This window comes from Homalodisca vitripennis, chromosome 6 (genome assembly GCF_021130785.1).
Source record: "Homalodisca vitripennis isolate AUS2020 chromosome 6, UT_GWSS_2.1, whole genome shotgun sequence".
NCBI classification, from domain to species: domain Eukaryota; kingdom Metazoa; phylum Arthropoda; class Insecta; order Hemiptera; family Cicadellidae; genus Homalodisca; species Homalodisca vitripennis.
In genome coordinates, this window is record NC_060212.1 from 101,545,806 (window position 1) to 101,834,163 (window position 288,358).

Below are 288,358 nucleotides of genomic sequence, written 5' to 3' on the forward strand. Positions count from 1 at the left end.
TTCTTCTTGTATGGATTCCTGTGTATGTGTGTACTTATGTGGTATAAACTCCTAAGTTATCTATTAATCTTGTATAAACAAACATAAAATAATATGAACTATTAACGTTTCAAAACAAAACTGTAACAATTGCCCCTTAATTATATTTAATTTATCTTATATAAATTAAATATAATTAACACAACTTGCTTTAGCAGAAAACATAACGATAAATGAAACCTGTTAACTTGTCAACAAACTCTCAATATATTAAAAAAATTCCATAATTGTTCATAGTGGTTCTTTTGTCATTTTTTTACAACATAATAAATAAGTCAATCAAAAGTTTATATATAACAAAAATCACTCTATTTTCCATCAGAGAAATTATTGTACACATCAAATAAGTCGTTTACAGTTTTAATTAAAATAAGTCACTCAAAAGTTTATATAAAAAACAATCACTCTATTGTCCATCAGGGTAAGATTATTTGTTAAGTCGTATTAGCACACTGTTCATTATTACATCAAAAACTTGGGTTAATTTAGGTTACATCTTCTTCAAATTTAATTACCTATTGTGTTCATTTTACATTAATATTCTTCTTTATCTTGGTTCACATTATAATTCAAGTATGAATAAATTTTCTCCATTACCTCATTGTACTTCAGACTTCACTTCAAAAATATTATTGCCATTATACATTATATCTCGCTTCAAAGTTTGTATAAATTGCCATCTAATAACTATTCATCAGTCAACGCATTTAAAATTTAAATTTTTTTATCAACATTACAATTATTATTTATATTTATTTGTGTATTATTCATTAATATTAAAAATGCATTAGCCAGCTTGATGAATCGTAAGCTATTTCATTCCATCCATACATTATTCTATACTAAACATAACATTTCATAAACTTTATACTTCTCAAATAAAATATCATATTACTTTGAGGTAATAAACAAAATCTTCCAAACATGTTTCTTTAAAGATTAATGCTTTGTTGAACTTCAATACTTCTCTCTTTGTATTTTCTAAGTGATGTAATTTTTTATGTTATAGTCCTTAACGTGAGTTAGTTTTTGGAAAATTTGTATCTATGTTCGACGATGTCTCTTGTCGAACTCTATTACTGTCTTCTAAACTACGTGACCTCCACTGTTCTTTATCATGTTCGCCTTTAAATTGAATAACGCGACAATGTTGTTCCTGTTCTTTGGTAGGATATTCTGTATCTTGTGCTCTTTTTAAATATCCGAGATTCTTGTTTTGCGAATGATTATCACGCCAGTCTTTCTGATTTTGATAACCACCGTTTGGATATCGATTAGACATCCTATAATTGTTTTCCGTTGTCTGACTTTTAAAATTGTGATTTTCAAACCGGTTGTTATTGTATGGCCGATAGTGTTGACTTAGGTGAAAATTTCTTTTATTATAGCGATTGCCATTGTTGTGTTCAAATTCACGATCTAGTTTAAATTTTGATTGTCTCTCATCGATATCTTCGCGATCAAGTAGCTTCTCGAAATCTTTGATAGTGTTTACATTTTGTACCCGTCTCGCATCTTGAATATTTTTATCAAAGTGCTCACAAAGTATAATGACAATATCTTCTTCATCTAATTTTGGGGTTATACTCTGCATCAAAAGAACTCGATGAATAAAATATTCTGATCTACTCAAGTTTCCACCGGGTCTATATTTTTCATTGTTCATACGCCTCCGAATGCCATTCTGTATGTCACGGTTCCAAAATTTCTCCAACAACTCATATTCTAACTCCTCAATATTATTAACATCACATTTTATTACTTGCCACCAACGACTTGCATTCCCCTCCATTGCATAATCTATTTCTTTAAAACTTATACAGGGTGAATTTCCTTTTCTATCTTGTAATCTTTTAACATAGTTTCCCAATTTCGTAATAAATTCTTTAGGATTTTTGTGTCGACCATTGAATTTAGGTATCGTATTTTCCATATTTTCTCCGCTATACATGTTACTACTAACTCGCCTCTTTTACAACATGACGGTTTTTCCTTTATTTCCTCTACTTCTTGACTTAATTTTTTGACCTCTTCTTTTTGTCTATCTAGTTCGTCATAAACTCCTGCAATGTCTTTGGTATGTTTATCGGCAACTACCTTAATTGTGTCTATCACTCGTTCATCCCGTTTATCGCTTTCTTCCTCTATTTATTTTATGTTTCTTTCAAAAACTTCATGCATTTTTAAAAAATTTTTCGTCCGTCTGTTTTTGTTTGTATCCTAATTGTTGGTGAACCGAATTTTGAAAAATTTTTTGTTTCTCTTCCGACTCGCGTTTCCAGTTTTCCATACGATTTTCAAATTCCTCAACGACTTTTGTTTGTTCTTGGACGAATTTAATTTTTTCTTCACAAATTACCCTAATCATTTCTTCCTGCCGTTTGCACGCCTCCTCCTGTCTTTGTCCAATCTTTGCTACCTCTTCACGAACCTCATCTTGTTTTCTTCCGACCTCATCTTGTTTCGTCCGACCTCATCTTGTTTTCGTCCGATCTCATCTTGTTTTCGACTCATTGCGATTAACATACGCATAACTGGATCATTAGTTTCGGGTAACTTATAACTAAACTTTCTGCTATTTCGTTTGGTGACGGTTCCCTACTTACATTATCTAAAATTCCTAAATTTTCAGAGTCTACATTCATTTCATCTACTGTCTCTATTATTTCTCTCCCGGTATCTGGTTTAGAACGTGATCGCCTACCATGTTTCTTATTATACTCCCTACTTTTATCTGTTTGTTCAGGATTCTTTCTTAGCATATATGACATTTTTCTTTTTCTTATTATTCTTTCTTAGCATATATGACATTTTTCTTTTTCTTATTATTCTTAGTCTAGTACAAATAATAATATCTTATATTACGTAATTGAATCATCAGGAAAAATTTATTTATCTAGTTGGATATAATTTTGTTTTATGTATAAGCCCCACCAGTTGGTCGCCAATTTTATTGTTAAATCGTTTTTTTTTTTTTTTTTTTACTTTATTTATTTATTTAACCAGTACTTTGCCCTTGCTTTACTAGCTATTGATATAAATAAATAAACGTTTGATTTACAATAATTGCTATTTAGTTTATTTGTCACATACAGGGTTTTGTGGATTATACTGCCATGGGCACATAAAACAAATTATATCCAACTGAGGAAAAATTGTGGTACATGTTAAATTTGAATTTATACAAAAATAGGTTTAAATTGTGAAAGATTTGGAATTATAAATTGGGTAGATCTTACTTGAGTTCAAATCCAGTTTTACTTTATATGTTCCATTGACAATTATTCATCTTCCAATCATCCTTGTCTGTTTAGTGTAGATTTAATATTGGTATTGTAGGATTACCCTTGCAGATCTGGGAGTTCTGGTTGTCATCCAATATTCAAGTGTTCATCATCTAGTACATGTCTTTTCTGTTCTTGGATACAAAAATCGAGATTCACCAATTTAATACAAATAATAAAAGTATTACTGTATTTAATAACTCAAATGTTTATTAACTTTGATGAGAAAAGCCTCTTCTCAATCTTCTCTTAAGCCAACTTTCAAAAGAATAATATTCCATTATTGTAAAGTCACCAGCTGATCTAAATTCACTGTATAACTCCAGGTGTTGTAAACTTACTTTGCACAACAATCTCCTAGATATTAAGATTTTATTAAGAAATTATTATATATATTTTTTTTATCTGATGATTCAATTTTAATATAGTTTATTGTATTTCTATGTTATGTATATGATAGTTTGTTTTATGTTAATTTTAACTCTAAAATACGAGTAGGTTGCTAGTTTTTCTTAAATTTAAAATCTATTAATTACATATGTTTATTGTAAGTTATCAAAATTTCATGGGTGTATGTTCTTCTTCTTGTATGGATTCCTGTGTATGTGTGTACTTATGTGGTATAAACTCCTAAGTTATCTATTAATCTTTTATAAACAAACATAAAATAATATGAACTATTAACGTTTCCAAACAAAACTGTAACAGTATTGGCTATCTAAAAGAAAAGTTAGTAAATAATAACAATAAAAACGTGAAATTTTTACAAAAAAATTAAGAAACTATATTTATTACTTTTAATAAGATACTTTTACACGATTATTTTCAAAATAATTAATTTTGAGGGGGTAGACCGCTCTAATAAGTTAGATTTAGTATTTACCACAATGTTTATGGTATATTTAAAGTATAATAAAATACATATAGACTTTAAATTATTTATTGGACAAACTAATTTAATGAAGTAATCGATTAATGCATTGCATTATTAGAATGTTTCTGTAGAAACTAATTTGATATGAACATTTGTATTTGATTGTATTATCATTGCACTTGATTAATTTTTTAATAGGTCGGTACAACGTTTAGCAGTGGTCTTAAAGTTTTATTTTGGTGATCGTGAAATCCATAACCAAACCACGTCAAACCTATCTTTAATATATTTAATATTGATATCTCTCAAACTCGTTGTGCTTTTAAGAGATTTTGAAGGAGATACATCAATGCGGGTTAACTTGGAAAACATATGGCGAAACGTCTATACCTATAGTATTTAAATTTCAACCGAGAATCAAGTACGTTTTATTTCTTTCCCATCGGATTCGTTTTACTAAAGTATTGTTTTCCTGTCTACACCTGCTCAGACTATTTTAATGGTAAAAAATATATGATCTCAACATAAAAGACGGTGTTTTAAAGTATTTATACTATAAAGTTCAGTTAATCATAATGGGAATTTATGGATTTACAATACTCTCTTGTCGTATAGATGCATATTGTCTGAGGTAGATAGCAGCACACGTCATGTAAACCGAGATATCCCAATTAACCAACCTAATAAGGGAGGGGAGTATTACATGGTAGAAGGGCGACGACCTGCCCAAGGACTGGCCCTAGTACTTTGTAATGCTCTAACCTGGGTGCGTATAGCAGTGTCACAGCAGTCATTGCTGTTGGTTCTAGTCACAGTGGTGAATGCACGACGTCTGTTTTAAGCACAGGCAGTCCCAATCCCTGCCAAGGTTGGTCATTTAAGATTTTTAAATTAAAATCTTAATATATCGTTTTGACATTTCCTTCACGATATACACTTCAGAAGGTTTTTTTTTAATGTTCACTAATCATATTGTTGCAAAGTAACATGCCAGCCACTAATGGGGATGGTCAACATAATCTTTACAAAATTGTAATTATTATTTGCTGAGTTAGAAATATATTCTTATACTACATGCAAATTAGTTAATAATTAGGACTAAAGGGTAATACAGAGTTTTAGTAATGAAATCCCGACAGCTAGATAGTCCCTTGGCTTAGCCTCTACTTTTTTCTTAACAACTATTTACTGTGTCGGTTACAACTCTAATTCTCTAAAAATTAATGAAATTCAATTGTAATTCTTAGTTTGATTTTTTATTTTGAAATTCCTGCATACCTAATTTTGCAACTGTTGCAACAGGCAATAATTTCATTTATTATCACAACTTTCTGTATTTCTGGTATATATTAATACACACTTTTACAAAATGAGTGTAAAATGTATCCTATATATTTATTTAAATAAGATTCTCACACGCCACGTCCGGTCAGATGAAATTTCTTTCTTCATTTGTCACAGAAAGGACATTTTAATTAAAAACTCATATATTTGTTAGATTCCATTAAAACCTGAATGCTTCAATTACCAAAATAAATAAGTATGAGAAATTAGATTGCTGATTGTGAGCTAATTTGCGTTTCTGTTCTTTACTACAGAAATATTTAAATTCAGCCTGCCCCTTAAAACTCTACGATCTAAGGAATACAAGTTACTTTTAAGTAAATTATAGTTACTTGTATCAGGTAAATGTCCAAAATGTGGTGCGACTATTTGTATTATCTACTGTGAAGGACGCTGGCGTTATTTACAACGCGAGTCCTTTCTTATTGTCTAAAAAGTTTATCTTAGTGTTTTTTTGGTATTCAAAAAGAGTGTGGATTCCAATCCTCTAAACTTGATGTTCTATCTTTGTAACATGCCATATTGTGGTTACAAATGTTCGAAAACCTGATATATTTTGAAGAGAACTTATAGAGACAGCAGTGTGTGATAATAACTTTCGCAAGCAACAGTGATGTTTAGCTGCAAGTTTGGTGTTGACTCTCTAACTTTCTATAATTTAATTTTTGGTATCAATCCACATCAATTCTTGTGTATTATTTTATAGCTTTTTAAAGTTGTAATGGACGTTTTAAGGCATTCAGAATTTACTAACCAATCATATTTATTTTTTATAGAATGGATACTATTTTAACAAAATGTAAGGCTAACTTCAAGACATAAATAGCATATTTAGGAACAAAATGTAAACCTGCTAACATGTAAACTATAGGAGTAACAAATAAACTGAGCATAAATTCCTACAATAACGACACACCTAAAGTCTATATGGACACCCAGGGGCTATTTTATATCAAAAGTCTGAGGGCGCTTCTTGTAAAACTAACAACTATTGGTGTGAATTTTGCCATTCTCTGACTTTAAAATACTTTCTCTCGTTTTCTTTTGACATAAAGTTCCGAAAATACCAAAACAAGATAAAATATGTTTGTTAACAATTCACTGGTAATTATGTGAATTGATTTTAAACCGTTGGGAGGCAATTGAATTGAGTGACGCTCTTTCTCACCATCGCTCTTCCTCCCACTACCTAATCTATGCCATTGTGACCTTTTATGGTTTCATTACAGATTTTACCAATACGCCGACGCGATGGCCCATTTATTACGATACGATTGCCAAATTATTATAAAATACTTTTAAAAGAGTTAGGCTAATATTAGAAACATTTACCATAACGTAGGGTTAGCTTTAGGTTTTTGTAAATGAAATTTCAAGTTTTTACTAATTTCTAAATAGTTATAGTACTTTGACATTCTTGATCTTTTAACGATTACTTGCAGGTTATGGCTAAAATAGTAAACATTTTAAAAGACACACAGGAGCAACAATAAATTATATGGAATAATTTACTATGAATACGAAGTGACAATAACACAAATCCCTTTCATAACAATGCAGTAATTTATTGTAAATATTTGAATGGACCGAGAACAAAGTAGGATTTACAAAGCTAAGACTAAAAACAAAGTTTATGTACAGACACCTAATGTAAACAAGGCAAGTATAGCGAGGTCCAATAATATGGTCGTCTTGCGTCCATCTGCTTCTCCTTTGAACTTCTGCTATAAACTCGACGTTCTTCGTAGAATGTTATGGGGCCTTTGACAGATGTTTCATGTAAGTGGCCTGAAACAGGTAAGTATGTCATATTATAATTTAGATTCTTCTGTATAAAAAATTAATTTTGTGATCGCTTATTCTGTCCGAGTCCCTTGCAAATAGTGGGATTTTATTATTCTTTTTTACAAACAAATATTTTTTAAACTATATTCTCATTCTTTCTTTTTCTAATAAATTATGTACTTAACACGGATGGCTTTCATTTCTCTACTATTTGACATTATTTTTTATCTTAGATATGTTTTCTGTTTGTGATTATTTAGCTGTAAGGGATTTGTGAGTGTATTCTATGAGAATATAGAACTATTATTTATTGAATATTGTTGCAGATACTATTTTATAGCGGGTAACAATAATAAAGTAGGTACTAGGTAGATTACAAGACCCTGTTTCCTACAGTTTTGACCGAAGTAGGTATTGAAAACCAATATGAATACCTTTCCTTGATCGGGGCAACTAGGCAAGCCGAACTGGCTCCGTAAATACATTAGACCGGAAGTGAATTTTAACAGTCAAAATGGACACTTTAACCAGTTCGTTGATAGAAAGCCTTAGACTTAAGGCTTGTCAGTCTTATTTATGTGTACATTTTATTTATTTAGACAAGAAGGCAAACTAAACTTATGGATATACTATTTGGAAAACTAGGTATATCTTATACCAAAAGTAAATTTCTAGGGTCAAAAGCATACAATATTTGTTCGAGGTTAATATATTTTTATTTACTCGGAATAAATTCAAATATGGTATTGGAAATAATTTAGACAGAGTTAATATAACGGTCAGAAGTTAACACTTTTTACAGAAATAAGTTTCCAACACCTTTATACTTAAATGTTTATATTTTCGTAAACGGAACCTCAGAACAAACTAAACTATTGTGTGTTGGGACGATTGAAAAATGGTGTAACATCTGAATATATTTAGAATGGCTTACTTTGCTTTCTTCCAATCTATAATTTAGTATTGGTTACTTGTGTGGGGCAACTCTTCAAGAATTATAGAAATTTTAAAATTGAAAAAAAAATCGTTAGAATAATTGACGGTTCATCTTCATCTGATCACTGTAAACCTATTTCTTAAAAGATTAGAAATAAAGAAAGTAATTAACCATTTACATATTTGAACTGGCTGTCTAATAAAGATAAAATTAGTTTTCAGCACTGTCGTTTAAGCAATTTAAAAAAAGTCATGTTGTAATGTGTAAGAAAGTGTATAATAAATTAGTTTCCAATATAAATAAATACCTGCAACAGATATTCCTAAAAAAGTAAATTATTGGCTTTTAAAAAATCCCTTCTATAGTTTTAATGAATTCCTAGTTCTTTCTGACACAACTTTTTAATGTACTGTGTTGTCCTGTTATTGTTACCCTTCGATTTTAACCATATGTTTATATTTTTGTTATTATATATGTTACTAGCTGTTCCCCGCGGCTTCGCACGCTTTTTGTAAGCTTTGCTCGTGTATGAGCACTTCTGGTTCAAGTAAATTATATTGTCAACGCCGATGTAGAGTTTACCTTGTTGACACTATCAAGAAAATCTGCTAAAAGTGTATGTTTATAGCCATTGTACACGTACATGTATTTAATAATAAAGTGGTCTATCATTCAAGCTATAAGGCCAAACATAAATTCATTTGAAAGACAAATATCCATAAAAACTTAGCGGCTTCACTTAGTGTGTGTTTATTATACACAACTATCTCGTAATTGTAGTTTACAATGTGCAGGCGCTTTGATAACTTATATATTTTGCAGCGCCTCCTGGTGGTGAGTTACAATGGGCATACCATATAAACCTTCTACGTGGAAAAATACATACAAATTTTCATAATCATCGGTCAAATAGTTTCTGAGTCTATGAAGGACAAACACACAAACATTCATTTATATATATATATATATATATATATATATATATATATATATATATATATATATATATAGATTGTAAATAGTTTGTTGATTATTTAATAGTTTATTAACATTTTATCCAACTGGAATGCATCATTTGTAATTTGTAACTGGTTCAGTATATACTGAACCAGTTACAAATTCAGTTGCTGGTGGTTTGTACTGGTTGTAGTTAGCTCAAACTATAATTTGTTTATAAATATTGTGACAAAGAGTATTATTTCGGCTTGTTGACAATATCTATGCATGTACAATGTCTACGACAATAAAAGAATTTGATTTGATTTGAAAAGTGTAACTGAATTGAACCAATAACGCATAGTTATATATTTGAATACATAGCCTACGTAAAGCCTGAAATAAGAACCAGTTAAAAATTATATTTTTATTCTCTGATTTCTTAGATCATAATTTAGAGCCAAGTTTTTAAGAACATATTCAGGCATTAAAATAAAATCGGTAGACTAGTGTGAAATAAAATTTTGCTGAACATTGAATTACATCAATTCATTCTTACATAGGACTTGAATATAACTTTAAAAAATAAACTCTAAAGGAATGTTAAAATGTTATGAATAAAATCGTAAAAATCAAATTAATATAATGAAAGTTAACACAACGTAAATCCATTTTTATATTCAAATTAAAAGAAGATTCTACATAAAGTGTGTGAGTATATTATATTATTAACTAATTTTTTTTTGTTATTTATTTGAGGTAATCTTAATATTATTACTATCTAAAATTATAACTTCCAAAGACTAATTTGTTGTATTAAAAATATTGATAGTAAGCCTATTGAGTTGACATACATCAACTTTCTAAATATGTTATTGAATAACAATATGTCAAACGGCCAACCCTTTTAGTAATTTACAATTTCTTGCTAGTCTTATTATTAGATTTTTTGCCTCAATATGTTCTAAACATCTTGGTTTGAAATTATTACCATAAAATATAGATCATAGGTTTAACATTTTCCACATTAATAACTTCCATTAAAAGGAAACCACAAAATCCCAACCTGTCTTGAAGAAAACCACAATAAATTATAATTTTGTTACTTTGCTCAGGCTTATCATAATACGTTGAAGACAAAAATGCTTTAGGACTATAATATTTAATGCAATTTTGAATATAATTTTTAAGTTTTGTTTGATTATACAGTCTAATAACTACCAATAGTTAAGTGCAAATGTCCTAAAAATAATTCTGTGAAGAATTTTTGGCGCAATGTACTTTGTTATAAGCGGTATGATGTGTTTTAATTTAACATTTCCTCAAGTATTATCCCCAAATATGTTAACTGATTTCTTATTTCGAGCTAAAAAATTAACTGTAAATTTTAAATTTTATGAAGTAAGTATAGCTTTGGAGATATAAATCAGTTTTAGTAATCTGGTGTGAAGACCCGTTTTATCTAACAATGGATCGTCTTTATGAAAACAGAGTTTCAATTTAAAAATTGTTGACATGACATAGTAATTTGGGAAAATTACACACATGTAATAGTGCTTACTTGTGTGTAAATATCTGACTAAATGCGAGAAGTTACAAAAGTTCGTGCAAGTTAACTTAATCATGTAGAGTGAGTGTCATCAGGAGTTTACACCAATTATTTGCTAAGGGACTCAGCAAAAGAAACCTAGTGGTTGAGAATGGTACGTCTCCCAACATGTAATCAAATTACCGTTTGTAGCCTTGATCGTAACACTTTTTATCTAAATTAGTAGGTGTTATATATGATCCAGTTATTTCACCACAATAAACAGAATCAAAATGCAAAGTTAGTTACTCAATGAAGCTCAACGTGAATTGATGTATGGACTTACAGATAACCGGTTTCACATCACCAATCGTTTTACAGTGAGAACAATTTTAATAAGTAGAATAGGTAAATAAAATAAATGTTTTCCAAAATCATCTATATTGAAATTAAAAAAAGCTACAATAATTATAGACATCAATCCCTTCACAACTATTCCTACGTTTGTACCTTAAATATCCCTATTGTTATCTCCTTAATATTTATTTCCATAGTCTTTAAATATAAATTCATGCTACCTGTTGGGCCAATCATCCATTTTAGATATTTTAATGTATAGTTGAAATCAAATTAATGGAAATTACTCAGCAGCTCTTCGCTAGCTACCATTTTACACGGTAATTAGTTTATTTTTGTATTTGAAATTTGTATTTTAATTACTATTTATTGTTTACTTATTGGGAGCAGGGAGTTATAAAAATCGCATGAAACCGATGCAATAAATAACTCTCAACCGCCGTGTCATCAAATCTTTCACTTTCAGTTATCGTTCTTAATAATATAATTCCCTAGGTCTGACTCCCACTCCCAAGGAGGAAGTAGCCCGCGTCATACAGAGAATTTAATCAAAGAAAACTTGTGACGTCAATAGAATATCAGTGTAATTCAATTGCTCATATTATTAATGAGACAGATTGACATGAGATCAGTGTTATAGTCCTTCAAAAGCATATTTGAACTCGCCGTTAGGTTGAAACGGCAATATATGTAAAGTACCTCGTGTCAAACTATCCTATATAGCTGGATTAAATTGTCCTAAAAACATTCACTTACAATTAAAAAAATGTCTTACACAAACTTAAATACGGAAAACAGCATACTTCTTCAGATGCAGTGTAAAACTTATTTGCTAAACAAAGTTTTATTGTATGTTTAATAAAAATATGTAAAAGATGTTCATATGTTTAAACTCCATAAAATTAATTAAATCTACCTAGAAAAGGTATATATTGCTGTATAAAATATAGAATATTCTTCCTAAAAAATGTGTACAGTATAACTAGGACTTAATTAGTTTTTCTTGTAACATTATTAATTGGAAAAAAATATAAAGGGTTAGTCTATTTATTAACTGACAATCAAATATCTCGTTAATATGAAACCAAACTTTAGAAATAATAATTTTGAAAAATGTTTTAATACAGTGGCTTCCATATTTATTCTACTTAAAGTTGATAAGGACAAGGTTAGCAGTGATCACGTTCCCTCTTCTTTGGACCTGTGACCCTGACACCATGGCAGAGCCTGTCTCGTTTTAACTACAAAGTTCTTCAACTTGATAAGTGAAAACATCACACTGTTCATTGAATATACTTCACGTTAAACAATTAATCCTTTAAGTTAGATTGTACCAAGTAGTTTTAAAATCGATTGGTTTGTATTATTCAGAATTCAAAATTAACATGTATTTCCTAACAAATAATTAGTTTTGTCTTTCCCCCAATTCGTATATAGTAACGTAAACGCACGCAAGGGGTTTATATTCATATGGTTTTCAAAAATTTTATCTAACTAAAACAATGGAGCATCGAAGGATCCGGCAGGACGTAACAAAAGTCTTTACCGAACTGTATGTAACTAACTGGCTGTAACTAACTTACTGTAAGGGCAACTTACTGTAAGGGCAACTTACTGTAAGGGAAAAACCTAAGGTTGTAAGGTTCTTACAAACCTAATAAAAATTTAGTTAATTTCCAAAATGTTGCCTTCATTACTTGTTACCGTAAACTCCCATAGAACTTCTCCCGCGTGATAATTGCATTTCTTCACTTGTTTATTGTCTTAAGTAGTGTACGCCTATGGGATCAGAACCAATTTGTAATGTTAAAGTTTTGACAGGAAATTTAATTTTAGGTTATAAGTTGATCTTCAATTATTCTAGTTTTGCTGAAAATCAAAATGAGAAGGTTTTAAAAGGGTTAATAATATTAAATAATATTTTCTCAATAATATTTATTTAGCTTTACAGACAACATACCAACAGTATATAAGAGAATATATTTCAAATCGTATTCACATCTCATAATATAGTGACAAAATTCTCTTTTATCATTATGACATTAATATAACTATTATCTAATTTTTTGAAAGTTGAGTTTAAGTATAACGATCCATGAAAACAGCTAAGGAATGATAATCGTTTGATATTTGTTATCCATTTTGAGGCAAAAGCCCTTTTTGATTTCACCAGACGTAGCGTGGTTGACGATCGATTCCTTCAAGTGCAACTGGGAAACTCAGATTAAAAAATATAAGCTTTATATGAACAGGCATAGCTTATCCTGCATTGTAAGTGTACTATATTATGCAACTGTACAGTGTTTTTAGTGATGTTTATATTTACAAGCATTATTGCTAGTCCGTTTCTATCTGGATTAAATTTACAATTATAAAACATTACAAGCGTTAAAGGTATCCCACGTGGAATAAGGCAAAACCCAATCTATAACAGTTTATTTTGTCAATAAATAAACTACTATAGTTTCATTCGGGTTCTAATCAAGAAAACAAGATCCTATATGACGTAGTTTTAATTATCACGTATAGTTGTTTTTCATTATTGCAACGTGATATTTTTATTAGCAAATACTTTACTTATTATTATGTCCTAATTATTGACTTGGAATTATGTTGCAGACTGCAATACTACTTATCCTAAATATGAATTGACCCAGTACCGTAAGTATTTGTGACGTATTAAGTGTAAGTGTTAGTGCCATTCTGAAACTGCTGTTTTAGTCAAACTTTATAGCTTATTGCAATATTCTATTTCACCTTATTTATAATTGTACAGCAAACTGCTAGGTGTCATATTTGTGATTCGAGAGATTTGTTCTCATTATTTTCAGGTGGCCTCGGTCCTGCGTTGACCCGACGTCCTCTCTGTGACACTCATCATATAACACTTCTCCACGTGTATTGCAAAACACGCAAAGTATGAATGTTGGTTGAATGGAAAAAAGTGTGAAAGTGTGCGTGCGTGTAGAACTACATTTTACTGCAACAAATGTATTGCATACACAACATATTAAGGTATACCACATTTAACTTCTTATATTATTCTTAATATATATATATATATATATATATATATATATATATATACATATATATATATATATATACATATACATATATATATATATATATATATATATATATTAAGAATTAAGAATATATATATATATATATATGATTGTTGAATAATTTTATATCTATTGAAGCTGCCTACTAATTGAAATATCTACTAATAAATTTTTTGTAAAAATATTGGTTTGAAAAACCTTACGATTGACTTAATAAAAAATTTAAGTTTCATATTTTGTATTGTATGATTGTTACAGGGTGATGCGGTCTGTTCGGTAGGAGGTCGCCCCACTCACACTAATACACACACGACACATACACAAGGTAATGTATTGTTTTATTTAAAAATTTTATAATAACTTTGGCTATAACAGTTATTTCAGAATGGCATACTAATATTGAATAAATGAATAAATTATTTATATCCTATATACGTACAAAATTGAATTCACTTAACAATGATAGGAAAAATACAATGACCTCTTTTACAAGTAGTGAGGTCAGCGAGAGAAAAAAAAATAAAAATCTAAAATATATACAACAATTAATATCCTATTTATAGGTTTAAAACAAAATATATTTATATATCTAGCTTCTTAAAACATATTTAAAAATATGAGCTTCTGCAGCGTCCACAATCATTCTTCGAACTTAAATAAATTATTATATTTTACTAATAGTTAATTATTTACACTAATTTTACTTGATTCCTAATTAAAATATATTAAATTATACAGTTATTAACATGTCAAAAATTTACTTATATAGTTATGATAGTATTCTAAATAAACTACTTAATTCTGATTTTCTAAAAAGCCACTTTTTTACTTGTGCACAGAATGCCTTAAAGGTTTCTATCTGCTTAATGTGCATAGGCAACTGATTCAATATTTTTGGACCAGCGTAGGAAAAAGATTGTCTGAATTTCGATTTATTCACTTTTGGTAACCTAAACAGTTTAAGATTTATACTTCTGGTAGAATAAATTAAATTGTTACCTCGATTACCACTTCTCAAGTAAAACTCCCTCAAAACTTAAAAAACATAAAGATGTTGTATTGGCAAAATTGTTAGTTGCGAATAAAGAGGAAAAGAACTCTCTCTGAAGCTTTTACTTGCTATGACGCGTATAATAAGTTTATTTTGTGATATTCTTAGTTTATCTATATGCACTTTAAAAGTTCCACCCCAATAACTTATACCGTATTGTAAACGGGAATGTGCTATCGCAAAGTATAAATTTCTCAATAAGGATGGATCACAAAATAATAATTGGTTGAATACATGTTTATTTGAAAATAGTTTATAATAGTGTTGTACTTACAACTACTCATTACAATTATTAGTTATTTAGTTGAAATAACTGTATTTTTTCATGTTAATAGTTTATCGCCTTAGATGGACCTTTAATAATGTTTAAATATTTCAATTCTTAAAAAAAGAATCCGCAGGCTTTCCCCTGGGTAGAATATGACTATGATGACATTTATATAAGTAATCAAAATTTTAGAATTTTTTAAATAGTTTTATGATGTTTACTAAGTGTATATCTCTAGAACAACCATCTAATCTTTGTCCTTGTGTGGACTATCCGTCATATCTAAGTACTGTCGAAAAATCTCATAAAAAAGTGTAAAGCATATATATTTTATAATTATGACGCTTTTCGCTCCTGATGTGCACAGTAAAATATTGTCTTTATCAAGTTTGTTTTCACCACATTTATAATTTATTATGAAGTTAATGTGTATGGAGATATCAACCAAAGGTCTATACAAATATTAAATGTTATAGCAAAGAATACTAACTATACTGAGATGTATACCGAAGCTCTGGTCAAATATCTAATGTACCAGACAAAAGTATTTTGTTTCATTATTAGTAACTAATAATGAAACTAGAACTGTTCTTAAAATTAAACTGTTTAAAGCATTGTCCAGTGTACTGGCGGAAACTATCTCGCGATAAAAATCAAATAGTATATTTTAGAATGGTGGTACATGTTACTTATAAAACAGTGGTACTTAGTGGAATTTGGCTGAGCGTTATTGAAACTAATAAGTAGGCTTTATTGATAAATTAAAACGTGCCCTAATGATAAAAAAATAATAATAAATAAATTGTAAATAAACATCCCTTAGTTTGGCCATTTAATTGAAATAATTATAAACACAGAGGTACGCCCACTCACATGAGTTATAGCAATGAAGTCATTGTTCTCATATTATTACATGAGAACTCATACAGTAATTGTTACAACTTATCATTTTTTATTTCTAGATTAAGCCTCCATGGATGTTTAAGTGCTTTTAAAATGAGTTTTGGAAATAATTGTCATTTTGTATTAATTGAAACGTTTATTGGAACTCATTTTAAATTTTATTAAAGTCAGGTTTAATCAGATAGGCTTTTATACCATAAATGTAATATACATCTATTATGTAATTCACACTTCCTGGTTTACCATTAAAAGAGATAACATTCAAATTGTCAGTTATGTATAAGTAAGTAATTAATCTGACAACATTATTCGGTAGAAGTCCAAATATACACTACCAGGAATCAATCCGAATGTAATTAATTTATCCAGGTTTAAGTAACGGCGCGGCTCGGTCAGTCTCGTTCATCTTGGTCACTGTAACAGGTTCTGACAAGTTAACTGACCTGCCCCTACTGACGCTTATCTCCTGCAGTAAAATTTAAGGTTCAATTAATAATGAATCAAATTATCTCCTTTAAAAATCAAATCCCACAAATTATATGAATCATTTTACTATTAATCCTTATTATTATTTGTAATGCAAGATATATAGTGGTGAACTATAACTAGGGAATCATTTTTCCGTAAAATTTAGTTTAACCATCTTTTATATACTAATATTCCTATAAATTATGTTAACTAAAGAAATGCAAGATTGCAAGAGTATTTTCTTTCTAAATAATATTTTCCGTCCTCATTAGCTATTGGCCTGTTCGAGGATCTCATCAAATAAATTAAGATGGAGGGTAGTGCACTGCAAATTTGATGGTTTTGATAGAGAGTGCTGCGGTCACAGACCGGATTTGAGCCTGTGCTAAATTTGACTCAGATTCAAATTTGGCCCTTGCATCCGCTTTCCCTATGGACAAATAGACTAACTGCTCGTAAGACCAGACACAAAGTGATCATTTATATGGAGAGTAGTCAGAAATGTATGTGGCTTTAAATCTATTATAAGCATAGTATTATCTTTGCGGCTCGGTGACTACTTTTTCATACGGCAAGAAATGCGAAGGGACCTTTCTACGTGTGAATATCGTAATTGCTACCTTTGTTTTTCTGATCTAGTTTATGATCATTTTATAGTGCACCTCCCTTTATAACTGCCTACTAACTTGATATTTAATTTATTGATGTTTACTTTGTAATGTTAAATATGAAACTTTATTTTGAACAGAAATTGCTTATTTCAAGAATTGTAAAATATAATAAATTTATGTTTCATGTTTCCTAATTCAAGTCATCCAATCTATAAAATGTAATATTTTTTGAATGGAAATCCATTCTATTTACCACAAATTTTAAATTATTGCTCCCACGTTTTTAATATTGCGTTTTATGAGATTTAAAAAGTATATTGTACTTTAAAATTAAAATAAACATAATTTGCTCTACTACTCTCTAATGGAAATTTTGGTTTAGCATCTGTTGACTAAAGATTGCTTTTCATAGCAAGCCCGAAATATTTTAAGACGTTAATTATGTAAGCAATATCTCTTCACAGTAGTAGTATAGTTCCCTTGTATAAATCAACGAGTCAATTAGCATGCTATGGTTTCTAGACCTCCAAATCAAACCAGATAGGCTAAGCTAATGAACTAGGCTCCGCTCAACTATTCAAAAGGCGACTGCTGATTATCGGTAGTTTCTGTTTACCACGTGTTGATAATTCTCAGCGCGGTGGGAACCGGTAGACTTTGACGTTAGTTATAACACCATCCGTGTATGCCTAAGAACTGAGATAGTTTGTAAATTTAAAATGGAGTTTGTCCCTGGAGCAAGAATGCAAAATAGCATTTAATGAAAGAAAGCAGTATTTAATAGCTTTATTTGATGGTAAAGAATAACAAATTCAATCTCCATTATAATTTAATGCCTTCCAGTTGATTTAATAAAAGAAAATATATATTTTAAATGCAAATAACTTAATCTTATCCTAAGGTTTTAATTGTGATATAAATTAACAAAACAATAATTACCGTATATTTAAACTATTAATAAAAATATAATAATATTTAATTTTCTGTTTCTAAATAACCCAGATTCATGTGTTTTTTCAATGGCAAATATGTTGAATACTATTTGATACACGTTTGGTCATTACGACCTTTCATTAAACATTAAACCATGATGGCATAAACCCAATGATCCTTTCTTTTACCATTCACAAAATTGTTTATAAAAATATACTATTAGGAAACTTTACTAAAACATCTCGTTGTATTGAGATCGTTATAAGAGAATATCCAAATTCTCACTGGTTTTTAAAGAATGTGTTTTTAAAGCGTTTTTAATTTAATTTTAGGCTATGACACCCGATTTTTCAGATAAAGAGTAAACATTTTATAGGCCACAGATGAACAACAATCAAATAAGTTGCACAAGTTTCCATGAATACAAAGTAGGATTTACAAAGAACACTTTTATATTAGTTTAGTTACTTATATTATGTTTTCATATAAGAGAGAGGGATCCAGTTAGCCCTCGAAAACTGAGAAAATTCAAAGTTCAGCCTCCTGTAAGGACGATAAAAAGGTCTATAATGTTGTCTGGTCTTAAGTCCGTCTGCTTCCCCTTGCAGCACTAAATTGCTGGCGACTTGAAATTCTTCGTCCGATTATTGGAATCTTTGAAGTAAATTTCTTGGAATTGGCCTGAGATTGGTAATATTAATTCATCCTAAGCTATATACCTCTAGGAAAACTCAACTTAATTCGTCAATGATCTTTTGTATCTTTTTGTAAGTACGTGTTGCACTTATAAATATTTTTATTAATATAAAATTGAAATGTATTCATTGTTCTATCTGTATCACCCACAACAGCAGTGTTAGCACATTTTACCCTAGACGGGCCAGTACCTTGAACCTTTGACTATTCCGTTGAGCAAGTTCCACTATAGATCCACTTTAATCCAGAGGTGAGGTTTCAGACTCAGAGAAATGTTGCTTCATTTCTTTCATAGCGTATATTTTTTACCTTTGTGAATAGTAACTGTGGATTTATTTACTAAACACTAAGTACTATTACAATTTTAAGTAACTTTTACCCACAGCAAAATATATAGAGACTTATCATGTGATGTAAACAGGAAGGTGTGTGTACGCCACACCACCTGTCACGAAACAGGATTTTCTAAAGTATTTTTACAAATGTATTTGTTCAGAAAATTCCTCTTTCTCTTCATAGTTGCTTATAAAACCAATGCAAGAATATTTGCTAATGCTTACCCTAGCTCTCTGTTGGTGTTATCGAAATTAAACTAAATGTAAACTTTTAGATATAAATGTAGTTTTGTTTTTCAAATTATTACGTGGACAGGCAGAAACTAAATTCTTTCTACTCCTCGAGTAATAAAAAATACAATTGGTTGTTAACAGGAAATATGATTATTATTTTAGCAGCCTAACGCCAATATCTCCATATTATAATCGATAATGCCAATGACGAATATATAGTTTATAGTTACCGTTATTTTAATATTATAACGGAGTTTAATTTATGAATACTTTCTTTTATATAACTATGTTATATATTAACTATAACACTATATATTAACTATGTTATGTAACGGGTCTGCATTACCACTATGATAACACTTTCCACATAAGTATTTAGGAGTTAAGGAGTAGTTTGTAACCAAGAAAGTGTTACAGCAGACTCACACCACATGGACATAGAGCCAATGGTTAATCCGTACCCAATTTTTAAGCGCAGTAACTAACAAACTATGAGATGCTAAGGGATGAGTAGCACGCAGTTATAATCTTGGCATCGTGACACGAGTATATAATATGATGGCTTGCGCGCACTTAAATTTTACTGTTTGTGCACCGCAAGTACACTACACCAACGTAACCAATTTCAGACACGCCAGAAAACCCATGTAGTTCATATACACCCAAGAAAATGATATTTTGTGTAATAAGAATTGATTCTTAAATTTATTTTTTATATGTCTCGGTATATGTTTTTTATATTATTCATATCTATAATTTGAACGACATTTTAACATGTATATAAAGGGATAGAAACGAGGTTTTTTTCTCATATTTGCCGAAAACTCAAACGGCATCTGATTTAAAGTAAAAAATTAATATTGCTCATTATTTTAAGTTTGAGTGAAATTTATGTTGAACGTTTAATAAATACTGACGTAAAACAGCAAACCAGAACGTTGCTGTCGCTTTGAGCTTAAACTAACCAAAAATTGAACAACTAATAATAAATCAACAAATAGCACACTGTATTTGTCACAATTTAAGATTTATTTTGTTACTATTTGCATTATGAGAGTTAATCATAACAATTCTTTTAGGTTTGACGTGAGGAGTTGCAATGGTTATTATCCAAAGTGCACGCATATTTGTGCTTCTATGCAATCTTTACTTATAAAGCTTAATAAAACGTATCTTAATATCAGTATACTTCATATAAATAAAAGCTTTCACAGTTGTCCAATTACATTACATATTGATTTATTCACAATGAGGTGTTCTTTAATATTTTAAAACCTGAGGAAATATTTTCTTTTACTCTTCAAGACAAAATAAGATAACAGTACAGCTAAATGAAAATGAAAATATAACAACACGATATTTAATACAAAAAAAAAAACGTTAATCAAATACTAATTGGTATTGGTAAAGGTCTACAGTTTCTTACTGTAAAAATAATCCTCTTGTCTAAGTCTACTAGGACTACAATGATAATTAATAAATATATAATCTGAAAACCCAAACCCTCTTATATAGTATTTCAACTTGAAAGTTCAATATGTCACAGTACGAATTTACGTATCTATATTATCCACTTGCCGTGTAGATGCATATAGTCTGCGATAGATTGCAGCACACGTGACGTAAACTGTGATGTAATTCTCCAACTTAATAAGGAAAGGGAGTATTACGTGGTAGAAGGGCTAAGACCTGCCCAAGGACTGGCCCTAGTACCATGTAATGCTCTAACCTGGGTGCGCATAACAGTTTCACTGCACCCATTGCTGTTGGTTCTAGTAATTGTAGTAAATGCATGGTAACTGTTTTAAAAAGAGACAGTCCCAATTGGTCATTTAATGTGTAACATTATAATAGACCTGATAAAAATGTAATTTATTTTCCAGGAGATTTTTTCTTCATTTTTGCCAATCAGAAATTGTTACAATAGTTACTTGCCAACCAGTAAAAGAGAACGTTTCTTATTAAAACATCAAAATGGTCGAGCAAGCATGTTGCTTAACGATGATTCGTTATGTTTTACTGTGTTTGTGACATACTACTTTACTATATGGAAATCATTATATGAAAATTATAGTCGAGGGATAGATTTTGTAAATAACACCAACTTTGACAGGCTGGAATGTCGCTTAGCTTGGCCACTACCATTTTACCATTAACTATTTCCCGTGTCGGATTTAATTCCAATTCTTCTAAAACTAGAACAAACGTGTTTTCATTGATATAATTATTTATGTTATGAAATTCCGGAATACTGCTAGCTCTGTATTATCTATTTTTAAATAAAACTTACTATAATGGGCTTATATTCTAATTATGCTATAAAAAGATATGCAAAATGAGTGAAAGATTTTCTAAATTTTACTTGAAAATATCCCTAACTACCCAAGTCAGTGATAGCTACATAATAAATTATCACAATAAGCCTTTGGTGACAGAAATGATATTTTAATATAAAACACAATTTTATTGTAAGGTTTCATTCTTAATCAAGAAAATCTATAAATAGTTAACAATGAGAATTACACGTTATATTTTACTCTTTGTCAACGCTTTTCCTCTAGAAGTACTTAAATTATGAATTTGTCGCATTCCTTAAAAAAGCGAATTTTAAAAATTACTTTAAATAAATGATTAATTTTCAGCACTGTGTTGGTTCTCTAACTTAAGCAAACTTTATAGCGAATTCACCCACAACCACGGCACATACTGTAGGTCTGACAAAAAAAGTATAATAAGCCTTCGAAACATGTCACCATAAATCATACAAATGTTAACTGAATTGTTTGACAGTAGGCATTTAAACGTGATTATTACTCTTAAGAAATCCGGCACTATCTATAAGAAATCATAAAATATGTTACTTCATATCTAATTTATTTTCAATATACTGTATTTAATTCCTTATTGCATATCAGAGAGGTCGTACTAATTTATCAAGTCACTAAGTTAAATGAGACCCTCGATGTAACCTCTTCTGTCACCATTCATATATATTAAAGGCATGTGAGCATATCAAAGGGGATGAATAATAACAATTTACAGATACAAATGTACAGTACTGATAAAAAGCGACATCATCCCCATGATCCTACATCCGTACCGACACTCCCAAACTTATTTGATTTATATCATAGTCTTTTGATTGGAATTAATGTTATTTTTTCTGTTTTAACCAGTTTTTAGAGATGAATATCAGCAATCTATTTCAAATTTACCGGTACATCTGTATATCGCACTTATTACTGTAAAATCAATTATTTCAACTTGGTAAACCTTAAAAATATAGATCATTAATGTTGTATGCTTTCATGATTATAGTATTTATTTAGAGTTCGTTATATCTATGTCAACCACATAAAATTCAAGCTAGTATATAACAATAAGACGCCTTCTGTATCTCAAGAATAGAATTAGTTATTTGTGACGTCTACCGTGGTCTATAAGTTCCGTTCCATCTCAACCTGTAACACACGAATGTAACTTTTATAAATTGTAATTTTGTAAACAAGTTTTTCGTAACATCATAGAATAATTAAATAGTACCAGCGATTACAAAGTAAAAAATATATAAACATTTAAACTCAATTGTTAATAGATAGAGATGACTTTATAAAAAAATAAAGATAAAATTCAAAATACAGTACAACAAAGTTAATAGAAGATTAGTTTGTTAGATTACTTTCAAATTCAATAAAATTGCAGTCTGTGTCTACTGATAAATTTAAAATGAAACTTAAAGATATTTAAAGTAATAATAGTTGGTATATTTTTATTGTCAAGGTCTACAACAAAAACATTATAGTTAACAAAGGACACGTTACATATAATTCATATACCTGAATTCCAATACTTATGAAAGAACACTACTGAACTACAAATATAACAAAGTACGAGTATTATTCTTGGAGCCGGAAGCCAATTTCCTCACATAATCACAAACCTTCCTCAAGGATTTTTTTAAAGAAATAAATTAAAATGATATTTATTAAATATTAAATGATATTTTTTCTCAAGTCGGATTAAACTATATTTGTATTGTGTTATTTACGTTATGCAAAATAAAAATACATCTTTTGTATCATGTTTAAATTCTATTCAAGGTAACTTATTTCTAATTACCCTATATATTGGGTTAAACTGTCTAAGAAATATATATTCAGAATGTGTTTTGATGTAAACCTGCTTATTTCCACAACACATTTTTAAGGAAAACAGCTTATTTACACAGATTATGTGAAAAACACTTCCAAAACCAATAGAGGTTTTTGTTGTAATTTCTTGATAGCCCAAGCATAAGTAAGTGATGTTTGTGTTATTTACATAACTGTAACTTAAGCCATACGATTATTATTTTTCTTAACAATCAAAAATTATTCTTCGTTACCATGAAAGCACAATTTTAAAACCTGTTAGCAGAGTTAACATTGTCTTCTTCCGATCTATGGCCCCAAAACCACGTCTGAGCCTTTGTATTTGACTGCAATATTCTTGAAATGGATATGTTAAAACATCACATTTTTTATTAAATAGAACTTACGTAGATTTCTTCTTGTATGTGTGTCTGTAGATATCTGAATATTGATGTTTAACAATTAAGCCCTGAGTTTAGATTGTAATAACTATTGAATTTGACTTATTACCTGTAGGACATCAGAAGTACTCTTACCTACTTATTTTACAGTATATTTAGCTGAATTCAGTTACCGTATGGACTCCGGCCTTTACTCCATATACTTGTCTATTCATTATTATTACTACCGATGAGGCAATACAGTCGATTAAATAGTTTCAACGTAGTTTCAATAGTCACATTTCCATAAAGTTAATTGAGCGAGTTGTTTACATAGTTTACAATTCAAAATGTATATGTATTTCGTCAGAAGTAATTACCTTTAACATTTTTTACTTAAGCAAAGTGTGTATAGTAACGTAAACACAAACAAAGGAAAAGAAAAACTTTAAAATTTATTAATAATACGCGTATTTAAGTAATAAATTGGCGCCACAATTCATTTTGTTGGCAGAAACCTGTACGACATTAAAAAATTATAATTACTTTGAAAACTTTTTATTCACCTGTTTATTGTTATAAGTTGTATACGTCCAGTAGCCCAGAACCATTTTTTATAATTCAAATACAGAGCCTGGTTATTGAAGATTATTGGGAAGATTATTATAGAAGACTCTATGGATAGTTCTTAGACTTTGGTTGGGGGTTAACATTGGAGAGTATCAAAAGAGTCTAAATTAAGAAATAACAGTTTTTTTGCTCAAATCATATTTCTTTAGCTTTACACTTAGCTAACTGACAGTCAGATAAATAAATATATTTTTAAATATATACAGACCTATACTGTGACAAATTTGTCTCACCGAATTGTCTGAAAGTGATGTGACTATCATATATTTGGTTTAAGTCAGTATTTAATATAACAAGCTAGGTTAAGTCTAAGGACAGGTTACTGTATGATATTGTTAATCCTTTTGATACTGTCTCATTTTAATGCTACTAAATAGCGTGATTGACGATCAATTTATTTCTGGTCATCCAGGAAACTCATATTGGTTAAATTTCATTGATAGGCATTATATGAGCAGGCATATACATATTGCTTCAGGTTGCGATTAGTATTCTAACAGAGCATTTGTCAGGATATTTATCTGACATGCAAAGTAAATAAAAAGACAAGCGCAAGGTAATTATCACGTCTAAGGTTAGTGAAAACATTGTAATATTAGATCCTATTGTAATATTGGATCCTACATAATCTTTGATGATTCAAAAGAGTTTCGAAATTTTGAGTAGAATTAAATGTACTAATTTTATTATTTAGAGACGCTAAATATTTCTAAATATCGCAGAAAATTATTAAGGATTTTTAATAAAAAAAATTATTTAATGATGCTAATAAATCTATTGTTAAAAAGTTTCTAAAGAAACTAAATTCATAATGTTTTCAATATTTATTCGTGATTACTGTTGTAAAAATCTGTATTAAAGGGTTAGTACAATGTTTAGCATTGGTCTTAAAGTTTTATGTATAGTGAATGTAAAATTCTTATCCTATCTACATCCTAATTTTTCATCAAACTTATCTACAGTTATAATACTGATACATCTCTCAAGTCAGCACATAGTGCACTTGAAAGAATGGGGATAATTAGAGATTTGTGGAATTTCAAATAGAAAAACATGACGTAACCTCTTTATTTACGTTATTTAGATCGCAACCGAGAATAGAATAAATTTACTTTTTTATTAACCGACCTGTCAAATAAAAATAATATTTTCCTGTCTAATTGTACTCGGACTTCAATAATCATTTTTAAAATATATTTTGAAACCCTTAAACGCTGTTATCAAGTAAATTATACTGAAAAGTTCAATAGGTCTTATTAAGAATTTACGCATCTACATTAGTCTCTTGTTGAGTGCATATTGTCTGCGGTAGAATGCAGCACGTGACGTAACCTAAATATCTCAAAATAATCAACCTAATAAGGGAGGGGAGTGTTACATGGTAGAAGGGTGACGACCTGCCCAAGGACTGGCCCTAGTATCATGTAATGCTCTAACCTGGGTGCGCATAACAGTGCCATAGCTGCCATTGCTGTTGGTTCTAGTAACAGTGGTGAATGCACGACAACTGCTTTAAGCACAGGCAGTCCCAATCCATGCCAAGGTTGGTTATTAAATATTTTAAAACATACATTTTATTAAATCTCATATACAACTCCCTCGTGTGATTTTTAGTCTATGTATAATTATATATACCAACCGTCAGACAAAGAGCCTGTTTTCTTTGTCTGACGGTAGGTTACTTTTAATGTAAAGGGTTTTATGATGTTGTAGACTTTTCTCTGAATATCTGTCAGGTTTTATCCACCTATTTTTACTTGTTCTTTGTTTTCACAGTAATTTTTTAAAATGTGATGAGCAGAAACAGTTCAAACTTACAGAAGAATAAGGATGCTACCGTCCAAAGCAAAATAAAAACCAAAAAGCAGTTGCTGTACAAAATACTTATTTAACTATCAAATTAACAGCTATCTGTTCTAAATAAGAATGTGTCCACCTCATTGACTGGAATTTAAAAAATTGTCTATGGATTATATATTTTAGTATTTATGTTAAATATAATAGATGATTTCAGTATTTTGGAATTTTTCCAATTGATTGTTTTGTTGCAAAAGGGTTAATTTTTTGTGGTTATAAAATAGTGTTCACATAAATTAGATGCTTATGTTTCTTATATATATATATATTTGTAGTCACGAATTCCAGTGGATTCTACAAACGTTATTGGACGCATTTCTTCAGAGACCATACAAACTATGAATCGTTTGCAACGGAATAAGATTATAAAAGGAAATATTGGTTGATCAGAGGAATTGGAATGACACTGTATTAAAATCAGTGGTAATTATAATTTCTCACATTTTGAATGTAATTTATTCAAAACGTACGGACTCATGAAAATATAATCTTACTTATTAAATTGTTTGATAATTAAGCATCTTACACACTTAAAAATAGGAAACAAAACAAATAGTGGTTTTTTTTTAAACTTGTAGGGATCAAAATATTCTAGGAGGAGACTGTCTTTATCTGTGGTGAAATTAATGTTAATTGTATGGTTGTATCGAAAGGTTTCTAGGCTTAAACAATAACACTGAATTAAACATGAACTCCTGCTGAACTGAAAATGTATTTAACTAAATAATAGCTTTGCCTACCAATCAGGGAGATATTTTTTAGAACATATTAGGCTACTGACGAAGTTGGTGTAGTGGTGTAGCTAATGGTCCTGCAGGGATCTTAGATATTAGCTCATCTTTTTCGCCTCTTCTCTCTCAGTCTTCTTCTATACGCTAATCCTAAAGAAAACCCTCTTTAATACCGCATGTCTTATTATACAAGACTGAAAAAGTATTATTATTAGTTACTTCTGTTGCAATAAATGGTGAATAATATACCGGTTAGTGTTAAAAGTTAAGCTAAAATACTTCTCAGATTGAAACATTGGTAAAAATCTGAAAATATTTTTATATTTTCACCCTTCCCTATATTACGCCCCATTACAATTTCCACTTTTATTTCACTTGTTAATACGTTGCTATTTAAAAAAAACGCATTAATTGTGTTTGTATTTGAAATAATTTAGGTCTTCTTGTATGTTAATAATCATGCCAGTCGCTTTCATAAAAGCAGTTTCTAAAATATCAAGCCAGGATAACTACTTAGCTGCAGTAAACATTGCCCTCCAAGACACTATCTATATCTAAGTCAAAGTTGTATCCAGGATAAATCTCAAAATCATATACTGTACTACATTTAGTTTTAAGTGGGCAACCATTTATACATTTTTTTCCATTAACTCGTGCTTATCTTTACTTATTGACGATAGTGAGCTTTCTGTGTAAAGTAATACCGACTGCTGAGTATTATTTATTATGGCAGCAAGGACTGGCAATCTTACATGCTTAGTTATAGCCATGTTTACATTTTTCACGCCAGGCACAGATGTCGATCCCTCTTCATTGGCAGATCTATCATTGCTTCCCCCTTTGGGAGAACCATCCAAGAATAGTTCTTCCCTTTTACACAATACTTCGGTGCATGTCGTGTTTTATTACAAAATATCACCTTATCTGCAATTTCTTTTTAATTTGTTGAATTTATGTTGACAACTGGTTTTGGGGTAATGGTTACCTGAGACCGATGCAAGTTTTCATTACTTGTATACTAGAAACTAGAACTCTGCGGCTGGCGTTTAGCTTGGAATGTATTCTCCCCATAACTTAAATTCTATTCATAAATATTCTCCAGGTCAAATAAGATCCTTGGTTTTGCACAGAATGCAAGTCTAATTGTCACCTTCGGGCATAATACCAATTTCATACATTGGCTTCTCCTTGGAATTCGGCACAACAACAAGAATTCTTATCCTGTCAACATCCTAATTTTTCATCAAACTTATCTATAGTTATAATACTGATACATCTGCCAAGTCAGCACATAGTGCACTTGAAAGATTGGACATAATTGGAGAATTGTGGAATATAAAATCGAAAAACATGACGTAACCTCTTTATTTATATTATTTAGATCGCAACCGATAATATATTGAATTTACTTTTTTAATAACCGACCTGTCAAATAAAAATAATATTTTCATGTCTAATTCTACTCGGACTTCAATAATCATTTTTAAAATATATTTTGAAACCCTTAAACGTTGTTATCAAGTAATTATCTGAAAAGTTCAATAGGTCTTAGTAAGAATTTACTCATCTAGTTGAGTAGCTTAGTGTAACGTAAATTTTTAATTGGAATGCTATCAAAGAGAGGATACAACTAGTGCAAATTTAATCAGTCGTTAACTACAATCTGGATTTCTCAACGCTTCTTTAAACCTAGGACTCTAAACAAAGGTACTACACGTTCAAGCTAAACTAGTTAATCAAATTCATATACTTATTGCCTCAGTCTTAGCAATAGTTATGTATGGTAGAAATTCTGTATAACGTTGAGCTCTAAAGTAGGAAGCGTGTTGATCTGTGTATTTCAAATGACTTTTTCAATCCTCATAAAACAAGTACTGTGTGTGGATAGTCCACAAGCAAGTACAAATATTAACTGTTAGCAGGTGAATTGTGCTGTGATCATCTTAGCATTACTTCTTACTTATTTAAATTAATGACTTTCGAATAAACAAATAAAAATTTTAATGATTAACATATAAACATTTATCTTTCTGGAGTGCGTTAAAAAACATAGCAAGATAAGAGTATCAATTTTAGAAACAGTAAATTTCTGTTTATGTTATAATATTATACAGTTAAGAACTCTAAAAGTCTTGACACATGAAATTGATTAATACGACTATTATATAATATTCCTATTAATGGAAATTACAAATTAAACTATTTTTATCAGAAAACTGTAAATGACAATGAAAAATTGTCAGTGATACATTTCATTCTGGATTAAACGAGAACGAGGCTCTTATGCAGCTGTGGGAGGACCTGAACGTATTCTCACTTCAACTCACCCCTCATGATTAGCAACTTATAGCAGTAACACTCTTAAGGTAATACAAAATCCATAAATATTTCACGAAGATTTACGGATGGTATCTACTTAAATACGAAATGTACTTAAAGTACGCATAAGAGATTTACTGGAGTTTATTTAATTAAGGATAAATATACACTAAAACGTAGATTGAGGAGATGTCCGTGAGGTAGAAAAATTTACACTAATTGTAAATCTGTACTTTGTTAAAATATTTCTGTAAATATAATAGTTTTGCAAATATTATAATTAACATCATAAGAAATTTTAAATTTTTATGTTGTATTTTCTTATTGTTACAGGGTGATTAAATTGCAGGTCGCCCCACTCACACTAATACACACATGACACATACACTACTGAAGGTAACTCATTGCTTTATGTAAAAGTCAATTTGGCTACAATAGCTCTTTCAGAATAGCACGCTAATATTATTTGGTTGACTATATATTTATATGAGAATAGCTTATAATCTTAATGTAATTACAATTAATCATGGCAATTATTAGTTCATGAGTTGTATTAATAGTATCTTTTCATCTTAATAGTTCATTTCCTTAGATAGCTACGACGTTTAGTATTGTACTTCTTTAAAAAAATGTGGTGACTCCCACAATATATTATGACGACATGAAAAGTAATAGTAAAATTACAGTCTTCCCAGTTGCAATGAATTGTTATGAAATATACTAAGAGGAGTAGATCTCTAAAACACGCATTTAATCCATAACCTTGTTTGGATCATCGTCATATCTAAGTATTATAAAGGGTCGATAAATCTCATAACTGCGTGAAAGGATACATCTTTTATAATTTTGACGCTTTCTTGTTGCTTTTGATCAGCACCGTCAAATATTCTATCAAGGTTAGTATTATTTACGGAGATACCTACTTAAGGTCTGACAAAATATATTTTGTACCTAATGATACTAATTATTCGGAGATACTAACTTACTAAAGCTCTGATCAAATATCTAGTTTGAGTAACTATATTTTCACAATTATTTCTTAAAATTGCATTCTTTTAAGCACTGTCCATTGTACTGAGGAATCTTTCTCGTGATATATATCAAATTGATGCATTTAGAATTGAGGTGCATATCAACCAGTAGAATTTTGCCGAGCGTTATCGAAACTTAAGTTACCCAAATGGCAACGAGAAATTAAAGAATAAATCTTTGTAAATAAACATTCCGTAGTTTGGCCACCCAATTTAAACGGCTACAAACGCTGCGTTACGCCTATTGTCCTGAATCGTAGTAACCGATAAAATAATGTTTTAAATGAAACATGGGTTTTAATTGATATTTAGAGATGCCTAAAAGAAATTTTAGAAATAATTATTAGAAAGAAATAGTAACTATGTCATAATTTAATAGTTGATTATCACTAAATAATCATAAACTAATAAAATGAGGTTCAATCAGATAAGCTATTGTACTGCAAATGTAATACAGCTATTACATGTAATATATAAATCATAATCACGGGTTTACCATTAGAAGAAACAAAAGTCAATGTGACTGTTATGTAATAATAGTTAAGTGACAACATGATTTGGTAGCAGTTGAAATATGCATTTCAATGAGAATGTAATTAATTAACCCACGTTTAAGTAGGGGCGTGGCACGGTTAGTATTTAGCAGAACTACATGCAAAATTTATCTAAAAAGTTCCAAAATAATAAATGTTTTGCCCAATTCTAACCTAAAACCTTGCAACGTCCTCTCTTAATAGGTAAATAAATACCGTCTATTATACACAAAACGTTATCAATATAAATGAATTACCAAATACTTACAATTTATGAACGCCTGTTATGAGTTTACTAATGTATGTAAATGTAAAAACTTGTAATATAGGATTTGTAAAATAAAAAAATAAAAAAACTAAAGGTTAATTGGTTTTGTCAACTCATAATACTTTTTAACTCATTCTAGTATAATTGCAATAAACAAAATTAAATACAGTAACAAGGACTACGATCGAGGAAGAAAATAATAGCCTATATTTTGATTTACCATTCGGAGTGGTGCCAAGCTGGACCTTTAGGTTCTTTCTTCGGAGACTCAGATTTTAAGGTTTAGTGAGAATTCCAGATTTCTGTTGACGAGTAGACACTAACATTTGTAACATCTCACCGGGAGAGAGCAATGCACACATAAGTCCACATTATATCAAGCCACTAAGACCACAGGCCAAAAAAATAAAAAAATGGATTTCTTGAAGACGACTGTACGACGAAGTATGCTTTGTTCAATAAAACAGTGTTTCACCCTAGATCAATCAGACCGATTTATGTCTCCGAAATAGTTTACTGGAAATTATTTATACACTGTGACTTGTTTTAATGGAAATAATACATTAACCCTCTAAGTGGCGGTAATATGTTGCTGGAATGGCGGGCTATTTTTCAGAGTCAAACAGGACTATCTTATAATTTAAAAATAAAATGCAAACTAATATGAGCAATGCCTGTTATATATGAATCTTTTCGTAATAAACTACAGAATAACATAGTATAGTTATTTTTTACATACCTTAACCTTTTTTTATGATATCCACACAAATGTTCAAAAAAACGTTTTTTTCTCCACCAAACTTTTCATTTTTACGTTCTGTAACTTTAAAAATGTCATTCCTAGGAGATTATGTTAAATGCAACCTTTATTCACAATTTAATTCTAAACAAAAAACCATCAATAATATTTTTTCTATTTACAACACTGTAAAAGTTATATGGGAAAAACTGAATCTAGAAAAAAACACTTTTTCTAGTCAGAATCGCTCGCTAGAAGTTGCTTGCCTTTTCCTCCCTTTCCCTCAGTAAAAAAAAAACAGACCGCGGGAGAAAACTTAGGATTATTGGTACTTTGGGATTATACCGACCACACCAGTATGAAGAACACAAAAATATAAATTTATAGAAACAAACATGATAGAACGAAAAAAAAACTCTTTAATTACAAAATTAAAAACTTACAACCATTTCCAGGTATTGTAATCGGTATTGTTGTCTCTGTTATCTTATCTTTCTCGAGAATCCCGATTACGGCAGCCCGCGCGGCATCACATGATTTGCACGGTACATAATTGCCTTTCCATTACAATTCAATTTATATTTCTGATCAGCCCCTCTAGAATTTGATATTTTACTGATAGGTACTATCTCGAGGAATGTTTTTCTTTCGTTGACATCAGCGCGGGGCATCACCATTTTGGGTGGCGGAATGTGATTAAGAATAAACACAAGTTTTGAGTGTTTTTTTCAATAAAGAGTTTAGTTTTAGTTTGGTAATGTTTGTTTTTGTCGAATTTTTGTGTTTGGAGAAATGTAGAGGTAAAAGACGGAAGTACAACAAAGCGACGCGACTCTGCAATCACGTTATCTACTAGACCGCTCGACTTTGACCTCTGTCTGAGGATGGGGAGGGGTTTGCGATAAGACAATTCCTGTTTTATATTGACGAAATATTGTTTTACGCTAATCTAGTAAGCAGTAGAAGCAAAATATCATATAACGATTCATGTCTGGGAGTGGTCGGTATAATCCCAAAGTACCGGATTATTTCAGTTAGTACCATTGATTATTTCATCGTGATGTTGATGATACTATATGAAATGTATTTTAAATTTAGTGGTGAACGCAACTGTGCAAACTAGGCGTAAAAATAATTATCGGTTGCCTAGCAATAAGCGGCAATGTGAAGCGACTTCTAAGACGTCGTTTGTCACGTCACGGCGGCGTAAATAGAAAGTCTCAGACGTCGCTTGCCACTTAGAAGGGTTAATACGTTAGAAACCCGTTATAATTAGGAACAAAATAAATGTAAACATAAAAAAATCACGTTTAATAAATCCAGCTGGTGTAAAGTGTTTCAATTAAATCTCAGTGGCACAGCTGACAAAATATGTAAATCGTGTTGGTGAAACTTTTTATATCCAGAAACGCTTTGTAATTTTACAAACATTTCCTTGAATACATTATAATCCAAAAGGATATGTCAATAAAATAATATGATAAGCTAGCTTCTAGTTTTCTTAAAATTATAATCTTCTGCAGTTTCATCAGTGTAGGGCTTGCTGGTATTTTATCCATCCATTTTAACGTAAAATTAGTTCACTTTTTTCTTCACCATTTTCAGAATACCTTGGCATTAGTTGTCTTTCTTTTGTTACAAAATTTCAAAAATATGCCCTGTCCTTTCTAATTTAAAATACTTAGATATTTAGTACATATATTATTTGAAATAAAATGTAAGCTTAATTTTTATATATTATATCAGTGATTTACAATCGATATAGACAATTACGATTACTTGTGATTAGCACTTTATTGTTGCTTGTGAATTTTCCTAAAATTCCGCAGTTACATGTTCCACTTTTGTGTTTTTACTTGGACCACATCAATTTCTTTTATTGTTGGTTTATGTATGCAAGGTACAAGTACGCTGCACCACGTGTTGTGTAATAGGCTTCGATAAAGTTGCATTCAAAATTTTAATCATATAGCTCATTTCAATATCGTCATGCTGGGTTACAGATAAATCATACAGAATAGAAAGCTTAACATCCTCTCAGTAGGTATAAACGGAATTTTTAGCCCACTAAGTGCCTCAATAACGCTCAACCAAATTCTACAGTTCAACATGAATCATAGAACTTGGTGTTGTCTATGTAGAAATGAAGTATCCTGAACATTTTAAAGGCTGAAGATGATATTTATTGAGATATCATGCTAAATGATGCATTCACATTGTTTTTTCTTGAGTTAGGTTAAAAACCTGTGTTTTAATAATTACTTATAGCGAGGTAGGCAGTGTACTACAAAGCAAGGGTGCGCTGAAATGATGCGTTGTTGATTTTTACGATCCGAGAATTTCTTTACTGCGTGAATAATCTACATATTCTGAAATGATAGTTCTCAACTTTCTTACTACTTTAGATTTGTTTCGTACAATCAATACTCTCAGTCATTCCAATCTATTTAATAACAATTTTACTTACGAATGTATGGGAGATTGTAATAAAGAATGGTTTTTAAATGCGGAGCAATAACTAAGCAGTCAATAAATAACGTAATATACATTTAGTTATGTGCTGAAGAAAATTGATGTAGCAAAATGTTAAAATTATAAAACAAGGTACTTATGTTATGAAAACATTTAGATAAAACTAAGGCCCTTATAAATGACATATTTAGAGAGGCTTCATGAGATATAATGTGACAGAGAATATTATATTATAAACAGTTGATGATTAATACACAGTACAAATATTTACCTTATGTTCTATAAGAATAATTACAAAAATTGAAACGTCATGTTTTAAATAAAAGAAAAATTGATTAAAGTTTTGGTTACACTACATCAAAATAACTTTAAACAATTGTACATCTTAGAAATTGAATATTACAAATTTATTTTTATTATTAGAGAGACAACAAGGGTATCTTATTAAGGGATAGTGCAGCTCCTGTCTGTCACTTTTCGTAGTACTCTCTATTTTTCCAGTACAAACCATTCTATTTGATCCGTTTAGTAAAGATCAAGCAACTTTATGGGTTTGGACTAGTGTAACTATAAAAAATAGGAGGGGTAGAATAGAAATGGAAAAGAAAATTTGTCTGTCTCTACAAAAATGTAATACACCAATGCACATTCACTGACATAGTAAATTACTTGTACTTGCAAGTGCTGCTACTAAAATTGTGTCATGTAATGTTGACAGATACTTGATCATGAGATGGATGATAAGACATGCTAGCTGTGATTGATATCACTAGGTTTTGTTGATCTTATTTTCATCAGGAGTATTTACAGTGGGTTGGCGTACGATAGTGTCATGATGTTGTAGCTGTGTAGGATTGTGTGTTGAGAAGAGAGTGTCTTTTGATGGTGGTAAATGTAGGAACAGGAAAAGGGGGAAATAGAGCAAAAGAGAGAGAGAGAGAGAGAGAGAGAGAGAGAGAGAGAGAGAGAGAGAGAGAGAGAGAGAGAGAGAGAGATTTTAGTTACGTGTGGCATGAGTGTATAAGTGCGAGAGTTTCCAAGCCTCCAAATAAACTGTTTTAGATCAAATCTTTTTTTCATAAATTAAGTTACAATTTTTATTATTTATTAATCATTCATCATCACATTATCATTTTTGTCGTTGTTATCTGATAGCCATCTTATTCTCAAACACTTTGTTGTAGCTATGATGTATTTGTTTTTTTTTCTTTTTTATTATATTATGAGTGTATATACGTTACATTAATACATATTTATATTGTAAATTTCATGTTCTCAATACGTTAAATGTTTGTACAAAGATTTTACACTACTTATATTTTTAATTAGGCTTTATGTAGATCATATCCTGTTTTTGTATATTTGTGTGATCTGTATTACCATGAGAAAATAAATATTGAATTTTTTTCATAATTATCTTAGTGTACAGATCCAGATGTATTCTCTTCCAGAGAATTTATATAACGGTAAGTTAAAACTTAAGATTGGTCTATTTCTTAACAAACAATAATTAGTCCTCGTTACCATGAAAACACAATTTTAAAACTTTATACCCTCGAAAATTTGTTTAGTACAGTGGCATCGTAAGAAATTTTGCTTCAAGTTGATGTGGACAAAGTTAGCAGAGTTCATATTCAGTCTTCTTCCGGTCTACGACCACGGCTGAACCTCTGTCGTTAGGACTGGAATATTCTTCAAATGGATAAGTCAAAACAACACAATTTTCACTGAATACAATTCACGTAGATTTTATCTTGCATGTATGGCTGTACATGTAGTCTGAATATTGGTGTTAAACAATTAATCCTTTAGTTTAGATTGTAGCAGCTCATGACTGACTTATTTACCAGTAGAACAGCAGAAGTACTATAACCTACTTATTTTACTGTATATTTTGCAATATGTAGCCTAAGTATTGTATGGGCACAGTCACTACGTCACATACATGTTCATTATTATCACTACCGCTGAGGCAGTACAGTTGATTAAAAATTAGCAAAAATTAAAAAACCTTATCACTCTACAATGAAGTTGTACACGCGAGTGATTTGCATAGTTTTTTAATCAACATTTACGTCTATTTCCTCAGACGTACTTAAATATGGCTTTTTAGACTAAACGAAAGTGCTTATAGTATCATAGACACACACAAAGGAAAGGAAAAACGTTGCGAGTTTACAAAGGTAATAATAAAGGTATTTAACCGTTAAATTGGCCCCACCATTGCTTGTTGCCAAAGTATGTTATAAAATTTCTCCCTTATGCTATTTACTTTGAAAAGTATTTCTTCACTTGTTTTTGTTTGAAGTAGTGTACTTTCAGTATTCCTAATAGTTACTGTTCTAATACTCAAACAAGGTTCTTGAATATTTTGGAAAGTGTATATCCTAGAAGAAAATAATAAATTTTAGGAGTTGTAGTGGTGGTCGACATTAAAAAATACCAATAGGGTTTAAAAATATGTAATAATGATTTTTTTCTGAAATTAGATTTCTTATGCTTTACACACATAAGATGACCCCCAGACAAGTAAATATATTTTTAATTATATGTAGACATTTTAACTAACGATTTCCTCTCCATTTTAATATCCTGACAGTAATTAAAATATTACCTAAACGTCAGTATTAAGTATGAAAAGCCCGGAAAACTTTTAAGGAAATATTATAGTTTTATATTTTGTATCCCATTCGATGCTGTCGTTTTGATTCCACTACAAGTAGCGTGGTTCAAAATCGATATCTTCCAGGTCAACTAGTAAACTCAAATTGATTGTGTCATTTATAAGCTTTATATGAACACGTGTAGGTCACCCTGCGTTCTAACTATATTATCTCATTCAACTAGACAATGTTTTAAGAGCTGTACCAGATGTTCCAAAGCATTATTTTTAGTCCTTTCTTATTTGGATTAAATCAAAATATACAAAAGTTACAAGCGTTAACAGTATCTCATGCAACTTTACAAAAGCGTGGTTGTTTTGTCAACCAAAGAGTGTCATCCACTAGTAGATCATAGTGGAACAGAAGTTTGCTAATCAGCAATGGGTTTTGGCTACTTCAGCTATCATCAAACTCCACATTAAGGGTCACCAAGCCATAGGAGGAATGCTTGTGTTATTTACTGCAAAGCGCTCACAGCTTTTCCTCAACCTTCTCCTCAATAACAGAGAATTGATATGGATAAAAATTTGCTGCAGTGTCCCTAAGAAAAGGCTGTGCTTCAATCTGTCCGTGATAAAGAAAAGGCGAAATTACATTAGTGTGATATCACTTGCCGCTAATACTGATCCCTGGTCTTCAATGTATGGCTGTAGATGTCAGAGTATTGATGTTAAAATATTAAGCCTTGAGTTTAGATTGTAGCAACTGATGAATTTGACTTATTGCCTGTGGGTCTTAGAAGTACTCTTACCTACTTATTTTACAGTATAATATTTAGCTGAATGCAGTTACTGTATGGACTCCGGACTACTCCATATACTTGTCTGTTATTATAACTACCGATGTGGTAATACAGTTGATTAAGTACTGTTATTCATTAAAATCATAACTAATCATTCCTAACACATTTCAATAAAGTTAAACACGCGATTTTTTTACATAGCTCACAATTTAAAAGGTATATGTATTTTTTCTCAGAATTAATTAACTTTGACATGTTTTACTTAACCAAAGTGTGTATAGTAACGTAAACACACACAAAGGAAAAGAAAAACGTTGAGAGTTTACAAATGTATTAATACAAATATTTAATTATTATACGTGCCACAATTCTTTAATAGATCCTACATAATCTTTGATAATTCAAATTAGTTTCAAAAGTTTGAGAAGAATTTAATATGATCAATTTTTTATTCATAGATGCTACTTTTTTCTAACTATCAGAGGACAATATTTAGGATATTTAAGCCAATGAATCATTCCATGATGGTAATAAATCTATGAATCCCATTGTTAAGAAAGCATGGATAGAAATTAAGTTTATAATGGTTTCAATATTTATTCTTGATAACCGTTGTAAACCTTATCTTTATTAAAAGGTTAATACAATGTTTAGCAGTGGTCTTAAAGTTTCGTAAATTCTATATTAAGAACGTAGAATTCTTATCCTATCAATAATTTAAAATAAAACCTATCAACACTTATAATATTGAAACATCTTTCAAGTCAGCACATAGTGCACTTGAAAGACTGGCGATAGGTGTGGCGGAAAATGATATAAAATCGAAAAACTTATGACGTAACCTCTTTATTTCTATTACTTAAATCACATCCAAGAATATAATAAATTTACTTCTTATGTCGACCGAGTTTTCAAATAAAATAATTCTTTCTTGTTTAATTCTACTAGCACTTCAATAATAATATGTTTAAACAAATTCTGAAACACTTAGTCGCCGTTATCAAGTATTTATACTGTAAAGTTCAACATGTCTCAGTGAAATTTTTACAGATTTATATTATTCTCTTGTTGAGGTAGTGCATATTTTCTGCGGAAGATTGCAGCGCACGTGACGTAACCTACATTTCATATATACGTACACCTATGACGGAAATTACTAACGTAGGGTATTATTAAAAATATTTAATAAAAGGAAAGATTATATGAGTTTAATAAATCTATTAAATCCATTTGTTATAAAGTTCATAAGGAAAGTAAATTCATAATGGATTCAAAATGTAGTCGTTTTCAACCGTTGTGAATTGAATCTTTATGAAAAGGTTAGTCAAATTTTTAGCACTGGTCTTATCGTTTTATATTTAGTAACGAGGAATTCCTTTTACATCAGATCCTAATATTAATTTAAACGTATCTGTAATAAAACGGATCTATTGATACATCTCTCTCAAGTCAGCACATTGTGCACTTGAAAGATTGGGTGGAATTGGACTTGAAATTCTCAGTAAAATTTAATAATATATGGAGTAATCTCTATATTTATAATACTTAAATTGCAACCGAGGATAGAATAAAATTTCGTTTAATATCAACCGGTTTTTCACATAAAAATACTCGTTTCTTGTTTAAATCTACTCGGACTTCAATAATAATTAAAAATTATATAATCTTAAAACATTAAACACTGTTATAAAGTAAATATACTGTACAGTTCAATACGTGTCAGTGAGAATTTACGAATCTACATTATTCCCTTGTCGAGGAAGCGCATATTGTATCCGGTAGATTGAAGCACACGTAGCGTAACCTAAATATCTCAAATAACCAACCTAATAAGGGAGGGGAGTATTACATAGTAGAAGAGCGACGACCTGTCCAAGGACTGGCCCTAGTACCATGGAATGCTCTAACCTGGGTGCGCATAACAGTTTCACTGCAGCCATTGCTGTTTGTTCAGTACCAGTGGTGAATGGACGGAAACTGTTTTAAGCACTGGTAGTCCCAATCCCTGACATCGTTGGTCATTAGAAATTTTTAAATAAAATTTTTATAGATCTCATATTCATTCTTTCGTGAAATTTTTCCGTCTGTATATTATTACATGACTGCAACATTTCTTTGTGAGTCTGACTGACGGTTGGTTGCTTTTAATGTAATGTGTTTTATGACGTTTGTAGACTTTATTCCGCTTATCTTTCAGGCTTGGACTATTTTTTCTTTGTTTTAACAGTAATTTACTTAAAACGTGATGTGCAGAAAGAATGACAACTTACAAAAGATAAAGGATGCTACCGACCAAAGAAAAATCACAAACAGAGAGCAGTTGTTTAAAAAAAATATTTTTTATCTACCAAAGGAAAAGCTAAATGTCCTGAAAAAACTACTTAAGTGACTGGGCTTAAATAAAAGTTACGTGTTAGAGAATATGTGTTTGAGTATTTATTTAAAATGTAACAGATGATTTCACAGTTTTGGAATTTTCCCAAATGATTGTTTGGTTGTGATGTAGTAATGTATTTTGATTTAATGAAATAGTTTTGACATGGATTATATGCTTCATTTTTTTATAAATATATGACAAGGTTCATTTGATTTCTTACACGTTATTGGATGCATTACTTCAGACACGATAAAAACTATAAACTTTTGCATAATATTATAAATAGAAACTTTTATTAAATGGAGGAATTGAAAGGAGGCTGTATTAAAAATATGTGGTAATTATAACTTTTCTCACATTTTAAATGTATTTTATTACAAACGTGCAAAATCATTAAAACACAACCTCGTTTATTAAATCATTTGATAATCAAGCCTTTTACTGAGTTAAAAATATACAACAACTCAAAAAGTTAATTTTCTAGAATCTTAAAGATGAATGTATTCTGAGGTGGTTCTCTCTTTATCTGTAGTATAATACAGTTACCTGGTCGGATTAAATGGTTTCTTGACTTGAACACTAACACTGAATTAAACATGATCTCATATGGAACTGGAATTTTAATTAACTGAATAATAGCTTTGCCTATCAATCAGGGAGATATATCAATAAAAAGTTAACCTTCTGATTTGAAGTGCGTGTCCTTAACTGGCTTTGAAGCTTTACGTTAAATAAAACATTTAAATATTAGGATTTTTTTTACTTACTTGTTTATTGTACACTTTTAATCTCAGTTTAAAAAGAAACGCCAAGTGCTCAATTATTCATAACCGTTCTAATATCGCTGTAATTTGATGAACATCTGCTGTCATTTAAGATTTCCTTGGGGGCCGTCCCCCTAATACCCCTGATATGACATAACACTGAAAGTTACCTCAAAAATTAAATGTATAGGTAAAAATGTACCAATTTTCAATGCGTTAATTGTAATTATTAATACATATTAAGCCGATCAGATACTTGAGTTTGAGAACACCTATCAGGCTACAATTTATGCCTTTCATTACACTACAGTACATTATAGTTTTAAGACAATAATATGTTTCTATTTAATATCCTTATTTCACGCAGTTTTATCATTCTCTTAAATCACATATTTTTATAAAACTATAATTCCCTGGATTCCACGAAAAGCTAATGTTTTGCTTTCAATTCCAGTGTATATTTTAATATATGTTTATTTCAAGTGTAGTTTGTGTTTTTGGTATTACATTTTAACAAGCGCGAAAACATAACCTTCTATTAAATTTCCAACTATTATATGTCAATACATGCAAAGCAAAAACAATAACAGTATTACTGTTACTTGGTATATTTGCATGTGTCTTTGAAAAATTCCTAACGACCTAAGTACGGCCAGTGCCAAATTAAACGTACTTATCGTTGGCTGAAATCCAGAACGCTCACCTTTATAATAAATTGAGTATAAGGTATAGTATAAAGATAAAACATTTCTGATGTGAACCTCTACAAAATAAATTTTTACGGCCTCCTCTGAATTACAATCAAACTAATATAGCCTTTAGTTTAGGACTATTATAACGCTGACCTAAAACCATGAATATGATCTTGAACTTTAGTTGATTTATTTTTATACATATCTCTTTGGGTTTTTTTGTAAATATGTAGTAATTACATTCCTGCACAACAAGGCTGACGTTTTCCTCATTTTCAACTTCGTGTTTAAGGAAATACATTGGGCCGTTTACTTATTATTTTGTAAATTACCTGAACAATTTTATGCTGCCAGTACAAGAGCAGTATGAGTAAATGTTTATAAATTTCACGAAATTAGCCCCACAATTCTTCTATCTCATTTCCCAACTTAATAATACTAGCTATAGCTGAACATTAATCGCTATACTCGTTTATGAAACTATCAGTAGCAATACTCACAATATCAAATTTACTCTTGTACTGGTCAGCTTACTTAATTTTTTTCTTTACGCTTTCTTGTATATTGACTGATTCCTGCACGTCATTATTTGACAACAAAATGCGAGTCTACTCGGCTTTCTGATTTGTAATAAAAATAAATACAATTATACGAATACAACCATTAAAACCTAAAGTTGTTTACATTTGTTTACAAAAATCATATGTTTTATTATAGATCACAATTTAATTTCAAATAGTAACAAACTGTAACCAAGGGAACTAAATAACGAAAAGTAGTCTGCACTACCCAGAACTCGCTCCATAGAATAATGTTTGCCTTATAAAAGGAATCATTAAATCTTAATCGTGTACTATTTCCTGAACCTAAAAAAGTATTATATTATGCAACAAAATCTACAACTTCTTGTTTCGATGTAGGTTATTTACATTTTGTATCTATCTATTTTTTTTTTTTTTTTTTTTTTTGAAGATGAATAGAACCACTTCAAACGATGGCTGAGATTTACTTAATTAACGGAGTTGATTAATTATGTTTATGTATTATATTTATTGCCCTGAATGAATATAATACAGAGTGAGTTATGTTTTTGAAATCTTTAAAATCTGTGAAAATATAACAATTTGTTGTATTTTAATTAATTGGATTATCAGTATTCTAGAAACTCTTTTCTTATTGAAATTCTTATTAAATTTGAAAACAACACTGCAATAATATAATTTTAATATTTGTGAGGCCTTTCGTGCTCAAGGAACACAACATCACACCCACATAACTGAATAAAAGCATGTATTCCTTGAATACCAAAGGGATTACAAAATAAAATTTATACCATTGGAGTGTTTGTTTTTAAATTTATTGCTGAATTAAAGATGTTGATTTTTCTGCTGGACGTCTCATGGAACTCTGGAACGTTTAATCCGAATATATGAGATCACGAATTTCCTTAATTAATCATTTATTTGGCATTATTTCACATATAACAGGTTTTTATTTTAACACAAAACAGTTAAGTATAAAACATTAATGTGTTCAATGTAATCGCAAATAATAGCTAACCAGATTTTGCACGACTTTTACTTACTTCAAAGCAATCTTTAAATTGTAGTATAACCAAGACATTTCAATAAAATAATCTACACAGCGTGACACTGAGGTCTGTGTCAGGTGTCCGCCATGACAGTTTCATGTGACACCTAGGCCGGGTTATCTGTTGCAAACCACAATCTGCACTCCTCAAAGAAATCATATAGTTTATTCTTCAAGTTCAATAGATTTTGTATCTTAATTTTACAGCTATGAATAGGTTACATTTTGATGGTGTAGTCTATCTCATATTCATTTTAAAAACACATGTTTACATTATCTTATTGAAATAGCATATAACAGTTAAGTCCCATTTACGAGTAATTTGTAAAACTTCGTACATTTATTGAACAATAACTATCATTCGGTGACGCAGTCAACATGTACATGTCGTAAATATTATAAATAATGAAATAACTTCTTCCTAGGTTCAAATAAAGTTGTACATTATCCTATAAAGTATTACTCTTTGTGTAGAGTTTCAAATGAGTATAATTCATTAAATATATATTATCGTGGTATTTTGTATAAATTTAGCTTCAAAAGAATTTATTTATTGTCTGAGCGTAAGCAAAGCGGGCCACACAAAAATTATTCCTGTTTGACATCGGCATTATGTCTCATAAATGAAGCGAGCTTAGAATTTTGCATGACCTCATAGAAGCCTGTTACACGGCACATGGTGTGGCGTATTCCTTCCTTGTAAATATATATGTATAAAGTAAAGGTTTTGGAATAATTTTATAATTTCTAAACGGATAATTTGTTTGGCAATTTTTGACTATGGTGACCTAAATCCTACAAAACAGAATAAAGGAGAAGTAGCACTCGCAGTAGCTCTTGTGCTGAAGAAGCGCTAGGCTAAGGACTAAAGTTAAACCTACGCTATCTCTAACTCAATACCAAGAGACGTGGACTCATAATGGAGTATTACCAGGCAAAGATTCAAGGATAACATGATTTCGGGACAATTCCATTATCATATACATTAAAACAATTGTATTCCAAAATTCATTATTTCGTACTATTATCTTCCAGTATCAAAATTGTTCTAGACGGAAATGTAAAGTGCAATAGGCAGAGATTAAAAATTTTAAGCAAAGAATATGCCAATTTATTATTACAACTTATCGTATGTTTTATTACTGAAAGAAAGTAAGTTAAGAGACAAAGTCACCACTTCCAAGTTCTTTATAAGGTTACCTGATGATGAGTTTACGTTTCCTCCGGTTGGTTTTTAATTCAACCGGAAAATTATGTTCTGGAAAAACAAGGCCTACCACTAAAATATAGAAAAAAATAATAGAACCCTAAACGCAGGACTCATTTGAGGCACAATTACGTAATGCGGCGTTTGCTATTGGCTAGATTTTATGTATTTTTACATCCGTAATATATCAGCAAACATCTAGTTACTGGAAAAAAAAATTCAAGAAAAATATATTTAAAAAATAATAAAGATCCCAATAAAAACACAGAAACAATAGGAATTAGAAAAAGAGGTTTTCCTTGTTTATAAAAGTAATTAATGAAGCAACAACAAGTAACACAATGGTAATATAAACAGTTTACAATATAACATTATTTTAACATACATTCCCTTTTTCAATTTTAATTTTTATATATATTTAAATTTGTAATCTCTTTATTATTATCAGGCAGGTGCTTAAGCAATTTCGAAACAAATCGTAATTTATTTTTGTAATACGTCATTACAAGACTAGGAATTTCAAAATGTTATTACTTCTTAGTCTCTATTTGTATGATCCTTCAACACCAGGAAAACTTCCATCTCATAAAATGAATTTAACTTATAAACACTGAGGTCATGATTGATAGGCTAAGTGAGTTTTTTTATCAATAATCTTTAAAAAATAATTTTGATGTTTAATTAACGATATGATTTTAATAAGATAAGGGCTTCCCGAACACTAATCCATAGTTCAATATACTTTGAATAACTGAAAAATATCCTAATATTAATATCTCCTCAGTATAATAATCCTTAAGAAATATGTTAACCTTGATATATTTATTATTCCTAAAATATTATTATTGGGAATATTTTTAATTACATCAACTGTTTCTAAGTATACCAATTATTTACTATCATTACTACTCAAAATGTTAAACATTCATAACTGTATTCAATGGTACAGAGGATTAATATACGTAATAGAAATATAATAATACAACGTTTAATATGTTTTTAGTAACCGACAGACGTTTAAAGTCAACTATACATTTATTGATTATTAAATTTTATTTTCAAATTTAAAGGATAATTACCACTCATAACTTGTATTTATTATATTTATTATCCATATACATAGAAACAATTTTGTTAATGATACTGATTTATTGTGTAATGTTAACAGCGTCATTTATATATAGTACTAAACGATTGTAGGTTAAAAATATGTTATATTACTAACTCCACATTACAAGGGTTTTATATTCAACTAAAACTATTTTTTATTATTTTATTTGCCACACACGTGTTTCAGTATTCAACCATCATTATTATGTATTAACCTCTAAGTAAATAATAAAACATTATTTTAAATTTATTCCACTTCTTTAAAAATTGGTATTCTAAGAATATCTATCTTATTATATAAAAATGAAACTGTTCGTGTGTAACAGCATCACTCACAAACGGCTGGACGGATTCGCCTAATTTTTTTTTAAATTTGTTCGTCTTGGTCTGTAGAAGGTTATAGGATACTTTTTATCCCTTTTCCCGATTCAGGATTCCGCCCCACTGGTTACAGAAATACCCGTAAGAAATGCATTGCAGCAAACATATGTTATTAAGTGAAAGAGTCTTTTCAAATTTTTAATCAGCTGTTCTTTGTAAACATATATAATGCGACAAAAAATATATTTATATATAATTTAATTACTACACTTATAGTTTTAAAGCATAGAGTAAGCTTAAGAGAAAAACGACAAATTTTGCTTAAACTGTTTCTGCAATCACTGTTAAACATAGACTTTACTATCCAGATAATACAATTCAAATTTGACGTAAAAATTCACCTTTAACTGCAATTTTTATTTAATATAAACCATGCTCATGCTTGATCAGAAGAGCAATGCAGATATCATAATTACTATCTTACGTTACGGCTACAAATATAAAGAATGTTATAAAATCAACCTTAGTTGTTTTTTTTTGACAGAAGTATCAGGAATGTGGTACATACCTTCATAATGCGCCCAAGAAGCTCACGAAGGAACGACTATCAATTATCTCAGCAATGTTTAAATGTGATAGAAAAATGAATAAGTGAATATAGTGTACTGTTTTCAACGGGAAGTTGCGTGCGAAGCCGCGGGAAACTTATTGAAATGCGCAGCGAAGCGCGCCGGGTCCGCTAGTAATTAATAAATTTAAGTAAACGATGGTGACTATTATGTTGTACCGTATAACGATAACACATGGGGGTGGTGACTTCTGAGGTCGAAGTAATAAATACTCGAATTGCAAAGTTTAATTATAAGTACATTTTAGTTTGTGAAACTTACAATCACCACTTTTGGATCGTAAATTAAATAAATGCCTTGGCACGTTGCTGCCATTTAGAATACAAGAACTAAAAAAGTATATTTTCTAGGTGGGCCTAAAATATTCAATGTTCTATGGAATTATGCTTACGATGCTTTACATTATAAAACAAGAAGACTTCACTTCCCTTCGCAATATGTAGACTCACAACCCGGGTGTCGGCGTCTTGGCACGAGACATTGAAGCTGTAGTCTAAGAACGGTTATTTCTAGAAGAGGAGTAGAAGTTGGGAACGTGGTAGCCATCTACTCAAACAACACGTGAGATACATCAGCTACGTGAGCTACGTGAACTCGCGGACAAAGCGCGCGAGGTCTGATCGGTCACGTAGTTGGGCTGCTACAAAGGGTTAGAAGAAAATATTCATCCGCGTGCCAATTAGGTAGATACTCCGCCCAGTAATTTAGTTCCGGAACATTGGATAAAAATAATATTAAATTATACTGGCTGACTAGGTTGTGACATTTACATTATATGAAAGTTAAATAACCAATTAACAGTACAATGTGTAGGTATAGGCAATATCGAAAATGTGGTTTAAACCGTTTGTAATAATCACTGCAATGGTGACCGGAAGTGTTACAGTAGAAAACCTTTCATATTTTCATAAATTAATACCTTAGTATATTAAGGCCTGAAGTAAAGAATACATACCAAACATTGAATCTGAATATTAAATTTTCGTATCGTTATGTTTGGAAAATGTATGAAAACCTGATAAAGTTTCATGAATTCCATTTGATAAAGTAATTTATGACAGTTCTTTTACAAGAAAAGGCGATAAGAACACATTTCTTGTCAGCTCTCTTACTTACATATATACCACGTTAGATTTAAACAGTTGGTAGACATTCGAAAAAAATGTCGCTCTTTTGTATATTTGCCCCACTAAATAAACAGTGATCTAATATTATACACATCTCTTGATTGGCATTTGGAAAAATGACCGTGCTTTATGCTATTAGTTGTCTTGTAACAATTCAATTAAGGCATATTATTTCGAACAAAAATAAAACAGTATTATTCCAGGAGCCGGGAGCCAATTTTCTTTGCGTAATTACATAACCTGCCTGAAGGACTTTCCTAAGAAAAAAAGTTATCGACAGCCGTACTATTTTGGTACAGGATGAAATGGAAAGTGTCAAAAGTATAAAATGATAATTTTTCCTCTGCCCAGATTTAACCATATTTGTATTTTATTTACCCTATAAAAATAAAAGTTTTACTTAGAATAAGCTTTAAAGCATATTTAAACTCGCTTTTACGTTCAAACGGCTTCTTATTCAAAGAACCTTATTTCTAATCAAATTGTACAGCTGGATTAAACAGCCCAAAAATTATATTCAGAACGTGTTTTATTGCAATTCTGATTTTTCCCAAACATATTTGTTGTATTTTGATGTTTTTATATTTACACTCCATAGATTTATTTAAATGCGCCTTAAACATTTAATATCCAGGTGTAAAGATTTGGATTATCTCTCCTCCTGAGAATATATGAAACTAACTTAAGCCGTACAATTAGTCTATTTCTCTACTAACAATAAATATTCCACGTCACTATGAAAACACAATATTTTAAACTTAATACTTTAAAACAAATGTTCAGTGCAGTGGCATGCTGAGTGATTTTACTTAATGTTTTACTTCAAAGTTAGCAGAGTTAACAGTAAGTCTTCTTCCGAACTATGATACCAACACAACGGCTGAGCCTGTGTATTTGACTGCAGTATTCTTGAAATGGATAAGTCAAAACATTAAATTTTCCATTAAATATAACTCATGTAGATATTGTATTGTATGTATGGCTGTAGATGTCAGAATATTGATGTTAAACAATTAAACCTTGAGTTTAGATTGTAGCAACTGATGAATGTGACTTATTACCTGTAGGACATCAGAAGTACTCTTACCTACTTATTTTACAGTACATTTAGCTGAATACAGTTACTGTATGGACTCCAGCCACTATCCACATACTGTGCATTATTATCACTACCGATGAGGCAATACAATCGATTAAATAGTTTCATAAGTTTAAATCATAAGTATTCACTATTAACAAATTTAAATAAAGTTAAAATCGCGATTTTTTTACATAGTTCGCAATTCGAAATGTATATTTATTTCCTCAGAAGTAATTAACTTTGAAATTTTTGACTAAACAACAAATTGTGTATAGTAACGTAAACACACACAAAGCAAATGAAAAAACGGCGTGAGTTTAAAAATATATGAATACACGTATTCAATTATTAAAATTTTGGCCACAATTCTTTTTGTTGGCAGAAAATTGTCCAACATAAAAAATGCAATTACTTTGAACTGTATTTATTCAATTGTTTATTATTTTAAGTGATATACGTCCAGTATCCCAGAACCGTTATTTTTCTAGTACACACTGGAGATTAACATGGGTGAGTATCAAAAGAGTCAAATTTATGAAATAAAAGTTTTTTTAGTAATATTTCTTTAGTTTTACTCTTAAACCGACCGTCAGATAAGTAAATATATTTTTAATACATACAGACCTATAAAGTGAGAAGTTTGTCTCATATCTAGTTGTCAGACAGTGATATAAGTATCATCTATTTTTTTTATTCAGGATTTTTTAATCAAGTCTAAGATTAGTCAAAACATTGTAGTATTAAATGTATCCTATAATTTCTTTGATGATTCAAAATAGTTTCAAAATGTTGATAAGAAATTAATATAGATCAATTTTTTTTTTCATAGATGCTACATATTTCTAACTATTGGAGAAAATTATTTAGGATATTAAATACAACCTATTATTCCATGATGTTAATAAATATATGAATTCCATTGTATGAATGCAGGTATAGAAACTAAATTCATAATGGTTTCAATATTTATTCTTGATAAATGTTGTGAACTTGATCTTTATTATAAGGTTAGTACACTGTTTAGCAGTGGTCTTAAAGTTTTATATATGGTGAACGTGGAATTCTTATTCTATCAAGATCCTAATTTTAAAATCATACTTATCTACAAATATAATATTATTACATCTCTCAAGTCAGCACATAGTGCACTTGAAAGACTGGCGATAGGGGGTGGCGGAAAAGGATATCAAACCGAAAAACATTGACGTAACCTACTTATTTATATTATTTAAATCGTAACCGAGAATACAATAAATTTACTTTTTATATCAACTGAGTCGTCAATTAAAAATATTCTTTTCCTGTTTAATTCTACTAAGATTTCTATAATAATTTAAAAAACATATTCTGGAATACTTAGTCGCCATTAACAAGTATTAATACTGTAAAATTTATTACGTCTTAGTTTTTACGGATTTACATTATTCTCTTGTCGAGTTAGTGCATATTGTATGCGGTAGATTGCAGCACACGTGACGTAACCTAAATATCTCAAATATTCAACCTCATAAGGGAGGGGAGTATTACATGGTAGAAGGGTGACGACCTGCCCAAGGACTGGCCCTAGTACCATGTAATGCTCTAACCTGGGTGCGCATAACAGTGTCATAGCAGCCATTGCTGTTGATTCTAGTAACAGTGGTGAATGCACGGCAACTGTTTTTTAAAAACACGGCACCCAAAACCCTCCAAGGGGTTTGGGTTTTTAAATTTTTTTAAAAACCCCACATTTTAGTAATCCATAACAACTCCTTCTTTTATTTTTAGTCAAAAGTAAAATTTTTTATATACCAACCGTCTACAAAGAACCTAATTTCTTTGTCTGAGGGGGGTTTTTAATTTTTTTAAAGAAAGGGTTTTTGATGTTGTAGATTTTTTTCCCAAAAAATTTTCAGGTTTTTTTCCACCTATTCTTACTGTTTTTGTTTTCATAGTAATTTTTTTTAAAAATTTATGAGCAGAAACAGTTAAAAATTACAGAAGAAAAGGGGTTTTCCCTCCGAAGCAAAAAAAAACCAAACGCATTCTTAAAAAAACTAATTTAGCTATAAATTTTAAAAGCTACTGTTCTAAATAAGAATTTTGCCCCCCCCTTAAAATAAATTTTTAAAAAAAATTTTTCCCCAGGGGTTATATATTTTAGTATTTTTTTTGAATATAATAATGATTTTTGTTTTTGGAATTTTTCCAATTGTTGTTTTGTTGAAAAGGGGTTTAAATTTTTTATGTGGGTTTAAAAAAAAGTTTTAAAAATTAATTTTGATGCTTATGTTTTTTATATATTAAGAAACATAAATTTTTTAAATAATTTTAAAAATAAAGTTAAAATTTTAATAAAGTAGCCCTATAATGGGATTTTTATAAATTTTATATATATCCCCAGCTTTTTCCCCCCGGGTTCGCACGTTTTTTTGAAAATTTTCCCGCGTATGACCCCTTTCTGGGTTAAGAAAAAAATTTTTTTTCCAACCCCCCCATGTAGATTTTACCTTGAGGGGGACGATCAAAAAAATGTCAAAAATGTATTGTACATGCAAATGTTTTTTATTTCAAAGTGGGCCCACCCCCCTTTAATTAAAACCCAAAAATTAGTTTTGAAATTATACATCATAATTTTCCCCCCTTCAAATAGTGTTTCCCCGTTTAATATACGTTCTATCTCGAATTTTAGGGTTTAATTTTCGGCGCTTTTAAAATTTTTTTTCATTTTTTTCGTTTTTATTCACGACATAAGCGAATTTTTCAGATAATAACTTTTTCCAAACTTCAAATTAGACTAAATTACGGATACATGTGAAATTTGATTAAAGGTTTTTCATTTTTTTGGAGTTTTTGGGGCAACATACATCGTGACTAAAAAATTTTTATTTTATAAAAATTTGTAGTCACAAATTCCATGGATTCTACACATTTTTTTGGACAATTTCTTCAGAGACCATCAAACTAAAAATTTTTTCAACGGAATAAATTATAAAAAAAAATGGGGGGTTTAAATTAAAAGGGAATTGGAATGAAACTGAAAAAAATTATAGAATTTAAAATAATTCTCACATTTTGAATGTAATTTATTCAAAACGCGGACCATCAAAACAAAATCTCACTTTTAAAAAATTTTTTGGAATAAACCCCCAAAAAAAATTTAAAGGGGGAGGGGTCGTTCCTATCCCCGCATTTAAATTTACAAATTTTTGGGTACATGAATTTTTAAAACTAAGAAATTTTAAAAACCTTAAATTTTTTAGGGCAAAGAGTACTCCATAAAAAAATTTGCAATTTAGAAAAAAATTTTTTAAAAAAATTTTTTTAGAAATTTTTAAAATTTTTTGTGTTAAAAAAATTTTTTTTTTCCCCAAAAATTTTTTTTTCTCATTTTTTTTTTTTTGATAAAAAGATAAAAGATCAAAAACCATTTGGAATTGCACTGTTCTATATTTTTTCCAAAATTTTCAATTTCTAGCTTTTATTTTTTTTTTTAGATATTTTTACCTTTATATAAAAAAAAAACCAATTTTTTCCGGGAAATGTCCTAAAGGCAAAAAGACTGCTAAACAACCTTTTCTGCAAAAACATCCGCCCGTACTCAGGGCCCCCCCGGGCTTTTTTCCTCTTCAAAGCAATTTTCCCCTTTTTCCCCTCAATCTAGCCCCCCTTGGCATTTCCTAAACAGATTTTTTTGCCTTTTTTTTAAACGTTTGTATCAAAATTTCGCAATGCGGGGAACAAATTCCCCCCTCTTGTTTTCCAGCTTTTTTTACACATCCAATTTTCTGGTGAATCCTTATTAAAAGTTAAAACTGCATCTATATCCAAGTTTGATGTTTAGCCTTTTTAAAAAATTTTTAGGCACCTTTAAACCGACGGCCTTGGGTTTTTAAACTTTCGTTCGGTTTTTTTGTCTTTTGGGCAAGGCCCTTTTTTTTTTTTTGAAATCCCCAAAATTGGGTAAATCTCTATAAATTTGTTATCGTACCACACTTCATTGGCAAAATTTTTTTGACTTATGGGGGGAAAGTCTTGTAGGGGTTTTTGGGTTTTTTATAACCGCACCACGGGTCCGGCCCCTTTTGCAAGGCCATGTTTTCGGGTGTACATTTGATATTTTGTGGAAAAAAAATTCCCAACATTTTTTTTAAAACCTTTGTTGAAGATCGATCCACCCCTTTTTATAGCTAGGGGGCCTAAAATTTTTGCAGCTTTCTATTCAATTTTTTTTACCATTCTTGCCCCCTTTGCCTTTTTCTTTTAGTTTTTTTTTTTCCCAAAACCTTTCTTTCAATTCCCTTAGTCGTCCCCTTCTCTTTTTGACATGATTGACGCATTCCGTTTTTCCCCTTCTTCAAAATTTAACTCCTATGGTTACCGCAAACCCCTTTTTAAAAACCATTGCTGTCCCCCCTCTCCTAAGTACGTACTACCGTACATTTGTCTCTGGACTTTTTGGAAAAAACTAGGGCAAAACCCCAACCCCCCTGCCCCCACTTTTTCCCTTCGTATTTTTTTGGAAATATATGATCCGGACTATTTTTTTTTTTTTTTCATGTCAGTGCAGATTTACAGTATTTGGACTTTTGGAAACATCCAAACCTTTCCCCTACTAAGATGGGTTTCCTGACAACCCCATTAGTGACTTGTGTCCCCCCTTTGCCAAGACCCTCTAAACAAAAACCTCAAACTCTTTTGGGGGTTTCTTCCCCAAAACATTTACAGACACAGGGTTTTCCCAATTGCCTGCTTCATACTTTCACTACACAATTTTCAACAGCCTGTATTTATGTTACTACAAGGTCCTTTTTTTAGGTGGGAAGGAAAAACATTTTTGAAAAACGAAAATTACCTGCACTTTTCCTTTTCCATCGTTTTCCCCGCCGTAAATAAATTTCAATTTTACCTCATAAAATTTTCCCCCCTTTTATTTTTTTAGAGGTTTTTTAAAAAATTTTTTTATTCCAAAAAACACAACATTTCAGTTAAATTCCACCAATCCAAAACTTTTTTTTATCCGTAGTACAAAGTTCTTGCAGTCTTCGCTATCGCGAATTTACATTTTACAAATTTTTTTAATTGCTCACTAAATAAAATAAGATCCAAAAAAACACTACCCATTCCATTCCTTCATAATTGTCATATTTATCAAAGGACAGTTTTTTAGAACCCAGAGCTAATGTTTGCATTAGTAGTAGGCCTAGGGCTAGGGCTAGCAAAAACTGTTTGGGGTAGGCCTAATTTAGAGTCCAACTTACGGTACTTTTTTTCCTCTAAACTCACGTTTAGATTAGTTTTGTAACAACCTTTGCTCTTGGCAGGGTATAAGAAGTTGTAAAACACTTCAAGAAACAATACACACTCCTAATCTACCACTAACTATGAATAAAGTGCAACACTTTTAGTAAAACACAATTATCCGAACAAACACATATAACAAACCTCCTAAGCATATCAAAACAAATAAAGAAAATATTCTTTCTGTCCATCTGTATTCCCAGTTGTCAGTACCAGGTTGACCAACAGAGCAAAGCCATAACATACTTATAACTAACACACATGATATATATGATTGTGTCAGCCAACACCCCTTACGAACTGCTGCAAAAAACTAGTGAACATCTTTTTTTTTGTAAATTTTTTTTTTGGTAATTTAAAAATTTATTTGAGCATTAATACTTACATATTTTTAAAATACACATTTTAAACTATTAACCCTTTTAGCCCCGGCGTCCGATATATCGGACAGAGGTGGTCTAGCTAAAATGCCCAATTTTCCGATATACCGGACGTCTCGAGAATTTAATGTAGCTGGCTAATAATATGTCCAAATGCCATCAGTTTCGGTATAGTAGTCGATGAAGAAACGGCTACATGCAAAAAACAAAAAACCTTCCAAATTTGGGCAACGTTTTTTCGTCGTCATTGAGCGTAGTTTATTTGTCGATGTCAGTTGTCAGACGACTTCAGTTGCATTGTTGTTGTATGCTGACTTAATAACCTAAATTAGTTTGCGTGATTGAAAGCGGTTGTTTTTCGTGTGTTTTTTATTGTATTATTAGTAAAAAAAACATGAGTAAACGTCATAGAGAAAAGTTACCAGTGAGTGAAAAAAAACTTTGATAAACACTGGTACTTTGGAATTATACCGACCACACCCATACATGAATCGTTATTTGACATTTTCTTCTACTGATTACAGATTTAGCGTAGAACAATATTTCGTCAATATAAAACAGGGAAACGCTTTTCGCAAACCCCTCCCCATCCTCAGACAGAGGTCAAAGTCGAGCGTTCTAGTAGATAAGTGATTGCAGAGTCCCCCCCGCGCGGCCTGCCGTAATCGGGATTCTCGAGAAAGATAAGAAACAGCGACAAAAATACCGATCACAATACCTGGAAAATGCTTGTTGATTAATGGAAGTTAGTTCTGTTACTCAAGTACAAACGTTTTATAACTTCTAAGTTCATTGAAAAAGGTTTTTAAACGTTGGGGGCCATATAACGGCTGACCCCATTCCCAAAGTACCATAAAATGTATATATTGTAAATATTTATTTCTTTTACATTTTTGAAAAATTAAACAAGTTTTAGTCTTACAAACCATTACAATTAGTTTGTGTTATTTTACAATTGTTATTATTTCAAAAGTGCAAAAACAAGTAAACATATCTGTATACTTCTACTGACGTGTATGGGAAATATATGAAAAAGTGCTTATGCAGCCCAAAACAATAAATTTGGGTATATCTCCTGCATTTATCAAGGAAATTCTTAAAATTTTGTGTTGTATAAGAAAATATGTGTACAACAAAAATTTCTTCATTTTTCAGGGGGTAAATTTTTTTTTTCTACCGTTTTTGTATGTCCAAACTATAAAAAATAAAAAAAAAAAAAAAAAATTTTATGTATAAATACGCTAAAAAAAAAAAAATCATTCTGTAAAAGTCTTTTTTAACTATTAATCTAAAGTACACTTTTTTGTGAACAATTTAAAACAAAAACCTAAAAATTATTTCAAAAATAAGAAAACAGATGAATTTTTCCCCCAATTCTGCACCAAAGGTCCCTTTTCGCCATGGCTTTCTTGGGAATCCATGGAAAAAAAGGGTGGGGGTTAAAAAAGCAATAAAAAAAGTTTCTAATTTTTTTTTTTTCATCGACCTGCTCCCCTTAAAAATTAGGAAACAAAACAGTGTGGTTTTTTTTTTTAAAATTGTAGGGATCAAAAAGTTTTAGGAGGAGACGTCTTTATCTGTGGTGAAATTAAAGTTTAAATTTTATGGTTGTTTTTGAAAAATTTCAAAAGGTTGAACATTTAAATTTCAGTAATTAAACATAAAATCCTGTTGAAATAAAATGTATTTAATAAAGAATACTTTGCCCCCCAACAGGGAGAAATTTTTTAGAACATATTAAGCCCTGACTAAGTGGGTGTAGTGGGGTGCTAATGGCCTGCCCGGGGTCTTCATATTTCTCATATTTTTTCGCCTCTTCTCTCTCAGTATTGTTTTATACGCTAATCCAGAGAAAACCCTCCCTTTTAATACTAAATGTCTTATATCACACAGTCGAAAAAAATTTTTATTAGTTACTTCTGTTGCAATAAATATGAATAAAAATACCGGGTTTGTATTAAATTAAGCTAAAATACTTCTCAATTGAAAATTTAAAAATCTGAAAATATTTTTTTCAAATTTCAAACCCCTTTCCCCCCCCCCCACCCCCCCCCCCCCCCACCCCCCCCCCCCCCCACCCCCCCCCCCCCCCACCCCCCCCCCCCCCCACCCCCCCCCCCCCCCACCCCCCCCCATAACAGATATTTAGTGTAAGAATATTCGTTCAACAAACTATTTCTTAGCTACATAGGTAAAGGGTGATTTTTTTATTGGTGTGGTTTTTAAGTTGGCACCACTATTAAACACAACAATTAAATTTGAATAAAACAGCTGATCTTTGTTTATTATCTTATGTCATTTTGATATTTGTATTGTCTAGTGCGTATTATTGTATAGTAACCATGAACAGACTTACAAAAGAAGAGCGTTTGCGAATAGTGCAAATTTATTTTGAAAACCGCAGTTCAGTTCGGGCAACTTACCGAGCTCTTCGTCCGATTTACGGACCTCATAATCGTCCATCAGAGTCAGGTATTCGAGCTTTGGTTAATCGTTTTCATAATACCCACACTCTTGTTGACAAGCGTCGGCAGAGACGCCGCACAGTAAGGACCGAAGAGGCTATTGATGCTGTTGCTCATAGTGTTGAAGAGGATCCAAGTGTGTCGATTCGTCATCGTGCGCAGCAATTAGCGATCATAGCGATCTGCTACTCAACTCTATGGAATATTTTACGGAAGGATCTACGCCTATATCCATACAAGATTCAGTTGGTGCAAGAACTGAAACGATTAGACTATCGCAAGCGTCTTGATTTCGTTGAATGGGCTCAACATAAGATAACACGTGACCCAGCTTTCGCAGGCAAGATTTTTTTCAGTGATGAGGCTCATTTCTGGTTATGCGGCTTTGTCAACAAACAGAATTGTCGGATTTGGAGTGATGAAAACCCAAAAGAATTTGTTGGTATGCCCCTTCATCCACAAAAACTTACCATTTGGTGCGCCATTTGGGCAGGTGGTGTTATTGGCCCTTATTTTTTTAAAGACAATGCTGGCCAGACTGTTACGGTAAATGGTCAACGCTATTGGGCAATGTTATGGGACTTTTTCTTTCCTCAGCTAAACGAACTTGAAGTGGATTTAGAAAATGTCTGGTTCCAACAAGACGGCGCGACGTGCCACACGGCAAACGACACAATTGGCCTCTTGGCAGAAACATTTGGTGAACGTATCATCTCATTTAGAGGTAGTGTCAACTGGCCCCCACGGTCGTGTGATATCACGCCAACAGACTACTTTCTGTGGGGATATGTTAAGTCTCAAGTATACGCTGACAAGCCACAAACTTTAAATGACTTGGAAGCTAACATTTCGTCGAGTTATTGGCGGAATTCAACCACAGCTGCTGGAAAGAGTATTCGAAAATTGGACTTCTCGATTGGGCTTTCTAACGCGAACGAAATGGAGCCCTTATGCCAGAAATCATTTTTAAACGTTAATGTCATGACACTGTAGTTCAAATAAATGCATTTTTATGTCAATGCAGGTTGTTTTTCATTTTTTTATTTAGTTTTAAAAACCGCACCAATAAAAAAATCACCTTTTATAAGGCCAGTTGAATTGATGTGATAGTTTGTTGTTAAGATTATAAACCAGATTTAATCATCAAACTATAAAGTAAGTGTAGCCATACTTTAGAATAGAGCATTGTATATAATTTAATCCATTTTCCAGGAGACAAAGAGAAATTGAGCAAAAACTTGTAGAAGAAGAAACTGCTCGAAGAATTGAAATAATGGTCCAAAAAAGGGTTGAAGAAGAATTAGAGAAAAGGAAGGAAGAAATTGAAGCTGACGTTCTAAGAAGAGTGGAGGAGGCCAAAAAGATTATGGAGAAAGAGATGATGGAAGAGATGGAAAAGAGACGATTAGTTTTTGTTGGAAGAAGAAAAGAAAAGAGAGGTAGGGATTCACTTATGTAGGCGTCAAACAGAACTGACTATTGAGAGGCTTGAATATTATCTGTCAGTATTGCTAAAAATTGACTGCAAAGGATTTTTCAACTTTTTTAGATTCTGAAGCTCAAAGTCAGTTAAACCACAGCAAGAAAAAATGTATATGGTTTACGTTTGAATTTTTTTCTGGCTTATTGCTATTTGAAAGAGCATTGACTTAATTTTAAGATTTTTTAAATGTTAGATTGGTATTTTTATTTTCTATTGAGTTTTCTCGTTAGGATTAAAATTATTTTGTGCAGCGTTGATGATATTTTTAACATGGTGTAAAACAGTGTATAATCTTCAAGTAAAGAGCAAGTTTCAGGTATAGTTTTAATGTAGGCGTACTTTGAATAAAGAATTCACAAAATATTCATATCATAGTGTGTTTATAACAGGTACACCTTAAATAAAGTATCCATAATAGAACGTTTAACAAACATAGTATATTGTTGAGAACAATTAATACATTGATAAAAACAATCAATATAGTTATTTGCAGTCAGTTTTCAATACTGTCATTCATTCTTGTCTCAAAAATGTTCTATGAATGTTGGACCTTATATTTGGTCAGCGGTTTGGTAAAGTAGAAAAGATGTTGCATTTTTAAATACTGGGCTGTGATTGTTTTTTCTTATTGTTACAATCTAGTTTTAATATGAATAAAAGCTTGTAGTTTATATATTCTGCTTTGTGATTCATTTGATGATCCACCTAACATGACACAGGATTGTTAAAATATATTTTTTTGAATCGTTGCCTAAAGTGATAAAAGCCTTCCATAAAGTTTTGTATGGTTCGGTAGTTTTAAATTTGTATTTATTTTGAAACATGGTAGAGGGATATACATTCCTTAAACTAAAACACACACACACACACACACACACACACACACACACACACACACACGCACTCCTGCATAATTATATAGTCTAATAGTTATTAGATATTCACAGCTTTTCAAAATAACATTCCAGTACTATACAATAACATTGTTAAATTTTTGAGTTTCACTCTCTTAAGTATTTAAACAGCTTTACTCATCAGTAACACAATAAATACTGTTATATCATTTATACTTTAAACATATTTGAGAGACAATTCAGTCTATCTTAAATATTGTAATATTTTCATTCTATATTTTGTGTTCATCTTTTCATGAACACGGAGGAAGTATGGCCATTTATGAGTCTTGTATTTACAATGTTAATAACACTTTGGTCTTGAACAAAATAACTTATTTAGGTCTATGTAATAACATTTATTAAAAAGCAGTTTAATCATAGGCACACTTTTATGTAAGGGATTAATTTTTGTAAGAGATTCTCCGTAACTTTCCCTATTTATAATATGTATTACATTCATATTTTTGCATATGTTATAGGTTACATTAATTTAATTGTGTTCAATAAAAATTATTCTCATTTGTTTTGCAAAAAAAGTTTAAACCATAGTTTAAATACAGTAAAATATGTATTATTTTTGTATAAAAAGAAATTTTCTAAAAATAAATACAACCAGCTAGCTAGGCATATGAATGCTATAGCAGAGGTTGCATATTTTGAACATTTTTCTTAACTATAATGGAGTATTGTGACTCAATAAGCTGTTAGGAAATATATAGTATCAGTATCATTGATACTATTAGTACTCAGTTGTTTATCATAAACATATAAAAATTCTTTCAGTAAAATCCCTCTAGAATTGTGAACCGTAGATAAAAGACTATGACCTATCACCTAGTATAACAAAACTCAAATGCTAATAAATTTTACAGAGTATTAAACTGAAGTAGACAATAACTGAGCTAAGTAAAATTGAGTTGTCAGCTGCCAAATATTTATGATCAGTTAACTATTGTCAGTAAAATAATGCTGGAATTTGTCAAAATAATGAAAATAAATCTTTTTAATATTTATTGAATAAAAATTAGTTTAATTTGTTGTAAAAAAATTTTTCTTCAAGTTTCATGTTGGTGAAGAATTAAGCAATAAAAATGCCAGATTAACAACAGCAACTATAAAAAAATATAGTTGAGTAAAGTTTTTAGAAACTATGGTTGTGATAGTGATAGAAGCTTTTGTAGGTGAGATTTATTTTCCAGCAGTTATCATGATAATCTGACACCAGCTAACTGAGATAGTTGTCTTATTTATAAACTATCTATTTGCAATTTGTCATCAGTGTTGCATCACCAATGTCAATTATTTCTCTGAAAATATAGAATTTCAGCTCTTTTACTATGTTACTAAACGCGAAACCCTGTTGTGGGTGGAGCTCTGATGTTAGTACTTAAGTAACAAAAGATTTGGGATGCGTAAAGCATCTCAAAGTGCAGCGGTGGTCGGGGCGAGCAGAAGGCTGAGCGGCATAGCGGGCAAGAGGCTGCGAGCTGGTAGACTTCACGTCAAGGTATTGCTACGATGTATGTATCTCTATCACCTATTACCTATTTAAATATGATTTTTTTTGTTGACAAATATTTCAGGATCTACAACTTGTGAGTTTATCAAAACGGTAAGTATCATATTTAAATTGGCTACTTAATAATATATTTATATGTTAGTGTCATCTAATCTGAGTCGGAAAGCAATTTTTGGAATACTTTGGAGTATTTTAGTTTGAAAGATCTACTTTGATTCATCATCAAAATGCTCCTGTTAGGTTAAAATATTTAGAATTAAAATAGAATTTAATTTAACTTTATATTATAATTTTACTTGGATATATAAGTATACATACATAAATATTCGTATAGTAAGAATACACATCATTAATAATTTGTGTCATTTGAATTTAATGTACTTTTTATCTCATGGATCTTAGCAAATTCGATTCATGTGGATAAATGTTGTACATTAAAACTACAATAATCCAATAAAATCAGAAAAAATTAAGGACCAAATCAATGAGTGAAAATATAACATAAAAGTAATTGAGTTTTTGTTTAATTTACAAACTTTCCGACTCTTAGTGATAAAATTGAAACTTTTAATTAAGTTAATACTTTTTCCTTAATGACAAGCCATTTGTTCTGGTAAGGTAGATACATTTTGTAAATTTTTTGTGTCTGGTAGATTTTTGCAATTTGAATTAAAAAAGAAATAAACTTTTTCTATTATATTAGTTCTTATATTCTCCTAATGTTACTGAAATTAAACGATGGCCAGTTAAGCAATAATTCTTCTTTTCTGTTAGATAGAATACTGAAAACTATTCATTAGTTGCATTTAATGTTAAGGCAATAGTTTGTGCAATCTATACATTTAAATTATTATGAAAACTAATAAGAAATAAATGTTTGTAAAATTAACAGTTTAAAAAAAATGTATGTTTAACCCTAGATCTGGTGGCAAAATATCTTCTAGCACTCAGTAACTTGGATTTTAAATTGACAATAAAAATAAATTACAGTATAATATTAAACATTATGTGTTTATTTGCATTAAAAATATTATACTTCCAATGCCCCCTTTACAGGTGGTGAAGAAAGTATTCGAAGGAATTAGCAATTTTTATGTTTTGTAATAATGTCAAAATCAATATCTTGTGTAATATATTTAGTGATAGATTCTACAAATAGTAAAAGCCACTACAAACAAAGATTTTTTTCCTACGATTGATTCCTTTATAAGTATTAATAAATAGTGAAATAAAAATTATTTTTACATAATATATTTTATTTGAAATTATCATATATTTAGGTTAATATATATATAGCATTTTTTAATCTTTATAAACAAGTTTTTAATAAACATTAAAAATAACCCAAAATGCTCTTATGTTGTGTTCTTTCATATAATTATTTAATTCATATAATTTGTAAGTGATCAAACATTTAAATTCATAAAAATACAAGTTTGTCTTTATCATTCAAGAAATAGTGCAGTTTAGGATTAATAAGTACATAATATAAATTTTGTTACTGATCCAAAAATACCATAACGGAGTAATACAAACCATGTTTTTTATAAATAATATTTCATTTCCTTTTATAAAAGTAAATGGGAGAAGTTAGTGATTTGTACTTTATGTCTGAAATCTACTCTTTTGTGATAAACTGAAAAACATTGTGATATAATACATATATAGGAGCAAGTAAATAACATGTAGGACGGTTCACATGTTTCATGGTACCAGATCTAGAGTTAATGTTTTAATGTTACCTTTCTATCATGAGTACACAATTAAGTGATAATTTTGTGGTTACTTAGTAGAAATCCTATTCTTAGTTTAACCTTTTGCACTCCAGAATAAAATGTGTTGCTACTGCCAAAAACTCTTGGCATCTATTACAAATATACTAGTGGAAAAACTCCATGATATCATTATCAAATGTGTAAAACTTTTTTAACTAAATCATAACTTTTTCTTTTAGTGTATAAAGCCACGATTTGTCTGTTTTAATTGTTAAAAAAATACTGAATTAAAAAAATAGATTGAGATAACAAATGTATTTTATTTATTTGATTATATTACTTTGATATAATACTATTTTGATTCAGTATAAACCTATAATTTTTTAAATCTTCTTCTAATTATGTACTTACACACAACATTTCATGAATGGTGGCTTCAAAATCCACAAAGTTATTGGCACTTTTTCAGTTGGGGACAAATTTCTCAAAAGGTAAAATATCAATGATGTACTGGTATATTGTCTTTGTTATACCTCAAATGATACAATAATAAAAGTTCTTGTTTTCTATTATAATCAGTTTCTAGTAACTTGTGAACAAGTAAATTATCAGACAATACACAAAATTCTTTATTTGTAATCTTAGAGATCAGAATGATGTCACAATACATTAAGATTTTCAATTAGGTAACAGATACATCTGGTTAATAAATAGTTCTTGTATATAAGTTTAAATCTTCTAATTCGTAGGTCTTACAATCAAGTAGTTAGTAATGTCAATTTTCTTCTTCACTCCTCCAGTTTAAGAACTCATCCAGTGAGTAAAATGGCCCTTCTGTAAGCCATCGGGTCAAGGCTGACTTCAGTCCTTTTCCTTGCAGTGCTTTGAGTTCTTCAGGAAGGAGGTTAAAAAGTTTCCTGCCTGCTTAAGAAGGTTTCTTCTCAAGGAGTGCAGTATGGTGTAATGGAAGGTGGAAGTTTGATGCATGGGGGTATTGTATGAGTGAATGTCATGGCCTCGTGTAGTAGTTATTCTCTGTCAGCGTGGACTATGACTTCTCTGATACACAAGCCAATAATTATTGTTAGCACATACTGGTGAGGGAATGCACTCCTACAGCTCCCTCCTGGACAGAGGTTTGACATTATCCTGACTGCTCTTTTTTGTAATAGTAAGAATGTTAGAAATTTACCGGACATTGATTGACCAGACATCAAAGGTTAGAAATTTTGGACATTGAAGTTTTTCACCAAAACTCTGACATTTGAAATGTTGGATGTTGGAGTGCAAAGGGTTAAAGTTTGTAAATCCTCTAGTAGTGTAATGTGATATGGTACATAAAATACTCATAAGGCAGGTAAGACAATGTCTTTGTAAGATTTAAATGCAATTAGAATAATAAATAAAGCTTTCAATAATTATACAATATGTTTGAAAATTTTTAACTTATGCAATGTTTAATATCACACTTTAGTGGATTCGCTCTTCATTTTTGCCAGTGAAAAATATTATTAAATTTAGTTTGAGGGGTATAAAGTAGTCCAAGTACAGAAGTAAACATACAAGGTAGTAGCCTGAATTAGGTATATTTTTACTTAGTGCTGCAGTGACATCTTTTTAATTGTGTGGAATTCATTTAGCTTGAAGAAAGAACGGTTGATTTATATTAATTAATAAATTCACTATTTAAATAATATTCAATGTTTTAATTATTTACTGTTTCTGAATTAATGATGACTTAGTTCATAAATAGATCCAAATTTCTAAAATGCAATACTCTAGACATTATAAAATTATAGTAGTGCCAGGTTATGAAGTAAATTTTATCATATTTTATTGAGTAAAAAGTAATCAGTTTCCTTTTCAGCTTTGTTTTTATTGACGTTTTTGCTTTGATTTCCAACAGTGGATTTTCAAGTTGACCATAGTTCAATCAATTACAGAGGCATTTTGAATAGACTCAATTGAATTAATTGAGAGAAGCCGGAATAGGATTTAATAGTTTCTAATTGGCTTTGTGTCTAATTTCATCTTAATTGTATATCGTTAAGGCACTTTTTGGCAATCGCTTTTTATTTCCTTCCGCACATGTTATTTATCGTTTGTTTACTGTTACAGTGTGGCCCACGCCTTCAAGATGTCACAATCTCTGTTTTGCTCTAAATTATTTGTAGTGTGTTGTATTACTTTGAATTGTGTGTTGAAAATAATATTTAAAACAATAATAGGAATAAAATAAAAGGAATAGTTATCTCTGAAAATTAGCTAATTTTCATTTTTGTTTGAGTTTCTATTACCAGAATTTAAGAAGCAAAATTTTCACCGCAAAATGGGGCTACATAATACTCGACTAGAAAAACTGAAATATTATAAATTCTTTATTAAACGATAACTAATGGCAATTGTTACTAATAGACTCTAAAAGTCCCTCTTTGTTCAAAAGTTACCCATGTGCAAGTAAAAAAGTATTGTAAAACATTTTTATACATCTAAAATAAAATCTATTGAGAAAGGGATATAATAATTCAAGTACTGTTTAGGAAACAACTCATATTCTCTTGTAGCGCTTGAAGTTGTGAGAATAATGGTGCAATATTTCGGGTCTAACTTTTTGATTGCTCACCATTACAGTTCTATTAAGTAGATTCTTAAAAGTCTGTTAAAAATTGTAAACATTAATATATGAAATCTGTGTGCAGGCTACACTATTGGACTTAATTAAAATGTACATCAAAACTAATTTGCTGCCACGATCTTGAAGTATAAAGTGGTTATCCTTATTTTTTTTTAAAAGTTTAAAAATGGCATTCCATGTCCAATTTGTGTTATCTAGAATAATTTGTCTGTAAGATCATATAAGAATTATCATCATTAGTTTAGACATTTACCACAATGCTAATTTTATTTAATAAAAAGTTTGACTTTTATTTAATTTGTTTTATTTAAAACAATATATGTATTTTGTTATTTTAAGTAGCTCCATTTTGCGGTAGGCAAGGGGTAATGACACATCGGGAATTATTGTTAGCTGTGGTAAAGTGCCCATCTGAACATAAATTGGGCGCTTTGGGGAGACTCTGTCTCTTTTTAACATGATCATTTTTATTTTTAGGAGGAAGAGAGAAAAAAGAGAGAGGAACTGGAACTTATCCTGGCCGAAAACAATCGGAAGATGGAAGAAGCTCAGAAAAAATTGGTAAGAAATTTTTAATATACATCTGCTTACCTTGATTTGTTATACTGCCAAATCTCTGTAAAATACAAATTCCCTTAAATATTTGTAGGACTTTGTTTTCGTTTTGCTTTATTCCATTAAATTTAAATAAAAAATAAGGTTTTAATTATATGAAAAGAAATATTGTATTTGGAAGGCATTGTGGGCTAAGTAAAAAAGAGAAGCATAAGAAATAAAGAAAAGCAGCTTATATGTAAAAAAATAAAACTGCAAATATTGATGAATTCATTGTAAAACAAATAAAAGTAACAAAACAGTTTTAGCATGAAGAGGCAAGTAAGTTGCTGCTGTTTAAAGTTCAGGAATACAATAATGTTTTTCTGTAAGTTATTTCAATAACATCTTTTACTCAATTTATTTTACAAAGACTGCTTGAATTGTTAAACTGAATTATAGTTACATGATTTAATCCTTTAACCGTCTCGTTCCTGGATTCGTCGCGATACCCGAGCGCCAGGCTTGGTTACGTACTAAGGCCTCCTGAGCACTAGAATATATTTCCCCATTTTTAAGAGTTTTTGACATAACACGTTACTTAAAGTTTAACAAATAAAGTAAGCAATTAAAAATGTTTACAAACATCTCAAATAATGTCAATTTGTCAAATAATTACACCACAAGATTGCACCATCAACTGGACACCTATCTTCTAGACATTTCTAAAGCAGTTGATTATATGAAAACGAGTATACTTGGGTGTGGCAGTTGTTCACAAAACTAGAGTTGCACAATATATCTCAGGCGTGGCAGTTAAAGGGTTTATAAATTATAATAGATAATTACAATACTGATGATCCCCATATGTAAATTCAAGATTTAATCTTTGACGTTTTTAAATTATTATTGTAACATGTTGATAGTTTTTGTATTATAAAATTAATTTTAACTATAAGAGATAAATTTTAATTTTTTGTTTTTAAAATTCATTTATTTAGAAGAAAGAGTAAATTTTTTCCATTTCAAGTCAATGAAGTAATTGAGATGAACTAAAAGTGAACAATGCATTCTGTAATGTACGTCAGTAATTATCATCAGTTAAGTTCAGTCATTCATGGCTGATTTGGTGGTTTTAGAGAGAAATGATTAATGGTTTTTTTTTGTTCTATAAAGAATTCATGGTTTTTGTGAACAAAGATAATTGATTTGGACAGATTTAAAAGCTTATTAATATAGCTTTGATAGTTTAGGAACATACTATCTTTGTGATTTTTATCAAGGACTTATTAATATGGGTGAAAAGTTCATAACAAGTTTTCAGGACTTTCACAATGTTCTTGGCATTGCAAGTAAATGTTCAAAAAATTCTATGAATCAAATGTCTAGGTGTCCAACACCTTTGTTTCAAATTTCAGTTTGTTTTTCTAATTAATGGGCTGTTACAATTATTGTGTGATTTTTATGGTTGTGATAGTTTAACGTCTGAAAAAATGTATGGTCTGAAAAATGTGTTTTAAGAAATCAACCGTTGAAACAGTTTAATGCTTAACGAAGACTGTAATATTTTAAAACTTAGACATTTTCAAAAAATTACACGGCACACATAATTTTATACTGTCAGAACTCAGGAAATAGTATTTATTGCCCATTAATATAGTAAATTTATTTTAGTCCTATTTAGATTTTCCAGTTAATTATGCGTTGGTTCGCTTTCTCAGTTAAGGTTTTCAAAGAAAGCATGTTCCTTGTACTTTTCGTTATATGTGCATTAATTTGCATTACTTTTACTTTATATTGTTATTTTTTGCAGCTTTGTACTTTGAAGTTTTATTTTTAGCTATCAATACTAAATTTTTTGTATACATACAACATTTAGAGTTAAACAGTCGCTTGAAAATGACACAATCAACACCTTTTTGGTTTTAATAACAATAACAACAAAGTTTAAACAGTTTAAAAATATTGTTTTTGTTATTTTGGGTTACTTGTATTAATTGCAAAATAATTTTACTACTCTTTATTGGATTTCAATTTATCTTAGAACATTTTGGTGATTGTATAATTCAGGCTGGGAATTATTATGATAGTTATAATTATTTACTCTAGTTTTAGTGATAGAGATTATCAATAAATGGCCTATCGTCCAAATTATTGAAAAATGTTAAGCGAGTAAATTTCAAGTGGTCATCAGCAAAAACACTTATCTGTAAAGTAAGTTGAGTTATTTCAATGAGTCATTTATATAAAAATTATAAATAATATGACACCTAAAATGGACTCTTGCTTCTCAATTTTCAAATGGCGGCCATACAAAAACAGTATTCATTGAAAAACCAGAGTTTTAAGACAAATTGATAGCAATAGTAAAAAAAGTTACATTTAAATTTAAATTTTAATACCATATTTATTTCAACACAACAAATAATATTGTAGTAATATTGTGTAAAGGATTTAATGAGTACCATTTGTCACTTAAAATACAATAATTCTGTTATAAATTTTGTTTACATATTATTATTAATACACTTAATGTTTATGATTAATTCCCGAAAAGGGCACAAATGCTGCTTCGCGGTCCACACTGCTCACTGTCTTTGTTCCTCCCCACAGTATTCGGTCTAAAATAGTATGAAAATCTGTATACCTGATACAATAAGGTGTATGTCCTTGCTTTCTAATATCTGTTCATTATATCATCCTTTTTCCTGGGTTTAGTTTTGATATAACTAATCATTATTGTATCTCTCATCAGTGCGAAAAGGAACCGCCCTCCCAGTGGTTTTGTCTGCCATAACAAAACTTGACTTCTTGTCTGTTGCGTTTTATGATTCCATTTGCAAAGATCATGGGTGCACTGAGTTCGCTTATTTCATGAAATTGTAGTCACAGAACAAATAGTTTGTTGAGTTATGTAAGTGCCTGTTTTTTCAGTTTTTTTTTTTCTTTCAGGTGATGTAAATATACCACTCCACAATGTTAATAGAAGCCAATTTTGAGTACTGTACCTTACTTGCACACATTCATAATTCATTTAATTGAATTACATTATAACAATATTTCTCTAAATAATACTTTGAGTAAACTTAACTTATGAACACTCAACATACCCAAAAGGGCAATCACCATTTTCACCAAATAACCACAGTTTTCTTGTTAGCTTGTAAAGAGTATAGAACAGTTTGTAAACAAACCACATTCAGAATTTTAATATGCATTTAATTGTTGTAATAAAGTAGCTGATGTCAAGTTTAATGGATAATATAAACAATTAGCTGCTATTAAGTTGGTTAGTGGACTGAGAATAACAGAGAGCAACACAGCTGTAGTAATCAGCTGTTTCAATCTAAACAAAAAGACTCATAAGATTAATAGTGGAACTTGGAAGACCATCGGGGTAGATCCATTCAAATCCAAAAAAATCTAGCATTTAGCATGTAAAAACTTACGATTGATATCAAGTATGTATATGAAATAGTAGTTTGATACCAAAAGTTGGTGTACAAAAAATAAGAAATTTGTATTAGTCATTGATACAAACTAAAAATAAAAAGGTACCAAACACAGAGCCATGGAGTACATCTGTAACAACTCTTTGATACTCAGATGCAAAATTTTTAACAGTGACCATTTGCCTTCTATCCAGCAGGTAACCTTTAATTAATCTTAACTCTTTTTTACTTACACCGTAGTTTATCCATAAGAATAGAGTGGTTTACAACATTGAACACCTTTGTTAGACAATCAATCAATTTATTGTTTTAAGACTTTTTACAAGTATTAACCACATGAGTATTGCAGCACGCCAATACGCAGATACACTTATAATTATAGGTATAGTATAAATTACAGATAAACTATTACATTTCAAATTCATACTTTTTAAAATTTGATAATATTTGTATGTTAAGAAAGAGTTGTTAAAATAACTCTGTCAATTATTTAAAATAAATTACTGAAATTAAATGACAATTAAAAGATTTAAAACCATGGAATTAATCAACAAAACTAAAATTCAACAATTAATAAAATATTTAAAAGTAAACTAACAATAACAACAAGAGGTTATAGACTAATTTAAAATAACAAGAAAAAAAACAACTGTAGAGTTGAGACAAACATTTCTCAAAGAGTAAACAATTCTCAAAAAGCAATTTGACTAACTCGAAAAACTCCTGAAGACTGTAAAAAGGATTAACCAGTAGCTACCTATAAAGCTTCTTTCTGAAAATTGAGTCCGGATGTTTATCAACCAATGGTATTAATTTATTGAAAACTTTAAATGAAATTACTTTGTGGCTATTCATGGTTTTACTAAAACTTTTAATTCAATTTCTAAATTATTTTGATTCGTTTTATTGTAGTTATGAATATTGGATCTGAAGTCCAATTTATCTGGGTTATTCATAATGTACACTACCAAATCGAAAATATACAAATTGGTTATCGTAGGTATTTCCTGAGCTATGAAAAGGAGCCTACATTGGTCTACAGGGTTTGACCCTGAAACAATTCTTACAGCTTTCTTTTGAGCAGTTACAATTTCATTTATCCTACTGCGTTTATCCCATAGTGTGAGACCATACCTTAGAATGGATTGGAAGTAGGAGAAGTAAGCAGTTCTTACATAGTGTTTAGGAACAAGAAACATAAGATGTCTTAATAAATTAGTTGTTCTTGACAATTTTGAAGCTATATAATCCACATGTGTATCCCAACTCAATTTGTTATCAAGGAAAACTCCTAAAGACAACTTTACTAACCAAATCCTCATCTTCAACATCCACTGGTCTTAAGCTAAACAGTATGCTTTTAGTTTGTTCTGTATTTAACATAAACCATGTGATATAAACCACTGTGAAGCATCAGTCACTATTTTATGAACAACTAGCTGTTACCCACGGCTTCGCACGCAAATCTTAAGAACAGAAGTCCTTATATTACTTAGTAAAAGCAATTATGCGCAATTGGCTGCGGGTAACAGCTAGTTCGTCAATAAATTCGTAGTATTTTATAACGATAACTCTTCATTTTCAATAAAATACCAATTACAACCAAATACCCACGGCTTCGCACACGATTTCCTACAGAAAAATTGGGACATAGGAGGCACATTTCTTTTGAATGTCGTTATTACCCTTCTGAGATAAATGATAGTCACTGAAAGATACTCCAAGCTCATGATCTATTTAAGATTTAAATTTTAAAATAGTCTCAATATGCACCTGTGAAATAACTGGAATTTTTCTCCAATATTCCATGATTTTTGTATACAATTGAACTATATTAGACCATCGTGGACAGGAGTCAAAAAGTCGGAATTCATTAGCGCGGAATTCAATGTAATAAATGATGGCGCTCAATGTAATTTTGAAACGAAAATAGGCATATTTTAGGTACATATTATTACAGTCTAATGATTATGAGCTTCAGATGTTAAGCGAAATTGCGTATGGTTTTTATTTTAAGCTTTGCGCGTGTATCACTTTTGGATTAAATTAGTTATATCTCCGATGCCATGATTGAGCTTGCTTTGTTGTCTCGATCGAGAGAATATGTACACACAGAGTTTTGAGAACTATACTTCTGTCAAAAAAAACAACTAAGGTTGGTTTTATAACATTCTTTATATTTGTAGCCAACGTAAGATAGTAATTTTGATATCTGCATTGCTCTTCTGATCAAGCATGAGCATGGTTTATATTAGATAAATATTGCAGTTAAAGGTGAATTTTTACGTCAAATTTGAATTGTATTATCTGGATAGTAAAGTCTTATGTTTAACAGTGATTGCAGAAACAGTTGAAACAAAATTTGCTGTTTCTCTTAAGCTTACTCTATGCTTTCAAACTATAAGTGTAAAGAAATTTAAAATAGTATTTAAATTATATTATCTATATATATAAAAATGAATGTTTGTATGTTTGTCCTTTATGGAATCGTGAACTATTGGACCGATCATGATGAAAATTTGTACGTATATGTATTTTTCCACGGAGAAGGTTTATAAGCTATGCCCATCCCTTTCCCGATTCAGGATTCCGCCCCACTGGTTACAGAAATACCCATAAGAAATGCATTGCAGCAAACATATGTTAACGTCTTTTCAAATTTTTAATCAGCTGTTCTTTGTAAACATATATTACACTTATAGTTTTAAAGCATAGAGTAAGCTTAAGAGAAACGACAAATTTTGTTTAAACTGTTTTTGCAATCACTGTTAAACATAGACTTTTCTATCCAGATAATACAATTCAAATTTGACGTAAAAATTCACCTTTAACGGCAATATTTATTTAATATAAACCATGCTCATGCTTGATCAGAAGAGTAATGCAGATATCATAATTACTATCTTACGTTGGCTACAAATATAAAGAATGTTATAAAATCAACCTTAGTTGTTTTTTTTGACAGAAGTATGGTTCTCAAAACTCCGTGTGTACATATTCTCTCGATCGAGACAACAAAGCAAGCTCAATCGTGGCATCGGAGATATAACTAATTTAATCTAAAATTTATTATAGTAAAAAAAAAAAATTACTAAGTAATATAAGGACTTCGGTTCTTAAGATTTGCGTGCGAAGCCGTGGGTAACAGCTAGATAGAGGCAGGAATATGGTACATACCTTCATAATACGCTCAAGAGGCTCACGATGGAACGACTATCAATTATCTCAGCAATGTTTAGAATGTGATAGAAAAAGAATAAGTGAATATAGTGTACTGTTTTCAACGGGAAATTGCGTGCGAAGCCGCGGGCAACTTTTGCAAAAAATTATTGAAATGCGCAGCAAAGCGCGCCGGGCCCGCTAGTAAACATATAAATTTCTTTTGTCGCATTATATATGTTTACAAAGAACAGCTGATTAAATTTGAAAAGGCTCTTTCATTTAATAACATATGTTTGCTGCAATGCATTTCTTACGGGTATTTCTGTAACTTTTAGAGACCAGTGGGGCGGAATCTTGAATCGGGAACGGGATAAAAAGTATCCTATGTCCTTCTCCCAGTTCTTAGCTACCTCCCTACCAATTTTCAGCCAAATCGGTTCAGCCGTTCTTGACTTATAAATAGTGTAACTAACACGACTTTCTTTTATATATATTTATGAACAATTTATTTTAGTTGATTTATGTTTTGGCTTATATTTAAAAAAAGTAGTGTCATCTGCATATAAAGCTGTTATTGTATTTAGCGAATAAGGCAAAGAGCCCAAGACAGAGTCCTGGGGGCACCCCACTTAACTTCTGTTTCTTTTGACCACACCTCATTAACACACACTTTTTGAGTATGGTCATAAAGGTATGATTTGAGAAATGAAAGTGGAACACCTTGCACACAGTAATATTTTAATTTCATAATAAGATCATTATGACTTACACAGTCAAATGAGTTACTGAGGTCACACAGAGTGGCCCAAGCGAAGGTTTTATTCTCAAAACTGTGAAATCATCACTTACTAGTTGCTCTATTGCCTCAATAGTCGATTTAATCTTTCTATAACCATACTTAGTCATACAAAGAATTCTATTGGTTTCCAGGAAACTACTTACTAAAACTTCAATAACTTTAGACAACACTGGAATCGAGACAGGCCTATAGCTCTCAGGTCTAGACCATTTTTATAAATGGGACAAACCTTTTAAAAATTTAAAATATTTGGAAATACTCCTTCGTTAAAACAAAGGTTTATACAATCATTTAATGCATTGATAAAGCAAAAATTACCTGTCATAAGAGTTAGGTCATCATACCAAGAGGGTTTCTTATTTTTATTCTGCTTTGGTTTGGACTTTCTTACGATCTCAAAATGATTAATGTTCTTTAATAAGACTGTAAACAATGAATAAAACACTCTCTCGACACCATTCTGAACTTGTAAGGAAATCAAACTTTCCCAATCATAGGATGCCAAACTTTCAAACAAGTTCTTGATAGCAAATTTAGAAAGTATAACTTTAAGCTTGTCACACAAAAACTGGGAAAAAACATCTAAGGATTAGCCTCTGATTATTAATAAATACATTACCTAAACAATTATTTCCTCTCGTAGGTTTCTGGTTCAAACAATAAAAATTATATTGGCATAGGAAAACTGTAAAACTTTTTTATTTTTTATTATGTTGAAATTTGTATTTAAATCTCCTCCTACTACAATAGTGTAGCTTGACCAGTTACATATATAATCCAAAAAGCTATGCAAGATTGTCAAAAATCTTTCTGTCTGGAGTAAATCATTAATAAATATTAATGAACCACCTGTAATTTGATTTTCCCTACAGTAAACACTTGGACAGTAATAACCGTGAGGATGAGATAACTCTGTTTCATTTGCTGATAACCAATGCTCAGATACACTACATAGTACATATGGATTCTTTAAATTCATAAGAAAGGTTTCTAACACTTGAAATTTGCCTGTAAGTCCTTCAATATTTAAAGGACCTATTACTATTACTTTTATTTCTAATTCACCTATTACTAGGTTATTTCTAATGCATGTATAATTTCACTTATTATGCAGTCAATAGCCATAGCGGTAGAGTGATTAGGTCTAAACCCAAATTGATAATTTTTTACTGTAATTACTTCACACTATTTTTCCAAATTTCAACTTAAAATAAGAAAATAAATGTATAGGATATTAGTAGAATAAATATAAAAGGGAAGAAAGCTTAAATAATTACAGAAATTAAAATGGGAATGCCTGTGGCACCACCCCGCACTTCTGGCAAAATGTAAAAAAGCAACCTTGAGGTAGTACCTGAAATGAAGGTCAGGTCACGTGAGTGCTCGTGTCCGCCCTACCAAAAATTTGTTAATCGTGATCAGACGATAGAAAAGTGGCCTACCCATGTGCCAAACAGCCAACACAAGAATTAAAATAATAAAATTTCAAACATAATTAAAGTAAATAAAATAATAAAGAGATAAAAATAATGGAAATTTACTAAATATTTAATGAAGAGGTGGATGTAACTTGTTGGCTGCACTGGGAAAATTATTTAGCCAAAACAGTGTATCCTCAGCTAGAGGTAAATGGCCACTACATCTATCACGCATGGGAAACCCATTGAAACTCCCATGTCCTACTAAAAAGGAAATAATTTCCAAATTGCTCATTGTAATGCAGTCAAACAACAGAAGAGAACAGCCACTGCACTTATTTATCACAGGTTGTATCACTTCACCACTCGTTGAAGGTAACTCAATTGTTGTGTTATATTTTCTGAGAACTACAAGAACCAAACTTCACTGAAGAAGACGAGAACACAAAATGGCTAATGGCGTCGCCAAGACACAAAGCACAAAGTCTTAATTTCGGAATATAGAATGCAGAAAAGTCTGACCAATCATGAAATAGTTCAAAGTAATTATTTAATAATGAGATGTGCCAGATAGATGCATATTGGTAGAAAATGATGCAAAAATGTCAAGAAAGAGGAACAAGACTGAGAGCACAGAAGAATAAACTTCAACATAGAGGTAGAATCTGATGAATCAGAAAATGTTGAGAATATCCCCTCCCCCACCCAGAAACCCTGATTCCCCTCGGTCCCCTAGATTGTTGGACTATTTGAAATATAACCTAAAATTTTAACGCATTGTCAGTTATTGTGCAATTATGGATCATAGACGCCTAAAAATTCTTTCTGGGAATGAAAACATACAATTTTAAGAGATTGATAAAAATGGTTTGAGATCGTAGTTGACGTGGCTAAAGTAAAGTGCAACCCTGATTTGTATACAATAGGTTGTTTTCAATAAACAATTTGTATAATTGCTTAAACATGGTAATTCCTTTTGATATTTTTTAAAAATAGGAGTAACCGTACCACGTTTAAAGCAATCTGGATATTCACCTACAATTAGGATTAAGTTGATAAGGTATGTAAGGGGCTCTAAAATGTTCATCAACTATATTTTAGAACACAATTAGACAGGCCATAAATATCGTCACTTCACGAGAAGCTTAGGTCTATAACTACGGCTCTTACTGTTGTTGTATGCACTTGTAATGATGGTAATGGGCCTAGAAAATTTACTCAGCATACTGTGGTAAGTCTTCTGGTCTGATTTGGAGTTCAGGCCAAGCTGAACAGGTACAATTACAAAATTTCTGTTTAAAACATACTTAAAGGTATCATGTAAAGAACAGTGTATATTGAAATAAGATGTCAATATATTTATAAAAACCTTACAAGTTATATTTATATCCACCACTAGTCTACGAATATTCCTAATAGTGTTGTATCCCTCGTCAGTGCTAAACAGACTCAGTGCTCACTCAATGCTTCCTTATCCTTAAATAAATTACACTCCATTTGCAATGGTCGGAGGCTCACTGCTCTCACATGCTTCTCAAAATTTAGTCATGGAGCGAATCCTCATTGAGTTATGTTATTGCTAGTCTCTCTTGTTTTTCCTTCGGTAACTGTAAATATTCCATGCCACAATGTTAAACAACAACAATTAATTGAATTTTATAACAATTTTAAAATATTATCCATAATAGAATAAATTGGTTTCAATTTGTCACTGGTGTGATCTACAGTAAAGGTTAAATAATATTATTTTCATTTTTGTTTGCAGTACACTACTACTCTTGACACGCTAGAAATCTTTTGACTCTGTGGTAACTGAGTTTTATATATATATATATATATATTTCCAACTGATATTTCTTTTCCATAAAACCTAATTTGGATAGTTGCAAACATTTTCAAACAAAAAAGCAAACCTGTCCAGCTTTTCTTAGGTGATGTGCTTATCAAAGAAAAGCATTTCATTTTTATTTATAGAGATAAAAGCATTTAAATACAATATTGGTTGTTTTCAAATGCAATTTAAACTTTTCTGTTGACATTATTCATTTTCTGATGACGTTATTCATTATTTTGTATTAACATTTTTGTAAATATTAATTAATAGTAATGTTGTAATATTTGTAAAAATATATATATATATACTAGCTGTTTCCCGCGGCTTCGCACGCTTTTCGTAAGTTTTGCCCGCGTATGAGCATTTCTGGTTGAAGTAAATTATATTTCCAACCCCGATGTAGATTTTACCTTGATGTCACGATCAAGAAAATATGTCAAAAATGTATTGTACATGCATAATGTATTTTATTACAAAGTGGTCTACCACTCAAACCTTTAAGTTCAACCAAAAATTTAGTTTAGACAATTATACATCATAACTTAGCGCCTTCAAATAGTGTTTTCACTGTTTAATATACGTATCTATCTCGTAATTGCAGTTATAATGTGCAGGCGCTTTGAAAACTTTTCTTCATTTTATTCGTTTATATTCACGACATAAGCGAATAATTCAGATAATAACTATCCTATCTTCTAAGTTAGACTAAATTACGGATACATGTGAAATTTGATTGAAATGGTTCAGTGAATTGTTCAGTCTTGGCAGAGTAGCAACACATCGTGACTCAAGATTTTTTTATATATATAAGATATATATTCAAATTGATTGAAAAGAGAATCTTGAATATCTTGATACTGCTATGTATTAAGTATTGGAGTTGGTTTACGTTGAATATCTGATCTCATCTAACAAAATTTTATATCAATAACATGTGTTTGTAGCAAAGAATTTTGTACGGGACTTTCTGTAACTGTAGAGTCTAGTGGGACGGAGTTCTGAGGTTGTATAGAATAATCCTCCTTAGTGCACCTCTAGAGTGTAAGAGTTTTTGCTGGGCGTTGATGAATTAGTCAGCCATTAAGGATATCTCCTTTTGTGTACAGTATAATCTAGTTTGACTGTAAAAAACGAGTCAAAACACTTGAAATACATATTGTAAAGTTGTAATAATATCCTTAACTATTTTATTATGTTGGCCAGACAACAGAAATGCAATCTCTACACAAGCATAATTTAATTTTAGTTATTTGTATTTAATTTTAATAAAATATAAGCTCTATTTTGTTATTATTTTGTAAATAAAAATAGTATATTTATTGAATAAATCAATAATTTTTATAGTATTAATTGTTTATAAAGTTTGTTATAGATGATGATTACATGGAATGTAACGGGATTTCAGACATCTGTCATTGTTACAGTATATGTATTTTTGAAACATTCAAAGATAGAAAATGTCGGAAATTCTGCTATCCTTTTCGATTGCATTATTTTTAATGAACTCATCAATGACCATTCCTAGATTTTGACATTCACTCCAAATAACCGTGGGTGAAGAGGTTTGTTCCTTGCATACAACAACACATATTCATTGCAACAAGACTTAATGAACCTGCTTTTACTTATGATACTTAAAAAACTTCAGTTAAAAAGAAAAACTAAAAATGACTATATATGTACTAAAAAAGAGAAAATATGTATTCTTAGAAACACATACAATTGATTCTGGGAACTATCATTCTCTGTTGAGTGTATGTACCTCCACTTTGAGTAAATCATTGCACACAATCTGATCATTGACCTTGGAGTGCAAGCACAACAAAAATGCAACTCGTAACGTTTCAATTTTATTCCAATATTACTACAATTGTTAGACTTAACCTGACAGTGGAACTGTCTTGTCACCCTGGGTTTGTTTTTGCTGTGCAAGATGTTTTTACTCACTTTTTAGTGCTGATTTTTACAGGCAGAAGAGAGACTGGCCATGGTGGAGGAACAGAGGAAGATGGAGGAAGAGCGACAGAGGTTGAAGAAGGAACATGAAAAGAGAGTTAAGGAAGAACAGAAAAAAATACTAGGCAAAAACAATTCAAGACCAAAATTATCGTTTAGCTTGAAACCGGCAGTATAGGAGAGGATGTGTAAAGCTTTTGTGTAAATATGATAATATGAGTGAAGTTGTTAAAAAAGTTTTCCATTAAACTAGAAATTCTGTTTACGACTTCTTGGCCAAAATTCTACATCAGTGCTCAGAAATGGTGTTCATGGAAATTCAACAGGTTTAGGTTATAATAGACTTGGAATATTTATGATTTCTTGAGTTATTTAAGCGTTGAATTGTTTTATGTATTATGTTTTAATAATACATTTAGTTCAAATCCATTTTGTTATATTTGTTACAAAATTTTAGTAGAATTTAGATTCTTTTAATGAACATTTAAAAATTGTAGAAACATAGTAATTTTTACAGTTAACTTCTAAGTCTTTGATACAAAAAAATTAGCTTAGGCATAAATATAGATATTAAGTACAAACATTACAGAAAGATACTAAAGACAAGTAATTTATGACCATTTAAGTGGTGAAAAATGATAATTTTTGTTTTACTTGTGAGTTTAATAATATATTTGTATTATTATTAGTCAACACATGAGTCAGGTAACTTTGTGTTGATTATTCTGGTTGCAATAGTCAAGACATGAATAGTAAAAATTACTGCTTGAATATGAAGTAAAAGAGGTCAAATGAATTGCTAACAACAGTGTGTCCACGGGCCTTACAAATCAGAGAGATCAGGAATCATGCTTGAATTTGCAAAACATTGGAAAGTGCCTAGAGTATGCTTAAATTAATTAGAAAGGATTCAATGGATTCCTGCTACTGTGTGTGGTACAGTAAATAGGCTGTAGATGTAGCATTTCTAATTGAAAAGATTACCATGCGAATTTGTTTATTGAATTGTCGTGATGTGATGTTTAAAACACGAAAACTTGTAAGTTAAAACTTACATGTAGCACGATATAAAAGGAATGACAGTGGAATAAATAATCATGTTGCAAACTGGCTGGCACTAACAATCGCATTTAAAAAGTGCACAACTTGGCGATACAAAACAGTGTCAGACTTTCATCAAGTAACAACTAGCATTATTCTTAGCTTTACACACATTTCCCTGCTATTATGAGGGCATCATATCTTCTTAAAATCTCTTCTGAGATAAGTGAGGTTATTGGTAGATATTCAAATCTCCAATCCACTTTCAAATTTCTATGCAACACTCTGGTATTTGGTTGATTATTTTCTAAGATTTCAGTACTTTGTATTGAATTAGTTGAGACTAGTGTGGCAGTCACAGTTAATTACCCTTTCTTAGTAAGCAATTATGATCTTGTATGATGGATGGCCTTTTAATAATTGTGAAATATAAATAGGCATATTTTATGTAAATATTATTTCAGTTTAAAACAATGTTTCTTTTAAAATTTCAACTTTGGTTAAAATCTATCTATACATTGAGTGATTCACAACATTAACATTTATATTATTATTAAGATTGCGTGTTGTTATTGTTGGTTTCCAATGGAAACTAAGGTTGTGCACAATAAAAAGTGCAGTGTGCTATAACCATAACTGTTTAGTTACTAAAGTTGAGGATGTACTTTTTTCTTATTAGTTAATGCAGAACTCAGTGAGTTTGTATTTAACTTTTGTTCTCCCCCTTTAAGAACTGGGTAGAAACCAAAACTGGTAATTGGTAGTCCATTTAGAATTAATAGCAATATTTACTATAAATTTGACTAGGACACTCTAAATTTATCAAATATGTTGGTAATAATTTATGCTAAAGCAATAAAAATAAATAAAATTTGTTGTTTGCAGCTTAAAGCAAATAACATGAGCAGTACAGTATGTATATGTTGTTTGTAAATTCCTAGTACTTGTTGAACAATATCAGAATCAAGGCAAATATATTGGGAGTTAATATTTTAGAATTAGCTCATTAATGATTTATTTACAATTGTTATAAACAATAATATAATTACTTACATTTATCATAATTGACAAGAACAAAATCACAAGTGTTCTGCTAGTGATTGCTCTTTTCTGTATCTGGGGATCTGAAGATGTAACATTCTAAAACATAAGGTTAAGTACACAGAAAAGAAAATAATTCAAACACACATCATACACATAATAAACACATGGAAGTCAAAGTTAATAATAAAAAAAATGTACATTATTCGTCACAGTATATATTTGCAATCTTGGACAATACCGGATGAAGCACATTTTGTATGAAGAAATGTACAAGAATATTATGTGTCTGCTGTAATACCATAATGTTGAAAAATGTCATTGACTCAGTTATCCTTCTAAAACATCACTTGTCCGTAATGTACTGTGATTGGTTCTCAACTATTGAAATTGACAAAAGATTCCTAGAATGTTAGGATTCAAGCCTTTGAGTTCTTGACCATTCTTTAATTTGTTTGCCTAGTATGAGTGGACACCCTGTTTAGGTTGTATATATAAGGAACCAAAACAATCATAGTTACAACAAAAATAATAAGTTTTATCTCCATGAAATTGTTGGTTACATGATTTTCAGAAAGTAAAATACCATTGTAAATTACAAGTTGGATTAAAATACTAATATTGAGGGCATTTTGTATATCGTGACTGTGTGTTTGCTTTTGCTTGAACATTACATTGAGTAGTTGGATTAGAATACTATGTCAGTTTGAAATTCATTGAATTAAATTTTTACTGGAATTGAAAGTGTTTAATTGTTTCATAACAGATTTGTTGTATAAAAATTTTTTATTTTTTACTATATTTTTTAGATAGTTTATTATTTCTATTTCTTGTCACATGTTTGTACAGTTGAGTATGCACCCAAAGTTATGTAATGAAACTGAAACAGGATGGCCACCCAACCAGTAAAACTGGAAATAAGCCGGTAACATCTCAGAAACAAATGTCTGTCTCTAAGAACTTATGAAATCAAGAAATAAATAGAGGTTCTTAAATCAATATTTTATTAACTCAAACATTGTATTTTATGTGACGTGATCCTCGTGAAACTGAATGAAGATTGACAATGTGTGGGTAAAATGATGTCGCCGAATTGTTTAAAGAGTGTGTAAACATTTATTGTTGGCGGACCGATCGTCTCAGTTTGAATTTGTGACTAATTGCTTCCCACACACATCCTGATTACAGGTTAAAAAAAAGAAAGTGAATTTATGGTTTGATAGCACAATCACATCCAAATCTATATTATTTTCTATATTAATGTTGGTGTATCACGAGCCTGCTGCGTGTATTTGTGAATGACATCTGTTGAGCATTACAAAACTACTGATTGAGAAAATTTGATTTATGTATAAAAACCCGTTGGTAGATAACTTAAGTAAAAATGAGCTTAGTTTTGCATATAATTTTTCTTACAGTTCTGTATTTATGTACATACATTGCCACAAGTCTGCTGTTTATATTCACGGACAACAGCTGATTGCCATTAGGAAAATTACTGATCGTGGACAGGTAGTTGTACTTTGTGTATCAAAACGTGTTTATAGTTAACATAATTGACAAACACATCTTTATTTACATACATGCATCACTGCATGTATTCGTGAATTACTAATTTCTAACACGTGTTTTTGTTGTACTTTCTGTACTAAAAACTGAGATATATAACAAAATTAAGAAATTACCGTAGTTTTACAAATAATATTTTTGTTATAATTTGTATTTTCTATATTTATGTTGGCACATTATCGTGAGGTCTATTCACTTATAGGAATACTTTGAAAATTACTGAAGGATAAAACATGTATTTGTAGTTCTTTGAACTTTAATTACTATTTTTAAACGCCTAGTAATAAAATAGCATTTTTGGAAAATAATATTTTTTATTAAGTTCTATTTCTATATTCGTCAATGCAACCATGTCTGCTAGCAACAAAATTGTCTAAGCCACCGCAGCTTTGTTTATGGCATATCCTGTAAATAGAACTGATAACGAAAAATCGTCATTATGTATTAACAGTTATGGCGACTGTGATGTAATGGATAAATATTATAGTTGTTTATATATAGTTTAAAAATGGACTAGACATTCCAAAATTTTTGACTGGAGAAACCGGGAATCCGAAAAAAGGTTTTGAGTGGCCAACCTGTGAAAGTGCAAAATCAAATACTTACAAGTACTCAAGTTTGTATTCAGATTACTTGTAAAAGGGCTTTTTATTTAAGAAAATCTTAACCAGAAAATTGTAAAAGTAAAAATAACTGAAGAAGGTATTATTTAAGAAAGGGTGGGTAATTTTTGGTTCCATATTATTTATTTTGGATCAAATTTCCAAATATAAAAATTTGTCACACTTATGTCCATCTGAAGTTACAAATTTGTGGTGTGCAATTTATGTAACGTTATCAAAAGAGAAATCTTAGTAACAAATATAGACAGGTGTGTTTTCAATATGTTAATATTTAATTTTAAAAAGCAAATGTTTGTTGTTTAATGCATGATTTATTTCTTCTTGTTATAAAATCTTATAACACCTTTTAAAGAAAAGCATTATTTTTTGTAGCTAGGTTAAATAATAGTTCATAATTTTGCTGTTATCTTATATAGTGTATACATTATATTAGTACAATTTCTATTTGAATTTTGAATGTGAATGAAATAAAAGTTAATTTATGAATTGATTCAATAGTGTTAAAATTGCGAGGTTTTGTAATATTCATTTATAATGTAGTGCTTTATCTCTGTGGTTTATTGCGTGCAATATTTAAGGCTCGTTTGACCTAAGGATTATTAACTAGTGCAGTTCAGGCAACAAGTATTTAGTAATTAGGTTTTCATTAGTATTGTCCAGTTTTGTTTTATTTCCTTCAGTAAACAGGGCTTTTGTTATAAAAGGCTTGCTCCTTATATCCTAACTCTAACTGTTATACTAAATTATTTTAAATGTTATGGTGGTTATGATTATCATTCATTATGATTTTTTTGTAGAGCAGAAGGTCACATAACTGAAACTACCAAAGTAAAAGAGTTTCAAAAAACTGTGTGCATGCAATTTTTCTAATGCATTCTTGTGTAGTTTACTTTTGGATAAATTATATTTGAATATTTTATGTCTTGATCCTTTTAGAAAAAGTAAAAACTACCATTGAATTCATGGTTTTGCTATATGTTTTATTCCATCTATAATTTCCATACTTTTCTGACGACAATCATATACATTATTCTACAAAATCTAGAGATGTTTTGCTTCAATGTTATAGTCCCACCACCTCTAGTTCTAGAAATTTAGTTACTCAGATATATCCAGAGGCATTATGCAAAAGCAGCATTAAGTTGGTTGTTACATTTTATTATTTGAAATGGCAGATATTTCTTCAGGCTTGCATCTTAACACATTCACTGCGGAAGCAATGTGTGAATCTATAATGTGGAAAGGTAGAAAGTTTTACTTATCAAAAATTATGTCTGGATGTCCAAGAACATCATTGAAGATGTCTAGGAACCCTTGTTGACTGGCATTAATGAAGTAATTTCCGGAGCTAAAATTCCAATGAATTGACAATGGTGCTAGCCCTTGTCCAGTCTGTACTCAACACTCCGCTGGTTTTTTTGCCCCCATCCCCACTGGCACCCACGAATCAGTTAATGTTTATATTAAAAAGTATTTATGATGTTTACACTCCTCCCTCCCCCAACAAAAGTATTCACTTTCACACAATAATAAAAAATGTATTCAACAAAACTGTCTGAACTTGAATTGTGTCAGACAAAAAGTGGTCAGTGAGTTCAATATCCGCTTCCACTGGGCTACAGTTACTTATGCACAGTCATATTACACTAAACACAACAGTGGAAATGAACCACGATCTGAGAATGGTTTGCGTGAAAAGTTACAGTGGAACCGGGCCAACACGTAAGCTCAACATTCCCTGTCTGTTACTGTGGGCTTACACTGAGGTAATGAGTTAGTGTGGAGCGACAGCTCGATTTACAGCGGACCATAGCGCGCGCTACAGTTGCAGAGCTGGAATTCCTGCATCCCGCAGTGAATGTGTTACAAATACAAACGATCCACACTTTTGCAAATTGTAGGGTATGCATGTGCTGCAGCCATTTTACCATTTCATTTGCACACTATTTACTGGGCCGTTTATAAATTCGCAAGCTTTTAGAAGGAAAACTATTTTGAACAAATATTCTATAGTTTTTATAATTTCTTTTGTTTCCCTTATAACAAAGTGAAGTGTATTACACTTGGTAGGGAATAAATCAAATTTTTTAGAACAAAATTGTTATAAAAGTAAAATTTGTTAAAAAAATACTTTGTGTATTGTATTTGTTTGGATTCATTGAGTTATATAATGTGAAAAATTATTAAACCAAATTGAATATATCTTACATTTTTCCTCAGTGAAAATGATGGCCTTATAGTAATGTTACTGAAAGTTATAGTTCAGGATAAACCTTTTGTGGGATAAAAGTATTTTAAAAAGGAAATTAATATATAACTATATAATTAATTTTAATTGTTTATTAATTAGAATCAGACTGACACTGTCTTAAAAGTCAAGAATCAAAACTGATCTATATTTTCAATAAGAACATGAGCAGTATAATTCAAAATTTGACATAGTTTTAATTTTTTTTTTAGTAAAAGAAGAGGCGTGTTCTATCACAACTTAAAAAGTCATCAACTAACATTGCTTTTAAGCTTAGCATTTTAGTTTAGTTTCAAAATAGTGCATTATGATTAGTCAATATAATTTTAAAGACCATTTTAAAAGTGTGTAATTAGCCATATAAAACACACTGGATTCAGTATTTGTATCTGATGTACTTCCCTCATCTGTTTTAACTTATTCTATAGGGTTAAGTTAATCTTTTCCATTCATTAAAACTTAGTGTGCGTTAACTTTCATATCTGTGTTTCTTTATAATAAGAATTATACATTGCACTTTTAAATTGTAAGTTTTAATTTTTATAAATTTACGTTAATACACTTTTTTAGTAATACACAGCTAATGACATTTGTAATATAATACTATGTAAATTAAATTTTATCCAAATAATAGTATTTAAAGTTGAAAATATACTTATTTATTCTTATTTTCTAGGCTGAACCAAGAAAACAGCTTTTAGCTTATTTCAATAAGTACATAGTTTAAATTTAATAGTCTTTTGTGAATACTTGTTACTTTAGTAAAGCGCAATGAACTTTAAATAACAAAATTTATTATTCACTGTTAAAAGATATCAAAACGTGCTAACATCAGTGAAACTAACGTGGAGTTTCACCAATACAACTATATGCAAGTTATGAAATGCCTAAACTTATTATTTGACATGCTTGAGTTAAAGAAAACATAAAATATTCCATATGATATAAATTCAAAATTTTATTTTTACAATTATTTTTAATTATTGACATTTGATAGTAGCAATATGAAAAGCTTGATCAGTTTCATTAAGGTAAGTTACATAGTTATGTGCACAACAGTTTTATGTAATTATTAATTAATTTAAATACTAACATTAATAAATATTTGGAAAAATAATGCCTCTTATTCTTTTATTTAGATTAAAATCCTCTAGCCTTTCTTTAGATCAAGTACTTTAAGTTTAAGTTAGTATTTAAGTTTTAAATATGTTAAAAAAACTCAATTATAAAGACCACAATTATAATGACAGATAGTACAGGCATATTTAAACCCCTTGTGAACTGATAAAGATGTCACAGCTGTTGATCAACTTTTTGCTATTATTAAATAAAAACAGTTTTATAGGCGTAACTTATAACCATGGATTACTCTTACTCTGCTCATAAATACAAGTAATTTTTTATAGTCTATGGTGTGAAATTTATTATTACATGAACTTCAAGGACCAATATTTACATTTTCTATTATTTGTCACTTTATCAATTACACTAGAGATAATCATAAAATCTTATCTCATGGTTGTTTATAACGGTTGCAGATATAAAAATTTAACTGGGAGGAGTGGTATAGGTAAACAGCCTACATTTTTTAAATGCTACAAATTAACTTAAGGCAATGTTTTTCCACAATTACCCCAAAATAGTATTCAGTAGTTCCATGACTAAGTACTACACCAAGCTGCAAAGCTCAGCCTTTGGTGCAGACCCTCAGAAGCCTTGGTGCTCTGATAAAGATCCAGAATTGTTAAAGGGCAGAAAACCTCCACAATATGCTAGGGGTGGTCTGAGTCTTGTTGCTCAATACAGTTTTCGGGGAAAAAAGCTCTTTACTGCTATCACCACCTCGGTAATGCCACTGGGAATTGAGTGGCTTCTCCAAAAGAGAGTTCAGTAAGCATCGGGCATCTCTGAGACTCAACCCTTTCCTGTCTTGAAGCAAATAATTTCCCACCAAAATGTCATCGTTTTGGGGGCAATCTTGCTCTGGAATGTGCTCACCAATTCCCCGAGACTGAAAGGCGGTTGAAGTCGACCCGTGAGATGTTTCCACAATCAATGGTTTTTGTTATAAAGAATTCCTATGTCATATTTTGCCTGGACACTCTTAGGCTCCAAAAGTAAAAAGTTCCATCAGAAACATCTACTTGGACAAATTTAGTATACCTGAAATTTAAACCATTATAATTTGGGTGCAAGGATTATTTGAAGAATACAAGTGAAGATGCATCCGAACTTGTCTTAGGTAACACAATTGATTTTTTGGTTGTGTTGTTTTTTTTAATATTTAGTTGTCAAAGCCCTTTAAAATACTTTTCCTAAATACGAGAACAATATTGTTTTGTCATAGTATTCAAAAAGTAACATTTAAAAAAATCTTGTGACTAATTATTTTCAAGTAAATATTTATGAAAAATGGGACGTCAAACTATTTTTCTACATAGCTTCTTCAATGTACAAACATTTGTAGCAGGTTACCTGCTTTTGTGTACCTTCTTCATAAAAACTTCTTGCCAGTAACAAACAATAGCCATGCCTCCACAGCATTGGTCACCTCATCATTGGATTGAAAGCTCTTGCTGCCTTCATGTGCAGGAACAAATGGCAGTCAGACTTTCTCCCAATTGAACTTTTGAACTACGGTTTGAGTGACAACAGGGTATGGGGCTGAGCATTGCCATGGAGCAAAACAATTCCTGTACTGAGCATTTCACTTGTTTTGAAACATGTGCCATACTTTTCTTAAAGTTTTACATTAGTAGAAATTTCATTGAAATCGTCATTGTTACACGTTTGTTCTTGTGGACTTTTCATCAACTTTCCTTCCTGTAAAAAACATATTCTGCTTTTTTGGGTCTTTGATAATGGACTTGTGAATTAATTTAAGGCCACCATATTTGAAAAAAAATGGCATACAATCAGCTGTGATACTTAATAGATTAATTTTTGCAGCAAGTTTGAACTTGTTTTAGCATTTCTTGGATACATGGTGATCGAAAACTTTGAATGGGATTTACATGTAACCGATAATTGCTCAAAATACAAAATAATTGTTTATTACAACAAAGAAATGTTATGTGCATTCCAAAACACATTTTACTTTTACTCCAAGTCCTTAAATGATTGACGTAATTGTAAATTTGTTAAAAATTTGAATGATCAACATATTAGAAGGAAATAGGGTACCAACTTGAGCAAAATACAAGATAAAATCAATTTTTGTAAAAAATTTCAAATTTTTTTAGGCTTTTTGTGGTACAGTTAGTTATCGTAGCGACAGCCATGTAATATAGCATATATATGTGTATATATTACATGTTTCTATCTTTATAGAAACTGGAGGGTAGTGTTGGGTTCTGGGGGTTGTTTTCGGTGGAGTTGCATAGAAATCTTGTGTAAATGCTACTGTCAGGACAAATGCAATAAATTGATTTTGTACACAAAAACCAACTAAATACGTACGAATTCTTCTCAGGTTCTGTATTGAAAGCACCAAAGAATTTTTGCAACCTCGTTTTTTGTAGACTCTATTTTAAAAAGTAACTGAAACCTATTGTACTTAGTTACTCATAAATGCAGTTAATGTGATCTTTGTCATGCATACTTGCTAAATTAATTTAGTCTCGTTTCTAAACTCAGCCTCCAGTATATTGTAAAATTTGATGTACGCCCAAAAATCAACTCTTCTTTATAGCCGAGACCTATACAAAACTCAAAATAAACCTATGATTTCTTTAAAATTCACCTCAGCAATAGGGTGAAAAATTAGCTAATTTGTGAACATTGGTTGTACCTTATCACCAGGTTTGTCTCCCAGGTAGCATAACAATCTAGATGTATTATTCGGCTAGTTGGGTGTAACTGTGTACAATCTATTGAACTGCAATCTGCCAGTTCTCTGTTCTGTAGATCTGTCAAATTGTAATCAGTTGTAGCTTAAAAGTAATTGGCAAGTGACACAGTTGTTGGAATAAATATAAACACACAGTGCTTGATCTGAGATGGAATTACATGGTACTTCTATTTGAAAAAACAAGCACTTATTTGCACAGAAAATGTTCCTTTCCACTTCAGGAACAAATTCTTAAGCACTGTTTTGAGACTGTATTTTAAGTTTCTGAGCACTCCTTTTCTGGGAGGTATTCCAAGCACTGAAATCCATGTGAGGTTACAGCTCCACCACCTGTAGTTACAGAAATCGAACACTGTGTGTATGTACCAGTTCCAGTAAATATGAGTTGTGATAAAAACATTAGCATTCCTTTTTTTGACAAGATATCAAATCAAATATCTCTTTATTTATGGAAAGTAAACATTGAATAGCGTCAAGAACATTAAACTATTCAGTTCTAGAACTAAAAACAAATAAGTATATATGTCACTAGCCACACAATTTAAGACAGTCCATTCTTTCAGCAAGTGCCAGCAATGAATAGAATGGTCTTTAAAGAAAATAATCCTTTGTTTTTCAACCTACTAAAATTTGGCTGTAATAAAATTATTTGTAGGTGCACAATTTTGTTCCAGAATAACAGGTTTATGTTTTATATATATCTTAGGTCAAGAAGCTTAGAAAATTGCACCTAGTCCTATAAGGACCTTTGCACTGCTTCATTCATGAGGAAAAGTTTAGGGCACTAATCTCAAGTTATGTCCCCTCGGAAGAAGAAGTCTGCTCTGAACCAGCCTCTCCAGTCGAAGCAGGCATGGAGTGGCACACCCTTGTGTCTAGGCTGGGAAGAACCTTTGACTCTTAGGGAACCAACTCCAACAGTAATTTTTCCCACAGTAGACTAGACCTATCAAATTACCCTTGCACCCCAGAATCTCAACATTTGTGGTTAGTAATACATCACTACATTCATAAATTTGGAAAAAACCATTATGGGTTGTGAGGTTACATTACAAGATTTTTCATCCATAACATCCTCCTTTAAGTTTAGAAAAACAACAGACATCACAAGACAGTGCTGCTATGTTATCAAAGAATTTGGTCTTATATTTACATATTGGACCAAATTAAAAGGGTTTAAAGTGAACATTGTTTTGTTACAGGTATACGTATAGTTTGATCCTATCACATTATTGTTTTTCTGATTGTTTTTTTTTATTCCCAAACTGTTTATTCTTTTGAAACATCTTAATTATGGTTCATATTGATGGCAGTCCACTGACTGCTAGTTCACTTTTGAGTAATATTTTATAATTTTACCTGTGTCTAACTATGTGTTCAAAAAATAGACTATATTAACTGTTCCAAACATTACTTGTATTATGTGATTTCCTTAAGTGATCTGCTTATTGTGGTAGTTCAACAATGGATGCAGGGAAGGGTGAGTAATAAATAGACAGTTTCTATTGGCAATCATAGATTGTGATTCACACAGAAATAATGGCAAGAAACAGCTGTAAATAAAAGTGCATCATGACGGAGCGCACATTGAGACATACAGCACACTTGAGAACAAATAACAGAGAATAGGACTACTATTGGTAAAATAACTGCGAGTCCGATACACAATAAGTGAACATCTACACGATTACAACACGAAACTGGCTCATAACAAAACTGCAACTGCACTACAAACTGACAAAAACTACTGTCTGGAAGATACAAGAAATAAGTCCGTTTCTAATTATTAATTTCCTATGACCGAACAACGGGATTTTTATGAATAAGATCTAATACTGAGTTAATTTAAAGGCATCCACAATAATAAGTATTAAAGGCAGTAGAAATATACAAACTTTTGCTTGAATAAATAACATAACAGAGTGCATTAGATATGGTATGAGAACCTTCTGCTAAGCTCTTGTGCTGCTTACCGTACTTTTACGTTATGTTCAGTCTCAATTGTCTTTATAAAAGTGTATCTCTTAACTTAATTATCAACGTATTTTATATTATATAATCTGTTCTTATGGCATTAATGGTAACTCAAACTCTCTTCTAAAATAATGAAAACAATTATAAAATATTAAATAAAAAAGGCTTAAGTAAAAATCAAAGCTACAAACAAATGTCATTTATAAAACCTGTACAGTCAATCGTTACATTAGATACATCTCTTCGCCAATATTACTGACGTGTGAAAATAAACTCTACGGGACGGCCTTCCAACCAACCGATCACAGACTTGCGCTCTGGCGTGGTAACTTGTACACTGCGTCTGGGTCGCGTTCGCGGCGGAACGTAGAACGCACTTCTGTCACTTACACTAAAGGTCTGATATGTTCCACCCACTTGACACGACATAACGTACACAGTGGCGTAAAGCAGTCAAAAGGCCACCAACAAATTGTGCACTGACACTTAAATCACTATTTGTACAATCTCTACCGGTACGATGTAATCAAGGCATTTCAATTAAATAGACTACTTAATCAACTACCTTCTTGTCTTCCCCTACCTGCTTTCTGACACCACTCATAGTGTTCTTTAGTGAGATAATAAATAGCAGAACATCAAATACATGTAATGGAGTAAATATTACTCAACAAAAATATCCCAATTAATGGATAATCTAATTGAAGCTTAATACAAACAATGAAACATATAAAAATCAGCTTCTTAATTTCACTATTTCCTTATGACAAGGAATGTTCTGACTTGTTTTGCTGTCCAGTGAGCAGTGATTTGTCTGACAATAACAAAACTGTCAAAAGAAAATGTTTACATTAATTGTTAGAGCACTACTATCATTCGGTGCTTCTTATTAGTTAAACACACAAAAGTACAACTTATGTCAACACGTAATATTTCCTTTACAACAATATCAACAGGCAAAGTTTATGAACTGCTAAGAGAAATATATTATTTTGCAGCCAATGTACAATTTCAAGGAACATTGTTTCTGATAACACAGTTCAAAATTGGAAGTTCAGACTTTCTGAAGGCAATACATCAAAATCGGTTTTTATATTTTACACTTAAAAGAACAATAATCATTTAAAGAACAAAATATTGTGTATATTTAAAAGCTAGAAAAATACAGAAGACAAGTATGAAAATAGTTTTGATTAATTTTTTAACGAGTTTTTATCAAAAATAGTATTTATCAGCTCTGCTGCTTTATGAAAAAACTGAAAGAAAATCCTAAGATCTTGGAACAAAATACACTCCAAGCCTGGTTACTATAATTCAATTTTCTTTCTTTTAATTTACATTATCGAAGAATTTACTATTGATATTTGTAACATACTTATCAAGTATATTAAGATTAAGAGTAACAATTAACAACATAATCTTATTCTTTCTTAAATAAAATGCCTAATTAATGCCTGTCTACAAACAAAATATTTGTTCATAAATATTATAAATATAATTATTAATTTTTAATTGATTTATTTAAAAAATTAAATTTGACTTTATACTCGAAAAAATATATACCACACCTATCAAACTAGTTGGTTTTTAAGTTGAATTTAAAAGGATTGTTTGTTGTTTGTAAAATTGTTCAAACATGTGGTGGTCTGCAACGATTGAAAACAATAGTATTATATATGTCAACAATGTTAATGCAACAATAATTCCACCACAGTCACAGATTCACAAATATTTTGTGTTAACATTTATACCTTAAAGACACAGATATGAACTCGAGAGTCGAGTTAAAATAAAACTGGCAACGTAACCTGTGCGTTGGACATATAAAGCGAATGTCGTACTGGGGTTTCAGCCGCAAACGACAACAGTCTACCGTGGGGCAGCTGAACTAAGTGTACAACGAGGGGGAGTGAAGTGTCGTGACACGAAAAATGCTGAAGAGTCAACAAGAAGTCCGCTCAGCAAGGAGCCTACGCCACTCCCACTACGAGCTGGCTCAGTATGAAATGATTCCGCAGTTAGACGCGCACTGGTGTTCAGAACGGCAGGCTAGCGACGAACAGCTTCTCAATAAGCGGAGGTGCAGGAACAAGATCCTCGAGTTTCAAGTAGAAGATCCTCTGGAGTCCTTGCATGCTTAGGGAGCGAAGTTCTGTCAATTTGCCTAGAAGTCGAGAGAAGTAGTGCATCTTGCGCTGAGCTTCTGCGTTGTACGTAACGTGGTCTCGCAGAGAGCCGATGATCTTCATCTGCAACTGTTCTACTTTGTGAGGTTCCTTCAGCCCATGTCGTTCTGAGAACAAAAGTTCAACATTTAAATGTTTGGAAGATTTTATATATATATATATATAGTAACTTAGTAACAGGTTATAACTGATTAGGTACATAGTATGCAATTGATTGTTTTAACTCATGTCGTTATCGTGTATTTAGGTGAATTACTACCATACACATATGTTATTAACAAGTCAAATTGAAACAATTTATAATATTGGAAACAAAGTAATCTGATTTTGAAAAATTTGGTGAGAGTGCAACAGACAATACTCTCATGAAGAAACTGCTCTACAATGTAACTATAATTATAAAGCATTCAGAGGATTAAATCATACTAGAGGCTATACTTTGTTTATAAAACTATGAAGCAATAGGGAAACCCAAACAGAATGTTCCAAGATTAAACAATTGTGCATTACATATTATTTACCTTTTAATAATAGTTTAAAAAACCCTGAAATACAGTAATGTCATCTATTTGAACAATTCATTGCTCAATATCATAACGAGAAAGTGAAAGGGATATTAACAAAAACATGAAGAGTCTGTGTCTTGATGAGCTCTGAACCCCAGTATTATAATTTTGCGAGCGTCAACATCTGACATCTTAACTAAACAGCTGGTGATTACCACATCATCTGATGTATAAAGCAGGTTTACCAACCTGTTATTAAGGTAAGAGCACAAAGGCAGGCGAAGGCAGAGATGTCTATCTCCATGGCATGCAGAGACTGACAGAAGTCAAAGATGGCTAGTAACCAATCACCAAAACTGCGCTGGCATTGTTGTTTATCCAACACCACTCCATTGCAGAAAGTCAGTTTAGTGTCTGTTGCTCGTGTTCTGAAAAATGAAACAGACGTCAACTTATTTTCCACTACAACACAAATGTTTAGTGTTTGAATGGCATTACTGCTTATCATAGAATAAGTTTTTCTAAGAATATTAGAGTTAATAATATATTTAGCAGACTTTATTTTTAGCACATTTATTGGTAGAGTAAATACATGATTTTTGAACACACAAAATTCTACATAATCTCCTCTTTTATTAACACATTTTCCCAACGGTGATCAGGTTTCTTAACTTCATTATCAAAGAATGATAGTAGTCTTATCCTATTGCGCACAAAGATTTCCCCTTCTTTATCGTCAAAGAGGTGTCTTCCAATCCTTTTCTGATTGGCCCAAACATGTTGTAACAACATATCAACAGATCAGAATTGTAGGGCGCATGTTCACATGTTACCCAATGAATTTGGTGCATTTTGTCTTGAAACAATACAGCTGTGTGTGTGTGTGTGTGGTTGAGAATTGTCATGGAGCAGAACTAAGTATTTAATAAACATTTTAATAAATTAAAATTTATCGGAATGAAGCGGTTGGCAATTGTACTTATATTCATTATATGCTGTTCATGAAAAAAATTAGTAAGCAGTATGTTTCTGTATTTTCAAAAACCCATAGCCAGAATTTTCTTTGCAGAAAAATGGGTTTGGGCCTTTTGCATATGTGTGCTTGGCTCCACTCTCAACCTTGCAAAATTGTTTGTGCCTGTAATAAACTTGTATTCTTGAAAGCAATTATTTCTATGCAAAATGTAGGCAGGTTTTACGCCTTTTAGGAAAATAAATTTGATAATAATGCGTTGCTCAACAGACATGTGTACTTCTTGCACAGAAATGATGCTAATAATAACGTCTGGTCTGGTGAGCTGTATTGGCCCTCCCCTTCTCTTGACATCCCTACCTAAATAGAGAAAGACCTTGCACACCTCACTTGTATGGATATGGATTTTCAAAAGGAAAAGTCCAGCAAATATTTGACTCACCCTCGTAATTGATTATAAACAGCCTGAAAATGAAGATTCTCTTTGACTCTAAATACTTATATACAGTGGTGCAGCCAGGATTTTCACCAAGGGGAGAGTCTACTTGGAATTTAAAAATAGGCACAAAAACCCCATGTTTGGGAGTTATATCAAGTACAAATTAATTGGTTGGCAACTATTTTGATATCTCTGGTGACGATTAATTGTTTCCAATCCTTTCTTTTATTATGATTTAGGGTTACCATTAGAGGTCTCATAGTTGAAGGGGGGGGGTATTAACACCCTTACACACCTTGGCTACTCCACTGCTCACATAAACAGAGAATATAGAAATCAAGTTATTTGCTGAAAATAGAGATCACCTGTAAGCAAGTCGGAGGACAAAGAGCTCTAAAGAAGCCAATTGGAAGAGCAGCTCTTGATCCTCTCTGCAAAGTTCACTGAAGCCAGGAATTTTCTCTGCAAAGTGACGAATTACATCTAGGGAAGTGGTCAACAGATTGTAGAATTGGAGGATCTTCTCAGCTTCGGTGATTGGTGGTTCCATGGGGTTGGGTTCTCTGTACTGAAAACACACATGCTGAGTTAATACGGTACAAGTCAGCAAAAATGAAAAATGCCACTTAATTTTTCAGAACAGAATGTGTTCATTTATCAATACAATTTTCTCTCCAAACTTTATGTTTTGTTCCTTGCTCCTCCATCTTCTTTTGCTCTTCTAAATAAGTCAACAATAAAATAAGCGTTTGGTTAAACAATTGAATCTTTCACTGAACAAAACTTCTTTGTCACCCATTTTGCTTACAGGGATGTGTGTGATATTTGATATATGTGCAATGTGCATCATATTGGATCACTCTCCTTTCAATTTGTGCATACAACTTGATGGGAATGAGCTTCATCTGTTAATTCATGGAAAACAAATGTTGTGAGCTATACTTAAACTTTTGTGAATTTATTGTCCTTTATTATAATTTCAAATGATCACAGGAGCTAAAGTCAAGGAGTTGTGAAGTTGGTCTAGTTATTTTATTTACCATTTCTAACCCTCATGCTCTTACATTAAATGCTTTAAGACTTTGCGTTTCTATAATATTTACTTGAAACAAAATAATATTTCTGAGGATTTTCCTTATTTACTTTGAAAGTACACTCAATTCATTTATTTAAATTGATATAACAAGTCTGAAGCTATCAATAATTTTAGAGAAAATAAATTATATAACAGAAAATTAATACTTTTTATGGTGTGAGAGAGAACATTTTTATAATCATTAGACAAAAAAGACTGGAAATTTTGTTGAGAGGATAATTATGGTTATTATTAGTCGTGTGAATGAATTTTTACTGGTTTTAGAATAAAGAGTGTAAAACTGAATGAATAATTTATGTTCATAATGTGTGTTTAGCATACACCTGATGTATAATATATTATTAATGTATAATACCGAGTGATTCCCTCGGGGTCAGTGGTTAGGCTGGAACCAGATGCCGTTAATTTCGCTTGTCATCTCAGTTCAGATTTATAAGACCATTTGTTACCAAGTAAATGGACATTAATAACAAGTGCTCAGTTTCACAGGAATTGCTGTGAAAGAAGGAAGTTATAACTTAGCGCCTTGATAGATTTATTTGTAAAATTTAACACCCTCCAGACAGTGATCACTGTAGAGGCTGTAAAACTGAATGTTTAGTGAGGAAATATAAAAGTGTGATGTATAACACGTACATACAATTACATTCAATTGTTTTCTAGTAGCCTGCTACAGTGTTGCTCATTAACCTATCTACTCTTTACATGTTACATACATCTTTTTTATTGATGAAATTTTCTCAGCAGTATCATAAAGCGTGATTTTTTTAGAAATTATTATGCCTTAGAATTCTTTCACTGGGGGAGAGATTTCTGTTTAGCTTTAGATCTAATATAATAGGGAGGTCAAATATAACAGAAATGTACTGTTGGTAGACATATTTAATGTCAAGCTACAATGAGCATGATTATTCTTCATCTCATCAACAGCCTCTGTGTTTCTAACTAAAAAAAATTGATCTAACTATCTGAGAAAGATGGTTAATAAATGGTTGCCTATATACTTCTCATTTAGCACTGAGTTGGAGCTTTATTCCTGGTTTACTGGTTGAATATCAGAATAGACTCTTCATCTTTCCCTTCCCTTTGGAAAAAATCTGACTTTGTCTAGTAGCTTGTGTTGCACAACCCACCTGGGAATAGTCCAGAGTGGAGAGGTCAGGACTGGTATCAACGTGTGCTCGCACAAGAGCTGTGATCAGCGAGACCGGTGGTGAAGGCGGTGACTCCTGTGGACTCTTGGGTTTGGAAGGCAGCCTGCCACGGCGCCCCTTGAGCGAATCTGTGCGCACCACCTCCTTCACCATCCCGACAACCAGACACTTCTGGAAGCGGCAGAACTGGCAGCGATTCCTCCGTCTCTTGTCGACTGGGCAGGCTTTCTCCGCCAAGCACACATACTTTGAGCCTTTCTGCACTGTCCGTTTGAAGAAACCTGTGGATACGGACAAAATTTAATCAAGCGCTTGTCTGTTTGAACCTTTATTATTTCCCTACACTGTATGATGAATTTTTACAACGGAATACACATGCATTGGGATTAGAAAGGAAAATGCCTTGGCTGGTATTTTGAAAATGAAGTAGTAAACATTGAACATTTTGATAAACTGGCAAGTGGGATTCTATACCACGATCAAATGTCGAATGATTAGCCCCCACAGTGGATTACTTACTTAGTAATTCTTGTTGTTTGAATTTTGAAATATGTTGCAATGAAATTGGTTTAGTTGAATACAAGACTTACCTTTGCAGCCCTCACAGGTGCGCACGCCGTAGTGTTGACAAGCGGCCGTGTCCCCGCAGACGGCACACAGCTGGCTGGGCGAGGGTGGTGTGGGGCCCGAGGAGGGTGGCGGCCTCGGCGCTTCGCAGGTGGGAGACGATGAGGCCGAGGAGGAAACCGAGGTCGGAGGGCACGAGGCTGTCACACCGGGCACCCGCGGTTTTGGAGATTCGCTGCTGCTGTAAAATTATAAAACAATTTTAATTGATGTAAATAAAAACTGTCTCAAAGTTGTACATTGTTGCAGCACGTAATGTACTATTGTTGGAAAAGCTCACAATGGTAACAGCAAGTGTAATTATTCTATCTTTATATGGAATATCCGAGGCTGGTTAGAACAGCAGGAATTGCTAGGTAGCCTACCGTTTAAGGCCACCGTTATACTCGTTATAGCCCACAAAAGATACGACAATCGTCTTTGACACTCAGGTTGAGTGGGACGCGTGCATGTACGCTGCGAAGGTGTGAAGATGTCAAAATGGTCCATACCTGCTTGTCATGCATGAGTCGGAGTGGGTTTGTCTGTGAGTTTACACAGACTGAATGTCGAGGTTACCTTATTTGAGGTTAGAATGTTTCGGCAGTAAATCACACATAGGCTACTATTGCAACCTATACGTGCTGGCCTAGGCTTACCGTATATAAAGGTTGAGTGTTTAAAATCGTAGATCGTAGTTGTGCATGGATGTACACCTGAAAGGGGTATCATACAATATTAGTGTATGAAAATAGGGTAGATATAATTTTAAATGTCTTGTATAACAGTTTTAATAATAAAAGCGGTATACCAAACATTGATTAGAGGTAGCGAGAAGGGTTGTCAGAAAAGTCGTTACTTACTCTATTAACCAAACGTTTTCTAGCAATATTTTCTTTAATTTTTAAGTGTCTTTGTATAATTTATTAGCATTATGTTCCTGTTATGAAGACTAACCACTCCCAAGACAAGTACCTAGCTTATCGAAGTTTTACTGATTAATTTTAAAATACTTCAAAGTTCAGACTAGTGTTTACTTGATAGTACTCCAATTAAAAATAATCCGACGACCGTCTCGAATTGTAGCTATCCATATATTTTCTACTAAGCGAGCTGCAATGAAAAGAAAAGAGTATTCAATATAAAATCAAAAGCTATTCCAGCGAAGCTTGCACAACTTTGGACCTTTGGTTTAAACATATTCCAAACGGTTACGTAATGGAACTGGCCAAGTCTTGTGACGGGTATTTATGATGTACGCAATAAGAAGTCGTGTCGTTCGACCGAGCGCGCATCCACTCCACTCCACAGAGGTTTATCATAATCCTCCACGGTGCATCAGTGTTGCGGGTGCAGCTTTCTAGCGGCACCGGTCATTCCCGGGTCCAGAACCTCGTTCCTGGCTTGTGTAGGAAGTGTGCAGGTCCATCAAGAGTTTACAACGTTGCCACGTCCGTGTCCCGAGTGTGTTCACGGAGTCGGGCTGCGACCTCTGGCGACAGAATCCCCGCTGGAAGCTTTCGCAGTGCCGGCGTTGGCGAGAGTCAAGGCCGCCTCAGCTGTAAATTCCTTTTTGGGACGAAGATAAAACGGATACCGGTTGTTGATGTATAGTGGTATAAAATGAGCCAATCACGTTTGTAGGTTTTTTGTAGGCTTTCCTGCAAAGTGCACTTACACTTCACTGTCTGACATTTGTATAAACACGACGTGCTTCAGAAACGGCTGTAGTCTATAATTGTGATGTTCCTGTTCAGATGGTACATGACAATTTTTATTTGATGGTGTAAAGAAATGATTTAAAATTACCAGATGACCATACCAAAGACATATTATATGAAATTATTCAACATTCCGTAGCATTCATATACCATTTACATTTCAGTGGTTGTCCTCCTATTTGATGCAATAGTCAATTTATTAAAACAAGAAACGAAACGAGTAACAAAGCACATGCACGACGACGATTTGTGTCATTCTGCCGACGGATTGACACACTCGTAGCACGTAATCCCGTAATTCGATACATCGCTAATGCTCAGCCTTATTTATGTTATGACACACGTTAATTACAAAACTCAGCCAGTTATTCGCCTAAGTGCAGTCTAATGTGAAGTGGGATTACTATCTCCCCGGCATAATAATAGCGTGCACGAGCTAAAAATACTTGTAAAATTAACAACAAACACGTCTTAAAATTATATTACGTGCAGGAATTTTAATATATTCATCATTCGCGCCTGAGGTAATAAGCCAAGGTTGACGTCCGTCTGTCTGCCGCCTCACCTCGCAATTAAAATTATTATTAAGTGTTGCAGAAAAATAAGTCGTCTGCTATACGCTTAGTACTACGTTAGCGCCGTGTGATCAGTTTTAAATATAGATAATACATTCTAATCGGTCGTTTTTATGAACATGTCATTTTAATAGTATTAATGAAATAATTAAAGGTTCGCTTAAATTGGCGGTTATTATTATTTCTTATCCGATTAAAGTGAATCTAGATCTGATTGAGTTTTGAAATTTCTGTAAATACTGGTTACGAGTTATTCTGCAAATTTGATTTATTTTCCACGTCGAAAAAGATTTGTATTACTCTTTAGTAATATGTATTACTCTATAGATGTGCCATGTAGGACAGTTTACAGTGTTGGTGTGTTCGATTAAACACTGAGCTTTTAACTGCAAGTTCCATCTATTTCTACATAAAAGTCGCTCTTTTAAAATCCTTTTAATTGTAAAAAATAAGGTTAATTTCTCTTGGTGCAAGGACGTAGCCAGCGAGGGGGTCCGGACCGCTCTCAGTTTATAACTTTTTCATTTACATTTTTGCAAAGGAGTATTATTATTTAAATAATTCAGTATTACTGACATATACTAACCGCTGAAAGATCGTTCTTAACATTGAAACGGGTCAAGAACATTTTAAGGAAAAAATGAGCGGTTGAGTGCACTTGCCTTACTTTCAGTTCACTACGGTAAAATGCCAGCCGTCTTGACTCCTCCCCCCTCCCCAAATTCTTCTCTGGCTACGTTATTGTCTTATGATATTTTTACTTCATGTTCTTACCTATACCGTTTGACGTGTACGCCTGAATACAAGCACAGTAAATACAAACAAGTGAAACGCTGTATTAGAGATCAGAGATGCATCTGAGTGCGAAGGAGGATATGTATGTAATGGTGCAGTGGTTAACCGAGAAACCGACGACCGCACTCGCTGGGGGTCCCTATAAATCGACAATTGTGTGAGACGCATGTCATAACAAATTTGCATAACTAGAGGGAATGAGCCCGATAGGATCTGGGGGGCGGTGAGGGGAGGGTGCCGCCCCCAATCACATAAACAAGCTCAGTTTAGCAACAACAATGTGAGCGACCAGCTGTTGCTGGTGACGAAACGGAGACGGAAATGTGTCAAAGTGCTTCACTCTCTGCTGTTAGTTCAGTCGTGAACCGCTAGGTCGCAGCTCTGCCCACAGCGATTCTGAAAAGTACTCTTTTTTCCCCTTCGATTTCCTTGGAAATAATTTTGAAGGTATTCATAACTTTATTTTAATCATATAAGTAACGTGCGCTCACTGTTGGGGCTTAGTATTGTTTTGGTTCATTTGGGGAGTTGCGTGTATTTTTTAACATTTCTCATTTTAGTGAAAACATTATCTCTGTAGCCTACTTATATTTGAAAGCTCGTCGGCACGACAATTTTAGAGTTGGCTGTAGGGGTACGACCCTGCTTTATAAATAATTAAAACAATAACTTTGAATTTCTTACACTTTTAAAGCCTTATATTTAACAGTATGAGATATCTCGTTTGAAAATACCTAATACGCAAATATTTTGTGTAAAGTGTATTTAGTTAGTATTCAACGATAAAGTATGAAACGGTGTGAAATTTTATGAGTAGCCAATAAAAGTATCAAGCGCGTAAAAAAGCATTTGGGTGTGCATTTTAATAAAAATTTTAAAATGTTAAATTTTCCATGATTCCATGACCAAAAATAATGAGTAAAAGGGTTTAATGTTTAACATTGTTCTACAATCAGTAGGTACAAACGGCTCTTGATATTAAAGTTTCAGTAGGTCAGTAGGACTGATAGAATAGTAGTTTTAAGTTATAACTAAGTGTAGTAATAGTTTAGTGCAATTTATTACATTAAATGAGTATATAATTGAGACGGAAAGGAAATAGAGTGAACGTTCCGTGTCGAAATATGTAAACTGTATAACATAAACGTTTTTAACAGTCTCGACATGACTTCACGTCAATCATCTGCATAAACCGGTGTCACCGGTTCATGTTGTATGGATGAGTAGTCATGTTTTTGATTAAACTGTTTCACCTGTGGCACCGGTTATCGCGGGAGAGTACAGCCAATGTGGGCTACAGTATTCATCTGGTTGGCGGTGACCGGTTCCATAACACTTTATACTCTTTCCTCTATGTACATCAGTGAGTAAATACGACATCCTCTCTGTTGCCTCTAAGTAGAAGCAACAATGTACACTTCCCGAATGCCAGATTTTTTATGTTTCTGAACTCATTTGTTTATAGCTCGCATATGTTAGTCTGCTCTAGACTATGTGTGTTAAGCAAGAAGACGTAACAGAACAAGTCGCAAAAATAGTCCAATTGTGGTTATGGCGGTTTAGCCCAACAGTGTTGCCAGTTTAACACTCATGAAAATTTACTGATCCGTCTCAACATGAGGAAAAAGCTGATGGCCATTAGCGATGTGGCAACACCGCCTCAAATTTCATCGGAACATTTTGGTGCAGGCTGCTCTAGTGAGTTGAGGGTATAAATACTTATGTAAGAGAGATGATGTACGATAAGACAGTCTGGAAGATCAGTGATTAACATAACTAGTTTATTAGTAGCCTATATAACATGTTGGCCTACTGTAATATCCAAAACCCTACCCAATATCCCTTCCGCCACCGAAGCTAAAAATCAGTGTTGGTACCGCTGATCAAATTAACCATGTATTTATCACATACTTCTTCAGGAGCCAACTGTAATAGCTGCCATCTTGGGTGTAATCCCATATACTCAAGGTTTGTATGTGATGAAATGACAACAGTGTTGGGTGTAAGTATACAGGTTTGTGCGGAATATGTAGTTGTGGTTCTACTATAGAATTCCAGGAAGGAAATGATAATCACTTCGTGGCGATAAACCGATAATGAGATATGGCTGTCTAAACCGTCCACACGGAAATCATAACAACTGATTAGCATCCATCCACCTGTGTTCTGTTTGTGAATCGTTAAGTTGACTTCAAAATAGTGGGAAAGTTTTCAAAATTTGAGGAAGAGTAGGAATTTCCTGATAGTTGTAGTTTGGTCACTTAGTCTGAATGAAATTTTCAGGAATGAAAACGCTGAGACGAAAATATAGTTTTTATGAGATTCAGGCTTCGCGATTTAAACGAAATTTCTGAGTTTTAAACAACCGTAGGAACCCACTAACGTCTTGTTGACTACATCGTGGGTGCAAAAGAACAAAACGGCTCGATTTAGTCCTTAATATGGGAATTGAACAGTGATCAGAGATGCTATGATTATTCTTTAGGGGCGATGCAGTTAATCGCGGCAATGAATACTAAAGAAAGTCCGACTAACTGCACTAATAATAAACCGATCAAATAGTTTAACGAAGGAAACTTCAGAACGAAACGAAAGAGGTAGCTCTCAGACGGGAAGACAAACGGACGGACTGCCCTCTTACGTTTTGATCGTACAATCAATACCTTCCTTGGTCCAACAGGAACCTATGTACTAAGTTTCAAGTCTCTAGGACCTTTCTATTAAGAGTTATCGCACATACAAAAGAGATGAACAACGACACGATTCCAAGAAAGACCTGTCAGGTCTAGGAATAAGGTACCTATTGGTATGCACAATTTACACTTACTTTTATCTCACTCGTAGTCTACGTGTGAGTCGTACCTCTTTAAAGTTGAAATATGCATCCAAGTTAAGTACACGGTCTCCCCTAACTCTTCACGGCTCCTAAAAATTAGCGTAACTAGCCCCATGACTTAAAAAGAGCTAAACGGACAGAGTGAATTAAGTTAACGTAAATGAAGTAGAGGCTGAAACCGTGTTTTGTCATAATTGCCCAATATAAACGAGTCGCGGGCTTAAGTAGCCTAACCGGAGTCTCCTACTGGATTGTGGAATGTAATGTAATGATCATAATTTCGGTGTAATTTGCCTAACCACACAATTACCGCGACCACTGCAGCCCGCGTTTACTCTTCTAACGAGAGTCTAGTTACCTCACATTCTGCGGGGCCAGGTTTCCTCAGATTGCCCAAACGATTAAATGACGTTTCACTTTATTTTTGCTAGTACGAATGCACCCATTTTATTGGCTTGAATTATTTTAATGGTTTACTTCACCATTGCGCGAGTTATCTCATGTCATACAGCCAGACTGGTAATCATTCTTCACCTAACTCCAATATCATCACAATAATAACTAACAATGTATAGAAATTGTTAGAACTACAAGCACTGCTAGGTCCATTTGTTAATACAGTTTACTGCACAACGTTTCAAGGATTTGAATCTATCTTCTTCATCAGGTGGATGAGGTAATTATACACACAAAAATAAAGAACACTAAAGAGGATAGATTCCAATCCTCGAAACGTTGTGTAGTAAATTGTATTAACAAATGGACCTAGCAGTGCTTGTAGTTCTAACAATTGCAAATAACGGAACGATGGCAAATGACCGAAATCCTGTTATCCTTTCATCGTCAATAACAAACTTTAACATGGACTAAAAAATTACATACTAAAAGTATGAAATTTAAGAATCTAAATGATAGAATGTTAAAAAGTACCTGCAGATCTATATACGCCAAAAAAAATCTCAAAAGTATTGAAGGATACGAAAATTTTAATGTTCTAATTTGGCCCTTATTATAATGACTACAATTGTTATGTATCAGTACAGTACCGTAATAAGTTATAAAAATATCCTTTAAAATATAAGAAAAAAATAATATTAAAATTTATTAGACATATAGCACTTGAAGCAAAGAAAGTAGTGGCTATTATTATTATTTGATTTTCATTCAATGTACTAAATAATTAAAAAAGGTATCCTAAAAGGACAAAAATGTGTGGACACAAGTGATCAAATTATGAGACATGGAGTAGTTTAAAGATGAAATGTTACGTGTAATACGATAATTTGAAAAAAGGCACATAGATCTGAAAATAGGACAAAAAGTCAACAATTGGTATAATATTAGTTAACAATGAAAGCTAGATGTAGGTTAGGTACATATCGGACAACAATTAATTATAATTGAGTTTGGTGAGATCCGTTATAAAAATGGTCAAAAAACGTAAAATCTGTAAAATTTTGGTTGAATTGACTTCAATCCATAATCTCTTATATCCAATCCAATGTGTTTACTTTATATTGTAAGCAGATCCTATTAATCAAGCCTAAACTTAAAAATAAATTGAACAAGAAAGGCTCGTGGACCCTCAAAGAAGCAATAGGCAAGAAACAGTGAATAATATAGTTATATTTGTACAGAATATACCTTATGTTCGTATTGTCGGGTATTGCCAGTTAACGTGGTGCACATTTTGAGACATGACATACTAATTCATTTAGGATACCAAAATCTTTCGAATATGCTTGTGGACTATTCCATTAAAATGTCATCATTGGCCATCAAAACCGTTTACAGCCTTGATGCTGTTTCGCTATTTGTTCCATTAAGACATGATTAATTATATGTAAAGTAATTGAAAAACGCTGTTAAAATCTTACATCAGACCTACTGTAAGTACTCCTAATGAAGTTTGTGATCGTAAAAATATTTATGGAGTTCCTTGCCTGTGAGTAGAATTTCAGTGACAGTTCTTGGCTTTCTCATATTCGTAAAATATATTTAGAAGAAAACTTGTTGCCAATTATGAAATAGCTGCTCGAAGCAAAAGAGTTTGCATGGATAAAATACCACATTTAAGTAAAATAACACTAGTTCGAGCTTGTTAACAAGATTTTACTGTTATAAATAAACACAAAATACGAATCGGTAGGTGGTAGTTACCTGGTGGACTCTGAACGTTGGAGAGGCAGAGACGCTCGCCTCTGACGGGGTCCCCCCAGGGCTGTGTTGACGGCAAGCTCAGCGGCGGGACTGGGGAAGTGCGGGAGACTGTTGTATGAGTCTGGGGGCGGCGGGTCGTATGCTGCGGCGGGCTGAGGGTAGTGATAGGGCGTCGTAGGATAGTGCGGGAAATCGTACTGAAACACGACCTTGAGGTTAGGTCTAATCAAAATAAAAGTTAGATAAAATATAGAAGATTAGGGTGTCCAGTCAGAAGTTCTTTTGGAAAACCTCATTTGATCAAAAGGATTAATGATTTTACTTTAGGTAACAGCCAGTGAATGCTCTTTTTTCTAAACAATTAAGAAAGGAGACACGATAAGGGTAGCTTACCTGAGAATGCGGTGTGTGGGGGTGCGGGTGTGGATGATGGTGGTAGGATGCGGGGGCATTATAACACTCGTCTTCCATCTTGGCACCGTATGTCTCCTGGAAGCTGGGGAGCGGCGCTGCCTCAAGCGCCACGTCCTGGAAGGGATAGAGGTCCTCGGGCAGCGAGACAGAAGCGTCGTCAGAGTATTGGGCCGAAAACAGCTCAGCCAAACTAGAGGGACCGTATGGCGGCTGAAACAGAAGACACCATGAGGAGGAGCTCTGACATGAGTACAAGAGAAGCAATAAATGGTAAATGTCTGTAAACAGAGAACTGGAGAAGTGGACAGATTAGGTTAAAACTATTTGAAACTAAGGAACTAAAAGACAATAATGACAAATTTGGATTGGAAACGAATACTAAAACATATAGCGAAAAAGATGCTAAGCAAGAACAAAGTATGAAATAGCAAATAAAAATCCAAAAGCAAGCAAAAAATATAAAAATATGAACTAAATTCATAAAGGTTGAAGAGGTAAAACATACTCAAGATATAATATGGTATATAATGATTGTCAGCCACCATACGTTCATGATTCAAAATAAAGTAAAAATAACTAGCATCTATAAAGAGTAAACCAAACTATGCCTAAAAAGGGATAACAACATAGTGTGTTTATTAATCTCCCGTTACAGAGTCAAATTCTAACAACGAAGCCAACCCAGCAAAGGTTCCTGCAAGCTGTGAAGGCCAGCTAAACCTCCCGGAAGTGAGTGCAAGGAGCAATCATCGACAATGTGCTCCATTGTCTGAGAACCCACATGACGGATCGAGAGTCACACTGCATCTGCCCACTCCAGCTCGAAATCGGTTCAAAAGGACCCACTCCATCCAAGGAAAGTCTGTACCACCCAATCTAGTTGTTGAATTGGAAATCAGAAACTTGTTCAATCCGTAGAACAAATCCAAATGGGCATCCCAGTTAGCATTTGGTGAAACACCTTATATTATCTGGGAAGGCTCTGAAGAGTGCTTCCCTGTAACGGATTTAGAAAGGGTCTATGTTACACAGTACTGAGACCTATTCAAGGGGAGTTACCATGAGAGGGCCACTGAACGATCTCATGGCCCTATTCAGCTGTAAATCGATCTCATGAAACTCAGGATGGAGAGAGAGACAAGGAGAGGAGAGTAGTCATAAAACTTAACATGAAACTTAATATTAAAATACAACGAACTAAATAAATTATGTTAGAGACTTTAGATAGAGAAAATCTGTTAAAAATTACAAAACAATATTTATACAAAAAATTTTATCAGATTTTCAAGTTACACTCATTTTATTGTCATTTTCTATGATTATTTACCATTAATGGTAACAAACTTTGGTAGAATACTTATTAGTAATAAGTAAAAAAGTTAAATATGTCTTAGTAAAATGAATATTGTTGAACACCAATATTACCATTTTTTAATAATCTTTAGTCTATACGTTTCAGAGGAGTAACGAAATATGTTATTACCGCCTGTACAACCAAGTACAAACGGTTGCTGTTATTTATGGCGTCATTAACTTTCAACTGTTCTTTTTTTGGAACGTAAGAAAATTTGTTATTCCCCAACAAGTTCATTATTTTTGACTATACAGTTAAAAACAATAAACGGGAACCCTTCAATTTAAAAATAGCATTACTCAAAACAGTGAATTATCCGATCTTGTTATACAGTTTGTCAGAGAGTATTATATACTTTATCAACTGTAATACCAGGTATCTTCTGTCAAAGAGAGGTATACAAAATCTAAATGCAAATTGAAGTATATTACTTCTGAAGTCATCAAGCGTTTAACGAACGACAAGGATCAGTTCAATTATTGGTGTTCCTTTACAACTCTTGTAGTTTGGAAACAAGTCAAAAGAACTACGTAAAATGTGCGGCGTTTCCTTTCAGAGTAAAAGCTATTTGTACAGAATTTGTTTTAGAAAGTGACGAAGATAGGAATTATCGCCCAGACGGACCGATAGACTTGACCTTTTGACCCCAGAACCAATAGCCTTCTTCCTTTCACCAATAGGAAGCAATTTTAAAGTCTCTAGGATCTTACCTTCCAGAATTCGTTAGAATTCCAGAATGGGCCTATCCCATTTTCAGCTATATTCTTGGTCCACTCCTTAAAAAAGAGGGGCCTATCCCATTTTTAGCCGTATTTTCGGTCCACTCCTTAGTAAAGAAGGGCCTATCCATTTTCAGGTATATTCTCGGTCCACTCTTTAATAAAGAGGGACCTATCCCATTTTTAGCCGTATTCTCGGTCTGCTCCTTAATAAAGAGGGGCCTATCTCATTTACAACCGTATTTTCGGTCCACTCTTTAATAAACTTTGCTGTCCGTTTTATTTATATTAAACCCCTTCAATTCATGTAAAAACTCTTGGACACCAAAATCAAAAGTGTTCTTTCTTGAAAACCACCAAAACAGAAAAAGAAGAACACAACACAGTACCGATGCGGCAAGAGACATTTATGTACCAAGTTTCATGAATGATATCTTACTATCAAGAGTTATTGGACAGACGGACAGACAGACAGAGAGCGACACGATTTTAAGAAAGACCTTTCCGGTCTTTAATAAGTTAGAGTCGGTACAGTACAAGGTCAACTGTATTGATATAAAGTGTTTCAATCAAATACAGGATTTGAACCATGCGCATAATTATTGACTTTCTAAATGTATTGGGAATTATATTAGAAATATATTGAAGTTTTAACATAAATGTAGTCAATGAAGTAACTATGCAGTCATGTAAAAATACAAAAAAGGTAAAATACCGTAGCTAAATGTATCGCTTGTTGGTTTCGCCTGAGAACCGCACTGGCGTAGGTCGAAGGTTTACGATTGTTAGTGGCCACTGCTATGAAACCGAATGAACTGGTTCGGGGACCGACTATACAATACCGGTGGTTAGTGCCTCAGTCTATCAGCTCGGGAGCCAGGGTTCGATCACAGTTTGGCATTGCATTTTCACACACGAGCCAATTACCTAAGCCTAGGTTGTAAAGTGATGTGGGAAACAGACACAAAACACGCTATTGAGAGTGTTACTGCTCGTGATATTAACCGACTACGCACAACGAGGAAAACTCACACACAATAACACACAAACAACTCTAACATTACTGTCACTAAACTGGACCGTGTCATACCTTAAAATTTAACATGTAGTTATTGGACACTGCGTCAAGTACCGAATACGGCAAGTTTAGTGTAGAAAACGTCAACATAACACAGTACCGATGCGGCAAGTCGGTATTACACAATAAAACAAATTCAAAATTTTCCATCTTACTGTTACGGGACAAAATGTTTTCCAGTATAACGTAAACGACTACTAGTTCTCTCCCCCCTGCTTATACTAACAAGCAAAAATACGTCATTAGTCTAGCTTAATAAATTTCCGCTATCACTTTAAAGGAGATAGAGATCAATGAAGAAATTTCGTGGCGGCGGCAATGTCTTGGAAGACTTCTTGTTATTACAGTTTAGCAGGTATTTGTAATTTCAGGAACTATACAAATTTCTAAGATTTGATGAAACAAACAATTTTAAATGCATGGTTTACATTGATCACCCACTACTAAAACACAAAAGTACTGTGGTGTGCTCAAAATTGATAAGCGAAACATTTCATTCTATATTTCTTACAGATAATAATAAACTCACCCAAGTATTCCATCATATAAATTTCTGATATTGTAGTTTTAAACTTAAATGTTCGGTAACGTTTTCTCCGTATGAACAGAAAACACCAAACTTGACATTTTGTAAATGAAATACCGAAATACGACAGTTAGTATGAAACAAACGTGGGCAAGTAATTATTTTAATCAAACGGCGGTGATTACGGGAACAAAAAAGGCAATTTCAGAACAATACGGAGAAGAGACTGGCTGAATTATGTGATTTTAATGGCCCTACGACAATGGAGACGGGCGGCTAGGTACTATGGGCGCCCTACGGTTGGTGCTCGTACACCGCGACGCCGAACCTGCGCCGTGGACGCTCCGCCCCCGGGGGGTGGGTGTGGGGAGGCGTCAACTGAATTATAAAACACCGGCTATTTATATAGGAAGCAGCACGCACATTGGCTGGGTTCATATAATATTCAAATCTTATTAATCAACGAGCAAGATTTGATTTCCTATTTACAAGCGGCCGTTTAAATGAGCGCTGGAGTGTAGTACAAGTAACACAATTATTTTTGCGTTTGGAACGTCTGGTCAGAAATATACAGTGAAATTAAACGCACTGAGCTTGTACATATCCGTTTTAGGCACTGAATGATACTAATTTAACCATTTTTATCATTTTATTGTGAATACATTAAGTTCTTTACAACTTACAGACTAAGAAACTGCTGGAACAAAATTAATGTAATAGTGTTTAAATCTAATCGTTATTCATAACAAAACAATAATGTATAAATATTGTATAACAATAGCGTTGCATAAACACAGGTACTGAAGGTTTTATATTCGAAGGCTATAGACGATAATGACCGTCTCATTGCCTATGCGTTTGCACATCAGTTTGTAGTATTCACATACATTCTCCACGTATGTGATCATCCTGAGCACCGACCGACTTAAGACGATCCATGACGAGGAGTGGAAAACTCAAAAGGGTTCGGATGTAAGTTTGAGTCTTGTTGGGACCAAGGACGTAGCCAGCGGGGGGTCCAAGGGGCCGGACCCTCCCAGATTTTGAATTTTTTCAGTTACTTTTTTTAGCAAACGACTATTATTATTTGAATGATTCAGTATTACTGAAATGTGCTGCTGGAAGATTGTTGTCAATATATAAAGGACCAAGAATTGTTTACGGAACAAAATGGGAATGAGCGATTGACTCCTCCAAAATGTTTTTGTGGCTACGTTATTGGTGGGAACCAAACATTTTTTTAAAACGTTGAAGTTTTTATAGATATAATAGCTTTTGAAGAAGTTTAAACGCATCGTGAGTCTTGCCATTGCCTTTGGAGTTTAAGCCATCAAATCAAAGTTTAATAGCCTACTTTGATTAATACTTTAATTCTTCCAAAACCACCTCTAAAGAGGTTTTGACACTGTACTGTACAATTGCTCTCTCACTGTTTTACTACGAGAATGCACTTATTGCAGGGTTGGAGGTTGATTTGTTCTGTTACAAAATACAAGAACAGATCAACCATAAATTTAACAGTATTTATTTACCCTCCCCCCCTGAGAGGACCCTCTAATTGGCCCACAAATTGCCTTGTTCGTCAGGTGTGTGTGGGAATGATTTTTAACCAATTTTCAAAATAGAAACACAGGTTGTGTTATACATAATTTTGTCTGAATCACCCTGTATTTTGTCATAAAAATAGTTTCAATTTATAGATGAGCAAACTCTTGTTGGAACCAAATAGGTTGCTTGATTTGTACAATTACGGGAAAGATTGGTTTAATACATTACGATAGTTACAATGAATAGAACTACAATACGTCTAAGTTAAAAGTGGTTTACAACAAGAACAAAATAGTTCTGCCACGGAAGTAACGGTCCTGCTAGATTTCACTATAACGTTGTTTGCTCCCAGGTGACCCTTTTCAACTATTAAATATCTAGTTTATTACTGTGCGATAAAGTCCCTCACACTATAACGATACTTCTGCAACAAATATTTAAGGCATCTCTGAAATTTTTCCAAGTTGTCTTCATTTTTAGGTTATCTCGCAGGAAATAAACCTACCTCACTCCTTTTAGACGAAGAATACCTCATTTCCTGTCTACATTATTTATTTGAAATCAAATTACTTTGCGAATTAAAACCCTTAATTTACTTTACCTGTACTCATTACTATATGACTGATTCAAAACCGTTAGCTGAGTTTGAGACTGTCCGAACTCCAAATCCAGTTTGCTGGAATTGTACACTGGAACTTGCAAGTCTGTCACGAAGGTAAAGAAAGATTACAAGGTAACAATTCATTAATCAGCTGTAATGATTTGTTATGTCAAGCTAACTTATGAAGAAGCCTAGAGAGAAATGAGATATTAAGTAATGCTACAGGAGAGATTTGCTTTCCGATGACCCAGTGAGAGAGATTTATCGATCGATCGATTACAATCGCAATCGATAGCCGAAATCGATTAATTATACCTTGTGTCCTCACGCAGCGAACGGAAAGGGATGTGGGCTGGGTTGCGTAATTGCTTACCTCCATTCACTCGAGTTTTGTAATTAACGGACGTTTAGGTAATAGATTTTTTAACGACGTTGCCTGATTTTCTGTCGGTAATAGGAGTGCTTGTTATTAAATTGTATTGTTCAGTACACTGTGGCAAAATATAAAAAAGGTGTTTGGCTGATAAAGAGTCCTAAGAGAAATACTAATCTTTTTAGCATCCTACAGTAACTTTCCTCTTGGTTTATTTGATTTTTATTATTTTCGTTCTCAAATATAAATAAATAAAATTGAGTAGTTTGTTGAAGAACATTTACTGGTGTAAGAAGATAATACAAAATTGGTTTAAAAAAGCGTAAAAAGACAATCCCCTAAAGTATAAATCGAAAACCTTTCCTCGGTTGTGAACAGAACAACGGAAATATGTGTAGAATAGGTGTGTATGCCCTGTGTAGTCAAAGAAACAACACACCGAACCGGGACAGGGACACTAGCCGATTGAATAATGCCAGATATTGGGTAGCTCTTAATGATCGTTAACATTATAATAGTCTAAACAGGTACTTTGAGAAGCAGCAACTCAAATTCTGATAAGAGCCAACTAATTGAAAGTTCCAGAAAAGATCATTAATTTACAGTACGCGACCACACATCTTCTCCGATAACTAATAGTTCTTTAGTTTTCAGCATAATGTAAACATGTTTTAAACGGAGGTTTACGAAAACATGAGAGAGAAGAGGCATTTCAATGGATGGATTATTTGGCAATCCGGTTGAAGGGAACTTCTTGATCTACGCGGCATATCCGTGGTTGTTAAAGGGTTAAAGTCATAGCAAAATGTGTGTGATCTTAACTGTTTTCCACCTGATCACACAGAAATCCTTAAGGAATCATTTTGCCTACATGATTACTACATGATTAGCCTCGTCTTTAGGCCTTCACTGATTTGTACGTTTGTCAAAGTGTGTCCGGTCCACGTCCAGCGTTGCCTCGCCCATAGTCACCAGCGCATGACTGGCGGAATGGCGGAACGTGGAACACAACACACAGCACCGCGTAGAAAGCTGAGAGTCGGCACTGCAAGTGGTTGTGATGCAACAGTTTTTGCTGCGCTGAGGCTCAGTTAATGCTTATGTGTAAGTGCGAGCCCAGCATAATGTGGGACATTCGTCTTGCCGCCTGCTGCCTTGTCTTCCGCGCCCTCAGGCGCCAGGTCATTCTTGTGTTGTGGAACAAGTCGTGTACATTAGGGATTGTAAACATAACAAATTGAAAAAAAAAACTTTTGCTAACTCAGCAATTATTTGAGTAATTTGTAATTACCTACTTGTACCTTATTACGGGATTTCAGACATAAAAACGTGTAACAGTCTTGATGAACAGCAATTCGGAAATGTACTAAAACTGTCTAATAAATTTATTGAAAATACGATATTTTAGATATACAGCGTCTGAATATGAAAGTATGATTTTATGACTATTACAGATCTATGGCGAGTATTTTCTAAGGGACAAAACTGATAATTGCCAATTAGAGCCTCTACCATACCAAGTATTTAAATATCACTATTAAATACATATCACTTCTTGTGATTTAATCTTTATTGAAATTATTAGACGACAGTGCTAAGAGTGGAGTTAGTGATGTATAATAACTTGCTACTACTAAAAATTATGTGTTTCCAAGCAAGTATCATTAATTAACAGCCCTTTGACTGGTGATAACCAAGGAAACCATTTAGTTTTATTTGGAAACCGTACCACGTACATCCTAAAGTCCTGACTACTTTGATAGTTTTCTAAAAGCTAATTCAAAATTTCCCAATATACACATTCACCTCCAGGAATTGACACGGACTCGTTAACAAGGTTCCATTTGACGATGCACGAGGTGCTTGAAACCTCGTATCGACAGCAAGCCATTTATGCTTTCCCAGACGATCATTCGATCTACAAGTAACCGGTTTACAGGACTACGTATAGTCCGGCGACAGAGAAATTGAGGTATCTACATTTTTATATGTGTTCCGAACCACTTGTGCAACGGTCTGGTTTTATTGACTGGGTAATCAGGCCGGTGCTTGAATTAATTGTCACTCTTGTGGAGGCCAGGGTGCACCAGATTGTTACATTATACTGCATATCAATGTACCCAAACAGTAAGCGGACATCTCTACAGTGTGGATAAATCTCGTTGCTTCAAATGTTCTAAACACCATAGATATTTTTTTATCTTTATGACTACTGACTACGTTACGCGCACTGGAATCCAATCTCTTTTCAGAGATAAGGCATAACCTTAATCGTGCACAAAAATGCGAAATAGAAATTAAAATAAGGGAATAAACTAGTCAAAGGACCTGATGAAGGAAATAACTTCCATTTCTCGTAACGTAGTATTCTATTTTGGGACATGACAAAAGTCCAAAATCCTGTTATCCTAAGTCATACATCGTGAACAGTAGACTTTGACAAGTAGATTACATATCATCGTGGAGTGTGTCAATGAAAAAAAAAGAATTATCTTTGAAACGATTGGGATTGAGTTTGATGCACTGGCAGAATAAATCAGGAACAGTAGTTGGAGAAAAAGCGAATAAGTCATAACACAACAGAACCACAAAAGCGACCACTCCTCAGGACACAGCAGCGGCGTTTCCAAATTGAAACCTGGGCCGCGGGCGGTAAAAGGTTTACTTTCACCAATAATTGTAATACTTTTGACTGTTTATGGGGTATTAGTAACAAACCCGATCGCAGTTACGTCCTCCCACAGTTTGTTGGGCAGATATTTGGCCAACAGTATTGGTCCACACTGGTCTAAATGTTGAGGTAAATAAAATGTTTTCAAAATATAGACTAGAAACTATGAGTACAGCATGCGTGGAAAACTAATTTACAAGCATCATATCCAGATCACGATGTTTACACTAAATCGTACCTAGCTAAACTGCATTTGGACAAAATTCGGTTCAGTGAAATGCGAATACATGTTTATACAGATAAATTTATATTAATAATGCAAAACATAATTGCAGTTTATGCATAGTGCACATATAAACGGGTAATTATTTTTAAAGTATTGTAGAGGTTATTGTGAGTTTTTGGTGCATTATGCAATTGACCGCTTTAAATACGATTAAAATAGAATAACATGAATAAGAAACATACAGCAATATTTAAAAGTATAGTAGTAAATATACGGACGTTGATGTAATTTTCCGATCGACAAAACGCAGCGATATTAGTTAGACTACACAATTCTTGAAATATTTCGGCCTCGATGTGACCTTCCGCAGTCAAGAGAATTTAAACGGAAACTGAGATGTTTTCAGTTTAACACCATGGTGACTGAAGAAACCTTTAGTAAAACCAAAATATATCATTACATTTTTTCGACACGGTTTAACAGAAAAAAGTAATATATTTCCTATATACTATACAAAGTATAGTATACTATAAAACAACATAGTCAATATATATAGTCGTTTACAGATTTATCTGTACACCAATAAAAATTTTATATTTAATTAGCTGACTTTAACATACTTCCTAAAAGATATTAAACTGGTTTCATAATGCAAAATTAAATTTCACCTATCGCAGCAATGGGGACAGTCTAGTAAAAATGTAATATGTCTGAAAGTAGTCAAAAGTACGACGACGAGTTATTTCGAAAGCGAGATTTGAACAATTATAATCACGAGTAGAACAGTCATCACAAAAACAGCACTTCTCGCCCGACGCTTTTTTAATCCTCGGAGAAGATCACAGACATGCGAAAATTGGACAATTTGAGAAATTGTCAGTTAAGTTTTTACCCCGAGTAAGTAGGTCAGCCGTGAGTGCACAGACAAGACACACTGTATAATGATGGCTGCATTAATAACTATGTGCAACTCGACCGCGTGGGTTAATGTTAATGATAATGTGTGCTCAGTGTGGGACGAGCACAGAGTGTATGTGAGGTCTTGACACTTGCTATAGCTGTTAGCGCTACATTCTTTGCGGAGAGTTTCGAATACTTATATCAGGTACCCTACCATCCAGTATCAGTGGTATGTTAGAAACTATTCTTTATACCGTTTATAGTCCAGAAAAGATTTGAAATCATAACGTTCGTAAGTGGTCATGTATGACATTCCCTAAGGGTTAATTCTAACACTTTTGTTATTTTCTAGAGAAAATTAATTTATTGATAGAATATTTCGTAAAATAATCTAACAAACATTATAGTGAACACAACATTTACTTGGGCACTTTAAGGTCTAAAATAAAGAGCATGCGCCATTTTTGCAAAAGAATTTGTGAACGTGAGCTGAAGCCACGTGTATAATGTACGATGCCCACCCACCGGTTAAAGAATACCATGTAGAGTGGGTAGTGAGGTGGAGGAGGGAGGGGGAGGACGACGCCTCACCGACGCTGACATTTTGCCGCCCGCGCCACCAGAGCGAGACGCCGTTGATTACGTCGACAATACGATGGCTCCCTTGGGCCCGCTGTTGCCACATCTCTCATTAGTGGCGTGATTTGTGAGCCAACGCCGCATTTTGGGTATATTGTATCACTATTTCACCAGGAGACGAAGACCGAGTTTTTTAGGCTTTGTGAGACTCCAGACTGCGATCTTAAAAAAAATACATTTTTATTGCATTGATTAAACTGTGTGGTACCCTATAAGGTTCTACCTTGGAGTCACTTTTCTTTTCGGTTTATGCTAGATGACATTAGAGAGTACCGACATTTGTAATTGGATGGCTACAACTTACAATATTATACTGATTCTCTTACTTTTATCGCTTCTACTACAATTGCTTGAACAGGCTTTTAATAATCGGGAAATAGTCATAGTAAGACATGAAATGTGAACGCTCCTTCCTAAATTTGTCTTAAAATGGAGGGTTTGAATTAAAAAGTGGAAAAAATCTTGTATTTGTAGAAGAAGAAGGAAAGAGCTCTGGAAATGTACGACTTTGGTGTTTTCGTTGGAACTACGTTTAAATAGAGATACAATAATATCTGGTCTACTCACACAACAATGTAAAATTATATACATCAACGTCTTTAGTCCGCTCGACCATCGGGACTCCCTATATGATTTATCACTCGTCGTAATACTTTCAAGCGCTTAAAACACAGTTTTATGCATTTTTCTCTTGTTTCTCCTCACATAAAATGAATATTTCGTGGTCGTTCGTTCGATAAGGCTAACAAAACCCGAATCATTTATGAGACTATAGTGTGATTCGTAGAGACTGGTGGTGATGTTTTGACATAAGAAATCACTGAAAAGCGTTGACACTGGATACTCAACTGCAGAGGACGCGTGGATGGGTGATAAAGTGGTTTCAGTTTTGGGAACATTAAAAGGTATGCAAAGTGAGCTGGTTTGGTATCGGTGAGTCGTCCATCCATCAAGTGAGTCCGCGGCATCAGCTGGGCCTGGCGGTTGGTTAATCGCTTGACAGCACGCGACTTGCTGTGGTTCAGGTCTCCAATTATTTAGATTCCCGTACTACAACTGAGTATTTTACTATGAGAACAAATCACACATTATACAAACTGTCAGCATTTTTCCAGTTATCGTACAGAGAAACTTTCCACTTTCCACAAAAACAGCAGATGGCACTTGCAATAATTTAGGTCGGAAAAAATTGGATCTTCTTATCCCTACAACCGATTCTGCTAGTAGCATTGTTGACTACGAAGGTTTAAACTATGAGCACTTATATTTAAAAGCATTAACCTAATACTCAAATTTATCTATTAGTCACCCTTTATTCTTTGTACTTATCAGTTGCTTTGGTAAATTTGGACGGAAAACTATTTTTTTTTCTGGCACATACAATTGTTTTCTGGATTCAAACATGTACTACACTGAAATTAATATGTTCTAAATCAAGGTTTTGTAATTTATTTCAGCTAAACTATGCATTGTACAGTAGTTTAAATAGTATATACATAAAAACATCGAATCGACAAAAGTACTTGCTCAGCTGGGACTCGAACCCGGGTCTGTCACTTACCAGGCGAGCGTTTTACCACCACACCACAGAGCACTTACATTTAAATATTTTGTATTTGACTGTTACTGTGACATATGCACTTAAATAAGCAAAATAACATATGCTCGGAAGGCCAATACATGTCAACGAATATTAACATTTATGAAATTTGTATGAGTGGCAAAAGCCTGATTTTATTTGAATAAACTATCGCTGCCTTACAAAGTTCGAACCAGGGGCTTCTATATTTTTAATAAAACCTGTTTAATACGAATGTTATTTAAACATTTCGCATTGCACTTGGTGCCTTCTGAATTTTAACACCGAAATGGATCTGAATTTAACGTTCATATTGAATTAACCCTACCAACCATTGAAATACGTTATGTATAGAAACCCGTTTGTTTTAAAGTTTAAATTTAATAAAAACGATTGATACAGTTGGTATATCTAATATTCAACAACCCATCAATGTACAATTTTTATAGTATTGTTATACCAATTTTAATTGGCATGCACGTGTGTCTTTTGTGTTACCGCATAAGATAGCCCAATCTTCATTTGGGGCACTTAAAAATAATTTCTTTAACAAATAACAGGAAAAGGCCACATTTAGTATTTACTATGTCTCATAGAGTCTGAACGATTTTGATAAAACAGTTAACAGTAAATTAATTGCTCTTGTCGAAAATGTTACACTTTATGTGGTGAGCAAAGATAATTGGAACTAAAATTCACCCTTGAGAAATACCTAGCTGTTTATTTGGCACACACCATCCACAGTGGTAAGTGCACTATAAAGTTTAGAAATGGTTTGTACACATGCACACAAAATGTCAAAGACGGCTGTTTCGACACCCTGTAACCGCCCAGGATTTTACAGGTTGGCAGACAGTCTGGGGACAATACCGGGACAATAAACACTTAATGAGCGATGACACATTGGCAAACATTGGACTAACACTAAAGTGAGAGAACGGGCTCCATACGGCTGGCAGGGGGCTGTAAACCGACACCAAATCAACCCCTGTCACTTAATCATCGCGAAACGCCTTCAATCAAAACAACCTCCCTCGAGAACTCACCATTGTGTTTAGAACGATTATTTTTGTGGGGGATATATGCTGGATTGAATTTAATCTGCCCAAGAGAATTAATAATTTCCTCTTGTTGTACATCCGTACTGGCACAATAACATTTTTTGAAATATTACATATAATATATATCACTTTAACAGGAAAGAATCGTAGATTTATAAAAGAACAGAGAACAGAAATCTATTTTTTAGTGCTTTTTTAGGTACACAACCTCCTTCATAGAACTATTACAGAAAATTGTAATAAATGCTAGTTAAAAAGTCCAACTCGATAAAAATTGTTTAACGAAATGTTTATCAGAGTGATTATGGATGGCTTTTAAGAAATAGAAGAGAATGTTCACTTTCTAGTGATTTGTCAGAGTTTTAAGCGAATGAAAAGAATATTCTTTAAATGATTATTCATAACAGTGCTCAAGCAGATTGTGGCACTTTTTACTTCCATTAGACATTTATTCTTAAGTTCTGTGTAGCAAACGAGAAAACAATCCATTGCAAAAGAAAATCTGCAATAACAGACTGCAGATCCTATGTATTTGGTGTTTACGTTACATGGTTACGTTACGTGAAGAGCATGGGGGACTTCTATGTTCGCCACTTCGCCGTATACAGACAACTTGAGACGAATAAGAAGTTGTTATCCCTTCTAAACTGAGTTTTTACATTGTATAAATGTGTAACTCATTCTTTGCTAACACAAATTTGTCCTTTCACAGTTATTTTTAAACATCCCACATTTAAACAGTTTCTACAGAGTGATTCATATAGAAAAAGAACATTAGAGTATATTAATCAACATTAACATTTTTATAAACCCATTACAAAAATGTACTCTAGTAATTAGGTCAACTTTAAGAAGAACTAATAACGTATTAATAGGCACCTGCAATGAAACCAGTTTTGCAAAAAAAGATCAATTTGTTTTCCTTCGGGAAACACTTTTAACGCGGCTATTTACTGGAAGGAAAATGGAGCATAAATTAAGACAGAGAATTATACAACATTCCCTTGATTAGATGCAGGTCATGCCATTCATTAAGAAAACAACGTAAAAAGGTGTTATACAGGTATACAGGCATCGGAGAAAAATCGGCTTTGGAAGTGGTCCAACAAATTGCCAACATTAACACATAACTGTAGCGTTTACTGTTCTATGTAAATAGGCTGACATCGTAGTGTGCGCTACGACGAGACTGTTATTGGGCTTACACATGACTGTACTTTAAACTGGATTGTCCATGCAAATAAGGTGTTATGTGGGCATACGTACGCCTACAGAAGTATATCCCGACCGTGTCAGAGGCGTGGGAGATCCTTACTCAACCGAGGGAACTTAAGCGCCAAGAACTCAAACTATGGTCGTTACATTGAAAAGCAAGAATCATCTGTATTTATTACAATAATAATATTGACTTATAAAGAAACTGTTTATCATATTACTTCAGGCTGGGCTTAGATTATTATTTTATGCATGCGAGAGTGGCGTACTCGTAACTGGATTAGAACCCGGGTCCCCGGGGACGCTAACCACTCAGCTCTCAAGGACGGCAAACACAAGTATACAGCCTGGTATATTGGGGACAACTTGTCTAGATACTACTGGGACTGATTAGCTGTGTGACCACGCTCTTACAACTCACAAGCTGAGTGTAGCCTCCAACCCTAACTTCACTTGGTGAAATAATAACTTCTGTCAATCACATACGCCCAACTTGACACACTCGAATAAACTTGGTGAGATAAACATTTTAAATTTTAAACGTAAAGGGTGTTCATAAATTTGATGAATACGTATTTCAGTGAAATAGAGATTTAAGAAAATTATGTTTGTCCACTCAGTAGACAAATGAACAATTAGGCTACTATGTATTTTGCAAGTTTGGATTATGTGATAATGTTAAAATATCAGGGTTTTTTTAAACTGGTTTTTAGATGTCAATGTGGCTTAGCTGGATAAATGTTTAAAATCTCAAGCAGAATTCCGTATTAAACTGGAAAATAAATGTGAGTAAACGAATAAATAATATTGTATTACATTGTTTTCTTAGTGTTGTATACTAAAATGGGGAGGAGAGGATTAGCTAAATTGTATATGAGAGTACGGTAAAGAAAGTTCCTAGCTTCATACTTACTTGTCTTGACAACCTTTATAGTGCATGTTGTATAATTTTTGCAAATATAAGCATATTATTAAATTCCCCTGCAACTACAAAAAATTTGAAAATTTAAACCTTGACTCTTACAACAAGTTGATCTTGGGTTTCTATGTTATACTTACGAAATGTAGTTAGGCTAATACCATTTTGGAAAGCTTCCGTTCTCTCTCTAGCCGTGCCACACACCTTTTCATATTAATGTTTATAAAAAAGCCTAGGAAGGCATGAAGGCAATTTCGACAGCGATCCGTTCGACCGGGACGGAAAGTCGGCAGAATCTGAGGGAAAGGATCGGCGAGCCGCTTATCGGCTGTTGTTGTCCGATCAGCTGACATCTGCGATCAGCTGTTCTGGACGTGACAGCTCTCAGCCAATCAGAGACCGCGTTAATTATCTTTCTGACACTCCGTCAGGCTCATTACTGCCCACGGATTTGCCCACATCTCGACACTAGCAGTGCGCCTCGGAGCGGATGTGGTTGTGCCACTTCATCTTACTACGAGAACATGTCGTCAATAGCCGCCGCCGCGCCGTCAGACAGGGGTTGCGGTCAGGAGGAGAAACTTGTGATAAACATTTATCAATTGAATTCATAAAACAACAATCAATGTGATTTGTTGACCATCATAGATTTCTCAGAGAATTAGAAATAACAATCTAATCCTACATATTTAAACAGTGTTAAAAATAATGATAAAATAAAAAAATTGAAGAAGTATAAGACAAACTCTGTAAAATAATATAACTTATACATGAGGGATCTGCAGAGTGTTGTACACCTATTAGAAGTAAAATACTGAAATAGTTTTCGCGTAATGTGAGAGATTGAATGGTCTAAGAACAGGTTACTTTTCTTCGCGGTATAGACTTAAGAAATGTATTTCCACTACTACACTGATTCGTAGTAATAATATAGATTACAAAAAAATAATACCTACTAATGTTAATGAGATACAATTCGCTGCACGTCGAGAAAGAAGAACAGAGCCAAGGCCATGGCGAAATCATAATATAGAAAATTAAAAAGTTGAAGATTTAAAGAGATGTAAAATAATACTAAATAATAATATAAAAGTGAAATAAAAAACAGAGCAACATACATTTGAGCCGTACCTGAGTCTGCAGAAGCAGCATACTTGGGGAGGCTGGAAGCTGGGGAGGTCCTGAGCGCGTCAGCAGCACGTCACTTGGCGCCTCCTCCGGACCTGGAGAACCAAAACAAATCTCTATACAGGATCATACATTTGAACCGTATCTAAGTTTGCAGAAGCAGCATCTTTGGGGAGGTTGGAAGCTGAGAAAATCCTGAGCGCATCAGCAGCACGTCACTTGGCGCCTCCTCCGGACCTGGAGAACCAAAACAAATCTCTATACAGGATCATACATTTAAACCGTATCTATGGTTGCAAAAGCAGCATACGTGAAGAGGTCCTGAGCGCATTAGCATGACGTTACTTGGCGCCTCCTCCGGACCTGGAGAACCAAAACGAATCTCTATACAGGATCATACATTTAAACCGTATCTATGGTTGCAGAAGCAGCATACGTGAAGAGGTCCTGAGCGCATTAGCATGACGTTACTTGGCGCCTCCTTCGGACTTGGAGGACCGAAAAAATATCGCTACACAGTATCATAAATGTTTTATGTGGAAAAATCACCACCAGACATACTATGATATCGTTATGTGAGAGTAAATTTACGATGCGTAAGGACACTTGTTTCCGTGAAATAGTAAAGGAGTTATTAGGTTTAGCGAATCCACTGATAGCAATCTAAAACTACTACCTATACATTCCCAACAATATAAACTTTAATTATCACCCCGGATGTTTGCGTGGAAACCAATTAAATGTACCAGGTCACATATCAAAAATGCAGAAGATCCGATCAAGAATGTCTACGGCCAACAGTGTGGTGTGGTGCAACTGCTGATGACAGACCATAAACATCCCATTTACATTTCCAGAGGTTTTGATCGCAAACGATTAGGACATTGAGACTTACAGAGAAAAACATTGAAAGGTTCATTTCCCCCCTCCCTATTTAAACGATCATTCTTTCCAAATCTATACGACGGATAGCTTGTTAAAATTTACAGATGTATGGGTTATTTTCAATATAATATAAGGACCATTTGGCTAAATATGACGACTTTAAGTCTCTTTATGTCGTCGACCAAGGCTGATACTTTTATTGTTTACATATATGACGGTTAGTTATAAGTGAACAAACATTAAAATTGTATCTTTTAGTATTCTCTTTCGATGACTTCCCTTTTTATCTCTGCCAAAAAGCCTACAAATTCCTTCTTAAATGAAATTTTCTCTATCAACTTTGTGGTTGTTGTGTATTGATACAATTCATATAACCTCTCGGCTTACCGAAGGGAAAAAGCTTTCCGGCTTATAAGAAAAAAAAGGAAAACAGTCCAGTTATATTTTCTTAGTTTTGATATTTCACTTCCAGATTTTTGAAAGTTTTATAATGCTAAAATAACGAATGCCAAATTTATTTTAAAGATTAATTTATCAAACAATGGAATTTATCTTGTTCCCAAATAGATTCTTGCTTTTCAATACAGTCTCAATCCAACTGTCTTGATTTGTCTCTGACCCATTCATATCATTTCTGCTTTAAATTATGTTCATAACCATTATCCGTAGCGTTATTTGAAATTTCTCCTACCAGAAATCTAGGATATAAATAATGAGAAAATTTCATAGTAGAGTAATCGAGCTTCTTTAACAACAGAATTATTGCAAAAGCCTAAAAATGTATGAGTTATATTGAGAATTGGTGAATTCACGTTACATTGTTAGAAAGATTAATGGAAAGGACCAGTTTGTAGCGATAGTAACTAGTCCAGCGCACCTCAAGTACAAACTTATTGTTTGCGTGACCGAGAGAGTGAGGCTAGAATCCTAACCTTTGTAGCCGGAACCTCAGCCTCCAGATGCATACGCCTCCACTACAGACCACTATCATTCCGATGCAGGAAATTGATGGAAGTATCTGAAGTTAATGTAACCATCACAGTTTGCACTTAATAGGAGACCACCCAACTGTAGCTGCTATCTGAGTCCTTGAGGAGTTATAGGAGACCGACCAGTCCCTGCACGACTGTCGCCCTCTAAGGCGTGACAAATTAGCAAATCCAAATTTACGCGGGGAGATTTATAGAGCTAATTTGGATTTTTACGCCCGTGACACGAAGGCGACCACTTTTTGTCACCTTTTTCGTTTTATGTACGCTAGCTCGCTCTTGCGGGCGGGACGCTGTGCGGGGCGACCCGTTCGGCCGGAATGGTAATAGGTCTGGAAAATTGGCCGTAAAATGCTCGACACTCCTAACCCAAATAGTCAACATCTGTTGGCAGTATCTTGTCAGATAGCGACCGTGAAATCTGTGTTTTGTCTTCGGCCGACTTCAAAGGCGGAATTTCGCTGGAAATTTGCACTTTGCAAATGTGACTCCAGATATGTTTATTTGACGTATACGCCCGTGCATGCAGAATACGTATAACATTTTTTAACAAGTATTTAGTTCGTGGTTGATAAAATAAGTTATCGTACATATTTAGCAACGTTTTAGTTCAAAATGTCTATATATGTACTTTAAGTGTGAAAACAAACGTGAAACGAACCCTTTCCGAGGGAAAATCATGACGAACTATCGTCTTCTTGCATATCGGCGTTGAAGTCCTTCTATTGTTGATGTTTCCAATTAACTTTTATGCGTATTTTCAGAACATCTTAGCATTGGAAATAGGTTTTATATTTATTTTATCATTTATTTACTAATAATATTTAACTAACTACATTAAAATCTATAAAGAATATTACTAACGTCCTAATCATAAATAGCCTTAACTTCTCGGTTTTATATAAGTTTACTTGAAAATAAACTATACTTAGACTATGTAAAATAATTAATTTATGAATTATAAAATGTACAGTCAATTATAAAATGTATTAATATGCAAATCATGTGTCCGGGAGAAATATGTGGCACTTGAATGGAATACCTTCTGTAAATAGGTTTGTAAAGATAGCAGTTAGGAATGATTTAAAACAATTGTCGGTAGTTGAATTTACGTTATTTTGCTCTTATTATTTGAACTCATGTTTACAATTATTTTAATCCCACTTTAACTGGAGTTTGCCACTTTGAAACCGAAGTGACCCGGTTGAAGTCTACACAGCACACATATTAAAAATACTTTTGAAAATATATTTTATAAATAAACTATTAAAATTCATTTCCCATTTTCAATAAGGTAAGGTTTATGAATCATAAATAGTTCCAATTGCAGATATGTTGTTAAAAAAGCAGCGTAACTCACGTTAGTTAAATGCAGAAACGTTACGCAAGTAACTTTAATTATGCATAAAGAACAGTTTTAATTTACAAAACGAAAGAGAACGGATGTAAGATGATTGTTTACCTGTAAGGCATGCTTCTCTATAGTTTCTGTCTACGGTCGAAGGAGAGACTTCATCAACAATCCTTTGTTGCTCAACACGACCGTATGGGTTGTTTTGTCCCAATACAGCCGCGAAAGCGATACAACCGGTCCTAGATTGAGCCATTTATCAAATCAGCTGATTTCTCTTATCATTTGCATCTTTATCACCTACGTAATATTTACGGAGATTGGGCCCACGCAGCTACAGCGGCCGGCGGAGGTCATCTTTGAATACGGTTACTGGACCTTAACAAGTAGGAACTTATTTCGTACACTACACTGTTAAGAAATGGCGTATTACATACTTTGTATACTTACTAGTGTTTACTAGGGAACAAAAGTATAAAAATGTTTTAAACTAGTGAGTTCTTAAGATATCACTTTGTACATTACATAGTAAAAGGAATGGTCCGGGAGTTTAAATATTAATATAGCTGTAATTTCAACATAGAATAATATATATAAATGGTAAACAGATTGTTAAAAAAACAGTTAAATTTCAGAGTAACTAAACTATTCTAGATTATGATATAACAACCAGGTTAATTGTGAGAGATTTCAATTAGAAACTAACAAAATGCTGTTAAAATTGAACGTTAAAAATTATCAGTATAAGCGTTTATAAATTGACACAAATTAAGTTTCACATAAAAAAGGTTAACGACCTTTTTAGAAAAATAATTAATTTTATAACGCGTCTTTGTATTAGGCAGATAACGTTTAAGTCAAATCAAGTATACAGTATAACGCTAGTAAATCACCAGGGAATGAATAGTAAAAATTATAAATGACCAAGAATCAAAATCTCTTAATTAGAATTTAAAATGTTGATACTAAATATGAAATATTTGGTGACTTTTCTATGTGAGAAAAACTTTATGATGACTGAAAACTAAGAGAGCGAACTTACAGAGTATGCGCAATGAGGCAAAATGAATATCTAGTCAAAATGTAAAGATAACAAACATAAGGTGTCTAGAAACCATATATTTGTCGACTCCTAACTTAAAAATGTCAGAAAGATGAATTCATCAAAGACAAACGGAGGCTTAGCACTTACCGGAAGTAGGGTTGATCATCGCCTCTGTGGGTCCGGATCAGAACAGTCTGTCTTATATGGGGGCGGTGACACGGGGGGTGGCACAGCCCCCGCCCCCGCGCCTACACCCGGCAGTGGGCGCTATTGAGGCTGCTTATGGCCCGTGACCGCCCAGATTGAGCGCGAATTAATTAAGTCACAATATGCTTCAATATCATCCCCCCACCACCCTCCAACAATGTTTTGGCTCAATATAGCAGACTGAGTGGAGGGGGTTTAGAAAGGTACTATCTAAAAACACTATAAGGGTAACGTTTACGATATAAATACAAACCAACATCTATAATTGTAATTCAAAACGATGCTATGGATTGAAAAATAAAAATGAGTTCCTTTAATGTTTAAATTTACAAAGTACAACATGTTATAACATTGGAATAGAGAACGTGAAAGTTTGAGTGTATGGATGCTTGATTGTTTATCCTTCCATCACACTACAATACTGAACCGATTGAATTCAAATGTTACATGTACAGGCTTCATACGTACACTGGACTAACGGACTGGCCTATTCACGTTGCCAACTGGTATTGAAATGCAAGATGTTCTAAAATGGCGAGAGAGGCTGAAGATTTAACACTGCTCATCTCTACACATTCCGGAAATATCAACAAAACTATGAATGCGAATACCAACATAGGGATCTCAGAGGCCTTGGTAATTGAAAGTGTCCAGACACAAAGTGTTTTATAGTTTATAAGGCCGAGGAAGCTATAAACGTCAGCGATTCCGTGTCGCAGTGATGGGAATACGATACTGCTCAGCACAAATTGATATACGAGTAACTCCCAGCTTCAAGCCCAAGGCAGAAGAATACAGGGGACAGGTATCTGTAGACGTGGCAGTTCACAATTAGCGCTTAAAGCTAAATATTAATACGAGGTACTGATTGTAGCGGAAAACCATATCGGAACTATATAACCCTTCTCTGTTTCTGTAACGTTACTTTTTATATATTAGGATAAAGGCAGTATTGAGCTAATAAAATATACCTGGTCTTTTTACGGTATAATGTTTTGTAACAAAGTTGAAAATTAATAATTTAGAAACATTCGAAAAAAGTTAAAAATTATACGACAAATATTTGTAAGATTCCACCATTTCAAATGTAGCAAATTCTCGTTTCGTATAACTATAGGAGACTAATTTAATAACGCGCGTAACTACCCAACTCAAACCTCTGGGAATAAAAATTATTAAAAAAATACATGGAAAAAGTTTTGACCCACAAAGAAGATAAAATGAACTGTTTACATAGATTCGACATCAGAGACACCAATACTACAAAATAAAAAATCTAGGTAGAGATATCCTCACTGTCACATCAGGTGCACAATTGAGTGCACTACGATGTTTAAAATACGATCTCTAAGCACGCTGGATCAACGAAGATTTCTACACACAACAAAGCTATGGTGGGAAAGACTTTTTATGAATCTCTTCAGTTGAGCATGACTCCCGATTCCAGGAGTTTGTGACAACGTCGGATTTTAGAACCTGCTCTGAAAGGAAGGTGAACTGAAGCTAAACTCAACATTCATATTAATTCAGCCCTTCCTACCATAGCTACGTTATTTTCCACCTGTTATGACACATTTATTATTGAACGTACAGCGATCTATACAACTTTATCCACAGCAATATGGCTATGAATTGGCAAACCACAGCTAATGCAAGAAACAACGTTTATACATAGTAATTAGTATGTCCTGTTATAAATAGTACAGCTCGTTTAGACCTTGACCTTGTCGAAAGAGAAAGATCTTAAAATTCAGACAAGTCGTTACGTGGCTTGTGTTCTCTTAATGGTAACCTCTGCGCCCGCGAAATAACGCGCTAAATTATCGGACAACAACAGCTCCCGCCCACGAGTCAGTGTACTGCGTACTAACCAGCGGTAGGCCACTGCGCATTGAGCGATACGCAGCCTGCGCAGTAAAGTCCTAGACGTTACTTCCCCGTGCAAGAGGCTCACCTTGTACCTTACACAGAATCAACTAGATCACCCCGGCAATTAAAGGAAGTGAACGATGATTTACTGTATAGACAGACACCAGCTGAGCTCATCTATCTGTCATAATCTTAAGTGAATACCTGACGCTATATTCTATATTGAGAAACGTTCTGGTTGTCAGTATTTAAATTATTCGCAGAGTATATAAATATACCAAACCTCAACAACAAAACTGCTACAATCAAACTATATTTTGTTTCAATTTGTCGTCGGTAATGTCTAATAAATACTGTAATCAGTTACTTCGTCAATACCAACTAATGGCTTTATTCTAAAGCGAAACTCGTTATTTTCTTATTGAATATATCATAATGAGTTTTACAAGAACTTTGCTTCTAAAGACGTAGTGATTGATTTTTGATTTCTTCACCAGAAACAGCATAGCGAAATATGGCCAATTTATGAAATTATGACATGAAAGCATTTTTGGAAAGGTTTGAGGTAATATTATAATATTGGCTTACTTCAGTGATGAGGTATATATCTCAACCTACGTAGGCTCTTGCAGCCTTGTTGTGGCTGGTCAAAAAATAGGCATACCTTACTGTGCGCTTCTTTTCTAAGGGAATGGTAGATAAGTATTTATTATTTTATATTGATTTATCAAATCAGTCATACTGAAGACATACAGACGAGTGTTTGCGTAATTGTACTCCAGATTAGCCCACCTACACTACAGCCGGCCACTTCCCCTCGAAGCCACTACCGCTGCCGCTGTGCTGGAACTACATTGTTAGGTTAATTATAACGACTCGCCCGGCATGCATAACATATAAATCAGCGACAGCGGCTCCTTAGGCGGCCTGTGGCGACACACTGCGGTCCTTATACAGGATCATTGCCGCCTTTATCGAGTCCTGTACCTGTACCTGAACAATGATCCTTATCGGATATGGCACAATTTGTCCTTACCAAGATGGCCGGCCCGAGGACGTATGCTTGCGCGGCGTCTCAGATCTGGAGTACAGCAGGGTGCGTATTTGGACCTGATTTGTTTATTGCGTCCCAATGACATTTCCGTTTCACCATTCCGAACGGGACCATATCGTACACATGGGTAAGGTTAACTGACCTCATTCGAGGTGTACTATTTTGAAACAATACCAAATCAGAAAAGCAGATATTAAATTGACTAAAAATGTAATTTTCTCGAACCTGTCCTCAGTCGGTATTGTACAGAAGGGACTCGTCAATACAAGGACACAGTCGAGAGAATTATTGGTTCCTTGATTGTAATCCAAGCCCACGTCCCTCCCAAAAGCCGGGCTTAGCTAATGTACCGTGAAGTTAGATTTAAGACCCCCTCCCCCCTAAAAAACTGATACATTCCACTTTTCAGCTTATCTGAATTTATTTCAAAGTGTAATAGAACTACTTACGATGGAATTCGACAACGTTAGGGTCTTTAGAATTAGCGAGTAAATTAAATCGTGCAGAGTTAAACATTAAGATATTGAACTTTATATTTTGATAAAAAATACGCACTATATGGATTACCATTACTAAATTCACTGCTACAAAATAAAGGAAAGGCTGCTAATACCTTGTATGTTAATACAGAGTATTGTAAAAATACGAATGCATTTTGATATATTTCCTTTAAATTCACTTTGTTATGATTTTTCTTTTAATCTTTTTAATACTCAGTTGAAATACAAGTATACACCCGGTACGTCACAGAAACGAGATAAGATTTGGTTCCGACAATTAGGGTTCCATTTCTAAGATTTCTATTGGTAAACGATACGGCACAATTAGGCAGTACCAAAGGAATGACCATGGAGGTGTGTAAAACACCCTGTAACATGTGGTCTTATACAATAGGCAAAAATACGATCGAAGTGAAAAAGTGTATGTAAAAATTAATCAGGTTAGAGTAAACAGACAGTTGCTAACGAGCTAATTTATCTTGACACATATGACAGTCATGGGGTTTCTGAGGAGTTCCTATTGTCTTTGAGTACAAGTAAGCGCCAATTTTTGAAGCTTCTGACACGATTCTATAATATGGTCTACAACATTTTACTCCCTTTAACCTTAGCTGGTGGAAACATAATAAAGAATCCGCAATACAAGCAATACATAACTTTAAATGTACATGCCTCAACGATATCATTAACCGCATTTGAAACCTAAAAAGAGCTCTGACTGGTTTGCAGCCACCCTTGTAATCTACACGAAGAGATGTCCTCATTGTCTTGTGCACCTAATGAAGTCTCTGATGTCGAAATGACGTAAAAAGCTTCTTCGAACGTCAAGTCGACGACTTCTTTTGGATCTCATCGGACGGATTGAAGTCTGTGACAGCGTCAGATTTCAGACGCTGCACAAGTTGAAGGTGAAATGGAGCTAACCTCAATATTCGCAGTATAATTGAAATACACGTAAAATAAAATCCAAAATAATGGATTTTTCGTTGCAATGCAGACTTTATTCTTAGTTTATACTAAATTATTATTTTAAATAAATATTTTGCGTTTCTCTATGTTAATTTTCAGTGAATAGTGGGTAATAAACCTCTAGGTGGCAGTAAAATGAATATATTCAAAGAGATTTAGGTAAATAGAATGTAAATTACTTCGATTTTACAGCACAAGCTGCTTGCTTGAAACTCACAGTATGACAATGTGGATTTGAATAATCTTTCGATAGTGTATAAATGTATAAACGCAAAACGGTTATACTGCGGACACAGGTGTTGATTGTCTTACAAATGCGGCCTTAAGAACGCTGCCAAGCGGATGTGTCCGGAGTTGCGACACTTGGACAAAATCATTTACAAGTTGCCCTGGAGCATATATAAATGTTACCTGCGATATGAACCTAACTGTTGGAACTATGCCTCCAGAGTAGCTACAACTCTTTCGTCTCCCTTCTAACGATAATTCTGTTGTGGAAGACCATTTTTAGAGATATGTCTGATTTGAGCCCTCTTAAGTATGGATAATCGGGCACCCCAGCAGGATACGTCCCTGCACTATGATTTATCTGCGTCGGTAAGCGGACAACCACGTGAGAACCCTGCAGCTCAAGGGTTGGGAATAGACTCGTTACAATCATATTTGCATGTATATTATTACCTCGACATGTCAGATTCTATCGACGCTGATATGGCGAAGAGGTGTACATGTTCTTATCTTAACTATCAATCTTGTTCCATTTTACGCCTCGTGCATTATGATTTATTGGACGGCATGAAAGATTACCTTCTCTCTTATTGTCAAGGTTCTACCGAAGTCCTGATACTCGGGCAAGAATTTCGGTTCTGTGAAACATGCTTCAAGAGAGTTTAGAGGTTGTGGTTTTCAATTTTTATTTACTTTGAAACTCTTGTATTTACCTTAAATTATTTTAAGGATGCACCATTTCATAAAATGTTAGGCTTCATATGTAATTTTATAATTGCACTCAGTGATGAACAAACATTTCCAACCAGACCATCTAGGGTCTCTTCTGATTGCTTCGTCATTTTTAACCTATTTCCAGTGGTCTCCATAATACATAATTCACAGTTCATGTTTCCTCCCTCTTGCTTGTTATTCTGTGCTGTCCACTTTCCAATGATCCCTTGCTCAAAACATTGTATTGTCACCAATTCCATAGATTATAGTTGTAAAAATGCCACTATTATAATATAATATAAGCAATGAATTCTTCCACCCACTCACACAAAGTTTAGGTATGTATATTATTGCAATGTAATTCATGTACAATTTTTTGAAATTGTGGTTTTTGCCGACAAGTGCACTGGACTTGGGAAAGCCTAAATTTGCAAGGAAATGTTGTAATTGAATAAATAAATAATCGGTATTCTACATGGCAGTTCTTGCCCATTGTGTTTGAAAAGCATTTAGTTCATGTCAAGACTCTTTTGAATGATAATACAACTGTATTAAATAATTTTATAACTTTCACGTCGAACAAATCCAATGACAGAAGATGCTCTTCATAACATTTGGAGATAGTATCATTACAGTAAGTGTAATCTCAGGGTCAAGAATCCAATTTATGTGTTATAGTACAGGACATATCATTGCAAGCCTGGCCTTTTGGCTTTATTATTCACTATTCATGTAAAAAGATCTCAATAAAAATTGTTAATATCAGTATTATTACAAGAAACTAATCTTCTATGATAATGCGAAGTTTCACAAATATATCTCAGTCCTTAGGGATCTAAACAACAGTCTATTCGCCAAAACCCAGGTTCCATCGACATATCTCGTACTGTAGCAATGTAAATACCACGCAAATATAAAGCAAATGTAAAATATAAAGCATGATCGACAACAAACTTTTCCAAAAATGCACACGTTGAAACACAAGTTAGTTTAAAGAAAGCAGACGAAAGTTATATGAATCCATATAAGAAACCCTTAGAAATTCTACGAACAATATTAAATCATAAATATGCTGGACCTATATAATTATGTTATGAGTTACTTGTACTTGGTGAAGTAGATGTTATATTTATAGGATTGAATTAGAATTATCAAAAGAGATTGCCTTATAAACTTATCGAGTTTCCAAAAAAAGGTAACTGGTATATAAATGATAACTATATAATTATAAGACCATTTCAAACATACCCAGTTTTCGAGTTCTCATTCAATCACTATTTCTGAGGACGAAACGAACAGTCAATGTCAGCTATCGCCTTAGTAAAACTTGGAACTTTGGTTGGACATGATCACTTAGCGTATCACCATTACGGGTCGATCAGCGTGGAATGCTATTCCTCAGAGAGCAGATAGGCAATAGCCCAGGAGCTAATTGCTCGAGCCGATAGTGTAATGGTCGGTGAGATCCGTGGCGAGCGATAGGCGGTGATAGTGCTGCTGTAGACGACGCAATCGGCCGCTCTACTCCGTCGTGTCACCGGTAATTGAGAGGCCGCTGTGTAGCTGCTAGCAGCAGGTGGAAACTGTAGTAAGTGGCCGTATCGACTACCCGTACACTTACGATAAAGATTAACAAAGTTTCATTCATATTCTGAAAAACAAGTCTTGCTTGCACTGTGGAATTTAAAATTTGGAAACATCGAGGAATGCAGTGGAGATTGCTGATCCAGTATTTTCATATTCTCGGGGATCGTGTTTCTATGTAGCCTTGCGTATTTCATCACACAATCGACTCATTTTTGAAGTACATCACTGTTTCAAAAAAGAAAAATAGCAACTTTGTACTGCGACAATGTGATAAATTCAGATTTTGTAAGCCTTTATGTATTGAATTACTTCCTCAGGGTTTTCGATTTTACCGAGTTGGTAAATTTTAACTGTATACAGAAATAAGTAGAAGCTAAATTGGTTGATAAGGATCCACCGAAAGGAATCTTCTTAAATGAATCTTTTACTTGAAACATCTTTTTGCCTTTCTCTCAAGTAATCACGCAACAAGTGATTACAACAGGCATATTCTTCAGTCTTTTTATAAAAAAGATAAATTCACAAAGTATATATCGTACTTTGATAAAATAACTATAAAACATGTCTAATAAGGAGAGACTATACCTAAATGTCCTGAATCTGCTGCAATCAGACATCGCAGCGTCCATAGACTTACCAGATCATTCCACAAGTCAGTAAAGCCCCTGCAGCTGCTGGGCGTAACTAAAGCACACCTCTAAATAAAATCACCGTGGAAGCCCTAATCAGCTCACATCTCCGCCAGGGGGCAACACTAACGCCACACTGACAATAGTGTGTTATTGAATACCAGTTGTAAACTAGTTGTAATGCACGCCAAGCCTTGCAAGCTGGGAGCTCCGGGCTGTGGTATGAAACTGGGCTAACTTATTGCTGCACCCCTCCTCAGGGGGCGTTACACGTACAAGGATGGGTAATTACCACAACATCTGGAATGAGGATTCCACTATGCCACTGGCTTACTTCAACTAGTCTTTGAGCTGGATGAAAAATCATTTTATCTATGATACTAAGAATACCTTTTCTTTTTTATGTTCAGTAAAAGATGCATTGATCACTAAATTTTACGACAAAGGAGTGTTTCGTAGATTTTTCAATCTTAGCAGATAATTGAAATAAATGAGAGGAGCCTTTTTGGTTGAGTAAAGAGCAATTAGTTTATTGCTCTTGCGTTTTGAGAATTTTAAATAAATTTTATTACTATATACATTTTTACATTTCGAGAAGTCTAAGCCATCCAATGCGTTTCTATTTATAATGAAACTCCCTTGAATAAACCCAGGAAGCGCTTTAACATCCCTGAAATTGAACCATACGTGTTAGTAACAATCCCAGTTAATTCCATCGATAAAGCAACTAATTGCATAAGGATTGCTATAAAAAGCAAAAACACTAACTTAAAACGAATGCAATTTTCCTTGGGTTCGGATTCGTGGCAAGACACGATAAGTACGTCGAGTTTTTTCTTGGCGTTGATTTAAACACACCATAATCACTAGGCAGATACAACATTACTAATTAAACAAGAATCTACACAACACGTGTTCCGTATTATCGTAAAATTCCAAATGTGATAAATCGTCTGAGCGATTTGCATACGGATATTCTGGTCGATCCAACAACTCAGCTGAAGCGCTGCTGACGTCATGACGCGTGGCGGAGGGCAAGAGGAGGTAAGCCCTGTCATAGTTATAGTATAGTTGATGTGTCGGCGTGTTAACGTAAAAGGGAGTTATTTAGTGGGCCGATTTATGGGGGTAAAGATTTATGAATGGACATTAACATACAGTTAACTGTGGTGACTGGCGGGTAAAGTTTGCCATAAACGGAGTTCCTACTCATCAAAGTACCGTTTATTCAATTGCCTTGTTATATAAATAAAATTAATGTGATTAAACTTGCTTCGACTTTGATGAAAAAAATTAACGAACAAAAAACGTAAAGTCAGTGGAACCAATATACCAGTTGCAATAAGTGGGGTTTCCATGTACCGCCTACACAACAATTGAGAAATGCTCGTACTTGGCAAGGCCGTAACTATAAAGCCAGAGACGGACAGGGCATTCATATCGATTCCAGACCGTTAACTACGAGTACATTACTTATTAACGTAATTATAAAACACTTACGGCATTTTAATTGAATGTCGAGTCATTAATTACTATGCAGGCTGTTTGAAATGCACACTTTTTCTTGCATAATTTCAATAGATTGATGATAGACTTACACATATCAATTAACTTTCATTTTGTTCAGATACGTATAACTTATATATTGCATAGAGTTATTTTTAACATAGAATGCACCAATAAATGAATCTTATTAGGGGGAAAATGAAGTAATATATTAAACATGTTCTCGAATTGATGTGTCCAGAAATGACGATATCGTCTGTATACTTGGCAGGTAATTTACGACACGTTCACCAATACGATAGATTTTGCTTCATTGGATATGTCTACTAAAACAATTATTTTATAGTTTATATTTTTAGGGTTTTCTCGCAAGATACTTGTTTTACGTCCTTATGTGGATAAAATCGTTGAAAACTGTTGTGATGACCAGATCCAGTATTTATTATGGGTTTACTTCGTTAAAGGTACGTTTAGAACACAATTACAACTAAACTTGGCAACTTTAATTTGTGCAGATGTGATTCCACCTCGATATCTAGGAAGTTCCCAATTAAATACGTGAAAGCAATACGTATTACAGTGAGAAGTTACAATTTATCGATCGTCTCCCCATATTTCACTCAACTATAAAACAGATACGGGACATTAAAACCTACAATGTCCGTGCGCGAGGCGATGTGTTGCCCCTGAGGATAACGATTAGTCAGGTGACAAACAGCTACGGTGGTAAACGTTCTACAGGTGTTCTGTGTTGCTCAAGTGCGATATCGGTGATGTCAACAGGAGGTAATTCCGTGGGAACACATCGAGTTGCGGTGCGCTTGCGCGGTGGCAGTAAGGACTGCGCAAGCGCACATGATTCACTGTCTCGGACGCGCGAACGCTGAAAACTGACGAGTGAGTTGAGGAGCGACATTCCTGAGGAGACCGCACCGAGGCTTCGGCTCCTGCCGTTGTCATGAACAGCTGACTTATTAAGTGTACTATTTGTCAATGACGTCAGTTTAACGGGGCTTTTTAATACGATGCTATCGTTAAACGTTACAAAGCATTTTCTTCGCAGAAAGTGGACTAGGTCTTGCGTACAATGTGAACTTATACGGAAAAGAAGCGAGCTCCAAAGAACTGTACGTACAGAGCCTTTACAAACCACAAATGATGACCTCCGCAATTTGTACCTATTAAATGTCTCTTATTTCTGATTAACACCGAACAAACCTAGAGGTCAGGCTTTAGAATTCACGTTACGCTAGGGCTTGTCCCATTTGCAAACACTCAGTGCAAACACAACATTAAGCAGATTGAAATTGTAAAGGTTTATACTGGAACAAACAATGGTCAATCAGACGTCAATTAATCAGAGCCTTGCTGATACTAATGAGCTATTCATCTGAGTAGGAACAGTATTGAGGAGTATTAGGACAGACCATTGCAATCTGTTCCCCAAAGCATTCATTAGAGGTATATGTTGTTCAATGCCTTAAAGTAAAAGTTACCATGATAGATCTAATGTTCGGTGGTTTCCATCAAACTAAAGAACTACATTAGGCGTTATTGGTACAACATCTGTAGACTGCTAAATTGTACAGATCAATGAGCAAATCCTATATACTCGTATTTATGAATTTGCAAGGAAACTGAAATTTGCTGAAATTTCTTTCCCATGGAACTTTTTTATCGAACAGTAAATAAGTATTTAAAAAGTAATACTTCATTTTAAACATTTTGTTCGCAGCTATCCAAATCTGTAACGCAGAACGATGCAAGTTTATTGGAGAAAGCAACGGCAAGATCCCGATCCCGGTGGTTTATCCCGACGTGGGAATGTGTCCGAGGTTTTGGGTGAAAGCCCGCAGCAGGAAGCGGCTAGTTTATAGGGTCGGCCGTCATCACGAGTGCCTTATCGTGAACCTCCGTCATGGTTGGTCGGGCGGGAATACTGCTGGCGTGCTCTTAATTGGCTAACGAGCGGAGCGACCATCGACACCTGGGACGGTGTTGGGCTGAGTTATACTCGGATCAATTTTATGGACTTGGAAGCGATGGTTCAAACTCTGCAGCGAGAGAAAGCAAGGATTGTTGTGGTTACAGAACAGCGATGTTTGACCTTACCTAGACCTTGTGGTACTTGTATTTTAATAAACATTCGTTACAGGTAAGAAAATTTATGTTCAGAACGTCTACTCGTATATGGGATCCACACATTTAGAAACATTACGTTTTCATCTAAAAATTTTCAAATCCATTATTTAGTAGTTATTTTGGTCATTCCTAAGTCCTGATAATCCGCTATGTTCATTATTCATGTTCAAATTATGAATTTCACAGACTACATTCATCAGGGAATTTAGTTTTGTTTTATTGTTGTGTACAAAAATTAGCGACGTGAGGTCTCCCAGGAACATGGCATAGGCTTATTATTTGAGTATGCCAAATGTCTTCCTTCTTCTAATTAAAATTAGTTCTGACAAAAAAGTCCTTTAAGAGTGTGTCTTTAGGCTTTCTAAAATCTAGCTTGTTTATTTCCTGCATACAAATATGGATCTCATACAATTCTTTTGAGCATAAAAACAAGAGTCATCTTGTGGAAGGTCTCATGAAAAATAGAGGGACCAGTGGGAAACAGAGCAATCCCGACGATCCTGAGGGCGTGCAGCTCGCAACTATGGTCCTCCGTCCGGCCATCCATCTCCCGTCCTCCATTGTCCCGGGTCACGCGTCCATCAGAGGGCCGGTGGGTCGCGGGACATTCACAACTACTTACCTTGTAACGAGCCGCCTGTCCCCGTCACTCCGCGCCAGAGGCAGGTGTCCCGGCTTTCCACTCTAAACTAGCCGAGCCGAGCAGTCGGACAGCGAAAATGTAAAGTAACGACGAGAAAGTCAGCGAGTAAATCGCGGATTGTTTGACGGCAATATCGACCACCACGACCCACATTCTGTGCTAATTGTGCCAGATCGGCCGGTCCGTGTCACTCTGGCTCGACTCTGCAATGAGATAATTATGTAGATCTCCGCCTCTGTACCGCCGCCGTACCCGCTCGCTCTAGGCAGAGGAATGTGGAATTGGCTTGCCAAGTGAAAGTTGGACTGTATTGATACAGTTTTGATAATTGGATCTGCGATCACGTCGAGGCAATATTCGTCTCTTTCGCGGCTTGAGGTTGACAAACGGCTGTGAATAAGCTATCACGATCCGTCAAGGGTTATACATAAATCACGCGTCACAATAATATACGAGTATGTTATCAATAATTAAACTACACTTTGAATACAATGGTAATAAAGACAAAATAGTAAACGTCATACACAAATAGAGTAGAAAATAGAGGCAGAAATGATGAAGTTCAAAAGAATAAATGAATAGTTAAAATTAGAACTGAATGTCCTAATTTTATAATTTGCATTATAAGTTGAGTGCAGTATTTAAGTAAAAATGTATGTTCGTTGCTACGGACACATAGTGGAAAATCTTTGTACAAGGGAGAAGAGGAGCGAGATGAATGAAGAGATAAAACACCGATAAGTAAGAGATTCACGGTGATTTGTACCTGAGTCCAAGCTCTTATTGGTGCTATCGTCGTCGTCTTCAAGCCAAATAGACTCGGTGGTGAGCAACCGGGTCATCAGTTCGAGCATGTCCCACGATATAGAGGACACTGCCACTAAGTTTGATCCTGAAAAATTTAAAATCTAGAGTTACCTCTATACTTTTTTTACGAGGGAAGAGTATGGACTTGTTGAATGTTTAAACCTAAATTACTGACTCTTGTATGACGAATCATTCATTTGAGAAGGTAAAACCCCCACTCATAGAATTCTTCATTTTGCTCCTGGATTCTGAACATCTATAGGACATAATATGTAAACTTCTACACGGAACTCATACAATGATTTTTGGAGATAATTCCTGAATATACCAAATACGATGGATTTTGACTTATACAAATAAATAATCACGCGTTAAAGTAACTTTTTGCAAGCATTAGTAATTTCAATATCGTAAGCGAGATTAACACTCCGAACCCGAGCTAGAAAGCAAGGTTCTAGAGGATCTGGAACGGAAGTATCCGGTAAGTAAACCAATGAACCGTCTACTCATATTACTTCTCTCAGCGTTCTTATACGGTTGTTAACTATTTTTTATCGAGGACTACTGGATGTAATTATTTGACAACGTTTGGACTCAACTATAAGTTACAAGCACAACTTATCAAGTTGGGAAATATTCTAATTTCAAATAGTGGCAAAAAAGCAACTTTAATTCAAAGAAGACTAGTTTTATAAATTGATATCTTAGCATTTAAAACCTGAAAAAGTCTAGCAAGTACTAATAGAATTTAACCAAATGTAAGATGCATAATTTAGCAGTTTAATTTATTGAGAAGAAATGATAAAAATATATAAGGTCACAGTAGACACAGCTCCGTTGTATAATTTTAATGAGTATGTATGCAGGGAGTATTATAAAACTAAAACCGTAACCAATTGGCCGATTATTTAAATTATAATCTTTGAATATTTTTCCTAATCGTAACAGTAAGACAATAGGTCGAAAGATACAAGCGCCAGAGCGTGTCCCGCCACCCGGTAGTCGGCGATGCCAATCGTTTACGTGTTAATGACACACCCAACCGGGTAATTGTGGACCGGGTACACGCGAGCGGCGACGGATGGTAGCCGCAAACATCCGTTGCCTCCGGCCGCTATTAATTAATAGTCCTGGGTCCGTCCTTGGGCCGGATTTTAACGAAATGCAATTTCCTGACTGTCAGGGAACACTTTTTGTGCCAGTTTTACGCCCGATTGCAAATTAGTCCATTACGCATATGTGCTTGACCACAAAAATCTTCCACGGTTATAATTAGACCTGTAATTATCAGTAACAAGCGGAGTGATTACCACTGTACGCTTGTGATCCCAAAAGTGTGGAACTTCGAGTGCAATTATTTTTCAATTTTACTTAATCGTATTTATTTTTAGTCGGTTTGAAGCTAATTGCATGCACCGCTATGCAAATTGAAAGCCGGTGACTTGTTTTTGCTTTGATTAATTTATCTGAAGGTTATTTGATTGTGTTGCAGGTGTTGGCCTAATAATATAGTTACGCCTTGCGATTATATTCTTGCGCACTGCACTACCGACTTACTTAAAATATTTATTTAAATAAAAATGCAGCCGAACTGAAATGGTCCTTAGATCACTAGTTTTGAATTCATTTGTCAGTAGTTTCTGGAAAATAATTGCACCTGTTGCTGCTCAGTGAGATCTACTATAAGATATTAACAATAATTGAGTGTGCTTGAAAGTTTTGTTTGTAGAATACAAACAAATTAAAATTTCAAGTTTTGACGTTTGTAACCAAGAGGAGAAGATAAGCGAGACGTGTCACTGGAATTTTATGTCATAAGAAATTCAAACACCAGCTTCCCATCCTTGACACTCATCCCACTTACGCTGGACTGGTGTTCTAACTAAAGGTAAAAAAGCGGATTTGTGAAAACAGCTTCCTTTGCAATGTCAGACATGGTAATTTATGATAATAAACTAACAAGTCTAACTGATACAGTCCAACCAATGAGTTGTTTCTGTAGTATAAAGGAAGTCTACATCTTTAATTTGTCATGTTGTATCTTGTATATATTACTTTATAAGTAAATTTCATTATGTAAACCCCTAATACAAGAACAAATTGTGATACTGATCATTGTGTTCTGTGTAACGTGGAAAGTCATGAACAAATGTATTTATGTGTTTTTCTGTCTGATGGAAACCTGATTTATAAGACATAATACGCATCTTAATAATATCTCTCGTGAATGAATAATTAAAGCCACTACGAAAAATGTATAAAAGAGGGGCGCTATTAGTGATTGGTTTATGCAATTAAAAATATTTCCTCTAGATAGAAATGTTCCATTTGATTTAAAACCAGCTGTTAATGATACTACAATTAATTATTTAAAAATCTGCTATCAAGTTTGGGATTACTCTTTCTACCTACAAAAAAATAAACACCCTACCCCTAAAATAGCCGTAACTACAGTTTTAAACTCATAGAAACAAAAATGACACTGGATTTGTTATTATATTCAAAACAAAAAGTTATTCATGTAAAACAGTTGTAAGACTAACGGTTCTAAAGATAATTTTAATATTGAAAACTTTACTATTTTGGAACGGAAAGTAATATTTTTTTTAGCTAATGCCCTTTTAATTAAGTTCACATAAATGCCTAAAATGCATAAACAGAATGGATTTATACACAATAACCGTTTTGGTTCATCCACGATGTACACAGGAGTAGTGGAGGGTTGTATATTGCTGAATTGAATACACAAATTCACGATTAATACACGTGTAGTTGACGGTTGTAATATTAGTAAATGGAACATACCATGCACGATTAACACAAGTGCAGTGGAGGGTTGTATATTGCTGGATGGAACACACAAATTCAAGATTAATACAAGTGTAGTTGACGGTTGTAATATTAGTAAATGGAACATACCATGGACGATTAAACACAAGTGTAGTGGATGGTTGTATATTGCTGGATGGAACACACAAATTCAAGATTAATACAAGTGTAGTTGACGGTTGTAATATTAGTAAATGGAACATACCATGGACGATTAACACAAGTGTAGTGGATGGTTGTATATTGCTGGATGGAACCAAAAATTCACGATTAATACAGGTGTAGTGGAGGGTTATATATTACTGAAATGGAACATAACATGCACGATTAACACAAGTGTAGTGGATGGTTGTATATTGCTGGATGGAACCAAAAATTCACGATTAATACAGGTGTAGTGGAGGGTTATATATTACTGAATGGAACATAACATGCACGATACACATAGGTGTTGTGGATGGTTGTATACTGCTGGATGGAACACACAAATTCACGATTAATACAGGTGTAGTTGACGGTTGTAATATTAGTAAATGGAACATACCATGGACGATTAACACAAGTGTAGTGGATGGTTGTATATTGCTGGATGGATGGAACACACAAATTCAAGATTAATACAAGTGTAGTTGACGGTTGTAATATTAGTAAATGGAACATACCATGGACGATTAACACAAGTGTAGTGGATGGTTGTATATTGCTGGATGGAACCAAAAATTCACGATTAATACAGGTGTAGTGGAGGGTTATATATTACTGAATGGAACATAACATGCACGATTAACACAAGTGTAGTGGATGGTTGTATATTGCTGGATGGAACCAAAAATTCACGATTAATACAGGTGTAGTGGAGGGTTATATATTACTGAATGGAACATAACATGCACGATACACATAGGTGTTGTGGATGGTTGTATACTGCTGGATGGAACACACAAATTCACGATTAATACAGGTGTAGTTGACGGTTGTAATATTAGTAAATGGAACATACCATGGACGATTAACACAAGTGTAGTGGATGGTTGTATATTGCTGGATGGAACACACAAATTCAAGATTAATACAAGTGTAGTTGACGGTTGTAATATTAGTAAATGGAACATACCATGGACGATTAACACAAGTGTAGTGGATGGTTGTATATTGCTGGATGGAACCAAAAATTCACGATTAATACAGGTGTAGTGGAGGGTTATATATTACTGAATGGAACATAACATGCACGATACACATAGGTGTTGTGGATGGTTGTATACTGCTGGATGGAACACACAAATTCACGATTAATACAGGTGTAGTTGACGGTTGTAATATTAGTAAATGGAACATACCATGGACGATTAACACAAGTGTAGTGGATGGTTGTATATTGCTGGATGGGAAACCAAAAATTCACGATTAATACAGGTGTAGTGGAGGGTTATATATTACTGAATGGAACATAACATGCACGATACACATAGGTGTTGTGGATGGTTGTATACTGCTGGATGGAACACACAAATTCACGATTAATACAGGTGTAGTTGACGGTTGTAATATTAGTAAATGGAACATACCATGGACGATTAACACAAGTGTAGTGGATGGTTGTATATTGCTGGATGGAACCAAAAATTCACGATTAATACAGGTGTAGTGGAGGGTTATATATTACTGAATGGAACATACCATGCACGATACACATAGGTGTTGTGGATGGTTGTATACTGCTGGATGGAACATACCACCCACGGTAAACACTATGGTGGGGTAGGAGGCTGTAAATGTTGACGTTGTTTGGAACCACTCGGCTTTATTGGCTTTAACATGTCCGTAGTATATTTATGGGGAATCTTCTGCCGCTCCCACTCATGCAAATGGCTGATTTAAACAGATGAAACTTCCCGCCCCTCGGACGACACTTAGCGAGCCTCTAGGCCCATCTCTATGCTAAACATGGGCTCGCGGCGCGGCGTAGGCTGGGCTACAGCCGGTGTGGCACGGATGAGAGACAACCGGGAGGAAGACATTATTGGTTGGTGGCGTTAGGTAACAGGAGTGTATCTTACAAGAGGGGGAAATGGAAATAGTAAATCTGGAGGAAAGACATTCAATCATTTATACATGATTGATTACAGATTCAGTTTGGTATTTAGTAGAACATCAATCTTTCACAATAACTTACTCAGCAAATTTTATCATCATATTTTCAGTTCTTTCTATATCTGTTTTCCATCTCTCTCTCTCTGTAATAGAATATGCAACGAGCTGAAGCTCGTTTTTTGCTTATTTGCAAACATAAAACGCTTATTTGGAAGACTAACGAAACCTGCACTTAATGATAGCAGTGCTCAATTCTAACACATGTAGTCCGTTATCTTGTAAATACTGCCAATCAGGGGTCCACTTTTTACGTGAATGATTATGAATCTTTACCTTTTTAGACTATGTTGACTTTCCCAAGCATAGTTATTATTCTCATTATTTCGGGGTTTCACCTTTCAAAATAATAAAGTCTTTACCGTTCCCAACTGTACTGATTAATATAAAACAATATGGACAAATAAGTAAAAAAAAAACTTTTTGGGAAAGTAACTTAATCCAGGTATGACAATACAGCTTCAAACTAATTTTAAAAAAACCCTGGTAATATACCTATATTCGAGGAATAATTGTTCCCCGGTATACGAGGGTTTCCAGACAATTTTGAACTTTACAATATAAATTCTACTAATACGACATAAATTGCAAAACATGTTCATCTTCACAATTTCTTGACTTCCAAAACATAAGACCTACATTTCTCATTACATGAATCAGACTATATGGTTCTTCAACGAAAGCAATTTTGAAAGTAATCTGGCAAGAGGCGTTTTTTAAAAAAAAGTATCTTTTATCGTGACTTATTATTACTGTAGGAATGCATACCGTATGTACTGGAGGGAAATAAAAACAGAACCAACACAAGTTGATGAGAAATTTTTTATTCCTTCTCCCCGAGCAGCATTACTAATGAATGCCAGAAAAACTGAAATACTTGAAATAACTTGTTATTAAGATGTTCACACGGGAAAACAAGTCCATCTTTGATTCATGAAACCCAACAGATCTTGACGCGACCCGCGGCTACTAACATTCCCGCATATTTAAGAGTTTCTGCGAGACGACCTTGGTGCGAAACTATTTGAAAAGTTGAGGCCCTTCGTTGGGCAGATGCAGAGATACGGTGTCTTTCGGTCCTACACATCCGATATGTTCTCAAGGTCCATCTTAGCCCAAGTACTGACCAAATACTTTTAAAATACCCAGAGCCCTTTCTGATAGACTGTGAATGTGATATTTGTCAAGCGAAGTTAATTACTAAACCAATATTTTATTTCCTGTAATAAAATTACGTCAGTTTAATTGAACACCGATGCCACCCAGAACTGGGAACGAGTTGGGACCTCAATTATTGCGATTTCGAAGCGTGAAGACCCAATTTAATTGAATTGAGGTTCCGGTAATGAAATATATTGATGGCTTTGGTTTTCACATGGAGAGATATATGAGTATATCAGTTACATAAACCTGTTTACGAGAGTCCATGTGATGAAAGAAATGATTTAACGTTTCAAGAGAACCAGTTTAGTATAGAGGTCTTTTAATAATTAAAAATGTAAATACAAACATTATTTTAATATATCTAATTTACTTTAATTTATTGAAATAGGACGCGTTATACAAATGATTATAAAACAAAACCACCCAATAGCTCTGCGATACATTTCTGTACAGATAAAGCCGTAGCCCACAGCATGGTATTATTAGTTACAACTTTACTTCGCCAGAACATATAGTAATTAAACAATTTTAGCAATTCATAAATAAGCTAATAGAGTGTCGAGGATTCATTTGACAAACTGCTGTGAAGAGAAATTAAATGATTATTAAAATACCAATTGCATTTTTGTGTCAGAAATTGAATAAGCGAGAGACCCACCACTTTCTGCTGCAAAGATTAGAAATTATCTTGGAAAACAACTTAAGCTTGTATACAAATTTCTACTAACAAGGCCAAAACGAATTTTTCCAAAATTCTGTATGAATAGTAGGCCTATACGTTTAATACGTAACAAACCTGGAGAAATATGTAAATGCAGTTGTTTAATTAGCATTATGGTGTTTTATCTTAAAAAGTAATTTAAAATTTAAAAAGTACTTGTGTAATGTTGACAGGGTTGTTATGTATGCAATGCAGTTCATTAGTTAAGAAAAACTCGCATCAATCCAAGGTAAAAAAATTAAACAAATTGAATCGATCTGAAACGTTAGTATGCATTTCTCAATGTTAATTAGGTAATACACTAGTAACATACTTCTGCCGTGGCTTCATAAGGCAACCTTGTTATTAATCTATTCGCGCGCGCTCACGCACACGCACACGCACAGACAGGTATTAGTTGACGGCCGTTTTTACGACCTTATTGCGTGGGTGTTGGAATGTTATTACTATCGTTACATAATGCTAAGTTCCAGGCATAAAATGCGAGTTTTAAGTGCATAAGTATACAATTCTTAGCTGTATATAACTTTTAGTAACAGCGTAACTAATAAAATGTCTCCGATTAAAGGAATGATTGATTAAACTCAAGTAACATCATACACTATTTGAATATTGTATAATTGTAACATTTGTAGTAAAAAGGATGTAGGAAACATGTCTAAAGCTTCCAGTTAGAATGATATGCCACCGTTTTAGTATTGTTCACGGATACGAAAGTAAGGACAACATTGAAAATTACTTGACGTTAAAAGGTATCAACAATTTCTATAAAATAATAAAACATCAATACATTTTACTTAAAAAACCCTAAATTGCACATTTGTTGGCTTGGTTTAAATCTTAGATAGTTAATTACAATTCAGAAAACAAGAGCCGATTTGCACTATATAAAAACACAGCCTGGTATTCCTTGAAATCTACCGAGCAATTTTCCTATGAATGAAATTGATCGTCAACCATTCCAGTTTAGGTAAAGGTTGAAAAGGGATAATGATATGAACAAATTTTCTCATATTATATTTTTTCTACCTTAATACACTTAAACTGACGGTTAGAAATACAATTAATAGTAATATTACCGTTAGACATCTAGATATAGAGACTGAAAATTGCCACTTCAATGGTATGTATGGTCATATGACGCTGATTTAACATTATCCACAAACAATCGATGTATGCAATTGCAATCGATGCATACGTTGTGATGTATGAAGGTTTTGTTCTCTGTGCATCTGACGCGTGGTTTTGCGTTTGTCAAGATAAGAAAAATATGACCTGAGAAAAATTATCAATATATGTTTACAAATCTACCGATCATGTTTACCCATAACACCAATGTAAAATTTTCGCTAACACTCAGACAAATTCCTCATATATAAATGAAGCTTCATGCACAATTTGAGATAGGTCAATTCGTTTTCGATTATCGTGCGGACTGACGAAAAGAAAGACAATGTTTTCAGCCCACGCACGAGTGACAAGACTTCGCTAAATATCAGCCAATTAAATTATGTTATTGCTGTGTACATACTTTTTTAACTATTTAAAACTCATACATCACTATGGGATGTTCCATAAATATTTAAAAAATATATTCGGGGCATCTAATTAAGACAACAAAGTCAAAGACAAATAAAATATATTCAAAAGCTCTTGTTTTCATTGGTCGGTCTATATAGGTTTACAGAGCAATAATTTGGATATTTTTTACTATAATCATAAAAAGTAACAATGTTATGTCATAAAAATGTTCCAATTTTCAAAACCAAATGTCATGGGGATTGGAGAGATTCACCAACAGTACATACAGTAATCGAATAAAATATTGGTAATATAATTATTTTTAATGATACCAAATTTGCTCAAATCTGTATTTGTTATAAATATTGATATTAAACGAGAAGCCGTGAAATTAGATTTACGTACACGAGATCATTCGAGGAAGGAAAGCACACGAAAAGGCATATAGATGAAATGCGGGAGCACAGAGCGAGTAAATCTTTACATAAATGGAAGAATCGAACTCACCATCCAACACAGAAAGATAGTCAAAATTCAAGTTGCATATGATGAGGGTACAGACAAAAAAAATTACATGTATCTAGACATATCAAACATTAAAGGACAAGAAAAGAACAACTTAAGTGTCAACATCCTTAATGAGAGTATCATGGGACAGGACAATGGAAGGCAAACACATCAGGACAGTATGCACAAAGATTGCTTGTATGGATAAGGGACCAACAAAAATGCGAACAAATCTAAGAACAGATTACATGCATGATTAGGAAACATGACAACTTGAAGAAAATAAACCACACTTCAGTAAGAACTCATTGATTACAGCAATACGCCGTGGTACTGAGAAAATGCTGTGTTTATTATGTTAATTTTTCTGGAAAATTCTCTCTATACGTTATGATTTGCATTTGTAACAATATTGATTACAAAATATTCGCTATGTAGTTTTATTTTAGTTTTCTTTACTCGTTTATATTTGTTATTTAAATAAGAAACGGAATTTTACTGTTTGTAGTACCTACCATATATCAAGGTTAGTTAACAATCGGTTTTGATTTAATTAATACTACATAGATCTACATAATTATGTGGTTTTTGTAATATTACACTCCTTTGCAATTCAGACAATAAATTACTTTATTTTATTCATAGTTATTGTTCTGTGACGTGAATAGATTGAAATAGATTTAACGTAGAAAACAGTGGCCTAATCAACTGCAAACCCGAAACAGAATATTTTCTACACGCAGAGGTCAATAAGGAAACAAAATACGAAAATTTGAATATAGATCTACGGTAAAAGAATGAAGACAGTTTGGGATGAGACAGAAGAGACGAAAAAGTTCAGATTGAATATGAGTATGGATCCTGAAAATTAAAGCATTATTTTGGACATAAAAAATAAACACATTTGACAACATATAAATGTTTTATTTTATTAGTTATATACTTAAAAAGACAGTGTACAAGAAGATGTATTGCTTTCAATAGTAAAATGGCTCATACAAAGGAAATGTTATAGAGTTGATTGTCTGTGTAAGCATTAAAAGTAAGCGTCATGTATTTTTAATTCGGTGTAGAATAAAGACGAAGGACAACTTCTTGGTAGTTGAAGTAGCCGAGCCAGCTATCAAAATCAATTACTTCTGAATATTCAGGAGATACATTTCATGCGGTTTTCTCCAATAATGAATAATGACACAACCAGTGAATGCATAATTTTAGTACTTTTACAGCTTTTCAAAGTATATGATTAGTTTATAATCGATCGATTGTATTCTTCCCTGACATGAGTATATACCTCAACTTCAGTGTCACACTATAAACATGTTGTATTTTATAAAACGAAACACACTACACGAAGATAAAATAAACAGTTATCTTTATAACTAACCCAATCGGAATGCCGAGTTTCTTGGTAAGTTGCCCCAAAGAAGACTTCGCTCCTTCAATTTTGTATTTTAAGAAGGAATTTGAATTTATTTGTAGACGAGGGTGTCACAAAATATTACAGTTACTCCGGTATACATGAAATGAACACGCTTTAGAAATAGTTGTGTACAAATTTAAGACAGTCATTTATTTTAAGACCATGTTATGTATTAATCAACACTTTCCACTTTGAAAAATGTAACAATATGTATTGTATGCCTACATAAACCTCCATAGATCTATATCTAGTATTTGAGAGGAATTTGGGATGATATACACTGCTTTAGCGAAGATCTTAGGATGACGTGACAAAACATGACGAATACTGACGAGAAATGACAGTACAGTGTAGACATGATGGGACATGAAATGACATGACGAAACTAGTAGTGTAGATACATTCCTTCTCTGTCTTGATGGCCGATATCAATTCTATTTTCTATCATATATATTATATTCATACAGTTTAACGAGTTTTCATTGGAAGATCCATCATCCATCCATTTTCCACCATCAAAATCCATTGTCCATCAGATGGAGATAAACACATTTATCTACCTGAAAGACAAGCATAACGAATTTCAGAGGCTCTTGCCTTGTAAATTCGAACAGTTTTTAATCGAGTAGAAATACTCCACTTTAAAGTCAGTGCGGGACTCTACTCCACTAATAGTCCCCACAATCCAGACGTCATTTTCGTGACTGCTTCCCGCATTACCTCAAGAGGTTCTCTACGTAGTCTTCAGAGAAAAACAGCGGAAAAAATTGTGACATAAAAAAACAAGTAAATATGAGCGTTTGGATATTTGAACGCAAAATCAATATATTTAGCAGCAACAAGTCTGGCTGAATTAAATATCTAAAATACGTCTAAAGATCTCACGTGTAAAGATTTGAATCCTTTTAATGGTTCTTATTTTACATCTCACAGTCGGAGACGCCTAACCCATAGCCAAATGCCTAATGAAATAAAGTAGCTATGGTAGGAAGGGTTGATTCAATTTGAATGTTAAATTTAGCTTCAGTTCGGGAACAGAGGTGGGATCTATACTTATAAATAATCAACACGCGTCTATATAAATCGCACCTGCGGGGATATTTTATATGAAACAATGACGCAATTAACAGAACATAATAACACCGGTCGCACTTGCTCCATATAGCGTAGAAGGGCGGAGCGCTGTTAATAGAATGCGACAGCTGGATCGTTTATATAAACAACACTGTTAATGTTTTCTATCCATTAACACGGTTTTTACTTTGTGGCATAGATTGCCTGATGAAAGATTGCTTATGACTTCTGTGTTTATTCTATAAGAATTGTTTATTATGAACGGAACGAATGTGTTATATGAATGTGCTATACATTTTATTGCACACTTTAGTTAAAGTATAGTTTTTGCAATGATGTTGAAGTGTGAATGTTGAGTTTAGCCCAGTTCACCTTCCTGTTAGTGCAGAGTCTGGTATCTGACACTGTCACAGACTTGACTCCTGGAATCTGTAGTCGTGTTCGCCTGAAGCGATCCAAATTAAGTCGTCGATGACGAAGCTCAGATTGAACTATTTACACAGTTTCAACATCAGAGACACCTAGACTACAAAATATAGTGTAATCTAGGAGAATAGGAATTTTCATTGTCTCATCAGGTACACAACTGAGTACTATGTTTTGGACACGATCTCTAAGGACGGTGGAGCAACAGAGTTTTCTACACGTAACGCAACATGATGAGAAGGGTTGATTCAAAAATATCTGTTCCAGATGTTTCCAGCCAAAGCGGACACGGGATGGTGCTCCTTTATGTATATCCTGAAAAATCCTGTTTCCTTCACAATCCTTCTATTGTCAAAAACAAATTAAGTAAGTGTATTTTCCGCAAAGAAATGTTGATAGGTTCTCGAAAACTTTGACAAGAAAAAAAGTTGAATATTAATTTAGAGGAAACGTCTACTAAACGGAAATTCGAGTGGACGTCGAGAATGGTTTGTAAGGAAGCTTCAGTTATCCTGGCCAACTCCGGAGGAATTTGCGCAGATTCCTCGACAGACATAATAGCCCGGGGAGACAGACCGAGGTGTAATTGGCTGAGGGAAGTGGGACAGAGTAAATCAAGAGGGGGCTATTATAGTAATAGAGCAAGGCTTCTGTAATCATGGCCAGCCAGCCAGAGTACAATTAATACAGGGGTCATGTCTCTTGGTCACCAGCTGACCGAACAAAGATTTCGTGAACATTACTGTTGAACAGAATCATGAACAGTATCTTGATGTACGGACCATCACAAAGGCATGTGTCTTTGGAGCTCAATTCTTTCCAAAAAAGGGGAGTTCAAAGACTCTCAGCATCGTAACAGTAGAACTTTGGCTCCGTGATTTTAATAGTATTGTAAACATAACAATAAAAACATTAAATTTGTATGCTCACATCAGATTCTGCAATATGACATATATAGTTGTAAGTTTTTGGCTTATATTAATTTCTATCAAAATAAAGAGAACCCAAAAGAGCATGTTGCTAGCGCGAATTTTAAAGGGAATGGTTATATAAAGACCTCAGAATAAAATTATAAGAAAATGGTTATCATAAAAAAATTAATTATATTCATCATAAAAAATGAGACTTTAGCAAATGTGTCAAACTGAAGGTTTGGAAATCACATTTTTAATGTTACTGATACAAAAATTTTACATATGACGTGAGGATAACTTACTGCAAAAAGCAACAGTTTATGTGTTTACAAATATAATAATAATTAAACATGCAGTTTTACGACTATAAAATCATGTAGTAAACATATAATCCTTTAACAGCTGTTTTGCTTATTTCTAGTCGTATTCATTAAAAAACAATTGAAACCTGGTTAACCGAAAAGAGCTACTTTGGGAATGAATAATTAGCCTTATTAAATTATTGTCTTTATTAGATGCCAGAGATTGTTATAATTTCGTACCATGGTAACTTATTATAAATTGAATGATTAAAATGAAACTTTAAAATGAACGATTCATCATGTATTATACAACCTATAAATTTAACAACATGTACAGGCCTTGAACAAGGCATATAATGCCGAACAGTGTATCAATTATACAATTTTCTTGCTACTATGATTAACTAACTATATTGTAAGATTTTGTACATTGATTAAAACAATATATTTAGTTTACTTTTTTCTTTATCAGGAAGAGTATTGAAACCAATATAAGTAGGTATTTCGCTAAAACAAACTTTACACTAATCGTTATTCATACATACAATATATAGTTACAGATTTGAAACAGTTGTATGCTATTATGTGAATCTTTTCTATAATAATAAAGGACAATCCTCTGTATTCAAGAATGTTCATGGTATAAATGGATATATGATTTAATTTTAACTGACAATAGTCAGATTTATAAGTAATAGATTTAAGATCTTAAGATTACAACATTTTATAAGAGAGTGGGACTTGCCTGTCAGTCAGTTTGCACATCTTCCTTGTAATAGGTAAACACTGGAGGAACTTCCTTTCTCCATACCAAGAAAGACTACCAGCGGACTTCCCACTTTCGGCTCATTACAAGTGAGAAAACCCACTGCACTGACTGACAAAGTATAAAAGAATTTTCCTTTATCAGCTGTAGGGCTTTTGACGGGACATATGAAGGGGGACGAAAAAGGTTGTCATATTTAGTTTTTATGCTTGCGTGGTCAACCTCACGTTTAGAATCCAAAGGGAAATAAAAGAGCTTGTTATATTTTAGTTGTTATACTTGCGTGGCCGGTTTTGGATTTGAAATACGAAGGGAAATAAAAGAGCTCATAATTTTTTAGTTCTTATGATTGTATGTGTGGCCAGTCTTATGTTTGGAATTCAAAGGGAAATAAAAGAGCTTTTCATATTTTAGTTCTTATACTTGTGTGGTCAGTCTCACGTTTGGAATTCGAGGTGAAATAAAAGAGCTTATCATATTTTAGATCTTATGCTTGTGTGGTCATTGTCTGTTTTGGAATTGCGTGTTTTATGCTTGCTTGTGCGATTTGAAATATGAAGGAATATAAAAGAAATTTTCATATTTATCTCATAACTATCAAGTAGTAACTTTTTCGGTTCACTCCGCACCAGTTAATATTTTCGGATATTTTCGCCTAACTGTGGAAATCAGATACAGCCAACAAATATTTAATCTAAACGAAGACTTTTATTTTGACATGGTGATGATTTTGATCATTAACAATAACTTGATACGGGGAGAACCGTAAGACTTACATAACATATTTAGCTTAGAGCACGGTGCTTCAAGAATGTTGTAGCGTACAATATACTGAAGAAAATAAATTTTATGATTTCATAGTAAAATAACGCCATGATAGGAAATTGGTTTTGTGTATGCTTGGCTCGGTTATGACTTTGTTTGCAACAATAGATCTGGGAATTGTTCAAGAGTGTTTCATTTACGGTGAGTGTAATCTCAACTACATTAACTATCTCCACTGGATTATTTGAAAAGATATAACAGATTTATAACTACTGCTATTTATTATTGATAAGTCGCCAAGAAACGTATTTTGGGTTGAATTTCCTTACTTGTTTGAGGCGGTGGTCATATTTTTTTTAAGGAGAGACAGTTCTTCTTTTAAGCCTTATTTTGTCCCTCCTCATGGTCCACTGGCCTGTACGAGGATCTTATGAAACAATAAGGGGGAGAGTCAATACAGTAAGAGATTGATGGTACTGATAAAAAGTGCCTCGGTCACAGACAGGATTTGAACCCGCGCTATCTGTAACTCAGACCCAAAGTCCAACGATTTAGACCGCTCGACCATCGGCACTCCAACTAGAGTAATCTTGAATTTAAAGTGAGTTATAAGCTGATTGACAACAAAAGATTGTCCAAATGAGACTTAAATGTACGGCTTCAGGCCCACACACCGAATTACATTTTATTCAAGGTTATACTAAGCAAAAATAAAGCCATTCACTAAATGTCAGAGGCGACATGCGTATCTCAACTATATTATGATCAATTAGCTAATCTAAACGAGAAAAAAACGAAGACAAAGCCTATTAACTTTTTAACCCGAGTCTGTCTCTCCAAATAACGTGATTTAATCAATACAGGAAATCGGCGGTTGAGATGGATGAGATATTATCAAAGGTGTATAATTAAAGGCTATTCAGATCGAAGCGCGAGGCAGCGTCACAGACAGAAATCTAATTAATGAAGCCGGGAGCACACCACGAGCGATCAGCCGAATTTATGGCCCGAGGTGCGACCGTAGACCGGTTGGTGGAGCGCCGATTAATCGCTGATTATGAGCATCGGTCCGAAACACAGTTGACATTAACCCCCATTTTTGACACTGTAAAATATTACACCCATTATTGAAACATAAAATGATAGTTAGTTACCCGTTGAACTCAACCCGTTTGACTGACCTCCACACCCACACTTGTGAGATACAGTAACATTTGTATCTTATATGAAAGTACTTTTATGTACTGAGAATGTTATACATTACACCTTGTAAACGTAGTTGGTTCAGAGTCGTTCTATTTAGAGTTGTTGAAGCTCTTACAATGGAGACGGAAAATCAAGATTTCCTCAAAATTCTCGGTATACTGGGCATATTATCTAACTGATCGAACTAGTATCTTTTGGAAGTCCTGATTTCAGCCATTCCTGTAACGCCATCCTTTACTAGATAATATAAGGTTGCTGATTCTGCCCATGGTCCAGAGAAGAGTATGACCACCACAGCACCAAGACGGGATGATTCAGAAAGATGGTTCCACAGAAATAAGTACTAACAGAAACAGTAGTGGTTCTTGAATGATGTTCGTGGTGATAGCTCTGGATCAGGAGGCAGACTTTGAAATCAAACCTTCAGGTAAACTTCATTGCAGTGAAAACCTCGAGTACATGACTCATTTCTGTGACCAATAATCTGTAGTTAATTGGACTTAAAATGTATTATAAAAATGATATTTTCTATCATTACGATTTTGGTTTACGAAAGAACGGTGTAATGCATGTTAGCTTTAACTAGCATACATCGGAATATCAATGTAAAAGTGGAACGTAACACTCTGAATTAGGTAATGAACTGACTTAAATGTTTTTGGGTAAACTGTTTGGAATATATAGAATTTTTTCATAATAAAAACATGGTTCGCAGTAGACACATAACATTTCTTTTTCAAAAATACAACTTTGTAGCAGTTAATTCTGAAAAATCTCTAAACACAACTTTGAATAAGGATTGTACACAAACTATACTTTCTGTTTGACTCCATAAAGGGGGGAAGTATCAGTAAAAATTTAAGGAAGCTAATAATATGATTTTACTACTCAGGCTAAACTACTCAGATGAACTTTGAAGTGTATGGTTATCAATTTATTAGACAAATCTAGAATGTACAGTAATTCAGAATTATTTTTTAGAATTTTTAGAAAGCATGTTTGGGTACAAAAACCCCAAGTATAAGGGAACATATACCAGTTGGCCTTTCAAACTATAAGAACCAGTAGGACAAAAAAACCCTTCAAATTAGAGAAATAAATACACTGAAGAACACAGGTCCTACTCTCAACTTTAAACGACTACAGGATCTGGTCTTTTGACTTCTTTACATTGATTACTTAGTGGAAGAGTTCCAAACCAGAGAACACTTACGATCCTAAAGAAGCATTAGTACGCTATAGTGATATAACGTTATTTAAAATAAAAATATCCATTGCGCGAATGGGAGATGCGGGGGATCGAACGATTCGCATTTGTATCGTGCCGACACGAATAGAGAGGAAGTCACTTAACCCAAAATCATTTCCACAAATCATCGAAAGACATGACGAACAGTTGTGATGTGGAGGCGAGGCCGTTGGTGAGGCGCACGGTCAGCCGGTCCTGGCCCGTCGCCAGCTCTATCGCAGGATCTTCTGACCAGTCCTGAGGTCCTTATGGTCCGACTGGTGAGCGATTGAGTCGAGAGTCGCTCGGACACCTCAAGGCTCTGCACGGCACCCGTTTCCTTGTGACTCGCCCTGAACGATGCAGTTTGTCCTGACTGTGCCTCCAGATGTCGATCTGCCTAACTTGTCTCGGAACCGAGGAGTCACATGTATCCGAGTTATATAACTTTGATTTTAAAACCTCGTGGTCTGAACATCTGTGTAACTACTAATCCTCAACCAAGAAATTATGTTTGGTTTGTTTAAGGAAAAAATCAGTTACAAATGTTCAATAACGTGTAAAACAGTTTTAAATAAACCAATACAAGGACACGCCATAATACATTTTTTACCGAACTGACTGTACTTTGACCTTTTCATAACAAACTCAACAGAGTTCCTCCTTGGATTAAGAGGAAAGTATGCGCCAAGTTTCAAGTCAGTAGGACCTTTTTATCATGACTTATCACACAGACGGACGGACAGAAACGACGCGATTTAAAAAAGAATATGTAGAGTCTTTAATAAAGGATCTGCTCCATAATAGTATAATAGTATAGTATAGTATAATAGTAATAGTACATAATTTGTCTCGGGGCAGTATTTCGTGTGAGCAAAATCTAACGTTAACGGTTGAGTTACAACAGGTTTACAACTAATTACTGATCTTCGTAAAGTTGGTTCGACTACGTTGGATGTAATCTTAAACCTCAGTGCCACTCGAATATTAGTTTTCTCGAAAGGTATTCAACTTTAATAAACATACCTTATTATAAATAGTATTGAAAACACCAAAACGTGGTTCTCGAAACTATTACTAAAATAAGTTATTGAAATATGCAATATTATATCTGTATCTTAATAGTTTTGTCGTAATAAGTAAAGATCGTTGTACAAAGTAATAATATGAGAGTAAAATATTGCATGATTCCGATAGAGTGTTGAAGTCTGGACTTAAACTTGTCCTCTTTTTGTCGGGAGACAAGGCGACCTTCGCCCCACCAACTTCCTCAGGAAAAACACATGAATACCGGTCAAGATGGCGAGTATAGAGCCCGGAGCTATCTAGAGACAAACGGGACTAGAGGAGTATTACATGAGGGATAGTGGTCCATTAATTACTACAAATAGGCGCAAAGAGAATTTTGCAAAAACGTGGACAGAGTGCGATAGGTCGGCAGTTATCAGTGATGAAAAACTCTCCCTTACGACTCTGTAACTAATAAATAAAACTAAGAACATATAGTTAACATTAGAAGTTAACTATTAATCAGAGTAATCTATACATGTAAATGTTGACTTGAAGGGCGTGCTCGTAAAGTTATGGTGATTATTTGTGAAGTTCTTTGCAAAAGTAAAAAATAATTGCTCTATAACTGCAGTTATACCATTAACGCTTGCTGGACTCCATATGTTATACATTAAAATACAAGACTTCCAATTGATCCAAAAAGTAAATACAATTTATAAAGTCAGATAATATTTACGATAGTTTTTTTGCATCTGACAGGTATAACTGTCATAATTGTGACGTTTTGATGAAAATCGCAGAAATGCCGGTCGATTGAAATAAACTAGTTTAGGCATTTTGTATGTGTTATCGGGTTTTTCATTGATATTATAATTTAGACAAAATAATTGTGTTCTTTTTATTATAACAAAAACTGATTGAACAAGAATAAAAAACAAGGATATTTATGTGTTTTAACGAAGTAATAATATTAGTACTGTAGTGTGAATATATATCAACCAAACATAATGTAATCAAAATTAAAATTTTTCGTTTTTGGAGAGATAAACGAGTAAACTAAATAAACGAAACAAAATTATTTTTGAGTAAAGGTAAAATATGATTTTCGGGCTGCATTACAACACAAACATATGCACTTTTTCATTTATTAAAGTCCTTCAGCCTACTTGAACTTGAATGTAACACTGGATAAATAATTAAAACACTAGTAACAGCATTCCTAATGCGAGTAATACTTTTATTTATTTTCTATAGAACGCTCAGTTTGCAATGCATCAAGATCACCGCAATGAAGCTACAAACAATCAAAAATATAAGTATAAGACTCCGTAATTTGCCAATCCCAACCAACAACTGCCAGCATTGGGCAAGAAACCGGTGATTTCACAATTAAGACTAAAGCGTGATTGTTAAATCCTTCTATGACTCGGGTTATCGGGTATTTTCAATCAAATTTCACGACACGTGTTGGTCGTGACGTCAGCTATCACTTAGATGGGGAAGGAAGACTGAGGAAAGTTTTCCCACTCAAACTAATCGCCGGCAATAACAACACGCCGGCACTATATTATCGGAGCTAATTACAGTTTAATTATAATAAGCCGGAGCTGGATACGGTTAATGCGGTTAATTGTGAAACGCATATGGCGCCCGGGCCGTAGCGTACATCAGAGCATCGTGGAGCGTTGGGCAACATGGGGATGGGAATAAAACGATGAGTCTCAACGATTTCTTTCATTAGATCTCGTTTTATTGCAATTTCGCAACACCAACTGAATAACTATGGCTACTATTTTACTTCACCACTCCAGAAATATATGATTAGGCCCGACTGCATTATTTTCAACAGCACTAATAGACTTCAGTCAAGTTTATCTTACTTTAAAATAACACTAAATTCACACGGAAAAGAATGGGCTCACATAACATTCATTCAGCAACTCATTAACAAATGTATTGATTGCGATGTCTTTCAGCAATTTGTGGAGATATTTTTCAGTCAATCAAATGGTATATTCACAACAGTATTGAAACGTTAAACATGTAAATACTTTATTTCCCTTCATTAGTCGGAAGATGTGAATTTTGCAGTAGGTTGTGATGTTTATGCGGTTCTGGATTAAATCTGTTATGTGGTCTAAACTAAGAATTTATGTGATTAGTGTGAAGAGGTAGTGACCAAATCTTGCAACCGTCGAATGTTGATTTGGCCTTTTGTGTTCCATGCATTTATATCTTATATCGCGTAATAAGTTCTTATTTATTATAGAGTAAAACTTTGTGTGCTGATTCTTATAGTTTGTGATAACAGTTATTATATTCAATATTAGTTTTAATATTACCTACACAGTATACTATAAAAATCCGTTACTAGCTTGAAATAATGGCAAAAGTTATTAGTTATTATACTAATTAGATGTTATTAGTTTCTTTATCAGGGATTAAAAACGGAACTCACAAAAGAATGTTAAATATGGGTAGTATATTTTTGGTAAAATATGACTTTTCTTAATAAATATTTATACTAGCAAGGATAAGTGAAATAATTAGTATGAGTTTACTTTAAATATGTGTATTAAAATGGTATTACATGTTTACTACAGAATTCCTTGATACGAAATAGTCGTTTAGAAAGAAATGTGTATACATTGATAGACCGACAAGGAACCACTGCCCATTTCGGTAAGGGATGACCTTAAGTATTATTTTTTGGGGGATGATGTTTGTCTATTGCATAAAAATATTCACTTGACTGATAGAAAACACTAATTGTTGTTCAAGGTAACTATTTGTCATGGGATGGACTATTTTTTTATAGGAATCATTCCTTTAAAATTCCTTTACAAATAAAGAATTTTTCAGGGGTTGCAGAAACGAAATGTTGATTTGTCCATGTGTAGATTGTAGGAGGTGGGAGTGCCCCCTTGTAGATCCGCCCCTGACTCTCGGCCATTGTGTCCGCATGACTGCTCCGCGCCTCTCCGTGATCGCGGACCCGCAATTACGGCAAATACCGTGATGTGAGGACAACGGAAACGATCTGGGACTGGGTCGCGTCTCCGATAGTGCTCCGCCATCAACAATTAGATCCGACTGTTGCGCCATCAGCTGTTCACTTCGGTGTCGAGGCTACAGCCAGTCAGGGGCGAATACAAACTAAGCTGAGAGGACATTGGAATATGAGTAGTAAAATACCGAGTGTCGCAAAGGTCCCACCTCCTTTTATCTTTCTTATGAATAGAGATATACTTTGGGGGATATTTATATGAGTAACTGAGGAGTTTTCAACGTATGAAAATTGTTGACTCCTCCCCCTAAAATGGGGTATTTTGGGAGTAAGGCAGCATTTAAATTTGGAACCCCTTGCAAGTGATTCAGTCCATTTACTGTGTCAAAGTAGACTGAATGTGTCTTCCTTACTAACTGGTAACCGATAAGAGATGACATCGGTATTGTCAGGACTTCCTAATGGGCTTCGGCCAGACAAAACAAAACCTAACAAATGCTATGTCGATCATGGTTGTTGATTCTTTAACAACACGTTTTATGATTTCATATTGTAAGTTCTAAAAATAACTATTAAGTGAATGTTTGATCTGTTTTACAATAACTTTAAATGTAACTTAAACTATGGGGGTTTAATAGAACAATTCAAACATCAATTGACCACCATATTTGATAGAGTAAAAGTAGAGACCTCTACTTTGCGCCATCTTCTTTTTTTAAAACACACTTAAAATGCGGTGTAACTTGCTGGAGTTAATGCTAAATGGGGTTCCTACTTAAACATTTTACTTACGCCCAAAATACCGCATTTAGGGTGGGGTAGGGACGAGTCAAAAATGTTCGTACATTAAAAAACTCCTCAGTTCGCCAAACAAACATGCACCAAAGAAAATCACTCTATTCATAAGAAAGTTTATTGGAATAATGGGATTGCAAAACAAACGCGAAACTTATTCTGTGGTGCAATGTACAACGAGACACCAAGTGGAAGCAGCAACCGGCTTCAGTTCTTTCTTCCTGATAATATGCAGAAGTAACGCCTGGTATAATAGCAATGTTTCTCTTATGGTTCATAGGGCATATTATAATAAACCTACCATTTTGTAGTAGATACTCCTTCACGTTACTTGTTCTCATTAAAAAGCCAGCTCTAATGACCACTTTATAGATCGGCCATAGAAACAGAACTAATAACAGAAAACAGCAGCAACGTTTTTGTCAAAATGTCTCATACCTATATCAAACCGTATATTCTTCTATACATTCTACAAACGTAGATACACATCTTATCGTACAAAGTTTGTAGAGTTTGTCAAGTAATAACAATTCCATAGACCGACTCGTACAGTCGCGGTCCGCGGAGGGCGCGGCGATACGCACGACAGTCTGTCCGGCGTACAAGCATTACCGCCATTAGCTCGCCAGCATTAGCCAGATTTATCGACAAATTGGCGAATCAACATTGAAATTACCGAGAGATCGCCATAACTCAGCCACAACAGATCAAATTGCCAACTATTACTTTAATAACTGCGACCTTGAGCGTGATCTGAAAAATGGGGTAGCCTCGACAGTGAGTTTCTTCACAATCACTCGCGCGACTTTAACAGAGCAGAAAGCGAACGCGGATGTGGTCATGAGGTGGTTGAGCAAAGGTTTAATGAGCACTTTGGGTAATGGTAGGACATTCCTCTTCACCTTCGCGTTTTCGTTGTTATTTTCTACATACTTACCTCGAAATGTACGACCATAAAAATATATTTTCAGTCAGTGAACTTTCAAACTGATACTCATTGTATACTTAGCTATTTAATCTCAGTTGATCTAAACAACATGTACAAAACTGCACCTTTTCCAGTTACTACATGTTCAACGCATCGCAAGTAACACTTTAATTTCTTGGAACCTTCATATAGTAATGGGCTCCATTGTAAAGGCAGATGGTTTTCAGTTTGATAAAAAAGTAATGGATAGCTATTTTTATTTAAATTCCATGATGTTATTTTCTCAGCTGGTTTAATTACAAATTATTAGCCTTTACATCTCGAACAATACGTGGCTTAAAGCAGGTAACCTCAGCCAATTACTTTAAAAATCTAATTGAAAATCAATTTTAAATCCACAAGATCGCTACTCCATAACATTAATCAGTCAGCTAATAACTTTGAACGCAGAGGCAACTAGTAATGGTAATAGCCACGAACAATTTATCGGTGGTCGTCCATAATGAAACAATAACTTCATGTCGGACCAGCTGTATCAACAAACCGTTGCCCAATTGATCACCGTCCTCAAGGGTCGAGTCGTGGGCGAAATTTGGCCCCCTGTCGCCGCATAATCACGCCATATTTTGTCCACCTCATTATAAATACATTGCGGTTAGTTTCCAATGTGGGTTGTCTCGGTGAATGGTGTGTTTGATTAATTCAAGTAGATCAGTTTGAAAATGGAGCGGAAACGATCGTACGATCCCACTATGATACAACGCGATGTTACTGTATTCTCTTTTGGTCCCTCAATGCCAAACACTTTGAGGATAATTACTTTCTATATAAGTAGCGTGCAGGAGCACGCCACACCACGTGTCGCGTAACAGGCTTCGTTGTGGTTGCTTGCAACATCTCTTATATACAACTCATTTAATTCTCTAGATGTCATGTGGGCAAATAGACAGACAGAAACAAATGTATAACAAAAATGACGCTCAGCTAAATTTTCTTTGCTGGACATGCTCCATCATAGAACACTTTCTTATCTATGTAGAAATGGAATTGCATGCAAAATCTTTCTCGCGATATCTTGCAACATGTTGCATCAATTTTGTTCGGTTTCATAGCAATGATAAAATATTAAAAGTTACGGTGAGCTAGCGAGGGTACTACATCGAAATAAAATCGAAATCAAATCGTTAGCGCTCAGTCACCCATGGAGTTACTTGCACCATTGTTGCTCATATGGATTTTGAGTCTGTAGGTAATTTTGTTTTCGAGATATCGTGCGGACAGACATACATATAAAAAAAATTATCCAGTCTCTCGAGTGGCTTCGCCAAAATTCGGACAATAAATAATATTGTACAGACTAGAACATACAGGTAAGTATCAATATTAGTTCTGTAGTGTATTTACAATATGCATTACGGAGTATTTTTGTATTTGTTAGTGCCACAGAAACAGTAAGATGTAGAACAATTTTGAATCTTTATCCAAAATCTGCTGGTGTTGGTGGTGTGGTGCGCCATTAACTGTATCAATCCCTCGACAGTCTCGTGCTGTGGTTGTCGAGGCGGGAGCGGTAAGGCCTGTGGTGCGACATGCCAGGGCTACAGTGCAAGCGTACCACAAACATGCGACCGCTGAAATATCGCCTCTGTATGTGCTCTCCGCGATCCACGGGTAGATCACACTAATGAGACCCTCTCTACAAATGCATGCTAATGTGCGCCATTAACTGTATCAATCCCTTCGACTGTCTCGTGCTGTGGTTGCCGAGGCGGGAGCGGTAAGGCCCGCGGCGCGACATGCAAGGACTACAGTGCAAGCGTACCACAAACATGCGACCGCTGAAATATCGCCTCTTTATGTGCTCTCCGCGATCCACGGGTAGATCACACTAATGAGACCCTCTCTACAAATGCATGCTAATGCGCACCATTAACTGTATCAATCCCTCGACTGTCTCGTGCTGTGGTTGCCGAGGCGGGAGCGGTAAGGCCCGCGGCGCGACATGCAAGGACTACAGTGCAAGCGTACCACAAACATGCGACCGCTGAAATATCGCCTCTGTTTCTGCTCTCCGCGATCCACGGGTAGATCACACTAATGAGACCCTCTCTACAAATGCATGCTAATGCGCACCATTAACTGTATCAATCCCTCGACTGTCTCGTGCTGTGGTTGCCGAGGCGGGAGCGGTAAGGCCCCTTCTTGCAGAAACCAGTCTAACAAGCTTCACCTTCGCTCCGGGCTCAGTTCGGAAGCTCGTTATTATTTCATCCTCCGCCACTCCGAGCATCCATCACGATCGGAGTTCTTGTTGATTCGCATTTCGATTGACCCGAATGCCCTGAGACACGACGAGGTCCGAGCAGATCTCTCGCTGCGATCTGAACCTGCGTGCAGACAGTGAAACCCTTGGTGTGTCGAGAGTGTTTCTACATTGACTATAAACATGACTTTGATGTATGTTGCAAATCTTCCGGTAAACGAGTATATACTTCATAATAATTCAATAATTACTTGGAGACGCCGACATATTTCTAAACTATTATTAGGCGAATATAACATCAGGATAAGTGGATAAAGAATTGACGATGAAGCCAAGTTCGAGATGGTAAATTTTCTTCTATTACCAAGCGGTAAAGAGGGATTATTGACCAACTGCATTGTGGTCTTGGCTAGATCGGTAATTTGGGAAAACTTCACCCCTTCACTTCCCGAAGTTGACTACAACATCTTCACGCAGCTCCGTGTCACTTATGGCATTACAGTTTGAACAGCAAGATCTCAAATCTCTTCAATATTAATATTAATACTAGCATTTTTTAAATATAATGATATAAACACATGGCAGGAACCTGTTATGCATTAACTAAGAGGTAATTTTTCGAACATAACGTAGAATCTGTATGGAAGAAAGAAGTATACTGAGCAGCCAATAGCAGTTTTACTGGAGAATGCGAAAGTTTGAAATGTTGAAATGAAATGAAAAAGGAAGTTTCTTTGACTTATTTATAGAATGAAAATGACGCAATGTGTATCTTGATATGGAGACCAGAGCCATTCATCTTTTTTTACAATCTTCTGGAAATTCCGGACTTAAGAGCACCTCAAGGATTCTTACTCCCATAGATCACACGGAGGCAGTAAGGGAAGCTGAAGAGCACTTCCAGGGAAACTATTTGCGAGCTGTAAAGAAGAATGTCATGAACCTAGATGTTCCATTTCTCACTATTCAACACTGATATACGAGGGTGCGTCAAACAAACGACGAACTATAAATGCATTGATGACACGAGCGTTGTGCGATCGTTAAGCCCTCGTTAACGCTAACGCCGGCGCGCCTCGCAATCGTAATTTGGCGCTATTCGCGTCGTACTCGCTCTTCGCTTTCCCAACGGAGCCGAGTCATTGCACTGAAATCCCGGTTGGCTTGGGATGGAGCCAAATTAACTTTCCATTCCCATTGGGCAACGCGTAGAAGAGCCACAATGCAACACGTCCCTATTCTAATCGAAAAAGGGTAACGGCCCAAGTCGCCAGTATTAATTTAGAACAAGCCGATGGATTCTGTGGTTTCCAATTTGTGTGGTTTTTATCTTGGGGTCGATAAGATTTAGAACCCCTTTTCGGATAAATAATGAGTAAAAACTATAAATCCTGGGGAATATACTTTTAAAAGTACCTAATTGTTATTATTTTTATGATTGCGGTGGAAATTAAAATTGTGTTGAGATTGAAAAGTATGGAAGTATGAAAAAGGTATGTGGTGACATTCATTAACGAGGTGGTGATGTCACAACTGATATAAATGATAAGGTTAAATTATATTGAAAATTTGCAATAAAACAGGTTTGACTAGTGGTGCAAGTGTTCTTCTTCAGAGATAACAGGTTGATCCATGACCTATAACTTTACAACGGCGAACGATGCAGAGTAACTGGTGAAAGATTGCTGAGCTCCGTTAGCGGGTTTGATAAGTGAGCAGGTTCCTCCTTCTGCAACTAACCGGTAAGGTTCGCGAGAAAGCTTGCAGCTCGAAATATGGGTTGCCTTATACAGAGAGACTGGTCGCCCATCGATTTGTGGCCCTAATGGCTCCCGCCAGTGGGATATTTATGTTAGTACGGTGGCAACACTGTTTCGATCTCTCGGTCTCTTTCTTATTCCACAGTTTACCTGGCAAACGATCGTGTCTTTCGCAAGCTCGACAAGGAGTAATCAACAGTGATCGATGGTGATTGACTTCATATTATCCTCATACTGGTGTAAGATATTTTAAAAAAGTGTTCTAGTAGAAAGCTCAACTGGACTTCATTATTAGTTTATTCATATTATGTAATATTATGTTCAAGACACAGTCTTGACAGGGAACAAAATGTACAATAGAAAATGCATAATGTGTTTTGCAAAACATAGATTACTGGACAGTTTATTTCAACGAATATTGAGACCTAATGAAGAATGATGTCGAAAGATTAATTATAAGTGTAAATTTGAACACGTCCTGTCATATTAGTACGTATTTTCCTACTAGATCAAGGTAGTCTGTGAATTCAAGTCCACATATTTTTCAGAGAAAGTTCACTGACATCTGCTACAAATCTAACGAAACTGGACTCCATACCACCATACCACGCGAGATCGCAGTGACGAGACTGGAAATAGTGAGCACAACTGCAAAGTGCAACGATGGCAGATTTACTATGAGAAGGAATCCGAGGCTCGCGGGAGAACATGAAGTACTAGCAGTCAACATGACTGAGGCTGGCCGAGAGCGATTATGGCCGCAACGCTATCGAAGTGGAGTCCTTCCCAGTCGTTCATAGGAAGGTCGCAAAGATCAGCCCATAGAGCGTATAAGTTTGTCTCATAGAGACCGTAAGTCTGCGAGAGCTGACACTAACTGGACGCTAATGGTTTGATTCATTTGTCGAAGAGCGGGGCTAACAAGCAGTCCGTGGCGGGATTGCGTCATTTAAATGATTCTGAGGATACTTAGGTCGTTGAGGAGACTCGGCACGCACGGCACATCCGAGTGAGATGTTATCGGACCTGTCATTCATGTCGACAATTAGAGCAGGTCGAGAGATACATGGGGAATCCGTGATCAGGCGGAATGGGCTACGGCAGTGGCGGCGGTACTGGTGGCGCAACTTTGTGGTTCTGGACCGGATGACTCATGTGGGCATTGGAATAACACCAAATGCCCACTGAATCATCCCAGTCCAGTTCTTTCTGCAGCCAATAATTTGACAAGGTGATAGTTTTAAAACTTGTCAATTTATGTTCTGCGAAAGTAAGGGTAATCTTTACTCAAGGTCTTCTCGGCCTTCCTTTCTTTCTCACTTAAAATCTGTATTTGACAATAAATCATCAAGAAAGTCATTGAGCAGGGTAGGAAACAAATACTAATCATAAATAAATCTTAATATTTATACATGTTTGCCTGTATATTGTGCACAATATTGCATTTTCAGAGAGTAAATGATTACGACTTCGCTGGCGTGAGTAAATGTTTTTTATAGAAGACAGAATGAGTCGTTATTAAAAGATCAAGGCATGGCTTCTTCAAGTGTCGCCATTGCAATTACTTACACAGGTCTTTGTGAAATGGCCGTTTCGAGCGGCGAGAGGGAATCATCTGTAGATGATTCGAATGATGCTGGCTAGCCAATAAAAGCATAAATGTTCAGCCTACGTGGCGGTCCCAATGAAATCAAAGAAAATTGTTCGCTTGTATAAATTCATGTACACAAGAAAGGTGAACAAAGACAAATAAAGTTTTGCAGTTTCATCACTCACACGGGGAGTTCTTTGAAAATAAAAATATAATGATGCATGCAGTTGCACAAGCTCTGACAAGACGGCGACAGGAACATTTACGGCGGCGCTGAGCAGCGTTCTGCTCTCGACGATTACTACATGTAGCCAGTCGCAAATCATCCTGTAGCATCCTGTAGATCTCCAGCAGGGCCTCGCATCGTACCGGATGACACTCGGTTTGCCGGGGAATGTTGAGTTGCTACAACACGTATCACCCACTTCAAACTGGTTTTGTACGTCTTTCAAAAGTGTGACTGTACCATGAATCATTCAGTGTGGAGGGGAGTGTGAAAATGCTGGTGGCCAGTGTGGAAGACCACGGTTTTGTCTCAAGTCTAGATTGTCCAAAATTGTGATAATTTTCGATTTCGGCTTATTATAACGAAAAATGTTCAGTTTCTTCATAGACCGTTTTCTTCGTACAACTGGTATTGTTCATTTTACTTTCAAGTGAAGTCTGTAAGAGAGAGCATTAAATTCTCTAGATCACTGAAAGAACAATAAAAGGAATAATAATGGTAAATAATTAATAAAACGTGCACGTCGTGGAGTGATATTCGGTGAAGGTACTCGCTGTATAAAACACAAAACTTGACGAATACGGTAGTAACGTGGGATCCACAAACAATCTTTCTGGTGTAAAAGTGAGGTTAGGTCAAGCGAGGTTAAAGGATCTGATAAAAACCAGCTGATTGATCACGCTGCGCTGTGCCGTAGCCATGGCGTTGCGCTGGCGCAACGCTTACATAATTCACACTCGAAACATTAGCCAGCTGATTACTGTTATTTCGCTAATGCAAATCATAGAGGTTAACTTTATGCGGCAAAAAGTGCAGCGGCGCTCGTTCGCCGACGGTTTGCGCAAAAACCGCCCTATTAGTGTTTGTTGGGGCTAAGTATGCCGACTAATCCATAGACTTCCCATAACCCCTCGTGTAATGGGGCTAAAAACGTGTTGTAAATCTACCTTTAGTAGTTTCGGAGAGTGTCGGGATACTTGTTGAGCTGTGCAGTAGATGCGGGAATACCATAAGGAAGTGTCGTGCTGTTATGGAATAATAGTTATTGTACTTCGATTTATCGAGTTTGTGTTCCACAAGACTTGATTTAATACAACAACGACCGGGATACGTGTTCGAGATTCCGTCCAAGTGCTGTAGACCCATTCTGTGATTTATTACTGGATAAGTACCAAGCGTTTTGCTGTACAGATTAAATAATATTTTATTGTTTCTTACTACCTCAAGTGGATACGGTGCAAACAGTAAACGCTTAATGAACTCAACAGAAATAAAAGATGGAGTACATTTGCTTTACATGCTTTTCATAGTAGGCAACAAACTGCCCAAGATAAATGTGTGACACTGACGTATACTGTTCCGGAACCTACCAACTGGCTACATTAGTGGGTACATTATATTCTATGTATATATAATGAAGAAGTTGATTACGACAATATTTCACATTTCTCGATTACAACACATACTATTCTCGTGCACGTGTCTATTTCACCTTGGACAGAAGGGTAAGAGTTGTTTCGTATCAATAAGAACAATTAACGCAATCAGACATTTGTTTTTATACAGACAACCATTGATATGCATTTCATTTTGATAGGCATTTTTCATTTCATTTCCATTAGGCAACTAAGTCCATTAGATTTATTTACTTAAATAGAAATGTAGCCTAACTAGATTAAAGATCTTTGTCATCCACATTATATGGTTTCAAAATTAAGCAGAAGGTTATTTCATCATAATTGAAATTAATTTCTCAGTATTATTTTCTGATAAAATAATTTTAGTTCTTCTTCAGTTTTAAAATAAAAAAATAAAAGGAAGTAACTACTATAAAATCTTATTAAATTATAATTCCGATATCAGTAGGAAAGTAACATAGCTGACAGCTAATTTTAAGACGTGAAATTCAACAGAATACTGAAGTTCAAAAAATATCTTAATATAAAAGACAGTCTTCAAGGATACAACTAACGCTTATTTTGTTACCAAAAAAGGGTTTGTGGTTATCTTTGCTAGTTTTATCTGTCTAGACAAGTGATCAAGTACTTGGTGGTTTACAAACGTCCGGATTTACGCAATAGATTTCTCTATAATTTCGAGGTTTAAGTTTGTATTTGATAGTTTTTGCTATGCAGAGAAATGTGATTGAATATTTTTCGGTTTTAAAGTTTTGGGAATAACAATCATCTGTAATATCAAAGATTGGGTTTATATTTGATCGCTTTAGTTATACAGGGGGATGTGATCGAGTGCTTTACGGTTACAATACGTCCGGAGTTAAATGATCTATTTTTCTGTAAAATCCATGTTTAATTAATATTTGAGTTTTTTATCCACAGATAAGTGATCGAGTACTTTGCGGTTTCCAAGCGTGCGGAGTTGGATAATCGATTCCTGTGTAATATCGAGGTTTAAGAAACACTAAAATTGCTGCGAATTACGGATCCTAACCACAAGGTCTGTGATGCAAGTAGACATCTGGGGGTTAGGATCCCGTGTTTACTAATCTCGCTTGATTTGCAACAGCAGCCGCTGGAAGCGATTGCAGACAGGAGAGTTGAGAGGTTTGATGATCGCCCATCGTCATCGTCATCTTAAGATCCTAATCTTGATCTTGAGGTGTAGGCCATAGACTTCGTTATGAGAGGTATATAATTCTTCTAAGCACAGAAATATTCTAATATAACTCATCCGTAAAACGATCATTGTGTACGTGACATTGACAGGTACTTACAACAGGGCAGGCACAAACAGTGTTTAAAGAAAGGCGCATTCAACATTGGTATATGTATAATGTTCAGTCGTAACTTGTACTTTCTGATTTAATTACTTGCAAGTGTATAATTAGGCAAACATATGTCATAAAAAGTAACTATCGAGATTATTGCTTTACATATCATTGGATATAAATTTTACTTTACGATAATACAATCCATGAAGAGGTAGAATATAGAATATTAGCAGGACGTTGTGAACTCCTGCGATACCTAGAAATTTTAAAGTGGTTTGGTAATTTTCGACATGTAGTGAAATTAATTCATATTTTACAGTTTTACGTGTTTTGTCTAGGTGTTAAGAACACTGCATACTAATATTAAGTTTAAACGTTTCTTAAGCTAATTAAAGCTTTAAATTTTTTAAATTAACTGGTTTAGTATAAAAATAGCAACATATTCCAAACTAACCTAAGTCGACCTACCCACCGCAATTGGAATGTGGTGTTGCAGCCCTGTCCTAGTCATGGCAGCCATTGCATAAATGCCTTGAAGAAGAACAAGATACAAGATTATATTTTCCGGTGAATTAGTATAACAGACATTTCGTATCAAGTCTGGTAGTTGTACATTCTGATAACATTAAACTGATAACGATATCATCCGTAAGTTTCTAGTTTCTATAAGGTGTACATATTTGAATGTTGAACTAGTTTAACTCCAGTTCACCTTCTTTTTTAGTGCAGCGTCAGGTGCACTGTTGAATGATCTGCGTGATATGTATAACACGATCTCTAGGCACGATGGAGCAACCGAGTTTTCTACACATGATGGTTTTTAGCTAGGGGAATTGAGACAGCGTCAGGTGCACTGTTGAATGATCTGCGTGATATGTATAACACGATCTCTAGGCACGATGGAGCAACCGAGTTTTCTACACATGATGGTTTTTAGCTAGGGGAATTGAGACAGCGTCAGGTGCACTGTTGAATGATCTGCGTGATATGTATAACACGATCTCTAGGCACGATGGAGCAACCGAGTTTTCTACACATGATGGTTTTTAGCTAGGGGAATTGAGACAGCGTCAGGTGCACTGTTGAATGATCTGCGTGATATGTATAACACGATCTCTAGGCACGATGGAGCAACCGAGTTTTCTACACATGATGGTTTTTAGCTAGGGGAATTGAGACAGCGTCAGGTGCACTGTTGAATGATCTGCGTGATATGTATAACACGATCTCTAGGCACGATCGAGCAACCGAGTTTTCTACACATGATGGTTTTTAGCTAGGGGAATTGAGACAGCGTCAGGTACCAGACGCTGCAATAAAAATAAAGGTGAACTGGATATAAATTTAACATCCAAATTGAATCAACCCTTCCCATTAACCCTTTCCTTATGTGAAAGTGATTCCTTGGGCCTTCACATTTTTAGATAATATACAATGAAAACTAATTTACCCAGTAATTAATGAAAACTAATATCTGATGGGGACTTTTTCTGGCAGCGGTTGTTCGGCATTCAAGCAGTCCTTCTCAACACAACCACGATACCTGTCGATAAACACGTGTTGAGGTGATAATACATTGTAGAACACGAGTGCTGAGCAGGATTTCTATTCCATCTCCAGACCACTCACACTCGCACGCTTGACATAATAGACACCACAAACAATCATGTCAACGACCACTACAGTCTCCCAGTCCGCGTCCACTTAGCTGCGCATTACTGTAATACCCGTGTGGACATTTTTACACCGTACAATTTGCATTAATTAGATATAGCGCGGCCGCGGGGACATCCACAACTCGCCGCTCTCTGTATGGCGAGACGTGGGCCGCGCGCGTTCCCTCGGACTCGTTCCGATCGCACCGGAGTCGACGACTTTTCTTCTCAAGGACGAATCATTGCACCGTTGCCAGTGGACTTTTTTCCATTCTTTACGTCCAGAGTCATTCACAACGACCGGTTTTGGCAGGACAGGGATATTACCGGTTTTACCTGACCGCTCCAGAAGCGGTGTTCGATCTTTTAGGTCGATGATGGTCGCGGTCCCGGTTTATTAGCAATTTTATGTGTTACTCTCAAGGACAGTGAATGCAGCAAACAGTTTACCGCTTGGGTGTGACTTTAAATGGTTTAAAATAAAGTTACTTCAAATTTTAACATAATATACATACTGAGCAGGAGAAGGGCTGTTTAAGACAGATGATAACCCGCTTAACTCTCTGACCTAATAAATTTTACACCTAAACCCAAGTAGATTTTGTGCTTTAGAAGTCACTATAAGATGTAAATAATTGTTATGCTAACTGTAAACTGTATTAATAAATAAAAGCACTGTTTAATTCGTGCCACTTGAATGAATTTTTTACAAATTTGGACTTGTTCTACAGCGAAATAAATATTTACATTTTGAAATTAGAATCCTAATTACAATTTAATTTATGTTTAAAACTATTTAAATGTATCAGAAACTATTTTGGAATAAGAGGAGTATCATATCCCATTTCATCAATAATATTAACCTAAATTAATTTATAAATAATTTATTTCCAATAATTCTATATACGAAATATATTTATAGTATAGGCAATTAAGGAAATTCTCCCATATGTGCCATAACCAGCTTGTGCATGGGCATGGGTGAAACCAAATGTTAGTTTCAGTATGAAAATTTAACAATGACTTCAAAGAATTAAAGAATAAGTAGTTAATAAACAGTAAAAACAAGAATTGCTACAGACACAAGGTATTGACAAACAAAATCCTAACAAACAGCAAATCCAGAATTAATAATAAAGTTACTAATCTAAATCAAATGTTCATTGTTATAATTTTATTAAACGTTTCGTTTAAATGGGGTATACGATTTGTACAAATATACAATAACGAATAACAGTGTTTTATTTATTATTGAATAAAAGTTCAGTCGTCCCAATCGTGAGCTCTTTGACCGAGAAAAACGTTCTTGACTACAGAAGAAGTGTCAAAATAATATATCAGTATTAACTGAGTTCATAGTCCATAATCCTGCGAATCCCCTTGCTCCACAGCCCTTATTATGTTGTCTTTCTTGAAAAGTATGCCTATAACTTGTACCTATTAAAAAGTTGAACCCATCATTTACAATCTGCGTGTGGAATAACTGAACAGTTAAACGAATCAATTTCTATTAGATTCAAGTTATGAAATTTGTAGGGAGTCTAGGTGTTCATTTATTGTATAATATTATCATCATTAATGTCTTGTTTGACCTTCATCAGGCAATTTAGACTATGAACACGCGCGCTGTGTAAATAGTAGCGCTGCACATTTATTTCCGATCTTTACTGCCAATAAAATCAGTGGCAAATTGGCCACCACTATAATATTACATCTAGTGCGCATTCACTACACGGGTTTATTAGAGAGCCGGATACGGCGGGAGATAACAAGGGAGCTGGTTGTGGGATTACGGGCGTACTAAGGCGCTCAGTTTTCTCGATAATGAGGAGGTCAGGTCACTTTATTGGCTGCCTATGACGGAAGGTTGGTTGTAAACATGAGTGACAATAATGGGTTACTAGATCGACTGGAAAACGCCAAGACGTTGACTGGAGCCAATGAATTTTTGAGTGGGCGAGCAGCCAAGATTCACCTCTCAGTACTGTAACAATAACCTCATACTTGTCCTCCTCCTTAGACTAATGGATATAGTCTCGGCTCGCTAACTGAGAGATCACGGGTTCAAATTCAGTAGAGGTCCAGTCATGTATAGACACTATAAAAAGTGTACTTTGCCGATAAACAGTACTTCACCGACAAACAGTATAATTCGCCAATAAACAATGAAATTCGCCAATAAACAATGTACTTTGCCGATAAACAATGTACTTCGCCAATAAACAATGTACTTTGCCAATAAGCAATGTACTTCGCCGATAAATAATGTACTTCGCCGATAAATTAAACTTTCTTTAAATAAATCATTTGTTTACTGTCTACTGTCAAAGTGTACTTCACCGATAAACAGTGTACTTCGACGATAAACAGTGCACTTCGCTGATAAACAGTGTACTTCGAAGCCGACATAGGTAACGCTGAGGCTTAAGAGAGAAAACCCCCATACTTAAGAAAAGCATCGATTTGAACATGCGTTAAGTTATCGTAAAAATACCAGTTTACTAAAAAGGCAATATTGTAAAAGAGCAAAGAACTGCCAAAAAGAGGAGATAGCTACTATTATCTTATAGGATTAGTGAAAGAGGAAGGAGAAGAATAATGGCGGAGACAGATCAAGAGTGAACTACATAACAAATATCTATGGGAACCTGAAAAATTTAGGGTAGGAAGAGTTAAATTATTAAATTGAAGGAAATGGTAAACAAAACAGGAAATACTAAGAGAAACTACTCAAAAGGAGAAACAAATTCCACTCAAAAGTGCAGACAAACTCGAGATGGGCAATGTTCAAGTCCGGGCATGACGCTCTAGAATGCTTGCACAAGATCTTGAGTGAGTCAGAGGAATATATTCGAAATTCAATTCCGCTGAGCACGCCCGGCCAGCCAAGGTAACTGTGTCGCTGCGATTGCACGTCACGATCAGGCCGCGTTTAGCCACAATATTCTATTAAAGCTCAAATTAATGATAGGCTAACGTCGCGTTGGCCCGCCCCATGTGACCCTGGTTCGGTATCTACATTATCCCCGTATATCACGGACGGCAGTAACAATTCTGCATGTTGGGCGCGGACTCTGCGATTACGTAGATGATCAATGTTGCACACGTGTGACTAGAATACTTACCACTGAAGTAGTTCATCCGTTCCCTGTATTTTCTGAAGAAAAGTACTGTAATGTGGGAATGATATTTAATGTCATGTCAGTACTTATGCGTTCCCGGTGCAAAGTAATTGCGAAAAGTTACTTTGTACTTATAGTTTATAACGGATAAGATCAGCTTTCAGTAAATACTAGTTGTATTTTAATTTGAATATCATCAGAGATGTTCAAAATGTTGAGGAAGATAGTAAACCCAGAAAATAAACTAAAATTGAACGTTTTATTAACTTTTTTTAATTTTCATAACTGTATTGTGGCATGATACACATATATCAATTATATAAGTTTCGCATTGAATTTGTGAGCGCACTAACCCAATCCTTTCTTACAATTATACAATAAAATGAATGGTAAACACAGTGTGACAAACCGTTACCTAACTGGTTCAGTTTCCTCATAAAACGGTTGGCACCCTTGTATTCCTGGTCATTATGTCACTAACAAGTTCTCGGATGTATCATGACTAAACTGTGGAATATACTTACTATACGGCGTCATACATACATTGGAGCGTTTCTTTCAATAATGCAGGAATCAGAACAAAGAACGAGGAAAGACAAAGGAGAACAAGACGAAAACAATTTTTCTGCATGATGACCAGTTATACGGCTATTTATGAATCACACAACGTGAATAGCCGCAGACTCCACCCGCAGGTACGGATGACGTGGGGGTATGGCAGCTATGGGGATTGCGAGAAGTGGAATGTCCCCAGGGACGTGAGTTGGGTCTGGAATGGGTCTGCTCTCGATGGACTGCTCTCTGATGTTAATGGCGAGAGAACAGAGAAGTGGTGTTGAGCAAGTCACGTGTCGTGTGTCAATTCAAGGGTATATGAATTATCTATTTCCTTGGGAGACAACAATAAAATATTTCTCACTGATTCCAGACGAGTAAGTCCAAGAATGCTATTGGAAATTAATCCTCTGTGTTACTTTGGTTTACTCGAAATGCTGCTCAAATCAGCTTAGAGGAGATTCTACATAGTCAACACGGAACTAAACTGCAATGCTATTATTAATACAGCGAAATAAGACACTCCCAAAATACAAAAAAAGCATGTTCAAATAAAATCTGTACATTTTATAAAGAATTTTTTTAGTTTTTCTACCGAGTTACTTAAATACGAAATTTTTATTAAGCTATAAAACAAAAAGGGTCTAAGTTATAATTTTCGACGTAGTTGTAACAGTAACACAAAAACATTGTTGAGCCAATCAATTAAAAGCTAAAACACACTAATACAAACCTCGACTCGAATCTGCGCTAAATCTGCCATAACAATTTATGACAACGGCATTTTTGGCCAATCAAGCTGAAACCGGGTGAGCAAAAACGGCGGTGACAGATGCGTGTTGTGCTTGTACCGAACGCCGGCAGCCGGCAAAAACAGTTAACAGTGCCGGCGTCCTTGTCGGTTAATATATTCCGGAGGAGGAATGCAATTGGAAAATAGAGTCCCGATTTAAAGGACATCTCAATTGATCGACCGTAATTTAGACGATGTATGCAAATGTCCGAGTAAACCGAATCAGGGTGGTATGTAACACACTGGTCTAATTGCGAGGGATGGATCCACAAGGAAATTTAGACTTTTACGCCAGTTCTAAATCTGCGACGGGAAGGACAAAAAACGGGTTTAGGAAAGGATGGAATGTGATTAATTGATTGGAGTGTTCGGGACTGGCGGGAAGACACGGAACAGCTGATTGTTGTCGGTGTCGGTGCGGTGGCGGGAAGTGCTGCGACCTAGCGGCGAAAGTGGGAACTGACTTGACTGTCGGTCACGTGGTGCGGAGCGCGAGCCAGCTGACTAACCGTGGCCAGCAGACGATACCGCAAGCCGTCACTGATTGTGGTTGGTAAACTGCGTTGCGTCAAGTACAATCTTGAGGTTTTCTGTTTTATCATTCTTATCACACAACCTGTTTCTTTCACATCGTGATTCGAATACCGTATTTAAAAAAACGTTTACTTGTTTTTCCATCTTACAAACATTTTTTGATTACATAGCGTTGATTAAATTGAACTTGGAAAGTTTTGCATTATGCGGTAGAAAATAATGGGCATCTACTAATATAAAGGACTTTAAGTTATGTCGATTTGAAACCATACAAAGTACACGTCATATCGTTCTTCTTAAACCTGTTTTATTTAAATTTTCTATAATTTTAAGAAGGAAGTACTGAACATGAGCTGCGAGATAGCTACGATACAGTTTATTCTTTACAAAAAAAAACCTATACATAACGATTAGCGATGTGTTTGTGGTTAGAATGCTCATTGATAAGAATAGAATGAGCCTTATCACGCGCGACTTAACTGTTCATAGTTTAGTGCATCTGTTGAGAAAGTTACCATGTAAACAGTTGGCTATGTTGTGATGTTTTTATAATAACTACTGTGCATACTATATGGCTCAGACGTCACATGAAGCAAGATCTTCTTTTAATTTCCTGATCATTAAACTTATAATTGCATTTCTATAGTTCCACAGGATTCCAGTCTTTGTAACACCCTAGGAATTAATATGTAAGCAAGTTTAAGCAGTCCATATTAAATTCATTACATATTTTTAAAGCTATGCTGAATCAAAGAGAAATAATAATGCATGTAAGGTATCACATGTTACGAGAAATAGATATTCTATTGAAACTCTACTAATTAGATTTGGCAATTCTATGTGAAAAAGACAGGTCTTAAAAGTCCTCCTAACGATGGTGTCGAAATTCGACCAATCTCTCTCCAGGGAGGGAGTCAACTCGCTAATCAGTCACGTAGACCAGTCTCTCCCCCAGAACCACTCTATCGCTCGATGACGGGGCGGGAAGCGCGTCACACCCGTGACGTCAGAGATATAAATACCTCCCCTAACTGATCAGATGGTACGGTACAGATGCTGCGCCCACGCGTCTCATGACGTCGGTTCATTCACACAGAAATACTCCTGAGTGCGAGAGGTGCCGGGCTATTTGCGGACCGGCGGCGTACGAAAGTGGAGTTTAACCCGATGGTGACGTACACGACGTTGGGGCGTTGTACAGAAGAACGTAACAGGCGAATTCCGGGAACACAACCGCCCGTGGGGCACTGTTCCAAGAGTTGCTTTCGTTCCGAGCCACAAGCAATAAAACATGCCTTTATACCAGCGGATACAATAAAAGCATATAGAGCACTCAGAAATTAAAAATATAAGCAAAAAAGTATTGTTTTTCATTATTAATAAAATAATCACTATAACAACAAAATGTCATTTTATGAGACCTTAAATTATGTCATTTTATTGCGTGCTCAAAAATGTGATTTAAAAGAAGTTTTTGAAATGAACGTTAAACTCAACGTTTAGGTATTATATAAGTATAAAAAAGAAAAACAGGAAGGTTATAGCATTTTTTAACTGAGTAAAAACAGTAATTTATCGTATTAATGTTTCATTTAAGTATTGTTATAAGAATAAAATTCAAGGGTTGTACTACGTTACTTACTAAATCTCCACGTTAGATTACTTAAGATACTAATATAAAAAAGGGTAAATTATAATTATGACTTTTAGCATGAATTATTTACTCAAGTGACTAAAACATTACTTTGAAATGTATTTTATTTATCCAATTCAGTAGTACTCTACAGTTGCTATGTGAATCGCGGAATATAATTATGGCAAATTCTTCTCATGTTCCGCAAGGCTCGAGAATTTCTAAAAAGTAGAACAAAAGTATTTTATTTATCCAATTCAGTAGTACTCTACAGTTGCTATGTGAATCGCGGAATATAATTATGGCAAATTCTTCTCATGTTCCGCAAGGCTCGAGAATTTCTAAAAAGTAGAACAAAAGTGTAACAAAACACTCTCAGTATCACTGATTTAGAAATAACTTTGAAGTCTTAGACGTGTATAATCACTGTCCGAGTTGGGCGCGTTGAAAATAACGTGCAGTCTCGACTTCCTCTATGTTTCTTGATTACAATACTGCGTTACGATCTCTATGTGAAATTATACATTTAAACTTTACTTAAAATCCAGTGAAATTTTCACATCCCCTCTAAATTCATAATTATCGATTGTTATTTTAGTTTTTTTGATTAACGAAAAATTTTTAGTATCAGAAGTTCAACGATATTAGCTTTAAAATTGTATAAAAATGTATTCAGGGTTATAATTATGAATTTGAGTTATGAGTTCTATGTATAGTTTACTTAAAAAACTATCAACAACAGTTCCGAGGTATTTAATGTTAAAAAGCGATTGTTGTAGAGGGAAAACCTGTTTACGTAACTTTGCAATACATCGCTTTTACGGCATTCAAAAGTACGCATTTGATTTTACTAGAACTGATCAAACTTTTTTTAAACACCGTTACAAACCAAATTCGAAATAAACATTACTTCAGCATGAATATTATATTTTTCACCGGATTTTGTGACCTCATTATAGGGTGTCTGAAAAGAAATGTGTACTGACTAAGTACTTCATTTCCTACTCAACTCGAGTACGAAACCGTCGACGAATTTAATCTCTGGCACGTGTCACATCCTTGTATCACCGAGCGTGAGATTCCGCGAGTTTCTCGGAAAAGAAAACTTTGGATTGTTTTCTTCCCACTCCCAGTCACAACTCCGTCCGAGTGTACTTGCGACAGTAGCGCCGAAACAAACATCAAATTTCCTCATTAAAATGACAGTATACTGTTCATTTCAGGACTCGTCGCCTATCCTGAAAATGGCATCAAATAATGTTACATTTTAATGTACGCTGGACTGAAACCTATGAAACTCGATCCATAACCAATAAAACAACATTACGTTGTTTGGACGGTTATTTACAAGACAACACACTGCTTTCAAAGTCCTCTCATTGCGTAGCTTAACATGTGTAACTGTACCGTTTAATCTTTTACTAGAGGCAGGTGAACACCAGTTTTTCTGTGACGGCCGGTTTTTGCGCCAAATCAGACTATGCCGCATGGTCATGCATTTAACAGGACATAACACCTTATGTAAACTGGATGACGGGCATAACCTTTGTGCTGAGAATATTTCAGTCCTGCACAAAACATTGACATGGCCATTCCCGGTTGTGGACATAGGAGTGGGATTAAATTACACATGACGAAAATAAAACTGAGTAGGGATAAAATAAAACTAAATAGATTATATACTTATTCACTTAAGTTTTATGACACCTTTAAATTTATCGGTTAAAATGTGTTTCTTATTAAAGTATTATTGTAAATACAATGTGTTGTAAATACAACACATTCAATTAAAGATTAAAGTAGTAATATTAGCCCTTCCGGCTCAGTCGGATACAAAGGTTTTATGACAACTGATTGTTATCAAGTTATTCTCATGGGATTTATGTACTCAATAAGTCGAGAACCGCTCGAGATACACAAAAAAGTGATTATAACAAAATGTTTATTAAATTTTAAAAGCATTTCAGAACACGTTTTGTTTTTTTTCTCTAGGATTATAAATATCGGATATGTGAATTTGTTTAATGTTTAAAAGTCCGTCATACTGAAACAAAATAGCGTATTGACCTGGCCAAGCAACTTAACCGAGACGTATATAAGATCTATTTTCTAATCTAAGTTTCTACATGTTTGGGCTTTTTGGGGCTTTTATTGTTTTCACAAGCAACGATGTATAATATTTTGAACGGGGTGGTATCGGGCCCGCGTGGTTCACGTTTGGCGAAGTTATGTAACAATTACTGCTAAATGAGGAGGATTGTAATATGAACTTATTACACATTTAATTTTTGAGGTGTAACGAGTTTATTTATAGATTCATAAAATTCTTTTCCATATGTGATATAGTGTACATAATTTTTTCACATTGTCATATAATATGTAGCCTACATTAAATGGTGTTGAAAAGTTTGATAGTAAAATTCACTGATAATTTTACTAATAGTTTTATGTTGGCAGCTTCCAATGTATTAAAAATAAACAGTCAGAGCAAATTGGTTGTATAAATAGCACACAATGAAATGACCCGTCTAAAATGGATAATATATTCTATAAGAAATTAGCTACACATTAATTACATTTTACACACAATAAATAGTATTACAAGAAAAACTGTTCGGAATTCGGCAATTCGATTGTAGTGACATACGTGAACAATGATTTAATACTTTGTTACATTTCGTACATAATAAATAAGAAAACATTCTGTGACAGAAATAAACATTATCGGAAACTCTTAATATGTATCGAAGAAGGATATCAAGTTTCTGGGAAAAGTAATAGAGTTTACAAAGTCGGTGAGGAGGGTGGATGTACCCACGCGGGAATATAGCGCTAATGTGTACACAACGCTATCATACGGGCAAGTCGACAACTACAACGGGGTAGAGGGTAGAAACCGTACAGTGACAGTTTACAACGAGAATCGATGTCTACTAAATACTAACTTACTGTGTATTAACATATATTGCAATTTCTAGTGTTTTCTTAAAAAGTACCTGACAGAAAAATATCTAATGCCAGTTGAATTTATGTTTCAAGAGGAGTAAAATAGAGGGTATAAAAGAGTTCGTTTTGAATGGTTTAAACGAGGTTAGAATACAACTATTCTAATTTAAAACGAAACAATATTATGCAGTACACTTAAAATCTTAAGTAACAAAGTCTAGTAATTTAGCAGTATTATGGACTGTAACGTATAGTAAAATAAAACTGCTATAATAAGCATCATTTCGATTATACACAAGGTACTTTTAATTTTATAGGAAACGCTTGCTGTTTTTAATTTTTAATGCTGGAACCTAAAAAGCAACATAGGTGTTACAACGTGATGCGATCATAACAGGTAATTTCTAAATGTTCAGATTCAGAATTTTATAGTAATTTGCTAATCAATGACAGTTATATTTCTTCATGAAAATTGACATATTAAACATTTAAATTAAGTATACATTGTAATATAGATAGTATTTAAATTAAAGACTTAGGAAAAGTATGATAGGTTAATCCTGAAATCACCCGGTAAATATATTGTATTGTGAATGCTTTAGATATTTCTTTTTGATAACGTATTCTACGAATTACCGGTTTGTCACTTATCTTAATCTCAGGACATGTACATTGTTGACATAAAAAATAACTAGTTATAAATATTAATTGGAAAAAGTTATTTTATACTACTTTCAAACCATATAATAAACATATTGTTATCACTACGAATGCAAGTTAAGAATCAACAATGCAATTTACAGGAAGAGTATCTCGGTTCTAATATTAAATCAGACACAGAAAAGCGTTATTTTGGAATCGGCGAGACAATTCTGTTTGGCGCGGATGAGGTAATAACCTAAAACTGAAACAGAAATGTGGACTTACTTTCTGCGGCTTCCCCTCCCGAACAGTCCGAACCCGCCACTATGAATGAACGAGTGCGTCACAACCTGGGTGCAGGGGTGGTTGACGTCATAGTACGGTGACGTCACGCGCTCCGCAGGGTGGCTACCCCTGCAACGTGAACTCGCCCGTGACGCCACTCTACCGCTACCACCCCTAAGAGTGGACCCGCTCTGGCGGCAGTGACGCAAGTACCACCCTTATCGACCCCAACCCCCTAGTGACGTCAGCAGTATTTACGTCATCGGTGACGCCTCGCAAGCCGCTACCATATGACTCTATTCAACCATCCCTCTCGACACTGCCTACTTCATTATTTAACGCCGAGTTTTAAATAGACCTGCATTTTGTAATGTTCACTACTTGGTTAGATATTGAGTATTTTATTTTAAATTCTACACTACATGACATGATTTGGACTGGTGTATTATATTTTTGTGTTAAAAATATTTACAAGTAAAAGTATAGTTTTATGTTTAAAATTTTGTTAAGTATAGCAGGAAACTTATATATTATCATTACAATTGTTTAGGAATTTAAATTATTGATAAAGTAACATATTGACAATTTATTAAGTTAGCGTGTGTTTATATTACTGTATATACATTTTTGTACTCTATAACAACTAGTACAATATCATTACAGTATTATAGACTTGTTTTTTGTGAAACATCTTTGTAGTAGGATTTGTTAAGCAATATTATCAGCTTACATGAAGTGTTAAGAGAAAAGCTAAATGTTTAACAATTTAACAAAAAAGTCATAATAAAATTTACAAACAATTTATCAACTACTTATTTATCAGAAGAGGACGTTTAAAAACACATTTCTGGTAGCAAACGTAGTAGCAAAACAAAATCATAACCTAAAACACTTATGAATTGGTTTGATAACAATGCGCATGTTCATCTTCTATTATAAACTTGGACGAATATTATCACTTTTTCGAGGATTAACTGATAACGACGTTAAAATATATTCTTAAATTCGTGTAAACGAATTGAAGTTCGATTACTTTATACTGTGTTCGTTTTTTTCCGAGGAAAACACAATCATTGATACGAGTAAATATTCTGTTATGGTCTATATTATTGATACTCGAATAAAATAGGGATCCATCTATAAAAAGTTTTAAATATTCAAAAATGATTAGTCTTGATATAATATAATATTAGTTTGATTTAGTTTAAGTTGGACTATTATTATTAACCAAGAAATAAATGCCATTTGCTTGAAGCATGTGTATTAGACAAAATGTTTTACTATGTTATATTGAATTTGAATTTTTTTTTTAAAACATCTTATGAAATAACTGTATTTAAAATTGGCTCTTTCCAATAAAAATGTTATTTAATTAACTAAAACATGTAAATAGATGATACATTTGTGGTATCCAGTATTAAATGTAAATATAAACAGTGGAGTATATTTTCTAAAACAATTATAAATTATAGGTATAGGATTATGGTTTTGTTCATAGTAAATTATGAAGAATTTATTTAATAGTTAAGAAGCGTTGGGCTTTTTTATGATTAAAAATAAAATATCAGCCATAGTTTATTTTTAAATATAACTTATTTCGTTTAGCCAAATACTGTAATAAATTAAAATTAAATCAGTATTCTGTCAGTTAATTGTTAAAATAATTTAATTATTTTATTCGTTTAGATAATATCTTTCAAATAATATATTATAATAATGCGAATGGCAAAATTACATTTAAAATTTCCTGTAGGCTATAAATAATTTATAATTTTATTAACGATATTTTGAGTTACCGTGTGTTGTAGTGCAGTTTTCAAGTGAACTTTAAATGTTTTATTCGTTCCATACGAATACCAGTAATATATAAACGGGTTATTTAACGATGCCTTTTTGTTTAATCTAGAAAATAATTGTAACACAAAATATTCTCCTCGAATGAAATATAAGTTAGGTTATTTCTCTTGTATATTTCTAAATGTGAATAGATAAAACGTATAAAAAGGTTTAACGTTAAATTAAATTATTCTCATACATTTGAAACTATTTCACTGTGTACAAAGTAATACTATAGCTTTATAAATTTTGATATCGCTCATACAGAATTTACTTTGAGAGTTGATTAATTATTTAGCTGTACTCGAATCATTGCAATTTCACAAACAGTTGAATATTCAAGTTAAAACTTGACACAATACTTTATGAATGAACTCCGCGCCGGGCATGCGTGTTAGTAGCGTAGCACCACCACTGACCACTACAGTACTACGGGTTAGTTTACTGCACAGTACTCCACTGTTGTGACGACTTACAGTAGAAGGGATGTTTAGTGTTGTTGTTGTTGCTGTCTTGCTGGCTACCGACACTGTTGAAACATTGATTGAGCATGGCACAAAACACTAAGTCACCGGCCGAGTCATACCCGCTAATACTAACACAGCTCCATACCTTGGGGTGAAGGCAACTGTAACGGTAACGACGGCGGTGGAGACGATGACGATGACGGTGTCGATGACGATATCGGTGAGGACTCCAGAGCTCAGCTCACTGTCCGCCACCCGCGACGGTTCGCACAACACTGAAGTCGCGCGCCCGCCCTACCACCGCTAATATAAAACACGCCGCCTTTCGCCTATCCGTGACGTGGTCTGACGTCACACTCGCGCCGCGCCGCTACGTCATCGCTGTGACGTCACGCCCTCCCCTCGCTCCCCACCCCTCCCACCGCGCCGGGGATCCCCTGACCCGCTATCTTTACTGTTTTATTGCTGTTCGTGTGAATAACAGACCTATAGGGGGAATTAACTTTATTGCACCCTGTAAATAAACCACAGCTGTTAAGAAAAACTGAAGTTGACACGTGAAACCAACCCGTACCGAACATTGCTCCTCATAGCAATTAAATAATAAAATCTCAAACAATCTCTTACAACCGTATGCTGTATACAATTAAATTGTAATAATTAAATGCACTTGTATAGGTTACAAATAAATTAAACTTAGTCTGTACTATTCCAGTACCTATAATACTTTGCGCTAACTTCTGAGCATCTCTACATACGATATTTTTAATGATGCTGAATCCAAATATTATTTTAAATGAAAGGGAAACCCGATTTAATTACTGTAACACAACTTAAGGTTCACATAGTGTAAACATTTTTGACTTGTATTGTCACCACTACTAATTATTTATTCATGAAAAATTTAAAAAAATCTTAGAATGGAATATTAAGTAAACTTTAATCTTATCAGGTTTAATCATACACGGTAATATGGTAGCGGTCTTTCTATGTGTACAGTATACTTCTAATCTTTTCCCTGCTTATTGCTTTAGAAATAATATTGTAGGTACGCCAGTCTGGCCCTAAGTCCATCTTCTGCATTGCCATATTCTCCATTCTTATTTGCCAAATTCTATGTATACCGCCCTTTTTTCTATGTAATACTTCTATCTTCATTCCACTAGAAAGACCCAGCGGCACGGCTACGGTCTCAGTGCAGTTGGGGTTCTAAGGAAATGTTTATTACTGTTTTGTAGAGGAATTTTGGTTACTATAGCGATGTTGGTATCTAGAGATAAATCAGTTTCTTTAGGGGTTGTCTATTAGTTAATAATATATAGAAAATTATAGTAAATTATAATATTTAACATAAAAATAGAGTACATTCGATTTAAAATAATACTCTTTCTTTTTCAATATCCTCATAATGTTTCTTTTGATTTCCATTGTTTCCCGCTTCCATTAATGCAAAAGAAAAACTTCCAGATGGGGATGGAAGGTTGGATTTGAGAGGAACTTTATAATTATAGTTGCGGAGACTAGATTACATGTAGCAAAAGCACCATGTAGCAAATGTCCCATTTGCAGCAAATGCCCCTTGTAGCAAAAGCAAGAGACTATATATTTGAAGTGTTGAATCTGAAGTGTTGTTATTCTGACAGGTTCAGTAAATATTCACACAAAACTATCCATTATACACATATAAGTATATGCGTATTATGCATTTTTTTGTACACGTATCGAGAGAAAAATAATGTGAAAATTAATCTATCTTGACAATTATGAAAATGTACTATTATAATCGTGAGACAAATTTCAAATAACCTATAGCAGTTCAATTTACGTTTGTACCTTATTCCTATTAAGCAGGTCTTAATTCTTCTGAAGAATGGGTGTAAATAACCTGTCTATTGTTTTAGTACCGCCGATTGTGACTGAAACACTTCCTCAATATTAACCTTTGTTTAAGGTAAGGAATTTACGTATTTAAATATACCCGTATCAAAATATGACAATTAATTATATAAGTAAGTTGTAAATAGAGATGTTTCCATTCGATTATTTTATTCTCAAAGACAACCAGTAGTTTACATATCTTAGTACGTATTCTTGACCTCTGTTTCCGTAGAATATCCTGCATTTCATAATAAAACAACAATTTCCTCAATTGCGGTGTTTCAGAATCGGTTGGCCGTTTTGTAATGCATAAACGGAAATCGCAAGCAATGAAATAACTAGATTTGTAAGTGACAAACGATAAAAATATTTGTTTAGGTAGTTTTAAGAAAGGTACAATTCCAGAGCAGGTGCCGCGTTAAGATTTAAGGCTATGGTAGATCAATAGTTCCAAAATCCAAAACTAAGAATCCACAATATAGTATTTGTTTCGAATATGAAATGAATCATTTCTTTATTTGAGTGATATATTTACTTTTATGTTATATTTGCAATTCTTTTAGTTAAATATTTCTTGCAATCTGGTCTTTGACAATGTTTTGAGCGAGCATCGTCTAACTATTATTTTTGAAGCCGTTACAAAAATGCGTATGAAAGTTTTAGGACACATTTATTTAACTGAACGATGGTCTAGTGGCGGATAGATGATCGGGTCTAGTGGCTGATAGATAATCGAGTCTAGTGGCTGATAGATAATCGAGTCTAGTGGCTGACAGATGATCGGGTCTAGTGGCTGATGATCGGGTCTATTGGCTGATAGATGATCGGGTCTAGTGGCGGATAGATGATCGGGTCTAGTGGCTGATAGATAATCGAGTCTAGTGGCTGATAGATAATCGAGTCTAGTGGCTGACAGATGATCGGGTCTAGTGGCTGATGATCGGGTCTATTGGCTGATAGATGATCGGGTCTATTGGCTGATAGATGATCGGGTCTATTGGCTGATAGATGATCGGGTCTATTGGCTGATAGATGATCGGGTCTAGTGGCTGATATATGATCACACGCTTTCGAAACTTGAAATGTTTGCCGCACAGAACTGGTGCGGAATAATTATTATAAGCCGTTAATGATATTACAAAAATTCAGCATTATAATATGTTTGAATTATTGAATAATTATTATCTTATAATCTGGCTTAGGGAGTTACTGTTATTCCGTACTTCACAATATACATTCTGTAATATATACATAGTGTAACAATAAGGTTGGGCTGGCTGTGTATCGTATTTTCAAATTATGTGTGTGATTCTAAACTAAAAATGAAAAATACAGTTTTTCCAATCTTCACTTCGTTTAGCTGCTAGCCGCTATTTTGTATTGTTTATTAACAAATTTCTATCAATAAAACTAGTAAGCTAAAGTAACCAAATTTAGCACATCGATTTCAATAGTTAAGAGGAAACTTACGAATCTGAAACAAAATGTTACAAGCTATCGGAATATAGGATTTATTACAACCTGAAAATCGCTTGCAGCGCATATCATGTTAGTATGTTACAAAATTATAAGGTAATGTACCGTTATGAATGTTGATTGTTTTAAAATAAATTTAGTTAAAATTCCGGGTTATGATCACAAATTTATAAAGGATTTTTATGTATATATTGTGAAGTTTAAAATGTTTAAATTATATCATTATTACATATTATTTACGGAGCATCTGGAGAAAAATAAGACTGTTTCGTACTCAACAGTAGTTACCTGAAGGGCGGGCCGGAGTGGATAGAGAAGGAAGGGCAGGACAGGTGATCGATACGTACCTGTGTACTTCTCAAGGACGCATCGACCCAGTCAGGGGTGGGGTTATAGGGGTGGTAAAGTAGGGGTGATATGGTGGGGAGGTATCAGCTGTTGGCAGTTTAGTTTTCACAGTGGATAGGTTTGGGTTTAGCTAGTTTTCAAGAGAACACCATTAGGTAGACTACGTACTAGTTTTGCTTCAGATATTATAATTTCGTTGTTACACCCGATGTTCTACGTTGTTGAGAATATTAGTGCTTAACACATAATTTATGTCTGGTGGGAAGGGTTGATTCAATGTAAATGTTGAGTTTAGTTTCGGTTCACCTCCTCTTAGTGCTAAGAGATTGTGTCTAAACGATCGTAGTGCACTCAATTGTGAAGCCTGATGAGACAATGAGAACACCTCTTCAGCTAGATTTCACTATATTTTGTAAACTTGTGTCTCTAATGTCGATACAATGTAAAGAGTTCATTTTGAGCTTCTTCGTCACCAACTTTTTCGTTGAGAACCGTATCTAGGAGGAGTTTTGATGTCTCAAGTGTACAATTTTTGTAGGTTCACTTTAGATTTCATAAAAGCTTTGGACCCTTGTTTATGGAATGAATATTTTCGTACTGAATTTGGCCTTGAAGATGTGTTACTTACTGATAAAGGTTTTGTAGAGTTAGAAACACACTATTTATCGACTGTTGAAGGAACAAGACCTTTCTTATACTGAATATTATTAACTTGTCTAACAATGGAGTAAATAATTAAACTAACGCAATACATCCGTTTGTTCTAATTAATTTATATACTCTTTACACATCAAATCTCCACGCTCAAATGCAAATACTCTTATATCTAAAAATAGGCATAATGCTGTCTTTACATTTAGGTACTAGAATGAATTACGTAACAGAAATAATGAGTGAAATATGGTGTTAAAATGTAGACTAAGACATCTAAATATCCGTTGTGAAAAATCGATAAATAATATAAAGAGAATTTGTGCACTGTTCCGACCTTATCCACCGACCTCTACGTGTTCTATGGCGGCCGGTTTCGGGAATCGGCCCGAATGATTAATACTTGGAGTAATTAATTGGTTAGGTTATAATCAGATGGCCAGCGCCTCCAGTAAATCAGGGATGATGAATGGACGGCGGGCGGCCTCCAAGACAAGCGGCGGGTGGCGCACGGCGTCGCACAGGGCTGTGTAGAGTAGGCGAGCACCGCTGAGACAACACAGCAACGACCGTGGTTTGGTCATGATGAAGAGTAATAATTTAATTATTACCTTCAGAAAAACACTCAAGATGAACTAAATTGATTAACATTATTCTTATACTTGGGGCTATTGCAGTCTACAACGCTCTTGAGTCATTTAAACCACTACAATAGTGTCGTGTATTATTTTCGCCTCTATCTATTAATGGTAACTTGTGGAATTATGGAATGCTGAAGTCAGGTTTCTCAATACTGGAGATTTTGACAGAAATATTCACTATTGACAATTCAACACTTCAGAATAAACAATAATACAAGTTATGTCTAGTACAAATTAGGCGGTTGGCTGCTGTCGTTTTTGGATAATGTTTTCAATACGTTACTTTTCAATTATATTTTATAATTCCCTGTGATGAAAGGGTAGATATCTCATAAAGCGACCCTTAGTTACGTAACTGACGTAAATGATTTCTAAAATAAACAAGTATATTGTACACGTACACAAACACATAAAATAAATCAAATTAGTTGTAATTGAAAAATACACAGTTTCAATCAGAGTCCTAGAACGCAAATGTTATGAACTACCTTAAGTAAATATCCAATATACATAAAAAACGTAAAAAATTAGGATTTATAGTTTATCATAGTGTAACTGTAAATTATACTAATATTAAATTGAACGTGATAAAAAGACCCACATTTGTGAAGAACAAGCATGACTGGCTATGAATAAGCAAGCGTAACCGTGAATTATAATAGTATTAAATTGAATGTGATAACAAAGACCCGCATTTGTAAAGAACAAGCATGATTAATTATATATCAGCGTAACTATGAAAACAAAGAATATTAATTTGAATGTGATGAAAAAGACCCACATTTGTAAAGAACAAGCATGATTAATAATATATAAGCGTAACTATGAAAACAAAGAATATTAATTTGAATGTGATGAAAAAGTCCCGCATTTGTAAAGAAAAAGCATGATTGGCTGTAGCTCAGCGTAACTGTGAATTATACTAATATTAAAGTAAACATGATACTAAAAGATCTGCATTTGTAAAGGACAAGCAGCTTTGGTTTAGATCAGCGTAACTGTAAATACGCGGATTTAAGTAAGAATACACTACATAATAAGTATTTTGAAGTGAACTTGATAAAAAGACCATTATTTATCACGAACGAGCAGCATTGCTCTTTAGAACAACGTAACTTTGTATAACACTAATTTTAATGTAAAAATTGCGAGAAAATAAGGCCTCCATTTCTAACTAAACAGATAAAACGGCGTTTCGGAGGATCTCGCAGAGTAGCTTTGATACACTCTGACTCAAAATCCATATATGTACCAAGTGTCAATCTCTAGGACCTCTCTGTGAAAGTTATCCCACATAAGGACAGAGAGATTTCCTCTATAAGACGATTCAATTTATATTGGGGAAATACGTGTAACCCAAATCGAAACAGTTTAAAGATATTTAAATTGTCTAATTAACAAAAAAATATTTTTGTAATAAAAGGAACCTCTCCACAGGCACTTGCCTCTAGAGGCCCTAGTTATTTTTGAAAATATTTCTTTTAATTTATGAGTGTTTTTGTTTTAATTTTATTTACAAGAATGTTACATTTTTATTTAAGTTTGCTCATTAGGTTTGTACATTGTGTATGCATTTGGTTGTTTACTTACTTTATTGATGTATTACATTGTGTATACCAATGTATATAATGTGTTATTGTAATATTTTCAAAAATAAATTCTATTCTATTCTATTTCTAACATTGCAATACTGATGATGTCTGGATAGTCCTGTACTTTTCAGGAAAAAGTGAACAAACTGAATAGTTTTAAACGTATAACTCATAAACAACACACATTTTATATATTTATTAAAATTAATTGAGTTTCAAATTCAACCTGTACATAACTCGTATTTATAGCATTTAAATTTTTGGCTTACAGAGTTATATGTAAATCATATAAATTCAAGACAATAATTTAAAAAAGGTAAGCAATAAAACCACCGTTGGTTTAGGACAGTATGGCAGGATAAGAAGTTAATAATTTGAATTAGTAACAACTACTTAATATCATAATACTCGTATGTTACAAATATTAAACATCAAGAAAGTTGCGTGGTCGTAAACGCCAGTATCTAACACCCCCGTACCCATATTGCCTACTCTGCGCCTTCTGTCTCTTCATCGCACCACCCTCGCATCGTTTGCCACAGTAAACAATAACCGTTCGAACAAGCTCACAGTTCGATTTCTATATTTATATATTTTGTAACAGAGTAAGTTAGTAACATCTGAGTAACAGAGATTCTTCGATTTATTTCGTATAAAGTTATTTTTGCTATGCGTTCTCATGAAATAAATCTACACTAGTGTTTCAATCAAGTGTAACTTACTAGCGATAGAACACTAGCGCATCTTTTGTGAATTAATAATGAAGTACAGTTCAAGTAACTGGATTTTAATTCACAGATCAATGACATTGTTTATTCGTATAATTTATTAACGTTATGTAAGGCACACCATGTAAAATAAGGCAAGGTTAATGATTTAACTTTAATAACAACGATTTAACGTAATAACACTTTTTTGAGCTCATAAAATAATCCTCAGGCGTTGTAAATAAATTCGGGAATACAATATATATATAAACTCGGTAAAGGCCAAACGTCAAGAGACTTACTTGGATTTTCAATTGAATGTCATTCGACTAATACATGTAGAAAAAGGCCAACATATTAATATTGATTAACTATATTTCACATTACGCTTCTTCAGGTACACATATATATATATATATATATATATATATATATATATATATATATATATATATATATATATTGTAATGATCTGTAACAAAATAATTCACTTTTATTTTTGCGTGTACGTAATGTATAGATGATTTTTGTGATCAAATGTTTATATGCAAAAATATCACTGAAAACAGAAAATGAACACTATTTGTTTTTGAACTTATCATTTTTCTTTTCATATGTTAAAATACAGCATTAAAAGTACGGTTTTCGTGAAATTGTTCAGACTGTTTGTTTGATCAGGTTCTCTCTTCATGATAACAAAAAAAATCAATAAGAAAGAAATAATAAATAAATAAATACTAAACTAGTGCCTTGATAGTGTTATGGCTTCTATTATTACATACCGTTGGTACTTATTCCTTATCGAAATTGTAATCTCAAAAAAAAAGAATTAGTGTGATTGTGAATTTATATATTCATAGTTTATCTACAACTCAAAATCGTTAGAACTTAACTAATACAACTTTCAGATCATTAACTAATACGACATGGTGAGTTGTTATGAATGGAATCATAACAACAGTATAAAGTAACATGTTCAAAATGTTAAAACGGACAACAGAGCTTTACAGACTTCCTACAGAATGTTTTATATTATTTTCCCATTAGAAGATAATTTATCTTAGAGGAAGTGATGACATTGTTGGGATAATGCAATATTTACGCAAATTTCAACTGAATATAATTTAGATAGGAATTTCTAAGCATATTTGATTTGATGCCAAACCCCTTTTGAAAAAATTCTTTTCCATAACTAAACAACGCTTTTGAAACAAAAATAAAGGTTTATTAGATTAAACCAATCTTAAACATCAAAATAATGTACAAACCAGAAAACGTTCATCAAAAGCACATACATAAGAGATTTTTGAGCAGCTCTTTTCACTTAAACGTTAAATTACATAAAAATACATATTCCATTTAGACCCTATTATGGTTTCAGTAATATTCAAAAAAAATATTTTAAAGGTTCCATAACTTGTGTCTTTTTTAAGAAACCCTATGTATAGATATTTTTTATAATTTAATTAAACATTTGGGTGTTTTTTAATTACGCTTTTACACAAAGAATTAATTTGGTGTCTGCTTTCAGTTGCATTTATTTTATTGAAAAATTGTATTACAGGAAGTACCTTTCAGTGCTACTGCATTAAATATAGTACTGGACTTTTCACGTAAAAAATTGATAGGGTTGATTTTAATTGCATTGGTATAGGTTTGAGAGTTTTTCTTTCAAATCTCCGAAAACAAGATTTTATGTTGTGTCAATACTGTCGTTAAGCTTATACGATGATGTGAAATGTTAAGATTTTTGCAGTAAGCTTTCTAAACAAAATTTTAGCGAGACTAAGAGTTTCTGGTAAGAAAAATACCATTAAAAATATTTATATTATATTGGATACCTTTGTCATTTGCTGGTATTTCTCCATTAATTCCATGTTACAGTAGACACCATGTAGGTGTTTGAATGTTACCGCCAAAGGCTCAAAGATCTCTTTAACTCAGGTTCCTTGAACAGCTGGTTGCCATTATTAGGTAATCAGCTGTTTAGATATAGAGGTGACCTCAACTGTTTCTCGCTGATTGTGGGCATGTTGTGCTAAATTGAACCGGCTCCGTATTGTTCAATTAGCAGTTAAACATAATTATAACCACCTTTCATCTCCTTCATTTTCTGTTTACCTCGGCTTCTGGGTTAATGTTAATTTAATATCACTCGAAGAACTAATGGACGGTTGACTTGATACAGTACTTTATCATTGATTTCGTTCTTGAAATCATGGTCTATTTTTGGACTGCCACTCCACAGGTTAATAATATCTGCAGTTATATAATACAATAGAATATCTATTATTTTGTGTAGCAGCGTCTAACAATTGGTATATATAATTCAACCTGTACATATTGAAATTAAATTCGGCTATTGTTATTTATAAAAATTTAATTAATGTAAATAAAAGTCGTTTGACAGGTATTTGGTCTTCAGATCATATGTTAGTTTGGTTATTTAAACGCATATGTGACAGATACGGCCAAATATAAAATAATTGAATCGTAAAACGTAAGGGCTCTGTGGTGTAATGGTAGCACGTTCAGCCAGCAAGTGAGAGATCCGGGTTCGAGTCCCGGCGCAGCAAGTACTTTTTCTGATTCAATGTTTGAATTACAATTGAAAATATATATATATATATTAAACTGAAGTGCAATATAAACAGATTCTGTTATAAAAACAAGAATTCTCATAATGGTGTTCTTATGGTAGAATTACTGACTTTTCTTTAAGCCCTGTTTTTACAATTAATTAAAATGTAAGCTTTTAAATTATTTATGTTAGGCAAATAGTAACAGGTTTAAAGGAAGACGCTGAATATTAAGATATACATCCTTAGTTCCGTATATAAATTATAATTAAGGAAATTAGATGTGTTTTTAATATTATATGTAATATATGTAAATTTCCAAAATTAATGTTGTAAAAATCACATGTCATAAGTTATATTTAATATATAAACAGTAATTACCGTAAATAATTTATATTTCTATGACTTCAACAGTTTTTCCTTGTGTTTAGTTTTTTGTAACTAAATAGTTCTCGGGTGTTTTAAATACATTTCTGTTTTAAAGCGCAACTGTTTTAGGCTTTTATCTTAATTTAAGCTAAATTTTCATATTTGTAGTTATTATTATTAATATTTTGTATAAGTCTATAAAATGTTCTTACTTACTATACAATACAATATTATTTTTTAAATGGTTTGTTGTTAAATATATTGTATTTGTAATTGCGGTATTTATTTCTCATTTTTTTATTGTTTTGTCCTAAGCATGTTAGTAGTATCTGGGATGTAGTTAACATAAGATAAGAACAATTATATATTGTATAACATGTATTTCGCACGTGAAATTATCGTTAATTACCTTTAACACATTAAATGTAACGATTGTATTGTATGTAAGTCTTAGAAATAAAAGTGATATTTAGACATAGCCCACGATGCAGTTACTTCTTATGCACCAGTACTGTAGGTTAATTTTAACGAAGTTTGTGACAATACCGTCCAAAAGAGTACTTTCACTTCTGTGGTCCAGCCAAGCAGAGATATCCAGTCAAAGGGCCGCAGTCACGCGTCACGTGAGGGTTAGCCGCTATCTCCAAGCCCATCTGTCCGCCTCACACGTCATTGCACTCCGCACCGCCTGGGAGCCGGCCGCCCTCAAAGGCCTGCTAATAAAGCGTTATACACTTGTACATTACGCCTTCACGCGCTATTGGGGCGGCGTCTGTTTGCCACCAGCGGCGATTTTAATGTCATCATCTCCTCTCAGTTTAGTTTTCGTAGAAGTGTTCCGTCGATTCAAGAACCAGTGTTAAAACGTTAGTTGATCTAATAGTAACGTCAAGACAGGAGTTTCTGAACAAACAATACAAAATTGAAAAAGTAATATTCATTTTGTGTTTTATAAATAGCAATTGAAACAAAAAAATACACTATAAGTTGGAAAAACACCATACTTGCTTAAATTCAAGTAAGCCATTAATACAAAAATGTCTAGTGATAACTAAATCAATTAATATGCAAGTAGTATACTGCCCGAAAAATGTTAGCGCATTATACTACAATGATTGATAAAGTGCCAGAAAGTACTTACATAAAGAATACTATAAATACATAGTTATGAATTAATAAGATTACGCTCATTCTTCTCTTAAGAGACTTTGCGGAGTCAACAATCTGTGCTTACCAAATTCTAGAATTTAATTCCGGTCTTGGTTCTTTGGAACACTTCTAGTTCGAATGAACTTCATTTACGGAACCCTAGTTGAATATTCCGTGTTGTATAGATACTTTCGGATATTTCTGGTCTAAGCAGTGGAAACATTCTAACTTTCAGCCTATTATTCATGTCCTATTATTAAATAGGTCAATATTGATAGTTATTATATACGATGTAGTCAAACCGTTCTCGAGATAATGTGTGGACAAATCTAATGGGACTTGCCACCTGATGGGTGTATGTCTAAAACAGAAGATCGACTTGATGGATTGCCTTCGCATCGTTCAGCTTGCAAACTCTTCCAAAAGAGTAAACTGTACAGGTTTTATAGCATCTGTAAAACGTAATAAGCTACAAAGTGCCAGCCTTCACTTGTTTACATCCTAAGTGATGACGTTGACATGATATCAAGTGTAGGTTAACGTATATCTTTCCTACAAACCAAACGCATCCTGTATTATTTCATTACGTCTTTGTCCTGGTATACATTATATTAATATTCAGTACTAGCTAACCCAAATAACATGTAAATTTATTTAGTATTAAATATGTATCTTTTCACTCACAATTTGTGAGAAATTTGCTCTGCATATATTTTACAGGTAAATAACTGAAAATTTAAAGTAAAAGAAGAGCTTAATAGTAAAAACTCAAACTACTCAGTTTTGCCGTAGTTTCCTAAAGCAGCTTCAATCCACCGGAACTAGTGGAATTCAAAATGTATTTGTCACTAACCTTGACGACATCTTTCAATAATTACAAGTATAATAATTCAGGTGTTAAAATTCCTAACTGAAAACGACTAGTTTATTTCAATTCTAAAGATTACGCAACTTCCGTCTTCTCACAAAAACGAAGGTCAACAGGATCGGATTAATTCTCATTGTTTGGAAACGCTATACAATAAAACGGCACAAAAAGCAATGGAAAATAAAATGTTGAGAAGGATTTGAGTATTCTTTCATTTACAACTATTGTAGTATCCGGCCCGGAGGACCGAATCCGGGTGACCTTAGCCCACAATGTCTGCCCCCATACGGACGCTAGGTGTAAATCGCGGCGTAATGTGGCAGCAGGACCGTAAACAAGGGGAAGGGAAGGCACGGGACAAGATTACGTACAAATCCTGACAACGGCGCGCGTTAATGTGTCAATACTGCGCAGTACACGGACACTCTGACCGCAGTTTGAACCGTGGCCAAATCCCTGAGTTGGGAACCACAAGTTGAGTACCATATTTTCTACCGATCGTCTTCAAAGTAATTACCAGATATCGTTGATGTACACCATTCTGCATCCCTACGTGTGGGGAATATTGAATCGTTATCATGAAATTATTTTAATTTTCACGCCTTTTAATACATTAAGTCTTTTTGTAGTGACTACTTCTTTTAGTGGGCTATGGATATATGTTTAGCACGGAGGGGAAACTTTCGTTTTGCGTCACGGAACGTCACGCATTAAGCATGTTCGCTCTGTAGCCGCTTTGGGCGGGGCTGCCGCGGCCATTTTGATGTCAGTGCGTTTCTCCGTTCCGTTCAGTGACTATCCAGCCATGCCAGTGAGGGGTTACTGTCGCTACATGTTGAAGCGATTACTTCTTTTGGTAGCATATGGATATATGTTTAAAGGATTAAAAATAAATAAATTAGATCATTTCTAGATAACAATGCCGTAATGTAATTTAACCCTGGAAGAGCATTAATCTTTATGTTAATTATAATTATAACTTTTACTCAATTATATTGGGCCTTATCTTAAATTCACTTATAAAATAAATTACGTGAAAGCAGATTTTAATACATATTTTGCTGAAGAAACGTCACAACAATTGATTGACTTTTTAAAAGATAAATTAACAATAAAAAAGATAAAAGTTAACAATGTCAAACGATAAAAAACATAAGAAAAATCGAGATATGGACCGACAATTGATGCTATGTTTACAAGATGTTTAGAAATCTTTTATGCCAGCATTTTTATTTCTTATTTCGTTTATCATAATCCCACTAATTCATTTTATATAATGTATAACTCAGTATATAATGACAGTGAAAATGAAGTAATTATTTAAGAAATACAAGATTTTAGTAAAAATGATACTGACCAAATTATAGAAACTAATATAAACGATAAAAATGGAAATGTATATAATATTTACTACTTTAATATTTAAAAGTAATGATTATTGTAATATTATGAAATATGAAATATGTTACTAAAATATGTATACAATTAATATAAAATAAAAAAAAACATTTTAATTTAAGAAATTAGTGTCTCATATTATTTTAAAATATAATAAATAACCATGTAATAATTACGAAAAGTACTCTTTCAAATATATAGTCTACATTCACAGCTCGTTATAAGAACTAGTCCTGCTACTGTCTTTCCATTTTTTATTTCACATGATCGACTTACGTTAGGTTAGGTTCTATACATAACTTTGGAACTCTTGATAAACACCAACGTTGCCTATAAAACTGATGACAAAATCATCTTCCATTGAATGATATAAAAAACGATTCAATTCAGGACTATGTGATTAATTAAGTCAATTTGTACAACATTAATTAATAAGCTTATCAAGCACTCGGTCTTAAACACGTTAGACATTTATTGCATTATGAGAACATTTGTTTTGACCAGCGAAAAAAATCCTCCAAAATTCAAATAATCTGCAAGACTTCAAAATCTCAAATGTTACCACTTCTCTCAAAGTGAGAATAAATCATAGACGATTCATTGAAAATGGTTAAAATTTAGATGGCGATTTATACGGGTATCATACATAATAAGTGAGACCACCTCTAAGTGCAGAACCGGATGATATTCCCATTATGGCTAATTCATACTAAATTTTGTTTAACCAGTAAGCTATTCCGTCGTCATCAATCCTGGGTGACCCCTATTGGCGCCCTCCCTGATCAATTCCTCTACCCAAACAAGGCAGGTAAGGATGGTACAGCCATTAGCCGTTAGATGATCCGCCGTAAATTAGGCGTGATATTGAGAACTTTCCTCAGTTAATCATTGGCGATTCACGTTTCTTATTACAAAGTGGGAGAAATTAGCGGCAAGCGGGTGTCCGAAGGCACGTTCTGGGCTCAGCGCCGCCGCGCGACCGGGAAGTCGTCTGTCAAGGGACGTGATCTATTAAGGGATTTTGAACGAAAAGGATATTGTGCGTTTTGAGTACGTCCACTTTTCAAACATTTTGAAGCGAAAAAGTTTCTAATAATTAAATTGTAAATATGAAAGTATAGAAAATAAATATGCAGTAGATTTAATACTTTCATTTCAACTATTCCCAGTCTTCTAAGAAACGTTTGTTTATGGAATTGTATTCTTATCCTCTTGTACGTGAAATATTTATAACCTTGTAACACAGTGGTATCAAACTTCAATGATGATTGGTTAAAGGAAGAAATTAGAGCCATTTTCTTTAATTTAGGTATCTCATGTTGTCAAACATCAGATACATTGTAAAATATCGCAACTTTTGATATAATATCTCTAAATATCTCTAAAATATTTCAAAAAGTTCAAAATGTTTAAATACTTCTGAGAAAATCACTAAAATTTTTTTACTTAAATTTAGGTATTTCGAGAAAATTTGGCATTTTCCATATTCTAATGTTACATCACTAGCGTAATTTAAGGAATGTGTCCTTTGCTATTACAAATATTGCATTTATTACTTGAAGTAGCAAATAAAGATGTTCAGATCCCAGTTCTCTTGTACGTGTCCAATATTCATAGAGGACGTCACCGAATGGAGTAATTGACACCAACGTGTGAGCATACTTGAATATGACATGCAAAACGTGGCAGTATTCAAACAGAGTTGGGATATTTTATTCGGCTACAAAATGTGATAAAGAATAAAAGTGTAAAAATTGTGACAAAATTTGACGCAAAAAATTCACTACTCCATTTTATTGCGCCGTATAACCAACCACCTTCTCCCTAATTGATTGGAAACTGACAATCCAGTAATATAAGTAGCATTCTGGTAACTACTTATATTAATTAGCTTACCACACGTGATACTCTGAAAGTATGTTATGTGATCAAAATTGAGGCAGCCTACCTACTAGCACCAAACTAATGGTCAAATCTAAGTTCGAGCTCAAATACAGTACAACTCTAATTTGGATGCATCGACGTTTGGAATCCTTTTTGGTTTCAGTCTTGCATCTCGGCTGTTGTAGTGAGTCACCATCGATGGAACGTCTCGTTTTGCTGTGATTCGTAGAATCGCGAGCAAGTAACTGAGTGGTTTCTTATTTTTAGCATTCTTCTTTCTGGGATACTCAGAGCCTCCTTCAGTGCTCGTGGCGAGTGAAGTGAGTACACTGTGGACCATCGCTCGTGAATCGCCGCGCCAGGACAAGAGGTCCATTACTCAGGATGCGGCTGGATGTGTCAAAGGGTTCGCTCGGCCACCCACGCCGCTTTCTCTCGCGGTTACCGCTTTCCCCTCGGCACTCGGCATAGAGTGCTATAGAGCCGAGTAGGGGAAGGAATTAGCGTTATACTCTCAGAGCTAGTAGATTTGGTATATTTGCAATTGTCATGGTAGCACTTACAGACAATGTCTGCATAACTTTCCAGATCATGATCTTCAGAGGCAAAAACCATCCCCCATTCAAAGCGTTATATATGTGGTCTATAACTATTTAACACGGCTTGAGAACTCTTCAAAATACCCCAAACAAGTTAAAACTTGGTACAAAATTCATCATGTACATCTCGGTTAAGTTCGTTGGCCAGCTTGGTACCCCATTTCATTCTATTATTCGTCCAAACCTAAAAAATAACAACTCCGTTATTTATGAACATAAAGAAAAGTGTTCTAGAATCCTTATAGCATTTCTTAAACTTTTAGTCACAAACATTGTTTCTGTATTTTAAACGGGTTTCAAGATACTGAGTAAATGTAAATCACAACGGAATAAATTGATAATATTTTAGTCGACACAAAATGTACCTACTTCTTCAAACTGAACCGGGATTAATTACACAGTTTTAAGTTTAGTAATAGTGTTTACTGTTTTAGTAAATATAAAATATTTTGACCATAATTATTAAACATTGTTAATTATGTATTACACATTTTAGCATTTGAAATTTATATCTCTCCTAGTAATAATAACTAGTAATAAAGTTTCCTAATCCTCAAGTGGGGTACCATGTCGAAAGAAATCGCTATGTCCAAGGATTACAACAAGGTGTTACTTCAGTTTAGAATAAATGAAAATAAAAGCTCTGAATGAACAATGAAAACTATACTTAATTAAAAGTATGAATGGGGGCATAGCAATACGTCTTATTGAGTTACATTTTGTGTATTGGAAAGGTTAAAATAGAACTATCACTGCAACGATTACATAAAGAGTAATAGTGAAAAGGACCAAAAGCTAAAGTACTTTAGGAGCGTCCGGGGGCCATATGCTGCGCATGTTAAAATTAGTCATTTTAAGGTACACATATCTCTAAAACCTTACGACGTAACCTACTATAATTTTTTTTATTTTGTTATGTATGTCTTTTAGAGTATTTATAGCACAGGAATTTCTAAAATAACTTTATTTATGTATTTTAAAACAAATGTTTCTAAAAATTTACTTTTTTTTATTCGAAAATTTTGACTTTGCAACCATGTAGAATTGGTTTTAGGTTTTAAAAACCCAAATTTCCTGTGCTGTAAATAAAACTCATGAAACTTTGAACAAAAAAAAAAAAAAAAAAAAAAAAAAAAAAAACAAAAATATACTGATACCTCGAGTAGTATGGAAGATATGGGTAACCGAAGTGTAAAAAAAACCAAGTTTTTCGGGAATTCCATCTTTTCTAGGCTATAACCTAAAGAATAGTGACTCATGTATCTCAGTGCATTCTGCTGCAGTTAGGCTGGGTTATCTGGATCCTCCTGCTGCTGATATATATCCTACAAACGTCTTTTAGCTGCTTCCCGCTTCTGGCGACACCTTTTCAATCTCTTCCACCGCCTTTTGCGTCTTCCTTATGCGCATCCTGTCGAATCGCTTCATAACCTCAACACAGTTTTTGCCTGGCATTATACCTACTTTCTTGAGTACTTCACATTTAACAATGTTTCCTTTGTTGAAACAGGCAATGGCTTCATAAACACCAAACTCAAGGGTCTTTTTCATAACTAAAGTCGATTTATGGAATACGGATTTTTGGGTCTGTCCTCGAAGACATTTCGCCAGCAGCGTGGAGTTAGCTAGGTCCTTGAAAATTTGTTTAACCTGTTCCATTACTACAGGGGCAATGTGGAAGTGTTCATTGTGGGCATAGGCTTCTTTTTCTTCTGGATAGCTTGTTGGTATTTACACCACGTATCAGCAGTTTTCGGACACAAACTGTGCGCTGGTTCTTTATTTGTTGAAATGAGATGGAAATACTCCGCCCAAACAGTCCTCTTCATATTTTCCTTCTAATGGCCAGCCCATAGTATAATTAAATTTCATTTTATAGCCTCAAGAGTCAACCTACCTTTCCCCTCAATAGTTTTATCATCAGGAAATGTAAACAACACAATTTACAAAGCAAATGACACAGAAACAGATGACAACAAATGAGAAAAGAACCCAGTAAAGGACCCCAAACAGTCGTTACCAACACAAGTATGTGTAGTTTATATTATTACAACTGTAGTATGTACCTGTATAAACATACGTCCATCGCCCTGACGCCCCTGCCAGCGAAAAAACACAGTGCAGACCATTATAAATAAATTAATTACATAAGGTTGCACTCGTCACAAATTGTATGTATGATATGTCAAGAATTACTCGTAAGATTCCAAAGAATACGAAAATGTCAAAAATAAAAATTGTAATTTTGACCCAAAATGGACCCCGGACGCCCCTTTAGTCAAGCTCAATTTCTCAATTGTAATTCAATAGTGGTATTAAACTTATCAATATGTTGTATAAGTAAAGGAACAAAACAAACAGATTATAATAATCTATAGTTATAAATTTATATAGAAATCCTGAGTATGTACAGATATTTTTACAATAACTGTAGAAATGATACTCTCCAAATGTGTCATGTAACACTGACCTGGAAGAGAAGTACTGTGAAGAAACAATCTGTGCAAAGACGAATTAAAAAACACCGATAAACTGTAACAAAGAGCAAAGTTGGCTGAAAATTCCATCAAAGCATAGTATAAACAATGAAACTGTATGACGAAAAAGAATGAAAGTAAGAGGAAAGAGAACGGGTGACATTTGTTTGGGAATGGAGAACTGGTGAACACTGTGCGAAGATGACAAAATCTTCATTATCTTCCTAACAAACGTCTCGTAGATTCTCTGCCGAGCACGACCGAGGAGATATAACGCCTCTACGCAAGGACCTACACAACACACACCTATTACCGCCTGAATGGCCCCATTAGCCAGTTATGTGCCACATTTTCGGCCGAGCCTAACCACCATTAAGGTCTGTTTAAAAACTCATCGACTCTGTCTCGTATGTTCCCACGGCTTCATCGTCGAATCGAGCAATTTCCTAAGGTTTGCATACTAATCTGCTTGTCCAGGCGCGTCAAAACGGTGATGTTTTGAGAGGGAATTATCACTGTAATTTAACTGGATGGCAATTTTTTTGTCAGGAGTATATTTTAAGAAAAGATTAACTTGTAGGGCAGGAAGGGGTTACTGTTTATAGACAGTAAGAATGTGTGCTATTCCTTTTATTAATAGTATGCTTCATATATTGTGGGTGTTATTGGCTCTTAGTAGCAATTAGTGCTTACACTACGTGAATTGAAATTAAATTTCGGTTGCAGATTGTTATACAGACTTCGAATAAGAAGAATAATTGAGATCTGAAATACTTTTCTACGATGAGTATACTCAATGTAAACTTATATTATTTAATCGGAATTCTTAGGCATTCAAAGTATAACGAATATTAACATTCTAAAGACAGATTTCTAAATGTTTAGTTTAAATATCTATTGAAACATAAACTTTTAGTTATAAATATTTGTCTATTTCTAACCTTACATGTGTGCAAGGTTAGTACAGTAATTAGGGAGTCAGAAAAGACTTTGTTAAAGTTTTTTTAGATTGTAATAATAATTTTAGAAAGAATTTTATTGCAGAAGGAGATATTTTTTATTACAAAAATTGCAGTAACAACTTGAAGATGGTTTTTTTAATGTTGAAATGATATGTAAAATAAATTCAAAATTATGAAACGATCTGAGTACATTTTTTACTAGATAAAAACTGTATTATTAAAAAGTGAAATTAAATACAAGTTGTAATTTTTTTCTGGTGAAATTTAATTTAAGCCTTATACATAGTTTTATAAATCTGCTGTTAGGTTCTTGAATCTGTGGTGGTATTTTACTGGGACTGTACCGAATTTTAAAAATCGTATAGTATATTTAGAACAGATTAAGATTAAGTAGATAAGGAAAGGTGAAAAAATAAATTTACTAACATCTATATTTGATTTAAAAACTTTAATAATAATAATAACACGTTGTTATGACTAAATTATAGTATTAAATACTGTTTAATGGCTGTAGTGACTATGGGTGTTTTGTGTATATTTTAACTAAAAAAAATAATCTAATAAAAATAGAAAGAAAAGAATTAGTAATTTTTGAGTTTATTAGAGCAAAAATATCATTAATTATATAATGCTAAAAAAAAAAAGTGTCGAGGTACAGATTTCCGAATTTACTCTAATTTAAAATTGTGATCTCAGTTTATATTATGTAGAAAATAAAATAAAAATATTGGTTTGTATGGAGCCTCATAACGAAATAATGACATTGTGCGAACAATAAGTGGAAGAGAGCAGAAGACGCACGGCCTATATCTATCTGAATTATAGATATTGTAGGTTCAGATCCTGCATGTGACCGTTGCACTTTTTATCAGTACCATCGACCTTGTACTGTATCGACTCTCCCCCTTATTCTGTTTGATAATGTTCTCATATAGGCCAGTGGCTCATGAGAAGTAACAGAATAATGATTATATGGGGATTGGTCTCTCCTGAAAAAAACCAATAAGAAAACAAAGAACGTAAAGTAGAACAGGTAAATATTAATTGAAAGTCTTTGCCGAGTTTGTGTCTAACAGAAAAGAAAATCTACGATTCTTATTAGTCGCTGTTTACAATATAAATGAGAATTGCATTGTACGTGTGTCAAATAGACCAACACTCAAATTTTTACAACATTTTGGATCGTTGAGATTTATGCTGAGTCCGTGAGGAAACAAGTTATTGCCTGTTTTTAAGTACATGGAAGGGGCTCAACCGTTAGTCCACAAACTACATAGCCTTGAGAGCTACATTAAACCCGATCTCTCCTAAACATTGTGTTGCACTAAACTTGTAGGTTTTTGTGAAATGGGTTGATAATTATTATGACTTCGGGTCACAAAATATCCACATTTTTAATAATGTGTTGTACTATCTACGTTTAAAATAAACTTTGTCACATAATTTTTAATTGCCCTGCTAAATTAACGTATTTGCATTTTCTTGACAGTTTAATTTCAAATTGTTTCAATTAGTGGCCAGATGGAGCAAGCAGAATAGGTTGCAAGAACAGCGATTGCTGACTTCTGTGTGTATAAATAAAATCGCAATCCATGCGAGAAGAATATCAGACCACCCTAATACCGGACTCCACATGTCTGCGGCCTAAAGCAGGGAACAGGAAGATTGCAAGCACAACCATTTCAAACTCAGAGTGTATAAATTATATCGCCATCCATGTAAGAAGAATATCAGATCACCCTAATACCGGACTCCACATGTCTGCGGCCTAAAGCAGGGAACAGGAAGATTGCAAGCACAACCATTTTAAACTCAGAGTGTATAAATTATATCGCCATCCATGTAAGAAGAATATCAGACCACCCTAATACCGGACTCCACATGTCTGCGGCCTAAAGCAGGGAACAGGAAGATTGCAAGCACAACCATTTCAAACTCAGAGTGTATAAATTATATCGCCATTCATGTAAGACGAATATCAGACCACCCTAATACCGGACTCCACATGTCTGCGGCCTAAAGCGGAGAACAGGATAGCTTGCAAGCACAACCATTACAATCTCAGAGTGTATAAATTATATCCCATCCATTATGAAAAATGTCAGACCACCCTACTACCGGCCGTCACAAGTCTGCGGAGCTGTTGCAGAAAACAGAATAGGTAGCTAGAACAGCCATTGCTGAGTTCAGTGTTTATATATTATATCGCCATCCATTAAGAAAAATGTCAGACCACCCTACTACCGGCCGTCACAAGTGTGCGGAGCTGCTGCAGAAAACAGAATAGGTGGCTAGAACAGTCATTGCTGAGTTCAGTGTTTATATATTATATCGCCATCCATTATGAAAAAAATGTCAGACCACCCTACTACCGGCCGTCACAAGTCTGCGGAACTGTTGCAGAAAACAGAATAGGTGGCTAGAACAGTCATTGCTGAGTTCAGTGTTTATATATTATATCGCCATCCATTATGAAAAATGTCAGGCCACCCTACTACCGGCCGTCACAAGTCTGCGGAGCTGTTGCAGAAAACAGAATAGGTAGCTAGAACAGCCATTGCTGAGTTCAGTGTTTATATATTATATCGCCATCCATTAAGAAATATGTCAGACCAACCTACTACTGGCCGTCTCAAGTCTCCGGAGCTGTTGCAGAAAACAGAATAGGTAGCTAGAACAGCCATTGCTGAGTTCAGTGTTTATATATTATATCGCCATCCATTAAGAAAAATGTCAGACCACCCAACTACTGGCCGTCTCAAGTCTGCGGAGCTGTTGCAGAAAACAGAATAGGTGGCTAGAACAGTCATTGCTGAGTTCAGTGTTTATATATTATATCGCCATCCATTATGAAAAATGTCAGACCACCCTACTACCGGCCGTCAAAAGTTTGCGGAGCTGCTGCAGAAAACAGAATAGGTGACTAGAACAGCCATTGCTGAATTGTGGTAATATATTAAAGATATTTCGCCAGTCAAGTAAAGGAACTCGATTTTGCCCTTTACGAGATTCGGGGTCTGGTGCAATGAGATGGAACGAGGTCTGTTGATGCTGGTTTCTCCCATATCCATCTTGGGTAGTAAAACGTTTATGAAGATATAAGAGAAATAAAACCAGTTTTTGTAAGAACCTCTCTGAGACACTAATATCTCGAGGACCATGTTAAAGATCGTCGTCATGATTACTTATGGGGTATTTACTTAAAAAGAATTAAAATGTACTGATATAGCTTCTAGATATACCTGGCATTCTCTGATGCAATTTTGAACAACCATTTTATATAACTACTCAAGTTAACGTCTTTTGTCATCTTTGTTAGGTAGCGAATACAATATGGTTCATTTCACTTGCTGTTTTTCTAAATCTCTTTTGATTCATGAACTATGTTTTAGAAAAGTCAAAGAGTTTAACTAAAAATGTTATTACAAAATATTCCGTATTTTTATTTGGATAGATAAAATTATCCTAAAAGTCATAGTTGGGTCTTCAATAAAGTGGTATAGTTTACAGATTTCTTGATATTGTTTAGAAACCTTGAATCTTCATAAGAAAATTTTTAACATTTTACTATTTTCCAGGTTAAAATACTTTAAAAAGTAGCTGTGCTTGTGTTCGTACATGATTCACTTTTATAACAATTTCTAAAATGCGTCTCTCTCTCTCTCTCTCTCTCTCTCTCTCTCTCTCTCTCTCTCTCTCGTTTTAGTTATTATAGCCTTAAATACATTTTACTAAAGCTGAAATATTAACACAGAAACTTTGGCGCGGGTACAATTTGTTATGGGTGCAAATATTTATATAATTACAACTGGCATACAACACCCAGGAGATTTCACTTCTGGCTGGAGTATGACTTCCAGTTGAACTCACACTGGTCACAGCAAAACCAGATGTGTCACTTAAATCTGGGCAACCTTATAGATGTCCATGACCGGCACATCACTAACCGATTTGACTAAAGAGGCTGGTTAAGAGCTGGCTTCCCCTTTTTCCGAGGGAACATGACTTGAGATAAGTGCCCGAAAATCTTCCTCGTGGATCTCGACAGGAGACGGTTCCTACTCCCAACCTTACCCATCCCGAATATTCTGTCACTCCGTAAGCAGCGCAAAGGTTCGCGAGTTGCAATAAGGAATTGCAAATAGTCCTAATACTTAAACTTCGTTTCATAACTGCGACACTATCTGCTGGGTGCTCGTTAGTTTCTAGATCTCGTTGGAGTAATCCTTTCTTTATTCTGCGACCTTAAGAACTTCTTGCCCAAATTGTAAAAAAACTGCCATACAACTAATTCCCGAAACAATCAGTTTTCAGCGCCTCTAAATATTTATGCAGAACTATTTCCGAAAGTAAATTTCCATATGAATTTTTGGAAATTAAATTTAAGCGATAGACGAAATCATGGCCCATTTAAGAACGTTATTTAAATAGACGTAATATAGTGTAAGTTCAGATATAATTTTTTCTCTAGGAAAATACAAAGAAAAGAATATTTTCTCCGCTGTTTGAAAGGAACTAACCACGATGAGTATCCTAAATAAAAAAGTGTATCATACTATCCTTGGCATTGAACGGGCAGTGATCGCGTACTCAATTTATTGATCTACTGTTCACCCATAACAATGAGATTCATAGCGTGTTATAACTGAATACCGAGCGTTTCTCACAATACGTATACCGTTGCGAATGAAGTATACGTGTCATACATGCGTGTACCATACCTCACCAAGGCCACGTAGTGGATAGGGCTTCTGACAGAAGTCGTGCTGTGCTCTAGCAAATGACTCAATTGCTGGGTACGATTTATTTCAATTTTCCAAGAATTCCGAAAGTGACACGGTGATCTTAACGGCGATCTGGGTCGGTTGTGGTACAAATAGCCGCTCCAATAAACAGCAATCTGATGTATTTAACGCAGATCGTGCCTCGGCATACCTGAGTAATTGAGTGGTTCTGTATCTAATAACTGAAGGTTTGACACTAGCAGGGATATTAGATATGTGGATACTTGCGACACTCTATGTGCTGGGTGCTCGTTACTTTCTAGATCTCGTTGGCGTAATCCTTTCTTTATTCTACGACCTTAAGAACTTCATAATGTTGTTCGTGTTTGAAAAAAACCTGGCGATGCTCTTGTAATTATTGTTTTATTATGGGCTGGAACAATTTCATTTCTCTCTGTCTGTCTACACGATATTAAAAAAGATCTATACAGTTGAAATTTTGCATGAAGCTTCATTTCTATATACGCAACACTGATTTTAATGGTGGAGCATGTCAATCCAATAGATTTGACTGAGCGTTAGCTGATATTTTGTACATTGGTCTTACGGGCAACCGTGACGGCAACAAGAAAATAGCAGATTAAATAAATATTCTACAAGGTGAGTAATCATATGAGACACATTTAGTTTATTCATACAGTAAAAAGAAAAATCATAGAGTGGAGAGAATGCTTAAAGTCAGTGACAAGATTTTATTTCAGCGCAGTCTAGTGTATTAGTAATTTTTCTACTTCAACAGAACTTTGATTATTTCAACTGCATTATGCAACCTAACTCAACGGAAACAATGTAAAAGTATCATGGGGTTGGGTATTTTGAAAAATATTTCATCTGTAGATTTTAAAATTTCTGTGAAATTTAATTTCCATACAGACAAGAATATGTTCTATGATCGTGCATATCAAAGCAATCCGTCTTTGAAGCCAGTAAGTAATCTGACAGAATTCCCTTTTGGTGTTGGAGGAATTAATATTTGTTTCTGTGCGATGTCTATCCTTTCCGTAAGACGTCTTGAGAACGAATAGACTTGAAATATTGCATGCAATCTCAGCGAAGCCTGTTACATGTCACGTGGTATGAAGGGCTTCCGCATTTTTGTAATTGGGATTCTATTTCTCTAAAATGGTTTTTATTCACTTGGGATATGTAGGCTACTATGGTGATACAACTTTAAATCCTTAGTTTTGAGCATTTGTTCACGACTGCATCTACTATGAAATGTACGGCCATATGTATGTGCCGATGGCGCAGTCTCGTGGATATGGCGGTTATCGCATGATAACAGAGTCACCGCTAAGCAATCTTGTCCTTGCAAGCAGCCTGCCTGTCCAGGCATTAGTGGTGTTCGGAAGTCACCTTTAAGCCGTTGGTCCCCAGTTGTGTTAGAGAGGGTCTCTGAACTTTGCCTGTTAAAATAAGACATTTCTTTACATTTTACGACAATCATGATCATTATTAAGAGTATTGTTATAATGTATTATTGTTTACCCTACATTTGATAGGTAAACATGATAGATAACAAACATCTTTTTAGACTTTGAGTTAGCAGGAGAAAGTTTTGCGTCCGTCTCACACCGGGTGACATTCTGGTACAGATAAAAGACTCATGATGGATAGATGGTTACCATTTTAAATTTCGATATAGAGTAAGCGTAGTGAAGTTTCTCACTAAATTTAACCCTCTACTCTAAGGTATCTCATTCAAAAGTTATCGTGTGTGACAAACAAAGGCAGAAATCTACTTTCGTCGTGAACCAGTGGAAGACTCCCCTAAACGCTCAGCTAATATCGCAGTGGCTAATTTTAAATATATTAATATGTCTGTATTAACTAGTGACTATTTTCTATTGATTTTCAGCTGACAGAAGGTTTTCTCTGTATTACACGTGTAACACTCTTTACTTGTATTACTGTATTACGTTTTAACTATATGCATTGTATACTATAACAATGTTTTAGATTTCTGAGCTGTTTCAAATTTCAATCTCACTTAAGGGTTGTATCTTACTTTGCTTATAAATAAGTCTCGTTATGTTACGTTTTTGAATGACTCTCTAAATTTGGTAACAGAAATTGGTAGTTCACGTCTACCTTCTGAAGAATAAACTTATTCGAATCCATATATTTTAAAATGAAATGTAAGTACAAGGACATACAGTCTAAAATAACAAATAACAAAGAAACCTCCCATGGTTGGCAAACAAAGAAAAGTAGATCACACACTCAATCGATAACCTCCAGTGCTGTCCAGGTGCGAGGCGAATGTGATTATTCAGTAGAAACAATCGAGAATGCGATTATCTTTCGAAACGCGCTTGATATGGGTGCGTGAAATCCCCGTGAGACACCGCCCACGCAGCAAAAAGCGGCTGCAGACAGCGGGATTCTGGGCCGGGGGGGGGAGACACTCGTCGTCCGGCCCTCACTCAAAGTATCGCCACAGGTTCGATTGCCAGATTCGCGTTCGTTTCTTCAGCTCTTCAATGTTCACTCTTATCACGGCTCAAATTGAAGAACCACTAAAATGTCCGATATTTTAAGAGCGTTCACTGTATGTGCGCGAAGATGACACATATGTGTGCACAAGAGTCAAATGTATGCAATGGCGTAAGTAAGAACTTTATCTGAGAGAAAGGGAATGGAGTTTACTTGTAGTTCACTATAATTTTATGGAGAGAGCTTATGAATCAGTGCTTCAAAGCAAGAACTTTGGGAAAGAAACTGTATTATTGACTAGGTCCACCTCCTTCTTTACTATTTTATGTCGAGTTATGCAAAAACTGAAATTTTAAATGGACGTTCTTAGGATCCGAGGTTAACATATAGATCCCCTTATATAGAAAAATCTTTCGGGCTACGCCCCACTGGTCTCTAAATCTGCGAGACCAATCCTGGTGTCTAAAGTTGCATAACACTAAACAAATATTATTAATGTTAAGACTAAAAATGTAGTCCACTGATCTGCGGAAACACTGTTTTATGACAGCACAACCATGTGTTTAATTAATTTGGACCCTATTTTCAATTTATTTACATTTTAGTCATGAAAATATAGAGTTAGCTTGATTAGAACAACACTTCTTACTTCAACATTTTCTGCAACTGCTGTTGAGCAAATAGTAAAAAAAATATCCAGATAAGAAAACTAAAGAGTTTTAGTAAAATTGTACCTTTAACTGTATATTTTAGTAAGTTTTAAATATGTAATGCTTGGTCAGTACTATAATGCAGATATCAAAGACAAAGTTACTATCTACTACAGATGTAACGGTTGTCATAAAACCCATATTAGTTGTCTTTTGAAAGAATTAGGCTTGTCAGACCTGTGTATGTATTTTCTGGGGAAACAAGGAAAAATCAACTTTGGTAAAAAAATACTAAGACCGGAACAAAATAAACGTATGTGACATATTTTCTGGATCGTGGCAAGAAAGTCTACAACAATGTGTGTGAAGCTGTGGATAACTGTTTACTGTAAATAAAATGTGAGAAATGTTCCTGTAAACCTTTCGAAATGACGGAAAATATAATTCTGTCCTGTTTCTATTTGATTAATCAGGAATGCACGTCTACAACGTCACTCATCGATACCGTTAATTGGATAAGCCGCATACTGATTAAGATGATCTATAAATGTCAATCTTCATTGAAGCGAACTTTCCTAAACATTCCGTAACGTTAATAATGGATTATCTTTCAATTATTGTGACGAGAAACGTTTACACATTCTGTGAAAATAAGCGAGAAGATGAATCTGAAATTCATTCTTGACAATCAAAGGTGGTAGATGATAATCATAACATAATTACAGACATAAATGGAACATGACATCTTTAAAACTGGTATCGTTTCTTTACTTCGGTATCTACATCTAAAACAAGAACACAAGGAACATAATGCAAGCAAGAACATTATAAAATAAAAAATAAGGCGATGAATATTCTAAAGTCTTATTTAACAAGAGAAAAGTTTCCTTAAAAACGTATATCTGAATATCAGCACGAAGTGCAGAAGGAGGTAAAATAAATACCGCTACACGGCAGATATAATATGTATTTACATTACATGAAAACGTGATGAGAGTTTCTCAGTATTTCTGGATGGTTAATTTTACAATACCAATCTCAATGTTACTTTTGGTGAATGTATTTAGAAATTTTGTTTATTCTCACTTTAAAATGCGTAATAACTCGAAGAAAATATGGGTTTCGTGATAAAAAAATAAAATTTGAAACTAAAACGTACATTTTCGATAAATCTGTTTATGCTTATTTATTAGCACCTGTATGTAAGGATGCCTTTTAATTTGACCATTAGATAGGCCTAGATTTACATAGAATTTAACATTCCGGTCCTAATATTTAGTTTTGAAACATATATTGCTAAAGTATAGTTTGAAAATTAGACTAATAAACAACAACTTTGTTTTGATTGCATTAGTAGCCCATTGTATTATTAAACAATGGTTTAAGCGTTACTTTCTTAAGTGATATTGTTCATAGTTATACAATTTTTTTGTATTTTGAATAAAAATGCAGATAATTAGAATTTGATTAAAGTATTAAGTGCTATACAATTCTTATTTATAAATAATAGTGAGGTATGTTTGATTATGTTATTATTAAAAACCTTCCAAATATAGTTGTCAAAATATTTATGTAAAACTGTACCGTTCAAAATTGGAAACACCGACTTTTTCAATAATTACTGTTTAAAGAAAATTGACTTTTGACTTCTGTATTTGGAAGGAATTAGGACAATTATGCTGAGCATGTCACCTAACCAATTTAGATATTTTGGAGATCGCTTGTAGCGTGGAGAAGTACAGCTTGTAAAATATTTGGCAGAATATCAAATAAGATTTGAAATTCAGATCATCTAACACAAACATTCAACGATCATGCACGTCATGCTAGTGTACTTGACCTATACATGTGTAGAAAGGTTGTTTATAATCAATTTATAGAGAGCTATAAAGTGCTCTTTTCCGTAGTTTCAGTAAACTTTGACATAAATTGGCTAACTTATGTTATAAAAACCACTGAATGTAAGATGTAAAAGAAGAGTTACGATAAGGCACTTGGACAACCTGTATTTAAAAACTCCTTGTTCGCTGCAACGTAGGCCTTGAAGGGCTTTCCTTTTTTGGTTTACTGAAATGCCTGCCTCGACTGTTGAGGGTGTAATTATAAGTTATGGTCTCGGCACCTTAATGATGGAACGTCTTCATCAACCTACGATGTTCCAACGCACGCACGCACTCCTGCGCGTTTCTGCCTTGATAGACGACTGGTCCCATTATACTACGATGATAAAGTCCTAAGATATATAATTTTGCTTGTATAAGGTTATGTCCTTAATTTATGCATCACGATTTACGTACATTAAGAAAGGTCTGATGAGGACCTAGTTTAAGTGTAATTAACCGTTAAGTGATTGGTATTGATTGATACGCTTGCAATTTGAAGTACGGTCGTTGGTCAAGGAATATGCCACAGACGGGTTTTGACTTCTAACTGGATCTAGGCTCAGTTGAGATCGATTGATCTTTTTGCGAACAATTTTCAGTGTTGTAGTATTACTACCCTCCAAGTATGTAATATAAGTGATGTAATAGAATTGTTGTGGTCACTGGCAAAAATGATTTGATTTATCCTATGGAATAAACTGTTTAGAAATCGGACGAATAATTAGTATAGGATATCACAAGTTTTAGAAAAGAAAGCCATACAAATAATAATGAAATTTAACTAAGGCAGGTGTGTCGAAATGCTTAATATGTTCTTTAAAAATAAAATCATACTCTTTCGTTTTAAAATTAAATATTAGTAGCAAAAAATACTTAAAATATAATGCCATGTAATAGAAATTTTGGAAAATAGCAGCAGAGATTAAATGTATTTGAACATCTTACATTTCAAACTGGAGGCAAACTATTCAAACTTAACGTGAAAATATATAATTGGAAAACGATAAAAATTGATTTAAGAGGAAGCTAAAAATATTTTTAGTACCAAGAGTATTTGACAGCATAGGAATTCCTATATCACAGTAGTAATGATATAAATTACTAGAAATATTTCTTACTAATTTAATCAGAAACCATACACTGGAGAAGGAGTTAGTTATGTTTAAATTAAAATTTACTGTAAACCATTTAGAAACGTGACTTATAAGCCACACAACACAACTATCAATAAAGCGTTTCAGAATATCATTTATATTACATCTAATTTATTGTTAATTTAATAATAGAAATAACTACGTACCTTCGTCAAGCAGACCAAACTGTAGTTATACACTACTATAGTTTCGACTTTTAATAAGTCATCTTCTGGTGTCGGTGCCAATAAATATCAAAAGCGAGGATTATCCATCTAGAGTCGTTATAGTTTCAAAATTTAGGAACAGAGTAAAAACACAACGAATAAATAAATTGTACGAGAAACAACATTTGATAGGCCTATCACACAGGAATATTAAACATGATATAACATGACGGCCGGCAGAAGACAGGACAACTACCTAGGTGATTCCAGTTCCCAGGGCATCGACTTTATCAGCTGATCGGCGAGACGCTGTTGCGATGGAGTAATGTGTTGAACAAATAATGGGAGTTGAATCGTACCTCCTCATTTAGCATGGGTGCATCTGATGAATTCCTTTTAAAATGTTTATGGATTTCATATTTTTCAAACGCGTTTAATTTGCTGTTTTTGCAACATTGATGTATCAGTTCCATATTTGAATTATATCTCTTTATTGAGCGAACGATGAAAACTGTTTATGTAATTTAGGTTTCGGGTAATACTCTTTAAATCTTTGGCTAAAAACGACCTGCCTGTCTGTCCGATGTAAACACTATGGCGATCGGAACATGACATAGTTTATAAACGTCGGTCTGAACGCCAAGGTCTGAGATTTACATCCCGTGGTTCGTTGTCTTAAACTCGCCAACCGACCGTTCAGCTGATAACGTTGATGCACCGGGAACTGTAATCACCTAGTGTCAGCTGTCCTGTCTTCTGCTGGTTGTCATGATATATCATGTTTATATCAATGTCTAAAAGGATTGCATTACTTAAAGCAAATAGTTGGTATCATAGATCCTATATTTAAATGTTGTATTTACATGTAATCTTGTCAGCATAAATTGTTTCACACTTGTAAGAGAACACTACGTAAGCTCCAATCAAGTTCTGTCTAAAGTGCGTATTGAGATAAAAATTTTATTTTATAGAATCTTGTCAAGAACTGACAGGATTTACTATGGCTTTATTTATTTAAGGCTGACAGGTCTGGTTAATTTCATTATAAGCACTTAAAATGTATTCCGAGTTATCGATTGTCAAGAATATCTGTCACTGATACATGATACACGACCAAATCCTTAATATTCCGTATCACTGACTGAAATGCAGTCACTCACCACTTTAGCAAACTAAACTGGTTTCTACTAAAAATATTCGTTAGAGCATTTCATGACAATTTTTAAACCTGTGTTTTATTATAAATTTATTCATATTTTGACGGAAAAATTTGTTGTAACGAAAGCCAGTACTTTAATGTTTGGAATAATGTACAAGAAAGAGAAACGTTGGAGTTAAACTTGAAAATATAAATCTGAACAAATTTGGTAGAAAATGAAGTTTGCTTGGAATAAAACAGCCTTGATAGAAACATTTAAATTAGTTTTCAACCCAGAGCCATATAAACGTTAGGGTATTTATTCACATCCACCCGGTATATACGAATATCGTACACTTACTTTCTAACGATACTGTAAAGTAAAGTAAAGATGTATTATTCTACCAGACGAAGTTAGAGCTAAGAGCCCTCTCTAACACTTAACCTGGGGACCAACGGCTTAAAGAAGACTTCCGAACCACCACCAATGGCCGGGCAGGCGGGCTGCTTGCAAGGTCAGGATCGCTCAGCGGTCACCCATCCAAGCAGCAGCCACGCTCAACGTTGCTTGTTCTGGTTATCCTACGATAACCGTTGTACCCGCTACACTGCGCCACTGGCTGTAGTGTGGGTTTATCAGGGTTTATATTATATGTTAATCTTTTGAAAATAAAAACAAGAAAAGTCAAAGAGGAAACATTAAAACATGGTATGGCTAAAGAAAGCAATACTGACTTTATAACCTTTGAGTAAAATGAGTGTAACATAAAACTGTTATTGCGCAACATTATAATTCAGACATACAACAAAACAATTTCATAAGTGACATAAAAACACCTTTTGGACCGAAAGAAAGAGTCAGATAGGCATACACTAATGTCAGAGAGGAGTTGAGTTTGAAGATGTAGCCGTTGAACAAGACGTTAGATGAAGATGTCGCAGTCTGTGAGCAAGTGAGTCAGTCCAGCAGTTTATTATATGCACTCCTACTAACTTGCAGTTTTAATTGCCGGTTGCCAGCCCGACTCTCACTAAATACCGAGAGAGGTCGCGAGTGTCCGAGTCGTGGCCAGGACATTGCCATTGGCGACTCTATTAACAAATTCTTATCCAGTTCTCGGATTGGAGCCGTTTCTGTGGATAATCGATCAGTTTCTTATAGAAGTGCTTAAAAAGGAAAATAGCATCCTGCAAAAAATAATTCACAGTTTTAGGTCACTAAAAATCAGTAAGAGCAAATAAGTTACACTGATGTTTAAGATGCATTAAATCCGAGTTGTAGAAAAAATGGTCGAGCTTCAACAAAGCAACAAACAAGGGTGGCTAAAAATTATGTTTTGTTGTAATTAAACTCTAACATTATTGGGATTTATTTGAGCTACATATTTAATAATTGTGGGTGTTTACTAATGCTAAATTGCCTTAATTGTTTTGCAAGGTTCTGAAACCTCAAAAGGTGCGTTGGTCGAATGATTAAAGCACTGAAATAAATATTAACGAATTAGCGCAATTATTTAACTAATAGCTGAATTCAAATCACAAAAAATTCAAATTCGTCTAGAAAGTACAGAAATAAACTTTTAATTTGCTGGTTTAACATTTTGCCTACGACGCAAACCCAATAATACCAGTCATTTGAATTAATATGACTAAAAAATCGAAGTTATTGAACATAACCACAAGTAAAGTTGGTTTGGTAAAGGTAAAGAAGAATTAATTACTGTAGATTTTGGGAGGTCATAAAAATGGAAATAAATTTGAGTTTTCTTGAGGAGACAATATATATATATATATATATATATATATATATATATATATATATATATATATATATATATATATATATATATATATATATATATATTGATTTTTTTATTTTATATGTAGGTAATACATTTTTATTTGTTAAATTAAAGCCTTTCAAAGTTTTATGGTTATACTGAAAGTTATATTACAGTATAGTTGAGGTCATCGAGACTCTTATAGTACAGTACCTAGGTGTGTTTACTATATTACACTTTCATGGGTTCAACAAGTTTTAGTTCCTGATTGATTTATACCGTCTTTACTGTGAATTTCCTGTCATCAGCAAACATCACAACAGAATGGTCAAATTGAAACAGAATGGGATGAAAGAATACCCTAATTTACCAACTAGTCAAATATTGACAATTAATTCACTCAAATTTTAAGTATCGATAGAAATTTTTGAAAAAAAAAAACTTAATATTTATGTCTCTTTTTTAGCAAGCTTAGTTGGAAATCCTAACAAGCTAAATAGACATGAGTTGGTGAATTATAGAGGGCCAATAGTAAAGAAACAATATTGGTACAACTATCATCCTAGAAGAGAACTGGATTTTGAATAAGAAGATTTAGCATATACTTCTACCAGCTTGGAATTTTAATACTATGTAATTTTAAAGTGGAAATATTACATATAACGTAGTAATAGTAGCGAAGCAGACGTCTTTGACTACCCTATGTGAAGTCAGAAATAGTTTAAGAAGTAACTATTTTGAACGGTAACAATCTTAGGTCGCACGCCCTAGTGTCGGCCCTCAGAACTAACTAAAATAATCCTCTGGACCTCAACACACCTCTTCCGTATAAATGATTCTCCTGTGTAACTAATACAATCAAAAGTCCTGTTATTCTACAGTAAATCCAAATTCATGGAATTCAACTATAAAATATTATAATATTCTGTAGATATACTTGGACCGATTTCAATTCATTCTCAGTACCTCTGTAATCGATGAAGTAAATACTTTTTAAAGCACAATAGTTAACACTACAACTCAAGCTATTTGTTTTACGTAACCAATAACCCCTATCACCATATTGATTGCAGTTGCATAATTCTAAATTCCTAGTCTGTTCTGCTGGTACTCAAACCGTGAAGAGGTACTTTAAGGGTTTTCTTACCTGTTCTGTTCCACATCCTACAATAGTTGTAAACATTAACGCCTACTGATGCCATTATCAGATAAGGTTCGAGGTGCCAGTGCAAGTCTGCCCGAGCTGTTTATCGAATGTACCTCTGCTGTACAAGCACAACATTATCTGCTCTCTGACCTCACCTGCACACTCGACGTGTTATATCCAGAGTACGGTGGCCGTTAAAGTTTTTAACTGATTGGGTTGAACCGAGGGTACACGAATGCGCACGATTGCGAGATACTATCCAACGAGCAGTGGTCACGTGACAAACAGAGATCGCCTACTGGCTAATAAGGCAAAGTCTCTTGAGACCATAGATATAGTGCACTATGTGTATCACAACTATTGCGTGAGGGAGAAGTGCACTATGACCCCAGAGTAATAAAGCTGTTCCGCATAAGTAACTGTTACTTCTGATTTGTTTCGCTACTATTTTTCATATTATGCAATATCGTTACCCACGAAGGACGCTCACTCGTATAAGATCAAACACATACATATACCAGTTATCTCGTAAATTCCTGTGTTTAGAGAACTTGTTACTATTTTGTTTCAGAACAAGTTATATTTTTAGTTCTATTTAGTCATATTCTCAATATGATTTTTGGATGTTACGACTTCATAATAATAAGTAATAAAGCATTAAATAAAATTTAAATACATTTTTATTGAATGAATATTTCTGAATACTTGACAAAATAATTGAAGGAAAATTAATGAACGTGCTGCGAGAACTAAAGCTCTGAAATCTACAATATGCAATAGTGTGGTGTACTAAGGAAAAAAACCAGAGCGATTACAAATATATCAGCATATTTCATTATTTAGAACGACTGCTTTCTTATCAGAAGTCAGAAATCCTTTATTCGGTTATATACATCACTTTACATGGAAACATAATCCAGTCACCTCAACAAATGGCATTAAAATACTCTATAACTTTATTATTACAAATTGTTGTGTGCCTACTCCCAAAATGCAGTTTTTTAATGTCATATTGCAGCATGCACATTATATACCATTATCTATACAATTCCAAATACGAAAAGAAATACAACTAAATACATTCTCTCTATCCTACTTTGCGTTCATCACTTATAAATATATGGAGAAACACTATATAAATAAATAACAGTATACAATAATTGACATCAATAACAAGATATATAATTTTATATCTCGTAACAAAAACAAGAAACGACACAGAAAAAGTAATAAAGCTTAATGAACTCATCATGCAAAAAATGCTATAATTGACAAATAAATTATTCATGGAACAAATTGAAAACAAAAATATTTCTACTAAAGTGTATAACGGTTCTCAAGCTTGTCACTCCGTCAAGACCATCCACCGCTTCTCCGCAGGTTACTTTACTTTTGGTTTGAAAACAAACATCTTTTTACCAAAACTCTACTAAACTTGGAATCCTATAAATAAGTAACATAAAATACAAACAATTAAATATAACAGTAACCAATAATCTAAACTCCACTGCATATTGATAAATAATATATAGTAGAGTTTACAGTTCCCAGTAGCTATCATAATGTGCTGTTAAATACAGGGACTTGCGGGAGAACTGGTATTTGTGTAGTAATATCAAGCAGTTTAAATACCCACACAATTAAGTTTTAAAATCGCGTCCGATTTTTCTCTCGTCATAATTAAGCTGGAAATAAATATTTCATGTCTTTAAAGTGAAATACTGAAGCCATTAATTAGATTGATAGCCATGCTGTGTTTGAGACCTGTGCCTTAATCGATTAATTGGATTTAGAGACTACTCATTAAGACTGGATATAAAGATAATTAATTAAGCTTTTATATGAATTAATAAAGGCAATGGCTATACTTACTCGAACAGTTAATCAAAAAAGACCGAGGACGTTTTTGGCTGCGAGAAACCGGTTCCGTTTCAGGTAAGCCTCTGATACTTTTATAGGGCCATTAAATCTCGCCTGCCTGTAATCGATCGCTACATCATCCCTGTCAAAACAGAAGTGATGTAAGCATGTGCTTGACGAGGTCGAGGAGGTGGCAATGCATACACAAGCACACCCAGCTAAGCAGTGGTCAAGGCGGGTGGGGCAGCGAGGCGGTTCGTTCACTGGCACAATGTTCAATTTGGCAGCTGGCCTACTCTCGGCCCTCTATGCAATGTTGCTAATTGGGCTCGTGTATATATAGAGGTGATGTATCTATTTTGGATTGAACATGATTTTCTTGGTAAAATTATAGCTCTCTATGATAATTTTCATAGATAAAAAACCAATGCCAATGCCAATGGCGCAGCGTAGCGAGTACAATGGTTATCGCAAGATAACCAGATCAAGCAAGCGTGTCTGCTGCTTGGCTAGGTAACTGGTGAGCGATTCTGCCTCTGCAAGCAGTCCGCCTCTTCGGCCATTGGTGGTGGTTCGGAAGTATCCTTTAAACCGTTGATCCCCAGGTTAAGTATTAGAGAGGGCTTCTTAGCCCTAGATTCGCGTGATAAAATAATACATCTTTACTTTACTTTAATAAAGAAAAATATACATTTTTGATCAATCTACGTAAAATAACAAGTATTTAAATTATGAAATTCAAGTATTTTTTTTTAATCAGGCCCAAATAAAAACTGATGAAGGTACAGATATGGAATTATTACAATGTGTAAATGCGTTGAAACTTCTGGGGATTATGTGTTAATTCGCCAATTAATTAATAAATTGGTAGTTATATTTTTAACATAGTTTGAAAAATTACATAAAAATTATTTCTTAACGAAATTAAAAATGTTATAAATAAAATAATATGCGAATCCATATTGTTATAACTCCCATATATGCTGTACACAGTTCTCATTTTAATTTTCAGCCATTTTCATTTGTGCCCGATTACAAAATAATTAGATTTACTACCTTAAACGCGTTTAAATTCAATGCAGTGACAACATTTTCCTATTTTTCTGTATTTAGAGTAGGTATAATGAAGAAGTATGAATTTATTTTTTAAAATATCTTTCAACCCCAAAAATGATTTACTACCGTATATAATAATTATATTTATACTGTCACTTTGTTTTTTATTTTACTTATACAGTTTTAATTATTATTTTTTATTAGTAATAAAGTTGTAAAAGCTGTTGATGATATATTAAATAATATTATGATAATATAAATATTATTATTAGAGTTGCTAGTAATGTATCGTTACATTGTTTGATTAATGTTACAAATTTCATTGTTCGTGTTATTTGGTTTTTTGCTACCTTTTCTCTGTTATCCCGTTAAGCACGGGTATTAATTTACGTTCCGTGACAGTCATTGTTTTATTGATTTATAATTTTTGTGTTTGTGTATTGTATTTCGATTTATATTTTACTGATTAACTATTCCTTAATAACCTTTAATTAACCTCCTGATATAAGTCAAATATAGACTACAAAATGAAAATTTTGAAACTGTTGAATAATAAACTAAAAATAAATACTACTTCAATAAAAAGCATTCCATAGTTTACGCTTATTAATCATTTACTGTTCCAAGTGTAATTACTGATAACATTATTTATAGATTTCCTTAGGAAATACTAGTCCACATATCTACTACCCCTTAAGTGTCTCTCGTGTACTCATGCAATATAGTAGTGTATACATGTTTGCTCTACAGTATTTAAAATTTAATTAATAAGCAATTTAATTTAATAAGTAATTCGTTATTTTCAATTGTGTTTTCAATGTTAACACAACAATGATTAAAATCTTACAGGGAACTATCATAACAGTAGTAATTTCATCATTCGTATACATCACTGGATTATTTATTGTTATCGGAGTTTCTCGCAGTGTACACATCGTCTTATTCGTCATCCACTTACCATCCAACATACCACTCGATTTTTGGTTGGGAAAATCTTTTTAAATTTTTTATTCGTAGCAATTGAAATTACTTCCTTGCCACAGAAAATGGAAAAATATTGTTTATGACCCTTCCAGGAATTAAGTTTTTTTTATTGTATGTACCTGTATCAAAACTAGTGTGCCTGTCAATTGTTTCCTTTCTTACGGAAACTCCTCTGTTGATTTACATGAAAACTAGCTTTGTGCTTATACAATGCAAAATGGCTTTCAGCTCATAGACTGTTAAATATGTTGTTTGGGGTACCACCGAGCTCTGCCCAAACCAGCTTATCCCGTAAGCTCACGTTGTCAAAGGGATACAAGAAATATCCACAGTAACAAATAGTCGTCTGCAATTTCGAACTTAGAACTAATTCACGGTATGTTGAAGACAAAGAGACCAGCAAACCAACTCAGGTCGCCTGGAACTGAAAACTCTGGTGGAGTCAACCGGTTACCAAACAGAACTCATTTGCAAGTTGTTGCAAAACAGAACGGAGAATAAACTAACCGAAACCCCGGCAATATTGTGGAGTCGAGTGTTGAGAAGCGATTATAGCAGCACACCGCTATTCATCAGCCAGTAGGCCTATCATTGGCTGGTCACTTTCTCTCAGATCCCTGTAATCAGTCACATGTAGCTGTCAGGGGCATTGTTGACTGACGTATGCGATGTAACGATCGCACATTACCTGCCTCGGCTTTCTACACCGGCGGAGCCCGCTTTTGAGAACATGTCGGATTGTTAAAGAAAAGCTTACCACTCAGGTTGAGTTTGGTTTGGAAAATGGAAAACTCACTAGAAGGGTTGGTTTGTCAAAAGTTTTAGAATTTCTACAATGTATGTTGTAACAGATACATCCAAGTTATGAAATACGAAATAATTTGTTATAGTATTAGCAAGTACTGTCTGCAGAGCTGGAGCCCAGGTAGTTTTACACCAACACTCACGAAGACCCCCTACAGAGACACAAGTGCAGTGGATTAGGGGCAGCCGGAATTGCGCCCTATTAAGCAATTTACCTAGTGCACTTTCCAATAAAACTCAGATGTTTGTTATGTGTAACTTTATCCTAAAGTGATTAGTATATATAGATTGTAAACATCATACCATCCAACGCATAATACACTGAAATGGACACATCATATTGCCTAGTCAAGAGACATTACTGAATAACCCGGGACGGAAAACGGCAATTTCCGGAATGGCCTCAACCCTCTGCGCTCGTGAATGTGGAAGTGCGTGCGTACTAGGCGACTACTTGCCCCTTTAGACGCAATACCTAATAGAGTAAACTTCCGTTAATCCGGTAGGGTTCGGACTTGAAGCATGTCGAACAATCAAATATGCCGGATTATTTGTTTTATATCATAGAAATAATGTGGACCTAATAAATAAACAAACAATCACAGTAAAATACGATTTTATTATTAAAATATAACCTTCAGGTAGTACTCATTATATTATGTGGATCTTAAGAATTATTTTTAAAACGGTCTATTTACAGTGCGAAGGCTAAGTATCACAACAATTGGGTGGAACACGGTCAAGGTCGAGGGCGCGTTCATCCCGGTTCACAACAGCCCCGTACCGTACTTCAACTTCCAGCCAGTCTAGGCACTGCTTGCCTATTTCAATGGCAATAGACCTCAGTTGTCTATTCGCTTTCCATTACAAACCTACCTATGACATTAACATATCATTACTAGGCTCAATTAAATTGATACGAAAGTATGAAAGTGTTACCCAGGCTGATACCCGACGCCATTGGCATTCACGTGAATCGTTATCATCCGAAGTCGGCCGAATATGACGCCAGGCCTCTTCTTCACGCTCATCACGAACGGAAAAAATATAATTGCGTATTAAATTAATGATGTTTTTTGTTGTTCAAGAAAATATTACTTTTTCCAAATGGCGTGCAAACTATTGGATGCCGGAATAATGTAATTTTACTGTACTAGATAAACAAAATGTTATTATCTACTAGCTGAAACACTTTTCAATGTAACTAAATTCCTATGCGACATAAAGAAAGCAATGCTCATAATACTATCATTGCCATCCACTATACAACAGGTGAGTGTTATCAACGTTAAGTAAGATAAACGAAATCAATCTTGGCGCCCACGCGTGTGCCTGTTATGGGACGGCGGCGTTGCAGCGGTATTGCCAGCCGCAGTGCCAGCAGCCCTGCCTGGACATGTCGACCGCTCGGCGGCTCTCGTTTACAATGTTGATGTTTCTAATCAGCCAGTTTATGGCCATCGATGATTAGCTGGCGTGATTTATTCACCGAGCACAAAGTGTATTTAATAAACATGCTGAGCGTACGGAGTGGGAGGAGCCAATTATTGCTGGAGAATCCATCTCTGTCGCCGTCTCGCAGGCAGTCCCGCAAGGAGCGAACGTGCAGCCGATTTATGGAGCAGGGACGTGCTTGTCTAGCGGTCGGTAGTTGAAATTATAAATTATAAGAGTAGGAAATGTTCAGTACGTACAGAAAGCTGTGTTAGTGAGAGGTGCGTTTGGTAGTGTAGCTGTGTAAAAAGTAGCAGCTGTCAGAAAAAAATAAAACTACTATAAATAAAAAAACATGACATCACAATTCCTAAAACAAGAACATAAAAAAGTTCATCCTATTCTAAGCATTTTACAATGTACAAGTACACTTACAAACTTTTTTGTGTCACTAAAATCGTTAATTTATAGCATTTAGGTCAAATGATTACACAAATAAATTTGATCATTAAGTTCTTGGAATTAAGAATTATCTGATACGAGTACATAGAACATGACGTTTCGGGAATGGTCTTCTTTAGGTTTCAAATCCTAATACATAACACTATTTACTATACCTATGTACATACCTCTTACACGTGAGATGTTTAGAGTTCTTATATGTTATAACACAACACCTGTAGTCTAGTCATCTGCAACAAGCGTCAAAAGAAATTCATATATTTGCCTCGAGTACGCTATGTGGCAATTCACCTAAGTAGCAAAGTTTTGAGACCAAAAATTCTTAAGAAGTCTGAGCTTTGGAACTACCAGACCCTACTTATAATGATCGTGCACGATGAAAGTATGGCTGTATTTTACGTAAATAACAGGGACATCTTCAAAGATTGATCAACCCTTTTTCTTGGCTTGCAGAATATTCAGTGCAGGAACACAACTTGCTAATCTGAGTTTCAGTAGCCCATGTTGCTCTTTTGCGGACCGTATTGTGTTTACTGCTTCCTCGAAGTATCAGTAACTTCAGCCAGCATCATGTGAAATGCCAAAACCCATGGAGCGAATGACGTGACCATCGTGAATTCTGGGGCAACTTTATACTTGAAGCAAGCGCAACAGTTTTTGATTTAGATTGCAACCCGAATCTAAATATCAATTCTTGTAGTACGTTGGTATAAGTTTTTGTTGACATGCAGTTGATTTAAAACGTAACGAGTTATCCTGAAAAATTCCAGTGGAAACAGAGGCAATTTCCACGGCGACTTTTGAACTCTTATTGTGCTTAATTCATGTATCGAACTGTGAAGTTGTCTGACTCACAGCTCCTCAACGAGCACTTAATTAAATTGTTCTTCGTTGTCACGAATAAAAGTGTTTTAGCCCAATTTGTTTGTCAAAGTCGGACTGAAACCCCATGTAATGGCAAGGAGCAATGGCACACTCAAGGTTTTCAACGTATCAGATTTCAAAGTACAAATTGAGAGCAGCAGCCAACACAGATCTAAAGCGACTCACTAACCTGAGTATGTATTATCAATGTATCATTGAAAAGAAAATAACCGTGGCAGAGAACGCTCGGTCTGGCGCGATTCAGTATGTACATTTACATAATTTAGATATGAAAAAGGCACACATTTAACTACTTTTTGGCCCCTAAAAATGGACATTTTCGTTAACCAGTCAAGATTCAGCAGAATATTGCCACCATCTTCGGTCATGAGTTAACCTTAAAAACCACGTCGGACCGCGAAAAAGCCAAAATGTTTCTGTAATATCTGAGGAATATTTCTCCTCAAAAGATTAACGTAAGACCTTTAACCCTGAATCTTCAACTTTTCCAGCCTGAACAAGAATGGAGACACTGAATACAGTCACTGGACCTAATGTAAATGCTTGTACGCAGCTATCTGTTAGATAGAATAAGAATAGGTCCAGTGTTGTATTATTTAAAACATTTCTAACCAATAACATTGTATCTTACTAATGTAAGCCTCTAGAAGAAGCGCAGGGTTAAAGCTGTGGCTTCCTAGGACAGGTTTTCGAGAGGTCACGGGTTTTATTCCTGGGGGTTAAACATTTGTAAGAGATTTTGGACCATTTTAAATTAAACTTGGAGATGGCAAAAGATTAGCTATTTTAGTCTTTGTAGTCACCTTATTTAACAGACTTTATCAAATATGTTTACTCATTTATCAAAATTTAAATAGTTTGCCACTTCTGCTCTCCTACAAAATTTTAATATTTTATAAAAAAATTAAATGAGTTTTCTTAAAAGTGGGACCTTTAAATTGTTTTTCTTGAAATCCAGAATCTGGAAATTTGATATATATTTTTTTAATATTATGTTCTGACATATTATTTTGTCAATTTCGTTTTTACTATTATTTATTTTCGTTCCAGATTCTGGATTTCATATATTTTGGTATGCAACTAAATTTTTTTAGTTAAATATTGACATATACATGTTGACTGTGATGAAGAAAATATATAATAGTACATACTAATAGTATTTACTTGTGGTTATATGGTTATATCTCATAATTCGAAAGGACAAATTAAAGGTGAAGACCAAAACCTAGTAACTAAAGCAATAGACAGACTAGAATACAAAAATTTAAAAGTCTTACTCGAATATTCAAAATCTAATTTAAGAACATTTAGATTTTGGTCTTATATTTAAACAAATAATAAAAGATATAACATAGTATGATTAATTTCACATAAAAAAGTTTTATAGTGTGTTTTAGGAACTCTTGCAATTATGAATAACTGTATTTTTTGTCAATTTTAAGATAACATATCACTACCCATAGCCAAAATGAAGGAGAACACTACATCCAGTAAGCAAATGCTAGAAACTTAAAAATAAAATATTTGAGAGCACTGATAAATGAGAATATTTAATTTCATAAATAAATTTTCTACTCAAATTAAGTATTTGCTAAATTATAAAATCTCTAGTTATTTTGAATCATAAACTCTAGAGATCACTTAGTTATTAGTTAGTTAACCATTCAGTTATATTGCACATTCGTTTTAAAGGGGTAAGTGAAGTTTGGAGTAAATTTGATACGGAGGTTGTATTCAAGTGACTGAATTGTCGCAAAAACTGGACTTGCTGTCGACATCGCCCCAGCGTTGACACCGGCTGTCGAGGCGCTCGTAGGTGGGAGAAGCCATCGACTGGTTAGCCCACTGGCGAACAAATCTTCTTTTTTTATCCTTCTACTCGTTAGTTCGTGATGAAACCAGATGCTCGTATTTAGGTCAAGTGACTGCTCCCGCAGACCACTTTTGTTTTCTGGCTCCAGAGTAATGACATTTGGCGATTTGAGTGGTTTGTTAAAATCTTCTGCTAAAAAAAGTAAAACGTATTTACGAAACCTTTTTAGTCACAAAACTCAAGATTGTGGTCTTTTAAGTTGCCTTTACATACTGCAGTGTGCCATAAACCTCAAAATTGTGAAGTTGGTGGTGGTTGGTGTTTGGTGTTGGTGGTGTGGTTGATGGTGCCGATGGCCGATTGGTCTAAGTCGTTGGACTTTGGGTCTGAGTTAGAGATAGAGCAGGCTCAGATCCTGTCTGTGACCATTGCACTTTTTATAAGTATCATCAACTCGTACTGTATCGGCTCTCCCCCTTATTCTGTTTGATAAGATCCTCGCACAGACCAATGGCCCATGAGGACGGACAGAATAAGGCTTAAAAGTGGATCGGCCTCTCCTTTTTTTCAAAAAAAGAAAGAAAATAAAGAGAAAAAACGAATGTTCCGAATACGTTTGGTCACACTTCCTATACTTGAGGAATTCCCTTGGGCATAGAATTTTGTCTGATTCTCTTTTTTAATAGTTTTTAACATTGCTTTGTAAAATTCCATAAGAGTCTCTTCGAATGCTTGTTAGATTCATAACCTTTGATACACACCAGTGGTCACTTACACCATTCACACAAATTATTCTTACCCGATTGCAGGAAAACTAGAAAGGAATCTTTATTAAGATTATCGTAGAAAATCGTACGTTGCTATTCAGCCTGTAAAGTATTATGTATTGTAACGTCTTTGAAGTATTCAACTCAAAGTCTGAATAAAAAATTGAATAGGAATGGAAATATCAAAGATAATGTATTTTGCACAACGTTTTAGTGGTTTTCTTCACAAAAGTCCTCTGGATACATTCTAAACTGTGATTATTGAAGCATTTAGATGTATTTGTTATAACTTACAAAAGCATAAATTATATTTTTTTAGAATGTCATAACATTTAAAACTCAACTCATCTGAAACTTCTTTGATAGTTTCGGATCAACGAACAACAAACTACCTAATTATTAAAATGTATTATCCAGCCCAGCATAATAGCAGTACCACAATAATTTGAATTATAAAGACATTTTCAAGAATTCAGCAAAACAAGTACTTCGTATGTCAGACCTTAAGGTTAAGAGGGTCACCAATTTACCTTGGGAAAATATGGTAGAATTCCTTTCTCTCCTCGTGAGCCAGTGTCCTTTGAGACGACTCTGTTAGCCTGAATATGGGAAAGAGTAAGTGTGGAAAAGAACTTCGACAGAAAAAAACGCTTTTTCCAAGACAGGATTCGAATGTGCGCTGCTTCTAACTTGAATCCAAATTTGGATGCCTTGGACTATTGGCATTACCTTTATGAGTGAAATTAAAAAAAATTATTTGAGTAATGTGTAAAATAAATAAAAGTCTCGAATCTTATCAGACATACGGAAATCTTTTCTATTTAAAAATAAAAATATTCTGGGTATATTTGTTACAAGAATACTCATGCTTACGAGACATATAAATTCTATTAGCGATAGCTATTACAATTTCGTCTGCAAATGTATTCGATAGCGGTAAGCCTTTACAACGTACTAATTGTGGCATTCCTTAAAGTCATCCATGGACCTGGTAAAAACTAAGAAAATATTTTTCTTGAGGACGATTTTTTTTAACTGAAGTAGATAATTCTAATGACTTTTCTCTTTTTTATGCAACGATTGTCGAGAATCTTCATACTCGTAAAAGTTTGGTTCTGAGCTTTCAGGTGGTGTAATTAATAACTGGATTGTTTTACGTAATCTGTAATGATAACTTCTCAATATCATGTTTTATCGCGTAGGAAGCGTGGATGTCGTGTAAATAATTGCGTCAGTTTCACACTGCGTCTTTCAATGTAGTAAAGGCTTTCAACAGCGTAAGCTATTGCTAATGGAGTTCTACCGTGTAGGCGACAACTGTTAGTTTTATCGTGTGGTGTCAGGCAGTGCGATCCTATGTCGTCAATTGTGTTGTCTGTTGTCAATATCGATGGAACTAGTTATGCTCTTGGATGTTCCTAACTCGCCCTATTAAATCCCTTCGGCTCTTACCCTGGTGGAAAAATTTATTACCAACAGTAGAAAGTATTTACTAATTCTACGCTCATCTTCAGGGAGGAAGTAGGGATTCCCAATTCTATTTCTTTTTAAGCGTAACTTTATAGAAAAATTATTAGGTGAAGATTTTCTGCTGGTTTCGAAGGCAATTTTAAATATAAATTTGAACACATTGGTAAATCTTTTCTGTCCTTTGTATTTACTAATTCTACGTTCATCATCAGGGAAGAAGTAGGGATTCCCAATTCTATTTCTGTTTAAGCATAACTTTGTAGAAAAACGATTAGGTGAAGATTTTCTCCTGGTTTCGAAGGCAATTTGAAATATAAATTTGAAAACATTGGTAAATTTGTTCTGTCCTTTTTATGTATTTAAAAAATGCACGGTCTGTTTGCTTAGGCTTTGCGGCGTCTATGGCAAAAGAAGAATATCGAACGGTCTAACAACGCTTCGTCCACGATGTAGAGCGATGTTTTTGAAGCCATAAACGCTGTTAATTACAACATAAACCTGTTCCAACTGAATCGAGAGGCACATTTTTTTAGAGTAGGAGCGCGCTTACATATGAGGGTCTATTTACGAGGTCTAACATCTCACTTGTTCGAGAAATTACCATTCGAATTGTAGGAGGCTGCCAAATGAACATGAATAATTGGAAGGAAATGACCATCAGAACTGCAAGTAGTATGCGGGATCAGGTAGTCGATCCATTTATCACCAGCATGGGGGTCGATTGTATCAGATAAGGTAATGTGTGAGTGAACGCCCTTCCATGTTTGTATACTTTTCTTCCATACCTGCTCAGGATTGCCAAGGATAATCGAAGTATTTTAAAGTTATAACACAGCTTATATTTATGACAAGCGGTTGTTTTAAAGAAGAATTGTTCTAGCATATTACAGACATATAAAGCTTTCTCGATTTTGATAAACTGTTTAAACACCATAGTAATTGGAATTTTGAAACAACAAAAATTAAACAGGATTCGTATACAAATATATAAGCCCATTAAAAAGTATGGAAAAAGGAAATTGTGAATATTTCTCTATGAAAATGAACAGGCTATACAGATTTACAAATTGTGTGAATGGACTATTCATACAATAAAAAGATCTCATATATGAATAATAGTTTTGATTTTCAATACAACTGTAAAATGGGAATTTAAATTATGAATATTGAACGATTAACAATGTTTCTGTGAAACTGTTAAAACTCCAACTGAAAATTAAATATGTATGCAAACCAGGAAAACTAATACATTTTAAATTTCAATTGTTTAAATTTTACAAACAATAAAGAAAAAGCCTAGAATTGTGTTGTGTTGTAATAATAAGTGAAGATATAAAGGTTTTCGTTAAAAATATTGTTATACAAAAAAGTATTCTCTTGTTTCTGTTGATTAAGATTATAAAAATGGTATGCACGTACCTTATTATTTTAGGACAAAAATAATTTAGTACAAAAACATTTTGTAAAATCCGTCAGTATTTTGAGCCCCTACCCTAAACACATTTACAAAATGTCCATATAAAATGTCATAAACATAAATTCATAGCTATAGGTTACTAAGCTAGTGTATGGTTCTGTAATTTAATATTTTTATATAGTACGAGTTCAGTTGCAGCTGTAAGAACTTGTTTTTTTAATAAACTTACTTTTCACTAAGTGTGTATGTACCAGAAACTTATACCAATATTTTAATATTTGTATTTGGAAATAAATTCCTAAAATAGAGCTTATGGATCTTAAACTTAGGATTGGAAAACAAATGCTGCTTTATGATTGTGCAGTGACAAAAAGTGCTTCAGAGTTGGATACAAAGATCTGTAAAGTTAACAGTTAAAGGTCGAGAATATATTAAAATAATTAGAATCAATTCGACAGGAAAATACCAGGAGGTGAAGCAGAAAACATGACGAGAACTCCTCGCTTCTAGAGTTTTAAAATAATAACAGGTAAAGTTTAACTTAAATATCTAAAAAATTACGTTATTTAACTTACGTAAGATCTTTTTATAAACGAACCTGAAATTTTTCTAAATATTGGTTGTAATGATGTCTAAAATATGTATATGCGCTAGGTTATTGCCAATTATATTACTATGATACCATTGCTAAATTTATTTTCCAATGCTTATCAATAATTTTATTTTATTTTATTTTTACATTTCATTAAAATAAATTTAGTAAAATAGAAAAAGGTTAAAATGAAAATGTCAGCGTTCTGGTACAATATTGAAACATGCGGATTGAGAATTTAAAATTTAAGTGGAGTTAACATATTGAACTGAATCAATCAATGCGCCAGCTAGTTTTATGTATTTAATATAGATTTATTGAAAGTTCATGGAGTGGAGTAAGTAAAGAACTATTTGATATATTAGAAAGTTTATTAATAGAAAATGCATGTATGCAAAAGTTTTTTTTATATTAAAACTAATAATCTTTTTGCTCATTTAGAATGAGAAAAATGTAAGGTGTATAAGTTTTAATGAAGTAATAAAGTTGGTCTAAAAAAAATTTACATTATTAGTCGCAGAAATTTGATAAAAATGGCTAAACCCAGTTAAAAAAAAAGAATTTAATAACTCTGCCCACAGTTAGTAGTACTCCAATTAGTTATCAGTCTTGTAGAGGGTTTGATCACAGTAATAACAACAAACTCACATTATCGTTATTCTCTGTGTAGTAACACACCTGTTGTACAATCTTCAAATATAGATAAGGTCATTAATTTTTTCATAATAATAGTTGTTTTGGAGTGGACTTTTTGGAAATTGACAATTCAAATGCTACTTTCTTATATATGATTTGTAATATGCGTAAATAAAAATTCATTTTCCCATTGCTATAGCTTAGTTTATAATAGATATAACTGAAAAATGCGACCAAAATTTACTTACTCTAATGTATTAAAAGTTTTGAACTCGTCCGGACTGCCTCAAAATGCATTTAATATCTCCCAAATTTGGTTTTCAGTGCTTGCTGAAAGGCTGAAAATTATAAATATTGTGGTCCCAGAGACGAGAGACGAGTATTTGTTGAACATCGGACAGTACAAATACCTGACTAATTTTTATTAGAAAAAACTCAGTTTTCTCTAGTTAACAATGAACACAATATACAATGTAATAAAAGGTTGATAAATAAACACTTTCTACAAGCGCATTTGGGTTGCCTTGTTCCTAACCATAAATTAAACAGGGACAAGTGGAAATCTGTTTTATTGTCAGTGCGCATGGAAAGGACGTGGGAAAAGGGATGACGCGTCAAGATCGCACGCTTCTTTCTCTTGCTGTTGCTGCGCCTTTAGTAACACGTGGGAGTGACTCAGATACATCTTTAACTTACAACACAATCAAGTAAATGTTCCCGCAAAACATTAACTATTTGTAAATAAATATTTTATTCACATATAATACAGTAATTGCAATTTTTTGAAATAGTTTTCTTGAACCAAAATAAACTTGTTTACACTTGTTACATGTATATTTTCCTCTCCTCAAAACCTAGGGGCGCCCCCCTTACCCTCTGGTATGACCTCCCTTATCTTTCTCCCAACAATGGTCGTAAAAATAGATGGTCGTAAGTCATAGATCTGTGGCTATTTAAATCATTACATAGGGTCCAAAGGACAACTTTGACTAGAAATAAAAAGTGCTAAAAGTAGCTTTAATTCGAACGCAATACCATCCAAGTAGCCTTTTAACAGTTCATTTCGAAATGTGTCTTCCAGAAAGAACAGGTACGTGAATTTTTTGGTTCCTGTAAAGGTTGGTAAATTTCAAACTTAAATACTCTATTACTTGTTGATGTAGAATTGAACAGAGGAGGTATTCTAACATTCATAGGTAGAGAGAATTGGAAATCTGAGCAAGTTAGGATTTCATAAATCTGTAAGAAACTTATGGGCTTGATTGTGTTGATAAAGAGATTACAATACAATGGGCAATGACAAACAATTGACGATTAGATTAAATACGTTTGATTAATCTGGAACAAATAAAATCAAATCAGTCTTTATTGCCTTTGAACAACATACAATATTGTATAGCAACATAACATAAGCGTATATAACATATAGGAACATAAAACATAAGCATATTTTTAATACTAAGATCATTAAATTTCTTATTAATAATAAAAAAATACACAAGTGAGCAAAAAATCAATATGTTGTTAGGATAATTTAGAAAGAACTCCGCGTCAACGCAGGTGAATTCTTTCTCAAGTCACAATCTCGATTAGATCTCGTGATTTATAATTAACGCCCCTGTATATAGCTAATTAGGCCCCACAGTAATTAAGTGCTAACAAGGCACATAGCTCAGTAAGTGAGTTATTATCCGGCAGATGTCCGAGTATGACTTACGCTCCTGGGAATGGTGCAGAAACGTTATACGCGTAAGGTCGTTATAAGGGGACGGTTTCTTTCCACTACAGGGACTGAAAACATAAATGTGATTTAAATTAATTGAATCCATATCTGGAACGTGGGAATCGAATCGCAGTTGCCGTGCCGCATCCTTGTAATAATAAACAATCAATTACGGCCTCGAAATTTCGCCACGAGGGTATTTCCATTAACTGAGCGTTTTTATTTGCAATTTAAGAAGTTACCTTAATGGTATAAATTTATGACCAAATGATCTAATGGCTTTGCAATCATATCTTACACGGTCTTTCAGGTAATTTGAAAATCAGAGAATTATGTTAGAGGTTCAAAGATTTCATTTTTAAAAAGCCTGTTTTTTCATCAGTTAAATGATTTAAAATTGATAAAACATCTAACTACAACCTGCATCCAACCTTATCTTGAAGTGAATGACAGTTATCCTATACATAACGTAGATATGGTCGGGAAGGGTTGATTTAGTGAGAATGTAGAGTTCAGCTCCAGTTCACCTTCCTCTTACTTGCAGAATCTGAAATCTGATGCTGTTTCAGACTTTATTCCTGAAATGTGAAGTCGTGTTCGTCTGAAGGAATAAAAAAATAGTCGGCGACGAAGAACAAAGAAACTCTAGTGAGGAGGTATTCTCATTGTCTCATCAAGTACACAATTGAGTGCACGTAGTCTAGGTGTGTCTGATGTCGAAACGATACAAGAGTTAGTTTTGAGCTTCTTCGTTCTTCGTCGCTGACTATTTTTTATGGTTCCAGATTTCAGGAGTTAAATCTGCGACACCATCCTTTTTTAGATGCTTCTCGTAAGGGAAATATCAACTGGAGTTAAGCTCAACATTCGCATAATTATCTCTTCTACCTTTTTATGGATCTATAATTATTCTGACCCATATTCTTTTTATTAAGTCTTAACTACATAAGTTCAAATGTGGAGTAACTTTATAAATTGGTTTTATATCTTAAAATTTAAACTTTTTTAAAATTTTTTCAGACAGGGTATTTCTACTGTAAAATTATTATAAAGGCCAGTTTTTGGAAATATTCCCATACATTGTAGCGTACGGTAATATATAGGAATGCTTTTGTTTTTTTTCCATTGGCTGAGCTTCAGTGAAGGCTGGACAAATTGAATTTCTGTCCTTCTGAATATTTATCTGTTTGGCTCTCTATACTCGAAAACGAACATACTTGAAATTTTGCATGAAATTTGATTTGTATATTATCAAAATTTGGCTCGATGATGGTGGATGCCAATCCACGGAATTTGGCTGAGCGTTAGTAACTATTTTTACACTGGTCTTATGGGTAACCCTGATGGCAACGACAAGATAGCAGAGTAAATACTTTATAAACAAGCAGAGTATAAGCATATGAGATTTTAACATGCGATGTATTATTATATGTAGATTAATCGTACAGTAAATATATTTTAAATATACACTAGATTCTGATAAGGGTATATTTTACGTTATCTTATGTTACGTTAACTTAGTTTTGGTTTGATTAGATTGGTTTACGTTAGCTATTTGGTTTTTTTACATTCAAACTATTAATTTTCCAGTTACAACACCTTAGGTAGGTCGTATCTTATTTTTATATAGTAAATATGCAGTTTTCAAATAAAAATAATAAATGTTGTATTGTGTACTGTGAGAAATTACTTTATATTACGAGAAATGTCTAATATATATATATATCGTATGGGGGACAAAGGCAGCTATCCATAAATAAATAAATTAAAAATTACAATTATTAAAAAGTACGTAAGAACAAAGTTCTTGAGTCATAAATTAAAAATAATATTAAAATCTCCCGTCACAAAGCTAAATCCAAATTACTGAGCCAGTTTAGAGATCCATCCTCTAAACCACTCAGACCAGCCAGACCACCAGAAAACAATCGCAAAGGGCAGTCGTTTACAATGTGCTCAATTGTCTGAGAGTTTGCGCCACAATCACACGTCTGGTCGTCAGTAATACCCCACTTGAATTTCCAGTGATTGCTTCTCCCAACCCCAGTTCGAAAACGATTCAATAAAAACCCATTCCTTTCGAGGAATTTCCAAGCCACCCGCTGCTTTCGTAGGATCGGATATCAAGAACTTGTTCCGTCCATCGAATGATTCCCAGGATGACGCCCAGTTAGCATTAGGCGTAAAGTTCTCCTCTATCAACTGGGATGCTGTTCGTAGTGATGGCTTGCGTGATTTGAGCCGGCTATCTTGCTGAGGAAGGTCGCGCGTAACGGGCAATTCGGGATTGGACACGATCTTATTGAACTCTCTCAGAAGAGCCTCTTTGCGTCTAATCTCAGGTGGTGCTATATTGCTCAGCACTGGGAGCCAAGGTGTTGGTGTTGCCATGAGAGTTCCAGTAATTGTCCTCATGGCCCTATTAAGAACGACATCGACCTCTCGCACATGTGCACTATTAAGCCACACAGGAGCACAATATTCAGCAGCGGAGTACACAAGGGACAAAGAAGTGGTACGCAGTACTTTAGCGTTGGCTCCCCAAGTTGATCCAGCAAGATGCTGTACTATATTAGCCCTTGTTTTCAGCTTTGCTGCTGTCTTTTGAAGGTGACTTTTAAAAGTGAGAGATCGGTCTAAGGTAACTCCCAGATACTGCGGATGTTCATTATGTTTCAATTTGACACCATCAAGAGTTATATTTAACTTGTAGTTCGCCAGTCTGTTATTTAGGTGGAAACATGATACTTCAGTTTTATTAGGATTTGGATTTAGCTTCCAGGCTCTAAAATAATCTGCGAGGACTGAAAGATCATCAGTGAGTGAGTGCCTGTTCTGTTTTCTTTATGTCATTATGTTGGTAGGCTAAGGCAATATCATCCGCATAAATAAACTTTCTGGATAACGTTGTTGGGATGTCGGCAGAGTACACGTTGAACAACAAAGGAGCAAGTACTGAGCCCTGTGGAAGGCCGTTTTTAAGTTGCCTGAAAGAACTTTCCTCACGGCCAAGGCATACTTTTATAAGCCTGTCGCTAATCATTGAATTAAGAAGCCGCAGAAGGAAAGGGCAAGGAATTAGATTATAGAGCTTTACTAAAAGGCCTTTTCTCCAGACAGTGTCGTAAGCTGCAGTAAGGTCTATAAAGGCTGTAGAGGTTTTTGCTCTCTTTTCAAAACCATTCTCAATAAAAGTTGTTAGCGCAAGCACCTGGTCGCAGCAGTTACGACCAGGTCTAAAGCCAGCTTGATCTATAGGAATGCTGGCATTGAGAATGGGAAATATTCTATTATCTAATAGAATAGAATAGAATAGAATGTCTAATAATATCATACTTTTCCTAAATGTTTATATAATGCAAAACATATTAAAAGAACATAATCATATAAACAAATCTACAATTCGCAATAACCTTTAATCAAATGGTAGTATTTAAAAATGAAACAAAAATATTTGTGGGCAATGAATTTAGTATAAAATATTTTCCCCAAAACATTGATTGGACCACATTAAAATTGTTTCATTCTCAATGGCCATTCTTGCAGTAGTATGTACCTAGCAAACAGTGTTTGGTTTCTCATCAAACCTCATTGAAGTATTATTCTGTGCTAAATCAAAACTGCCATCATAAAGTTCTCAATTAATCTGAAATACTTTGTAAGCCGACTTCAATTGTTTATTAAAAAAAGCATAGTTAGTATAATCCTATAACGTAGTAACAACAACACTAATATCACTAATCTTAGTGTGTAATTTTTTTAGATGATGTAATTCCAGAGAAGTCACCGTGTGAGAGAGGTGAACAGTGTGAAAAACATGTGAAGAGAGTAAAATGAAGCATTTGAATACAAGTGAGTGACAACTAGAGAGGACTGGTTATAAAAAGGATAATCGGAGTGGGATCCTTAAGAAGCAGGACTGTCCTTCGGCCCGTTATGTAAGGACCGGTGCATGTAGGCTAACAAGTCTTCAACAGGCTTCCTCCCCTGCTGATTAATTTGTGACCGTGCCAGAGCTTAGCATTTCAAAATCCACTCCCAGTCATCCGTTTGTCGGCTGCCCCCTGTCTGCGGTGCAAAATTTAAATAAACAAAACGACCTTGTGTTTGATTGCGTTTGTTTGCGCGGCCGTTGCATTCATTAAGTCCAAAATAGACAGATGCAAATACAACCAGATTCTCCCGCTTGCACTTTTCACGCCTGCTGGCCGCAGGTGCCAGGAGATAAGCAATCGATTAGTAACAGCTCCTTATTAGACAGGTAGACGGAAAGCATTGCTTTTTTAATTAAATTGGTACAGTTACCGCCAGGATAGCTGTTCTAGAGTTTCATTGGAGGAATTTCTTATGTTCCTCATTTGGAATGGAAATTGAGAAAAGTTGGAATTTGGAATACATACATTTTATACTTTAGTTCTTGTAGAACAATTTGGTTGTAGATCACTAAATATTTATTGATGTAACAGGATAAAAATCGGCATTGAATAGCACATAGTTTCGGTGACATTTGTCGGGTCATTTACAGGATTGTTTACCCGGTGGGTGTAAAAAAACATCTCGGAATTCTCGATTACTTTGCCAGATTTAGGTGGACACTTAAATGTATTAATGCATCCTAAGGGTGGTTTTGATACCATCAGTCAGATAATATATATAGAGAGTACCTCTTTAACAGGATAATACACCTCTAACATTGAAACTTTTGTCACGGTCCTATCAGCGACATATTTAAATACAAGCTAGGAGTTTAAAAACAATTAATAAAATAAAAGTAAAGTAAAAGATAAAGATATATTTACCAGGTGAAGTTATGGCTACGAAGCCCTCTCTAACACTTAACATAGGTACCAATGGCAGGTGACCTCCGAATTACCAATGGCTGAGCAGGCGGGCTCCTTGCAAGGACAGGATCGCTCAGCGGTCACCCATCCAAGCAGCAGCCATGCTCGACTTTGCTTGAACCAGTTATCTGTGCAATAACAGTTGTACCCGCTACACCGCGTAGTTGGAAAAAGATACAAACGATAGATCAGTTTATAATAACATTACGCATCTCGCCTGCAACAAGTGATTTCGTAGAGAATTGGTCACAAGATGTTTCAGACCTTATAATTCCGATGTTCCCGATATCTTTATTTCATATCTTATAAGTGATATATTATAATACAAAATATCTAACAAAATAGCTTATAATACATTTTAGTAAAATTTTATTTTGGTATAATGAGCACAAAAATGGTTCTCGTAAAAAGTCTATATGTATGATTGTTTTAATCATATCACAGTCAATCTCACAGTCCACGCCACTTATAATTGTAAACATCATTGTATGTAAAGCAGAGATACTGTTTATTTTAGAATTAAAAAAACTCTATTTATTCATATTTAAACATGTCTTGTTTGTACTTAATCCAATTCATTTACAATGTTTGTTGTATTTTAATTGGATCGTAATGGTCCAAAGCGCCATTCACTTGGAAAGCAAAATGAAACCATTAACATCTCCACAAAGAATTAGTTACACAATATCCTAGGTAATTTGTTTTAAATTTTAGTACAATTTAATAAAAATGCGTAATATACCATTGTAATTTCGTATTAAAAGTTTTTAATCAGTGGAGGATTTTAGGGCAGTCGATGCAGTCCAATTGCCGAAGTCTAACTTCAGCGGGAAAGATTTAGCCGCTAATCCTAATGCTATATAAAACATCTTGCTGTGGTTACATGTGAATTGCCGGTGAAATAGCTGTCGACACACGGCTCTCCAATCATTCATCCTTCGCCGTGAACTAGGATCATCGACTGAGAGATCCCTCCTCTCGGATACTCGAGACAGAGTTAACGTGGCTCTCATGGAAATCTATTGGGTTGCGCAAAAAGTGATAACGATATTCGTTTTGATTTCTTAGGATTTTTTACTTAGGAAGAAACCACAATTAGGATGGAAGCCCGTAAGTCCTACATTCTTCATTTAATTTCTGCAACCCAAGAAGTAGAAAACTGAAGGGCTATAGGTATGCACAGTCATAGCTTTACATTTCTAATAATTATTTTTAGCATACCATTACACCTGATTAATTTAGGTAGAGACTGAAAAGTGAATAAAATGAATAATGAATAAATGAATAAATGATTTATTTCCATCAGCATCATACAACAGAAATTGCAAATACAAAACCTGGAAATTGACTGGCCACGTAACCAGTAGTGTGGCCAGTTTTTATAAGGCAAAGATAAAAATTACAATAAATATATATATTTTTTTTTTCAGTCTAGCACATAAAGTTTAAATATTCAAGAAAGACACTCTCTGCAATGTTTATGCTTTCAAACTCTAAACTAGACTACTTAAATATTGTAATAACTGTTCATTAATTAGAACTGTGAAAAGGTTTTTCAAATGTGCGTTAACATTAATTTATGACATATATTGTATGCTATGGAAATAATTTAAACTATATTAACTAATTACAAGATTCAAAAAAATTCTACATCTTGTTTAGTCATTAGCCAACTTTTCAACAGTGAACAAAATTCCCCAAGTCTAATGCTCTGTCTTATATAATAAGGGACTTGATTAAAATATTTAGGTGCAAGGTAACTATAGGAATGCCTAAAAATGGATTTGTTTACTTTAATTAGCCTAACATTACCTGCAGAACAGCTCCTAGTATTATAGTGATATATTAAATTATTTTCTTTATTGCCACTTCTCCTGTAGAACAGACTTAAAACTTTAAACACGAAAATATGACGGAAAGGTAGTATATTTTAACGTTTGGTATAATGGAAAAGGAGGTTTCCCTTTTCTGCTTTTTTAAAATAATACGTAAAAAATAATTTTGAGAGATTCGTAATTTATCGATCAGAGTTTTAAATGTGCCTCCAAAGCAGACTATACCATATTGTATACGTGAGTGAATTTAAAGCAAAATACAACGATCTTAACAATGAAGTTTCACAGAAATTTCTTAAAAAAATAAAAAGTTCGAATAGATGATTTTTATTTTCCTGTGTAGAGATAATATATGTTCGTCCCATTTAAGTTTGTTTGTTATCAAAAATTAATTCCCAAATATTTAATGCTTTTCACACATTGGATTTGTTCCACAGTTACAAACAAGTAAATCACAATTAGTTGAATGGAACTTTATCTCAAAGGTAAATCGCCACCACCTGGATCAAAAAGTATCGATTTCGTTTTATTAACATTTACTTGCATTTTATTAAAAATTGCACCAAATCCCTTAATAATTTTAAATCATTATTTATGTAATTATCTAAAAGTGTTAAATTGCTTATTATTGTTAAAAACAGTACAACATCATCGGCAAATGCAGATATATTTCCCCTCCAACCAATCTTCAATAGGTCATTAATAAAGACCAGGAACAAAGTTGCTGAGAGCACTGATCCTTGCGGAACGCCAACTTTAATCTCTTGTTGAGAACTGTAGCAATTATTTATTTTAACTTGTTGTTTTCTGTTAGTCAAAAAAGCTTCTAAACCAATCCAAAGCCACACCCCGAATTCCTGTCGTTTCTAGTTTAGCTAAAAGAATTTCGTGATTTACAAAATCAAAGGCTTTTTTTAAAATCGACAAAGATGCCTATAGTTTTATCACCAGAGTTAAAATTATTGTAAATTTGTTCAGTTGCTGAAATCAAAGCATCTTCAGTAGATTTCCCTTTTGTGAAACCAAATTGATTATCACTGAAAAAACTAAATTTATTTAAGTAGGTTAGAACTCTTTTCAACATAAGTTTTTCAAAAATCTTAGAAAAAAATTGACAACAAACTAATGGGTCTCAGCTGGTCAATTTTGATAGAATTGTCTTTTTTGTGAATAGGAGATGATAGTGCTGATTTTTTAATTTTGACGGAAAAAATCCCTTTGCTAAAACTTAAATTCACTATATAAACTAAGACTGGTGCTATTACTTCAATTATGTTTTTCAGTAAACAAACACTAAATTGATCGAAACCAGTCGATTTTTTATTCTTTAAATTTCTGACAATTTTGTAGTAGTTCTTGTGTAGTGACAGGACTAATGAAAAAACGAGTGCGGGTAAGTGACGCGCGCCTGATGGACAGAGCCGACAGTTTTGCCGTACTCTGTATATCGATAAGATAGTTATTGGGTTATATATATATATATATATATATATATATATATATAATTTTTAGTATATTACTTTACAAATAAAATAAAATGTTTTTAAAAACATTATTTTATTATTATTATCCATATGAGTTCTCTTCATACAAAATAAAAAACAAATATTGGTAAAGTCTATACATTTTAGTACGTCTCAACGTACTTCTTTAGACGTAACATTGATATTGTATAAATATTTACAAAATTAAATTATTATCTATAATAATATTAATTCTATTATTATTATATTTCAGTTGTTTTTCTTGTTTATATTTCTATTTAGTTTAGTTAGTAGTTTAATTTGGTTTTTTTATTTATGTATGAAGAGAATTCATATGAATCATTGGGAAGGTGAATTTTACAATATTTTATGTAGTTAAGCAGTGTGATTTAATTCGTAAGAAACGGAATATAAATTCAAATGTAAAATTTAAATATATTCAGATTATTTACAAAAATTATCTTTAGTTATAAATGAGAACGAGATAGAAAAACTTTTGTTGATACTGAAACGACGATAGTTGCAAGGTTGTGACAGAAAGTTTGTCACAGAGGACGGATAGATGACGGGTGTCCAGGAGCTAGTGGCCATTCCTGGACAGGACAGGACAGGACAAGAGTGCGGCCTCGCTTGTCGGTCGGCAAGGGATAAAACAGAGGACAAGTAGCAGCACTTGAACACTGGTGACCTTAAAACAGTCCTGCAATGATTCAGATACCGTTAGAGAATTTTAAAACTATGAGCTTGCCGTTATGAAAACTTAATACATCTGTTACAAACTACTATTACTACTACCCATCCAAAATGGAGTACCAATAATTATTTCTAGATATTTTAATTAAAGTCCAGACCTAAAAAAACCATTGAACCAAATTTAACTCTATAAAAATTTATCAGCCACACCTTTTTTAAAACATTGTTTTAAATGATTTCTAGTAAATTTGTCTTGTAATGCTTGTTAAGCTAAAATATAACACTTCGCCTCCCAGGGAACTAGGGTGGAAAAAAATAGCAGAATTTTTTAATAAAATATATAGTTAAGTAATAAAAATGTAATGAAATTATCCGGTAATAGATTTACTGTACACCACAAAGGATAGAAAAATGCGTTAAACTAAGATTGAAAATGTTGATGAGTTGTACAACTAGAAAGGTACACGGATAAGTTTTCCATTAAAACGAAAAGAAAGGCGAAATGTGTTGAAACTCGTCTTTTCAATTTAACTATGTACAAATGAGATCATCCAAGTTAGATGAATGTAAATATTTAGGACAAACCATACACCATGCATAACTATTAAAAAAAGTTTGTTAGTGTCATGACTACCCATGGTGGCAAATAAATATTAAGGATACCTTAGAGCCTATTAGGAATTCAGGAGATGCCAGGGTGGGTTATCTAGCAGATCTTTACTAAACCACAGGAATTTCTGAATGAATTTCATCATTACTATTAAGGTAAGTGTTAAGTAACGGATTCAATGATACGAATCTCCGTATGGTGTTTAACTGTATGTCACTGTGTCCAGATGAGGATGGGTGCTTCGCGTGATACTCTTAAGACGGGATTAGAGGTCTCACCATCCAGCAAGACACTCCTACTGGGCTCACACTCTTAAGTGCCTTAGGAAGAGATACACAGTTTAAAGGAAGACAAAGCTTCCCCAATAATAAGTGATCGGACGCGTGTTTCAGGAAATCTTGCATTACATCGGTACATATCAGTCCACATAGGTCACCTTAAAACTGCAATAATTAAACACACAATTTTCAGTTGAGGGCGCACCTCGTCGTTTTACTTAAGCTCGTAATATCTGTATCCATACGGTAGAACAGTTTTTATCATATATCCGGACCAAAATCTACTCTTCTGACGTCCACAAGATTCGGAGCTTTGATAGAACGTGTATGATGCTGTATGGGAATGTTTATTCCTTTCGGTTGTTAGGACTACAACTTGCTAATTACATAAACAAATTAACTAATTACAAAATGATTTTAAGGCGTTGCAAAGATTTGGGGGTTTAGTAAAGATGCAAAAATGTCTGATGTTCTTTTTGGGAGTCACGAGGTACAGGGCTTGATAGAACAAGTATGATGCAGTATGAGAATGTTTATTCTTCTCAGTTCTAATTACAGATTCCAAGTTTTCAAGGCATCATTGTGAAGATTTGAGGTTTAGTAAAGGTGTCTGATGTTCTTTGTTGAAGGGATCCTTGCAACCTGATGGAAAGTGTATTCTAGTACGTCAGGGGCAGTACGATTAATTGTCTAAGCTAAGGATGCTGACTACGGCTGTGTTGAATTTCTGAGTGATTAAGCTGAGAAGGAGTAACAGAATAACCATTCATAACCCTCTCGGCGTTCGGAGATCCTGAACACATGACGGTATTGAAAGTTTTATTGATTATTATTATTTAAAATACAAGAGTACATTTTATCCTTTCTACAATATTTTCATTCTCCTTCCTCCTCCCCTTAACCATCTCACAATACTTTATTCAAATATGATATTCACTGAGGCTAGGCATAATGTCAGGGAAATAACCAAATTGTAAATGAACGTTTTGCTACCAAGTTAGCGTTTCTTTCAACAGATTACACATAGCAACAAATAACGCACATTTTATTTAAGGATTTCTTATATGAAAATGAACCAAATCATTTGTACTAAAAATGAATAAAACAAATTTATTATGTGTTGAATAATTGTGTAATTGTTGGTAAGTAAATACAATAAAGTAGGCATACTTCTTCTCTATTACTTCGTTTTATTTACAATATTTCATTTCTTTCCCCTTTATACCTTAAGAATATTTTACTAAATATTTATAAACAATGGAGTGTTAAAATATGCTTTCAAAACTTAGTAGTTGAACTCATTAATTTTTAACTCATTTAAGCTGGTTTATTTTTCTGCGTAAAACCTTTTTCATGATAACATAATTGTTTGTTTTGCGTAATAAAAAATTTATATGTATAGTCAGATATAAAATAAAATAAAATATTAGCCATGTCTAAAGTATTAATTGGCCACTAATTAATAAAAATAATGATTATAGTGGAAGGGTAAATTTTTGTATAATGTACAGTTTCATGTCATTCTGATAATGAAACTAGATGAACTGATTTACATTACAAAATATTTAAACAGTTGAACTAACACCGTAAATATAATGCTCAAAATCAAACATTTTAAAAAGACAATCTCATACAAACAAAATGCCAAATAATTAATTGTAATAAAGTTCAATAAGAACAAAAACGAGTGTAGTACAAATTTGAGATATATTTATCTTATACTGTCTACCTAATTACCAAAATAAAACTAATTGTTTAAAAAAAAAGGAAAACTAAGTGTAAAATATTAAATTAATTTATTTCACTATTGCGTATTGTTCGCAAGTGTGTATTGGTTTTATCTGGCTACAATAATGCACCGTTTATATTTAACTTATTCGATCAGATTTTATAAATTAACTCTTTAATTGTCATGACATATGGAGCACCTTCTGATTTGAATACATGAATATTGATCTCCTCTATTTATAACACATTAATATTCTAATATTCGCCACAATAAGGACTTGAGCCGTAATAAATTTATTACTATCAATAAAACGTGTACACAGTATTAACACAGTCCTAGTGGTTCGATCTAGAATAGATTAATCATATAATTGATCTCTGTACCATAAATAGACTACGTTACATTGTACTCCCGCCAAACGACATTGCACTGCCATATTACAGTATGCTAATGATTATTTTAACTGCTTAACTGTTTACATAAGAAACTTTTATAGTTTTTATTGGTAACAGATTTTTCAAGGATTAAATAACAATAACTATGCTGGCTAGAGTGAATTTCTTTCAAATGAACATTTTTAGGATAGAAAACCGCTGCATTGCTGAAGAAGAGTATAAAATGATATATAATATACAGATTTAACACCTCGTTCTTCAACCTAGCATCAATGGTTCCGTTAATGTCACTTTCCTTCATGTTCCTTTACCAGCACCACCAGGAGTAATCTTTGACTACAAGACAAAGATAATCCGCGTTTGTTCCTACAAGATAATCTTATAGATGAAAATTTACTTATGCACATTACAAATAAAATTACATGATAAATATTAACCGTTGGATATTGACAGTAAAATATTACTAGAAACATAAGTTATTTTGTGATCGTACAAGCAAACTTAATTTACAAATTCTTCAAATAAGATAAAAATTAAAAATGTAAAGTATTGTAAAAGTTCATTAAAATTAGCTCGAAAATAGTCATACTTTGGGCTAATTGAGTCAAAACAAGTATGTCCGATAACTGAATTGTAGAAAAATATTTGACATCACAAAGTTAAGCTTATTACAAAAGTTCAGTTTTGAAAAAACACATAAATCATTAATAGAGAAGAAATACTGCACTTCGTACTTTGTGTACTTCACCACAAATCAAACAAATAATAAAGGTTTGTATTCTTTTCTTTGCACAAATTCTGTTGTTCCTTTTACAAAATCGTATCGCCCTTGAGTTGCATTTCAGGTATGATAGCATTAATTGCGACAATCTCGGATAGGCAGGGCTATGACGAGGCTATTCTGTAATTATGAATGACACACGACTCGCTCGCTACACTCGGAGAAACCCAGAGTACATGATGAGGCCGACACTTGCACTGCTCTCTGACTTGACAGCCGCGGATACGACGGCCGATTTCGCCAGCTGTCTTCTTACTGTGTACTTTTAATTAATACTTCTTTACAGATCCGATCAAACTAGGCGATCAACATGCGATCGCAACGTGGAGAAGCGGTTTTACCAGGCCTGGTATATTTGCATCATATCACTAAATTATCTTCCTCCAGTCTTGGGTCTCCGTTTAGATTTCAGGTATTCAAGTATGATCAGCCAAAATACAGTAGTGGTAATAGTCGACTTTTGTACACAATAGCTGAACTACAGAAATTACCTATATTCGTTATTTACTTATCGTTTACACACAATAATAATCAATTAAATTAATAACCTAAATAATGCTACTACACAGATAAAGTAGGCTAAACGATGTTGCATTATTCAGTCTCCAAGTCCGATAACTAGTTTATCCAGAATTTTATTACCAGTATTAAAAATTACCTGAAATTAATTTCAAACCATGATGTGAATTAACATGTTTCATCAATTTTTCATTCTAGGCCTGTAATAAACATGAACGAATTACTCGGTCACACCTGTTTTGTTGTTAGCTGAGCGTTAGCGAAGCCCTTAGCTCCAGGAGTTGAAAAATATCATTATATCCTAACTTGACTGACAGACAGGCAAAACAATCGTTTTCTAGATGGGGAATGGATGCCAAACGCATTGACGTTAAAATTCCCCATTAGTACCTTCGACGGAAGGTACTAATGGGGAATTTTTAACGTCAATGCGTTTGGCATCCATTCCCCATCTAGGCAAAACAATCGTTTTCTTACATTTTTAATTACATAGTAGTGTTTACGATTCGTCAGATCAGTCAAAATGGCTTCGTATTTGATTTTTATACTATTTTTTTCTTTTGATTGAAATTTGATTCCGATTGCTTAAAAATCTTATTCAAATGGTTCTATCGGTGGAAAAGTGTCTCACGAGTACTGCCACACCTCATTTTGATACTTTTCAGCAATACTAGGTGGTCATCATAACATTTGAAATATTGGCAACAGTCAATATTTTTGCTATTGAAACGCAAACTAACTTATTTAACTAAAATTATCTGTTAGTTAAAAAAGTGTATTTGCAAATCCTAGCACTTAAACAACTCTCGTAGGGATGCTTCTTTCATTAATACGGTACGGAAGATGCTTCCTGTTTAGGTGCCCCTAACTGCAACTCTTTATTTTTATAGAGGTGAAATTATGACTTAAAAATCCTCTCTTCCCCATAACCTTTTATAAGGGCGAAAACAACTAGTAGATAGTTTGCTCGAATTTCTGATTTTGCGTTTCAAAAATTCTGAAGAAATTTTCACGTTTGTAAGATAATAAATACGACTTACTAATTAAGAATACTCGGTAAATGATAAGTACAAGAATATTAAGTCTGGCCAAGTTGCGATCAAATCGTCTCCTCTTAAACGTTTTTTGTAAATCCTGTTATCTTTTATCAGTCTTAAAACTGACCTGCCAACTCTCCAGTAGTTTAGGGCTCACAAGAGGGTTACAGTGAAATGTTTCCGATCTGATAAAGAGCGTTTTACCCGATCTTGTTCTAGGTTATGATACAAACCTGAACATCCTCTGGTTAGCAGTTCTGTTTCAATACTACAAGTAACGAGATTTTGTTAACCAGGTGGCTGTCGACCCATCAGCACAATACTAATGGTAGTCAGACGTCTCTAAAAGATTTTCGCTCAACTAATGGGGAACATAACTGATTTGCGGCATAGTTATTTTGGCGATACATGTGCTGATAATGTCACAGTCCTGGCAGTTTTTGTCAGAAACGTGGTCAATTACGTTTGCTTCCCTTAAAAGCTTCATTCTAAATAAAAAAGAACTATTGGGTACCTTAGCTGAAAACTAATTTAAAAATATGGTGAAGTGAGATTCGCAGTTTTAAACTATTTATGCTAACTAGTACATGATCAAAACGGCATTATGATGAACTCTTTTTATTAGATTTTTATCCAACCGGCTACTGTTATACACCTGTTTTTATATTTATATTTAATTAATAAGAAATCGCACAAAATAATCTAGAGAAATACCTGTGGACCAATGCCGGATACAGACTAAAATTATGGAATTATTTACTTTCGAGAAATCAATGTTACAATAAAACAAAATATATCAAGATTGTAAGACCGACATTGCGTAACATTCAGTAACGTCTAGCAGATTAGCACTTAATTGCATTAACAAGATTTTATTGAGATGTATGCAAACTAATCAGTGCAAAGTAATTCGAAGATTGAATAAAGGAAAACTGCAGCAAACAATAGAGGAAAAATAACGAAATGTCCGACGTGAATATAGTAAAATCTATCTGACAAAACCAAAAACATAAAGTGGAACACAAGTATATACATATCTATTGCCAGACCACAAAATCCTAGCATTTACTGGTCGGTATATTTAACCTATTAACTTAACGAAAGATATGATTCATGTAGGCTACTGATATAATGACATATATTTTTAGTTTGTTTGCAGTTTCTGTGTGCAATTCGTAAAATGAATAAATAAAAACAGTGAAGACCAAGCAGTAACTAAAGAAACCCCAAAATATAAATTGTCAATGATTTTTTAATATGATTTTTTTATTTTTAATATAAATATTTTTAGGTAATGTTTAATATTCTTTTGTTACTTCCAGAATTTTAACCACTTTTACAACTTGTAACTGAATAAAAAACTAAAAAGTAGTCGAAAGCTACTTGGAAGTGATTGACAATTCAAAATTGAATTTTATACACAAATCGTTAGATACGGAGGTACATTTTTGTGTGGAATAAATCCCATCTCAAATAAGCAGTCGCGGGAGGATTCAAGGAAAATCCTCTTGGAAATGACACCACTCTTGAAGCGGCGGATTTTAGTTGATCCTGGGTGGCAAATTTACCTGTAAACGACGATATAACCTTGATGTTAAGTGCGAACAATAAATAACCCGGACAGATTTTCAATGCCGGATGGACCGGACCGACCGCCCCTCATTACTGCCGATACAGATTCAAATATATCGTCGTCCACTGCCGTTGGCAACCGACCAAACAAACAAACAAACAGGTGAGAAGAAGTACGGACTTGTGTGAGCACAGAGAGGTTAGTGTTAGGTGTGAGGTCCACTTTAGACTCCACTGAAGCTAGTAGTTGTTATTACTGGAAAAAGAGACTTTCAAGTCTTTTCTGTCTGAGTTTAATAGTTAGAGTATATGAATAAAAAAGTGACTGGAATTCTGTCATTCATGTTTATGTATCCGATGTATATAGTATCCTGGTATCTGATCCATAACACTGAATAGAACTTTCAGTCCTTAACATATTATATTGTACGTGTAATTATTGTAATCCTTGAAAATGTAGATTAAAGATTTAAAGTACAGTAAATCAATTATTATTAATACAAAACATTATTATTATTCATTATTTCGTCAAATAAAAATGTAAGGAGCTTGTAGAGGTCCTAAAACCGATACATGAATACTCAATTTGCTGTACCTAGTTCAATATTTTGAGAAAACGTTTAGACGATTTCTCACATAACTGAGGGAACGTTTTAGTTCAAAAATTCTGAGAATAGACACTGTGTTAAAATTCACTCCAATAAATATAGTTATTATGTAATTAAAATTAATGGGTATCAATAACTGGATGTAATTATACATACTTATAAAGATTTTGAAATAAGCCCCCTCTGACTTTGAAAATATTTTTTCAAATATTAATAGACAAGTTTTGTTTTCAAAGGAAATAAGGTTTTCTGGTAAGGTTTATGTTGTATGTTATTTTTGGTTCAGCTTGAAGTTTTAAGGCTAAAATTTGGTCACTGAATTACTCGTGTTCGGTCTATGAACCAGGTTTATAACGCATCTCCTCATCTAATGAGTTTTAAAAACGACAGGTGTGTATATCTTAGTTTGGTGGCGATGTAAGGATAAGCAAATGTCCAGATACCGTGTTGGCCAGCCCGAGACAAGTAAGACCAGTGTCGTTCCTTCACCAAGGAGAGCGGCCCCAGCAGACTGCCGGCGAGGGATAAATCAGAGGATATCACTGCAACACCGCGTCCTTACGGCTCATTCGCTGGATCATTTATCATATCAAATCTGGCTTAACTAGTGATAAAACTTGTTCCACTGATTTGATGTGGTATTTGAGCAGATACCGCCCTTTGCGGATCAGTTGATCTCGGCTTGATTCGGATTTGCCACATCGCCGTCGTTTTCAAGGAAGTCAAAGGGGAGGAAATTCTATTTTGATATATTGCTGAAATGAAAGGTTTCAATTAGAGCGTTTCAAATCAGCCAAGTTTTTAGTAGGCTGTGTGTCACTGAGTTTGGAGTTTTTAAGCAACAGTTTCTCTTAGTCTTATTTTGCCATTTTTGGCCCAATATCAAAGGGTTATTTGGCTGATAGCTGTTTTAAATTTAATAAATTTTCGGAAAACAGTTTGCTGCAAAATCTTAATTGTTGAATTTGAACGCTTATCAACGGATTCAAATCCAGTTTGTTGTCCTACTCCTCTTCGTCAATTAAAACTCCTACTAAAGGGTTTTTAGCCACATGGATGGACAGAATGACTAAAATTGATCCTCTGTTTAAAATTGTTTAAGTAAATAGTCGCCCGCCTTATGCGACTCGGTAACGACATAGGCAAGTAACTCACTCTAAACCGTAATGGTTTCCTATGTAAATTATACATACTAGTCAGAGCTTGTCGTCTTATTCATATGTTCAATAAAAATTTAATTCAGTACAATGGTGTATACCGTACAATATAGCGCTCATCATTGAGGCCAACATTTTCCGTGTCAAACGTCTGAGGAATTTGCGTTGGCAGCGCAGCTACTCTCCACTCACACTACTCTCGCGCAGAACACAGGTGGACTTGATTGCCTGGGAACTCTAGGAGATGACGAGGCTCTCTGGTAATGATGAATGACGCCCGGCTCGGTCGCTACGCTCGGAGAAACGCTCCCGGAGACCCCCGTGATGAGGCTGACACTCTTGGACACCTGCGCTGGGCCAATCGCCGTACGGTCTGCGTCTTGCTTCGTAATCAATATCTCTCCGCCATTCGGTTGAAAGACTCCGGTTCGCAACTTTATTGTAATACACGTCTTAGTATTACTTTCCTCTTAGGTCGTTCGTTTTATTTACAATTAGCTCATCATTAAATTCCTGATTTTACGTCCTCGGAATGTAAACATTTAACGAATGCACCCTGGACAGATTGCCCAACTAAACAATTTTGAGTGCAATATTCAATAATGAGTTTTCTTTAACAGTTGAAACATCCGGCTAATGGGCATAGTCGCCATCAAGAGTGCTTGGGTGCTTGATATAACAGAAATATCTCTCTTGAGGAGGCGCTAAAGCTGGTATAATCTCCATGAGAACAACTTTAACCGGTCGGCATGCACATTTGAAATTCTCAGACACGGAGAGCGTCGTTCGGTTTCTCCGTATCCTTGATTAGACTTAATGCCGAGATAAAAGTTTACCTACGGAATGGATAATTACCTCCTGAGTGCCTCTGGTACTATAGTGTCCCTCAATCTTATTGACACGTTTAATCGTGTTAGTTAGTAATCTGCACATATTGACTCCAAGGATAATGCTATCTTTTTATGGGGGCTGATATTAATTATGTCCGTAAACAAAGTCACAGTTCAGAAGATATAGATAGGAATCTTTGTAACCTGGTGCGTAGCTGTTTCAGAGGATTTCCGTCAGAGGTCGTCCTAGCAAGACCAACTTAATTATTCTGTTTCGGTTTTCCCCTTCAAACTTTTCACTAGTTTCCCTCTGTAATATTATAAGGAAGCAACATAAAAGAAATATTCCTCAAGAACTAAATATTTTATAAAACTGAAGATATATTTTTTCCCAAGATTTTCCAAAATTATTACTTTCACCTAAGCATGTAGACAGTATAATATAAGAGAAATCGGCTGAAACAATGTCCATTAACTGGAGGAAGGAGTTTACTGCTATTGCGGAGAGACATTTGTGTAAAGAGCCTTAAAACCTATGTTTGCATAGAAAGCAGTTACTATACTGCAGTTGTATGCCAGTTTGTTGGTGGTCATTTCGAACGTGGTGTGACGGATTGTGAACATGAATTTTGTCATGTTCTGTAACAATTTTTTCACTTATAACTCAGACTATACAAGTTGTTACATTTTGTATTTACTCTGTTAATTGAATTTTTATCGGAAAACTAGAGCATCCGTTTTAAAATATGGGTAGTGTCAATTTCGGGATGATCTTCAATCAACTTCAGGTATGGATTACCCGACTGTGGAACTTGGACAGTTACTTAACAGCGTTCTGTCATAGACGTAAATAAAATGTTTTGAAAGCGCTACTGCTGCTAAAAATGGATTTTGTAATTTATAGAAAAATTCATATCTGGTAGTGAACTAATGAGAAGGTTATAACTAAATTAAGTTTGTAGAATCTACGAACAACAATAATTTACATATGATAAAGATAATTTAAAATATATGACACATATTGCATCTAACAGATACAGATGTAGGCTACATCGATTTAAAGTTTAATTTAAGAAATACATAAAGTAAAGTCCGAAGCCCAACATAAAAATTAGAAATTGTTATCATAATAAGTGATATAAGGTTTTCCCTTTATCATCCATCTTTGCTAAGCAACCCCTTTATAATAATGTATATATTGAGCTATGTTTTCGTTAAGTTTTTGCCAATCTCCTTGTAGAACATCCTCCATTGTGTCTGAAGATTCGCTAAATACCGTAAAAACAATTTCTTAAGTCCAGTACTCGTTTACTAAGTTTAACTCTCACAACTTTAGCCAAGACAAGAGTATTAAACCATCTAGAACAGGAGTTACATTGTAAATGTTTCATACTTTTAACCAGCGTAATTATTTAAAGAGCTAACCTTTTGAAGTCTGATTTGCGGCATTTGTACTCTCCTAATAAAAACCTTTAATTTAATATACTACTCGACCTATACTCTAATTTATGATTTCCTTCTGGCTCCTTGCGGGTCATCCCCCTGACATGACAAAAAATGATAGTTAATTCAAAAAGTAGATTTATAAGTGCAGTATTGACGTACTAAGTTTTATTGCTTTGCCTGTAATCATTCGGAAATTATCAAGCCCGTACGGGACTTTTTTTAACAACCCTGTACAATGAAGCCATTTTTTATAAATTTAAATAAACAGTACTGGATGCAAATGGTTTATCAGCAGAATCTATTGACAACATGTAAGGAAAGTTTACAACCACCCTCGACATGTGGGGGCTTGGCTACACCCTACCTGTATCATAGTGTGGGAGAGTTAACAGTACTTACCTTGTCCGCTACAAGCGCCACTGTCTACTCGCACCCTCGCCCACGTATCGACTGGTAACGTCACCGACCTCCCTCTACCCACGTCACATCTATGACGTCACGGAATCCACCACCTGTTTGCTTGAACTTGACAAATTAATACTTTCAGAACAAGAAACTTCGATAAGACCTTGTCCGACACGATCTCATTGGATCTCTTCCTTTTACAGCGAGAGACTGACTAGTTAATAAGTGTTGTAATCGTCAGTGAAGTTTCATTTGGTATCAAGGGTGGATTTTAAAACCATGTGGGTTAAATTTGAATAAGCAATTTATATCTCAGTTCATCAGCCTTTATGATTAACTGAGATATAAAGGCTTATGTTGTTATGTTGTTCGTACGTAATGAACTGTGCACTTTAGTGACAAAAAAGATCAAAAGAGAGTGAGTGAGTGAGTGAGTGAGTGTGTGTGTGTGTGTGTGTTTTTTTTTGTTTTCGTGATATTTTATTATTACATTTAGTTTACATTTGATAATGGTTAAAAAAATGATTTCGAACAATGATTGATCAAGTAAATTTTTGAAAAATTGTAATATGAAAATAAGATTAAGCAAAGTTTAGCGAAGATTAAGTCCTTAGTATTATTTTGTGTGTTAAAAACTGTGAATTAAAGATTAAGTTATTAAATATAACGGAAGTTTAATCACACAGTTTAACTGTATTCTACAAACATTATTGATTTGGAATTTACAAAAAAAGAACCATAATCTCCAAAAATGTACAAAACTTGTTAGTTAGGTTTTAAGAACGAAAATTCCAACATAGATGCAGAAAATAATAGAAATTCAGAAACAAAAAAATACATGTTACTTTTCTTTAGTAGTTTTAATAAAGTGTTAAGCCTCTAAGAAGTACGAGGTGTTTATATAAATTATCTAATATAAACAGTAAATTAGTACGATTCGTAGGTGTTTATATAAATTACTTAATTTAAACAGTATATTAGTACGATTCGTCCCGTAATTTTAATTGCAAACTTAATTTTACTTCTATATCTTTAATTCTCTGAAGAGTATTAAGAATTTAAATATATAATTATGTTTTATTACGGTTTCCAATTACAGACTTGATACAATATTGTCCTGTAAACAAAGTTAAACTAACAAATACAGGTTCCATCTTAACAACAATAAATGGATCTGCAACAAAGTAATCCATAACAACCAGAAGAGAAGATAAAGTGCATACAGTAATAAAAAAAATATACCTAAAATAACAAACATATAGAGATACTTTAATTAATTACCCCCCTGATCCCTCATCGCTTCTTTTATGGATTATTAATGTATTTTAATATAATTTTTTAGGGGGGTTTTTTTTACTGTTATAATTTATTAAAAACTGCTTGATGGAAACAACAGGTAAAAAGAGCGTAATAAATTAATTTAAGAACAGCAGAAGTTTTAGGACACTTGATTGTGATGTTGTGTAAAATGGTCTTTTTACACAACACAATCTTCTGATTCCTTATCCTCAGATGGGTGAGAAGCACCTTTGACCTATTGTTTATTTGATATGAAAGCACTGTTGTCAGTAACCGGCGTAACGGTGATCTTGCCACAATAAAGAGATCGTGTAGACAGGTACCTTCAAAAGCCCGACAGTCAGTCGCGCGGTGCGGCTCTCGCTTCTCTTATCCGAGGCTTTTTTCGCCCAGTTTTTGCCGCGGTGAAAGGCTAACTGTGCCGTCGGATCAACGCAGTTTGATATTTCAAGTCCGATCAGGTCTATTTTACACCTACAGGCTTTAATTACTGAGCCACTTTCTTCTGTAGTTAATTTTTCTTGTACAAAATGGATTGGTTGTAAAGTGTTATATCCATTAATTTATTTTCGAATAATTTTCTTGGTTGTTAACTTTTATATTCATTAATTCATTTTCCAATAATTTTCTAACTAATCGATGTTTGACATCGAAGACTGGAATTAAATTTAGGTTTTGCATCAAAATTCGGCAAAAGAATATAGGAAAACATTGCTATAACGTATTACTTCAAGATTTTGTTAAATGCGTTGGAGGTTTGTTTTCGCTGGAGGCATTGCTGTCAGACCATCCAACTACTAGTTCCTTCAGTAGTTTGTCTTTACTTTTTGATCGTTTACAGGCTTAATTGATTTTTGTTCTTTTATTCCTATTTTTAAACATTTCTTTTGAAAAAAAAAACAATAAATGATGAGAAGTGGGTAAAGCTTGAAGAAACATTTTTTAACATTAAACATACAAAGAACCAGTAACTTCGCTGCCAAAGGTGTTTGACTACAAATCTAAATTATGTTTATAAATCCTACTGGAAAGAACACTTCTTGTTATTGCTTGTTTGTTGTTGTTTTGGGGCTCATTTTGGAGTGTACCCATCTTCCCTCCCCAATGTGTTTGTATGTTACTTATTCTGATAGTTTTTTGAGAATAGACAGCACCAGAGAAAATGAAATATTAAAAAAGAGTTAAATGGACTTGATTATTCTTTCGTTGAAATATTTTTCATCAGAACATGTTTGAGCCATATTACCCAGAATAAGGGTTATAAATTTAATACTCGAAAGTACCAAATCCCTAAACCCTTTACTTAATAAATTGTACAATAATTTGATATTCAGGGTATTGTATATACATTCTTCTACATAATTCTTTATACATTTTGAAATTTTTAGTGTTTAGTAAGATGAATCATAGTACACTGAATATAGGCCTACACTATTAATAAAATATTTTTTCAGTTTTAAAGCCCATACGTCTGGACAAATAAAAATAGGATTTTAAAAATTACGATTATCACGAGAGGCAGTAAATTTATACATATAAAAATATCCGCAAGTAGCACAATACATGGTCAATAACATGTGCTAAGACCCACATCATCGTCTATATCAACCTCCTGTATGACATGTTTGACATTTTCTCTAGTTCCATAATTATTATAAACTATGATAATCACTCAAGTGACGCATACCCGGCTGTATAGACAGATGTGTGTTGTGCGCTCGCCATTACACCCTCTAGGTGCTGGAGGCCCTTTGACTCAAGTGCCTTTTAAGGAGACTTACTCACATGTTTATATTAATAAAGCACGTGTAATAACAATGACATTATCGCATTAGCGATCGGGTGTTGCAGCTACCTATTTGGATCATGTTGAGCTTTCTCAATTGACATTGATAAAAGCTTGTTCAGAGGTGATCGAAGGTTGGATATAGAGGTTAATGGGGCTCACTTACTTCATGTCAGCATGACAGAAGAATGATTCACAGCGTTCAAGTGTCTATGATTAATACTTCACGAGTTCCTGAAAAACATATAAAGTTGTTCATGTTTTATTTGTAGTTCCTGTTGAGATTTATAGTTGTTGGTGTTTGGAAATATTAATTTATGCTTTATTATATCGGGTGCTGCAAAAGTCAGTTAACCGTTGCAGGCCGGTGAGTGATATTGTTCATCTGATTGTATGTCACGGCTTCTATAATTAAAGGTGTCGTCTGGATTTATATATTTTCCTTAATATCTTAGGACTTTTATGTTCCAGGAATGTGTGTGCAGTATTACATCCTTATATTGCGCGGGTATTAAAAAACATAACATAATCACAGAAGGAAGAAAAGTAAAATTTGTAAAGTCGTCATTGTGATTGATGTTCCATTTGTATTACGTAAATTTAACAGTTTTTTTGTGAGAATTTACCAAACAGAAAATGTATTATTAATCTTCAAAGTTCGACGGGCAGTTTTAACTCAAGAAAAGACCAAATACCACTATATAGACTGGATGGATTTTACTGGTTTTGGAAACTCGAGTTTGGATTATGTACGTAAAAGGCAAAGACGTTATTTATATGTCCAGAGTAGTGCTGTTTGCCTTGAATCAGAGCCTCCTGCTTGCATAAGGTTCTATAGAACTCATCGTGCTTGCATTAAACAAGTGACAAGGCAGCTGCTACTTCATTCTATATAGGTTAGATTATAACAAAGAGCAGTGATATTTTCATGCTCTGAGCTCAACAGCGGTTGCAGAAACTGTTGAAATAAGAAGCGGTTACTCTATGCTTATTTTATGCTTTCAAGACTATAAATTGAAAATAGTGGTTAAATTAATTAATTAAATTCATGTTTACACAGAGCAATTGGTTAGATTTAATAGAGGCTTTTAATTAATAACATTTGTTTGCTGTAACGCAACTTTAGAGACGAAGACGGGACTTTTCACAATTTTAGAGAACAGTGGGGCGTAGACCGGAGGAATTTTCGAAATAAAAATCCCTATGTTAACAAGGGATACTAAGAATCTGCATGAAGAATTTCAGCATAATCGGTCCAGAAGTTTTTATGTGATTGAGTAAGACACAAGAAGACATATAAACACCATTGGATATGTATATAATTGTAAAGAATAGATATAAGAATAGAATAAATTATCTCGACCTTGGGATCTGTAATTCCATTAAGAGATCAGTCACACTTTTGGAATCCATTACTCTATGACAACCACAACGCGTTTATACAGGAGTGTCTGTGAAAACCTTTTATAGGGACAGGATATGGAAAAAATAACCTTGCTAAAATACTACATATTACCAAATCTCGCAATTTGCATTTCAACGACTTTTGAGATATGCATATGCCTATATTTGTAAGGAATGATTACCGTACTAATGTGTCCAAATTTACACATTCTAAAATTATTCTCTTCACGTCGTTCATTAGACGTACACATGAGCAGCAAAAGTCGCAAGACTTGTCGTGCCACTAAGTCGTACCGTGGTGCAACTACAATCAGCATAAAGCACAGAGAAAGGCTGAGTTGTGAAGATTATATTGATCCCGCTACACTATTGCCTATTAGCGTTAGTCACTGCAGGTGCCACCGGTGGAGTGCCGCTGCGTCAGCACACAGGTGCTGCAGCTGCTGACGCCGCTGCCTCAGACCGGCACCTCACTGTTGGAGTAGTCAGACCAATTAGCCTGACCTGGAATCCATTCACTTCTTCCGCAATGAAATCTCTGGAGGAAAGTGTCGATATTTTCAAGTTCTAAAAAACTGAATTACACCAATGACACAAAGTCTAGGGAAGGAAATGAAAACACATAAATAACAACTAGGTTATATTTTAAACTTATTTATATTAATCCAAATGAGGCCTCTATGCATATGTTTTAATAAGAATTCTATAAAATTTTAAGTCTTATCCTGCCTGTCCTTGTGACCCACTGGCCTGTGTGAGTCTTATTAATAGGACAATGGGGATAGTCGATAGGACACAAGATTGATGGTGCAAATAACACACCATAAGTTCAAAAATGGGCTTAATAATTGTATTTCAATATTTCATTTATGGTTTAATATAATTTTTAGGCGCTCATTCATTTTTCAAATGCAACGTACATTGATATAAATTGATTTTCGGCAACTAAAAGATAAATAACATTTGACAATAGCTTTGTTTATGAATTTTCTAGGAAATACAAACCTGTACGGATTAGAATTCTAAGATTGTATCCAGATTTACGAACATTTATGTGAGTCTTGCGGAAGGGAATATTGCTTTTAAACTTACCAGTATTTTCTCCCTAAGATTGGATGAGATTTAAAGTGGCTCAGTTTCAGTTCTTACGACGAAACTTACCTACCACCTCCTAGTGGTGTATTGCCTATTCATGCTAATGCAGCCATAATGTGTTAAGCGGAGGCAACGTATATTGTTGCTGAAGATGAATTACCAGCCCGTTGCAGATGAGAAATAGAAAAACTAGAGTTATCCTTTTACGGAATTAGAGTCCCATTCACTCCCCTCTTGGGGACTTATTTTAGGAGCATCTATCCCCAAGAGCTTCAAAATGGTATAAAGATTATGTCAGCACAAATCTATATCCATCACTATAAATTTGCCTGCATAACCTTGTCTTGGAGTATTTAAACATGAATAAGAGAATAGTTTCTAATCCTCGAAACATAGTGTTCTATTTTCAACATATAAATGTTATCAAAAATTCTGATATCCTCCCAGATTATTATCGTTAACGATATATCTAAATGGAGGTAAAACGACAGTATTTGTTAGAATATGTTGTGACAATATATATGTTGTGTTAGATTAACCACTTGTTATCAGCTTCTTTATTTTCATGTGAGCTGACTCACTGCTTCTAGTGTTTAAATTAACTACAAGAGAATTAAGATGAGATCCTATTAAATAAAGTGTAAAACGGTAGAATAGCTTCAATTTCCACTGCGATAGTATTGTACATTCCAAATGGATCTGTTACATGGCTATCTTCGCAGCGCCCAATTTACTAATGGCTGAAATCCATTCACCTATTGAATTTAAAAAATATGCACGCTGATCGTCACCTATTTTAAATTCCATATCTGAAGACATCCATCTTCAGTATTGGACACTGCTCATTTGTAACAATCCAACCTACATAGCATGAAGTAGCAGCTGTCATGTCACTGGTTTCATACAAAACGATAAGTTCTATAGAAACTTATGGAAAACAGGAGCCTCCGATTCAAGGGCAACAGTGCAACACTAAATGATCTAAATGATGACTTTGCCTCTTACGTACAGAATTCAAATTCAGGTTTCTAAAACCAGTACAATATAATAAGTCTATAAAGGGTATTAGGTCCTTTCCTGGGCTCAAAAATATCTGTCAAACTTTGAACTAGTACATTATCTGTCATTAAATTGTTACAAAGAAAATGTAACATTAATTAATATTAATAATGGTGTATATAAATGATCTATCAATCACATCGATGACTAAAAATTTCACTTCTCTGTAACGTTGTTTCTAGATCCCCTATCAGTAGGAGAACTCACAAAGTCGTGATAATAACACGTTTTCGTCTTACATAGTATTGATTAAATAATCGGGCGGAAAATTGCAATGCTCATAATGTTACCTCATAATTGCAAACTATATGTTACCTTACGGCATAACTCGTTTTAAACATGTCCTAAGCCATAAACAGGAAATGAAACATTTTAAGCTTTTACATGATAGTATTTTGAGGTTTAGACACTTTTATTTGAGACTTTTAAGGCTAATGACGGATTCCTGAGTTAATTGAATAATTTTATGACGGCTGTAATTTTATTAATAGACATTAATTTGTAACAGGAGTTTAACGTTAGAAAAATACATGATTTTCAAGCATTACTTTAAATTGAGGAACACAATATGACGTAAATCACTTTAGACGTAAATAAGAAACGTATAATCAAACATATTCTACGATGAAAAGAATAGTGAACGTTTATGATAAGGCAATCTCTGAATGACCTTAATCCTAGCTACTAAATTTATTGTCTGTTTTCTTTTATGGCCTCAAGGGAATTATAGTCTTAGGTAAACAAAGAGGTTTTAAAACTGTATCTATTATTCTGTATTCCACTGGAGAGGACCTTGAATTGGAGAGAGTTTACCACATTTCTGTAAGTTAGAAATAAAATATAGAATAAATATACACCACTTTATGTTCTATCAATAATAAGCTGCAGTAAACCTTAACAGTATTATAAATTATTACTTTAGTTACAAGGAAAACGTAGGAGCTTACTGTTTATGTAAGGACTTTGGTTGATGGTTGCGTGGTGTAAAGGTTTTGTTCGAATTAAGCTGTCGTTAAAGTAATTTATCAGTCCGAATGTCGAGTTTCATGACACCCAACAGATTTTGTGAAGAAGGGTGAGCACCTGTCTGTGCAATCACTGTGCTGAGTGGGTAACATGATGCAGAGAGACCAAGTATCGAATAACTAATCCTTGAGACTAATTATCATGTATTTAAAACATACACCTTATCTAGTTCTCCATATATCCTGTGGACAGTTAGACAAAGAGAGATAGGAGATATTTTTCTAGCCCATAGACAGACAGATAACTGAACTTTTACCAGCTCAATGGATAATCATTTTCATTCATGATCAGCCAAATCCCATTGAGAGACATACACCATCATCAAACTTGATCTTGTCTAGATGTAGAAATAAAAGTTGAAAAATGCAAAATCCCAAGCGGAGAACCCAGTTTCTACTAAAGATATCCTGCGGAAAGTTGGGTTTCTATAACGTTCAGTTAAATCCCATGGTGGTGTATGAGTCATAATCAAACTCGATGTGGCCTATATGGAAATGAAGCTTCTTGCAAAATATGAGACAGACAAAAGAGAAATTTCACCAGTACATTGATAGTATTTAATTTTTGTAAACATCTAGTTTACTTAGGAGGATGGTATTTGGTGGTAGTGCCGCTTTGACTGGTAGAGGGGCACAGAAAACTCCTACTTTCTTCCTAAACGGTATGGTTGAAAAAGTGCCCTCTATTTCTGCACGGTGACGACCAATTGCATACTGAACCCGTTTCAGGATACAAAGACACCTCATTCTCTTAGACACACACTACTTGCAGACCTTCTAGGTCTAAGTGCAGAAGTTTCCAAAGCTTCTGCCCTAGCGATGGAAGTCGATAATATTGGTTCTAAACTCTTATCCATACTGATTCCCTTTTAGGACACAAAGCAGAGACGCTACATTCTCTGAAAGACAACGCTAGTTGTAGACCTTACTCGAAATAACACCTCAAGTGATGACGACGATGATGCGCCATCAATACGCCAGGTATAGTCCGACTGTTATGCACTTTAACGACTTTCCGTGCGTTCAGAATAGACATAACTGTAGCTGATAGGGATCAACAAGTCTCAAGCGATTGCGGGGGAATATTGATCAGCATTCAGCACCCACGAGCTGACTGATTGCTATCAGCGCGTCGCCCCCGCCACACTCAGCACCATTGGCATCCTCTGCGCGACGCTTTATCAAGATATGTACTTTAATTTACCACCCATTAATTCCAAAATAAATATTTACCACATGTTTGTTTTTATTTATCAAATCCATAACTGTGGATCTCAAGGAATGGTACTTCAGTCCAGTTCGTTCCTCCAAGGAAAAAATCTTAAACCTATCTAAATAAATATTCCTACTCAAAAATACATTGATTTTTTATCTTAAGCAAAATGAAAAGTGAAAGTAAACAAATTTTTATTTCCTCGTACCTCTACATATCAGCCTATTGCAATTGTTCTCATAGTAACTCTTACAGAAGGCTATGAACTCGTACGTCTAACGTCTTCGTACATGCCAAAAAAGAACAAACGTAATGAAACTTACAAAAAGTTATCTTATTTTGTTTCACTATGGTGACCATCAAACATAACATCCTGAAATCTTCGTCTTGTATTAATTTAGAAAAAATATCCTCGACTACATTTATAAACTTTTCGTCTTAATTCAAAATGTTTATCTTGAAAGTTTATAAGATATAATTTTCATGTAAATAATATAAAACTTTTTCCGTTACCAGGAACTGGCTAAAGCAATGCGGATACAAGTTCAAACTATGTATAAATATTGAGCTTATAAATATCTCAATTAAGCTCGTTGCCTAACGAGGTCTGTCATTTAGTTCGTTATGGGAGCTGTTCAAACTATAAAATAGTCACAACTTAGTTACTTATAGACCTGGAATTTATAGTATTATGGAATGCTTTTAACATTTTCTAAATTGTTGTTTAAAACAGTTTTAATGATGTCGAACTGGTTTTGAGATATCAAATACATATAAGAATGTTTTTGGTTGCCAATAACTGGCAAAAGGAAAGCTAAAACAAGATCATCATTGGTATAAAAATGTATCTTATAAATATCGTAAATAAGTTCGTGGCCAGCCTGGTACACCATTGTATTTCAATGTGTATATAAAAAGTATTTGTTTATTGAAATGTTTTAGATATGAGGTTTTATAATTTGGAAAAATTAATTATTAATGTTTCATTTACCACAAAACTCATTAAATTCTTCCGACTTAATAGGAAGAAATAACTACACTTAAAAACTATTTTAAATGAGTAGGTAATACTTTGTTGGGTCGACGTCATGTTTGTCGGTCGATTTTTAACAGGAAGATGAATTTAATGTGATCATTAGTTTTTAGTTTAATAGTAATTAATACTTTAAACATCTATTTACTTCAGTGGATAGGCTAACTCCTTTAGAAGTTCTTATGAAATTCTATTAGTACTTATGTGAAATAAAGTTATTAGTCTATATAATTTAAAATAGGTTACAAGTAGCATTTCATAACAACATATCACGCACGTGATACTAATTAGGGAAAATGTGTTAAAATATTTTTAACGTATAAAGTTTTTAATATTCGTCATTAGTGTAAATATTTTAAAATCGTAATTGTAAATTTTCATATTGGTTTAAAATTTAGGATTACACTCATTATTTTTAAGGTCACAAAATGTTAGTGAAACCGTTTAAACTGATGTAAATTATTTATATTCGGCAACTATATGTATAGTTTATTTCTGCTATAATAATATTGTTAGTTTATATAGATAGAAATGTATGAAAATCGATTGTTTTTTATCCACGGTAGAATTAATGTTTAAACAGTAACATGGATATTTACACGGTTAGGTCACAAGTTTACCTATGACCAATTCGTTAACATTAATCATGTAAAATGTTTTCTGTTTAAAAAAGTTAGAGACTGAGATTTAAACTTCAAAGAGAACACTAAGGTCTACAGGACCCCACATAAATTTCTTTTCCATATTTCTCAGTTTAAGTTTGTAGCGGGAATTTTCGGTACCCATGAATCTGATCATTTATAATTTTATTTGGCATTACTAGACTTCAGTCCCACCACTGGTTGCCTTAGTTGCCAAAGTCAGCTGTACTGAACCCCGACCTTTATTTGTCTTGGGGTCCAGTAGACCCCTGTATGTCGTTAAAGGTTGGGTTTTTCCTCATTTTCTATATCTGATTATATCGGTTTTCATTTCATTTCGTGGTCACTTAAGAAATAATGTACATCATTTTCCTTATTGGACAAATACATTTTTTAATCAATAGCCAATCAATAAAAATGGTACAATATTATAAATAGTGTTTTGAATTTGACTATCAAAATCCTTTGTTTGAAGGTTATTTTTGACGATGGAAGGATTGTGAAGGAAACAGGATTTTTCCGGACATTTGCCATCGTTAAGTGAAACAAGAAAACAGTAACACTACGTTTCGAGATCTGCAATCTGATCTCTTCTTCAGGTAAAGAACTAACCTAATACATAATTACAAACTAGGTTAAAATAAACAAATCTTACTAAAGCGTTGTGGCACGCCTGAGTCAGGAATCACAACCTACATGTTGTATGTCAACTTCACTAACACTAAAGACATGCACTTAATAAAAAAAAAAAAAAACTATACAAAACACCAATCATTAAACTAAACTACGGAATACAGGTCACAATATGTCTTCACTCGTCTACTAACCATTTACGACAGTCCATTTTTTTTTTTTTTTTATTAAGTGCATGTCTTTAGTGTTAGTGAAGTTGACATACAACATGTAGGTTGTGATTCCTGACTCAGGCGTGCCACAACGCTTTAGTAAGATTTGTTTATTTTAACCTAGTTTGTAATTATGTATTAGGTTAGTTCTTTACCTGAAGAAGAGATCAGATTGCAGATCTCGAAAACGTAGTGTTACTGTTTTCTTGTTTCACTTAACGATGGCAAATGTCCGGAAAAAATCCTGTTTCCTTCACTATCAAAATGGTAGTCAAATTTTGCCTGCATGCAATTTTGTATAAGATTGCGATGGAATAAAAACATCGATACATTGCTTTAACATACAATAAATTGTTAGCTAGTATATAATTTTGCGTCTAAAACTTAAAAAACTCATACACATGGCTATTTTCAAAGAGTTCAAATTATTTTGTCAAAATTACAGCAATTTGTGAAAACAAACTCATAACTGTTGTAAGTATTGTTTTTAACGAATATATTACAGCTCCCATACAGTAATAGTCCAAGCAAACAAAAAAATGCAATTTTTTCTATATTTATATTTTTAAGAGTGTTTTTAAAATGGGATCCAGTAGACCCTTGAGTGCATTTTGAATTTAGTGTGACAAAAGTTAGTGACAAAGATGATTTGATACTCGAGCACTTGACAGATAGGAGGGAGCCAACCCGACATTCTGTGCGGACATTGAAGGAGCGCCGGTCTTCGTAACTATGCCAACAGCCGAACTGCCCAAGGCTTACTTAACTACAGCACATAATGCTGGGTGACTTGCACCTATTGTATAATTGGTTCGGTCATCGACCACTCTTCCCATGACTAAATCCACAACACGTTATCCTAACACTTCCTCATGTCAGAGGTTTCATCACCTACTGCTCAAGTCTTCCATGATTCTGGATGGCTGCGCTCCAGTGCCTGATTAATTATAGGTATAATAAAGTCCAGGTAATAAGGTGGGGTACGCCATTATATCTTGTTATTTTTTGTTATGCTCCATTGCATGGAATGAAGTATGATTTGATTGAATTTTTAAGTTTTATCGATGCAGTTTTTGTTCATTTTAATGTGCAATGAGGTTACTGTCTGACGAATGCATTAAAAAAAAAAAATAATATTTATACAAAAATTGTTATATGAAATTGATAAATTCACAAGTCATTTAACGAATTATATCGGATAATGTAATTTTGTTGCGCTACAACAGAAATCTGTTCAATTTATTATTAAATGGCACGTTTTGTAGCGAGGCTTGTAGGAATTTTTGGGTTAGTCCATCAGAGAGTAGTTTAGGTTTTATTAATATATATATATATATATATATATATATATATATAAATAAAACCGTATATAAAAAAGTATATATATATAAATATATAAATAAATAAATAAATATATATATATATGTGTATATATATACTATAAAGTTTATACAAAAACAGAAACAAAAATTCAGTGCACACGTTTAATTTTCGAGTTCACAGAACCCTTCATCAGAACCACACTGAATTAAAACATACAAACAGAACCCAAACCAAGAACAGAAGACATAACCAAAATAAAATTTTAACAAATAAATACCATAAACAACAAGATTCCAATCAGCTGTGTGTAGAATATTTGTAAATGTTTACATAGTACTAACAATTTTTTTGTTATAAGAGGAAAAGGCAACCCATCTGGTTGCCTTGATTTTAAAATTAATTGATGTGCGATTTCAACATTTCTTAAATTTATCAGATTAGTATTTTGGTTGGGATTTGGCTCTAAATGGTAAATTCCTTTTAGGCTGAAGCAATTTTCTAATTTATTTTGGTTGTGTTGAATCGCATGAGCAGATAATGGTCTCTAATAATTTTGATGAACATCAAATCGATGATTGGTCATTCTCACTGTTAATGGAGTGATGGTTTTTCGAATATAGTCTTTGGGACAGAATTTACAGGTTAGTTGATAAATTATGTTTTTTGTAGTGCAATCAATGTTACCTTTAATAGGATATTCTTTTTCAGTTGTGCTACTTTTAAACGATTTAGAAATTATTAACATCTTACAAATGCCGCATCTTGGCTTGTTACAAGGATTGCACACGTTACATTTGATGTTATTACTTTTTGGATTGCCCTCATACTTTAATTTCGGTCTAGAGAGAATGTTTTGTAAATTTGGAGGTTTTTTACAAATTACTTTGGGGGGCTTAGAAAATAAATTTCTAGTTTCAGGGGAAGATTCCAAAATAGGAAAAGAAACCTTTAGAATTTTGTTGATTTTATGAAGGCCAGGAAAATATTAGGTGATAAATTTAGGATCATTAGGAATTAATAGCACTGGAAATGTTTTTAGGTGCTCTGATTTGTCTATCAACAAGATTTTTTGGATACCCCCTTTCAAAAAGTACATGGGACAGTCTGTTTATGTAGTTATGGAAGTCAGATTGATTGCTACAAAGATTTTTTGCCCTTACTGATAAACTCTTGGGGATAGATTTTTTAATGTGAACTGGATGGCAGCTGGTGAAATGCAAATATTGCATTTTGTTACTGTCTTTGACATGAATTTTGTTTTCAAATTATGATTTTCAATAAATACATCAGTATCCAAGAATGTTACTGAATCTGGTCTATACCATGTAAATTTTAAAATGCTAAATTTATTGAGATTAAAAAGAAAGTCGTTAAGTTCTTTGATACCATGCTGCCATATTATAAAAATATCATCTATGTACCTGAACCAAATTAGAGGTTTATAATTTTGACTAGTTAAAAAATTCTTTTCCAATTGTCCCATAAAAAGATTGGCGTAAGAAGGAGCAATCCGTGTGCCCATAGCAGTTCCTTTAGTTTGAAGGTGATTTTGGTCTTGAAATTTAAAATTATTTAAGGTTACAATCATGGTCATAAGCTTGAGAATGAAATTAGTACTAGGTTTGGAATCGTTTGGGCGTGAATAAATATATATATATATATATATATAATAATAATAATAATATATATATATATATATATATATATATATATATATATATATATATATATTTATTGATTCGATTTTATTTCGAATGAAGAAATAATATATATATATATATATATATATTATTATATATATATATATATATAAATAAAACAATTAAAAATAATTAAAAAATAAAACAATTCACAATTCACAATGCCCTATTTTTGGATCCGACAGCTTGTGATTTTGATTATGAGGCTACCTTATGAGCAAAGTTATAAATCTCAGAACATAGCTGCATAAGAAATCAAGTTCCTGCAATAGCGAATTCCATAGAACGTCGAGTAATGCAAATGTTTTTGGAAAGATTATAAAGATATGTAGATATTACTAGGGAACAGCTGGGTCGTGTTCATTCAATAAAATAGGATATGTGTTTTACATATCTTGAATATCTCCATAACTATAAAATATTATTTCCTGTAATGTAATTTTACTTAGAAAACAGTCAAGTTTTATTCTAGTCGTCATTGCTAAATTGTCGGTACTTTTTGAAGGGAATTTGTGATAGGTCGCGAGCTATTTTACAATTATTATTTATATAATTTATTAAATGTCTCAGTAACATAACGGCAATACTAGTGAATAAGTTTGTAATTGTTTGCTGTTGATTATAAACTGAAGTTACGATAATCGATAGTTGGTTAAAACTTAAATCTAGTACGATTGAATGTATATGCTCTGAACGATATAGCAATCTTCATTCAATAAACTCAACATTCATACTAAATTGACCCATTCCAACAGAGCTACGTTGTGTGTAGAAAACTCCGTTGCCCCACCGTGCTTAGAGATCGTATTAGTAACATAGTAGTGCACTCAGTTGTACAAATGATGAGACAATGAAAATGCCAATTCACCTGGATTGTACTATATTTTATATTTTGTAATATGTCGAAACGATGCAAATTGTTCGCTTTGAACTTCTACTTTGTCGTCTACTTTTTTCTATCTCTTCAGACGAACATGGCTCCACATTCAAGGAGTCAAGTCTGCAATAGTATCAGATTCCACTCGTTGCAATAAGAGGAAGGTGAACTGGAGGTGAACTCAACATTCACATAGTTATCCTATTTTACGTTTTAATGGATCTATAAATCTTCTGACCCATCTTCTTCTTTATAAGTCTAGTACATAAGTTAAAATGTGGAATAACTTTATAAACTGATTTTATTTCCTAATATTAAGAAGATCATCTTTTGTCATTTTCTCCTTCCTTTTATTGCCAATATAAAATATAATTCACGTGCACTTGAATGCCAATAACAGTTTATCTTCTCAGAACTGAATGATATTTAAATTTTGAATATAATACGAGTATATTGTTACAGAATTAACAACTTGTGTTCAAACGAAGTGTCAGTCAGCGACTGGTATATAAACGTAAATACATTATTATGGATGTACATATCATCCATTATTATGGATGATATGGATGGTAAACAGAACGAAAAATTATATTTCAATTCAGTTTGCTTTAATACATTTTCATTTCTATTTTTAACCCGCAACCGTTATAAGCTAATACATTTAATCAGGCAGAAATCATGGATGTAAGTTGACTATCTGCTCGGGTAGTAAAGATTCTTTCTTTACTCCTTTACTCTTCAGTGGCTTAGGAAACAGTACAATGAGCGCAAACCTGACATAAATTAGAAGTGTTATGCTCATTTACTTGTTGCGTTGGACAATCAACTTGTAGCGTGTTTACATTGTTTATTCTATTTAAATGTTCCATCCATTTCTTCCTACCTTTCTTGATCCTATTAAAAAAATGAATGCAATAATTACTGAGTTGAACATAGCGTTAAAATGTGTCATTTGCCAAAAAGAAAAAAAATTGTGTGTATGGAATGGCATATATTTACTAAAAAAAATTTTTTTAAACCGATGAAATAAATCAGAAAATACATGATAATTCAAACTGTCCTTAAATAATTATTTAAAAGAAAATCATTTAGACATTCAATTCCTACCAAAGTAAAGACAGCGATAGCAATTACGTGATGTGCATTATAGTTTTGTTCTTCGGTAAGTTTCTATAACTAAGTTTCGGTAACTGTGTAAATATCAAATTGTTATTCATTTCGTGTATTGTGTTTTAATATTTTTCTGATACATTTGATGAAGCCATAAACGATGCAACTATTGTATACTCTGGTTATGACATATTTTAACAAAACGCGTGAGTATGACACAATGCTTTAGGTTATATTTTTTACAATACTAATTTGTTGAAAAGTTTAAACTATTCAAGATAAAAACTAAAGTTATTAACTTGAGTTATTTTGCTTAAAAAAAGTGAAGAACCAAAAATTCCCATAAATCCTCAGTGAAAACAAATATTCTATTTATAATCCCTGTCCTGTAATCATTACTGCTGCTGACATTTTGCGTAGGCTATGTTAAATTTATTGCATGCAATTTTTATGGTACTGTCTACTTATTGCTATCTATTTTGTTGTCACCGTCTTGTCTACTACATGCTGTAGTTATTTATTGAATGATTCTGTTATCACCTTTATCATTACTAGCTTTAGTTGTTTTCACTATATACACTTTTATTAATTGTACGCTATTATTATTGCATTGTTGCTTATTTGATAAATGTTATTAGAATAGTATGTATGCTGGTTGGATGATCGGTTTATCTTAATATTCTTATAACCTATTCCTGCATTTTGAACGTTGAATTTAGCTTTAGTTCTTTCCTTTTTTATTGCAGCGTCTGTTATCTCACGCTGTCTCAGACTTGAATCCTGGAATTTGGTGTCGTATTCGTATGGAGATCCAAAAAAGTCAGCGTCGAAGTTCAAAACAAACCGTTACACACCATTTTGACATCAGAGACACATATAAATAGGGGAAGTTGCAGTATAATTGTGTCATCAGCTATATAATTGAATGCACTACGATGTGACAGACACGATCTCTAAGAACAGTGGAGCAACTGGGTTTTCTATACATAACGTAGCTATGGTGGGAAGGGTTGATTTAATGTGAATTTTGGCAATTTCATTTTGGCTCTAGTTCACCTTTATTTTTATTGCAGTGTCTGTTTTCTTAAAGGTTCGATTTGAGCTTCTTCGTCGGCGACTTTCTTTGGATATCTTTAGACCATATTCCAGGGCTCAAAGTCTGAGACATCGTCAGATACCAGAAGCTGCAATAAAAAAGGAAAGAACTGGAGCCAAATTCAACATTCAAATTGAACCAACCCTTCCTACAGTAGCTACGTTATTCCTGCATGTTGGAATGTTTTGTACCGAAGAAAGTGTTAACCGTGAACAAATAAATAAACACATGTGACGAATTCAACAGTTGACCGGATACTAGAAGATCACTTGCTACCAGGCTGGACCCGGACCACTCAGATCTCGCGAACACGGACATGGACGCTCGCTGCGAGAGCAGGTGACTTGCACGGTGACTGCTCACAATACCCACAATGCGACTGGGTCACGGAGCCTGGCCCTGTCGATTAATCACTCCTCGGATCATTGTCCGATAATCACTCCAGTGACACTAAGTGGATGGTTTCAATTTGCGGTCTTCGGGCGGAGAAGTGCGGGCAGGTGGAGTATGAGTCGGCAGGTCCCTACGAAGCAGGTGAATTCCGGAACGGTACTTGCATACTTTTACCGTGGATTGCAGCATTCTGTTCTGTATCACGCTTGTTTTACTTTCTTCCTGCACGGTATCAAATAAATGTACTGTGATCAGCACTAGCAACCTTCAAAAGGCACACACATATTGTTGCCCACCAATAGTCACACAGGGGTCTGTCTACTCGACCCCATTTTAAAAACACACTTAAAATGTAATCAAATGTAAATATAAATACATTTAATTTATATAGGTTTTGTTTATCACCTTAGCCTATTAGTGTGTACGAGCTGTGATATTTTGTTTAAAAACAATAAAATATAACAATAATAAATTTCAATAATATTAATTTCAATAATAATAAATTTAAATTCACGCAACTTGGTGTAATTTTGAGGGGAAATGTAAACTCTTTGAATATAGCCACCCGTGGGAGTTTTTAAAAGTTTTAGATGCCAAACTATACAGTATTTAAAGCTTTATTATATGTAGAAACAATATTAGCACGTATTCATTCCGTCGTAATTAAGATCTATATTTCACAAAATCGCAAACATTGACAACATTTGATTATAAATAGATAGGTTATATAGGCTAATTCAAAATACTATTTTATAAAATTGTATATTTTTTAAATTGGTTATTGATTAAAAATTATCCTTGGTTAATAAGGAAAATTATGTAAACTATTTAAGAAAATAACCACAAAAATATCATTATAACCAATATAATCAAATATGGTCAATGAAGAATAAAACAACTTTAAAGGGCACACAAGGGTTCACTGGACCCCAAGACAAATAAAATGGGTTATTACTCAGCTCACAGCTGGCAAGTAAGGAGATCAGTGATGGGGCTTAAAGCCTAGTGATGCCTAATAAAATTACATGGGTACCAACATTTCCCATGACAAACTTAAACTGAAAAATATGAAAACGAAATTTATGTGGGGTCCTGTAGACCCCAGTGTGCTCTTTGAAGGTTAAAAGTCCAGCAGTACAAATCTCGAAGGTTTTATTTAGGATTGATGTGGATCAGTTTTTCATTTTAACGCTCTCAAAAAAACTGGATTTTTGCATCTACTCTCCACAGAACCTAAATCAAATGGAAGCAAATAAAAGCAGGCATCAGAAACTAAATAGAGCGTTAGTTGCTCAAATACAATTGTACAGCAATTTTAAAGCATAATAAAGGTGAATAAAGTCCATGTCAAATCTCGATCTGTCGAGTTTAAGGAATTTGAATTTGTATGCTATCAGTATGCTATCAGCCAAACCTGACAAGTGCAAGACCAGTTTGAAATGTCCAGAGAGTACGAAAAAAATCATACTGTTTGAACCACATAGTTCAAAGTGTTATTGTGTCATAGTCAAAAAAGTTAACTTGTAACACAAGCTTTTTTCAAATTGTTTTGTTATTGTATCGAAACATAAAGTCTTTTACCACGAAAATTTTACTCATGATCGCATGTCACAACAGCGTGAAGTTATGGCACCAAAAAAAACATACAAAATATAAACAATACTAATGAAAATATTAACCAGAGTGCTCTAAAACAAAAATTTAAAAACATGTAATAATAATAACATAATATTAATAAACTTTTATCACTTTTAATCTTTTATTTTACGTACGATGTACATTTCGGAATCATTGATTCCATCTTCAGGTACAAATAAGGTTAAGTTAAAATAAATAATTAAAATCAATTTGTCATGTGTTTTTTTACTACCTTGGTGGCTAAATTTGTTGTATTTAATTTTATGTGAGATCATTCATTGTATATTGTTTAAAAGTCTATCGAATAATAAATTTTTTTGTTAGAAAATCTTTGTCATTTAATAATATATTATGATTAATTTTGGCACTTTTGTAAATTTCAAAATGTTCTAAAGTGGATAATAAGCGACTTTTTTTGCTTGTGTGTAAAATTTCAAGATTGTTTTCGATGTTAGTGTATGTAATGGCCGGTGTTGTTAAATTTTCTAACAAAAAATTTATTATTCGATAGACTTTTAAACAATATACAATGAATGATCTCACATAAAATTAAATACAACAAATTTAGCCACCAAGGTAGTAAAAAACACATGACAAATTGATTTTAATTATTTATTTTAACTTAACCTTATTTGTACCTGAAGATGGAATCAATGATTCCGAAATGTACATCGTACGTAAAATAAAAGATTAAAAGTGATAAAAGTTTATTAATATTATGTTATTATTATTATAAAACACTTTTAGAGGCTACATCTCTAACATGTAATAATATTTTTTATATGTAGCTCTGATGAAAACTGACACAACAGATGCTCCCTAACAATGCGAGAGCTGTTAATAAAATCGTGCGAACAAGTGATATCGGATCTGAGCGGTCCTTGTAGTGAAACCGGATCGCGCTAGATGAGATCTGATCTCGGCCAACGCACGTCGTACCACAATTAGTTGTCGATCACCGGCCGGTGTTTCAGAGCTCGCAGTGTGTGGAAGTGTGGGCCAATGCGGCGGAGCTTAGTGTGCTCTGGCAGTGCTGTTGTTGATAAATAGGTAGGAGTAACCTACCAGAAAAATTACCACACCTTCAGTATAAACTTGACTTCATCAAGTTTATATTTTGAAAGGGATATATTCAGAAAACGATCGAAACATAACCATCCTGTTTATGTCTGAGCGGTTGCAGGTACTGCAAAGTCCTACGATAAATTTCTGAGTGAACTGGACCTAAACTTTTATGTGATGTCACCAAATGGAGCATCCATAACAAGTTTGTCTTATTTTATAATAAATTGCTCACATGGGAATATAATCAAGCAGTCTGCCTGTAATGACAGCACCTTTATTAGTTTTCTCAGTATTCAATTTTAAAATTTCAATCTCCCGCTTAGTTATCATACATTGCGTTAGAAAATGCCATCTAAAAGTGCAAAATGCTAATAGTTGAAAGCGATATAAGGATATAATTACAAATATATATTTATTAGAATCTCAATTATATATAAAAAGCAAACTTTGTAGTTATAGCAAAATATTTTTTGTGGCTTTTTATATATAGTACCTCTTAATGGAGAGTTTGCTCTGTTTTAACTAAAAATCCATTACAATTCTAATCTGTTTTAATAGTAGTTGAAAGTTTTTAACGATCTCTTTTTAAAATGCAAAATTGAATTTTGATTTACAGAAAATAAATGAATGATGATCTTGAGATATGGGTATCTCAAGATCATCATTCTGTAGTGCATTCATTCCAATAGAATACAGAATAGACTTTTCACTCTTCATTCTTCATAATAGGAATACATGTTTCATAATCTGGAACAAACCAAAAACTAAATTAGGAATAAAATATAAACATCGAAAAACACTGGAGCACAGAAAGAGAAGGACGAGACTCTCGCTTTCACGTAATTTGTGGAACCTCGACATCGACATTGGAACAATTCTGTATGAAATACAGCGGCAGCGAGGTATCAGAAACAAGCTGGATCAGATTGTGTTAATAACGGCCCGGGGCAAACTGCCGAGATATCGGCTATAAAGGCGCAGGGAAATAAAATATGCTGAAAAATTACCAACAGATAATGATCCTTCGCAAGTAATAACACAAGGTTAGAAGGGAAAAGTCCGAGGCGATAGTTTATGCGACCGTACGCCATTGTAAACTGAATAGACCGATACCGTAGGGAAAATCAGTTTTATCTGGATGAAATGTGTTCTATTGTGAGTGAAAATGTTCTTCTCAGGTAAGATTTGTTAAGGTGGATGGATGGCTGCAGGATACATGTAATTCCTTCGCTAATAAGAAGAGGACGATCGATTATATGAGTAGACTGTTATTAGCCTTACAATCGCGACAGGCTACATGAACATAAACATATTATTATTATTTACTGGTCATGATACTGTGAGATAACATTATTAAGTACAGCAGCGAGGATGGGACGGTAAAAGTACGTGTGAAAATACGGAAACAAAAATTAAACAAAGATTATTAGAATAACGTTATCAAACAAAATAAAAAAGAACATTGTCTTAAAACAATCTCACTGTTGATTTTATGTAACTATCTCATTAAAAGAATATGGTTTAAACGAATTTCCAATTTATGAAAGTGGGATCTAACAACTATAGAATGTGAGAAGAGCCAAATACAAGGTCTGCCTAAAGGAATACATTTCTGCGCTGATCACAGTATTTGGGATGAATAAAACAGTGACACAATGCTCTGCATGGGAATGTGCAGCATTTTGAAGGACATCTTACATAAATCCTAGTACGGCCATTCATCCAGCGTAGACATTAAATCACCGCGTCAGGTACTCTGCTAGCCTGGACACGACACGCGCTCAGCTCACGTAAACAAACTGGAAAATCGCGTTAGAGCAAGGATTGCTGGAGTTATAGCTCGCTGTGTGCAGTTCCCCGGCCATTCGTCATCTGAATGGTCGGAATGTTCTGGAGAAACTGCTGGAACAGGTCGGCTGGAGATTGGTGAAGAATGAGCGTACTTCTTGTGCGCTTCCCGACACGCATGAAACATCGAGCATATGCGTGACATTGCGCGTGTCTGAAGATTGTCTTGAGCTTCCCACACGTACGTCCTAAGAGAATCTTGTTGTTTCAAGAAAATTACGAGTTTTCTGGAGTTCTATGTATCTACCCACCAATATTTTATATATTTGACTTTGATGTATGTAATTAATAACTGTTTTTGAGTGAATTATTTATGAAGCAGTGAACCTATACTGTAATAACTGTAAAGATAAGTAAAGAAAGCAACATAAAAAACAGTATGAGTAACAATATAGTAAAAGAAACAAACAACGATCATTAACTATGTACCACAACAACACGTAATATAATGATCTAAGTACGAATAACAGTAGTAATATAACAATAATACATTAATAAAACTGTTATTCAATGCATAGATAAATGAAAAATAAATATATAAATAATACATGCAACAAAATAAGTTAAAATACATATACTACTAATAATTTAATATTTTAATGATTGCACCATTCTAGGAAATTTTGGAATTTTATTGTATAAAGCCATATGGGAGAGCCATTAGATATAAATCACAGATATACGGTTTCATCAAAATTATCTCAACTATAAACTTAACTAAACTTTAACTAAGAACAGCGTGGCAACATAACTTGTCGTGTTTGGTTGCATGACCTACTGTAGGCTGGTTAGTAACAATATAGGTACGCTTCACCTTTGATAATGATGGAGCTATACAATGATTGAGATTGATCTGATGAGTGAGTTGCTAAGTTCATGTTAGTTCATTCGACAGTTCCCAGACAGTTCATCCGATATGGGAGAAAGATATCAACTTTTGACAAAATTCTTGAATAAACTGACTAATATCAATTTCGCCATATCAGTTCTAACGCAACTAGCCATTAAACAAAAAATGGGCGGAAACAAAGAGTTCTTATAATTTTAACCATAACACACTAGCAACCTTGTCAATACTCTCAGATCAAATTTTTTGGTAATTAAATAATGATTAGTTCTAAAACAAAACGTCAAATAAGAAACACACACATGTATAATACCTTTTATTTGTCTATTAGAAAGGTGAGCTCCTGTAACCACTACATTTATAGTATACATATTAATGTACATTATATAATGTATATAATATACTGTTATACAATGTTATTCAAATCAAAATTCAAGTCTAGTAAAAATGAATTTATACTATAAATTTCAGTTTTCTACTTACTCGTCTTGTATCAAAGAGGTGTTTTTTAATATCAGCAACGGTCGAATTTTGATTTTTGTAATAATCAATATTTTTGATATTATAAATGCCACATATGGTCCAATAACCAACCGATTGTATAAAGTGTGACTTTACAAAAGTAAAGGATTAAAACTAAAGAGTCAGTAACTATTCCTAATGTGACAGTTAAATATTTTAAAGTATTTCTATACTATTCACATACATTGCAATCTCGATATGAAATCTACTAGTTTTAGCTCTGATAAGCGTGGTAAAGTGTCGGCTCTGATGTATTTATGTAGACACGTATGCTAACATTCTTGGGGGTTGACAGATGCTGTGACATGTCTCCGGCAATTTGTAATACAACATGTGTCTGTCTAGCTGTTAGTCTATTTACTATCTTGTAATGCTTCAGTTGGTAGACGGATCTTGGCTGGTTATACTCTCATTTGAATATGCTGAAGTTCCTAAATGATCTTGTTCTTGGAGCTTTCCGATCATCAACACAATATTTATTATCTATTTTGATTTTATAGGAAACCTGAATATTGTAATCACCCTCATCGTTTAAATCCATGAGGAATTCTTTGCATTTTCTGTGTTCACAGCCCCAGGACAGAGATAAATAACTGGCGTCTAATTACGTCAAATACAATAGGGAGTGCCGATGGCCGAGTAGTTCAAGACGTTGGACTTTGGGTCCGAGTTAGAGATAGCGCAGGTTTGAATCCTGTCTGTGACCCTTGCACTTTTTATCAGTACCATCGACCTTGTACTGTATCGACTCTCCTCCTTATTCTGTTTAATAAGATCCTCGTACAGGTTAGTAGCCCATGAGGACGGGCAGAATAAGGCTTAAAAGGGGATAGGCTTCTCTTTTTATTAACAAAATTCTAATTAAAAAAACTAAACTATGGTAATAATACCTATACAGACGAGGAACACATCCGTGAGGTATATAATAGCTGTCGCACTAACCACTAAACACTTTTTCTTTCTTTTTTCCCTCTAATGACACCTTAAAAAACCCAAGGAAATTATTTTTAACTGTGTAAAATGCCCCCCCCCCCACAAAATCCAGTAGGGAGTATCTTTTAAGAAATTTTCAAATTTTTACGAGGTTTATGTAATATTAATTTAAGCAACTATTTAAATTGAATAAGTTTCAGCAAACATGAGTTAATAATCTATAATCATTAATATTTATTTATTAACAAGGTGTACCATAACATTTTTTGTCGAAAAACATCCGTTTCATGTTCGGCAACCCCCCAAAACACGAAAAGAAAAAAAACACACACACACACACATTCATCAGAACGTTTAACTTTTAAATTTTTTCAAAAACCATTTGACAGGGATTTTGTGAACTGCAAACTTTGGGGTATGCCTCACGATTAACTATGTATCTCACAAGTAAAAGGTTCCTTATTTATATCCTCTCAGTATAAAAGAATGTGAGATCCATAATGTGCTAGACCCACACTCGACTCAGCCGTACAATTGCCTAATTCAGGTGCAGTTCCGGGTCTGGATTGATGTGAGTTTAATAGCACCACGTTTATTGCCTTATGTACTGACAAGGCCACCCATCTCGCCAAGTCCAACAGGGAGTCACTTGTCGCCGTAATAGAAAGATAATGAGGGCCCCGTGAGTCAGCATTAGAATTCTACTTCCTACAGCATATATGGTTCCGTGAGTCACCAGATTGAGAATTACTTTACTCCTAGTAAGATCAAATTTACATAGTATTTCAAATGCACTGTAATGTAATACTTCCAGGAAAGGCAATAAAAGTACACGGTGTAAATGTAATGTACAACAGAAACCTTGACAATCATAGCTGAATCATTTAAAATAACGTATCGCTAAGAAATAAGTTTGTGTTTTCCTCAAGGTTTTAGTCTGGGAGGTAAAATCCAATTTATAATGGCTAATTTTTTATGAAACGGATAGAAGAATTTCCCCTAAGAATGGAATCAATTGTTAGTTTCACTGATTATTTTGATGAGGGTTGGAAATGGAAAGGTGGCGAAAGTTTGGAAAATACTGGACTCAAGTTTTTATTTAGTTTGAAACAATTACACTCCACAAAAAGGCAAGAAAATAATAACGTTATTATTAGTTAACAAGATTGTATACACAAATAAACATCATAAGTTACTATGTTATTAAGTACTGATTTTGATTCTTGGTTCCTACTTTGAAAGTTTAAGTGTAAATTACATTTTATATTGGTTATCGCGATGATGAGACAAAAACGTAGCCAGGAAAACATTTTGAGGTGGTCCAGACAACTGGTATTTTCCCGTAGTGGACATAGAGTAAGGCCCCATTTTGTTCCTTAAAAATGTTCTTGGCACGTTTATTTGATGAGAACGATCTTTCAGCAGTACATTTCAGTAATACTGAATTATTTAAATAATAATAATCGTTTACTAAAACATTAATTGAAAAAAATGAAAATGTGGAGGGGGGTCAGGACCCCCTGGACCCCCTCACTGGCTACGTCCTTGTGATGACGTGCTATTAAAAAGATTATTTGGAGATTCAGTTTAAAAAATTTCAATAAATCTTAATCTATCGGTTATTTTATACAATTTTGTATTGATACTATTCAAAGTTGTAGATAGTTTTTAAAGATGTGTTTTATCGTTATTATCTTTAAATTATTCCTTGATAATCTTAATAACAAGCGTTACACTTATTCTTCTGTAAAGCGCTGTGTCTAGGTATGGTCAGTCTGTACACGCCCTAGTACTTTAGCATTAATATGGTCATAAATGGTGTATCTGTCCAAGATGGTATGAATCATTGGAAATTCCCCCTTAGTACATAAGCATTAATGCTAATTTTGAGATTCTTGGTAGCTGGAATTACAAACCAACAGGATGTTGGATCATGTCAAAATCTGTAAATGGTTTTAGTTATTCTTTTGTCTCTTGATTGTTTAGCTTCATCATACCTGTAGTCTTTAAAACATTTTTGTTTTGTGTTTTTGTTTATATTGTTTTTCCATCGACCTATCTAAAGTTTAAAATCACCTCTATGGTCTGTTTACAATGGCGTTGCGTCCCATGGCATTAAAAAACGTTCAACTAACATACCTACAGCTGCTCTCCTACGGTTTCGCTTTACGACTATCATATTTCACATCTGAATAATCCCGAATAGCATTTATGGAATTTGCTGAAATCAGAGCAGATTTTTATATTTAATACCGGGTCGTGATTTTCCGGCAGGATCTGGATCAACCAGATGCTCACCAGTGTAGTCTTACAAGACAATGGTCCGATCAACCAGGGAGTGTTACAATTTTTAGAGTTTAGTTACAAATAGGTATTTTTCAGGTTTCTGGCGATTAGTACCGGCCCCTTAATTAGTGAGAAATCCCGACTACCCGGTTTCAGATTACGTCAACTGGCAGAATGCTAGAAGAGTGATCGTGCTTCTACATTGCTAAATGAATGCTAGGAATTGCCATTAGGCATAATAAAGTTGGTGTGTAGAAATATACCAGAGAAATATCTTTATTGCTCTGGTATTTTTCAACGGCTTGAAAAAGATAAATGAAAAAGTAAACTGTGTAAATTTTCAGATTCTTTTCTTATTAATAATTAATAATTTAAAGCTATAAAATCTTACAGTAAACTTTGCATAAATATAGTATTAAACCATTTTTATATGGTTTTGTTTTTGAATAAGTTTGCCAATAATTTGTAAGATACTTAAAATTCCGTAGAAATGTTATGGATACAGACGTCAAGTCATTTTAATTCAAATTATCAAAACGGTTACCGATATTGGATTGTCATTAACCGTCATTTATCATTTTTAGCAATCAAGAATCCCATTCAAGTTAAAGTTGAAACAAAAAAAAATCCAGAACTAGTCTAGATTCTACATGAAATATTAGTCAGTTTGCATATACAAAATTGTTTTAAACATACCCTTTCAGTAATACTATTTTTGAAAGTTTGAGGAGTAAAAAATATTATTTTAGGATGGGTTCATTCCCTTCTAAGTCTTATTCTGTCCATTCTCGTTGGGCCACTGGCCTGTGAGAGGAGCTTATGAAACAGGACAACAGGACATGTCGGTACAGGTCATGGTCGATTATACTGTTAAATAGTGCACCTGTGGATTCGAACCTTGTTCTATCTCTAATTTATCCAACTCCTCCGAAGCCCGACGTCTTAGACCGCTCGGCCATCTGAACTCACAATAGCAGCGAACACTTCTTGAGCAGTAGCTAAGTACTTACACGAATGGTATATACAATTAGGGTTGCAGTCTTAATCTTACACAAGTTAAACGTACCTGAAAAGAAGCCATTCTGGAAGAATACTGAATATTTTGACAAGCCTTTTTAAAAATTACAGTCAATAAGTTATGTTTACAACCAACTGTGTAGCGTATCATACACTTTTACCTACATATGATAGATTTGCAACTTGAATAAAAGTATGAACGAATTTAAAGTTAGGATCCTCCAATCTTAAATTTATCGGGAAAAAATCGGCTCTGCACTGATGGGAATATTCCACATCTACACCAGATAGATATCTATGTGGGCGATTATGCAACCATGGCGGTTCCATGCAACCATGGTAGTCAGGAAAACCGTATTAGGTTTGTAAACATTTCTCGAATTGGTCAAAAGATAAAGATATACAACACGTAAAATTATAATCCAAGCAGCATATTACTCGTAGAAATTGTAAGCTATGCAATTCTTGTGCTGCTTTCCCCATTTAGATTCCAACACGTAGTTGTGTAGGTTAATACCTTGTTTTATGGTTAATAAATAATACCCGTAGTTTATTGGTTGATTGGTTCCAATAAGTAATTTTACGACTGCATCACAGAGTGACCAGATTCAAAGTCAAGTAAGTACACAATAAAAGGCGACGTTATTAGCTTCATACTGTGCGTCTATGATCTATTCAGTCAAAGCTGTAGTCGGCTACATTGTTGGAGTATAACTCATTCAACGCGGGAACTACACAGACATGGTTGATCTCCGCTGTCAATAATAAACATCTCTCATCTGAATAATTTTATACTGGTAATGGCCTGTGAATGTATTCCAACCAGAGATAAGGGTACAGTTTGTAGAACACCGTATCTCTATCTCTGGCTAAACTGACTGTAGTAAAAGAACAAGCTGTCTTTTTGGTTACTTAATTCTGCCGAGCTGAGTTAAAGTAATTTCGTCTTTACATAAAGTTCGAGATATAAGTTGTAAGAAATCTTCATCCCAGTTGATAAAACACGTACCATTATCATGGATGGAGGTGAAACTACAGTGGCTGTGATGCCTATTAAGAGCCCTTAACATAGATAATAGGTTGGGCAAACGATGAAAGTATCGAGTTTGGCCACAGCTGGTAAACGTTTACTATAGTAGTTGAGAGAAAGCTTACAGGCCATCAGCACACCTTTTATGGATTATTATTGACAATTCGTGGATGCTCTAGTGAACATACGTCGCTATCCTATGTGCCAAATACCCAAATGGGTTTTACCATCACTAGCAAAAACCGCACAGCGGTCAGCGCACAAGCGGACGCAGCCAGTTCCAAAATGTTCTCTTCCTCGAACATATAAACCGCCATGTGCCGATCCGGACAATAAATACGGAGTGAATCACATGGGTAAGCCCTTGTCCGAGCCCAGCCCCGGCCACTTGCAGGATACAGACCTCCTACGTACCGGAGTCCAGACCTTGAACTGGCCTACAGCTTCGGCAGTCAATCAGTCGTTAGTATCTGCGCCGGAGTGACAGCTGTAAATAATACTCAGTTGTCTGCTGGCTCTGGAGTAATGGCTCTGTTAATCTGCTTATTGAAATGAGTAGCACGGCCCCTGGGGTTTTATACGATTCCAGGGATTTTATGTTATTTATTAAGCTGTAACATTCATACTATGTCAAAATGTCATATGAGGAAGACGCCAATCAATTGAGAGCACTGTGGGTACATAAGGTATGAACGTTTTTGGATAAAATAACTTTACGAAAACGTAGTAGGAAATAACAAAACTTTTTTAAACTATTTTATGACAAAACGTTTGAAAACCAACTCTGGACTATTTTTTGAAAGCAATCCATTTGCTTTGCTTTGAATCATTAGATTTAAAAAAGAACTCCCTAATTTTAATGTTTCCTGGAATCTGTACAAAGTGACATACACTATTCTAGTTTGTGCTGTTTGATTCATCAAGTCTCCAAGCTTGGCTTCCATGCAGTTGGCAGGTCTGCTTGACCTTGAGACGGGACCAGTGCTGTTGACTTGCTTTCCAGGAAGGTGGATATGCAGGGATGGTCACCACCTCAGCCATCACGAAGTCCAGACTTAACGTTTTCTTTTGGGGCCACCTGAAAATGTCGTGTGCATTGAAATGATCAGAGACATTATATCATTTACGGGGAAAGATTGTCGAAGCGGTTGGGCCAGTTACACCTGAAATGTCGGTGAATGCGTGGCGAGAAGTGGAATATCGTCTCGACGTGTGCATGGCAACAAATGGATCCCACGTTGATGTCTACTAATGTTAAACAAAACTTGAGGGAATTCTCTTTCATATTATGTACTCGTTAATGTAATATTTAATTAATTTTCCTATTCAATTTATACTTAGAACTAGGGAGTTCTTTTTCAGACACTGCATAACACCCTGTACTGAGTTTACGTAATATTGTACTTTAAAACAATTAGGATATACAAGAACTACAGAAACAATTCAGGCGCAATCTGTGAAGACAAGTAATTAATTAACAACACTAGTTACCGGTAACTATTTAGTCCCAAAAGATTCTAACTAGGTACATTAAAGAAATTTGGACTTTTCCTATTATAATTAACACAAATAAAGAAGAAAAATGAATAAGTAGGAAAGGAACCAAAGACTGAGAGCTTAATTCCTTAAGGGTGATTTTTGAAAATTAAATTAGCATCTGGAATTCGTCCTAATTTTTATACGGTATTTACAAACATCGCTCAACACTATCTTTCACAGCAGACACCAAGGATTGAGTTGATGTAACAAAATCCAGTCTTAAAGGTTAACCAGTCCCTCAGTGAGATGTCTATTGAGATTGATAGATTAATTTCTGTATTTCTGCATTCTTGTACAGAAGCGAAATTAGGGCCTAATAGCAATGCAAGCAAGGCTACTGTCATACCCTTGTGTTCATTGCTAATAGCCCTTTCGTACATACCTCGCTTATTACAGTAACAAGTGCATGTTATAAAATACCTTTCCAGTCTAAGCGTGTACTGATTAAAAACAACATAATTATTGAAGTAAGCTGTAATATTAAAATGACGTTAATGTTTTTATTAAAAAGCTAATGTTATGGTGATAATCATTAAATTTGGCGTATTTCAAATTCCGAGAAAACTCAGTAAGGGCCTCAACCACACATACGCAGCTTAGCGAATAATAAATAGCCTACTCTTTCATATTATTGTAAGAATAACATGATACTTATTTTGGAACAGTTATTACACCCTGTAAATATCTTTAAATATAATGTACTTTGCATTAATCACAATACTAGTACTAGTATATACACCAAATTGTTTGTGTAATGACATCTTAATACTTACGTATAACACAAATAATTGATTTATTATATCTAAATATTTTTCAAATACATCCCTAATTTTTAACCCAGTTACCATAGATAAAAACAATTTTACTGTGTCACAAGTATTTAATTTATGGCGGAAAGAGAAATAAACGATATTACAGTTATTCGGCGCGATCACTATAGTCTACACACCGTACGGGTTGTCTACATAGTGATACTCTTATTAGTATCTTTTGTAAATTGACGTGACTTATTAAATTTATAGTAATTTAGGAGCTCAAATTATACAGTATATCTTTAAACATAGGAAGAATTTCATTTGAGCAATAATGTTACAAA

The 288,358-nt window shown here is 33.8% G+C and overlaps 2 protein-coding genes across 4 annotated transcripts; one reads left to right on the forward strand and one right to left on the reverse strand.

Annotated features, from left to right (window-relative positions):
• The first annotated feature begins 58,345 nt into the window (after window positions 1-58,345).
• LOC124364661 (UPF0430 protein CG31712-like) lies at window positions 58,346-86,211 on the forward strand. 2 transcript variants are annotated; one of them, XM_046820302.1, is made up of 4 exons: window positions 58,346-58,608; window positions 60,967-61,055; window positions 65,895-65,978; window positions 78,586-86,211. In XM_046820302.1, the coding sequence occupies exons 1-4, from the start codon at window positions 58,443-58,445 to the stop codon at window positions 78,748-78,750; spliced, it is 504 nt and encodes a 167-aa protein (XP_046676258.1). In that variant the 5' UTR covers window positions 58,346-58,442; the 3' UTR covers window positions 78,751-86,211. The 2 variants fall into 2 exon arrangements, with proteins under 2 accessions (XP_046676258.1, XP_046676259.1); XM_046820303.1 differs by lacking the exon at window positions 60,967-61,055 and adding an exon at window positions 61,132-61,160.
• Window positions 86,212-90,443: 4,232 nt separating this feature from the next.
• LOC124364663 (probable nuclear hormone receptor HR38) lies at window positions 90,444-186,083 on the reverse strand. Of its 2 annotated transcripts, none has more exons than XM_046820305.1 (9): window positions 185,964-186,083; window positions 122,920-123,011; window positions 106,359-106,589; window positions 105,966-106,162; window positions 97,863-98,080; window positions 97,252-97,553; window positions 95,388-95,590; window positions 93,860-94,038; window positions 90,444-93,211 (listed from the first exon to the last, which is right to left on the reverse strand). In XM_046820305.1, the coding sequence occupies exons 2-9, from the start codon at window positions 122,938-122,940 to the stop codon at window positions 92,955-92,957; spliced, it is 1,608 nt and encodes a 535-aa protein (XP_046676261.1). In that variant the 5' UTR covers window positions 122,941-123,011; window positions 185,964-186,083; the 3' UTR covers window positions 90,444-92,954. The 2 variants fall into 2 exon arrangements, with proteins under 2 accessions (XP_046676261.1, XP_046676260.1); XM_046820304.1 differs by having other exon boundaries at window positions 185,828-186,083.
• Window positions 186,084-288,358: the final 102,275 nt, after the last annotated feature.

Coding starts and splice junctions, on each gene's coding strand:
- LOC124364661 (XM_046820302.1), top strand. CDS start 58,443: ATGGTCCAAAAAAGGGTTGAAGAAGAATTAGAGAAAAGGAAGGAAGAA. Junction 61,056..65,894: donor CTGGTAGACTTCACGTCAAG/GTATTGCTACGA, acceptor TTTTATTTTTAG/GAGGAAGAGAGAAAAAAGAG. Junction 65,979..78,585: donor AAGAAGCTCAGAAAAAATTG/GTAAGAAATTTT, acceptor TGATTTTTACAG/GCAGAAGAGAGACTGGCCAT.
- LOC124364663 (XM_046820304.1), bottom strand. CDS start 185,903: ATGCTCAATCAATGTTTCAACAGTGTCGGTAGCCAGCAAGACAGCAAC. Junction 123,012..185,827: donor CACTAAACATCCCTTCTACT/GTAAGTCGTCAC, acceptor TTGGTTCTCCAG/GTCCGGAGGAGGCGCCAAGT. Junction 106,163..106,358: donor CCCACACACCGCATTCTCAG/GTAAGCTACCCT, acceptor GTCGTGTTTCAG/TACGATTTCCCGCACTATCC.